Here is a 288,358-nt window from a genome sequence, read left to right as displayed (position 1 = left end):
GGCCTATTATTGGCTCAGGCACACCTCCATGTTGACAATGTAACTAGCATAATATATTTGAAAGAACAATTTTTCCAGACTTGACTTCAATCCTAATCCCACCAATGTAACTATTTTATTTTGGATTAATATGGCAACTTGATCTGTAGAACAATATATCGAGTTGTATCCAACCACTATTTTCTCTCTGCAAGAAGTGGGTGGCAATATTCTCTGATTCCCCCATTCCACTACTGACCCCCCCACACACACTTTGCTCCTCATGCTAATTATGAAAGTCTCTTGATTATAAGATTGCAAGGGGGAAGGATTTAAAAAAAGGGATCTGTGAGCTTATGGTTCGATGGATTCAACCAATCATATAAAGAACTGCTTTGCTTGTATGTATAGGATGTTACTCCTATTCTTCTGTGAAGTTACCTCATACCAACTATATCTAAAAGTATTTACTACCAATATACACAAAACAAAACAAGAAAACAAGCCAAATTTATAATAGATATTAGTCTCTTCCAGAGATTCAACTATTTTCCGTTCAGAAAAAGTATTAGAGGTAAAAGGATAAAAACCAAGCTAGCAGACATAACAAAGAGGGTAACATATGAGATTTGATTGTAGGAACTGCCTTGCTTAGCTTCCAGAAAAAGAGATGATGGTTTTCTAATATTAAAAAGCTTCCTTGATGCTGGAAAAGCACAGTGATTTACTGAGGTGATAGATATTGCTTATAAGTGCCACATACAACTCTCTATTTCTTGCATTCCACTTTGCAAATATTTTAGTAGAAAAAGAGAGGGCTCCCTGTATTAGGTGCTATGTTTACGTCATTGTGTAACTATACACAGGGAGAAAGCCATGCTCCTTGGGGGGACAATAACAGAAGTGCTTGTATCCATTATTGCTGTTTCTTTGTGATCATTGGATATTGTCTGAGGAACCACTTCATCCTCTCTGGTGAACAAAGGAAAATAATGTACAGTTCAGCCTAATGCAGAAACAATATCTGCCATGTTCAAAAGGTTTAAACAGACACATATTAAAACGCCATTGAGTTAGTGCAAGGCTTCAGCCAATGAATATAATAGTTAAACATATTACCTTTTTGTCTTTATAAGCAAAACAAGCCAGCATGCAGACAAGATTCTTGGCAACATCCTCCATTATTTTGGTTTCAGAGCTGTTGCCAGGCAGAAGTGGCAGAAGTAATGTGGTAATCAGGCCTCAGCCTGCAGAGTGTACAATGGAATTTTTATTTTCTTCCTTTTTTATTTCATGCTTGTCTGGACAACACTTATTATTGTGCCATGCTTTATGTCCCAAAGCAAAATATACTGACTGAATAATACTCATTGTTATTATTCAGATTATATCTTAGAAAGATGTGTCTGTATTCACGCAATTAAAAACATGGGCATTTTTCTAAGTTTCCAAGGTCCTAATAGTTATGGTTGTATTTTTGGAAAATTTGGACCACAGAATGAGACAGGAGAGTGACTCATAGAACTCTATGAAGCCAACCATTTGCTTCAGGCAATCAAACAGACTTCTATATATGTGGACGTCACTGAATAGCCAATATAGACTTCAAATAGATTACATAATTAGAAGCAGAATTGGAGAAGCTCAATTCTCTCTCCTAAAACAAGATCAGGAGCTGATTGTGATACAGATCACCAATTTTTAATATAAAAATTAAAACAATAATAGTGCTAAAATATAATCTAAATAACATTTTTGAAGAATTTAAAAACCATGTAAAGAACAGATTTGCATTACTAAGTTCAATTGAACATGAACTAGAAGAACTGTGGGCTGAAACCAGAAACATTATCATGGAAGAATATGTGAAGACTACTCCTGTAGCCAAAAGAAAAGAAAAGCCTTAATGGGTAACTGAGGAAACTCTTTAAATTTCTTAAGATAGTTGATAAGCAAACACAAAAGGTGACACAAATAGAATTACAGTCCTGAATGCAGCTTTTCAGTGACTTATACACAGAAACAAAGATATTTATTATAATAACCAGTGCAGAACAATAGAAGACAACAACAAAAAGGAAGAACAATAGACCTGTTCCATAGGATACAGGAAATCAAAGGGAAATTCAGACCTTGGATAGGGATACTGAAAGATCAACATAGAAATACATTATCTGATCAGGACAAAATAAAGATGGGGACAGTACAATGAAGAGTTATACAGAAGAGATGAAAGGATGACAGATTCATTCAAAGAAAAATGTTTTGATGAAGAACCTGCAGTTTTAGAAAGTGAAGTGAAAGCTGCACTCAAAAGCAATTGGGAGAAACAAACCTGGAGTAGATGGGATATCAATGGAGCTCTTTCAAGCTATAGAAACTGAGTTCATCAAAATCTTAACAAGAATATGCCAACAAATATGGAAAACCAAACAACAGCCCACAATAGCTTCCACAGAAGCTGGAAATGATCGATCTGCATTCCAGTCCCAAAAAAGGAGATGTCAAGATTTCAGCAACCATATGGTCTGCAAGCCATATTTTAACGGGAAATCCTTATGCAAATCCTTATGCAAGTGGAAGAGGCCAAAACCTGGGAGGAGGGACCTGTGACAGACAGATTAAGTTCCTCTTTTCCCAACAACAAACCACTAATGAGTGCTAGCAGAATATTGGTAGTTTGAGATCCATTAGAACAGTAAGAGCGGGGAAAGGATTTTAGACTGCTTAAGGGACGCAGCAAAGAGAAAGCTGGCTTCTGTCACCTGTTATATTGTAATGCAACTACCCACTCTTAAGAGAGCGTGGCGTTATAAATTCACATCTTAATAACAATGTTTGAATCAATCACTCCTATGTTTGGTCCAGTAACACCTTAAAGACCAACTAGATTTCCAGGGTATGATCTTTCAAGAGTAAAAGCTCCCTTGGTCAGATACAGGCAGTGGAGAAAGCTAGAGTCTTTAAAATCCAGGCAAAGGATGGGAGGGGTATTGCAAATTAGAGTGTCAGGAACCTAGATATAATATAGATTATAATTTGTTTGATAGAGCAAAGTGCAGAAAATTAGCATCTGTAGGGCATGAAAAATCCTATGTCCCAATTCAACTCCCGAGGGGGGGGGTCCATTTTTCCAAATTTGCAAAAACTCAAATTTCAGCAATTTTGCATTGTAATTTTTCTTTAAAGTTTCTCCTATTGAGAACTGCTACTCTTACATCAGCAATAGAATGTCCTAGCAGACTGAAATGTTCTCCCGCTGTTTTTTTAATGTTGTGGTTTTAGATATCCGATTTATGTCCAGTTATTTTTGGGAAGGGACTGACATGGTTGTTCAATAGAGAGAGCTGAAGGGCATTGCTGACACTTGATGGCATACACAACATTGGAAGATGAGCAAGTGAATGAGCCTGAAATGGTATCACTCGTGTTGTTAGATCCAGTGATTGTATTGTTATAGTGAAAATGGAGCCAGAGTTGGCATCTTGGTGTATTGCAGGCCCTAGTCCCAGCATTCGTTGAGAACTGCATTGTTGGGAACTGCATTGTTGAGAGTGAGGAGTTGTTTAAGGTTGGGGGATGCTGTCTGTAGGGGAAAAAAGTTTTGCCTTCTAATGTCTGTGAGAGATCAGTATCATTGTCTTACCAGAATGGGTTGCAGCCGCAGGTCATTAATGATGCATTGAACTGGTTTGAGCTGTATGTGATTACCAGTGGTGTTCTGTTGTTCCGTTTGGGCTTATCTTGTAGCAGGTCATCCCTTGGTATCATTCTGGCTTTGTTGATCTCTTTCCTTACTACACATTTTGGGTATTGTAATTCCAGAAATCTCTGTTGTAGATCATGCAGTTGAGAATCTCTGTCAGTGGGACTGGAGCTGATCAATGAGAGAACATTTTAATCTTTCAGAACATTCCATCGTTGACCTAAAAGTAGCAGTTTTCAATCAGAGAAACCTCAAAGGAAAATTACAACACAAGCTTGCTGAAATTGAGTTTATTTGCAAATTTAGAACAATGGAACCCCCCACCCTCTAGGTTCAATTGGGACATTGGATTTTTCTCTCACTACATATGCTAATTTTAAAAGAACTACAGATGCTTCTAAAATAGTGTTGGAGGCCACACAATGGACCCATGGCCACTGCTACTTGTAGTTTGGCTCTCAAAGACAATGAGCTAGTACTTTGACTAGTATGATTGCTGCTTCCAGATCAGCATATTCCAAACACCTGGGTAGTGTGAAAACACAAACAGTAGGGTTTCCTGTATACAAAGTGCATCAAAACATTGTGTCCCTCTAGCAGTCTTTGTAATGTGCTTATCACTTTCTTCATATATGCTACTCATTTCAATGACAAGCATTGCGCTAATCTATTAAATGCTCCATTCCTCTCTTCCTTACCCTACTTCAGCCCCTTTACACTAAATCTGGGGCACTTGTCTAAAACAACTAGATACGATGTAACAAGCATATATTGCAGTGTTAATGTATTATATTTGAAGTAGTATATTATGCTCCAGATTCTCTTCATGAAATGGCTCGTTATCTGAGCATTAGTGTAGTTTTAAAATGTCGCTCCACATACATTTTCTACATAGAAGAGACAAAATTTACAAAGGAACCATGAACATATCCTAGACTATAAGTCTACTTCAGCTAAGGATTTGTAAGCAATTTACTTAGCAGACTTACACTGGAGACTGGAAAAGCAAGGCAAGTTATTTTTGTTTTCTCCTTATAATTAATGAATATTTTTCTTTTTGTGAATGGTTGGATTTTTATAGGAACAGAAGATTTTCCCGATGTACTATTAGAAGAAACCTGCACAGCTCATAAGAACAATTCTTTTTGAGATTGAGATTGCAGTGGCTATTAGCAGAAAAGTCCTTACCCATATTACTGTCATTTCAGTGTTTCACTGGTGATCTTTGTTCTACACCAGATTATTTTTCATGAAGTTAAATGAGATGAAGTAAATATAAGAGGACCTTGGGGTGGGGGCAGTGAGCAGAGAGGTGATCATGGGACTTTTTTCTTTGCAAGGCTTCAAGAAAAGAACAGTTGAGGGTGATTGAAGTTTAGCATATCAGCTTCAGGATGGGCAGGGACTGGATTAGAAGATCCTTCGGGGCTCTGCCATTTCATAGATTAGCGGTTTGTAACCATACTAGCTGCAACTTGACATAACAAAGGAGGATTAAAAGCTGCCACTTATCCTTTTATGCCACTCAGGCATGAATTTTACCTCCATTAGTAATTTTCCTGCAGTAATCTTCATGAGAGTTGATTCTGGGAAACAGATTAAGGCTTTAAATACACAAAATGGTGCCTCATGTCTTGGTGATGTGCTCCCAGTCAAAATAACCTCAGAGGTAAATTACAACAGAATGACATCAGAGAGTGCCAAAGGAAGTATTTATGGCTATACTTAAAACAAGCTTTTATAGAGAGATATATATGGATGTCTCTGGAAGCACTTTAAAAACCATGAAATAAGATGACAATTTACCATAGAGTCATTCAGGTCATCACATGTATAATCTATGTACCAATATCACATGATGATGATGGCAGCTGTCACTAGTGTGTGGAGAGTCTCCACGTGATGGGATAGTAAATTTACACAGTACAACCACCATCTGGAGCCAATGCTACCATAGGCAAGCATTTTCAGCTTCTCACAAGCAGTGGATATGACGTGAGAATCAGCTTCACAGAAAGGCTGAGAGGAGGAACAGGATGCCTTGAACGTTTTCAAACACTCGATAAGATGTCAGATCTTGTACGGACTGAATACACAGCAATTAATTTAAATGACGGGAAAGATACTAGGGAAAACTTCCCAACTACCAGCAGTTCAGTACTAGGATCAAGCTACCGTAGAATCTCTTATAAAAATGAAGACAGCAACGGTCACATAAATGCCCACCTGAATAACTCAGTTTTGGCTTTCTGTCATAATTTTTGCCAGTTTGTCATCAAGCTTCAGCCCCAACCTTCCCCTCAGCTGCATCCCATTCTGTTCCTATCCTATCCTCATGAGGAGTTGTAGGGAACTGCAGGAGACAGGGAAAAAGAGGGAAGGGCCTGATCCAACCTCCTGAAAAGGGACTGGGAAAACACATAATTTGCATATTGAACTTTCAGTTACCCCGTTCCACTTTGCTAAACAATTAGCCATTTCTAACTACCTTTAACAGCGATGAAGCTGTTGCCCTGCACATACTGACACTCTCTAATTGCAGAGGATAAATGCTTTTTCTTCTTAATACTGAACTAACAAGCATATGTCTTAATGCCAGACTCACATGGAGCTTTAAAGGTCACTCTGTCGTTACTAATAATCATTTCTCCATGGCATGTGATTCAGAAGTGAAATTCACAGCACCTTTAACAAGGCTGTGAGTAGTTAAGTGGAAAGATTCACCTCTAGCTTTGGATCTTTCATTTATGCACAAGATTACACTGTAATGGAAACATTCACAGGAGGGATCTAGCTATTGACAAGTCTGTTTGCTAAAAAAAAATAGCCAGCATCTCTGCAAAAAACAAGAAGACAGGAATAGCATGACAAGAGAAACTGAACACGTCAATCAGATTCTGAACATAAGAAAAATTCCCTGTTGAGCCCTTGCAAGATAATTTCCATTAGAATATACACCCATGCAGCCAATCTGACTTATAAGAAAACAAATAAAACCACAGAGCTGAATAGCAGGTTCTCATTTTCATATGACATACAAATAGTTCCTACAATTATTATGAAAGACACTATGATGTACAAATCAGTTTTAGCCTTCCATATCAGGAGACTGGAGAGCTAGCTCATGGTCTTTCACTAGCCAATTTATGTATAGCTCTAATGTTAATTTGTATATAGTATTTGCAGATTCCTGTGTTTCCTAGATCATCGGAAGAACCCTATTGGATCAAACCAATGTCCCACAACCCACAAGCTGCCCGGAAGGGCCAACGAACAGAACATAAAGGATAAATTCTTGCCCTGATATTTCCTCCTAGCACAAGTATTCAGAGGCTTACTACATCTGGATATGGAGAGTAACTCACTAGGGCTAGAAGCCATTGATGGACATATCCTCCATGAATCTGTCTAATCCCCTTTTTGCTAGTGGTCACCCCTCTGTCTACTGGCAGTGAATCCCACAATTAATTATTTATTAATAAATAATACATAACTAGAGACAGAGTGCATAAATTTGGTTGGGCAGCTGGTCATCCCACTAGGTGGTAGAGTCCTATCCATGGTGGGAGCCTCATTGTACCTGGCCCAGCAGGGGACTGGAAATCAATACAGAAATTATAGGGTTAAAACTAGGAAGGAAGGGGCTAAAAGAGGGATATATGAGCTGACGCTCATGAGGCTGAAGCTTCCATGCAATTAGCACTCCAGCTTTAGGAGAAGGCTTGGCTTCCTGTGAGAGCCAGGAAACCATGGTGCCTCCTTGTTAGGTTGGCCTTTAGAAGTCAGGGAGAAGCCTATGAGGACAGACTGGTCTGGCTTCCAGGTGAATGAGGATGAGGATGAAGATGAGGATGAATCTTGAACCCTGAACGCTTTCCACAGCTGAGACATTAAAAACAGCAGGTAAGCCATCTGCTGTACAGGGCATTGGACTGATTGAAGACAGCTGGAATGCAAAAACCTGAGGGTACATAAATACAAGATAGCAACATACTTCTGAATGCTTGCTGTTGAGGAGTGGGGGAACAGCAGGAGGTGGGAATAAGAAGAAGTACATGTATGTCAAAATAAAAAAAATGCTTCAGGTATCTATTTTGGCAGGTCCTAATCCAACAATTACCAAGATGCCCAATTAGGTCTCCCTCAGGGCTAGTTTGTGAAATAGTTGTGTTGATGCGTGCATCTCTCTGAATAGGAAAACAACATGAGAGAGGAAAACAGATTGAAATAAATAGCAAGGAAGAGGCTTGGGAATAAGTTAATAGGTTTGAATCTTGGACCCAGCCAATTACCCCCCAGTTTTGAATTTTCTGTTCCTGGGTAAGGTAATTGAGAGGGCGGTAGCGGAACAGCTGCAGGTATACCTGGATGATGCCTCTATCCTGGATCCATTCCAGTCCGGCTTCAGGCCTGGCCATGGTACGGAGACAGCTCTGGTCGTCCTCACAGATGATCTGCAGCAACACCTGGACTGGGGCAGGTCGGCACTGCTGATACTTTTACATCTTACAGCAGTGTTCAACATGGTCAATCATAATCTTCTGACCCACTGCCTTGCCAATGTGGGGATTCATGGGACAGCCCTGCAATGGCTGAACTCCTTCCTTCACAATCGGGGACAGAGGGTGGCACTTGGGGAACAGATGTCTGCTCGCCATTCTTTGGTATGTGGCGTCGCTCCGGGGGCGATTCTTTCCCAGATCTATATGAACATCTATAGATGCGCCTCCTCACCCAGTTAGCTCACAGTTTGGGGCTGGGTTGTCACCAGTATGCGGATGACACTCAGCTCTATCTGTTAATGGACGGCCAGTCTGATCTCACTCTGGATTCTTTGGTCAAGAGTCTTGAGGCTGTGATGGTATGGTTACATCAGAGTTGCCTGAAACTGAATCCCCTGAAGACGGAGGTTTTGTGTCTGGGTCGTGGGGCGATCAAACTGGGGACCCAGCTCCCAGCCCTCGACAGGGTACAATTGAAACCTTCGCTGACGGTGAGGAGCCTGGGTGTGACCTTGGATGCCACACTTTCAATGGAGGCCCAAGTTGCGACCATTGCCAGGTCTGCCTTTTTTCATCTTCAACAGGCCAGGCAACTGGCGCCCTATCTTTTGCCCCAGGACCTGGCCACAGCAATCCATGCAACAGTCACCTCCAGGCTAGACTACTGCAACTCACTGTACGCTGGGCTGCCCTGTTACCAGAACTGCTCTTTTTATAATGGGGAAAATTAGCTTTAGCAGTCTGGAACTAAAATTAGCGCGGATCTAACCAATGTTTACGGAGGTCCCGATTCCAGACACTCTAGTGACAAAGAGGCAGACTACAAATAGGTTCAACAAACAAGTGTATTTACTAATAGTGTGGCGTAAGCCTGAACCTGCACATACACACAAGAGAGCATACAAGGACTAGGAAATGCAGAGTAAGAAATATAGAGACGGTCGCTTGAGCAGGTACCCATGATGATAAGGGAGATACTCACAATCCTGAAGCGGAGCAGAGACACGACAGTGAGGTGGTCCAATGCCAGCAATGGATCCACGGACAGACAGCAAGGGGTCTGGATAGGAATGGCACGAGCACCATGCGGTCTGAGAGACCAGCTTAAATACCCCAAAACTTACCCTGGGGCTGGTGCTGTACTTGGTGATTCTCAGATTAAAACAAAGGCTCTAATGGGTTACTGAATGGCTTGGATGGGCCACTTTAGGAATCTGATTGTGTTAAGTGACAACTCAGGAAGAGGGGACAAAGGAGGGAGGGGGAAATCCGAGTGGGCTGAATGGATGTTCCAGCGGACAGGGCTTGCCCTGATGTCATCAGCTCTGGAATGCGGAGGTTTCTTTGAGATGCATTCTCTAAGTGCTTGGGATGGTCGGCACTTAGCTTCTTCTCCGGGGCAGCTCCTAAGATATGCAGAACGGGGCGAGGTTCTCTCGCTGCGGACGTGGTGTGTCCGCTTCACCAAAATGGCTTCCCAAAGCAGGCTTCTTCTCTCGGTCTTCTAGCTGCCTAAGAACATGGTCGCCGGCAGTGCATGGCGGAGGCTGGTTTGCAGGTTGCTCGGCAGCGAGGGCAAGCTCGGGGACCGGTCTGCGGGAGGCTCCAAGCGGGAACTGACCAGGGAGCGCCTGGCCAGGCTTGCTGGAGGTTTCGCCGGCAGGTGCCCGGCTGCTAGCAGTGGCTTGGGCCCAGATGAGGCAGGCTTCCATGGAGGCAGGGGGAACAGCACGTAAAACACAGTCCATAGCAGGGAACAGGTGCGGTCCATGGCGGATGGCAACGCAGGCACGGGGCACATTTGTAATAAAGTCCACACGCACACTGGGAAGTCCAGATATAAGTCTGAGCAGGGTTGCCCAGGAAGAAAGTCCTTTGTGCAGTTATCCAAGAATGGTGTCAGGAAACTAACACAGTCCATGGCAGGCCTTAAAGCAGGAGAGGGGGCCTACTTGGCAACAGCCCTTGGGCCTGACCTGGAAGTTACAGCTGGTCCAGAATGCAGCAGCACACGTCCTTACTGGAACGCCAATTCGAGCACACATTCATCCTGTGCTGTGCCAGCTACACTGGCTCCCAGTGGAGTTCCGGATCCGGTTCAAGGTGTTAACCTTGGTGTTTAAAGCCCTTCATGGACTGGGGTGTGCATACTTGCGGGACCGCCTCTTCCATTACGTCCCCTGCAGGGTGTTGCACTCTGCAGACAAGCAACTCCTGGTGGTCCCTGGCCCAAAGGACATCCGTCTGGCCTCAACAAGGCCAGAGCTTTTTCTGCCCTGGCCTGGTGGAACGCACTCCCGCTGGAGATCCAGGCCCTGCGGGACCTGTTACAGTTCCGCAGGGCCTGTAAAACGGAGATGTTCCGCTGGGCCTTTGGCTGAGTGCCAGCGGGTGTTCGCCTTCTTCCATCTAAGACCACCACTTTTTCTGGGGCTGCCCTCGGCCATCTGTTATGCCCATATACGGACTCCGAAATATTTGTTTAAATAGCCTGTGCATGGACTATTTTAATGACTTTTTAAAGATTATTACTGATTTTATGGTTTTGTGATTTTTAATGTATTTATCTATGTTGTTAGCCACCCTGAGCCCATTTGTGGGGAAGGTGGGGTATAAATCAAATCAAGTCAATCAATCAATCAGTCAGTCAATACAGACATGGAGAAATGTGGGGAGAAGCTGGCAGGAGCCAGAGAACCAGGAGATCCAGAGGTGGGCTTTGCAAGAGATGACAGGAGACTCCACAACAGGAACCAGAAACAGGGTCAGAGCAACTGAGAGGATAATTTTGGAAAGCATGGGCTATAGTGAGAGAAAGATAGGGAGATTAAGAATAAGAGAGAAGATGGATCTTTAAGAGTGCATATTGTCTCTTGACGAAGGTAGGCTTCGATGGAAAACCAGATCTGTATGGTTAAATTCCAGATCTTATATACCTAATTTTCCACCTTTAGGTCCTTTGACAGTTCATAAAGTCAAAATATATTACCTTATCTGCTAGTATGAGGCTTCAAGACACTTATTTGCTTTACTAATATCTCTTTGGACAAAGAATGGCAGGAGATAATCCTGAAAACCTCACTTTGCATTCTATCCATTTTAGAGTCTGATGAAGGCTGCTTCTCCCCATGATGTGTAGGCATCTGTACTCTGGATCTTTATCTGTTCCTTTCTATATGTTCTATGACATCATAAGGCACTAGTCCTGGTGTTAGCAGCAGCTTTGGCATCTGTGCCTCTTTTGTAGTCCTTGTGGGGCATCTGGTAATCGATTGTTCAAATGAATGTTGGACAAAACAGGCTATTGGTCTGATCCTATAAGGCTCTTCTTATATGATAAAGCACATTAGCACATAAAACAACAAATCATAACTTAAGACCTGCAGATGAAGAGTGTAGAACATGACACCAGTTGCATTTTTTAAAAAAATTCTGCTCATAGATTGCAAGTAACTAATTGATTCCAGTACAAGCTCCAAGTCTATCCCGATTTTAACCTTCAGTTAATGAATTTCTTCCTGATCCTAGCGTAAGTGGTGAAATTTATTGGTTGTTTCCTGAGGAAGCTATGACAGCAGAATATTTATCATCTTTTTTTCTAATATCTAGGTCTTCTCTCTCTCCCCTTCCAAAATAGCACTGTCGCAAATGATTATTTGAACAAAATCCTGAGAAAACTGTTCTTATCAAATTTGACAGGAACTACTTAAGTTTCCAGTCTAAAGGCGCTTTCTTCATTCCTCAGTTAAAGATTGAAAAAACAAAGAACTAATGAAGTTCCATTGACTAGATTTTCTTGATTTAGTTATCTTATAGTACACGAGATCCCAAAAAATATCATTAAGAAAACATGATACTAACATGTCATAATAAACAGTATTATTTCCCTGATTTAATATATATATCAATTACTTCATTTGTGTGTGGTGTGTGTGTGTGTGAGTGTGAGTGAGTGAGTGTGTGTTTGTGTCTGTGTGAAATCAGATTCCCCTCTACTGCATCACCAAGGGATTTGGAAAGTGAGGTATAGAATGGGATATCATCTGCCTATTGATGGTTTTCAACTCCATAGCCACAAATGACTTCTCCTAAAAGCTTTACATAGAGATTGAATAACATTGAGGATAAGATTACACCTCGCGGAACCCTGCAAAATTTCCCACACTGGTCATCAACAGCAACACTTTGAGCCTGTTCCATGAGGAACAATTTAATTCAGTCCTCTGATTCCACATCCTCTGATTCCAATTTCTGTCTCCAAAGGCCTCAACAGAATGACATGATCCATTGTGTCAAAGGCTGCAGAGAGATCCAGGAGGAGCAACAAAGCATATTCTTTGTCTATGTTCAGACAGAGGTCATCAGCTAAAGCCACCAGAGCTGCTGCATATCCCACATTCCATATCGCAGCCTGAAAACAGACTGAAATGGGTCTAGAGCACAAGTTATCTACATTGACCTGGAGATGGTCAGCTACTGCTCTCTCAATAATTTTGCCCAAAAAAGTTATATTAGAAATTGGCAGTCGAGATAACAAGTCACTGCCTGACAGCTGCAGTCAAATGGATGAAAGCAAGCAAATTAAAACTGAACCCGGACAAGACAGAAACTGAACCCAAGATATTTCATTAAGAGAATGGACATTAAAAGTCTAGGCTAATGAGAAATTTGAAAGAAAGCCTTCTTGGATACAGAACATTGTACCAGTGCATGTGTGTAAGGGATTTTTTTATGAGTGAGACCAGCAAAAATTGAAATGTTGTGAAATGTTGCCATGCAAGTGATTCTCATTGAAGGAAACATCAGTCAAATAATGAAATCTACAGCAATCTGCTTAAGTCAGCTCCTCCCATACAACCAATGTTTCACACAGTGGTGATACCTGAACTGCAGGGTTATTCAATGAAAGAACATATTGTAATTAGACATGGGCACGAACAGCATCACAAACACAAAAAAACTCACGAACAGCCTGTTCGGCTGTTCATGAACAGGCTGTTCGTGAGGCCCCATTCCAAATGAACAGTTGGTTGTTGGAAGCCTCATTCGTTGCTGTTCATTGCTGTTCGTCAAACCAGACAGTCTGGCACCTGCAATCAATTCACACGGCAACTCAGGCAGGGATTGTCTGAACTCCTGCTGTTGCCCTGGAAACCCGGAATCAAAGGGGAGTTTAGATGCCCGTTTCCGTGCCGCTGCTCAGCAGCATGGAAAGGGACATTTCAACCTCTGAATCAGCTGCTCGTCGGGGGCTTCCCCTATGAGTGGCTGAGTGCGGGCTGCCCTTCTCCTGGTGCTAGAAGGATGGCAAGAATCTCCCTGCCCCTCTTAGCACCAGGAGAGCCGGCGCCACATGGCTTCTTCTGCCCGGTGCATGGGGCAGAAGTGGCCCTGGGGCGCCAGCTCTGCTGGGTGAGAGCAGGACAGGGAGAATCTCCCTGGCCCACTTGCACGTGGCAAGAGTGGCCCCGGGGCGCCGCCCCTGCCTGGTGCGAGCAGGAAGGGGAGAATCTCCCCACACCGCTCGCACCGGGCAGAAGAAGCTCAGCAACGCTGGGGTGGGGCAGGGGGGTGGGGGGAGTTGTTTAAAGGGCCCTGCTGCTTGCAAGTGGCAGGACAGGGCCCTTTGAACTATCAGCTGGCAGGTGGTAGGGGGGAATCTCCCCTGCCGCCTGCCAGCCGATAATTTAAAGGGATCTTTAAAGGGCCAGGTAAGTGGATTAGAAGGGAGGAGAGCTAAGGGGGGGAGGCTGTAGGCCCCCAGAAACAATAAACAACAAACATGTCCATGATAGCCTCATGTTTGTCAATGTTTGTTGTTTGTGGACGGCAACGAACCACGAACAGCATGTTCATTTTTTTTTTCACGTTCGTGCCCATGTCTAATTGTAATAGGAATTAGCTGCTGGAACTAAAACCAGAATGAACAATAGCTTAGTTTTTGCTGATTTGGGGTAAAGTGACTGAATTTTGCTTTGTGGTATGTCATAGAGGCAAGAATCAGACATTACTGAGTTTTGTTTCAGAAAAAGCTATTTACCTACACCTAATATTCAGGCTCAATTTCAGATTGGAATGATTCTGATTCACTATTCATGTTTATAAATTTTCATAGTTGGAGTTTTAGTCTTAAGAAAATTATATGCTTGCTTATGAATTAAGTCCATGAGAGGTATAAAATTCAGTGTGGGGGTCAGTAACTCCAGTATGTACTGTTCATTGGCCCTTCATCACATATAGGTTTGTTTCTTTTCAAAAACAATACTATTGCTCTCTTCCATTTACATATCTAATTTTCAATGCCAGCTGGTGCTTGGTTGATAACTGTTCTAATGAAAGGAACAGATCTGTGTGCACAAAGGAATGCGCATACAGATCTTTTTCCTCCACTGCAATGAATAAGGAAGTTAAAGGCATGCATTGGAATCCCCACACTGGAACAATTTGTTGGACTACAACAAGGACAATAGATAGGATGAAGCTGTCACTTCACCCTCCCCCACAAAAAAAGCTCCTTTTAGTGAATTTTGATTAGGATGCCATTGATCATCTTATTTAGGGTGACAGGAGTTCATCATGTATCAACGTGAAAAGTAGTCTTACCATAATTAATCACTATCTTTCTGTAGCTATTTCCAAACTGCTAGATCCACAAAGTATGGTAAAATGCACAACAAAGAGAAGCCCACTTCCTTCTTCTGCTTCATAGCTCACAGTGGAAATTTTTCAGTATTAAACAGAGCTTGTCATAAGGGGAGGGGAGAAGGCATGATGCGTACTTCTTTTCCAGTGTTTTGACATCCTTTTTTAAAATGTTTTTACTTCTTAGCCTGAGAACGTGCTTATTAACTTTAAGGAATCAGTTGACTTAAGAATCAGAATGTATTGTGAGTCAGAAAGCAAAAAGATCTGTCAAATGGCTGTCCTTTTTAAAGCAAGCTTCCATTTGTGCAATGTGCAATCTGTAAACCTAAGCAAACTTACTTGTAAATTCTAGGGGGATACCATGTTCCTCTGTTGCAATAAAAATAAAGCAGGAGTCTAGGGGCACCTTAAAGACTAATGAGTACACATGAATAAATTTTGTTAACCTTTTAAGAGCCACTGGACTGGTATTTTATTTTTATTAGGAATTTATTCCCATGGAATTAAGTCAGGCCTTCCAGTGAACACCATTAGGATTTGGCAGGTGGACATTGTGCTCTCTTGGGGGATAAAGCAACCTTAAAATGCTTCAACTTGAGAATGTCAAGACTGAGTAGAAAATTATCTGTAGTATTGGGTTCGTGACGCACATTCCCGCTTCTAGTCCACATTCCTCTGGATGACACATCTATTGTGCTGCAAACTAATACCAGGAATTTGCACACAATATATTGCATGATGTATTTATTTCTCACACTGACAGCCTTTTACACAAGCAAGTATGATCAATGCTTTTCTCAGGAGTGATACCAGGTATCATAGAGGGTCAACTCAACACTTCAGAGTTTAACACAAGAGTACTATGAACCCCAGGCCCTCTCAGAAGCCTGGGCTACTTCCAGCTTTTGAGGCCCCAAGCTATAATAAAAATTAAAGTGATACATAAGATACATAAAAACAAGTTGGGAAGATTATCTTATGCTACACAATGAGTGTCTAAATTGGAGGATCCCGTTGAACTTGAGGCCCAGGCCAAATTGCCCTAACACCCCCTGCTCTGATTGGCTCTGAGGAAGCCTACAAACATTCTTTAGTGACTAGTGGGTGTGCATTTTTAATTCACTTTGACTTATTTATGCTCACTTAAAACTTCCAAATAGAAAACATACCAACAAAACATATTAAAAAGTGAAGTCAGTCTGTTATCCATGACAACATGGAGAGATACAAATGAATCCTAGAGCTGGCACACTGTTGAAAAAAACACTTTTGGGGTGGGGAAGTATTTGGAGCACTAGCAACAGCTATACCGCTTCTCCCTCTCTGGCCCAGCACAAGCAGATAAAGAGAATGGGCTTTTTTCTTTTAGTTATCCAGGTAAAAAGAAAAAAAAACCGGTTCAAATTCTACCAATTGTGCCTTTTCTAGACATATTAGTAATATAAGAAAATGGAAACCTTGGAAATCAAGGCTATAAGGCAATAGAAGGAGTAAAGATGAGTAGGTTGAAGCATTAAAATAGTTGATACAAAATGTTACACTAGTCTAACACATTGTGGGTGACACTGTGGCACAGGCACTGAGTGCTGTGAACAGTGGACCAGTATCTCCCACAGCAGAGGGGCCTGCTTTTCTTTTGTCCTCCCTGTGGAGTACTGCTTCTTGTTACCCATCCTGGCAAACTGATACTAAACCACAGCAGGTTACAGTATAGTGGGCTGTTTCTTAGAGTGGCACCATCTCATATTTTGGATTAACTTTTGGTACATTTCTGGTCTAATATATTTTTACTGAAGTGAGCACAGCTGCTTTTGAACTGGCCCTTATACAGCTGCAGGGTAGTGAATGTAAAACGTGTTTTTAATTCATATTTCATTCTGCTATTATGTTTGTGGCCTTCTCCACTTCCCTAGTACGCCTTTTCTCTTTCACTTATCTTGTTTTTGTGCATTTCATTGCCTTCTGGTCCATTTTCATATCACCCCATTCATTTATTCCAGTTGTTGCTTTTGATCTCATCCGAAGCACTTTCTTTTTTCAGAAATAAACAGCTGTTTATCTTGCATTCCCAATTGTTCCCTTTGACTTTTCTCAACGATCCTAAGCTTTCATTGGGACATAAAAATGTAAGGTCCTAACCCAGAGAAGCTATCTTTGAATTTCCCATAGCATTTCCCCTCCCCAAGAGTATCCCTGATATTTAATCCATGTTAAATTTTAGCTTGGGTTATTGCATTTGGCCAGTCTTATAGACAACACTACATGACACAGTTATCTGCCCATGCCTCATTGAAAAACACAGGCAAAAATCTCCCTTGTATATTTGAGCATGGGTCAACTTCTTTTTCTTTGTTAAGGGCTATTAGAACAACGTTTGTTTTCTGGAGGTGGATGTTGGGTTAGTTCCAAGGTGACAAACGTATGTCATAATATATTGCCCTCATACAATAAGAGAAACAGAGCCATTGTTCATATAGAATAGTTTTGATGAAAGGCACAATTCATGCCTTTTTTATGAATAGCAGATTGCAAAATATGTCCCAGACCACTGAAATAGGGGGGGTCTGCAATTTACAAGAAGCACCCAAAAAAGTATACTCAAGTCATTCATATGAAAAAGCTGCAAGTGCTTGCAACTAAAATGTGGAGCTCAAACCTTGTATAAACAGATATTTGGTTATATAATATCTAAAAACTTTCTCATGAGCAGGGTTTTTTTTCTGGGAAAAGAGGTGGTGGAACTCAGTGATGGAACTCAGGACTGCACAATGATGTCACTTTGGGTCAGCTGGAACAAGGGGGGAGTTTTTTTAAAATTTAAATTGCCCTTGGTGAAAATGGTCACATGGCCAGTGGCCCCGTCCCTCGATCTCCAGACAGAGGGGAGTTTAGATTGTCCTCCGTGCAGCGCAATCTAAACTTCCCTCTGTCTGGATATCAGGGGGTGGGGCCACTGGCCATGTGACCATTTTCAAGAGATGCCAGAACTCCGTCCCACAGCGTTCCAGCTGAAAAAAAGCCCTGCTTATGAGTCTGAGTAACTCAGGATGCAAGGCAGGTATAACCAGATAGATAGACAGATAGACAGACATTGATACAGATAACAAAACAGATATAGATATTGATCACCCTCTTGGACACATACCTTAACGTGGCGAGAAGGTTTGAGTGTGTCCTTGAAGCTGAGAGCAACACTGTCATGAGCACAGGCTTGGTCAAGAGTCTAAACTCCTGGAACAGCGACTCAAGGTGGAATGGTCAAAGCTGAGTCATCAGACTAAGATGCAGCCACACTCTTCAGGAATCAATGGTCAAATCAGCAGAAAAGAACTGACCATTCCAATGGTAATGGGAGTGGTGGAAATGATAAACTTCATTTACGATCAGGGGACACCAATTATGTCAAATAAACATGGATTGGTGCCTCAGAACGGTAAACAAGAATTAGGAACAAGGGCAATTTCTGCCAGTTCCAGCTGCAGACATCACACCCGATATCATATCAATCCTGAGGCTTCCCTACTCCTTGGGAGCAGTTTTTCCAAGAGCACAGATGGCTGTAAGAATCAGGGAAAGATGACAGATTTCCATTCTGCCAGTGGACCTCTACTTACTTCTCCGTATCCAGGCAAGTTGCATGTAACTGATTTTTTTTTTAAAAAATCAGTATCTATTTATCTTTATCCCATCCTTCTTCCACGTAGCCCTGGGCGGCATTCATAGTTCCTACATCCTTCATTTTATCCTAACAACAACTTGTGCGGTCTCATAGGGTGAGAAAGAGTGTTGGTCCAAAAATACCTTGAGAGTTTCATGATAGAGTGAGGATTCAAACTCAAGATTTCCCAGTCCTAATCCCAAATTCTAACCCCTACACCTCACAAAGATGGGCTTGCAGGACTGTAGCTTTATCAAACCCATTCTAAGCCTTCATTTTTATACGGATATTTTAACAGATCATGTTAAATACAATTTTTGCATATTACCATTGGAATAATTAAATTCTTACCACTGTATGTTAATTTTCTAAATATCATCTGCTATTAGAGTTGCTAGCTCCAGAGAGGGAAATTCTTGAAGATTTGAGGGGTAGAGCCTGGGGAAGGCATGGTTTGGGGATGGGAGGGATTTCAGCTGGGTCCCTCCCCTCATGCTCAGAAATGCCAATCTCCACAGCAGCCATTTTCTCCAGGGGAATTGATTTATGTCACCTGGAGATCAGTTGTAATTCCATGAGATCTCCAGCCACCACCTAGAGGTTGGCAACCCTATCTGCTGTGGAGAAAGCTCCAAACAGGCAAATTGTTGGAATATTTTCTCTTGGCCAGGTATCCTATGCCCTCCTTGGCCCATCCAGCCCAGGACAATTCCATCCTACACATATTGATCTTCTCAGACATGAAACAGAAGTGTTTATCTTATTTTTGAATGGCATTTTTAAAAACGGCAGGTACATTCAGATATTGCAAACAAAATCAGGTTTCTTCATGTAAAAGAGCAAGGCTAGCTTAACCTTGGACTTAATCTTGATGTTTTCCCCTCATGTTCAGAAATGAGATTGACAACTTCCTGTGCCATTCACATTGGTGTACCTAAGCACAGATTTTTAAATTTCTTACATATCGGGATTAATCTTGGTTTAGAATTGAAATTTGCTGATTAAAAAAAAACTGCAAGGACCCCAATTTTGTTATAACAAACAAACTAAATTTTAAGACTTTTTAAGGCAATCCTGGCTCATTCAGTGGCAGAGGTGCATACAAAGCTCATTGTAAACAAACCACAGTTTACTTGTGATGTCTGAATATAGCCCATGTCACTTTACAGCTTTATTTTTTCTGATCTTTTCTCCTATGGAATAATGAATGATCTAATTAATAACAATTTCTTCTGTACCTTCATACCAAACCAAGAAAATACCAAGATGACTTACAATGCAATCCTAAGCAGAGATGCCCTTCTAAATGTAGTCTTTGGACTTAGAGTATAACTTTGCTTAGAACTGCACGGTTAAGAGTTCTTTGGCCATAGCTGAATGCCTGCTTGGAAAAATGCCAGCTTGCTGAAACTTCTGCCTCAGACTCTGACACCATACAATAAATCAACTTCCCTAAAAATTTGTTGCAGTTGTTTTTGTTGTGTCAGTCTCATTTAATAAGACAAGCAGGGAAAATTTTCTAGAAGTCTTTTTTCTCCAAAAAAGTGAATGTGAAGATGCACCCTTTCATAGGAAATTTTTTAGCAAAAATATCTGTAAGATCCTTGCAGAGTCGACATTTATAAGGTTCTTTCAGTTCCTTGACTGTCATGTGACATATCTTAGAACCGAAAGAAATGTTATTGAGCTTTGAATCAGTTGTCTAAGTCACAAATTGAATAAAACACATTTCTTCTGGATAAAGATTCATTTTCAGAGATGCTAAATTCCTCACATGTGTCATCATGAAATCTTTTCTGTCTCCTGCTGCAGCCTTGGTCACACCCTAAAGATACATAAAAATAAGTATACAGAATTCCTAGGAAAATATCTGAAAGATAATTTTGAGGTTCTTCTTAAGCATAAGCTACAATTTTTGTCATTGTTCTAGATTTGAAATACAAGCTGGAGTGGATAACTCATTGCTCAGCCTGTCTAATATTCCCCTGGCATTTTTGACCCTGTCATGAAGAATTTTTTATTATTATTAAGGGCCAATTTACACCTTACAAAATCCATGTGGAAGACACAACCACCACAAGGACTTTGGCTCAGACGTGCACTGGAGTTCTGTACTAGAAACTTAAATTTCTAGGAATGCATGGAATTAATTTGGATTGGGACTTTGGTTCATAAGGAAAAGAAGTTTCTGACTCCCCTCATTTTCCCAATCTGAAATAGTCCTGGGGAGCTACAATTTGCCCCACTGAAGAAACTTCACTGTGGCCATCAGTATACACAGAACTGTTTTTCAGCAGGAAAACGGTGGAACGGAGTTCTGGCACCTCTTAAAAATGGTCACATGGCCAGTGGCCCCACCCCCTGATCTCCAGACAGAGGGGAATTTAGATTGCCCTCTGTGCTGCCGAGCAGGGTGGAGGGCAATCTAAACTCCCCTCTGTCTAGAGATCAGGGGGTGGGGCCACAAGCCATGTGACCATTTTTGCCAAGGGTGATTTAAACTTTAAAAAACTCTTCCCCCCCCCCTGTTCCAGCTGACCCAAAGTGACGTCATTGTGCGGTCTTGAGTTCCACCACTGAGTTCCACCACCTCTTTTCCCAGAAAAAAAGCCCTGATTATACATAAGTTTCTCTAACAGTCAAATTGCCGCCCACCCCAGCAAGGTTGTTCAGCTTGTAAAAACAGCATAGGAGGAATGCTTAAGCCCTCTTTCCATGTGTTCCACAGTTCCAATCCAAACTAGGCCCATGTGTGCTTGGAAATAAAGTTCCAATAGTGGGCTTCAGAACACATCCATTCAGTCTCCATGTGGGAGGCATGTGGACTTTGTATTATGTGAATTGGCCCTAAGATTGGAAGCAAAGCAAGATACCTAAAGGAAGTAGTGGGAAGCTCTTAATGCATTAAGGAAGCTGTTCATTTATATGTAGACAAAGATTTAGGAGTATTACAAACATTGCACTTATTCAGTTAACAATATACTTGATATCTGTTTTACTGAAATTTATGTCGGTTACGACTGTAGTGAAATTCACTTAACCAATTTATTTCTTTTTGAGCTAAAAACCTTGGTTTAGGCTTTTGAGACTGTTTTTTTTTCCTTTTAGGAGACTGAGGCTAGTTGGCACCGTCTATTCTGGCCAGATAAGAGACCTTGAGCCACAAGTGCAAACCTGAAACAGCTCTCACAGAGGCTGGTACCTGTCTCCGTCCTGGCACGTTGGCACATAGCATTATGGGGGTAGGGTGATAAGTTCTTTCCCCCCTTCCTTAACTGTGTGGACAGGCCATAACCAAGTCTGTCATCAGAGTGTTTTTTGGCCCTTCTGATTGGCTAAGAGTTTAGGCCAACTGCAAGTAGCTGGTCTTGAAAAAAGAGTTATTCCTTCAGTCTCTTAGATCAGGAGGATCAGAGGAAGAGGGAAGAGAAGGGATCCTGTTCCTGCTTTTGCTCTTGTTCCTGAATGCCACGCAACTGGTAGATTCCTGTGCTAGCAACCTTTGTACTTTTGTCTTTGGGACCTCTGGACTTAAGAGCTAAAGCTCTCTTTCGGACTCTGAAAGTTACTGAAGGTAACATCTGGAACAAGTTCAGGGACTTCTAGTGAATATAGCCCAGCTTAAATAGTCTGTTGCTGTTTTGTACTTCTCCACATACTTCTGTTTGTTTTGTCTGCTTCTACAATTTTATTTCATAAATTCCTTTTCTTAATTTGGTGTGGAGTTATTGAGAGTTGTGGTTTCAATCCAAATCCTTTGGCCAATTTGCCACCTGCAACCCTGTTAGTTTGTTTCTGGATATAACCTGCTGAGTGCCTACCTTGCAGGGCTGACTTCCTATTTAAAACTTGGTAGTGCTGGGTACTTGCCTCTCCATTCCACAGCTGAAGGTTTAGCTAAGAGAGGCTGGTGGCAATTTTCTACACTGGCAGTGAGGCCTCACTTGCCAGTCCTTTTGAAATTTTGCCTTTCAACATCAGCAGATGACTGGCAGCCCCCCTGGGGACCCAGGCAGACTTGCCATAAAACCCTTCAATAACAAAACCTCTTAGAAACCAACAAGAGTTTCAGAGTAGGAATGGAGATCCCAGCCAAAGGTGGGCGGGGTGTTACAAGGGAGAGGAACAGGATGTAAAGCTACAATGCAGCTTGAAATTAGCATCTGTACTGAGATAAGAATTCCAGGTTTCTGTTCAGCCCTGGGGGGGGGGGGTGTCCATTGTTCTGAATTTGTGAATAAACTCAATTTCAGCAATCTCACATTGTAATCTCCTCTTGAAGTTGTTGACAGCCATTTTAGGTCAGCAATGGAATGTCCTGGAAGATTAAAATGTTCTCCCAGTAGTTTTTGAGTGTTGTGATTTCTAATGTCAGACTTATGTCCATTATTATGAGTGAGAAGTTGTCTAAGGTCAGGGGGCTATCATAATAATGTACTTTTCAACACAGACATGGACTCTGGGACCAGGGCCTACAATAAACCAAGATACCAACTTTGTTCCCCATATTTATTCTGACAGCACAATCACTGGACCTGACAACACTGGTTATACCATCTCACATTCATTCACTTGTTCATCTTCCAATGTTATATGTACTATCAAGTGACAGTAATGTCCTTCTACTCTCTTCAGTGGACAAACAGGTGAGTCCCTATGCAAAAGAATAAGTGGACAGTTATGGGAGGCACTTAACCACTATGCTACAGCAGCTGTCCTATACTACAGCAGGACCACCCCCTCTGCTGCCCATGAATGGAACAAGAAAGTTTTAAAACATGAGATATATATGGAAAAAGAAAGTAGCTCATTGTCATTGGGTTCTGGTGGGTGGTGGCCCTTTAAGAAGCTATTGGTGTGGACTATCAGTTGGCTTCCTTGGCCCCTCCCACATCTCTGGGAGCCTAGGAGGGCCTAGACTACATCAGGCAATGAGCTACACTGGGATGCAGAGTCTCCCTTTTGACCACCCCAGGCTAGCCTGGTAAATGCCCAGGAGGAGGTGTTCCCCCAGACAGTTCATGAATTTGAAGTGAGCTCTGACTCAAGAAAGCTTATGCTGAAATAAATTTTGTACTTGTTAAGGTGCCTCTGGACTTCTCATATATTTTCCCACCTAGATTAGTCATCACTACATCATCAGCTGTAGAAAAGACATACTACTACTACTCAACACATGTAACCAAAAATTCTGACATCTTCCAGAGATAAACTCCTCCTTGCTCTCACCCAAGTACCATGCCTAAGACCAGGGGTGGAGGAGCAGCCAGACATCCCTTGATCATGCATGGAACCAGCACAATTGAGAGTTCTCTTCACAAGGAACATTTTGTATTGCTCATTAATTGTGTTAGATTCTTATACCTGAAAGCTCCTTTGGGACCCAGTACCACTGAAAAGCAGGGTTAAAATCAAAATAAATAAGCACCCATCAATTGTTTTTTCAAGGACTGAAAGCTCATTTGGCTCCCAAGTGAATTTCATGAGTATAGACTGTCTGCTAACTGTGATAACAAAGGGGTCGTTCTAGGAAGCTATACCAGTAACTCCAAACTATGCCAACATATGAAGCTCTCTTATACCATGTCAAGCCATTCAAGCAGACTTCAAATCTCTGAAAGCTGCAAAACTGCACAAGCTATTGCATTAAATGACTCAGTATAATAAATAAGCAAACATAACTTCTGTAGACTGAATAAATATGTCTTACACATATATGAATTACTATTTTTCAAATGTTGTGATTCATAGTATACAAATTACTGTATATACAGTAGCTTTTTGTCATTATGTATTTTCTCAATAAACAGAGAGTAATAGTACAACCACCGAATTTTTAGATGTTAAAAAGGGATTATCATACACTAAAAGGTTGGGAATCATTGAGCTAAACTATACCCGTGGAGACATCTGTTATGAAACATCAAACATCAGCTCACCTTCCTTTGTGACATTTGTTTGGATGTCTTCAAATGCCTTTGTCTGCATTCATAAAATCTCAGTCAGAACAACAGTAAAGAACATGGAACCAAATATACATCTAGTGGAGTTATGGGAAATGTTCTTCCTATCATTTGATTCATTTCTATACTGCATACTTAAAACGTCTCTTTCCGGAGGCTCATATCAGAATATTATATTAGAATTTTAACCACCATGAAATATTTCTTACCTTTATGCAATACGATAGACCTGTCTCTCTTACCTCACAGGGGGCACTAACAATTATGTGGATAGCTATAATGAAATGACCAAATGTTAATATAGAGTTAACAGTATTTCCTGATTTACAAAGTCTAATAAATGTTAACATGTGACAGTCATTCATGCCAGCTTAAATGCTGCAAAATATAACATTCTAGCTGCCACCATGGAACAATTAAAATAATTCAGTTTAGCCTATCAATGCTGCATGTCATGCTAATCCTTATTTCCAGTCATGTCTTACTGAAAAACACTTTTGTCCTTCTCTAATGGATTTTATTTGACATTTCATTGGTACTTCTTTGTGGTGTTCTTTTAGCATGTTTATTTGAATCCAGTAATGCTCTGTGAAACATGTAAAAGGTGCCATTACAAAATAAATTAGGGGAAATTCTAACATCTTATTTAAACAAAGCTGGTACCAATTTATGGCAAATATTTATAGTATTTATGAAAGAGGTATTAAATGCCTAATTAAAACTGTCCCTAGGGAAGATTATTGTCCCAGGAAAGTGGTCAATCTGTCCTACGCAATTGCAGAAACCAAGCCAAATGGAACACTTTAAATTCTGTATGGGTTTCCAGTGATAGTTTCATGCTCTCCCTCTCGAATCCTGCCTGGCACCTATCCTATTATCATTTAGGTGCCAGGATACAATTGATCTGTTCATCCAGTCTTTTAAGCAAAATTTTATCCCATGTTGGACTGTATTCTTCATTTGTATGAATAATGTGTTTATGGCCTGTTTTTATGTTGCTGTTTTATATTGCTGATCTTATAGATGTAGGCGGGGTAGTTTTACCCCTGTGTTTCTGAACAGCTACCAGTGTATTGGGTCCAGTATAAATGGAGTTCACCTTGGCCTCTACCCCTGTTGGAGGGGCTGCCTGCCAAAAAAGGGCACAAGGACAATAATAAGAAACGTTCAGCAGTAGCAACAAATATAATATGAACTCATGCACTCTGCAGATGGTGTGACCTATGAGACCTCATCTCTGTGGGCAGAGGAACAGAGAGCAGGTTTGGAATTAGCTTAACTGGTGAGCTGGATTCTATGGACATTGATAAGTCACACCATCTGCAGAGTGCACAAGTGCATGTTGTACATTACTTATTATTGTCCTTGTGCCCTTTTTTGTCAGGCAGCCCCCACAACAGGGGTAAAGGCCAAGGTGGACCTCACTTCCATTGCAATACCCACCCATCTGCTGCACTACAGCACTGCCAATAGCCAAGCTACAACATGACCAGTGTGCATCTGGCTTCTGTGCTGTAGCATTGCCAGCTCTCTTGTTCTACTTGGCTTCTGGATCATTACCAGCAGTTTAACAGGCATTTGGTAGGCCACCACAGTTGTATCTGTTGTGGGGGGCGCAACGATAGGGTCAGCTCTACCAGTAATTCTGCTGTCAATACAGCTTTCAAAAACACAGGAGCAAAAAGTGTAGCCCATTCATCCGACTCTCATTCAAATCTTTATGTCTGTCAGTGTTCATTAAATGCTTGAACTATTTCACAGTGGGCTCTGTGTTTTAAAGGGGTTAGGTAGATAGGGATCTGTGTCCACCAACTTCAGCTATCTTTAGCATGGCACTCACACTGGGGACTGAGAGTCCTCCAATCCCTGCCGGGTTCTGCTCTAACAAGGAGAGAGGTTCCTTGAGATTCATAATCCCTTCAAACACTACCAGTGTGTGACAAACCATGAAGGAGAGAAGGAGAGAAGATGGTAGCTGGGACGAATAGTAGCAGGCAGAAGTAATTAAGGCATGGCAACCTGGAAAAGCATTAACCAAACATATTGGCGTTTGGGGCAGTCAATCAGAATGAGCAGCTCATCCCTAATGATTGGGTCTGACAGTACAAAATCTCTTCTTTGTCTGTGACTCCTCCAGTGCCTCAAAGCTAGCCCTATCCACAGCTTGAACTAAGGACTTCATACATCCCCAAGGAACTGGCAACGGGGAAAACACACACACACCCCAACATACACAGCTTTTTCTGCAGAAAGTAACATGAGGTGGAAGTGGGGAAGGCTAAAGTTTCTCCTGCTATTGGGCTGTGCTCTGGACTCAAAAGCCCCCCATTTTTAAGGTGATTTCCAGGTCAGACATGAAATGCGAGTGGGGTTGTAGGGCAATCCTAAGTGGAGTAAATGCTCCTAAATACATAGGCATGAAATCACTTTCAAGCCACTCACATGTTAGGGATGATTCTTTCCCTGTCTACTTGCAAGTATGTTGAAGGGGAAAGTAGGAACCTTGTACACACTGCACAAACTGATAGAACAGTGCTTTACTTAGGAACCAGGGTATAAAAATGTATGCTAAGGAGTCACTCTCAGAGAAGAAATTAATAGCCAGAAAAAAGTAGGGCAATGAGTTCAACAGCATTGCTTGTAGTTAATTGTGTTGTGACAAGCTTTAGGCCATTTTCAGTAGTAGTGACAGTTATGAGCTATTGTAATATTCATTAATGTCACATTAGTTTTAATGCTAAGCCTACATGGAAGATTAATTAGAGAACACAAAAGTGTTTGTTGGGATTTGGGAAGCAAAAATGTATCTCCTTTTAAAGGCAACTGGCCAAGTGCTCCTTTTCTTAACATGCTGCAGTGTAATGAATCTGCGGCAACATAGCATGGAAAACAGTGTCCCCAGGTGCCAAGGCAAGCATGTAGGCTCCCTTTTGTGGCATGTTGTTCTGAGTGAAACTACCGGAGCACAGCAGTGGAAGAGGGAGCATCTGCACTGTAAGTGATTCTTGTATTATTATGCTGTGCTAAAATGGTTTCATTCATCACAATGTGGGAAGAGAGGGAGCAGCAGCCTGGTTGTCAGGGCAAAAGAGAAGCATTGCCTTCTTCTCAAGTGAGAGCAAAGCAGCTTTGCTTGCTTCCAGTGATGTCGACACAAATCTGATTGACTAAATAACAAAATAAGAGTTGCTATCATGCTCAGTACGTGGTCCCTGACTGCTTGGTATCACACAATATAGAGAACGATAATAGCCTGGAAGCAACATAAAAAAGGGTAAATTTGGACCACCTCCAACTGTATTATCCATCCCACCAGTTAAGATCCTCTTCTGAAGCCCTGCTCTCTATGCCTCCACTGGCAAAGATGAGGTGGGTGGAAATCAGAGACCGTGTTGTTTCATCTTTGTAATGCCCTGCCTTTAAGACTCAACTGTCACCTCCCTTATTCTCCTTTAAATACCAGGGCAAAAGAGTTCTTCTTCTTACCCAAGCTTTTAACTTAGGAGTTCCATCTGTTTATATTTTTATAGTCTCTAGCCTGAGTTTTATCAATGTAGGCCACTCAGTGTTTTGTTTTATGCTGCTTTTATACCCTGGGTTATTTTTAATGGCTTGTTTCTAATGGCTTCAGTTTGCTTTTAATGGCCTGTTTTTAATAGCTGTGTTTTTCCTTTATTGTTTAGGCTTTTTGTTTGTTTTAGTTGTAAGGCAGCTTGAGCAGGTGGCTGGAAAGGTGGCATTTATGTTCCAAACAAACACACACAGTGGCTGTGAATAGCCATTTATTTTGCACAACCACCCCTTTTAAAAAAAATGTCCACAAATTTTATTGGCAGATGAGCATTTGTAGAGAATCACACTTGCCCATCGTGTGCCAGAATCTGGAACACATTTAAAATTCCATTGAAACGACAGCTGGAAAGTCTGGCAGGCTCTCTCACTCACACGTGAATGGACGTGCTCTTTCTATTCCTTATCTGTTCCTATGCACCACCTTCACTATACAACTGCATATTTTTTTTACCATAGAAGCCTGGTCTGGTCTCTCAGGCAATAGTGGAAGAGAAAACACTGTGGTGATCTTTGTAAAGAGACAGACATCACAGAGGAACATTTATTTATTGAGCTTTTTTATATTTCACCTGGATTTATAAAATGGACCCACCAATTAAAGTGCTTGTAAGGACACCAAACAGATGCCTGGTAGCTTGTAAAGGAATTTTTTTAAGGGTCACTTTTAGTAGCAGCAGCAACATCTATTTTGAACCCTCTGGTTGCTATATATATGTGTGTCCTAATCCAGCTGTGCATATAGGTCCTGATTTGCTGTTCAGAGGGATGAGAGAGCCTGGGAGACCAAATCTACATTTTGTTCTTACTGGGCAAAAAACTAAGCACATTGGTCAAGGAGTGATGTATGCATGGAATGCTGTTTCTATATGTCTGTGGCACAAAGTGCCTTGTGGTTTACCTGTGGCTGTGGTTACTGTGGAAACTGGATGCTGGACTAGATGGACCCTTGGTCTGATCTTTCATAGCTACCACTGTTCTTCTATAGTCCCAAGCTGGATCAGGAGATGTGGCTTACTACCACTATAAGGTGATGCCCTGCTGTATTTTTAAACTCTTCTGTTCATCACTGTGAAAGTATTGTCATAAAATTCCATACGCCAGCCCATATTCAGGATTTGATCCCAGCAAGGGTTCATTGGAAAAAGAATGGTAGGGCTCGTTAAATGGCTACATATGCCAACGCAAATATGTGGGTCTCTTTCTTCATTAAAGCATAGACATTTTGATATGGACAGACCCAGCTATAAATTAATTATCAAAGGGACTATCCGGTGAGACAAGGTTTGCTGTATCTGATCAAAGCACTCTGGATGAAAGTTAGCAGGGCCCTTTTCCTTAGATAACTAGAAGATATAATAAACTAAAAGATAAAGAGTATAGACAGTCACAGGAGAAAAGCAAGTCTTTCAGTATTTGGAATTATATGAGCGGTATAAGAACTGACTGAGGATTTTTTTCATCAGTTAACTTTAAGTACTTAAGCAGCCACAAACTTTTACAACTTTGGTGAAAAATAAAACCTATGGTTCTTCTTAGATAGTGCTACAATGCTATCTGACAATAGCTTGCAACATCCATTTTTCTTCAGCATCTCATATGAACACAACATGTAGCTTATCATGGTGAAAGTGACCCATCAGCATGACAGACCACCAAGATTTCAATATATTTCTTCAAATGCCTGGTTAGGACTTTTTAAAAGAGTTGTTTCTTCCCTCCTTCCACTGGAACATGCTAATTTCTCACTACACACAGCCTACAGCAGCCCCCTGTTTCTGCCCTGTGGTTCTTTATAAATGTCATGCATTTGTTTAGTTCCAGATACAATAATGAAGTGGATGCATGATTAAACCAGCCAACTGTCCTTTATGCCATCATCTCTTCTGAAATGAGTCAGAGTGACAAATTAATAACACAGCAAACTCAGATCAGACCCAAAGAATTCAAGTTGCCATGTATGACTCACAGCTTGAAGAAGTGCTAGGAAGAAGAAAGGACAGCATGGTAGAAACATCGTTTACCCAAGCAAAGGTCCTGAAAATATACCCCTTAAGTAGAATTCCATTCTCAGAAATTAAGTAGATAAACTTTGTTTCCTTCCTTCTGTTCTGAGGACAGTAACTTGAATTCTTTCCAATGATAGGTCAAGAATTGGCACATCCAACTCATTCCCTTCAACTCATACAGTGACCTAGGACCTGTTTAATTCATTTGGGGAGGTAGTTTTAATTTCCAATCTGCTTGTACTCTGTTAAATTAGCTCAAGTTAAATTAGGGAATTAGCTCAAGTGGTAGAGCGCTCACTTAGCATGCGAGAAGTAGCAGGATCGATGCCTGCATTCTCCAGCACTGGACAGCCTTGGATGCTGTTGCCTTCACACATGGAATTCGTTGCCACAGGAGGTGGTGGCAGCTACAAGCATTGCCAGCTTCAAGAGGGGACTGGACAAATATATGGAGCAGAGGTCCATCAGTGGCTATTAGCCACAGGAGATAGATGGTATTCTCTTTGTGGGGAGGTGGTGCTCTGTTGTCTTGGTGCTGGAAGGAAGGCAGTGGGAGGGCTTCTGGTGTCCTGGCCTCACTGACAGTCCTTTAGATGGCACTGGATTTCTAGCCACTGTGTGTGACAGAATGTTGGACTGGATGGGCCACTGGCCTGATCCAACATGGCTTTGCTTATGTTCTTATGTTCTTATGTTCTTAAATTAATATTCCAATGAGGCAAACAGGAACATTTAATAGCAAAGTTGGCACATCACATTTAGCTAGATGATCGATTTGAAACATTCAAGGATTATAGGAGTAATTTTTTTCCTGCTTGAAATGGGGGATGGGGGGTGAGCCATGCCCTTCTGGGGGAACTGAGGCCAGAGGGTTGAGAGTCCTAGTTTAACCTATGAGGGAAGTCCAACGGGCAAGAACCAGGAGGCTACAGAGGGAGCTGTGGAGCTGTCCAGCTCAGTCCAGGATACAAAGCGGCATGGGGCAAGATTGCTGGATGCTGCTGATGCAGCTGAGGAGCTGTCCAGGCTATCTTCCCATCCTCTATTTAAAAAATTGAGACAGACTGTGCACAAACCTGGCTTATATTGGGGATCACACCTGCACCTGCCTTCTCCCTCCTTCTCCTCTCTCTGTCCATTTTTGTACAAAGAGTCCAAGTTTAACACTATCCCGTTACCTATACAATCCAAATGCAGGCATGCAAAGTAACCTGGAGTTAGGCTTGCCTGCACATGCTGGGATTCTAAATCAGAATTTAGTCTAGGCGAGAATTCTAGTGTGGGAGGGAAGTGATCCAGTTAACCAGTACTCATATGCCATAGATTACCAGATTTAGTTTCTAACCAGGATTCTCTGGGCTAGAACAAAGGCGAGGGGAGAAAGGCTTGCACATAAGTGTCCAGTAATGATCTGGGTTCATGCACACATTTTGGCTTAATGTGATGGCCAAAATGTAATGTCTGCAGCAACAGAGACCAAAGGATGCAGGGCACAGGGCCAGAGTGTTGGTACCAACTGCCCATTAAAGGATGTGGCAGACAGTGCAGTCCTAAGCATAGTTACAACCTTCAAAACTCACTGGCTTCAATGAATTTAGCTGGTTGTAACTCTGCTTAGGATCATACCATTCATCTCTAGCTCTGTGCCTGTCCATTAAAGGAAATCCGAGGCAACAGTGAAGGAACAATTGGTGCAATCTTGCATTACACAGAACTTTTGCAGGATGTGGAAAGTTGTTTCTATCATGGTCAAGTATATAAACAATGATCTGCAAAGTTCTCAGTTCAAGTTTCTATCCAGCCACAATGGCCTTCAGCAAGCTATTATATCTCTGCTTCAACAATTACTGAAATAATGTATATGAGAAAAAGTGCTTCATAAATACCTATGTGTAGGATAAACCTCTAATGACTAATTCCATTAAACACTAATGGATTTCTTTCAAAGCCAGGCAATAGTACAAATCAATGTTTTCTAACAGCTTGGCAAGTTTTTGTTCTATATACAATATGCTAAAAATCAGGCAGCCTCTGATAAATAGATATGACCGCATTTGAAATATGCCTTTGATATTTGTAGCTGCTTGAAATAAAAAGTTGTATTCCATTAGGAATAATGTTTTGATGCACTTTACAATTAGTAAGTAGTAGGGGTGTGCATAATGGAAAAAATGAGCTAAAATACACACAGAAATTGCTGGGTTGGCCAATTAAAATGACTTCCGGAATGGCAAAATGCATTCAGGAAATGAGGCTGTAACTACCCCACCGCTGAAAAGTGTGTGTGTTTTGTCTTGGTTCTTTCCTGCACAGTGGCTGCGCAGGCAAGCTGGGTGGTTTGTCCGGCAGCATCTTGTTTTTCTTAACAGTAAGTCTGTCTGCACTCATGCAACCAATTGGATCCGAGCTCTCATGAACTCTGTTGGCAAGAAGGAGATGTGCAGAGCACATAAGTGCATTTTTTCTTCAGCACTTCCTGGGCAATGGCATCGGCATTGAGTGGGCTTGTAGGGATCAAATCACAAAAGATTTGTTTTGCACTGGGGAGGGGAACAACAGATAGCATGGCGCATCAGCACTGGCATCGCCATCCCTTTCTGTGAGTTTTTATGCACAATGCATGGAAAGGTCAGCAGCATCCACACAGGCATGCACACATGGGTTTGAGGAGGGAGGAGTCTCCTTCAGCCTCCCAGCCCCCAGGCTGGAAAGGTTCATGTTATGCGAATTAGGATGAAAATTGGAAAGAAACAATAATTATTAAAGGATAGCTGCCATGAGGAGAGCCCAGGCATGTGCAGCTGGTTCAAGCTCATTCCGTGGCTTTCTGTTGATGCTGTCCTTCACTTAGGTGCCATGGTGCCAGTGCCACAACTGTAACAAAAAAAGTCCTCCAAAGATAGTGGGGTGAGGAACACAAGGAGGAATTTCATCTTCTCCAGAAAGCCTTCTGTTTTGGGAAGCTTTTCTGATTAAAACTATTAACACAGCATTAAATGACGGGGAGGTTGCAGGTGTATGCATTGCATGAACACTTGCACATGTATGCACACCCAAGTCTTTACAGATTCTATGTGGAAGGATAGATCTAGTCAGATTTTTTATTTTTTAGTGTACCAGCAGGACTCTCTCATTTAGTTTTGCCCACGTTGTCTTCTTCATCTTCATTCAACTCTATGTTAATGGTTTTAGAAAGAGAGACTGGCAGCCAGCAACCTGTTCAATCTCCCACTTTTACTAGTAAAAAATAGAAAAAAGAGGACCATTCTCACTCCCCTTCTCATGAAGGAAAAACGAACATGTAGCCTTTCTTTGCGCTTTTATGCACAGAGCAAGGACAGGCCAGTAGCCAGTGGATTTAAACAGATTAAGGTGAGGAGGATTCGCCTGCCACTCATCATGAAAACGAAACTACAAAGTACAGGGAATAACAACAGAACTCAAAGGCAATAATTTATTGGTTTTGTCATTATCACAAAGAAGCTTTTTTTAAAAAAAATGATGCACTGTGCTGGTTGGCATTAGTGCACTTTCCTGCTTGCACACTGGTGTGTCATATCAGTGCCATTTTGCCAGAAAGTTTCTTGCCATTGTGTGTGCCCGGCTGCCAACACTCACCTTCTTGGGGGTCCATTTTTCTGTGAGATTTCATGTACTTAAGGAGAAACTCATTGGATTGATGGGTTTTGGGATGATGCATTTTTTGGTTGTGAACAGAGCCATATTTCCCCCAAGCCCCCCCCCTCTTGAAAAGAACAGTGTGTGCATGCATGCGCAGCTGCTCAACATTTGCTTTGATGTGCGCCTTCCCCAAGCATTCCTCAGGGTCCATAAACATGGAACCCTATTATTACATGGTTTCAAATTCAGTGGGTCAATGTTTTAGAGGCAGGAGTGTTTTCTATGCAATTTTGGTGCTGTTGTGTGCAAAAACAGCTGTCCCAGAGCCTTGTTTCCCCACTCCCATTGAAAACAACAGCATGTGTTTGCGCATGCATGGCCAGCGCATGTGCAATGGGCTGAAACTCATGAAACCAAAAAAACCCGAAAGGATCTGATCTGAGCCAGCTCCACCCCCAGCCAGAACAATCAGTAATGGGATGCAATTATTCTGCCCCCCCCTCCCAAACCAAAACAGAAATGGAAATTTTCTCAGTGCATACCACTAGTAAGAAGGCATGACAATAATATCACAAGTTCTAAAGCAAAGCCAACCCGATAGTTCACTGGAAGATGGAAACAGAAATTACCTTCCCAGACACTTTTATTGTACATGAGTCAAATGTTTTCATTATGTAAAGTCAACTGCTGGGAACATTTTTTTCAATATTAACATCATTTCCAAAGATTTCTTCTAATATGAGCAAAAGGCTCCGTTCAAACTTCTTGCAATACCTTTCCATTTTCAATCATCTCCAAAGCCCAGGAGATTTTTTTTCTAGACCAAAAGATTCAATTGATCTTAGGCAAGAGCAGGCGTGAGACTGTGACTGCGGCTTAGGTAATACAAATGAAATTTTTGCCCAGATTCTTGATTAAAAGTTTCAGCCATTTTCACTTATTCTGCAAAAATAAGGATTGCCAAAACATGGAGAATTTTTTTTTCTACAACAAGAGTTGTAATACATTTCCATTAAATTCCAAAATAGCAATTCTGCAATTCTGCACTCTCAAAGAGTGAGAGTGAATATATGGACTAAATCCATTGAAACCATTGTATATGAGATCACATAATGTGATGGGAAAGTTTTATCCGTGATATTCTGTCTGGGTTTGTCCTTTCGTACACACAAAACATTATTTGATATTGCAGTCATTGGGTAGGATGGGCAATCTGCTCGTGCAATGATTACAGATCTTCATTAATTGCCTTTCCCCCCAGAAATCCTTTCCAGCCCTGGAAAGGTTGATTCCTGGGGTCCTCATAGGACCAGCATGGAGGTTGGTGGACAGCAGTGAAGGCAGGAAATAGCATGAAATCACTCCCTCTTCCCTCTTCACAGCTTTGTTTTCAGAAGAGACAGGATAGGTGATTTCCCTTCCTTCCTCATCCTCATTGCAGCCTCCGAACTTACATGGCTGTTACTTCTATGACCCCAGGAATCAAGTTTCCAGAATCAGAAGGAGCTGCAGGGGATCAGGGAAGGTATGGAATATTCATGGCTTTCAGTGTCTTCCACTGATGTATCACTGGATCCAGCCCAGTAAGTGCTTTGGATTTTCACCATGTCAAATACTGAGACAGAAAACTGGTGTAGTGAGGTAGTTATAAGGCTGGAATCCGAATACAGAAGAGTTCAGTTCAAACCTCATTGCTACCATGAATTCACTAAGGTACACTTAACCAAACCACTCTCTCTTAGTCTCTGCTCCTGATCCCAAATCTGCAATATGGGGATAATAACTCTGACCTATCTTAGAGGACTGATGTAAGAAATAAAGTAAGATCATGTATACATCTTTGAAGACTTGAAAACACTATATAAATTCTAAGAATCATTATTATCAGTCTTATTTATTTCACCCTGAATAGCCCAGAAGCTAAGCAGGGTCGGCCATGGTTAGTACTTGGATGTGAGACTACCAAGGAAGACTATGCAAAGAAATGGCAAACCACCTCTGCTCATTTTTTGCCTTGAAAGTTCCTTGAAGGGTTGCCATGGCTGCAACTTGATGAGATATTGTTGCTGCTGTTGTTATTTTCTGAAGTCTACTCCAAGACTCCTTATTCCACTACATGAAGTTTCTCAGATGATATGATAACCCTGCTTTTCTCATATTTCAACTAAGAAAACTATCCATGTATTAACACATTCTACTTCTTGTTTTAATCAGGAAGAACAATCCCCTTTTCCATAGCTGTTAAATTTGCTTAAGAATCTTTTAAGAGAGAGTTTGTGAAAATTTTTGAAAGTTTAAAGGTAGAAACTGTGTTGGTACATCCCTAGCTTGAGCTGATACCTCAGAAAAGTCAAAAAGATTTCTCTTTGGAGATGCATGCTCATTTTTCCTGTCAGCAAGATCTTGTTAGATCTTGGAAGGTAGCCCTAGTCAACATTTGGATGAGGGACTACCAAGGAAGTTCAGGATCACGACATAGAGAAAGACAATGGCAAACCACCACTGAACATCTTTTGCCATGAAAACCCTCCAGAGATGCCATAAGTCAGCTGCAACTTGATGGTGCAAAAAAAAAAAAGCTAAATAGTCTAATTGTTAATAATGATGCTTCCCATCAATTTACTTGAGAAATAAATACAATTTCACATGTAAATGTTTTTTTTTTTAATCTTGGCTGAATACAGTGAAACCATAATGACTTGTTACAGTCTTGTATGCCATTCTTTCTTTTTGGACTACACAGACCAGTTCTGAACGAACACTAGCTAAAACGGTATACAGAAATCTCTGACTTCAGAATAACTCGGTGTAGTACAAGAGTGGCAGATCTGCCTGTCTACACTCTCTTTATAAGAGAGTGTTACCTGCAGGAGATATTTCTAGTACGGATGCTTCGTGAAAAATGCCATTAGGTTAATAAATTATCCTCAATCCTTCCTCAGTTGAATTGAATTTATTATGAGCTGAGTTATATTAAAATATTAAATATTATATTGCAGTGGATTAAAATTTCAATAGAAACAAGGAACGACACAAAAAGCGTCTTGTCATATGTGTCTAAGTGCACTAATACATGTGTGCTTCTCATCACTGTAGCATCTCGTAACTGATGATAAAACCTCAACTAGTTCAAACATCTGGATTTCACAGCTTACTGGGCATGTGCTATTCATATCTTTCCTCTAGCATTATGAGTACTGACTGATATATCCGAAATCTCGCCTTCAGGGATTTTTGAGGGTTTTGTTCCATAACAAATGATATAGGGATTATGAATTAAGGGAGGTGGGTGCTGACAACTAGTTTGGTTTGTAATCATAGCGTTGATTGCTTTTCAACATTGAGTTCAACTCATTCCAATAAAAAGCTTTTCAGTCCAAGGATTCTGTGAAAGCACATTATCCATTTCTAACCTTCAATTTTATGTTTCCTTGAAACCAGCATTGTTTTCTTTAAAAATAAACCTGTAGTTTGAAAGTTGACCTCGAAATGGTTTGGTTCACTGATATTTGTAGTAAATGCAAATTTTCTAAAATCATGCAGTCTCTGCACAGTGCTGTGTCCCAGCAGTGTACCAGATCAAAGTTCAAGCCTGCTCTTTGAGATTTTAAGACTAGCAAAAAAAAAAAACCCAGTGTATTTTGGTAGTTACTTTTAAAAAATGTTTTTAACAACTAGAAACATGCATGTAGGGGAATAATCACATGTGGTCTGAACATAGCAGTTGTGAAGTGGTGTAGCAAAGACACTCGTGCATTTCATTTGTATCTAATTCCTATTGGCCAAGCAATTTAAATTAGTGATAAGGGGTATTATCTCAAATTCCCATTCCTATTATTACTAAATAACTTTTGTTAAGTTGCATGTCACTTTGCTTGAGAGTGACTGCTTGCCTGGGAGATCAGTTTCACACTGGTGTGCCCATGTTCCAAGGCAGGAAGCCCTGGAAAAGCAAGTTTGGTTATTTCATGGGAAAATAATACCCAGAGGTTTTTTGTCTTCACAGTTTCCAGCGCTTCCAACATTCCAAATTAAGGTGGTGATTAATGCCAACACTCAGCTTGTTGTTCGGAAAGCAAAACTAAAGCAAGTATCAATGAATTCTGCCTAGGCTGGTGAATGCCCAATATAAAAACAGACAGGCAACTATTTGGAAATTACTGACTTGAATTACTGACTAAGAGGCATCATTCCTTAAGTTTCTAGGTATGGATCTTCACTAGCACCAGATTTCAGATCTAGAATTTGTTTGTTTAGAGATATATACCCCACTTTTCTCCCCCAAGAGAATCCAAGGTGGCTTGCACCATCATCATTCTTCTTATTAATTTTTTTATCCTTAGAACAAAAACCCAGTGAGATACATTAGAGTGAGAGAAAGTGACTGGCCTAAAGTCACCCAGCAAGCTTCCATGTCAAAGTGGGGATTCAAATCTGAGCCTCTTAGGTTCTGCTCTGACACTATAACCACTATACCATGCTGGTCCCTGAATTTTGGAATTCCAAACTGTGACTCTTTGGACCAGAATTTCCAAATATTGGGAAGTACATTACAGTCAATATGAAACATCCAGTTCAACAGAAACTACAGCATGGCAATGCCAACTGTATCCTATCCTGCCAAGAAAAGCGAAGGATGAAATTTAGTGCCCTAGACCCCTGCTCTCCTATACACATCATACCTTGATTGCAATCAGTACACAGAGGTGCAACTCCAATTATGTGGCAATGTAAGAGTAGGAGGACAGTGTATGTCTCTTGTAAATAGCATCACTCAAGGTCTTTTTCTCTAAGTGGTTTCAGGTACATAGCCATGTTCGTCTGCAGTAGAACAGCAGGATTTGAGTCCAGTGGAACCTTAGAGACCAACAAGATTTCTCAGGGTACAAGCTTTTTCTTCAGATTCAAGCTATTTCTTCAGATACGAGGAGGAGAGGAGATCCCTTTCTCAGGGATCTCCCTGAGCTTTTCTCAGGGATCTCCAATCCTCCTTGTATCTGAAGAAAGAGTTTTGACTCTCAAAAGCCTGTACCCTGAGAAATCTTGTTGGTCTCTAAGGTTCCACTGGACTCAAATTCTACTTTTTCACTGTGCATATGCTAGACTCTGAACATCAACTTATCAACAGTCCTCCAGAACAGGACTAGCCTTCCCATCTGCTTTGATGCTGAGCACTCTGCTCTTTGAGTGTAGGATCGTATCTAATATGCACAAAAGCAGGAAACACTGTGAGACTGGTATACATCATGCTAATCAGTGGTTTGACTAACACACTACATTATTTCTTATGTAGTGGTTTATGCATTTGATCTTCCCTTTGACTTTCAAAACAGCAATCACTGTCTTTTTAGAGAAACAGAGCCATGGTAATCACATTACATTGCAAATGGCTTCAGCCGTTTTGTTTTCTCTTTCTACTCGTTGTCTTGTTTCTCAAGAAATCAGTGACAAAAACAAATAATTCAATTTGGGGCACTCTGCTTTTAGGGTTTTTTTTCAAATTTAATTTTGTATTTTCAAGGATCAAAGCGGACTTGCACAAACATGACATTCTAAATTACAATCAGAAAACCATTAAATCCAACAGCATAAAGCCAGAAGGGGTACCCTTGCACAATTGCAATTCATTTCAGTGGGGCTCAAAGTTCTTGCAAGTTTCCATACAATACTTAGAAGTGTATCCGGCTAGTCACTTTGAGTCCACAGACATCTCTCGCTAGATGATAATTTTCTGTATTTCTTCCCCTGCTCTAATTAAGCTAATTACATTTTTCATTGTGCCTCTCCTGGTTCCCTTCTTTGCAACACCCCTCCCATCTTCTGAACGGGAGATCTGGGCTCAGGGATCTCAATTCTTACTTAGGTAGGTAGGCATGTTGGTCTGTGGTAGGGAGCTTTCACTCTCAACAGCTTATACCCTGAAAATCTTTTTGGTCTCTTAGGTGCCACTGGACTCAAATCTTGCTCTTTTACTACAGCTACCCACTTGAAGCAAAAACTGACCTAGGTTAAGAGCCTAGGGATTATACTTGATCCGCCGCTATTACTAGAAAAACAAGTAAAAGCAGCCGCAAAAAATGCTTTCTACAATTCTCCCTAGCCTGGAAAATGGCTTCTTACCTCAACATGGTCAACCTGGCCACCAGGATCCATGCTATCAAGACTTGACTATTGCAATGCACTGTTCATAGGTCTCCCATCTAAATTACCTAGGAGACTCCAACTGGCTACCCAGGAGACTTCAATTGGCTTGAATCCAGACTTAGTAGCCAAGCCATGGTGCAAGATGATCCACGTACCAAGCTGGGGTGGATACAGCTGACATGTGAGATTGAAAACAGAGAGGAGGTTGTAAAGCTTCTTCACTTACAACACCAAGCTGGCCAACAGCAGGGAGCTGTCGAGAGCAGAAGGAGAGACAAGCCTCACATAAGAGGACTGATTGTGTCAGGTGAGAAGGAGAGGAGGAAGAATCAAAGTTTGTGCCTAAAGTGTGGTGGGGTGGGCCACTTCACCGCAGAATGCCAGGGGTTGAGAAAAAGTCCCCCCAAGAGAAAGACAGGGCCTTAGAGCACCCTGGCCGGGAGGCCGAGGCAGGGAGGAGCAGCAGCTCCAGCTTGCCTGAGACGAGGAGAAGCAGCATCCCAAGTGAGCAAGAAGGCAGTAGCGGCCAGGATGGGAGAAGCACCCAAGAGGCTGGGAGAGGGATCTCCTTCCAGCAGTGAATAGGAAGAGCTGGTGGGAAACTGCGCAGACCTGCTGTGACAGGCACACGTCAGCAGTCAAAGAAGAGCAGGTGCCAAGCACAGTGAGAGAAAAGGGAACCTTGTTTTTCCTCCCCATTACAATAGTACACCCTAGAAGGGGGACACATATTAGGGTGAGAGCTCTGATTGATTCAGGGTATATCAGGGGCCTAATTGCCCCAGCCTTAGTCACAGGCCTGGGACTGGATATGGTGAAATTAACAGAGTCTATTAGATGTGAACAAATCAATGGCTCTCTTATGAAAGGGGCTCCCTGCACCTATGAGACTGAACTGACCCAAGTTGGAAGAGGGAGTCATTGGGAGGAAAGAACTTTTGTAGTAAGCCCAACTGCAAAATTTCCAACAGGTTTATGAGTCAGATGGCTATATGATCATGACCCATACATACAGTGTAAGATGGTGTGACTATGTTTCCCAGCTGAGAATTGCCAGATGTGGAACCCCAATGGGGTGCCAACCCCCCTCCCAGGCCTGAAACTGTGTGTCTAACACAGTTGATGTAATACCCCGAGTATCAAGACTTAAGTTGAGTCTTTGGGGAACAAGAGGCAGATGAATTACCCCCTCACAGGGCAACAGATTGTGCTATTAAACTGATCCCTGGGCAGAACCTTCCTAAGGGAAAGCTGTATTCCATAAGCCCAGCTCAGCGAACAGAACTTCACAAGTTAATTGACAAAAACTTTGAAAGGGGTTTCATTCGACCCGTAAGTTCCCCTCATGCTGCCCCAGTGTTGTTTCACAAAAAGAAGGATGGGGGATTATGTTTGTGCATGGATTATCGAGGGATTAATGCAGTTGACAGTCATATGCATACCCGCTTCCCCTCATTAGAGATCTGCTGGGAGTAATGGCCAAAGGAAAGATTTTCACCAAACTGGACTTAAGAGATGCTTACTTCAGAGTGTGAATCAAGGAGGGGGGCAAGTGGAAAATGGCCTTTAACATCTCCCTGGGACAGTTTGAGTACCTAGTCATGCCATTCGGACTTCAAGGGGCACCTGGAGTCTTCATAAATCTGCTCAATGAAGTGTTGCATAAATACCTGTACAAAGGAGTGGTTGTTTATCTTGATGATGTTTTGATCTATTCTGATGAATATGGCTCACATGTGAAGTTGGTAAGGGAGGTTCTAAGTACCCTTTATAAGAACAAACTGTATGCAAAATTGTCAAAGTGTGAGTTTCATAAAACTGAGCTGGACTTCCTGGGCTACAGCATGTCCAAGGAAGGACTTGGGATAGATCCCACTAAAGTCAGAGATGTGTTAGGATGGGAGACTCCTAAAACAAGATGGCAATTACAATCCTTCCTGGGCTTTGCAAATTTTTACAGACCATTCATTAAAAATTTTGCCCAAACTGTATTACCTTTAACAGACTTGTTAAAAAAGGAAAGAAAAGGACCAGAAGGGCTAAAACCGAGTGCTAAGCTGGAATGGACAAATGAATTCCCACAGGCATTTGAGAGGTTAAAAACCCTGTTCACCTCTGAACCTGTGAAAACAAGAACCAGATGAAAAAACAGGGTTAGCATACCTGTAACTTACGTTCATTGAGTTCTTCTGTGCTGACACACATGGGGACTGCGCAGGCGCAGGCCAGCCACCGGAAAATTCTTCATCGCTTCTATAGCTCCAAAGGGGCCGTTAGTCGCGCGCCTCAGCGACCGTTTCCCGCCCAAACGGTCACATGTCCTCCCAGCGACCAACGGCCCCTTCCCTCAGTTCTCCCTTGCCGCCGCTATCCAATACACATAGCCATAATCATTTAAATCACTAATTCTCATTATTGTTATCATATTTATTATTATTCTGCATTGGAATTCACAGCGGGGCAGGAGGGAGGGATGTGTGTCAGCACAGAAGAACTCGATGAACATAAGTTACAGGTATGTTAACCCTGTTTTCATCTTCGTTCTTCTGTGCCTCCACACATGGGAGAGTACCAAGCTTCACACAAAAAGGAAGGTGGGGTGAAATCCAACTCAATTTTATTATGTACCATAAGCCATCGTACAAGGACCAAGAGATAAATAACTTGTTCAATAACATTCAACTTGTTATTGATGAAAACAAGAAGTTCATTGTGCAAGAAGATGCAAATGATGTGGTGATTGATTTTACAAGAGGGCTTTAATGGAGAGCTACACCCCTGCACTTATATGTCCAAAAAGTTTTCAGAGACAGAAAGACAAGGAAGTAGCAGCCATGAAGTTAGCCCTATCTACTTGGCAACATAGGCTGGAAGGAGCCAAAATACCCTTTGAGATTTGGACTGATCATAAAAATCTAGAAATGCTTAGAACACCCTGCAGGTTGGGGGCAAAGCAACTCCAGTGGGCTTTTCAGTGAGTTTTTCTCCAGGTTTCAATTCACACTCGAGCATCTCCCAGGGAAATCGAATTTCTTAACAGATGTTCTGTCCCGCCTCCCTCAACATGAAGTCAGAGAGAGAAATTTGTTGACAGTATTTTCACACCCACACAGTTGGGAGGGGCAGTGCTGACATGCAGGTAAGCACAAAACCTCCTTCCTCCCTCATCAAACTCCTGGCCGGAGACAGTCAAAACAGAGCAGGAAAAGGAGGGGGAGGAGGGTTTGCAAGGTTCTCTGGAGAAGGGGGAGAGTGGATGCTGGTACATACCAGCAGCCCTGAGGGGGGGAGGTGCTGAAGAAATGCCACAATGACAAAACAGGAGGACACTTCGTAAAAACATTGCATTTAACATAAAGGTAATTCTGGTAGCCAGGAATGAGGAAAGATATTTCTCAATATGTGTCCAGTTGCCCCATTTGTTTGATGGGGGAAAGACGGGGGAGGGAAGCCTCCAGGTCTCTTACAACCACTAGAGACCACCCCCCCACACACACACACAACCTTGGTCTACCAACAAGATGACTGGGTGGAGTTCTTGCCTCATACAGAATACTGCTACAATAATAGCTTACACAGCTCCATGGGAAAAACGCCCTTCCAAGTGACTCAGGGTTTTAAAGGAAAGCCTCTGCCAATGCTAGGCACAGACCCAGACATAAAAGGGGGTGATTTGAGTGATTGTATCACGCAGATATAGGTCCCCCAAGGCTACTCCTAATCCCCCCCTTCTCCTAACGGTTCTCTAACTTTGCATTCAAGAAAACAGGCTGTGTGATTTATTTATGTAAATGGCATAAATAAAAACATCAGTTCTTGTTGTTTTTCAAAAAATTGCACTAAGACCATCTTTTAAAACACTTTCATTATGAATGTGCAGCAGAATTAAATAAATCCACAGAATTCTAAGCTGACCCAGAGTGGAGAGCCCATTATATAGTAGTTAGCGTATAAGACTAGGATTTGAGGGCCCTGGAATCAAATCCCCAGTCAGCCATAAAGTTCACTGGATGAACTTGGGCCAATTATTCTCCCTCAGCACAGGAGAAAACAAGATGGTAGTGAGAATAAAATGGAAGAAAGGTTTAAAAAATGTAAGGCACCCTGAACTCCTTGGAGAAACGGTGGGATATATATATCATATATGATATATATGTATATGAAAATGAATACAACCATTTTACCAGACATCTGTACAAAAATTATCATTACTACTTGACAGAATCTTTATCAGCTGGTAGAATGATACAGATAACTGAGGTACTCTGGGTTGATGGAAGAGGGAGGAGAAAGCAGTTTCATGCCCTTCCCTTTCTTATTGCAGCCCTTGACCCATATAACTCTCCACACTCCCACAACCTCAGGAATCAACTTTCCAGGGGTTGGAAGGGGCTGCCAGAAGAGAAGAAATATGTCTAACATATGCTTTAAAAACCACCACTTGAGATATAAAGGGCTGCAAAACTGGAAGTATACCTGTGAGAGAATGTTATGGCTGGCAACTGGCAGGAAAGTTTGCAGAGGGTGGGGACCTACCTGCTCAGCAGCCCCTGATGTTGTAATGTCACTTCTGGCATTAACCAGAAGTGATAACAATGTGTTGAGGCAATATTCTCGCATAGTTGTACCATGAAGTTTCAGGCAAATGCTAATGTTGCCCTGAAGCACTGATGTTACTTCTGGTTCATGCCAGAAGTGACACTGCAGTGCAGGGGGGACACACTAATCCCCCCTTTCAGCACTAGCAAGTGGTGACAGAGGCATCAGGTAGGAAGTTTCCTGCAACCAATTTACTCGTAGTCAGGAGCTAAGCAACCGAGCTGTTTCACATGAAATAGGTTACAATACCTAATGATTCTTTAAACATCGGTGAGCCAGGGAAAGGCTTACTGGATCTGCCTCTTTCTCTGATCTACTGTGGCTTCTTAAATGGAGTACTCTGGTACACATATTTGTGCCTCTGACAGGTTTGTAATCTTCCCCACTTTCTTCTCCAACCAGCAGTCCTTTTAGGGAGCTTACCCAAGTCAGTTCCCTTTAGAGGACCAAGCACTGCAGGCTTGTGTATGCTGTCTTTGTAGTATTTGCTTTATTTGTACCATAAGCCTCCATGGCTATGTCCTCCAAAGGCAACCAACCTGGGTATGCATGAGTCTCTGGAACCCCTCACTGTTTGGAGAAGTGGAACATGTGTTTACCTTCCAGCTTTACATCAACAATCCAAATCAGGAGTACAAGAAATCTGCATGTAAACCTACACTTGCATTTCAAGTAAAGCCTGTCTTGAAGTACTTCCTATCTCTTATTCATTGTTACCACATTGAGATTGTACTACCCCACTCCCCAGTATACTCTGTTTCTCCATTCTATTCTCTAACCTCTTTTCCCAATGCTAGTTTTTCCATTTGCACCATTTAATTCAATCTTCCTTTGTCTTCTGCCCCGTTGAACTTGTTTTGAATATACCCAGCTGTTTCGATTAACAGCTGTACTGAGCTTGCTCAACCTCCAAGCAACATTTACATCAGCTGCTTTGCAGGCACTGTCAGGGATGCTTGTTAGAGGCCATTTAAGGTATCTTAGAGATGAAAATCAGAATTTTGTTTATTTTCCTTGTTCATGGAAAGGGCACGGTAGCATGGAAGGATTTCCCAATTCCTGGCAATAAGAAATTGTACAAAAGAAACCACAGGAGAAGAGCTGAACTGAATTTGCTTCTAGGAACTCACTTCAAAAGTCTCTTCTGCAAATTCTGATGCTGAATATTCTCCAGAAATGCATTCAAATACTTCAGATATCTGCCAAATATCTGACTGTATTTCATACTTGGCATATTCTGGTTTCTTAGTGTTTGACAGGTTTGCAGGAGCATTTCAGCTTCTTTCTATTTTCCACTCTGAGATGGACAACCACACTCTTTCTTAACTGAAAGTTTAGTTCTAAGATCCAATCACAATACCAGCATAACATGGTTGCAACACCAGCCACAAAGCCAAAACCACAATACTAAGTGGAGAAACAAGTACTGATGTAGCAAAACTTTCTGGCCCTCAGAAGGTGTTGCTGATAACTTCACTGCTACATACTCATCACCAGGTAACTCACCAACACATTTATGCATGCATGCATGAAGTTGCCTCATACCAAGTCAGATCCTTGGCCTATCAAGTTCAGTAATATCTACTCTGACTGGTGGTAGCTCTCTGGGATCTCATGTGGAGGTTTTTCATCTCACCTATTACCTGAACCTTTTAACTGGAGATGCCAAGGGCTGAACCTGGTACCTTCTATATGCCAGTCAGATGCTCTACCACTGAGTTACAGCTCCTCACCTCAACGAGTTCATTCCAACTATTATCACTCTGCTATATCCAACACAGCCCACTATGTCAAAACAAAGTTATGGCAGGAGATTGCCCATCTGTAAATATTAAATGTTGTTTAGTTCTAGTAAGACTTCTACTATCATTTTCTGTGCTGTTCTCTAGGTAGATTCATCTAATTAGGTGGCACAAATTATAATCACATGACCTGACAGGTTCTACTATTTGGGAGAAAGAAAGATTTATTGTGAATGATTTACTTGCCTCATACAAGGAATTACATTAACAATTTAATAATGCAAAATCAACTTTTCAGGTGCAAATGCCAGGTGCTCTTTTGGGCAGCCAATATAAGAGAATGTTTCACTGATGGAATATTACTTATAGGAGAGTTGCCCTTTTAAGTCAGGTGTTATATTTTGGAGATAGGCTTTCTGTGTCCTATGAAGCCCCAGGAAACAACGTCAAAAATGGAGGTGTTACTAGTGGGAGGAAGGATTGACCCAGGAATTGAGGTGTCCCTTCTTCTGGATGGGGTTGCACCACCCCTAAAGGAGCAGGCTCATAGCTCAGAAATTGCTACTGGGCTGAGGGTTCCTGCTGGATAAGCAGGTGGCAGCAGTGTCCGGGAAAGCCTTTCACCAGCTGCAGCTGAGCCAGCTGCAGCCCTTCCTGGATGGGAAAGATCTTACCATTGTGGTGCATACCCTGATAACATACTGATTAGATTACTGCAATGTACTCTTCATAGGGCTGCCCTTGAAGACTGTCTGGAGGATACTATTGATACAGAATATTGTGTCCAGAATAGGGACCATATCACTCCAGTCTTGTGCCATTTGCTTCAGGGCCAAATTCAAGGTGCTGGAATTCAAGGTGCTGGAACCTTTAAAGCCCTCTGAGGCTTGGGGCTGGCATACCTTAAAGACTGTGTACACCCATTTAAACCTACCCAACCACTATGGTCATAGTCAGAGGCGCTGCTTTGAGTGCCTTTGCCATCTGAGGCTAGACAGGGAGCAACCTAAAAAAAGGGCTTTCTTAGCTGAGGCACTGAAATTATGGATTATCCACCCTCAGGAAGTTCATTAGTCCCCCTCTATCACTGTCTTCTGCCAGCAGATGAAGACTGTTTTTGTTTTCTTTGGTATTCCCTCATTAATTCTACTTCCTTTTACGTGTTTATGTGTATGTGTCTATGCGTTTGTGTTTTGTTGGACTGTTTTTATTGTTTTATATATATACACATATATATACATTTTAAAATGTGTGGTTGTTTGCTACCTTGGGCACGCTGAACTGGATAGAAATGCAGCATTAAAATGTTTTAAATAAAATAACAAAATATGGCTGCAATTCTGAAGATGCTTTTCTGGGAGTAATCCCCAATTTAATAATATGGAACTTACTTCTGAGTAGATCTCCTTGGGATTGCTTCCTATGCTTCATTTTTGGGGCAGAACCTCTGGAGTGGGAAATCTCACCTCTGATACTTTAATAAACACTGCATATTACTAGTCAAAGGCCTCTGCCCACTATTCCCCACCCTAAGCCATCTTGCAGGGTGAGCAGGTTATAAAGTGAACAAATAAAATAAAAATAAAGTGATCATACCTATTGAATCTCCTTGATCTCCTTGAATTAACAGTGTCACTGTTCAAATCCAGTAAATGTATTACTCTTTTTTCAACAGTGATGCAAACTGAGAGAGTAACCAAATTTTATCACACAATTATCAGGTCAACTTTACAATTAAAAGTTTCATATGTAAGCATAAGTTTGTTTTATTAAAACATTTATATCCCGCCTTTCCATATAGTTCAAGGTGGCTGCTATGCTTTATAGGTTTATGGAAAATGTCGACATAGCCAAAAGAAAAGAAGAGAAAGAGAAAGAGAAAGAGAAAGAGAAAGAGAAAAGAAAGGTTTCTTAGCTGTGGAGATGGAGTTTTTAAAATGATGGCTTTCCAGAGTATATTGAAAACTGCACTATGCTGTATCCTGGTAAAGTTAGTTTCAAATACTTTGTAATGCACATTAATATAGCTCCAACTCTGAAACAAATTCTATCTAATGTACGCAAAATTAAACATCTTGCATTAATACAGTATACAGTAGTATAATGAGCTGCTTGTCCCCATTGTGACTTCGATGCTACTGAACTTCAGTATCTCTCCTGAGTTGCAGATGACTGGATCTACAGAGGATAACTTTAGGTGGGTAGCCATGTTGGTCTGCAGTAAAGCAGCAGGGTTTCAGTGGCACTTCAGAGACCAACAAGATTTTCAGAGTGTAAGATTTTGAGAGTCAGAGTTTGCTTCTTCAGAGCTCCCTTCTTCAGCAACAAACAAAATCTTATTGGTCTCTAAGGCGCCACTGGACTCAAATTTGGGATCTACAGACTATCAGTATGCAGGCCATTCTGTTGGGCCACATCTGGGATTACAAACCGCAGACTACAGTGATAAGTTGCCCTGGAGGAAAGGTTGGTTTTAGAGGGTAGACTCTCTGACTTCACATCCCTGCTGAGTTTCTGTTCCTCCCTAGGCACCACCCTTAAATCCTGAGGAATTCCCCATACCAGCGCTGGCAAACCTAACAGCTGAAAGACAACAGCAACTAATTTGCATGGTGGTGAAGAGTGCCCTCAAGACATAGCTGACTTATGGTGATCCCTGGTGGAGTTTTCATGGCAAGAGACAAACAGAGGTGGTTTGTCATTGTCTGCCTCTAGCCAACTTGCATAGCCTTCAAATAAATACTGGAAGTGGAAATGTTGGCATCAGTGACATTTGGATCATGGAACCATGAAGTTACATTGCTAGATAAGAAGCTGAAGTCAAACGGATCCATATTTCTTGAGCAAAGCCAGCTTGATAGAGAAAATTGTGGGATCTCAATGCCTCCCCACCACCTGCTTCTCTCTCGTCTCCTAAAGTTTTCACTCTTTATATTAATTTATACCCAAATTATACCTTTTAAATGATGTTTAATTAATTACATCTGAGCAACTCCCTCTCTCTTCCCCCTCTACTAGCCCCTGCTTGTCACAGCTAAGCCCTGATCCTGTTTGTCCTACTCTCTCTGCTCTTCCCACGTTTTTTTCTTTGTTTCATTTTATCCCCTTCATTGGGCACATTGCACACACAAATACACACAATACACACAACAAGGGCATCAGCAGATCCTTTCCCATAAAACGAATGGTTGTTGGATTGGTTCTAAGCATGGAATCACATGCTCTGGGTGACCTGGAGCAAGAGAGAACAGCGGGCAAGGGATTGCGGGTTGGTCCATCTTGTCTCCTTTCCACAAATTTCTCCCCAGCCAGGTTGCAAGAAAACAGCTTTTAATCAGTCTTTCTGGGTGCTTACATAATGGCTCCACATTGCCTGGCCCATCCCAGGAGTTGCTTCACTCCCTCCTCAGCTATGGCCATGCCAACCCTATCCCAAGTCACTCCACTCACCTCAGACTACTCCAGGGGATTTTGTTTAAAGCCTGTCATAGCATTTGGACCCCTCCCTGAGGTGGGGTCCAGCCCTACCCCAGTGCTTCCATGCCCAGCATAAGCCTAGGGGAGTGCTGTTGTCTTCAATTGTAGCAGAGGTGGCCAACCATCATCACCCTATGGCACTGATCCTGTGTCACACCAAATTCAGGACCAAATCCTGAACAGTCAGAGTTTTTTCCATTTATTGACCTGGCATTCAGCCCACAAATCTAAAGGCCATACATCACTATCCTCAGATGTTGTCAAGATGGACTATTAATCAAGCCATACACATGTGCCGATTTCAGGTATCCCGTAGTATGCAAATATTGCTGTGCTCATTTGAAGTAACTGACATATGTCATTCATTGCTTTTCATTACTTCTCAGCAACTGACAACCTTCCAAATCATTTAGTGCCTAAAATAGCATATTGGTTTTTGCTTTTCATTAAAATGATAGTGCTTTTAAAAATAACCCATAAATGTGCTGCTGAAACCAATCTCATCCTGCTAAAACATGAATTCTACCATTATATGCTCACAAAATGCATAAACACAAAGTTATATGCATATATATTATTTCCAGATGCATTCTGTAGAGGGCTAGCTGAAGCCTGCTAGCATCCATTTCAGATCAATACTTAGCACATTAGAGGAATCACATTTTCCATCACGGTGGATCAGGACCTTGTGACTTATTCACCAGATTAGGAAATTGGAACCAAGCATTGGTTGGCACTGCTGCCAAGTAATCTTTACTGCTGCTGGTACAGCAACCCAACCATTTGGGAATTTGTGTCATTTTGTTGCCTAGCAGCTCCAGTTTGTTCACTCTTTCCATTTCCCTGCTTTAGCTGTGGGTCAGATGTAGCAAGTGAAGAGCAAGCAAAACAAGAGGTTCACATTGCTAAATCTGTAGAGACAACAGTTTCTTCTTTGTTAAAGAGAAGTATTCATATTCTGTAGTAAAGAGAAGAATGAATTGTATCAGAATTTCGCAAGGAAGAAAATTTATGTTTGAAATGCTTGAGGAAATGAGTTGTAGAGTCCCCCTTCCATAACAGAATTAACTATGGTGGAAGCATAGAGAAGGTAATGAAAGTGGAAACACACTAAATGTCCATTGAGGAGAAGTAGGCTGAAGGCAAGAGATCTAAGGTTCAGCAGCAGAGTGAAGGCACTGTACAAGGGAAAATATCATATACATCCCATGTCAAATCTCCAAATCAAGCAAAGCTGTTCTAGAAACCATTTTTGTAGCACAAGGGGCTAAAGAGTGCCAACAGAGAAATCTTAAACAAAGACAGTATTGCATTCATATATCTGTAATGAAAGCCAGTATTTGTAGTGGTTAGAGTATTGGACTCAGAACAATTAGGCACATATTTATGTATGATGTCCCAGAGCTCCTTAGTAAAAGGATATATATACATTTATAATTGATTGGATTTCCCTTTCCATTTGAGAGAACTATTTGCAATGTGAACATGTATCCCAAGCATGTCTTTGTGTGGAAGTAACATGCTGATTTCATGTTGACAAACATGTCAAGAACTACAGGCCTGCAAGCACTACGAAGTCACTTGGGCTGCTCCCCCTCCCATTTTTTTAGTTATTATATGCTCAGCTCAGCAGCCAAAGTAATCACCTCTCAGCAGCAAAGCAGATTGACGGTGGTCACAACAACCGTCCAGAGGATTCCTTGGTATGGAAGAATTATACTCTGTGGCTCTGTTACACTCAGGAACTGGCTTCCCATTTTTCATTCAGTCTCATGTGCTTAGAATCAGTGAAGATGTCCTCTTTTGATAAGTTTAAAGTACATTGTGAAATTCTAACATACATGATACCTCCGCCAAACACTACTTTGGGTCAAACCAGGGGTATGTATAGGTCCAACTAACATTTAGCAAGGTACTTCCTGCTTTAGCAGAAAATCATTCATTCTAGCCAAACTCTGGCACCAATCAATTTCTTTACAGTTCCTGTCTCATTATCCTCACAGCCACCCAGTGAGATAGGTGGATCTAATGGAGTAACATGCTTAATGGTGCATGTTATACTTTGACTAAGGTAAATTTTTAAAAATCAAAATGTGACCTTATGATTTGAAAATTGAGTGTTTTACATGTGTCAGTTTCTTGATAGGCAAAAAAAGTGTCATAAACCATCAGCTATTAGATAATGGGAGTTCCATCAGGTACAATTTGCTGGTTTCTTAATAAACTAATTAAAATCCAAATGATGGACAGTGTTAAATTCAGGAGTTCTAACTGATTTTTTTAAGGACCAGTTATTTATTTTCAGAAAAAATGTACTGAAAATATTCATCAATATAGGAAAAAAATAGAGCCAAATACCACTTGTGAGGTTAGCCCACAGAGTGTGCAGGAGTAATGCCCCTAAAAAATAATATTGTAAGTTCAACCAATACCAATTGGCAATCGCCTACTACTAAACATTCACTAAATATTCAAATATTTGGGCAATGGGTTAGATCCCACTATATTTATTTATTTATTTACTTATTTATATTTCAATTTATATACCGCCCATCCTCAGGGGCTCTGGGCGGTGAACAGTTAAAATCAATAAAAACAAGAACTAAAATCAATATACAAACAATAAAACAAATTAACAAAGTGCAGTGGTGGGGAGAACCCTCCCCCACCCCAAAGGTGGGAGGCCGACATGGCACCGCCCCCTTCAATCACCGAATGCCTGGCGGAACAGCTCTGTCTTACAGGCCCGGCGGAACGATAATATAAGGTAATGACAGTCACCAATCCTCAAGTAGCCATTCCTGACCCCAGGAAAGTTTATTTCCAGCACCGTGGAATCTGTGCAGTGTAATAGCCCCATGGTAAATAATAGTGTGGAGGGGGGAAGGGGATGAAATCACTCCCTCCTGGGTTTTGTGTGAGCAGAGCTCCACTGAGGGAACAGAGAACAATTTTGTCCCCTTCCTCATAGTAGTCTTCTGACCCACATGATTTATTACTGCATAGGAGGCCCACAACCAAGTGAAAGAACTTTCCCGGGATCAGAAACAACAAGGAGAGGTAAACTGGGGAGGCTGGCAATCTGTACACAGTCCTCACAAGGACCTTCTGCAAGATCCAGCCCAAGATTTGATAGAAGATGTCACAGATGAGAGATTTATGGGAGAGATTTCATTCAATGTCTGAGGGGGGATTTTAATTTGTGTCTGCCATATTCTCAACTCACCTACTGGACCACAATGGCACCTCAATTACTTGAGGGCTCATGTCAAACAATACCCAGGATTAAATGGCAGATAGCATTTATACAATCAGAGGAACTGTAGGGCATATTCTAAAGCAAAAAGTGGCTATCGTTCTTTAATTCTGTGCTCCTTCTTTAGAGAGCTGACACTGCCAGTTAAGAAACCAGCCATTTCTTCCTTCAGTGTCTGACAGCTTTGACTGGGATCACCACTAGAAGGAGATTACCAGTGGATAACTTTTAGCAATAGCAATCAAAACATCAGCGGCATTTAAATTACTTGGCAACATTATTAGGTTTGAAAACTAAAATCTATATGTTGTTAGAGAACAAACAAAAATCTGGGCAGGCATAGACTGATGAGTTTGCTGCCCTTGTTTGACCCACTTTGCAACCTACACACACACACACACAGAGAGAGAGAGTGCTTGGCTGGTCTGTCAGCCAGAGTCAAGGAAGCCACTGCTACTCAAACTTCTATTGTTCAAATAGCACTTGAATAAAACTTCTGGCACTGAGCTCCTTGCTCAGCGGGGTATTAGAGGTGTTCTCCACCTCTTACAGCAGGCTTCTGCTTTGCCAGTATGCTGTAGTCATATAATCTTGATGAATGGCAAGAAACTCCTATTTCCATGCCATTCAGTCACTCTCAGTTTTGTCAGAAGAGTACTTCAAGGAGAGGGAGAGGGACAAGAACAAAGGCTTTGCAGTGACTACTATGGAACATCTCAATATTGGGAGACAAATCCTAGAATTGATAGAATAAATTGTCATTTACACAATCCAGGAATAAAGAACTGGAATCCAGACCTCTAAGGTCCATACATCATACACATCACCCTTCAGTAAGTATTAGCTCTCAGACACACCTATGAACATATTGCAACATTAGAATCCATTTTGAAAATAGAGCTTCCACATCTACAAATCCTACAAACCATTTGGAAGAGAGGTAATGAACATGTCTAGAAGTTTAGTATTTTTATTAAGCCTCACTGGAGAAGAAAAGAATCTCACAGCTACAATTTAATTCATTATTATGCTTTGGGGCCTTCAGACTATCACAATCTGTCTTCATAAGTCTTCGAAATACAGAATCAATTTTCACTTACGGTAATTACCCAAAACTATGGCTTGTGTTTACACTACTTTCCACCACTGTTGACATTGGCAAGATTTAATGTGTATTTCCATAACCCTTCTAGGAGACAAATCTGCCAATTTTAAAATACTATATGTAAATAAAAGCTTCTCAGTTTTAGTCCTTGCCTTTGAATAGTCAATATGGTTAACCAGATCCAAGATATAAATGGCCATCAATCTGTAAGGCATATTCTAAAACAAATAGAAATTGAGTAACAAAGAACTGAAGGAATTCTTCTATTTTATATACAAACAAAATCATAAGATGTATGCTTACTTGCCAATAAAGGCTTGTATTTATACAATCATTATTTAAGCCATCAGCCCAGACTCTGCCATCTTTAATAGTCATTTAATATGGCTACCTGTGATATAAAATCACAAGGACCCTGGATTTAAAATGGCAGTTTGGATTGCAGCCAGGGGAGTTCCAGCTAACAGTTGCTGAGTCCTGCCTGGGAGACCCAGGCATGAATGAAATGCCGCATGTAAATGTGGAGAGACTAGTGGTGATTAGTTTTGCAGGCTCCTCAGCCCCTAAAGGAATCCAGTGCAGCAAAGGTCTCGCAGAATCACCCCCACTTAACATATTCCTTTCCCTCCTTCCATGATGAGATCTCCTGTCCATGATTGAGGAGCACATCAACTAGCATTCCTAAGTATTTATAATTCATTCCTGGGAAGGTACATTCCCCAACTAAATTCATCAACTTAGCTCCGGTGGACTTCATTAACAAACTGCCTCTTTGTGCAGTGCCAGAACAAATTTTGCATTCTCTTTCACATGCCCTGGCAGCTACCAATCAAGGTAATCAAACCTTTTGTTACTCCCAGGAACTGACCATTGGAGTCTTTGTTCCAACAGCTAGGTGAGCTAGCCCACCTAAGGGCACATTTTACCCTATAAGAAGGGTGCCTTTGCCCCATTCAAATTGTACATGCTTACTGGATCCAAAGTGCTGTTCCCTTGAGGTTTTCCTAAGCCTCTTGCTGTCCTGGCTGAGAACGTTGGTGTTTGAAGCTACTCTCTTCTCCCGTGGGCTGGACTACTCTTCAGGATAGGTAGATATACTTCTTCCCCTCCCTCACTCTATTCCAACTTCTGGCTAGCTTCGTAGGACTCTCTCTGTGTGTAACAATTTTACCCTGTATTCCTGTGTGTATGTGCATGCATTTTCCCCTTTCAATAAATTATTGCTCTTTGAATTTAAGCAACAGCTTCGTCTGCTATTTTGGAAGGGACCTTGTAGACATTGGTGAAAAAGATCCCATAGTTACCAGTCTCTCGCATAGCCATCTTCCTTGCTTGCTAATTTGCCCCCCCTCCCAATTTTATTACTCGCAAGGAGACCAATTCCAGTAACAGATTGCGTTCTTACCCTATTATTCTCCATATGGAATTTTAAAGATTGAATTGCAAATGAAAGCTGTAAAGAAGTACAGAGAATGTCTGTAAAACTATCAGGAAATCCTACTCCTTCAGATGGATTTCAGAATATCTAAATCATTTAGGTGTAAAAATCCCTATAGACCTTAAAGGTTTACTGAAATTTAATCACAGAGCTTTAGCTCAATCTATAATATATTATTAGACCAATGGAGAAACACTGACTTACTGAAAAGAATAAGAATTGTTAAATCTATGATTTCCCCCAAATTTTATTCTATTTTAGACCAATCCCTATTTCCATCCCAGACAAAGAGTTCAAAAATTGGCAAAAACCCTGTTGAAACTTATCTGGAACAACAAAAAACCAAGGATAGTGGGTGATATTTTGAAAAGGCTACCTCAATTAGGAGGTCTGAACCTCCCAGATTTGAAACAATATTACAAAGTCTCACAACTGAAACATATTAACAATGTTAAGCCCTACTTAGACCACAGATTGGAGAAACATAGAACAAACATACACAACTCACAATATACAGGCTTGCATCTGGAAAACATCATCACATAGGGCAACCTCTACATTTCTAAAGCCATTTCTAAAAGCCTCTCTTCAAATCTGGGACAAGACAAGGCACAAACTGGTACCATCTGTATCCAAATTCTCAACGTTTTAAAACCAAACTTGGTTTGAACCAGATAGTACCAAAAATTCTCTTTTGAAATGGAAAGGAGGTAATTTAACAAGACTATGATGCAACAAAAAATAAGGCATTATTGGAAAAACTAAATTTAGAGGAAAAAACCAAAATAAAACTCCCTTGGTATGAATATCTCCAATTAAAACATCTTCTGGAAACCTCTGCTCTAAGACACTGCAATACGGCTTTTGAAGATTTGATAAAACAAGAAGGAGGAATGAGTAAAGGGACAATCTCCAAAATATATAATATCTTAACCAAAAACACAAAGCCCAGTTTTCTTCCCTACCAAAAATCTTGGCATAAAGGCTGCCACATGATCTTTAACAACAACCAATGGGGGGACATCTGACAATCCTACAGTTTAACAACCAGGATCACCAACATTAAATTGCAAACAATGAAAATCATGATGCATTGGTATCTAACCCCGGTCAAACTGAATCACATAAATCATGAATGATCACCAGACTGCTGGAAAAGATGTGGCAAAAGAGGTACCTTTGTTCACTGCTGGTGAGAATGTGAGGTAATCCAAAAATTTTGGGCTGAAGTGACTGAAATCATTAAGCAAATGACAAACTTTACAGTTCCAATGCAGCCAGAAACTATACTTCTCAACTACTGGCATGACAAAAAAAAATACCACCAGCCCGCATAAATCTGATAGCCACCTTATTATCTGCAGCCAAATCAGCTATAGCTTCCTTATGGAAAGAAAAAAAATGAGCCTCATATCTCTCATTGGTTCACTCAGGTTTGGGACTATTTCACGATGGAAAAGCTTCCCGATCAATTGGTACAATTAAAACAACCTGGGTGAGAGTTCCCCCACCTCTTTCCCCAGAAAAATAGTCCTGCTTACATCCCATACGTGTTAGGGTGTTTTTTATTCTGTTTTGTTTTTTTGCTTCTGCAAGCTTTTTACAAGTACCCTTGAGAGGCAGTTTGGCAAGAAGTACGTACAATATAAACTGAACCACTTCTAAAATGGATTGCAGCAGAATGGGTGGTGAGAAAGCTCAGGCAGTGACATGCAAAGTCTGTGGCATGTTTGTATTCTTACCTGAGGGTAACAGCAATTACACTTGCAGCAAGTGCAAGTTGGTAGCCCTACTGGAGGAGAAGATACAAGGTCTTGAGGCATGCTTGTCCACACTCCATTTCATAAGGGAAGTTAAAGAGTTCATGGACAGAAAGCATGAAGCACTCTTAAGAGGACAACAGGAGGAGAAGGGAAATGTATCTCAGGATTTTGAGGAGGAGGGAAAGGTATCTCATGATTTTGAGGAGAAGGGAAAGGTATCTCAGGATTTTGAGGAGGAGGGAAAGGTATCTCATGATTTTGAGGAGAAGGGAAAGGTATCTCAGGATTTTGAGGAGGAGGGAAAGGTATCTCAGGATTTGGAGGAGCATCCAATATAGGAGTTGTGTGCATGGAAGAAAGTAACCCACAGGAGGAGGAAAATCAGGAGACTTTCTGAGCCTCTGATGCTAAGCAATGGGTTCCAGGATCTCCTCATAGACATTGATTCTGGATCACTGGATTGAAGGCTACTCCCCCAGCCTCCTCGAACCTTGAAGGAAATTTTTCAGGCACCTGTGGATCAGAGGACGAGCTTCTGCTCCCTATTACAAGATAAGGCTGGTAATTGGGGATTCCCTACTGAGAGGGGTAGAGGGTAGAGTGTGCCAAACAGACTAGTTGTCTCAAGAGGTATGCTCTCTACTATGTGCACGCATTTAGGATGTGACAGAAAGGGTAGGAAGACTCATCAAGGCCAAAGATTATTATCCCTTCTTGCTGATCCATGTGGGAACAAATGATATTGCCTGGTACAGTCCAGAACACATTATAAGTGACTATGTTGCTCTGAGTAAAAAGGTTAAGGACCGGGAAGCACAAGTTGTGTTTTTATCAGTTCTTTCTGTCGAAGGTTGTGGTTTAGGAAGGGAAAGAAGAATACTGCAAATAAATGACTGGCTATGTAGATGGTGTCATCAGGAAAGGTTTTTTTTTTTTTGGATCACGGCTTACGCTTTCGAGATGAAGTTCTTCTATCGAGAGATGGTTTGCACCTCATGAGAGTAGGAAAAATGTGTTTAGTAAAAGCTTTGCAAACCTGAAAAGGAGGACTTTAAACTAAATTCTATGGAGGAGAGAGACAAAAATTCAAAGCCTTTAAGTGGAGATGAGAAAACTGAACATTTGTGTGGAGTGGAACACATGCTAGGAAACATTAACTCACAGGTAAGCACAGAAACAAAAACCTCAGGGCATATACCTCATGGTTTCCGATGTCTCTACACTAATATGCAAAGTATGGGAAACAAGCAGGAGGAACTTGAAGTCCTAATACAGGAAGGGGACTGATATAATAAGCATTACTGAAACTTGGTGGAATGACACAATTGGAATACTAACGTTGAGGAATACAACTTGTTTAAAAGGGATAGACAAATAAGGAAGGGAGGGGAGTAGCATTATATGTAAAGGAGGCATATACTTGTAAGGAAATAGATATATCTGAGCATGGAAGTTCAGTTGAGAGTCTCTGGGTAAAAATAAAAGGAGTAAGAAATAATAGTGATATTATGGTGGGGTTCTACTATAGACCACTAAGCCAGGCAGAGGACTTGGATGAGATGCTCCTAGAACAAATTACAAAGTTCTCAAAGAGATGGGACACAGTTGTCATGGGAAATTTCAATTACCTGGATAGCTATTGGAGGTCTAACTTTGCTAAAAACGAAAGGTCAAATAAATTCCTGACTTGTCTTGATGACAACTTCACGTTTCAGAAAGTGGAGAGGGAAACAAGGGGTTCTGCTATCTTGGACTTGATTCTCACCAACAGTGAAGAACTGGTTGATGAGGTGAAAGTAGTGGGCACTCTGAGTAGCAGTGACATGTAATTTTGGAATTTATAGTCTTGGGGAAGGGAAAAGCTGTATGTAGTCAGACATATAGGTTGGACTTCAGGAAACAAACTGGAAGTTATACTGGGTAGAATCCCATGGTCAGAAATAGAGATGGGCACAAACTGGAAAAAAAACAAACCATGTGGTTCATGGTTCATCAAATTTCACAAACCATGAACTATGAACTTGCACAAACCTGCCCCTGGTTTGCGAACCGGTTCGTTTGGTTTGTGAAAATGTCACATCAAGGTCAGAAAATTGTCACTGCCGGGGTCAGCAGAAGGTCACTTCTGGGTCAGCAGAAGTTCTGCAGGAAGTCCATCCCCTGTTGCCTAGGAAACTGATTGATTGGCACCAGGCTGTCTGCAGTCATGAACCAAAAAACAAACCAAATGAACCAGCCTAAAAATTCATGGCGGTTCATCAGAAATGGGATCTGATGAACCGTGATTCACGAACCACAAACCGACCTGGTTCGTGCTTAATTTTGGTTCATATTTCGGTTTGTGCCCATCTCTAGTCAGAAATACTTAAGGAGAAGGGAGTTCAAGAGGGGTGGGAGTTTCTTAAAGGTGAAATATTGAAGGCACAATCACAAATGATTCCTATAAGAAGGGAAAATAGGAGGAGCCTAAAGAAGCCAAGGTGGCTCCATAAACAGCTTTCTAATGAAATGAGAAATAAAAAAGACTTATTTGGGAAATGGAAGGAGGGCCTTATAACCAAGGATGAATATAAACAAATAACCAATGCTTGTAGGGAGAGTGTTAGAAATGCTAAAGCTCAGTATGAACGTAGGCTAGAAAGAGATGCTAAAACAATTTAAAAAGAGTTCTTTGTTTATGTTCAAAGTAAGAAAAAGAGCAAGGACATGGTAAGCCCATTGCAGGGACAGGAAAGTACAATTGTAACAGATGATGAAGAGAGGGCAGACCTGCTCAATTTTTACTTTTCCTCAGTCTTCTCCTTCAAGGGAAATGGTGCTTAACATGGCAATAACAGAACACATGATAGGGGAAGGGAGTTATAGCCTAAGATTGGCCCGTGTTAGGATACAGGATGATCTTGGCAGGCTGGGAAACTGGGCTAGTACATAAACACCTAGTGGAGTGCCTCAGGGATCGGTCCCAGGAGCCGTTCAATATTTTTATAAATGATTTGGATGAAGGAATAGAAGGAATGCTTATTAAATTTGCAGAATTTGGAGGGGTGGCAAATACAGTAGAAGACAGAGGCCATTTCCACACGTCTTACCTTTTGCTGGCACATTGCGGAAGACAGCGTCTTCTCGTGCGATAACAGCATCTTCCTGGTGCAATTTCATGCTCGAAGATGCTGTCTTCTGCGATTTGCCAGCAAAAGGTAAGACGTGTGGAAACAGCCCGTGTTAGGCTACAGGATGATCTTGGCAGGCTGGGAAACTGGGGTAGTACATAAACACCTAGTTTCTTTAAATGAAACTAATTCCTCAGGGCCAGATGAGTTGCACCCAAGGGTACTAAAAGAACTTGTGGATGTAATTTCTGAGCCTCTGGCCATCATTTTTGAGAATTCTTGGAGAACAGGTGAAATGCCAGAAGATTGAAGGTAGGCAAATGTTGTCCCCATCTTCAAAAAGGGGGGAAAGAGGATCTAGGTAACTACCAGCCCGTCAGCTTGAAGTCTATACCTGGAAAAGTTTTAGAACAAATCATCAAACAGTCAGTCCTTGAGCATTTAGAAAGGATGGCTGTGATTGCTAAGAGCAAGCATGGGTTTCTCAAGAACAAGTCATGTCAGACTAACCTTATCTCTTTTTTTTGAGCAAGTTACTACCTTGCTTGACCAGGGGAATGCTGCAGACATTGTTTATCTCGATTTCTGTAAGGATTTTGATAAACTTCCATGTAATATCATTGTTGGCAAGTTGGTAAAATGTGGTTTGGATCCTATTATTGTTAGGTGGATCTGTAACTGGTCGACAGATCTCATCGAAAGAGTGCTTGTTAATGGTTCCTCATCCTCTTGGAGAAGAGTGACAAGTGGAGTGCCTCAGGGATCGGTCCTAGGAGCTGTTCAATATTTTTATAAATGATTTGGATGAAGAAATAGAAGGAATGCTTATTAAATTTGCAGATGATATTAAATTGGGAGGGGTAGCAAATACGGTAGGCCGTTTCCACACATCTTACCTTTTGCCAGCACATCGCGGAAGACAGCATCTTCTCGCGCAATAACAGCATCTTCCTGGTGCGATTTTGCGTGTGAAGATGCTGTCTTCCGCGATGTACCGGCAAAAGGTAAGACATGTGGAAATGGCCTGTGTTAGGATACAGGATGATCTTGGCAGGCTGGGAAACTGGGTTAAAACAAATAAAATGAATTTCAACAGGGATAAATATAAGTTCTGCATTTAGGAAGGAAAAATCAAATGCATAATTATAGGATGGGGAAGACTTGTCTTGGCAGTAGTATGTGTGAAAAGGATCTAGGAGTCTTAGTAGACCATACACTGAATATGAGTCAGCAGTGAGATGTGGTAGCTAAAAAGGCAAATGAGATTTTAGTTCGTCCAGATCACACAAAGTGATGGTATCACTCTACTCTGCTCTGGTTAGACCTCACCTAGAGTGTTGTGTTCAGTTTTGAGCACCACAACTAAAGAAGGATATAGACAAGCTGGAGCAAGTCCAGAAGAGGACAGCAAAGATGGTGAGGAGTCTGGAGAACAAGTACTATGAGGAAAGGTTGAAGAAGCTCAGTATGTTTAGCCTGGAGAGGAGACGACTAAGAGGTGATATGATAACTAGACATGGGCACGAACCAAAAAAATTTAACGAACCAGTGGTTCGTGGTTCAGTGCCAACGACGAACCCGAACCAGCGAACTGCAACGAACTTTTCCTGTTGCCGAACCGGTTCGAGGGTGTCATAACAGCCCCCATTGGAATTAGAGAGCCCATATTCCCAGGGAGTGTTTAACAAGCTCTCCTCCAGCCATTACCCAAGTTTGGTCAAGATTGCAATAGGGATCTTGGAGTTATAGCTGAGGTACCCACTGAGCTTGGCCCCAGGGCCAGGCAGCAGCCCTGGAACCATAGAAGATAAATGCCTATCCCCAAAATCCAAGCTGAATTAAACTCTCTCTGTCTCTCTCCCCAAAAACTAGCAAGTAGCAAGCAACAGCTCTGTCACACTCCACTACTCGCTGAAAGTGAAACACAGCCTGGGAGCCCAGTGCTTTTTATAAGCTGAGGTCCCATTGAGCAACACAAGAGGTCTGTGGTTGGCTGTCAGAGCTGCCTATCAGGGTTTGCAGGGATGAGATTGGAGTGCCCATGGCTACAGAACACCCTCTCCCCTTCCCTCCCCTGGGTGTTTTCTCCCAGGTTGTAACCACTTTGCAGCTCCATGGTTGGAAGGAAGACCTGCTGATCAAGGTATGTTAGGCTTCCATTCAGGTTTCCAGGGCGACACAAGGAGTGCAGACAGAGTTCATGCATTCCCCTGGCTCTGTTTCCAAGGGAATTGATTGATGGTGCCTGACTGTCTGGCTTCATGAACTGTGGAAGAATGCACCAAACCGGGCCTCTCCCAGCCGCTGGTTCGTTGGCCATGGACACTCATGAACCGCCGGATCGCAATTGCGCAATCGTCATTTTCGTGGGGGTTTTTGTTCGTAATGTGGTTTCTGCCCATGTCTAATGATAACCATCTTCAAGTATATGAAGGGCTGTCATACAGAGAATGGTGCAGAGATGTTTTCAGTCACCCCAGAAGGTCGGACCAGAACCGGGTTGAAATTAAATCAAAAGAGTTTTCGGCTAAACATTAGGAAGAACTTCCTGACAGTTAGAGCAGTCCCTCAGTGGAACAGGCTTCCTCGGGAGGTGGTGGCCTCTCCTTCTTTGGAGATTTTTTAAGCAAAGGCTAGATGGCCATCTGACAGCAATGCTGATTCTGTGAATCTAGGCAGATCATGAGAGGAAGGGCAGGAAGGGTTACATTGGTGCTTAGTTCTTGTGGCTCCTTCTTACATGCCCAGGGTAGGGCCGATTGCCACCTTGGGGTCAGGTAGCAATTTTCTCCAGGCCAGTTCAGCTAGGGATCTCAACTGTGTTTTTCCATCTTCTGGGTATGTAGCAAGAGTCGCTGGGTGTGTATGGGAGAAGGGAGGTAATTGTGAATTTCCTGCATTGTGCAGGGGATTGGACTAGATGGTCCTGGAAGTACTTTCCAACCCTATGATTGTATGATTTTTGAATGCCTTCGTTGCAATGGTTCAGGAAGAAAAAGGAACTGTGGACTATGCCACCGTGTATAGTATGTGTTATCTGTTCCATCCATGTACATATTATCAGGGTCTCATTATAGTTTCCACTTATGTAATAACGTTTTTTGCATTATATAATACTCTATGCTTTGTTTCAGATGCCAACAATCTTAGTCCTATTAAATTGCTTATTAGAACTTTCATCCCATTGATTGCATCAATTAAAACTGCATAATCTGCTGTAAGTCATAGTGAGAAAGGTGGTCTATAAAGACTGTAAATAAATAAATAAAAATTGAATAATCCCTAGTCCTGTATCATGGAATTGTTCTTAAAGTAGATTATTCTTTGTTTCTACTTCACAGCAATTTTGTAATACCGTCAACATGGTTGGTAAGAGGCTTTAGTCTGGAGTCAACAGAAGCCATGCTTCCAGAATTCCATGCTGTGTCTTCTGCTAGGTGGGTAGGGACACAATGTTCGATGACTCAAAAGTACTTCCTTTTGCCATTGATTTTAGTTAATCATGGAAGATATAACCTATGGCTTAATACATTAACTAGAGGAAAGATTGCATGTCAGAACGATTTTGCTTGTTTATTTTATGTACTGTAACTCTGTGTTCTTTGAATTTGATTCAAGTGAACTCATTCTTTAAATAAACCTATGTTCTCTTACTGGGGGTGGGGAGAGAGCAAGGATTGGAAAGCTTATTTCAATTTATATTAATGCCCTAGTCCTCTTGGTCAAGTAACCAAGGAAATTTACTAAACTTATTGGTGAAGTAGGGATTTAGACATTAGAAGGTGGCAGAGCTTCACTCAGTACCACAGTTAAATCTCTCTGACCATGATACATATCATTCTTTACACTCTTTAAATCTAGTAGATGAGCTATTGATTTTTGGCACAACCATGGCTGGATTCCAGCATCTGGGAGGAAAGTGGTTAGCTCATGCTTGCATGCTTGATTGTTCACCCCCTGTTGTACAGAGAACAACTGAAGTCTTCATGGCTTACAAAACCTAAATTTTAGCTTCAGTTCACCGTGATGTCTGAATGTAGGCACATGGGCCAACTGGAGCTTATTTCCTCCCATATATCAGAATTCTAAACATGGGTGTGTTTAAAAGCCCACCAGGTATGAAAACAAACTTGAGTTTCATCCCGAGCCTGCACTGGAACATCGAGCTTGATTCCAAGATTTCCTAGACCAGGAACCCTTCTTTTATGCTCTGTACGCACGAGGATAGAAAAAGAGCAAGGTGGGGGACATGTGAGCATAATACCACCCTGTGCCTGTACCCATCACAGACAACCATCTGTTATGTCCTGGCATCTGAATCTCTTGTGAACTTGCAGTACCCAGATATCCGTGAAACCTGATTGAACAAGTGACTGAGTTGCATGTAAGGAGCAGACTTAAAGACTTCCAAAGTACCCCCCAAATGTTGCACTATTCTTTTGTATGTTGTTTACTATCCTTTCCTCACCCCCTACCCCTATTATCATAGTGTAAGAAATGGAACTTCAAGCCAGAACATCAGGAACTGAAAATGATAGATCATTGTCCAACACAAATGAAGGCTGCCATTCTCTGCATTGCAAAGGTATCATAAAATAGGGGTTAGCTCCATTGTAAGCCTCTAAGATTATACTGGGACTTCTGTGTATGGAGTCAGGCTGCGTTTTTTAATGGGGGAAAATTAAAAGTTCATTTGAGCCTCAGGTGTCTTTAATCTTGGCTCCCTAAGACTTCTTACTGTTTTTTTTGTTTACCTCCCACGTCCTCATTCTTGCTCTAATAAAAGCATCAAAGTTTGATTAAAGCTCAGGAATTTTGTTCTGCTTTGAATGGAAGCTGACTGTGAATATTTTTTAATAAGAGTTAGATGAACAGTTGTTTTTAATTGTAGATCCCTCCACAGTCCTTAGTTCAACTTATCTCCTTTTTTATCTTAAAAATTCTGTAGTGGAATTCACTTAAGCAGTATCCTACCGCACCTGCCTTTTCTTTCTTTTGAAGTCACTGTTGTAGTATTCTTAATTGATTTATAGCAAACTGGATATGGAACAGCTGCTGTTCCCTTAAACAACATCTATTGGCTTTCCTCCGTTATTTTAGGGCTACTTACTTGAGTAAATTTTAAAATTTATATATTCAAAACTTCTTTGAAGACATTTGAAATGTTGCTTCTTATAGCCCATGAAAATTTTCTGGTTTTGGCTATTCAGCTCTATAGGACAGTTAGACAAAATGGCAAACCAAGGTCTTTTGCTATGTAAACAAGCCTAAGGGATTCTTAGCCTCACATGCTCCCTTCTCTTCTTGCACCCATCATATTCATTAGATATATCTGAATTCACAGCAAACCACAGTTTGTGATTACATCAGAACCAGAAAAAACAGGGTTAACATACCTGTAACTTATGTTCATCGAGTTCTTCTGTGCTGACACACATGGGGACTGCGCAGGCGCAGGCCAGCCGCCGGAGAATTTTCTAGAGCTTCCATGGCTCCGAAGGAGCCGTTTGTCGCGCGCCTCAGCGACCATTTTCCCGCCCAAACGGTCACATGCTCCTCCAGCGACCAACGGCCCCTTCCCTCAGTTCTCCTTTGCCGCCGCTTGACCAACACACTTAGCCGTAACACCTTAAAGTACATCAAATTCCGTTACAGCCACCACATCTTTGTGCATTGGATTTCACAGCGGGGTAGGAGGGAGGGTTGTGTGTCAGCACAGAAGAACTCGATGAACATAAGTTACAGGTATGTTAACCCTGTTTTCATCTTCGTTCTTCTGTGCCTCCACACATGGGAGTGTACCAAGCTTCACACAATGAGGAAGGTGGGGTGAAGTCCAACACAATTTTATTGAACAACAAGAATAACATAACATACACATAGACATATATACAGTTCCACAAGAAGTGTAGAAACATATACGTACTCAGTATTTACAAAAAACTATATACAGAAATATATACATATATACATATATATACACTATATCCCCAAGGTACCCAGCAGGTACGCAAGGGGCCACACCCAAGACTCTCTTAGGAAAAAAGGGAGTGCAGGACAGCCCTGGCCACAGATACATCCTGCTCCGCATTGACATCAATGGCATAGTGCCTGACAAAGGTGTCTGAGAGGACCATGTGGCCGCCTTGCAAATGTTAACTAGGGGCACACCCCTGAGGAGTGCCGAGGAGGATGCTTGGGACCGCGTGGAGTGGGCCTTGACATGGAGCGGGCAAGCCACCCCGCCAGGGAATAGGCTTTGCTAATGGCCGTCACAATCCACCTAGACAGGGTCTGTGAAGAAGCCCTGTTTCCCTTGTCTTTGGCCCCAAAACATACAAACAGGTGAGGACTGGAGCGAAACCCCTTTGTCCTATCCAGGTAATAGGCTATGGCCCTCTTCAAGTCTAGGGAATGGAGGGCCTTTTCCCCCTTAGAGGAAGGGTGAGGAAAGAACGCAGGCAGTGAGATATCCTGCGAGAGGTGGAAGGCGGACACCACCTTGGGCAGAAAAACTAGGCTGGGACTCAGGACCACCTTGTTGGGATGAAACACCAGGAAGGGAGGGTCAGATCGCAGCGCAGACAACTCACTGACCCTTCTGGCCGATGTCACAGCCACCAAGAACGCCACCTTGTAAGATAGTATATCCAAGGGGCAGGTAGCCATTGGTTCAAATGGAGGCAACATGAGACGTGAGAACACCAAGGACAACGACCACTGAGGCACTGGCGCCGGCACAGGTGGGTAAAGGTTGAACATGCCCTTAAGGAACTGGCGGGATTGTGGGTGAGAGAACACTGTAACACCCTCAACTCGGGTGTGAGCAGCCGATATCGCTGCCAGGTGGACCTTGAGGGAGGAAACCTTCAAGCCCAGGCCACACAAGTGGCACAAATACTCGAATACAACCCCTAAAGGGCTGCTGTCAGGCACCACTCCTTTAGCAAGTGCCCAAACTTCAAACCTGCGCCACTTGGCCGCATAAGCGCGCCTAGTGGATGGCCGACGGGCGTTCAGGAGGACCCTCTGCACCTCGTCCGTAAAGCCTACAGGGGGGGAACGATCCGCCAAGCTGTCAGGTGCAGCTTCCCTGGGTCGTGGTGGACCAGGCTCCCGTTCAGGAGAAGGTCTTGCCGAGGGGGCAGACTGACATACGTCCGTTGGGACATCCGCAGGAGCTTCGGGAACCAAACCTGCCGTGGCCAAAAGGGGGCCACCAGAATGCAGTCCGTCCCATCCTCCTCTATCTTGCACAGGACCCTGGGGATCAAGGGGAATGGAGGAAACATGTAGTGCAAGCCCCGCGTCCACGTAAACTGGAAGGCATCCCCAATAGAAAGGGGGTCGCTTCCCGCCCTGGAACAGAACGTGTGGGCCTTGGTGGTCGCCGCAGTGGCAAACACGTCTATCACCGGACGACCCCACATCTGAAAGATCGGCCCAATGTACTCTACGTTCAGTTCCCACTCGTGATCCAGCAAAAGAACTCTGCTGAGGGCATCTGCCCGGGCATTGTCTGACCCCGCCACGTGTATAGCACGGAGCGACACGCCATTCCTGATCGCCCACTGCCAAGTGAGCGTGGCTTCCCGGCACAGGGCCATGGACACTGTGCCCCCCTGCTGATTCACATAGTACATGGCAGTCGTGTTGTCCGTCTGCACCAACACCTGGCGATTTTTCAGCAGTGCTGTAAGGGACACAAGCGCGAAACGAATGGCTCTTAGTTCAAGCACATTAATATGGAGGGTCTTTTCCCTCTCAGACCAGACATCTTGCACACATACCTCACCACAGTAAGCCCCCCATCCCAACAGAGAGGCATCAGTGGTAACTGTGACGTCATGATGCTGATACCCAAAGGGGGTCCCTTTAAATAAATTGTCATCAGACAGCCACCAGTCCAAAGAGGATAAAATGACCCTTGGGACAGAGAACTTAAGGGACGGAGAGTGCTGCTGAGCATCATACTTCCGCACAAACCAGTTTTGGAGAGGCCGCATACGCAGCCTAGCGTAGGGCACCACAGAGGTGGCCGCTGCCATATGCCCCAACAAGCACTGGATAGTGCGCACGGACTGGAAGCGGTTCCTTTTAAACATGGATACCAGACCCCTTAGGGACCGAGCCCTCTCCAAGGGGAGCAGAGCCTTACCCTCCACGGAGTCTAGCAGTGCACCAATGTAGGACACCTTGCAGCTGGGCACCAGTTTGGATTTTTCAAAGTTCACCAGGAACCCCAGATGTTGGCAAGTGCTAAGTACCAAGCCAATGTCCTGCACCAGCTTAGACTCTGATTCAGCCACGATGAGCCAGTCATCGAGGTACGGAAAGATGGTACAGCCCTCTTCCCGAAGGAAGGAGACCACAGGGGCCACACATTTCGTGAACACTCGTGGGGCAGTGGATAGGCCAAAGGGGAGCACCTTATACCGGAAAACCCTTTGCCGGTAAACGAAGCTCAGGTATTTCCTGTGCTCCTCCCGTATTCCCACGTGAAAATATGCGTCCTTCAAGTCAAGGACCGCAAACCAATCCCCCTGTTTCAGCAAGGCGATCACAGACGCCAATGTAACCATCCTGAATTTGGTCACCTTGAGGAAGGCATTAAGGCCCCTCAGATCTAAAATGGGACGTAAGCCCCCATCCTTCTTGGGGACCAGGAAGAACCTAGAGAAGAACCCCCTTACAGAGTCTTCATAGGGCAATTCTTCCACAGCACCCTTGGCCAAGAGCGACACGATCTCCGCATCCAGCTCGGCCATAGTGTTATTGACAGCTGTCAGGGGTGAAGTGCACCTAGGCAGCTCAATGAATTCCAGCCTGTATCCCATTTCAACAATCGTTAAGACCCATGAGTCAGATGTTATTGACTCCCACTCAGCGAGGAGTGGACTTAGTCTGTCCGAAAAATTCGGGGATACGGCTGGCGTGACCCGTCAGTACTGCCTCCCGGCGCCCTGCTGATCTCTCTGCTGGGCCGGTTGCTGTGACGGGCGAGGCTTGAAGGGCCTACGCCTCCTCTGCTGCTGTGCGGGAGGGTAGGACCGTTGCTGGTAGGCAGGATACTGGTGGAAACCAGGCCGCTGCTGCTGGTACCTGCCCTGGAAGTGGTAAGGGCCGGACCGGGGGGCGTACCGTGGCCTGGAGGCGGGTTTGTCCGAAGGAGCCAGACCCAAGGACCGTGCCGTCTGTCTGTCCTCCTTTTTCTTTTTCAGGGTCTCGTCGGTGGACTTGGAGAACAGCGAGTCCCCTTCAAAGGGCATGCCCTCCACCCTGGAACGCACCTCCTGGGACAGGGCAGTAGACCGCAGCCAGGAATGACGTCTGAGGACCACCGCCGAAGCCATCCCCCGAGCGGCAGTGTCGGCAGCATGGCTCCCAGCATTCATTTGCTGTTTAGACAGCCTAACAGCCTCCGTTTGCAGTAGGGACACCACAGCCTTCTGCTCAGGTGGGAGGTCTCGGGTATAGGATGCCAACTTCTCCCACAGGTAGAGCTGGTACCCTGCCATAATGGTCTGATAATTGGCAATCCTCAGACCTAGCGAAGCGACAATGTACTGGCGCCTGCCCATGGCATCAAGCTTTCTGCCTTCCTTATCGGCAGGCACCGAGGAGTGACCCGACCGTCGGGGGTTGAATTCCTCCGTGACCAAAGAGGAAGGTGGAGGGTGCTTCACCAACGCCGGCCAGGTGCCCTGTTTGATTTTATACAGCTGCTCGATTCTCTTGGATGTCGGAGGCTGGTCACAGGGCACCTTCTACACCCTCTCCACGATCTCCTCAATACCCTCGAGCATGGGGAAGCCAATGGATGCCGGGTTGTCACCGTATATCCGCTTGAGGAGCTTGTCTTTGGTCTGTGGGGTTGCCGAGGAGATGTCCATCTCGAGGGCCTGGGCCATCCTTGCCATCTGGTTGGCGTAGATGCGGAGGTCCTCGTACGGTGAGCCCGTAGATGGCACCAGATCATCAGCCGGCGATGGTTCAGACCAGGACTCCGACTGGTAATCGGCCAGGCTCTCAACTTCTCCCTCCTCGGACCTGAGCTGGGAGTCCTCACCCAGGACTGGAGGGGGAAACCACGTTCGCCTCGACCTCGATGGCCCCGGTTCCGACTCGGAGAAACCAGCAGGTGCCCCTTCCCACTGGCAATGGTATGGTGAGGGAAGGTGGGAGGCTTGACGATGCCGGGACGCAGTGGATCGGGCGGATCGAATGCTGTCCCCGGACCGACGCCGCTCATGACCGGCAGCAGGTGAAGAAGGCCGGGCAGGAGATGGACGGCTCCGAAGAGGCGACAGGCTCGGTTCCAACCTTGGCGATCGACGGGCAGGCGATGGTCGGCTCCGACGGGACCGCGGGCTCGGCTCCGGCCCAGACGAGAACTCTGCTTGCACAGTCTCAAAGGCCATCGGATCCGGCACCGGTACGGAGACCTCCTCCGGTTCAGGGGAGCCCAGATGAGGGGAAGGCGTATGGGGAAGCACGATGACTTCCTCTGGAGGAGCGGGATGCGGCGACCGATGATGCTTGGTCTTCTTCTTCTTCTTGGCCGGTTCCGAAGAAGACCTCGGAACCGACGCGCTCCTCGCCTTCGAAGGGGACCTCTGCTTCGACCTCTTCGCCTTGACCGGGATCGAGCCGGTCGTCGGTTCCGACCGGGGACTCGGAACCAGGATCCTCGGTTCCGAAGTCGGTCTCGGATCCAACCTGGTGGATGACGCGCTCCGGGGCGGCCGCGCCGGACCCTGCGCTGGAGAGGCCGCTCTCGACGCCGAGGCACTCGGGGGACGCGGTTTCGACCCCGACCTCGCGGAGGCCACTGAGCCAGCTCTGGAGTGCCTTCCGGCAGAGGGGCTAGGGCCGGCCTTGGGTGGAGGTAACGGGGCGCCCTCAGACATAACCGACTGCCACAACGAGGAGTTCAGTCGGGCCCTGCGATCCTGCCGGGCCTTGTTGGTGAAGCCCTGGCAGATCTTGCAGGCCGACACGTTGTGGGTCTCCCCCAAACAAAAGAGGCACAGTTCATGGCCATCGGTTTTGGCCATCTTAGTGTGGCATTGAAGACAATGCTTGAAGAGAGCCGTTGAGGCCATCTTCAGGGGCACGCGAGAGAAGGGTCAAGACAGTCCGAGTCGTTTTACCGAGTTCACGTCAAAGTCCAGAGGGAGATCCGAAGAATAGTCGAGTCCGAAGTCCGAAGCCAAGAAGCCAAGATCAATCAGTCAGAAAAGCACGAAGCACAAGCACAGAGCGCGAAGCTCACACGTTCTCTCCAAGCGGCGGCAAGAAGAGAACTGAGGGAAGGGGCCGTTGGTCGCTGGAGGAGCATGTGACCGTTTGGGCGGGAAAACGGTCGCTGAGGCGCGCGACAAACGGCCCCTTCGGAGCCATGGAAGCTCTAGAAAATTCTCCGGCGGCTGGCCTGCGCCTGCGCAGTCCCCATGTGTGGAGGCACAGAAGAACGAAGATGAACTATAGATTTGTAAGGGATTGTTAATACCATGGATTACTCACAATTTGGAATTCCGATTGGCATTGACAACGCAAACTATTGTTTACCACTTTAGATGTAATAGCAAAATATGATTCACCACAAAAGTGGAAATAGTTTGCTGATTGCATGAAAGGGGAGCATTAAAGGTGGGAGGGAGCATGTGAGTCGGAGCATGCCCCAGGTTTGTTCATGTAGAAGCAATGGGTAGTTTGCTGTTAATTCTAAGCCATGCTATAGTTGTCCTGTAAATAACAGCTGGGGCAGTGAAATATAATCTCTAAGAATTGCTTTAACCCCAATGTATTAGTTGTCATGATCTTATTGAAAACTGCCAGCATGGCATTTTGGAAAGGCAAGCCAAGCTCTGAAGATAGCAGTCCTATTCTGAGTAATACCCAAATATCAGCTGCTTCTCCTGTAATCTTGAGACCTGTCCTTCGAGTCATGAAGCTGAATTTCAATCTTTAAGTCATTTGGAGGATTGATGCTCCTAAACACTATCACAATACCTCCCTGTTTCAATGTGAACTTTTGTTTAAGTAATCCACTATCCTCTAAAGTACTGAGAAGTTTTGTTACATATTTCATTTGGTCACTATCATCATCTGTCATGATTTGGGGCAAACTTTAATAGGTCTCACTGGCCCTCTCCTTTTTTGATATATTGTTATTAATGTTGTTATAGTGCTCATTCTTAGGAGCCAGAAGAGTACATATGGAACAGGCAAGATAATTTTGAGAACTCTATTCCATATAATGGAAGCAATATCTGATATTAAAGACACTACAGAGTTTAATATTGCATTGCTCAATATTGATACTCATTTCAAGAAGCATTGCAAACTAAATAACTATACCTAATGAGGCTAAGGCAAAACACAAAGCAGGCGCTAGCATACATCCAACTATTTCCACTTTTAAAGACTAGGAAGTACACAAATGCAATTTTACAGAAGATCATACATACATAAAATTGTATATTAAAATTGTATATAAAAATGAAAATATGAATCACTAATTTCTTTTTTCCTTATACATACAAGGTTGGATTGTACCAAATGTAAATGGAAAGAGTTTATGGAATTCTCTCCCCCTTCCCCTAGCAGCACAATATGAGCAACCCCCCCCCCACTAATGATCAGCAAATTCTTCCACAGAAAAAGCCATGTGACACAGACATGAGGAGAGGAATCAAATGAAAACAAGACTTGGGAACCAAACTTAATCCACTAGTAAGAGAGCAAGGGGAAACAATTTGCCCAGTTCCTCATCCTCTTTGCGGCCTCTGTGCTACATGATATTTTCTTCAGCAGAGGGGTGTATAGGGGGCTGCTGTAGAAATTCACCCTGATCCAATGAATGAAATTTGGAAAACAGAACAATATTCCACATAGGTATTTTCTGCTAGTTCATGAATTACACATCTGAACACACACTGGAAAGTACATTCAGATATCAACACCTCCTATCATACCAGATTGTTTTTTCTGAGATACATGTTCCCCACTCTAGAAAATTTTAAATGTGCACAAATACCTTTTGAAAGCATGGCTAGAGTTGGATCCAAGTGATAACATCGTTCTATTTCTATATAAATTCCATAATCCAGACAAAGTTAAATTTAAAATCCATTGATTTCATTGGGTGAGAATTAAGACTGCTCTTCCACTAAAATCATTAGGACTAAATATGCCTAACTGTAGATCCTAAATATCCTAAATATTACTTACATACACAGAGTAAAACTAGGGTGTTATTCCTACGAGATTCAATCCTTAGCCAGATAAAACCTTTGTTCCAGCTTTGCAGTTACTGATATTTCACCTTCTGATGCTCAGTCAGGACCACAGACCAGACTGGATAGTATTTTGTTCATGCCACTTTAAGAGTGTGATTCCCCCCACCCCCATTTGCTCTTGCTGTGCTCCTCAGATGGTTTATATCATTAATAATTTTCTTTGCCACCCTTTCTTATCACAAAATGAGGTACAGCTAATGGTATGTGCAGGAGTAATAACCTCCCCTCTTTTATGCATTCCTTATTAGTTTTTCATATTCTGGAGCATCAGCATCTCCATTACAAGGCTGATGTTTGCAACTGACCTTTCTGTCATTGACACAGTTATGCATGCAGCTGTTCGGTAGCTGAGTTGTATAAAATCCAAGTAGTGTTTCAAAGAGAAACCGTCAAGGGTACCTAAAGCAATAGCAGCAATTTAGGTGAAATGTAAGAATTAATGGGATCTAGAGATTCAATAGCCTTTAAGTTTTATATCCTGATTATCTCAGTAATACCAAAAATGTTAGGTTTTGCACTTTTGCATTATATATAAAAGACATGACACATGGTATCCTCTAAAACTACTATTCTCTTTCCTTTACACTGATAAACATCTCCATGCTTTTGATTTCTACTCTATGGTCATGATCCAAAGCTCTTCTCATGCAAATAGGAAACTACATGCATAGAGTATTGATTTAATTGAACAAAGTGAGATTCTCTCTACACAAGACTTCTTACACAAGTAGGATCAAGTGAAAGATCTTACATTTGTTCTCCCATTGTGGATACATGTGCACTGCTAGGGAGACAGAGTACACTTGAATATAAGTCCACACAGAAAATAAGCCACTTGAGCATCCCCATGAAAGATGTCTTATGTAGAGAGACTCTGAGGCCACCCATATCTCTGGGTCCATACAGGAGGTATCAGGTCAGAGAAACTAGTTTTTGAACACTATCAGACATCACATAATCAATATCACACACACACACAAAAGCCAACAATGCATTTGCAGGTAAAAGCAAGAAGTCACTGGGAGTTTTTGCAAATGTGTTTTTGCATTTTCACTTATAAAATGGTTTCAGTGAAAGTTATCTTTTTTTTTTTGAAAAATTTTTTATTGGGTTAGAACATTTTTATTTTTACATTACAATCAATTTTCCCCTAATTTTTCGTTTCTAACCCCCTCCCTTTCCCCCCCTTTTGTTGACTTCCAACAGCTTTCCCACCCTCTGTCCCTTTTCCCTTACTTCTATTAAATTCCTCTGTCTAAAACAGATATACATTCTCCATTATATTAAGCAGTGCATCATTAACTCCTTTAATTATTATACACCCAAACTATACGTCTTTAGATAAACAATTTATCCCATTTTCCAGTTTTGAATAATTCTATATAAACCTATATATCGTAAACCATAAAAATTTCCCACATTTAAATCAAACAATTTGATTTGTTCTCTATATATTACTCATTTCAACTTTTTATGGTAATTCTATATAACTCCTCAGATACTCAATCAATTTAACTCTTCTATACATTCAGTTTGGTGCATATAAATCTTGTCAAAGAAAGAAAATATTGTTAGTTAGTCAATCCTCATGTTTAAACCTTATCATTAATTATTCTCTATCAGTTGACCTATACATATCTATATATATCTCAATCAATTAATCTAACTGCTTATAAATTCACATTTCTCTTCCTCCCCCGGTAAAGTCACCCCTCTCTTTTATACTTTTATTATATTTCAGTAGTTCTCAAACTGCCACAGTTCTCCTCCCACCTCCCATTTCTTCTCCAGGTATTGTTTCAGCTTCTCCCAATCTGTGTTGAACTGCCCTGAGTCCAGATCTCTCAGTTTTCTTGTCATCTTGTCCATTTCAGCCATATACAGCAATTTGTAGATCCAATCTTCAATAGTTGGTACTTCTTGTACTTTCCATTTCTGCGCATACAAAAGTCTAGCTGCTGCAGTCATATAAAAAATCAACGTCCTATGATGGGCTGGAATTCCCTCCATTCCCAAGTTTAGCAGCAGGAGTTCTGGGTTCTTATTTATTTGAAACTGTAAAATTTCACTCATTTCTCTTATTATTTCCCCCCAGAACTGCCTAGCTACCTCACACGACCACCACATATGATAGAGGGAGCCCTCATGTTTCTTACATTTCCAGCATTTATTAGAAGTATTCAAATTCCCTAGCGCAATCTTCTTTGGTGTCATGTACCAACGATAAATCATTTTGAAAATGTTCTCTTTAATATTAATACATGTCGTTGTCTTCATTGTAGTTTTCCACAAGTATTCCCATGCCTCCATTGTTATTTCTTTATTGAAATTTATAGCCCATTTCACCATCTGTGTTTTAACTATCTCATCCTCAGTATACCATTTCAGCAATACTTGGTATACCTTGGATATTCTTTTCTTGTCTTCTTTAAGAAGGGTCTGCTCTAGTTCCGAGTTCTCTGTTCGTATGCCCCCTTTTGCAGAGTCTGAGTTGTATAAGTCTCTAATCTGTCTATACTGAAACCAATCATAGTTAGGTGATAGTTCCTCTTGCGTCTTTATTCTAAGTTTAGATACTTCAATCTTAGTTATTTCTTTGTACGTTAAACATTGTTGTTCATTATCCACAGCTCTCGGATCTATCACCTCATATGGAACCACCCACAAGGGGGTTCCTTCTTGTAAGTAAGTTCTATACTTCTTCCAGATTGTAAATAGACTTCTCCTTACAAAATGATGCAGGAACATCGAGTTGACCTTTACTTTGTCATGCCATAGGTATGCGTGCCATCCAAAAATTTTTTTATATCCCTCTAGGGCTAATAGTTTCTTATTCTTTAATGTCATCCACTCTTTTAGCCAAACTAGGCAGATTGCATCATGGTAAAGTCTCAGATTGGGCAGTTGCATTCCTCCTCTCTCCTTTGCATCTTGTAAAACTTTTACTTTCACTCGAGGCTTCTTGCCTGCCCAAACAAAATCTGATATTTTCCTCTGCCATTTTTCAAATTGTTTAGAGTCTCTGATGATTGGTATTGTCTGTAACAAAAACATTACTCTTGGTAACACATTCATCTTAACTGCTGCAATCCTGCCCAACCATGACAGGTTCAATCTATTCCATTTGATCAAGTCTCTCTCTATCTGAGTCCATAATTTTTCATAATTATTCTTGAACAAATCTATATTTTTTGCAGTCAGCTCAACTCCCAAGTATTTCACCTTACTAGTTACTTCACAATCCGTTGTTTCCATTAACAATTGTTGTTTCTGCTTAGTCATGTTTTTGCATAATATCTTTGACTTCTTTTTGTTAATGAAGAAACCTGCCAAATCTCCAAACTCCTTGATCTTGTCTATCACTTTTGGCATGTTCTCCAGTGGGTCTTCTACAATTAACATTATGTCGTCTGCAAATGCTCTGACCTTATATGAATAGTCCTTTATTTTTATTCCTCGTATTTCCTCATCTTGTCGAATTTGTATCATCAGAATCTCCAATACTAAAATGAACAACAATGGAGATAACGGGCAACCTTGTCTTGTTCCTTTACTAATCGTCAATTTTTTGGTCAATTCATCATTCACTACAATTGCTGCAGTCTGGTCTCTATAGATTTCCTTGATTGCTCTGACAAATCTTTCTCCCAGTTGTAGCTTTTCCATAGTGGCAAACATAAAGTCCCAGTTTAAATTGTCAAACGCTTTTTCAGCGTCTACAAAGAAGAAACCAACCTCTTTGTCACAACGCTTGTCGTAGTATTCAATAGCATTGATCACTATCCTTAAGTTGTCTCTTATTTGTCTGTCTGGCAAAAACCCTGCTTGTTCCTCCTCTATGACTTCCGAGAGCCACCCCTTCAATCTCTCCGCCAATATCTTCGCAAAAATTTTATAGTCATTATTGAGTAGTGATATAGGCCTATAGTTTTTCACGCTAGTCAGATCTTGGCCCTCTTTTGGGATCAATGATATATTCGCTTCGCTCCAAGTGTCTGGAATTCTTTGATCCCTAAAAACTCCGTTCATCACCTCTTTTAGGAATGGTGCCAGTTCATTGGCCGTTGTCTTATAAAATTTAGCCGTAAGTCCATCTGGCCCTGGCGCCTTTCCTAGATTTGCGGATTGTATTGCCATATTTATTTCCTCATCAGTTACTTCACTGTTCAACTTATTTCTCCAAGCTTCCGAGATCTCTGGAAGTTTGGTTTTCTCCAAATATGATGCTATTGATTCTTTGTTTACTTCTTTTTTATTATACAGCTTAGCATAAAATTTATAAAAGGCTCTGCTAATGGTAGTCTGCTCCAAATACGTTTTGTTTTCTTCACAAATTTTATTTATTATTTTCTTTTCCCTTTTCTTCTTTAATTGCCATGCCAAATATTTCCCAGGTTTATTAGCACCCTCAAAAGCTTTTTGATTCAGTCTTTTAAGGTTCCACTCCAATTCTTTGTTACTCATTGCTGTTAACTGTTCTTGAAGAATTTTGATTTCCTGATGTATTTTCTTTTTCCCTGGTCTCTTTTTTAACTGTACTTCTTTGGCCTTTATTTTCTCCTCAATCTCTTGTCTTTTCTCCTCTTTCTTTTTCCTTGCTCTACCATTTAAGTCCATTAGTATGCCCCTTACAACCGCCTTGTACGCGTCCCAAACTTTACTGGTTGGTACTTCTTTATTCACGTTGTATTGTATAAAAAACTTAGTCTCTCTTCTCAGTGTTTCCATATTCTCACTTTCCTGTAACAGGTCCTCATTTATTCTCCAGGCTTTCCTTTTTCTCCTTTTTCCAAATTTCCACATAATTGGGTTGTGATCTGAGCCTACCATCGGCATTATCTCTACCTCCTTAGTCCATAGCGCTAAGTCCTTTGAGGCCCAGATCATATCAATTCTTGATAATGTAAGATGCCTTGCAGAATAAAAAGTAAACTGTTTGGTTTTAGGATATTCTCTCCTCCATACGTCTTCGAGAGTCTCTTGTTGAATCAACTCAAAAAAAAGCTTTGGCAATAGTCCTCTTTTCTTTTGTGCTTTTGTAGTCTTTTTGTCTAATTCCAAATCTGTCACTCCATTGAAATCTCCAGCAAGAATTATCTGGTCATATACAAGATCGTCTAGGTGCTTCCTTAAGTCCTCAAAGAAGCTTTCCTTTGCGCCGTTAGGTGCATAAAGTCCGACTACCAACACTCTCTTTAAATTCCAATTACATTCCACTGCTACAAATCTAGCTTCCACATCTCTCATAACAAATTTTGGCTGCAGCTCCTCTTTTATATACAACACCACTCCTCTTTTTTTCTTGTTGGAAGCCGCTACAAATTCTTTGCCCAATTTTCCAGATTTTAAATATTTTACATCCTGTTTTCTAATGTGGGTCTCCTGCAAACAAACAATATCACATTTTTGTTTTAGTAGCCAATGAAAAATATTTTTTCTCTTATTCGGTGAGTTTAGTCCATTTATATTCCAAGATAATACTTTACACTCCATATTCATGGTTTTGTTGGTAAGTCTTTTTCATTGTCCTTGATAAATCTCTCCATCTCCCGCTCAGATCTGATACGTTTTTTTGCCCCTCCAAACTCAAAGGACACTCCTTCCGGTAACTCCCATCTGTATCTGATATTCATGTCCTTCAAAGTCTGAATTAGCACTCTATATTTTTTCCTGTCCAATAACACTGATCTGGGCAGTTCCTTCATTATAATAATCGTCTTGCCATCAATCTCCAATGGATCTTGAAATTGTTTGGTCACAATCCTCTCTTTCATATTTCTAGTTGTAAACTGCACAATCACATCCCTTGGTAGTTTCCTCTGGGTTGCAATTCTCGAGTTCACACGATACGCCACATCTAGGATAGCCACAATTTCCTCCTCCTCCTTCCCCAGGTAATCAGCCAACACCTCAGTCATCTGTTCTTGCGCTGACTTCCCTTCCACTTCTGGCAGACCACGAAAACGAAGCTGCTTCTCCATGTGTTTAGTTTCTGCAACTGACATCCTCCCCTTCACCAGCCTCATCTCTGTTTGTTGCGTGTCTATTAAATTCTCCATCGCGTCTTCTACTGTTTTAACTCTCTGCTGCGTTCCTTGTAATTCACTGCTAATCGTTTCCACACCTTTTTTCACTTCTGACAGCTCCGACTTTACTGTCTGTGTAACTTCCTTGACCTCTTTAATAAGCTCCAATTTCGTGTCCTTAAGTTCTTTCATCATGTCTATAAGTTTTTTGTCCAAGTTTTCTATTGCCGATTGCCACTCTTTTTTCGACATCGTGGGGCTTGCTTTAGCTCGCTCCCACGAATCTGCTCTCTTCCTCAGCTCCGTGGCGTATAATTAAACGTTTTCCTTTTTTTTAAATGTCCCAATCTTTGCCAAAATTAATTTTTTATATCCAAAATGTCGGGCGTCTTTTCTCTATGGTTTCTCTATGTTATTATAATCCAAGATGGCCTACTTCCTCTTCCGCTGAAGCCACGACCCTTCCACTTTCAAAGATGGCGATTCCCCACTTCCTGTCCTTTGGCAAGGGCCGCTTCCCTCCAGCCACTCTATTGTTGTTACGCACTTCCTGTCTCCCGTCTTCCCACAGCAGGTCTCGCGATGGTGTCTTTTTCCCACAGCTCCAAAACCACAGGTATTCAAAACAATAGTCCGATTTTTGTAATAACTTCTTTAAACTTAGTCTCTTTTAAAATACAACTCCTGCCGAGTCTTCACCTCCTTTTCGCTAGTCTGTTGCAGTTTAAAAGTCTACTTTCTTTCCTCTCTGTTTTTGTCAATCTGTCCCGTTTCAAGAGATAGCGATCTTTACCTTCTCTCCAGCTTTCTCGGGTTGTAATCGCTGTTTCGATCTTAAATTCTCCTCTCGACTTCCCTCCCCGATCGAAGCTTGGGTATGTAGGTCTTATGCCAGCCGAATTGGCCCCAAAATTGCCGCAGAGATTATAGCCGACCCGTCGCAAGGTGGGACCTCAAGGATCGGGGGGGAGACTCCTTGTGTAGAGCCCCCCCTCGTCCGAGATCTAACTCACCCTAGGGTCTTGAGCGTTCTTTGCCTGCTCCCCGCCTGAGAGCAGTCGGCCGCGGGTTATTTTCACCCCTCCGGCCGGTTAAAACGGCAATCCGGTCAGCTCCACAAATGGAGCTGCGTTAGACCTCCATGAATCCCAAACCGGAAGTCCCAGTGAAAGTTATCTTGAACTGTTCTTTGTAGAACAGTTCATGGAACCAGTGCAGTAACATCATAGCCAAATGAAGAAGAAACAAACTGTTCACACAACCTTGAAACTAAATGTGATTTTCTTCTCAGGAATGTCAAATATTATTAATCAAACATCTCACTTCGAAGTGAGTTCCGTATAGCAGACATTTGGCATATTGTAATAAAGTGTTTCTGAATTCTATCAGGTGGCAACAAGCTGGGATATCAAAGTGGTACAACTAGACCTAGGCTTTGTTACGGAGTTTTCTTCATCAATAGCATCATAGGACTCTACCCTTTCTTTGGCAGTTGAGATATACTTTATATCCAACTTAAGCATTCTGAAAGCTGTTCTGCTGAACTATGAAAATACCATTCTTTGAAGCAGGAATAGGCAGAACTGATCAAGTTCAGAATTACTGCAATGCATGCTTAGATCGCACCCCAGCAATCCATAGCTCTTGCAGATATTATGCTACCATGCCAACTGAGCTTTGCACAATTTAAATAAGATGCTGTTCAAGTAACACGTAGAAGCTCTTTTGTCTCACCAGCCTAATGTTAAAACTGGACCTAAGTGTCAGAAACTGGTACCAAGACAGACAGTAGTCCAACTGGGAGGAGGCAATTCATGCGCATATTCACTTGTGATTTCTCATCTTCTTTCCCTCCTGCTTGGTTGGTAATTGTAAGTATTTGCTTAGTTTTAATTACCTTTTTAAACCTTTGCCTTTGGACCTTTAATCTAGCTCCTTCTTACTTCACCTGAAACTTAGAAGGGCTCTGGTCACACCCACCGTTCTTTTTATTTTCACTCACCCAGAGCTTTAGGTGTACCCTACTCAAGCTTTTACCTCGAGAACACCTTCCCTTTTGTGTTTATGTGACCTTTGTATTGCTGCCTCCAGCTCCCTCAAAAAGTTTTCACTGCCACCAAAGACTTTCACCTTAGACTTCCTCAATTTAACTGGTAACATAGGAAGGTTTTTTATAGACAAAACATGAGGGGAGTTTGAGGAGAAAAGGGGGATCTGTCTTGCTTAAACCAAGTAGAGTTTATTTATAATAATGTAAGTATGATGGTTGCAGGGTTTGATAAGCATATTGGTTTCAGAATAGTCGGTTGCAGAGTTTTGATATATCCATTGGTTTTAGCTTGGTGGTTTCATAAATAACCATCTCTTCTTAAAAGTATATTCACAGACTCAGTCACAGAGACTAATTTTCCACACAGATCTTCACTAACAAACTAAACTCTCATCTTATCCACACAGACATAGATTGGCTCAGACCTTTCAACATACCTTTTCATAGATACACACAGATTAACTGGGTTGCTCACACAGTTTGCCTAACTTAGACAAAATTAAGCTCTCAGGCATCCACACAGTTTACCCGATTTAACTAGAATCTTTTCTCTGAGACACCCAAAGACTGACTTAGGCTTACATACAGTTTGCCTTTCTCAGAAATATACTCAGACTCTCTCAGGGTCCACACAGATTGCCTAACTTAACTAAAATAACACCCTTTCAGCCTTCCACACAGTTTGCTTGACTTAGAATGTACACTTTCCCTCAGCATGCTGACTAAAAACTGCAGTTCTCTCTGCTCACTAGGGTACTGCTACCATCCAATCACAGCAGACACCATTATTGCATCCAGCCCCGCTCCCTTTTTCCTCAGAGGCCTGCATTTAAACCCACAGTAACAAATATCAAAAACCTCATGTTAACAAGCAGAAATAACATCTAAACTATTTAGATGCAACACATTAAACTCTGAGTTGCATTAAACTTTCAAATATGGGTGGCTAGAAGAATAAATCTAAGTAAAAATAGCCCCTCACATCAAATGGGCATTCAGCTTTCCGCAGTCTGGGTGTCTACTGTAGCATACAAATATTTAGACATGTGTAAACTTAAAATTAATGTACTCTTACAGTTAATTTTATTCTGTTATTCTTTTAGCTGTTTGCTGTAATGAAATCACTGCTGAGGTAGCAAGATTCTGCACCCTGACTAGTTTAATTAGATAGACTATCATAACTTCCTCTAAGAAATTTTAACCAATATTTAACAATTTTATTTATTTAAATATATTGTTCAGTTTCCTAGATATGCTTAGACATGTAATCAATGTATTTGTTATATATTATTGTATATGCTGACTCAAATTCTGATCCTAGATCGTAATAATAAACTTGAACTTGAGTAGCATACAAATAGGAAGCTAATGTCACATAGAAAGGCAAGCACATCCATGGTAAGTTTAAGTTCCAAAACTGCAAATAAGTATCATTATACTTGTTTACTGGGGAAAGGGAATATAACGTAAGGCTAACAAAATACCCATTATACTGGCAGGTGTGTGCAAAATCACACTCATCAGTTTTTAAAAAAGCTATTGTTTTAAATCTAAAATCAAGATTGTAAGGATCCTGCCAAGGAATTACAAAAGACGCCACTGGTTGGTTTTTTGAAGCTTTATTGTAAGGCCTAGTGTCATATTACGAAGGCTTTGTTAGGAATAAGACACATAAAAAAAGCAGTCACACATATACTTCAGAAATAACTCGTCCCCCCCCTCCCTTTGGGGGGTTGGGCATTCAGACTTAGAGAACTCAAGGCCACTTGGCCAGGCTCCCAGCTGCACCATCCCCCACCCTTGGGACTGATGGCAGATGCCAACATCCTGACATATTCTGCCACCCCGAAAATCAATTCCCCCCAGGTTTCTGCGGGTATTTTTTGTGAAAGTCTTTTAAGACCCCAGGTGCTAGAATGTCTGTGGCTCTAACCCATTCAGCTTGACTCTTAGGGAAGAATTTCCGCTGGACCAAATAATACAGTACTCCCCTTTTCAGTTTAGAGTCCAAGATTAAGTCGATTTCATAATGCGGTTGTCCATCTATCATGAGGTGGGGGCTGGGCTGGCTCAGGGTGCCATTTGTCTGCCCCTGGATCCTTTTTCAGCAGGCTAAGGTGGAAAACTGGATGGACGTGTCTTAAACACTTAGGAAGATCTAGCTCCACTGTAACAGCATTGATTAACTTGGTTATTTTGAAAGGACCTACATACTTCCATCCCAATTTCTTACTGGGCCGAGTGCATCTAAGATTCTTGGTAGACACATATATACTGTCCCCAACTTTCAAATCCCAGGGGGAGAGCTTGTTCCAATGTCTTTTTATATTTCCCCACTGATTTACAATGTCAGTCCACCATTGCTGTAGGTCCCCCTCTTTTTCCATAGTGCCTTGGTCTAGTAAGGGCATAGGTTTTCCTTCAAACCCCTGAGTTGTGTTAAAGGGGGTGGTTCCAATAGAATTGTGTACACTGTTGTTGTAACAGTATTCAGCAAAAGGAAGATAGTCCATCCAATTATCTTGTTGGTAATTGATGTAACTCTGGAAGGCGGGGAGAGACAACAGAACACTGGGGAGCGGGGAGACATTGGAACACTGGGGAGGCAGGGAGAGACACCAGGGTTGCCCCATAAAAGCGGGCCAGGCTGGAGGGCCAATGATGAGTAGCTGGGAGAACTAGAGGGTGCAGAGGAAAGAGAGCGAGAGTGAGACAGAAATAGAGAGGGTTGGACCGCCAAGAGGCCTACCCAGAGGGGAGAGGGAGCAGGGTGCTGTATACCCCCTTCTCTGCCCCGCCCACTTCTGAGGTCCTCAAGGTGCTGGCCTGCAGGGAAGGGCCGCCCTGGCAACAGATCCCCCCGCTGGTTCTGATGCCTCGGCAGAAGACCCTCACACGTAAATACTCCACATTTTTATGATCTGTCCATACCTCAAAGGGAATCTTGGCCCCTTCCAGTAAATGTCTCTAGGTTGAGGGCTAGCTTTAACACTGCAATTTCTTTGTCCCAGACCAACCAGCAGTGCTCCACCTCTGAAAACTTCTTTGAAACATAGGCACATGGGTGTAGCTCCCCATCGGAACCCTCTTGAAGAATCACCCCTCCCATTGCACAATCACTTACATCAACTTGGACAATGAATTTTTTATTCTCGTCAGGATGACTTAAAATGGGCTCAGAAGTAAATAGTTCCTTCAGTTTCTAAAAGGATTGTTGGCACTCCTTACTCCAATTCAGTTTAGCACCTGGCTTTGTAGCAGCTGCTTCTTTACCTTTGGTTTTTAACAGTTCTGTGAGTGGCAGGACAATAGTTGCAAAATGCTTAATGAAAGGTTTGTAAAAATTTGCAACACCTAGGAACAATTGTAATTGACGTCTGATTTGTGGTGCTTCCCATTCTTTGAGAGTTTGGACCTTGCCTGGGTCCATACTTAACCCTTTGTGGACACTTGGTATCCCAAATAATTGAGCTGTGTTTTGTGGAATTCACGCTTTGAGAGCTTGGCATACAACTTATTTTGATGAGGGTGGTCAGTACTTCTCTGACCAACTGGACATGTGAATCATAATCCTGACTGTATATCAACACATCATCAAGGAAAACCACAACCCCTCAGTACAGGTGCTTATGCAAATCTTCATTTATTAAAGCCATAAAGACCCCTGGGGTGCCTTGCAACCCAAAAGGCATCACCAGATACTCATATTGACCCAGAGGAGTATTAAAAGCAGTTTTCCACTCACCTCCTTATCTTCACTCTGTAATAGGCATCTCATAATTCCAGTTTGGTGAAGATTTTTCCCTGGGCAAGCACCCCCAACAGATCTTTTATGATGGGTAAGGGGTAGGCATTTGACACTGACATTCTATTGAGCCCCAGTAATCCATGCATAGCCTCAATCCCCCATCCTTTTTTTTTTTTTTTTGCAAAACAGCATCGGAGCTGCATGGGGGGAGGTGGCTGGGCGAATAAAACCCCTCTGCAACTTTATTTTCTAAGTTCTTCCTGCTCCACTGGGCTCAAAGCATATAACTTCCCCTTTGGGAGACTCTGCCCTGGGATCAATTCTATTGCACAGTCAGTGGGGTGATGTGGAGGAAAGTCATTTGCCTCCTCTTCAAAAACCTGCCTTAAATCGTGTGGAATTTAAATTCCTGTGGAATTTCAGTCAATTCCTCCTGGGTGAGGCAGACCACCTCAGGTTTGGGAGGGAGTTGCCCCCCAAGCCAGATTCCACACATGCTTTTGGCATCCCTCTGCTAGGAAGCATATACATCCAGCTTTCCCCTGTACATAGGAATCATAGTCACAAAGCCACCAGACTCCCAATACCACTGGGAACTTAGCTGTGGGACTTATAACAAAGGATCTTTCTTCCCAATGGTTCCCCATCCCCATAGGGGTTAACTCAGTTTCATAAGAACATGAGTCTCCTTTCATATGAGAGCCATCCATTTGTTTAAACTGGACAGGCTCAGACAGTTTAACTAGGTCCAGTCCCAAACCTGTTGCTAGGGCAGGGGATAACAGATCTCTGCTGTACCCCGAGTCTATGAGGAATTCTGATGCGAGTTCCTCTCCTCGGATGCACTAAGGTGATGGGGATAAAGAATAAGGTTCCTTTGGGTCCCAACTCATCTTCTGGCAGTCCCCCATTCCCAGCATCCGTTCCTCTTCCAGCCATCGCTCAAGCAGCAGGTATCAACAGGCTCTGGGGTTCATGTACGCAGAGTGGAGAAGGAAAAAGCGATTCCTAACAAACTGTAAGGATCCTGCCAAGGAATTACAAAAGACTCCACTGGTTGGTTTTTTGAAGCTTTATTGTAAGACCTAGTGTCATGATATTATGAAGGCTTTGTTAGGAATAAGGCACATAAAAACCAGTCACACATATACATCAGAGATAACTAGTCCCTCCCCCTTTTGGGGGTTGGACATTCAGGCTTAGAGAACTCCAGGCTTAGAGAACTCAAGGCCACTTGGCCAGGCTCCCAGCTGCATACCCTTGAAAGAAAAACCCAGCTGCAACATCCCCCACCCTTGGGACTGATGGCAGATGCCAACATCCTGACAAAGATCCCCTGAAGCATCTCACTATTAATCTCAGGTCTTTATTATTAAAATAAAAGCAGATATGATTTTTTTTTAGAGAGAGGACTGGATCAGATGTCTGAGCCTTTAATCTTGTCAATATAGAAGATGATAAAGTTTCAGTATGCTACTTCCAAGACTATTTTGCTTATTTGTAACTAGTTCCCAGTTTCAAAATATTTGGCAATGCAAAAAAAAATCAGATAAAATAGTATCTACACCAGATGCAATGCAGAAAGCTATATTTTTGTCCCCCAAATTTAAGTACCTGGTAAATTTTAAGTTGGTAAATGCTTTATTTTAAAATCAGAATTACCTGAAGAAAATATGATAGCAACAATTATCAGGAGACACAAACTAAACTCTGTTCTTATCGTAAGTGTCTACCATGCCAGTGGTTGGGAAGCAGCTTGACAAACAAACCTCAGAAAAGCTGCCAACATCTGGATGAAAGAACACATAGCCTGAGGAGAAAGACTTAGAGGCCTCAAATACTCAAGAGGAAACTCTTTGCCATACCTACCACAAATAATTTTTTTAAAGAAACAAACAAAAATTGTTTCATCCAAATACTTGGCAGAAAAATTGCAAGATGCTGTCTCTCTGTGATACATATTTGTCAAACAAATATATGGAACTGGACTATACACTAGCCATGAACACAGAACATTTGAAGTTGAACATTTGAAGAATGTTCCTTCCTTGACAAAAAGTAACACACATCTAGTTAATTTGCTGTGTAATTTGGAAATGTGTATCTTTATGCAGTGTTGACTTAAAAATACAAATGTCCAAATAACAGGGCGTTTTTTCTGGGGAAAGAGGTGGGGGAACTCTCACCCGGCACAACTCCCAGCAGGAGGTGGCACCCCTGTCACTACACGTGCGCACATGCACATGCTCCTAGGACTGTGCAATGACATCACTTCTGGGAAGTGACATCATTGCACATGGTACGGCTGCCCCACTGGGAGAAAGAAAGTGAAAAGATGGGAAAGAAGGAAAGACATGGAAAGAAGGAAAGAGAAAGGGAGGAAGGGAAAGAAAGAAAGAAGGAAAGACATGGAAAGAAGGAAAGAGAAAGAGAAAGGGAAGGAGGGAGGGAAAGAAAGCATGCAGCAAGCAAGCAAGTAAGCAAAAAAGAAAGAGAGAAAGGAAGGAAGGAAGGAAAAGAAGGAAAGAAAGACATGGAAAGAAGATGAGAGAGAAAGAAAGAAATAAAAAGGAAAGAAATACATGGGAAGGAGGAAACAGAAAGGAAGGGGGAGGAAGGAAGGCTTCAGCTGGGAGGGGGAACCTCTCAGATCAAGTTTAAAACCTGTTTGGGGCTTCCCTGGCTTCAGCTGAGAGGAGAACCCCCTCCTCTCAGCTGAAGTTTAAAACCTGTTTGGGGCTTCCTCCAACCAGCTGAAGAGCGGGGGTTTAAGAGCTCCTTTCCTGAAGCTTACAAGCTGGTCAGAGCAACCTGAACATGTGACTACTTTAGAGAGCTGCTGGAACACTGTTCCAGCATGTTCCAGGAGGGAAAAAAGGCCTGCTAACAATATAGAATACTAGATTTACTATCAATACTAGATTTACTATCAAATTTTTGCCTAAGGCAAAATACTAGATTTACTATCAATACTAGATTTACTATCAAATTTTTGCCTAAGGCAAGCATTGTATTCCATGGAATATTTCCATTTGCCCAAGAATTCTTCGGCAAGCAAGAAAAAGGTCATCACAAGCAATCCTAGTATTGAGTCAAATTGACTGTATTCTGTTTTGTATTTCTATTTACACAAGACATCGCACAAGATGTATTTCAGCAACACTCCCTCTCCCAAGAATGACTTTTTTGATCAAAGCATATCAGAGTTCCAAAATGGGCTGTAACAACTGCATCAAATAGCCTTCAGACTTTTAATGTTTATATCACAACACTGACTGGAAATGACTGAAAACCAACTCTTTATCTTACAGTAACTCATGTGCAATGTCTTGTGCAAACAGAACTGTATTGAGTAAAACTTTTCTTTGGCTATCATATGGTGGTATCCAGCCCCATAACTTCCTGATCACTCTGTGTTAAACAGGACCGGGTTGAATTCACATTTACATTTTTAGTGTGCACTTGAAACATCACAGGTGTACTCCTCAAATATTAATTATGAAGACACTTGCAAGAGTTTTAACATCTCATAAGGGTGACAGAAAAAACTAACTAGAGATGGCTTGTGTAAAGCCACATTGCATACAGTACCAAATGTACTGGGAAATCTGAAGATGGCACTTTCTTCACCAGTTGTGATGGTGGCACTTGCAGGAGAGATGGAATACTTAGGCCTTTTCCTACTTGAATCTCCCCGACAAATGATACTCCAAATATTTTAAACCATTTCCTCAGCTGGGCTCTGAAACAGGAAGCAAGTCTGTTTATGGGAACTATCATTTTGTAGAACGTGTAGGGCAGCTGATGGTTGAGTCATCTTGATCCAAGAGAAAGGGCAGAGAATAAATATTTTAATAAATAAATAGTTGTAGGCTAAGTACCTTCCCTTCCTGCTGACCTTCCCCTGCAAGTGTCCTCCATACTCCTATTATTTCTGGTAACTGAATACACATTTGATGACAATGTCAACTGTCCCATCAGTGCAGCTAGAAACTACATCAATTTAAAATAGGAGCCAGTGACCATATTTTAAATCGATTCCTCTAACTCTCCTCTTTCGAACTCTCTTTCAGTTGCTCTGTGTTTTATAGTTTCTGACCCAAAAGTTCATCTTCTATTTTATAATGTTTGAATGCAGGTATAAGCAAGCAAACTGCTGTCCAGACTGGGAGAAAATGAATAAATTAGTTTCCCAGTTGGTGAAAGACACGTGTGCCAAACACTTAAATTACAAAGTCATAGATCTAAAGGAGTTAGCTGTTTTAGTCTGTAGTTGCAAAATAGTAGAGTCCAGTAGCACCTTTAATACTAACCAACTTGGTCTCAAAGGTGCTACTGGACTCTTTACTATTTTAAATTACAAAGTGCATGATCTGTCAAAGATGAACCTGACAAATTACCTTTTGCCTTAAGCTACAATCATCTACCTTCTTAACTTACACCAGATCTATTATTCCACTTTACTTAATGCCTTGGTTCTGACACCAAAGGAAAGTTTTAAAGTAGCTATGGTTAGGGTGATCGTTTGACCTTGGGCTGTTCCACTAACTATGGTAAGTCACGGCCCATTCAACCAAGACCTGAAAACATGGTTTGAAGATAGTTTTTTTAACTACGATTTCACACACCATATTTGGACATCTCATCTTGTTCCCTAGCATTGCTCTAGATTAGAGATGGGCATGAACCGAAATACAAACCAAAGCTTGTGACGAACCGAGCCAGTTCGTGGTTTGTGAACCAGCAATTAGTCAGAGCCCAATACTGATGAATCACCATGAACTTTAGGCTGGTTTGTTTGGTGCATTTTTTGGTTTGTCACTGCAGACAGCCTGGCACCGATCAATCAGTTTCCTAGGCAACAGGGGATGGACTTCCTGCAGACCTTCTGCTGACCCAGAAGTGGCCTTCTGCTGGCCCGGAAGTGACGATTTGCTGACCTGGATGTGACGTTTTCACGAACCAAATGAGCCGGTTCGTGAATGTTCGTAGTTCGTGAAATGCAACGAACAACAAACTGCACAGTTCATTTTTTCCCCCAGTTCGTGCCCATCTCTACTCTAGATCCAATGGAGGGTTTTAGTACTAATCTATAAAGCCCTATGTGAACTGGGATCAGAGTATCTGCGGGACTACCTCTCCCCATATGTACCCCAGAAGATGCTCCAATCAGGAGAGTAACAACTACTGGTGGTCCCTGGCCCCAGGGAGGCCCGCCTGGCCTCAACCAGAGCCAAGGCTTTTTTGGTCCTGGCTCCAGCCTGATGGAACTTTCTGTTGATTGAGACCAGGGCCAGGCAGGATTTATTATTGTTTCACCAGGCCTGCAAGACGGAGGTGTTCCACCAGGCATATGGTTGAGTATGGGCTTGGCCCCTGCCAGCTGATAAAAAGAGGAAGACTGAAAGATCTGAACCCTCCCCTTAAAGCTGTCCACCATCTTTTTTTGTTTTTCAAGTAGCATCTGATGGATACCATCTGGCTAATTTTATATTATTGTATATTGTATGGTTGATGGTTTTAAATGGTTTTTATTGTTTTATAATGTATAAATTATAAAATGGTTGTAATCCACCCTGAGCCCACTTGTGGGAAGGGCAGAATAAAAATCTAAAATAAGTAAAATAAATACATAAATAAATAGATAAATCTATGTAGAGGAAGCACGGGAGAAAGTGAAGACAATGAGACTGGCAGCTGTTGATACAAACTAGGAGATCAGTGATTGCTTGCAAGCTGAACCCAAGTTTCACAAAGAAGCCATAGTTAAAATAAACCATGGTTTTGCATTATGTCTGACCTGAGCCAGACTCACAACTCTGTGTCCATTTCCACTTGTCTTTTAACTGCTACCATTATAGTTTTACTCTATTTTCAACATCCTACTAAGGGTAGGCATTAAAATCAGTATTTTTCAAATTTAGGTATCAGAAATCCGATAAATATTGGTATTCCTGATATTCAGGTCCAAAAATACTGGTATAGTATTAGACTTTCCCCCCAAAATCTGAATATATTCAGCTCCTTTATTCCTCATGGAGGAATCTTTCCAGGGGGCTGGAGAGTCTGTTTTTAATGCAAACTACATCAAAATTGCAGCATAGTGGGGGCTGGCCAAAAGAACTAACAAAGCAATTCCCTGCCTCATAGGCTACAATGGACACTGGCTGGAGGCTCAGGGGCCTGTAAAAGCAGACCCCTTGATCTGATTCACTTGAAAGTTGTGGGGATCTTTAAAGGCAGCCCTCATTATGCTGGAATTTTGAGTCACAAGGTTGCCACAGGTCAGAGACAACTTGATGGCACATAACATACACACATAATGTACATGCAAGTTGTATGTGAATGGGGCTTCTGTGATTTTTAATTTGGTTAATTCATTTTGTTTGATTCTAGGGGACAACTATGGTGGTGCTGTCGAACATTAATGCAAGCGGGGAGTCTAATGTAGCCCTGCATCTCTTTGAGCTGATTGTCCTTGTGGTTAATTAAAAGATCAAGTACCTTAAGAAAGCAGCCTCAAAAAGGTTTGAGAATCTGATGAAGCCTATATAAATAGGAAATTGCCTAATAAGACCAACACAGCCATGTTTAACTTCAAAAGGGGTAACTTTTCTGAGATGAGGGGGTACGTGAAGAAGAAACTGAAAGGGAAAGTAAAAAAGGTCAAAACACTTGGGGAATCTTGGAGACTATTTAAAACTACAATCCTGGAAGCTCAAATTAAATATATACCGCTGGTTAGGAAAGGCACAAATAGGTTTAGGAAAAGGCCAGCATGGTTAACAAGCAATGTAATAGAAGCTGTAAAAGGTAAAAAGGATTCTTTTAGGCAGTGGAAAACTAGTCGGAGTGAGGTTGATAAAAAGGAGCATAAGCTGTGGCAAAAAAAGTGCAAGTCTGTGATCAGACAGGCAAAAAGGGAATATGAGGAGCATATTGCAAACAACATAAAGAAAAACAATAAACAATTCTTTAAATATATTAGAAGTAGGAAACCAGCTAGGGAGGCAGTGGGGCCCTTGGATGACCAAGGCGTAAAAGGATTACTAAAGGGTGATAGGGAAATGGCCGAGAAGCTGAATGTGTTCTTTGCTTCTGTCTTCACTGTGGAAGATAAGAAGTGCATGCCCACTCCGGAAGCACTGACTTTGGGAGGGGTTTTGAAAGACCTGAGTCACATTGAGGTGACGAGAGAGGAGGTTATGCGACTGCTAGATAATTTAAAAACTGATAAATCACCGGGCCCAGATGGCATACATCCAAGAGTTCTGAAAGAACTCAAGTGTGAACTTGTAGATCTCCTCACAAAAATATGTAATCTGTCATTAAACTCTGCATCTGTTCCTGAGGACTGGAAGGTAGCTAATGTTGTCCCCATCTTTAAAAAAGGTTCCAGGGGAGATCCGGGAAATTACAGGCCAGTCAGCCTGACGTCAATACCGGGTAAGTTGGTGGAAACTATTATCAAAAATAAAATTAGTGGGCACATTGATGACCAAAAGCTGATGAGGAAAACTCAGCATGGGTTCTGTAAGGGAAGATCTTGTCTCACCAATCTGTTAGAGTTCTTTGAGGGAGTGAACAAACAAGTGGACAAGGGAGACCCGATAGATATTGTTTATCTTGACTTCCAGAAAGCTTTTGACAAAGTTCCTCATCAAAGGCTCCTAAGTAAGCTCAGTAGCTATGGGATAAAGGGCCAAGTCCTCTTGTGGATCGAAAACTGGCTAATTAATAGGAAACAGAGAGTGAGTATAAACGGGCACTTCTCACAGTGGAGGGTGGTGAGCAGTGGGGTGCCACAGGGGTCGGTATTGGGTCCAATGCTTTTTAACTTGTTTATTAATGATTTGGAATTGGGATTAAGCAGTGAAGTGGCTAAATTTGCAGATGACACGAAATTGTTCAGGGTGGTGAAAGCCAGAGAGGATTGTGAGGCACTCCAAAGGGATCTGTTGAGGCTAGAAGAGTGGGCATCCATGTGGCAAATGAGGTTCAATGTAGCCAAGTGTAAAGTAATGCACATTGGAACCAAAAATCCAAAATATAAATACAAGTTGATGGGGTCTGAACTGGCGGAGACTGACCAAGAGAGAGATCTTGGAGTCATGATAGATAACTCACTAAAAACGTCAGCACAGTGTGCGACTGCCATAAAAAAAGCTAATGCTATGCTAGGGGTTATTAGGAAAGGGATTGAAAACAAATCAGCCGGTATCATAATGCCTCTGTATAAATCGATGGTGAGGCCTCATTTGGAGTACTGTGTACAGTTCTGGTCGCCACACCTTAAAAAAGATATCATAGCACTGGAAAAAGTACAGAGAAGGGCAACTAAAATGATTAAAGGGTTGGAACACTTTCCCTATGAGGAAAGATTGAGGCGTTTGGGGCTCTTTAGCCTGGAGAAAAGACGACTGAGGGGAGACATGATAGAGGTTTACAAGATAATGCACGGGTTAGAGAAGGTAGAGAAAGATGTGTTTTTCTCCCTTTCTCACAATACAAGAACTCGTGGGCACTCTATGAAATTATTGAGCAGTCGGGTTAGAACAGATAGAAGAAAATACTACTTTACACAAAGGGTGATAAACACATGGAATTCGTTGCCACAGGAGGTGGTGGCAGCTACAAGCATTGCCAGCTTCAAGAGGGGACTGGACAAATATATGGAGCAGAGGTCCATCAGTGGCTATTAGCCACAGGAGATAGATGGTATTCTCTTTGTGGGGAGGTGGTGCTCTGTTGTCTTGGTGCTGGAAGGAAGGCAGTGGGAGGGTTTCTGGTGTCCTGGCCTCACTGACAGTCCTTTAGATGGCACTGGATTTCTAGCCACTGTGTGTGACAGAATGTTGGACTGGATGGGCCACTGGCCTGATCCAACATGGCTTTGCTTATGTTCTTATGTTCTTATATGGCTAAAGAGGCAACACTGAGTGGGAGGGGCTGGATATGTATTTATTGTTTTTTTTTAACTTAGAAGCTTCGATAGTCAAGTTTCCTCTATTGGACACTCCAATTTGGTTCTTAGAATTCTAATGTGGGATTTTGTCCATAACTACAGCCCCGGTCAAGAGTTTTGGGAAATACTGTGGGTGGGAACATGCTCCATTTCACTGTGTTGGGGAAAAGGCCACTGCAAAGACAACAACTGGGTTCCCTTTCTCTAGGGAAGACAGCTGTGCACTTATGATCAATAAAGAAAATGTATGATGCTAGATCTGAAAAAGAGAATTCAGTTGCAGTTTTCCACATCATGTCCAAATGTATGTATGACACACTGGTGTTCTGTTTACAATTGAATTGTGTTTAATCGAATCAAGGGGACTCACTCTGTAACAGCCGGAATTTTTCTTGCTCTAAGCGATGTTAAGTTTCAGAGCTGTCCATGAGTAATGAACTTTGACAAGTACACTTTAGCAAAAAGGACAGAAAATGAAATGATGGCAGTGTGGATGTTTTTTAATGTCAGAATTGGTGGAAATGTTTTAATGTTCACCACACTGGGGCCCCTGGATGGAAAGGCAGCATACAAATATCAAAATAAATAAAATTTTTGCTAACCCAGGCCATTACATAGCTGCCCAGTTTCATACTTATATGCACAAAAATAAATCCCATAAAGTGAAACAAAGTAAAGTGAAAGTTAATTAGCCCAGAAAACTTGCAGACACATGGCTATGATCCTATACTTTTGTTCTGGGCATGCCTCTCTCTTGGTGCTGTGGAGGCAGTCCTCCGCTTTGGAGCTCATGTCCCCTCGTGCCAGGCCTTTCAGGTTGCACAATTCTAATGTTTTTCAAGAGTCCTGATGGGCGTAGAGAGCAAGCAAGTTCCACAGCGGAGGAGTGACTCTGCAGAACCCAGAGAGAAGCAAGCACAGAGCAAATGTACAGGATCTAAGCTATATCACAGATTATTATCATTCTAAGTGAAATCACAATCTTACAATATTTTGTTGAATTCAAGACAAGAGGAGTAAGGGCTGGTTCATATAAAAATGCAGGTCTTAGACAAACATACAAGAGCTGGGTTAAGATGTCATTCACATCTTACTTGTTTACAGCAGGAAGCTCCAATGTATATGCAGCAAGCCTGTGAAGTATGTAAAATGTGGAGGTGCCCTAAAATGGAACTAGCAGAGAGGCATCATAAATCTTTGCAAGTGGCTCTAGACTTCTCCCAAAGAGACAGGCATGCATATAAGTTCTCTTTATGTGCCTTTTCTCAAGGGCGACCATCACCAGCTTGCACCCAAATAGCATGAACAAGCAGTTCTGAAACAAACAATGGAAGCCTGAATAATTTATATTCTACTATACATCAGAAAAGGTGAACTCTTCCTTAGATAAAAATATCACAAACGTCACTACAACTCTTACACAACTGTACCGACAGCATAGTTCATCAGGGGGTAACAGGATGCCTGCAGACCAATAAAATCTTGTCTTCCAAAGAAGCTAGCAAAACACAGTCTTTATAAATGATTTCTAAATGTGTTGTTTATCCATTCACTGAGTACAGCCTTTTTTATTCTCTTGAGGGGAGCTCTGTTTACTCATTCAAAGTACCCTACAGCAGCAGAGAGTTACATCATCAAAAAAGACAGATAGCCCATAGGCTCCCATGCAATGTAGAAGGGTGACTGCCCTCCACAGCTGCAGCCCTGCCCCCAAAGCCTGGCGGAGCACTGGATACCAACTACATTGGCAACCAATCACCTCCCCTGTAAGCAGCAGTCATAACCTTTCCTGGGCACCCAATCACCGCCCTCCCAGCCCAAAGAACCCCAGCCAACACATCCTAAATTCAGTTGTTAGGGCATACAGCACAGGACTTTGTCCCAGAGCTCTCTGCCATGTAGACTTAGAGCATGCATCACTGAACCTTGGTGTCAGGAACAGCACAGAGAGCACAGTTAGCACTGGGGGGGGCACTTGTCACTAACACCCAAGGGGGAGAGCAGTCCAAACAGCGTGGCTAATATGTCTTATTGCAGAACCCTAAGAGGTCATCATCAGAGGCCCAGGTGAAAGGGGCAACAACACACTGCAACCAGATTAACTTCCAGGGAAATGTCCCTGGGAGAGCTGTGGGGGGGGGGCGGGAATGCTTGCAGCCCTGCCCTGGACTGTTAGCGCAGTTCCTTGCTCAGGCGGGAGACAGGGCAAAACTGTGGTTCAGGGTGCCTGACAGCTATCCCACTATTGGTGTGGATACACTGACTGGCCAGGCAGCACAGGGACACATTCTTTTGCAAGATACGAGCTTTATGAAGCAATACTGGATAGAGTAGTTGCAGAACACTTCCTCACAGGTTGAGTGTCATTTGAATGGCAAAAAACAGGTACCTCAAAGGGGACCCTTGGCAAATGCAGCATGGGCTGATGAGTGGTCCAAGGAGTGTGTGTGGCTGCTCTGAGAAAGGGGGGGGGTCGCTGAGCCCCACAGTTTCCCACAGCATGGCAAGCATCTGATAAGCCACACAGCTTGTCAGTGCAGGGATGGGAAGCCCATGATGGGTGCAAGGGAGTTGCTTCCATGGCTGCAGTGGGGGGCGGTGGTGCATGGAGGGACCACAACGATGGATTTCTGGGTTAGCCCATAAACTAAGCCACCCTATTCCTTCACTTGCTGTTTGCAGGGACAAAACATCAGCTCCAGGGCTTTTTCCTGCCCCTCTGCTTTCCCCATGTAGCCAAGCACCCCTGACCAGAAGCCCTGGCCATGCTTATCCCAATACCTTTTCACTGATCTAGACTTCCCTATGCAATATTTTCTGCCTGGCCCCATATGGCTGGTGGTGACGTTGCAGATTCATTGAGGTGCATAATGCCTGCTGACACACCCCCTTTAAATCTCCCCTCTTGGACCAACAGGTAGGATGCTGGCCTTGGGTGTGGCGGGCTGAGAGTTCGAGGCTGGCCTCTGTCTTCCTTGTTTTACTTTTTGAGGGAAGGAGGTGTTTATCTTGGAGCAGGGATGGCTCCATGAAGGCAGCCCTTTTGGTGCTGGTCAGGCCCTTGCTGGGGAAGGGGTGAGCATCCTGTCTGGTGCACAGGTGCCCTTCCCCATACTTCTGTAGAGCTTTTGCTGAGTCTTCCTTCCCTATCCTGCTGGAACTCTGTGGGAGGGAGGAGTGGGAATGGCATCAAGGGGCAGTGGCCAGATCACCCACAGGGGTGACACTGCCTGATTGTCAGAATGTTGCCAGGTAGCTATGATAGATTAGAACCTATGTCATTAGGGGAAAGGATCACTTCATACTGATTGGAAACATCCACCTCTAATCAAAGTTACCCAGGCACTTAAGTGATTGGCTTCCACAAATTACATATTCAAATTATATATTCAAAACAACTAGTTGGGCTGGAATTCATTAAAGCTGCACTGATGTGCTATCACTTGCTCTGAACCTTCTTTGGCTTCAAATCCAAATTGATGAATTCTGTAAATGGTTTTATAATTCATGTTTAGTCACTTGAGGTGTAGCCAATCATTCCAAAACATATATCTAAAGTGTCCACCATTCTTTGAAAATCCACTGCTGCAATACAACAATCATTAAATTTGTGACACGGATGTTTTAGCAACTACAGAATTTTGTCTGTTCAAGAACAATGCTGAACCATCCTAGGAAAAACATGTTTCCTTTTATATAGTTCTCATAATAAATCCTCAAATGGATTTTTGAACTAGGATTAAACATTATTATTTATTAACAAAATTTTTACTTCTCCTTTTTGCCCCTTTAGGGCCACCAAGGCAGATAACAGATAAAACACACAATTAAAACAAAAACTAAAAAATATATTTAAAAACACAGAAAAACAATAATTAAAACATATGGCAGGAAGCAGGGATCACTGAGAAAACACCGGTTGAAACAAAAAAAGACTTCACCTGCTGGTGGGAGGCAATAACAGAAGGGAAAAGACGAGTCTCCTTGAGGAGAAAGTTCCACAGTTTTTGTGCTATGATTGAGAAAGTCCTTTCCCACGTTGCCACCTGTCTACTCTCGGAAGGCCAGGACACCTGAAGCAGGGCCTCAGAAGAGCACCATAGAAATCAGGTGGGCTTGTCGTGTGATAGCTTCTGATACGGAAAATCAGCAAAAATTCCACTGTTCTTGTATCTTTAGATTACATCCCTTACAAGTTGTACATCGGCCAGGAAAAGATCACCCAAATCAGATATGCTTGAGATACACACACACACAAACACACTTGCATATGCACACATACACGAGGAAGGTTGTGACTCAAATGACTGAAGAGTAATGTATCACAATCACCCGGAAAAAGATTTCACTTGTATATAAAAAGTAAATTTCAAAAACAAGGATGTTTGTTTTCATGACATTTTATTAGAATGTAAGCTATCCAGGCATACATTGCATTAGAAAAATAAACCTGCAAAGTGGTCTAATACCAGAATATACAAAATAAATGGTAAAAAACCCCCAAAAACATTGGGTTGGCCCATCCAGTTTTCTCACTCAATCTCACCTTATTATGTTACTTATCAAACTGCCTGACCCAGTATATTCCACTGTGCCAGCTAAATTTTGTAGACCAGTTTTACCTAACCAGGGTCAGGAGTTCTATGAGAAATTGTGGAATAAATAAATTTTTTGAAATACCTACCTTGAAAAATACCAAATATCTCTCTCGAAATATCACAGTTATTAAGGTTATATTTAATTGTATTGTGTCTGTATTCATTTCATATTGTTACAGAGCATTGACAATACAAATTACAACAATCTAGTAGTAACTGAATTGTGTTCCCTGCCTTCAACTTTCTTTGGCCTATAAATATTTTCATAGGTGGGTGTTCCTCAGGATTTGAAAAATTAATTTAAGGATTCCTCCATGGAAAAAAGGTTGGGAAATACTGCTGTAGACAGTGCTTTCTTGGGGTTTTTTTTTCATGGTGGACCCAGTCTTTTGGAATGGCTTGCCAGAATGGATGAAGAGGGCTACATTTCTCCTGCTACATTTAGGAAGGCACCTAGGGTGGTCATATTGCAGACGGCATTCGGTGGAGGGTAAATTGTCTCAGCAGATTTGGCTCTGCTCATTCTATTCCTGTGTTTGTTGAGCCTGTTTGTTTTAATTTTTGTTTTAAATCTGGAATGTTTTTAAATTTCTAACCTGTATATTTTAATTTTGTTAACTGGACTATTATAATTAATGCCCTTGCAGCTAAGTTGCTGCGTTATTCATTGTCATGAGTCTGAGGAGATAATGCAAGACAAAAATGTTTAAATAAATAATAAGAATACTTAATTTATATACCACTCTTCAGGACAACTTAACACCCACTCAGAGCAGTTTACAAATTATGTTATTATTATCCCCACAACAATCACCCTGTGATGTGGGCAGGGCTGAGAGAGCTCTGGAAGTGCTGTGACTGATCCAAGGTCACCCTGCTGGCTTCAAGTGGAGGAGTGGGGAATCAAACATGGTTCTCCAAATCAAATCCTCTTCCTTTATACAGTCCCTACCCATGGCTTTTGTCCATGAAGATGCCATGAATTCTATCATAGCCGTTTTAGTGGTCAAAGGGGTCCGCCTCTTCCCTTTTACAGCAGTGCATAAGTTGGTTTTCACATAGCTCTGATTTGTTTTGTTGCTTTCACTGCTAGTATGTTTTATAAAATTAAAAAGTTGATCAATTATGTCATTTAAAACAAATTCTTTTAATCAACCAAAGAAAGAGGACAATTCGGTATTTAAACCAAGATGCTAAGCGATTTCATTAGAAAAGGTCTTGATTGGATTAAAAAGTGATGTCAGATGATTCAAGCAATGCAAGTTTGCAGACTCAACACTAGCGAATATGGTTTGCTATTAATATTAGTTCGGATTTCCACTGGTGCACAAAGGAACCATTTTGAGTTCTAGACAGCTGCGTTTTGGAATGTGATACCACCATGGTCAAAAAAATCATGGAGGACAGGTCTGCAGGGGTGAAACTGCCTCCCACCCCAACTGAAAACTGACCCATTTTCTTTAGCAGAATTGCTTATGCTACATAGCCAGATATTGGTTCAAGAAAGGCCTCCTTTCTCATCTATGGAACTGAAAAATGGTTACCCTTGATTGGATCTTGCCCTGGATATTCCCTTGAATTTCACTCTTCTTGAAAAAAAAAGTTATTAAGATTCTTAATTTGTTCTTTGATTCAACTAAATATTGTTTCAAGTACTTGCAATATTTTCAATATAGCAAAGAGTCCAGTAGCACCTTTAAGACTAACCAACTTTATTGTAACATAAGCTTTCAAGAGCCACAGCTCTTTTCATTCCATGCATCTGACAAAGAAAGCTAAAGTTGGTTAGTCTTAAAGGTGCTACTGGACTCTTTGCTATTTTGCTACTGCAGACTAACATGGCTAACTCCTCTGGATCTATGACCATGAAAAGCACAGTATTTTCAATGTTCGCCTTAAGTAAAAAAGGATTTTAATTTCTGTAGCAATTTTCTGTAGAAAAAATCATTGATTTTATAAATGTGAGGTTATAAACACATGGTAATTTTTTGAAATGATAGCAAGTACAGTCTAATAAATACAGTCTTTCTACATTTAACTGATCACCAGGGTAGCAGATAAGGTTGCCAGGCCATGTCTGGCAATTGGTGGGAGTCTAGGGGGCAGGAATGCTGTCAGTGATGGTGTGACCTCACTTTTGGGGAAAGCCGAGAAAAGCCATCAGTCCTTTCTAGGAATCTCTGGAAACTCTACGGTACTTCTAAATAAAGGATTAATTCCTAGAGAGGACTGCTATCACTTCAGGACTGTTCCCAGAAGAGATGTCGCATCATCACCAACAGCAATTTTTAAAAATCTCTCCTGCCAAACGCTGGAGAGCCAGCGGGCAACTGCCACTGGGGGCGGGACATCTCCTCCTGCCCCCAGCAAGCATATGGCAACTCTGGCAGCAGGGTTTGCTACCCCAAAATTCAGGATAACTTAATACGAAGAGAAATTCCAACAAAAAGGCAGGAAGCAAGTAGTCTGGAACTCCTGTTTACGCCAATCAGATCCTCAGGTTTATGATGTTTGTACTTACCACTATATAAAATCAACTATTTTAAATCAAGTATTTTAATGTTCCTTATGAATTATGGTTCTCTTCTCCATAAGCACAAAAATCATCCCAATTAATATGATCCAAAAGAGGATGGTAGTGACCAGAAGCAAGCACAGGTGTAAAGCAGGAGTGAAAATTACTTAGCTGACGGGTATGCATTCTTTAACACTAAAAGCCACCAATACTTTATGAAAGCCTCTTTAATGAAAAGTGAAATATCTAAACAATACAGACATAAGTTTGTTTCAAAACTTTAAACAATTAAAGATAAACAGTTACAGCTGTCAACTCTTTTACAAGTGGTGTTAACAGAATACAGTTCCAAGAAAACGTGATTACGACTAGAGGGTTTATTGCCAGAAATTCTGGGGGAAGTAAGGATATTTTAGTAATTTTCATGGTACCATATCAAGACTATTGAACTAAGTTTCAACAGAATGAGAGATATTTACATTTGTTTTGCTACTTCTTTCTTCGCTTACTCTTGGACATTAATGAGCTGTCGTTGCTTCTACAGCCTCTTGATTTTTGCTTGGCCATTCTCACATCTGGAAAAATGTTGCTATAAGAAAAAAGAGAAAGAGAACATATAACAAAAGTAGAATGTAGCGGAAATGGATGCTTCTGTGAAGAGCTGTGAGTCACTAAGGCTTCTTTGTAAAGATCAAAAGAGGGTTTTTTTCCTTCAGTCTACATCTTATCTTAGCTATGTTATGAGCAAAGACAGATTAAAATAGGGCAGAATTCACATAGCTAAAGGTCAGAAAGAACCACTCAGATCCTTTAATCTGGCTGCCTGTATACTAAAGCCTAGGCAGTTATTACAAAAAACAAGGCCACTTACTTAGGTTTAGCTAAAGCACATTCCGTCCCGATCTCAAGACTGTTAGGGAGAATTCAGCAACCCCTTTGTCTCTGAGGTTAAGCCCTAAAGAGATCACTTTGTACACATTCTTTAACGCTGAATTTGTTACATGACGCCCCAGGCAAACCATCTTGACTAGCGCAGAAGAGAAACAACAGCAGTGAATCGATCATTGAAATGGTGAGATTGTACTAATGTGAGGCACAGTAATTTATGAGTCCTACTGTGCTTGTTGGAGTCATGTACCCAGAATGTATCCTTTGGCTACGCCAAGACAGGATCAAGAAGGGTAACTGAGATCAAATGACCAAGTGTAGATTTGAACAAAGAAGTCTTGAATGATATAAACCAATAACCTAATCTTATGCTGCACCATTCCAAACATTCATAGCACACTCTCTCTTTATATATATGAATGAAAGAGAGATGAAAATCTAGAGTTGCTTTCTATCTATCTTCTACAACAGATAATGAGAGTTATAGTGCATAGCAGTCATACCATACAATGACTGGGGAGAGTCTGGTTCAATTCCCCTCTAAGCCATGATGCTTAGTCATAGTAGCCCAATCTACCTCATGAGGTCACTGTGAAAGAAAATAGGAGTGGAGACCTGTCTACTACATTGCCCTTAGACAGACACGCAATGCACCACCCAGATGCAAAATAACAAAGCAGACAAAAACGATAGGATCCAAAATCATAAAAACACGAGAATTCATTTTTTTAAAAAACCTGAATGGGTAAGAAAACCATTAAATTATGCAGAAATGGAAACATTCACTGTTTTAACGAGGTCTGGATCCACTAACTACCTTAAAGACCAACTAGATTTCCAAAGTACGAGTTTTCGGGAGTCAAAGCTCTTAGTCTGATATGAGGAGTGGAAAAAATTAGGCATCTTTATTTTTTACTTCTTGTTTTCCATTCCTCATATCTGACAAAGGGACCTTTGACTCTCGAAAGCTCATACCTTGGAAATCTAATTAGTCTTTAAGATGCTATTGGACCGGGATCTTGCTCTTCAACTGCAGATCAAGATGGCTACTGACCTGTGTTAATGAGGATCAAGGGTGGACAAGCATGGAAACAAGATGTAACAGATAAATTGGTCTACCTTTGGAGTTATTGGAATAAGGAGAGGGGATTTGAATCTGGATTTACCAGATCTAGTTCAGCACTCTAAACAGTACACCCCCTAACTTAAATGTAGTCAAATTAGCGTAAGAGCATGATGCAGTGTGTGTGTAATTAGATAACTCTGGATCTATAGACTGACACCAACTCAGGCTACTTTCACACCACTAATATCTGGAGGTATATGGACAATGGAGAGTACTTTTATGTAAACTCAAAGTCTAGCACTTGATACTTTTGAGCATTATATTTTTAAGGACTGCTTTATGCAAACAGTGCCTCACATCATTTAGAGCACCTAAGGCAATCCAATGAGAACAAGTTTCCTCAGGTCCAAATATATACATGGGACTGGAAGCAAAATCTATCTGCATAGAAACGGAGCATTTTCATCCTGTGCTAGAGGCCAATGTCTATGAAATGTGTGCTGTTGGTTCTTGAAAAAACACGTTAGTGGACTGGCAATTTATTTTTTAATAAAAAATTGTTGAATAAAAAGGAAGTTGTATATAGAAATGTACAAAGTCATATAGGTGTTATTAAATTCAATTCACCATCCTAGTCAAAATAGCATTCCATTTAGCAACCATATCTAACTATTTACCAAGCAAAATACAGGTAATGTGCTTTGGTTACCATGCAACCAAAAATACTCAAGAATTTGTTTTAAATGCTATAACCTCTGCAAGGTTAGTCTTTACTAGTAGACTGCCATTTTAAATCTTCATTGTTACAAGCTAGTTTCAAGGTTTCTAACGTCATTGTTTGAGTGCCATCTCAATTCTACTAACAAAGACTATGCCAGACTGCATCACATCAAATGAGCACATGAAGCACTAACACTATGCATAATCTCAGCAGGAAAGTATTCCTAAGTGGTCTCTAATTCCTTGTATGTGATTCAATTGCACAGCACTCATTAAAACAGGCAACAAAATATTGGAGAGCAAATCTAGTAATCCTCAATTTAATAAGGTATTTCTCCAAGCCAGAGCTTCAACATTATCTTACCATTTAATTCTTCGTATTGCCAAATTATTAGAAGAAACTGGAAGCCTAGAAGCGTAGCTTTGCTATTCATGCAAAGTATTGGGAGCTGAAATATAAACTGCACAATGCTTTTCTGCATATATTACACCTATCCACAAAACCTACATACATTATCCAACTAAAATCAGTTTAACTCACTAGGAATTGATGTATTGTCGAAGGCTTTCACGGCCAGAGAACGATGGTTGTTGTGGGTTTTCCGGGCTGTATTGCTGTGGTCTTGGCATTGTAGTTCCTGACGTTTCGCCAGCAGCTGTGGCTGGCATCTTCAGAGGTGTAGCACCAAAAGACAGAGATCTCTCAGTGTCACGAGACACTGACACTGAGAGATCTCTGTCTTTTGGTGCTACACCTCTGAAGATGCCAGCCACAGCTGCTGGCGAAACATCAGGAACTACAATGCCAAGACCACGGCAATACAGCCCGGAAAACCCACAACAACCATCACTAGGAATTGTTTCACTGGACCCAGGAAACTCCAAATGTCAGGGCAAAAAGGAGGGGACTGTTTACCTCAGCTGAAGATCTAGCTACTAATGCTAGTCACTTTTCTTATGTTCACAATACTGCTAAGAGTTTTGGGGTACATGGCAGCATGATAAGCTTATTATTATTAGGTAAAGGTAGTCCCTTTTGCAAGCACTGTACCATTACTGACCCATGGGGGGATGCTGCATCATGATTTTTTTTGGCAGACTTTTTGTTACAGGGTGGTTTGCCATTGCCTTCCCCAGTCATCTACACTTTTCCCCCAGGAAACTGGGTACTCATTTTACTGACCTCGGAAGGATGGAAGGCTGAGTCAACCCTGAGCCAGCTATTTGAACCCAGCTTCCGCCAGGATCAAATTCAGGTTGTGAGGAGCTTCGGCTGCAGTACTGCAACTTACCATTCTGCGCCATGGGGCTCACTATATTATTATTAGAACTGAATAGGGGTGTGCAGTTCGGGTTTTGGAAACCCGAAAAAACCCCGAATCACCCCGATTTGGGTTGATTCGGGGAAACCCGAATCGATTTGGGAAACCTGAATCGATTTGGGTTTTCCGAATCGCCATAACCCGAATCGATTCGGGTTGATTCGGATTGATTCGGGTTTTTCAATGGGAAAATGCCTCCATCTTCCCGGACGCCTGGGGGAGGCATTTTCCCACCGAATCAAGCCACAATTGGTAGGGACCTTCCTCTAACTCCTCTCTAACAACCCCCCAAGTTTCAGACCGATTGGACTTTGGGGGGCCATGTTATGGCCCCCCAAACCAGGTCCCCCCATCTTCGCCTAAGAAAGGGAAAAGTGAGCGTCTTTTTAGCTTGCTGCTGCTAATCTTCATTATTTCCTATGGGGAAAAAATGAAGAGGCAGGCTTCCTTTGCCAGGGGTGGCATTTTGCATGCAAAATGCCCCCCAACCCTCAGGGGCCCTTCTCCCACCTCTACTCCCACCCCCCACCAAGGCTCAGCCTGCTCCCACTTGGGGGGGGGCATTTCATGGCCTCCCCAAGTAGGTGCTCTTTTCTCTACTACTTACAGCTGGGGGAGGCTTGTCTTGCCAGGGGTGGCATTTTGCATGCAAAATGCCCCCCAACCCTCAGGGGCCCTTCTCCCACCTCTACTCCCACCCTCCACCAAGGCTCAGCCAGCTCCCACTTGGGGGGGCATTTCATGGCCTCCCCAAGTAGGTGCTCTCAGCCCCCAAAGCCACCCCCTACAGCCCCACACAAACCCAATTCCCCCCAGCTGCCACACACAGACCCAGATCCCCACATTAGCCCCTCACAGACCCAAATCCACCCCCAGCAGCCCCACACCCATAACCCCAGGAATAAGCTTGCCAGCCCTCTCCCTTTGTTCCCTATGCTGGGAACTTCTAAACTCTCTTTCCCTGGGCAATTCTGCACAGCCCAGGGGTGCTACAATGGTGGGCACACTTCTGAGTGCCAGCTGGTCCCTGTGAAAGAGCACCTGAACCACAGACACCCTCCCTCAAATTCCCCCACCACCTACAGAGATGGCTGGCCAGCCAGCCCCATTGTTCCCTATGATGGGAACCAACTGCACAACAAAGAATAAAACACGAACAACACAAAATAAAGTTTTTAAAAATTATTTTCTCCCTTTCAAAGTACAAGTAGGCAAAGCGTTATGACACATTACACCAGCAGTCCCCCACACAGAAAAATAACACAACTCACTTAACATCAGAGAATCACAAAAGCACAATTCCTGTCAAAAACACTTTATTTCTTGAACAGCTTTAGGTTACACAGTAGGGGGGGCACACCAAAGGGCATGGCAGCAGTATCTTACACAAAAATAACACAACTCACTTCACATTAAAGAATCACCCCAAAAAAATTGCTGTCAAAAGCACTTTATTTCTTTAACTGCTTTAGGTTACACAGTAGGAAGGCACAACAGGGCATGAAAGCAGTGTACTACACAAAAATAACACAACTCACTTCACATCAGAGAATCACCCAAACACAATTGCTGTCAAAAACGGTGAAGAGGGTTGTATTATTTTGTGTAGTACACTGCTATCATGCCCTGTTGTGCCCTCCTACTGTGTAACCTAAAGCTGTTCAAGAAATAAAGTGTTTTTGACAGGAATTGTGCTTTTGTGATTCTCTGATGTTAAGTGAGAATTGTGTTATTTTTCTGTGTGGGGGACTGCTGGTGTAATGTGTCATAATGCTTTGCCTACTTGTACTTTGAAAGGGAGAAAATAATTTTTTAAAAACTTTATTTTGTGTTGTTCGTGTTTTATTCTTTGTTGTGCAGTTGGTTCCCATCATAGGGAACAATGGGGCTGGCTGGCCAGCCATCTCTGTAGGTGGTGGGGGAATTTGAGGGAGGGTGTCGGCTGGGCGATTCGGGTTTCTGCTATACCCGAATCGGCTTCTCGATTCGGGTTTGCCAGATTCGGGAAACACGAACCAGGGTGCCTTTGCACACCCCTAGAACTGAATAAAAGCATTTGAAAATGCTTTTCATTTTCAAGAAAATAAACATTTCTTGCTCCTTTGGTTCCTTTACAAAACAAAAGCAAGAAATCAGCAAAAGTTGTTACACTAATAAAGGATCAACTACTCAAACTCTCAGTTTTAATTAGAAGTGACCTTTTAGAAAATGGTATTACGATGTACTGTTTTATGTTGCAAAGTTTATGCCACCTAGAAACAGTCATTTCAGTCAAATAGGTGGTTTGGGAGAGAAAGTGGCATGAAAGAACCTTGCAAAACCACCTGTACCAAGAAACACACACACACACTTCATATGGCTACTGTTGTCCTTCCAAATTAAAAGGCTATGTTTTTAAAAAGCAAAACAAGTATAAGATCTTGGCTCCGTATTTAACGGATAGAATATCAACCAGAAAAGCAGAGGCCAGCCTTGTGCGTTACCAAACATTTCAGAACCACATTTTTGTGGCTAACTTCTTGCTTCAGATGAATTTTCCTAATGTCTGTGAATAATTTTTCACTCTATTTAGGAAACTTCCTTGCTCTTGTACATCAATTTGTTCTGACAAGACACCTCACATATTAATTTCACTGGGATTTTAATTTTATAAAGCGATTTATGCAAGCATGTGTTGCCAAACCCCTTTTAACAATTAAATATGTATTTTAAAAAGCATAAAGGAATCTGATGAACATTTTTAAAAAATGAATAACTTCATTAAAAATTGTGTGGCCTGGTAAACATCAAAACATTACATGCCTTCCTATTTATTGTCATGCCCTAATCAAAATTTCAGATTGTTGGTAGTGCCCTAAGGGCACTGTGGCAGAAGCTCCACAACTCTCCCTCTACTGCAACCATAGCAGCTTATGCTACAGTAAAGTTGGTTAGTCTTAAAGGTGCTACTAGACTCTTTAGTATTTTGCTACTACAGACTAACACGGCTAACTCCTCTGGATCTATAACCGTGGCAGTGGCACCCTAGCATCAATACTGGTTCCCCCCATGCACTAACATGCTATGTGGCTGATCAGATGCCAGCACTTCTGTGGGAGACTGAGGGACTCCCTCAGAAACCTCCCCTCACCAGAGCAACAACACACCATCTTTGACATCCCTCCAAGTCACTCCCACACCCCTGCAGTTTGTGTGAGGGGAAAGAAGGGGGGTGAGGAGCTAAGCATGGGCTCAGCCTCCAAGATGCCACTGGACCACTGTTCTGTTGTGCAGCAGAACAAAACAGAGGCCTAGTACTACCTTAAAAAACTACTGGAGCCACCTCAGCATTACCACCTCTGAGCCAGAGCCCACCATCAGAGATGCGTGAAGGCGAAGTCCTACAGGGAAATGACAGATGAGGGGGGAGGAGTTAGGGCAGGGAGGGGCACATGGCTAGTGTTGTCCACACACAGGCAAACAGACTGAGAAGTGTGGTCAACCAAGACTTTATTAAACTGCAATCAGAAAGAGAGTCCCAGGACCCAGGCTGTGCCATCCCCAATGCAGCATGATCAGAAGTAAGGCAGACTTGAACTGCTGTCTGAGGAAGGACACCCCAGAAGCCAAGCTAGGAATGCAGTCTGAGCAGAGTGTAATGGCCAGGCACCAAGGTCTCCCAATTAGATTGGGACCTGCATGAAAGACAAAAGGGACACGTGCTGTGTAAGCAAAGGGTGCAGCCTCAGTGTCAGCCACAGCCAAATCTGCAGCACCCCAGGAGGATCTATAGGCCCAGGCTGGGGGGCGTGCCAGTTGACCCTACCAATGTAGATGCTGCCATCCAAATGACATCTAAACTTTTTTGCTCATATCCAAAATATTTAAAAGAAAAAAAACCAACAACTTTGGATTATGAATTAATGAACCTCATGAACACATAACAGACTCAAACTAGAGATGGGCATGAAATTAACCATGGAACAAAATTTCGTACGGTATGGCTGGTTCGTTTGCACTGAAACAAGTGTTCTGTGGGAATGTGTGTTTACAGAACAAACGCATTTTTCCAGCCATTCCGTGGCTGGGTTCGGAGTTTCACAGAACCCACACCAGTTTCAGCCCATTGGCTGAACCCAGCGCAGGGGTCTGAGAAACTGACAACCGCTGCACAAGAGAAAGGGGCTGTCAGTTTCACAGACCCTGTGCTGGGTTCAGCCGATGGGCTGAAACTGGCGCGGGGTCTGTGAAACTGACAGCCTCTTTCTCCGGCTGCCCGGGCTGTCAGTTTGTCAGTTGTGCTGGAACAGTGCAGGGGGCTGTAAAACTGACAGCCCAGGCAGCAGGAAAAAGAAGCTGTCATTTCACAGACCCCGCGCTGGAACCGGCGCAGAGTCTGTGAAATGACAGCCACTTTCCCTGCTGCTCTGCTCCCCCTCCCCGTCACTTCAGTATGCTCTGAATCTTTCTGGAGCATTCCGAAGCGACTTAGAAACCTGAATCCGAAGTGACATGCCTCTTCGCATTTCAGGGTTTTCCGAATCTTTTTCCCACTTCGGGTAAACCCGAAGCGGGAAACCCAAATCTTTTTTGGGTGCACACCCCTAGTAGGGATATCATTTGTGGATTATTTATTATAGTATACTGTTCTCAGTACAGCAGACCAGGATTAGAAATATAACTGGTATGGGGAAAACAGAAGCGTGAGTAAACGAAGTGACCTTGGTTTCCCAACTGGTATACTATATGCCAAATTCACATTTCTTCCCTGAATTTCTCTGAAATAGAGACCTCACATTACTACTTTCATCAGAAAAATAGATCCAAGACCTTATACACCTGAAGGGAGTTAGCTTGAGTTATGGGCCTCTTTTTTAAAAATAATGAGATGTTCTTTTTGCAACACTAAATTATGGATCAATACACAACAGGCAAATATACAACAGGAAGTGCAAGTTAACTGTGGGGGGGGGGAGATGACAACGTTGGAAGATTTGTGATAGAACTTTTATACATTCCATAAAGACCATCATTACAATGACCAAGAATTTTTTCCACTGCAGGCTCAAAAATATTATCCCAACAGAGTTCATTCACACACAGTAAATTGTATGATACTTACTCTTAAAACAGCTGAATTACATCATTCATCTTAACAGATTGAAATCTCATGTAGTGTTGACATGAATGATATTATTCATGCACCCAGAAAAAGCTAATAAAAAGTTGGTCATGCTGAGGGAATGATAATATAAACAGACCATCCCGTTGACAGATGGCGAAGCAATGCACAGCTACCTTTTCATCATCACATATTTCAGAAAGCACCTAAAACGTTCCTGGCACTACACAGCATTTAACCATCAGCAGTCCTGCCTACAGGTTTGAAATTTAACACTGGCTCTGATAAAATTGTCATGAATAAGCATATCTCCTACATGTTGATCCACATAATCATTCTGTTTGCCTATGGCTATTGCGCACAATGGAGTTAGGCACTGCTAAGGTCTATTTGAGAAAGAGCTTTCTTTGTAAAATAAAAGCAGTAGCTTTTCATATACTGTGCGCAAACTGCTGTGATGCAACACAAGTTCAAATCTGCAGCAAGGAACAATGGCATTTTCTAACATTACCACTGTAATAGGCCCATTGTGCTATGTTATGGTTTAGTACAGATATAACATGAAAATGTGGTTCATCTTAACTATGCTCACAATCACTCAAAGCCTGTTTTGCCTCAACAAAATCTGGTATCCAGGCCAGCACTAGGGCAAGGGCAGCATCAGGGAATAAGCCAGGACATGGTGTTCACACATCATGAAAAACCATAGTTAGGACTAAGTGCAATTAATAAGCCAGTCCTTCATTTCAGATCATGGTTTGATGGACTCAAACTATCTATAGTCAGTAACGTTCCACATTTGGATGATCACATAAACCATAGCTAGTGTACATAAAACAAGGTTTCATGTGAAGTCTGCAGTGACTCTGTGTTTCAGGGGTGATTTACACAACCACTTTTGTTACTAATTTTTAATCCTGTGTGTTTTGAGGTCAAGCTGATGTGGTCATCTGCATGCTTTACCATGTCTCTATATTCAGATTTAGCATGCCACAGCATACCAAATATAAGTCACATTGTGCTGTACTCAAAACACATAACATTTTTCACATGCAGTTCAGATGAACAGAAAGTCTAAAAGGAAAAAAAGGCAGCCTTGAAGTATATCTTTGAACTCCTAACCAAATGTACTTATAGTTAAAATTTAATTCCTGACACAGCTTCTAGTATGCTCTTCGAATTCCAAAGGGAAAACTATCTTCCTCAGAAAAAAAATCTTTCCCAAATATGTATTTGGACAAGTCTTGTCCTTTTTGGGTAGGATCCTAAGAACACTGAGCAACAGCTCTACAAATGGAATGGATCTTTCTATTTCCTCCCAATTTCTCCAGCCCTCCATGTTACTAAAAGAGGATCAAGGGACTTTGGGGAGCAGCATGAAATGGAACATAGGAAGGGGGGAACCTGAGAACCATTGTAACATAGTGGTTAAGTGGTTGGCTTGCAAATCAGCACTCTACTGGTTCGAAACCCACTATTGCCATGTGTTCAGCCATGGGTAAGCCACTCCTCTCAGCCCCAACTCCCCAACTGTGTTGTGAGGATAATAATAACACTGCCTTTGTTCACAACTCTGAATGCGGCACTGATCTGTCTAGAAGATCATATGTGCCAAGGTTCATTCAGCTTTAGATTCAATACTCTGGCTATAGAGACAATACTCTGTATATATGAGTCAATACTCTGTATATATGTGCCAATGTTCATTCTACTTTAGATTCAATACTCTGGCTTTAGAGTCAATACTCTGATTGACCTGAAGTATATGGAATACAAAAGAGTATAAGTGTAACAAATAAGTGGAAGTCTTGCCAAAGATTTCATCATGCTACTGAAAGCAATATTGGTTGAAGCAAATGGTGCAAATGAAAGACATTATAAAGCTTTGCATTTTACCATTTAGTTGTGCAACTTGCAGACTGATTTACATTCTAACCATGTGATCCAGTGTGGTACGGATCTCATTTTTAAATCATTTACAATTGGGACCTGGCATAGTACAGTAGCTAAGAAAATTAGGTGTGATCCAGGAAGTCACTGGTTAAAATCTCATCTCAGCCACCCCCTCACTAGATGGTTTCTTTCTCAGCATCGACGCCTCCCTTCCCACCAATTTGTACTATATCATACAGGGCTGTCGTAAAGACAACTGCTATAAAAATGTCTGCACAGTACTTTGCACACTGAAAGCACTATATTAATGCTAATTACAACTATTATTATTATTATTATTATTATTAATTCAATTTATAGCCCTCCCTCCCTGCGAGTGGGCTCAGGGCGGTAGAAAAAATTACAATAAATAAACCAATAAAATCACAGACTCATTTATCACAAGCATAATTTCCAGTATCCTAGACGGGGCCCTTCCCGTTTCCCTGCACATCATACACGTAAGAAATGGGGGAAGGTGCGAGTTATAACTCCTCATGCGTTGGGGGTGGGTGGGTAGATGATCATATCCCCCCTGCTGGTAGACCGGCAGGGAGGCTGATTAGATGGATCCAGTGCTGGCCTCAACCATATGCCTGGCAAAACATCCCATGGAATACAAGAACATTTCAAAATAAGTCACAGCTTCAGAGATGAGAATCAGTCATGCATGATGCACAAATGGTTAAATAAGTAAATTATTTCTCAAGTAAACAAATAGTCATCATACTTATTCACTAATGTTTTGTTTTTGTATGGGGTAGTAGCCATCGGGGCAGTAGCCATTGTTGTAGGAGAGGCAACACGGAGAGGAAAAGGAGAAAAGTAAAATGGAGGCCCGAAGTCAGCACACTGTCACTAGACCATATTACATGGAAGCCAGTGTAGCGTAATACTAGGTAGAACTGAGTAGAACTAGAAGACCTCAATTCAAATCTCTGTATTGCCACAAAGCTTGATGGGTGAATCTATCAAAACTGATCTCACAGCATTGTTATAAGGATAAAATGAGGAAGGTTGGTCCTAATCCTCAACGGACAAGAGGTGCTGGGAAATTAGCATGATTTGCATCAGGAGAGGAAAGCTCGAGACTTCTGACGTTGCCTCAGAGCTGGGGGCCGAAAAGGAAGGCTATATAAAAGGCTCACCCTCTTTCTTTTTTGACCAATGAGATGATCTCCACTCTGCCCCAAAGCTGCAAAACTCATACCAACCAACCTAAAAGGAAGCTGGTTGAGGGAAGAAGCCATTGAGTTCTAGGCATGCAGGCTTTTAGTTATGCTGCTGGCTCTGGCAAAAGTTGAGGAGGAGAAAGCTATATTGGACTCTGAGAAGCTCTGTACCAGCATACTAAATGATCACTGAACTTTAAGCTATATTAACTTCAGGTAATACTAGCCCATCCTATGACTTTTGGATAAGGGACTACGAGTATTCACCTTTTCCTTGTTCCCTTGACTGGTAACCATTATCCAGGCAGCCAGTTTGGAATATTTATTTCTAAGTTCCATTCACCATCCCGTATGACCCTTTATTTTGGCTAGGGAATCTGAATAGGAAGTACCTGCTTGTAGCAAACAACTATCACCCATGAACATTCCACAAACATTACCCTTTCCATTTTCTAGGGGAGTCAGACAGGAATCACCTGTCTATGTCAAGCAATGTGGATAGATGGCCCATAACAGCTAACCATTATCCAGGCAAGGGCAGCAGGGAGGGGGCTGCCCAGGTTGTCAACTTGGTGGTGCTGTCTAGAGAACCAGTGTCCATATGCTCAACTGGGAGGCTGACCCAGGTTGAAATCTTAATTTCTAAGTGCTATCCACCTGCCTTTTACCCTTTTTGTTGCCAGGAGAACTGAAAAGGAAGAACCTGCCTGCGGCAAACAGCAATCACCAAAAATAATTCCATGATTATTAACCCTTCTTCCGCTGAGTGGGAATCATCTGCAGGTGCATAAGCAGTGGCCGCAATTAGGCCTGAAACTAACCTGACTAGGTCACATCCTGTCAGAAGGAGGTACTGCTGGATACATTTTACAAAGGCATGAAGTACCTGCAGTTGTTGGCATTCTGGCTTGGGGGCACGGCTGGATGCCCTACAAATTTGGTTGGCAGGATCCAGTGGAGATGTGGGTGGATATACTTGGCAGAGTCATGGAGTACCTGCAAACAAGTATTGCCGTACTGGATGTGGGGGCCTGATGTAGCCACCCTGCTCATTGGGCTGGCTGGGCCTGGCACAGATTTTGGTGGATGTACTTTGCCAGGTCATGGAGTACCTTAAAGTGTGGACATGCTGTATTGGGGAGTCTAGCATAGACCCATTGCTGTTTTGACTGGCAAGAGCCAGCAATGATCTTGGCAAACTTACATAAGCAGGGGATACTGGTAAGCCTTCTCATTCTGGATAAGACGGCAGGCAGGATCCTGCACATATGGGGGCTACAATATTCTCTGGGGTATCAGTGGCATGATCTCCTGAAAGCCATCAGAGGCAGGTAGCGGCAGGGGTCAACCAATCAGCAAACTGGTCCCCCCCCCAAAAGGAAAATATGTCTATCATAGTATAAATAATGATTAACGAAAATTTTAACACAGAATATAGACAGATTGGAGTTGATTATTTTTGTCAATCAACTTGTATTCAAGAAGTCTTTTTAAAACTAGAGATTAAATTCAACTAAAATTTTAATGGCACAGTTCCATTTGCTTTTTTCAAAAAGCATTCACTGAGCTTTACTCATGCCAAAGAAGCAAATTATTTTGATTAATTCGGAATATTGAGAAGCCAGAAATAATTTTACAAGCTGTTTTTACCTTTATTAGAGCCAAGGGGAATTTTGCCACAGTATTCACGATAACAGAAAAAGGCTGCAAATTATGGGGAGGGAATTTGGGAATATAATTAAGCAGAGGGGGATGCATTACTAATGCACAGAACTGCCTATAAATAACCAAATCTGCTATGAGAATGATAACTGGATATTATATGCAAGCATTAGATATATTTATACATATGTGATTTTGTGTCATTTTCCTTTGTTTCTCCTCTTTCAATTTTTTCTCCAGCCATTTAAGGTTGTAAGCTGTACAAAGAAGAAATTATTGGTGGCTATTTGTCTACTGGAGCTTGATTAACTTGAAATATTTATCAGGACTTCTTAATTTCACCTTGCGCATCAAATTACAGGATCACTTTTGCTTGGCGAGTCAGGATATTGCTTTAACAATTGTGTGTGCGGTGCCTCCAAGTTGTAGCTGTCTTATAGAGACCCTCGCAGGGTTCTCATCAGGGCTGGCGCGCCCATTGAGGCCAGGTAGGCGGTGGCCTCAGGGCACGGGGTGCCGGAGGGGGCGTGGGGGGCGTGAGCACGCACCATGGAGCTGCAGCCTCCTAGCCCTCCCACCCCACTGCCTCAACCAGCACACGCCCCCGGCCGGACAGGCGTCTGCGGCTGTGCAGGGCAACTGAGCAGGAGAACTAGGAGGCCACCCGTGCCCATCCCAGCCGCCCGTCGCAGTAATCAGGCTGGTGGCGTGCGCATGCCCGTGATGATGTCACATGTGACGTCATCACACAGGCCAGCGTGTGTGTGCATGCACGCGCCCGGCCCACTAGCTGGCTGCGGGCACCAAAAACCTGGCACCGCTGCTGGTTCTCATGGCATGAGACTATCAGAGGTGGTTTACCATAGCCTGCCTCTGCATCCCTGGCCTTCATTGGAGGTCTCCCATCCAATTACTAACCAAGGCTGCCCCTGCTTAGCTTCTGAGATCTTACAAAATCAGGATCACTTGGGCCATCCAGGTCAGGGTGCTTTAAGTATCAACTAACAATATTTGCTTGGTAGCTGTGGGAAATGTCTTGCACCCCAGAAATTACCATTATCAGGTTTGCACTCTGTAGATACAGGATCAGAGACCAGCAAAGACACATGAGAACAAATTAGTTTTTAAGCGCAGAATACTTCAGTGCCATAGAAATGCAGATGTTCTTGTTTGGGAAGAAGAAAAGATACCAGCTTACACTTCAGCCAAAGAATTGCACTTGAGAAACAGAGTATTAGAGGGCAAAGAGTGGAGAGTGACTCTTCCTTCAGGACAGGAAGAGAACGATACCACCCCCCCCAAACACACACACAAACACAAGGAGGTGTGAAAAGGGACATGGTAAAAATCCCTGGACAAGAGGAAGAAGTATCTTAGGCAATTTTGTCATTCACCATGAAGGACTGAGTCATTCTGCAATTCTTTACAGAGGGACTTCATCTTGAGCATGTGTTGTTGAAGCAACAGGGTGGAAACCCCAAACAAAGTAAGCAGTTAATGGATTATTTCTAAACATGGCGTGAATAATTAACTGCCCATGGCTGCTCATGAAAAATAATGGATCGCAGAATGATGTTTCCACCATGCAGTTCCGATATATTAATACACTCAATGCACAACTTTTCCTCCATCTGCAGTGCTAGCTGTTAGCACAGAGATGCTGCCTAACAACAACCAAGAGAGCAAAACAGCTCACGTAATCATAACAGGAAAGGAGGACAAAGCTCCAGCTGCTGCTTTGAGAAGTGATTTTCACAGTTTACTTAAAACCTGCCAGCTGTGTACCTCACAAGCTCTCACTCCTGAGGCTGGAAAGGACACTGCTACCATCATCAGCCTTGTTCATATATATATATGAAGCAAGCAAAACATAAATGATAGACCTCTACTGATTTTGACAGGCCCAGAGGCATAGTCTAATCCAGGGCTTTTTTTCAGCGGGAACGCGGTGGAATGGAGTTCCGGAACCTCTTGAAAATGGTCACATGGCTGGTGGCCCCGCCCCCTAATCTCCAGACAGAGGGGAGTTCAGATTGCCCTCTGCGCTGCTAAGCGGCACGGGGGGCAATCTAAACTCCCTTCTGTCTGGAGATCAGGGGGTGGGGCCACCAGCCATGTGACCATTTTCTCTGAGGGCAACCCACTGAGTTCCACCACCTCTTTTCCCAGAAAAAAAGCCCTGGTCTAATCTAAAAGTACTTGATTCAGTCCTACTTGTGAAGTAGCTTAGCCCTGAAAGCTACCTGGACACGGAGCCACTAAATAGGGAAACCTATAGCTGCTCAGCTAAAAAGCAGGTTAAGTGTAGTAAATTAAGAAAGTCTCTCGCTATCGTCACTCACTTTGCTGATTACCATCCATTGCTGAGACTGTTCAACAACTTCTTCTGTTACAGGATATGTAACTCCTGGGAGTAAAGCAGACTTGAAACAAGTCACTGGCAGCAGCTGGATGGACTGAAGGCTGGGGTTAGGCCTTCTGACAGCCTTTTCCTCCCAGGTCCTTCAGCAATACTTCAAAGATTAAGAAGAGCAGCTTCAACTCATTTTTTAAAGAGTGCAATTCTTTTAAGTTTATTTTTATAGCACTGTCAGCCACAGTGCCAATATTAGTGTAACTTTCTCATTTTCCCCTTCTGCTGCAGTGAAAAACGCCCCCCAAAATGCTGCTTCCTCCAGGAACAACACTTTGGGGAGCACTTTGAGCTGCAGCAGGAGGGAGTAGGTGAAAAAGTCACACTCTGAGGGCATAAAATTCTGAGACCCTAGAAATACTGTGCTACATTCAAGCCATTATTTCTCTAAAACAGTGGTATCACTCCACAGCTCATGGAGAGCTACATTCACAACTGCCATCAATGGTAAGAGCCACATTTCCTTCCATCCGTGGCATGAGGCTTGCAGTTCAGGGATACTCGCAGCTTACCCATTCCTCTAGTAGCAGCTGTAGAAAACTACTTGCCAACCACTGATGTTTAATCTGTTTTTGCTTTTACTGTGTTTTAAAAGTGTTGGGATTTTAACTTTATTCATTTTATCTAGTTTTTATAATTTTATCAATGTTGTTGTTAATATTTGTATTTCATGTACTATGTTTTAGTCTAAGACTGTAACAGCCTTTGGCCATTTGTCACTACTACACAAGTCCCACATGGCAAGGATCTTGCCCAGTTTTTGCTCATATGGGAAACAATGCTCAAAAGAGCCACAAGTGGCATGTCAAAGAGCCACCTGTGACTCTCAAGACACTAAGTCAGTATCACTGCTCTAAAGCATTAACGTCTGTTGTTATCATCAAAGCCTAAATAAAGATGGGAGGTGTTTAATCTCAGTTTATTCAGTGCAGCAGCAGCTGAGGCTTGATAATCAGGAAGGGATAATTTCCATAGGCTAGAAGGCTAACATAACACTCAAAAAGTACTTTTGTCACATGTTATTATATACTTTGTATTGGGTCCTGCGACAGATCAGGATTTTTTTTAGTATACTCACCATCCTGCTGCCTGACAATTTCTCTGCTTCAACTGCAGGAAGGTAGTCTTGGATGTGGTGTTAGAGTTGTCATTCTTGGACACATCAACATCCAATATCAAAGAATTTTTTGTCAAGGGCAGCTCAGAATCTCCATGAGAACTACTCATTGATGCCATATGGCAGTGGAGAAAGGAAGTTACTTCCTCAACCGGGTCTTCTGTGTTGATTAAATTCAAGATGGTCTGATAGTAAAGCAAATTCCTACTATCCTTTTGTCAGGGAGAGATTTTTCAAAATGACGTTTAGACTTTCCACGACTTAGAAAAACAGTGTTGCACTTACCTGTAACTGTTGCTCATTTATGTCTTCCGTGGATGAGTCTGGCCAGCTGGAACCTGCACCTCTTAAACTTCCTAACCAATGCCCTTATTTTTATGGCTCTCCCTGTAGGTAAGAACCCCTTATCCCGGATGCTGTCAATGACTGCTCCTATGAATGGAATAACTCTAGATGGGGTAAGTTTGGATTTTCTTTGATTTACAAATAGGCCCAGCTTAAGGCAGGTGGACAATGTAGTGGAAACCTGTCTATCTACATCGTCAGCTGAATGACCCACAATCAGCCAGTCATCTAAATAGGGGAACATACAACACCCCGGAACCCTTTAAAAGGTGGTAACTACTGCCATGAATTTTGTAAAGACTCACGGCGCAGTAGACAATCTGAAATGGAGAACCCGGTAACTGAAAGACACGAGTACCATAAGTAAAACGTAGGAATTTCTTATGTTCTTGATAAATTGAAATATGAAAATAGGCGTCCTTCAAATCTATAACCACAAACCAGGACTATGGTAGTATCAGGGCTAGGACTGCCTGTAAGGTGGTCATCTTAAACTTACGAACCTGGATGAGTTTATTCAACTCGCCGAGGTCCAGGATAGGGCGGAGACCCCCATCCTTTTTCTCTACCATGAACAAATTGGAATAAAACCCCAAGAGAGGGGAACTATCCGTAACCTCCTCATAGCTCCTTTTTTCAGGAGGGCTGACAGTTCAGCCAACACCTCTGGCTGAGACCCCTGAGCGGAGAAAGTAGGGAGTCAACTATTCATAAAACCCAGACATCAAAGGTGATCTTACACCACTCAGAGAAAAAAGAACGTAGCCTGACTCCAAACAATGGGTCTGGACCCTGTAACTGTCAAAATGGCTTGTGGGAGTGTGTCTGCTCCTTAGCCTTAGCTGGTGACCTCCCTGTTTACTCTTGTGGCCTTGTTTCATTCTAGAAAAGGAAGACTGCGGGCTTTGGTAAGATCACTGAGGGTGATAGGCATACCCCTGGTAAAGGTGGTAGCAATGTTGTCGACCCCTTCAAAAGGATCTATATTGTGACCTGCCAGAGGAATGTTGCTGTGGAAGGACACTATATGAGCGAGCCGTAAGTCTGTCTTTTTGTTTCTTGGACAAGTATTCATCCGTTTTTTTAGAGAATAAAGTCTGCCCTTCGAAAGGGAGGTCCTCAACCTTATTTCTTGTCTCTGCTGGTAATGCTGTAGTTCTCAGCCATGCGAATCTGCGAAGGAAGATGGCCGAGAGTAAGGATCTGGCTGAAGTATTGGCCATATTACGGCCAACGTTAATTTGGTGGTGGGATAAACGGACCACTTCCTCTTGAATAACTCTAAGGAAGACTCTCTGATCCTCAGGTAACTGAAGAACAAAGGCGGCCACCTTATTCCAGAAGAGCAACTGGTAAGTGGCCATCATCACCACATAATTGTTAATTTTTATGCCAAACGCTGCAGAGGTGTAAATTTTTCTGCCCATGGTGTCAATTCTCCTGCTCTCCTTATCCAAAGGGACAGATAAGGACCCCTGTTTGGGCTTAGCTTCCAGTCTTTGGTGACAAGCGAAGAAAGAGGAGGATGCATTGACAGAAAAGGGCAGAGGTCATCCTTTGTTCTGTGGAGATTCTCACCTTTCTTGTTCGCAGCAGGAATCGAAGCCGGTTTCAGGTTCAACCTGGTCAGAAGCTCAACAAAGCCCTCAATCACTGGGAAGGCCACAGCGGGAGTCAACCCAGAGTAAACACACAACCCGCAAACAATACAGGTAGTTAGTGTCCATCGGAGCAAGTCATTTTTCTGTCACAAGAAACGCAACACTTGAATAATGCCTTCTCCGACGTCACTGAAGGAAAAGAAGTCTCGATCCACAGAAGAATGAGCTAGAAACTCTAGAGTCGGTGGCAAAAGAGGAACTGAGGGTACATTGGGGTGCCCTGCCTCTTAGAGGTCATTTTCAGCAGGAAAGGCAGCCACGCATACGCACTGAGAGGCGAGGGCGCCCCTTGGTGGTTCCGAGCTATAGAAATCTCTGAAGTCGGCAGGCCTGCGCATGTGCAGTCCCATGTGGGACTGCACAGGAAGACCACAGATGAACTTCCGTAGGGGTGGAAGGCCAATTCAAATGGTCTGTCCTCAAAAACAGAGGGAACTAGATGAATTCCTGACTGCTGGTGATTTTTCCCTGCTGGCATGATCAGTATTCCTATCAAAACTCTGCTTGATCTGTGGAGTTCTGAAATTACTTGGGTGATTGACAAGAACACTGTTAGATGTCCTTTTTATTGTCGCTGAGGACATTAAAACTTTGGTTTACTGAGGAGCTAGAAGTAATTAAATGGGTTGCTTGATAGTTTGAGTGGAGGAATACTTAGGAGAGGCTGATACACCAAACTTGAGCATGTTTTTGCACCAATTCTGTGATGGTGATGGCAAAGTGATTGTATATCTTTGCCACTCTCAAATCTGAGAATAGCTCTCCAACTGAGTAACAAGGGGGCTTTTCTATCAAGTCCTAACGATGTAAACTAAGAACTGTTACTCAATCACAAGGCATTTGTTCTGCTGAGGGGATCCAGTTCCATCTTATCCCTTTGCTATTATCATCATGGAACCCAAATAGGAGGGCTTCTTAATCGGTTGGGGGATTTATCTTTTAAGGAGATGTTGTGAGAGGGGGTAACTTGGAATCTCTACCAAAGTTTATGAGGATTATTCCCTTAGAGAACTCTCAAATAAAACAGGCAGATATTCAGCAGGAAAAGTTTCTGTATTTAAAGAGAAATAAATGTCAATCAAACAAGAATAAAACACACAGCACACACACAACATTAGCTAAGAAAACAGATAAAATAGGAGAATGTAATTTGGGATAGGGTGATAATTACTAGTCCTAAAGGAGGGGTCTGTGGGAGCAGCAGCAAAACAACAAATGTTTCACGGGAAGAAGAAAGCTCAAGTGAACTTGAGAGTGGGTGTATGGATCCAGAACACGCACACAGAGCACATGGCTGGGAAGTCGAATTAAAGGGCAAAACGTAACCTGGGGCAAAACTGATGTCTTTGCCTCAAAGACAATGACTTGATGGCTAGACCAGAGGATGGGATAATAAGTTTAGGAGAGGCTCAATGGTTCTACCTGTGATAGACTAAAGGTGTGAATTGGGCTTGATGACCCAGCAATTGCCAGACAGGGAGAGCTATCAAGTTTGCTGAATAGCTCCGATTAGGGTAGGTGGGTTGAGAAGGAGAAGCAGGGCATTGATGAGATTAGCTAGAAGTTCTTGGGAAACCTCATTGTTTTAATTTAAGTGCTTCTCTGGGGCATGGAGGGGCAGCCAATCAGTCCAGCTATGATTCACATTCTGGTACTTTTCCAGCTCCAACTGGGCTGACATATGTTCTGCCTTGCTAGGCAGTGTCCTGGGCTTATGGCATATGAGGAAGGGTTTTATGATATTCCGTATCCATAAACTGGCTTTTTCAGTGTGAGGAAGAGGTTTGACTTCTAACAATGGGAGATTTCATTCAGGGGTCCGGATTAAAACAGTATCAGAAAACCCTACTTGTACAATGAATGATAAATATCAGGAGAGGTGATAAATCTGTTTAGAGACAATAACGGGCTAATAAACCAAAGCTCAGCCCAGATAAGATGGCAGTCCTGTTGGTTGACATTCAATTCACCCTGGACTGGGCTGCATATCTTCTAAAGTTTGGAGACTGGGAGTGCTGATAGATTTGGACTCGCAAACGAACATTTACATTTCATCTGTAGTATATAATGTCTGTAATCTGAGAGTCAGTTTGGTGTAGTGGTTAAGAGCAACAGGACTCTAATCTGGAGAACTGGGTTTGATTCCCCACTCCTCCACTTGAAGCCAGCTGGATGACCTTGGGGCAGTCAGTCAGGCTCTTCCAGAGCTCTCTCAGCCCCACCCATCACACAGGGTGATTGTTGTGGGGATAACAATTACATACTTTGTAAACCGCTCTGAGTGAGTGTTAAGTTTTCCTGAAGGGTGGTATATAAATCGAATGTTATTATGTTATTATTATCACTAATCAATTCTGATTCATCAATTTGCAGCACTTTCTTGAAGTTATCCATGTGCTGACCACTTCCAAGATTGATTACTGCAGAGCATTTCACTGGGGCTGCCTTTGAATATTGTTTGGATACTTCTATTATATCAAAATGGAAAACAGGGTTGCACTGTTGTTCATCTAGGTCTTTGTGCAGGCACACATTAGGAACTGCGCTTGCGCAGGTCGGCTGCTCTGAACAAGATTTTCCTAGCTTTTCGGCTCCTGAGGGGGGTGATCCCTCTCCCTTGGACCTCTCCAGGGCAGTTCTTCCCGCCAAAACTCAGAGGGAGTCACCCCCCCTTTTCTCCTCAGTTCTCCCGTGCCGCCACAAACCCTTCAACAATTCACTTCAGATAGCTCACAGTGGGGAAGGAGAGAATGTGTGCCTGCATGAAGACCTAGATGAGCAAGAGTTATAGGTAAGTGCAACTCTGTTTTCATCTACAGTCTCCAGTGCAGTCCCACACTGGGAGAATAGCAAGCTACTCACCAAAAGAGGTAGGGTGATGCTCTTGCACGAAGAGAGAGATGGTAGGACTGCTTGACCCACTGTAGTTTCTCTTCTACAATTGACATCCACTACATAATGCTTGGTGAAAGTATCTGCCGAAGGTCACATCACTACTCAACAAATATCCACCAGCAGCACTCCTCGATGGAACACAGTGGAGACTGCCCAGTCCATTGTCGAATGGGCATGGAGAGTAAAAACACAAGGAATTTGAGCAGACTTGTAACACAGTTTAATGGCAAATTCCACCTATCTAGATATTGTCTGAGAGGACACAACCTTGCTTTTATTGGGGTTTGAATGGCAAACAAAAACCACGGAATCCTTCTGAAAGGGGTGTGTTCTGTCCATATAAAATAAAATAGCTCTCCTTACATCCCAAATGTGTAACGTCTGTTCTTGAGGAGTTGTAGGGTTGGGGAAAAACACCGGGAGAGTTATGTTTTGAGAAACATGAATATCTAGGCACTACCTTAGGTAAGAATTGCAAACTAGTATGCATCACCACTTTGTCAGGGTACACCTGTAGGAAGGGGGTATCATAAGGCCTGGAGCTCACTAATTCTCCTAGCCAATGTAGTAGCCAGCAGAAAGGCCACTTCAGAGGAAAGGAGAGGCAAACGGCATGTTGCTAATGATTCAAACATCAATCTAGTTAAGACCAGGGAGAAAGACTATTGTGGTGCCACAGAGACCCTTGACAGACATATCAACATGAAAAGTGTTTTCAATGAATATAAAGCTTGAAAACCAACAGGCTAGGAAATTATTATAACATCTAGGTAATTAATATAAGTTAAGAAGTATGGGATATCAAACTTAACAATAATCATAACTAGGCCTTAAATAGGGTTGCCAGGTCCTCCTACACCCCAGGTGGGAGGTGGGAGGCCTGGCACTTACCTTCTCTTCACTGGTCATGAGCGTATAAAGCATGCACACATGCTCCTGGCCTGTGTGATGACATCATTTCCAGGAAGTGACATCATTGTGTGGGCTGCGGCCCACCCTAGGAGTGCTCCCATGCTCCACAGGGGCCCAAATTGGGCCAATTTGGGCCCGATCCAAACTGGATCAGACCCAGATTCGGCCACTGCGTTGAATGGGAGTGCTGCTGTGCTCTGCAGTGGCCCAATCTGGGGCAATTCAGCCCCAATTAGGGCTGAATCGGACCTGATCTGGGCCAAATAAAGCTGCTGCGGCACATGGGAGAGCTGCTGCACACCCTGGGAGGCGCTTTCCCCTCCTGCCAACCAGGTAAGCGGAGGCAGGGGGTAGGAGTGGGGGATCCCCTGCTTCCAGTGGGGGACTGGCAACTCTAGCCTTAAAGCAGCACAGAACAATGGGATCTCAAAAATGGGTTGAGCTACAATACAATTGTAGTTCATGATTTTTGTTACACAATTATTTTGCTTTGTGTGTTACTAGAGTATACTGGGTGTGCCAAATTTATGTGAAATCTTATTTGCATATCTAATGAGAGAACACTGAACTTTAAAAATCCCCAAATTTATCAGATTTTTCTTCAAGCCTAGCCTTCTATTCACAGCCCTTGCAAAGCTGTGCAATGGCCCCCAAATACCAACTTTTAAGGTTCATGGGAACTGTGAAGCTAGCTCACTTGATATTTCACAGAAATTCCAATTTTAGGGGACAAGGGAACTGTGAAATCACTGTATACATAAGACCAAACTGGGGGGAAACTTCTCTGCCCAAACGAAGTTAACTTTAGTCTCTTTGTGATCTCTGCCTCCTGCCCATGTGACTGCAAGGCAAGCCGAGAGAAAGAATATGAAAAGGGGCTGTGACTAAGCTTTAGCTCAACCAGACTGAGGATGTCACTTATCTCAGAGAAGTTCTAAGACAGCCTGCCTTCTGAGGTCAGAAATTTCCATGGGTAGAGTCGTGCAGGATGTTTCGTGGACTATACCAGTTCTAGACTCTCTCAAAAAAAAAATCAGTGGCATCTTTTGCACACTTCCTTCTGTAGTCCAAGACTAAGGGGGGGGGGCAAACTAATTTTGATGGTGCGCTTTGACAATAATGAAAATGAAAATATAATTAAAGAAGTGTTGTGGCTCAGGTCTAGGACTTACCCTAGAGCAACCTGTTAGAATCTATTCATGCTAGGAATCAGAGTGCAATAACTCCCACCGAATAATTTAGAGATCAAGAATGAGCAAGGAAAATAAAATGGTAAAGTAAATCTCCAACTCCAGAGGCAATAGTATGTCACTGAAAACACACTACTGAAAGGTAACCAGAGGGACAGTCTGTAAGAAATGCTTCACCTTCCTGTTGTGTTAATTTAGAATAAAGCTAACCATTAAATGCAAAGTTGAATAAAGTTGAGGAAGCTTTATAAAATTTAGTAATTAGAATACAACCATACCATTCCTTGAAGGCAGAACATTTATTGTTCCACAGCTGGGTCTTGAACAAAGGTTCAGTTTGCTTGGGAACAGAGAGGGATGAAGCAAGGAAGTGGAATCTGTAAAAACTGCCCTCTTGCACAAGTTTTTGTTCTGTCTGTAGAAGATCCTTTGCTCACACAAGAGCAGTGAGGGATGATTTCTATGGATTCCCCATTCTTTTGCAGCCGCCCTCATGCTGCTCCCAAGAATCTGAAGACTGCTGAAATTGCTTTTCAGGGGGGCATTGTAGGGAGGCAGCAAAAATCCATTGCAGAAGGATTGGATCAAACCATTTTTCTCACTGCTTCTGTCTGTGTTTGATCTTTGATTGAACAGCCCACATCCTCAACCCCAAGCAAACAAGTATTTTCCTGGTACCATGGTTTACTTCTCCATAGGGAATATTATCTCATCATTCACCAATAGTAAGAAGACATGGTATATTGTGATGTTGTTGATGTTATTTCCTGACAACTGCAATGGGTGTGCTTACTGAGCAGTTAATGACACTCATTCGGGAATACAAGCTGCCTCAGTTAGTACTAGCCATCTCACAGTATCCCAGAACAGAAAGGTGCACAAACTATCTATGAGCTGAACATTTTCTTTTGCTTTGCATAGAGATTTTTTTTACTACCCAGCAGCTACACAACTATGCTGTCATTTCAGAATCAAGTCTGTACTGAGGCATCTGCCTTCCTTCCTCATAATTTCCAAAACACTGCATTACAAAATATTAATCTTCCCCTTAGAGCATAATTTAGTGTATAATAAAAATACTTTATAAATCTAGTTTGAATATGCCACTGTAATTCCAAATCAATATACCCACACTTACAAGCAAACCTTCCCTACCATAATTGGAGAAAACAGCTAGTACAAAATTTAAATAGATAGTACTTGAAAACAAAACCACCTCATTTATTTTCATTGTCCATAATTAGAGTGTATATACACAGAGAGTAAGAACAGCCAGCACTAACACTATTCAAAGTGAACGGCCGTTAAGTTATTGAAATCTGGACGAGGGTTTTAATGGCATAGAATTAAATTAACAAAAAAGCAGCCCAAACCCAGTACGCCACAATCCATCAGGCTTTTACATGTCCATATTAACTTGGGAGCTCACAGCCATTTTTACTACTGAACTGTAGAAATTTGGTAGTATGAACAGCAACACAAGTCCAGGGATAGTTCCATGGATACAACATGCCTTCTAAGACCTTTCCTACTAATAGCAGACACAGGCAGCCCAATCCTAAGAGGAGCGGGGAAAGTGAATAGGAACCAAACTAAGGCTTGCGACAGCGTATCTGGTCTTTACGCCTGCGTAAGTGGCCCTCTTACCGCGCTGGGACGTGGCGCTGGCCCGCCGACGGGCCGGCACCGGCGCAAGCCTCAGGCGGCCGGGCGGAGGTGGAGGAGCGGCATAGAGCCCTGCGCCGGCGTGGGGAGGGCGGGGGGGAGGGTGGGGCCAGAGTTAGTCTGCTCCCTAAGCCCCTCCAGAAGCGGGAAAGCCCACAGCGGCGCAAAAAAGCTATGCCACGGAAGAAGGCGTAGCCCATAGGCGCCCATGGAACGGTGAAAAACCAGCCCCCTCTCCGAGCGCCCAGCCCCGCCTCCATGGCCCGAAGGAGCATAGGATGAGAACTATCCCGGGGACCAATCAGCGTGCGCACCCGGCATGGACGAGCCCCCCTCTCCGCACCCAATTATCTGCGACCGCACCCTACAAAACATCCAGCCAGCGCCGGCCAAACCCCTCAGGTAAGTGTGCACTTGGCTGGAGGCTCTGTCCCTCTGTCTGTGTACTGCATGGGGTTGCCCCTTTGAACACCAAACGGGGGCGAGGGCATTCACGGTGGCAGGCACGAAATGCATTCAGGGGACTTTGTGAAAAAGTGGGGGAACTTCCCGTAAAAGGGAAGAAGTGCAAATGTCTGGCTAACTCCCTTTTTACTCTGACAGGAAGAACGACTCAACATCTAACTGGACTCATGTAAGCTAGTTGCTTCTAATTAAGCACAAACAACTTAACCCTTCTGTGACAGAAGGGAATGACACTTGGCAAACTAACCGCAGCCTCTCCTGTTTCCTTGCAGGTACCCTGACTCTGGAGCTCCCGCCTGGTGATGACTGACGGAGTGCTGACAGGTGAGGAGGAGGTAGGGGAGGGGGGCCCCGTTCCGCAGATTAGTGCAAACTGCCCATTCACCTGAACCCACCCGCTCATTTGCCGCTTTGGGTGAGGCCCAGCAGGGGTGGGGGGCGACCATGGCCGCCCCTGGCCGCCTCAGAGGCAGGCACCCCGAAAACCACATGTGACCAGGTGTTTGTTATGACCAGCTCATTCCCTCCCGTAAAGGTAAAGGCTTGCCAAGGTCGAGTGCATCCTCGCCAGACTGTCATGCATCAGCTAGTCGCTGCTGCCCTCGACTATGTGCATCCTCCCGGATGGCAGAGTGTGGGGCTTGCTCCGCCAGTGGAATGAGGCAAAGCCCACATGTGTCTTTTTCTCCCACAGGCATGTCCAGGGCACGGCTGCTCCCCCACGTCCCGTCCTCCCCAAACATCTCTGACGGACGGTTGGCTGCAGCCCAGGAAGCACTTTCGCGCCGCGGCCTGCATCTCAGCCCTGCCCCGCCAAGCAGGAAGGAGGGCTGTGAAAAATTCCCCGGCTCCCTTGCTAGCCTAAAAACAAGCCCGCTTGTTCCAGTGCAATAAAACGAGTTGTAAAACAACTACCTTCCATGTCTGCGTGCCTGACTTCATCCTCTGCCCCTCCCCCAACACTCCTGTCACATATCTCCACCTGCACATTGCCACAAATATATCTGACAGACCCTGTTCTGCCTCCCCGCCCCCCCTCCCCTCACAGTAACGTCAGGTAGAGGGTTGGGGCAGGGCATGTCAGCAGGGAGGGGGGAGCCATCGAGGGCGATCAATCCCTGGTAGGGCGAGCAGCTGGCACCTGATAAGCCAGGGAAAGGGTTGCCAGGGGTGCTGCTGCAAGGGGGTGGGAGATGGCAGGGGAAACGGTCCGCTCACTCAAACCCTAGCCCCATCAGCAAAGAAACTAGGGTAGAGGCAGGCGGATGCCATATCCCGGGCAGGAGGTCCCGTGCACCCGAGGAGGGTCGCTCCCGTTGCAGCCACAGCCGCAGCAACACAGTCCCATGAGCGGCCTCCTCCCAGAGTGGGTCCGGCCCCTCAGGTGCCTGCGGCAGCCCCATTGGCCATTACAACACCCTCCGCCCTGCGGCGTCTTGCCTCGCATCCAATCCTGCGGGGTAGTTGCCAGCCTCGCACGCCAACATGCCATGGTTGTTGGGAGGGGTGGAGTGTGTCCGAGGCTGCGCGTGGCTCCGCCCTGGCCCTGCGCCGTCTCCTGCTTTCAACATCTGTGGCCACTAGCGTTGTCCTGCCAGGGGGTGGGACCCACTCCTAGGCTGCCAGCCCCACCAATCCTGCAGGGGAGGCCGCTGGCCCCGCCCTGCCCAGCGGCTTCCCCCAACACTGGCCACAATGTGGGCGGCGATCAAGAGGGAGCGGCTAGAGGTGCACGCCGCATGGGAGGAGGTGAACAACCGCGGCCGGGAGTTCATGGCCGCGGTACTGGAGGTGGGAGAGGGGCTCCGTGCCTCTGAAACCCGTGCCGAAGCCCTGCTCGGGCGGCTCGTCACCATCCTCGACCCGCCGGCCCCACCCGCTTCAGCAGCTCCACCCACCCCAGAGGCGCCCCTCCCTCGGGCCCAGTTGCGTGCAAGAGGCCGGGCCCGTGAATGGCCAAGGGGGTCCGGCCGCCGGCCTTGCCGGTGAGCCCCGCTGCCACCTTCTGGGGGGTGGGGTGTTCTGCTGGACAGGCGGGGCTGCAGCCCAGGGTGTTATACAGCTGCTGGAGACAAGGGGGAAGGGTCCCTGGGGAGCGGGGGCAGCAAAGTGGGGCTTGGCCGCGTGACCTGGTCGCCGCAGCTGGGAAGGCTGGGTGGAGGGGCAGCTGCTTCTGACCATGCACTCGCACAGGCGTTGGACGGCACAGGGGGCGAGCGGGGGGGGGGGGGCTGGCGAGGCAGCGCCTGGGCCGTCGACGGGCCCCTGGTTGCCTGTCCTTCCAAATGGGCTCTCCCCAGCCCTGCCTCCCCATGGTCCCTCGACACCCTACCTCTCCTACATGCCTCCCCTTCCTCACATCTGCTGGGGGAGGTGGGATGGTATAATAATAAAGACTGATTTCTGTGCAATGGGTGTCTGTGGTCTTTGCCTTGGGATGGGGATGGGGGCGGGCCCACTATGTCTGCCTCTTGGTGGCGGCCTCAGGCCAACCCTCCCCTTCGGCGCCACTTGGTGGCTGTTCCCTACTGCCGGGACTGGCTGCTGCCCTGGATTCCTCATGGCAGGGCGCCTGCCAGTCCCATGCCAACCTCTCTGGACGCAGCCGCCACGGACCTGGTGCTGCATTGGGCAAACGAGGGAGAGGCTCCTCAGACCACGCCCAGCCCTCTCCTTCCCGACTGCAAGCCCCGCCCAACGCACGAGCCGGGGTGGTCTGCCGGCATTGGCGCGGATTATCTGCTGCTCTGGGGCCTGGCCGGGATCGCGTGCTGCCCATTGGCTGCGCCTATCCTGGCCCCTCCCCCTGCTGCTTGTTGGGAACAGCGCCCTTTGGCTGCGCCCGGCGGTGGCCGCGCATCAGGACTGCCCACAACACTTTCTGGTTCTCCCAATTTGCATCTCTGCGCCGCTGCCAGAGCCGGCACCGCTGCACTTTGCTGGCACAGGATACGGCCTGGCGGCACCACTGCTCCACCTGTGCAGGCACGCCGGCGTTGGGTCCAGCCATAAGATTGCGCAGTAAGCTGCTTTGAAGACACCCTTCCAACACATACCCTTAAATGTGGGAGCCTCTTCCTCATGATGACCTGCAAGGGCTCACATTCACTTGTTAGGTAGTCTGGTGTAGTTACTTGAACTCTGAACTCACCATAAGGCTGCTCTAGGGAAGCAAGGAGAACTATGTATTTTTTATTTTTATTTATTTATATTCTGCCTTTCTCACCGAGATCCAAGATGGATTACAATAGTGCAAATGAAAATACAATATAATTGACAGGTGGGACATTCACTGAGCAAAGTGCGATAATGAATGACAGGACATTCAGGGAAACAGGTACAACAGAGAACAGAAACAGGAAACATTTTAAACAAGCGCAGAGCCGAACACAGCAATGAAATATATCTGAAATAACTAATTTCCATGACATTCTAGCTCACTTGGAGAGTAGGTAAGATAAAAATGAAAACAAGAACATTCAACCTAATGCCTCTAGCAAGTTCACCAGTACAGCATGAAAGCAACTTTCTTTTTTTTATTATATAAATTTTATTTTTAATTGCTAATATCAAAGGGAAAAAAACTACATACAGAAAAAGGAAAAAAGGAAACAGGGGGAGAGGGAAAAAACAATATATAAAAAAAACACAAACTACAGCTACAAGTATTGCATTCCCTTCATAATACAATTATTTAAAGTTAAACTTTCTAATATGCTATTAGATTGGTAGATCTTGTAAGATACAAACTACAGTCAGGATCAGGTCTTCTTCCCCCCCTTGTGTCTCAGTCTCAGTTCTCTCTGAACAGCTACAATAGCTGCGCTCACTCCCTCCTCCCCATTCCCCCCTTCAGATTCTAAATCTTCTTCTTGCTGGAACTCTTGATGATTAAGCACAAAGTCCCTTAGCTGTACTTCCGATATTATCTTGTAGGCTTGGTCTTTATATCTGAACCAGATGCCCTCCGGAAATAACCATTTGTATTTTATATCACGCTTCCTCAGAAGAGCTGCAAATCTTTTGTACTTCAATCTTCTTTTCCGAGCTAAAAATGGAACGTCCTTCAGTATGTTAACCTTGTTGCCAAGAAGTCCACATTGTTTGAATTATATAAAATGGTGTCCCGAGTCTTCTTAGATGAAAAATCAATAATAATCTCGCGAGGCAGCTGACGCTTCGTTGCATATTTTGAAGATGTCCGACGGACTTCCAGAATATCGCTTTTTAACTCTTCTTTAGTTGCCTTTGCGGATGACGCCAAAAGTTCCGACACCAAATCCTTTAAGTTTTCACTTTCCTCCTCCTTCACATTCTGTAGACGCAATACCGTCTGAGCATGATCCACTTGTAGTCCTATCAATTGATTCTCCAAAAGCTTTACTTCTTTGTTTGTTGCTCTCATGAGTGTTGCATTTTCCCGAGCAGATTGCTCTGCCCCGAACGCTACATCTTTAATGGTTTTCACTTCACTTTCAACTGAGCAAACCCTTTGACCGATTTCATTTAGCTTGTCAACAAAGGGCTTCATAGTTTCAACGACCGACTGTTTAACCACCTCTTCAAGAGATTCTCCCTTCCCTTGTAACGCCGCCAAAGCAGATTTGCTCACAGCAGGGCTCTGCTTTTTCGTCGCCATCTTAGGGGGGGGGGAGTCCGCCAACTAAGTTCCAAGACTCAGTGAAGGGGAATATATCCGAACCTTCTTAAGCTTCAACTCCCACCAATCCTTCGCATACGCTTAGAATGACAGAAGGGATTCGCTTACTTACAGGTTTTCATCTTAAATCTGCTTGTTGCCGTTCTCCATGGCCCGGCAGCACGCGATGTGCTGCGCAAGTCTGCCGGCCTCCATAGGAGCAGACGGGCAATTTACCCCCTGCATCGACTTCAGGGGGCTCTTCCCGCAGCACCCCGGACCCTGACCCCCTGACTGGGAGTCCTGGGGGTTAACCCTCGCAGGTCAACCACCCAGTCAGGCTGCTCGGCCGCTTCCTCCCGGACCTGCGGAGAGGAGCGTCCGACATGGCCGGGAAAATGAAAATGAATCTCAGCATGAAAGCAACATTCTAACTGAACTTAATGAACAAGATTTGGGGTTGGGGACGGGGGATATTCAGGGAAGTTTGTGTCCTTTGATTCAGTGTAAGGAACAAGGTAAGGAACTGTAGCCTGCAAAGGGGGGGGGGGCTTTTGTACAAAAGAGCTATTACACATATATGGGCTTTTTTAGATCTAGCCATATATATTTAGCCTTCTTCATTACCATAATTTGTATTATTAAAAATTTATAATACAACTGTGATGGTTTCCCCAAGACCTCAGAGTCAGGGCACTCTTTTTGGTGCTATAGGCAGAAAGTTCCTCACCAGCCACATTCCCTAGCATATCCCCTTCCAGCTCCACCAGTGTGCTCCCAATGGCAGGTGCAGGCTTCTTTACTGAGCTCCCATCATCTCCTCGCAGCTCATCTGAATAGGAGACTAGGGACAGAGAGTGGCTGTCTGGCACCTGGTCAATCCCATGTGCTGCACTCTTAGGGGGTCCTGACCAGCTGTGCTGCCATGGCTTCCTAGGGCTGCCTGCCCCCTTGGGCCCACCACTTCCGCTAAGCCTCGCCCTCCCAACAGTGTCCTGACCCGTTTTCCAGCCCAGCTCTGTTTTCTTCCAGCCAGGTGGTCAGAGGCACAGTGCTGCTCAGGCTCCATGGACTCACTGTCGGGACTGCAGCACTAGGATCTGAGTCAAGAGCCACAGTGTCAAGAGCTGCATTGCCACAGCAAATTTGATCAAGAAATTTTACAGAAAATGTTGCCGTATTCATGGACAGAAAATGAACTGTGTGCAAAACCAGAGGCTTGGATCCACTGGTAAAACAAACATCTCCCCACTGTCCATTCACAGAAATATTTTGAGGGACCCAGTGCACAATTTTAAATATACTGCATTGAGAGGATTCTCATTCCATTTGGGGCAAAGAGGAAAAGAAGAACATATCTACATGCAAACGGCATAATGAGAAAGTTGTATGCTACCTTTTAGTGGGCTGCCTGTTAAAATGAAGTAGTATTTGGCAAACAGTCTTAATATTAATACTTTGATTACTGCTTTTATTTCAACCAGGGATAGTGAGAAAGGTAGGGTATAAATATTCAAATATAAATTTTTGTTTTGTTTTTAAGAACTGTCCAAACAGAGCTAGATGCTTCCAATTACTATGACATAAGTAAAACAGAGAAGTGTGGTCTGTGCTTCTGTTCCCATTAAAATATGACACATTACATACTGTCTGGAGACAGAAGCTACAGCTCTTGACATCCTTTAAAAACAAATCAGTGTAGTTAAAAAAAATGTCAGCATCAGCTGCTCCTGAAAGAAAGTGCCTGGGAGATTCAATTTTGTGTCAAGATATTCTATATATGAATAAAATATTAATAAAAACAATAATTAAATATTAATGTATGTTAAGTTGTTTTTCAAAGGGTTACCAAAGAAAATAAATCAGGTTTGAGTGACCTATCAGTTACCAAAGTGAATTCAGAACAGCTCGCAGAACAATGTACCTTTGAATCCTTCTGTAAATAACTGTCTTAGCAAGCTGCTAGCAAAGTGTGCAGAAGACAAAAATCTTGGTCTACAGAAAGAATCCTTCTTCATAAACATGCAAGATCAGAGGATGTTCTGAGGTGGATCATTTGCTCTATGCACACCTTTGGTCCTGATTCTAGCAATGTCCCTCTACTTGAAATAGAAAAGATTTCATTACAGATCTTTTTAAAAGGATAGTGTTAGGAATGGAGTTACAATGTGCAAAGACACAGACGTGATTAAAAAGTGGAAGCAACCCCTGAAATTCACAACTGCTGTGTTCAGCATCAGTGAGGACAGTCATAGGTAAACAGCATTACAGGCTTAGAGGCTGACAAATAACCATCTACTTCTACTTTATTTGCACTATCAATTAAACCAACAGATTTCCACTTTCAATAAGATATGAACTCTTAACATTAGATTTCAATAACACGATCACCTTAGAGATGCTGCCAGGAACATTTACTACTACTACTACTACTACTACTACTACTACTACTACTACTACTACTACTACTACTTATAGGCTGCTCTTCTACACAGATTAGTGCTCACTCAGAAAAATTAACAAAGTCAGTGTTATTGTCAGATTGTGTTCTCAAGCCACAGCTACGCCATATTTTCCTGTTATAATCTGTAGTTATTTAGTTCTCTCCCTCCAGGCCCAGGTGCTGCCCAGGCTGCCTATATCCATGGGAACGAAGAACTCTTGATGTCCTCGCCTTCCCAGGCCTTCTAGACAGGACTAAGGGGGGAGGCTGGGAAGGGGTGTTTGAAGTGTTGTTACTTTCATTTTATGTGTCATTCTCAACAAAGCTTCGGTTCAGCCAAGGGCCTCAAGTCCTTGGATCATGGACCCCTGTATCCTGAGCATAATCTTCCAATAAACCTTTTGAAACCAAGAGACCTTGTGCTTCTTGCAGAAGTGGGGAGACGAACTCTAGATAACTGGGATTCCATAGTCTGACAGTTATTATCCCCACAATATAGCTGGGGAACTGGGGTTTACCCAAGGCCACCTGCTGAGGTCATAGCAGCAGTGGGATTCAAACCAATACAGTGCTGACTTGCCAGCCAAGCGCTTAACCGCTATGCTATGTGACATAAAACATTTGGAAAGGACAGCCAACACACCCATGGAACGAGTGCACTTAGTCAAGCACACTGGTGAGCCAACCCTGCAAATACTATACTTGACATAGTCAAGTCATAGTAGCCATATGCACATCCGTCCTCACTATAGTGATTTTCAGGAGTTTGATTACCATGAAAAAAATCCTTCTTTCTAACTTACCCTTTCCCTCCTTTTTTTCCTTAAAGGAAGGGTTTTAAAAATTATTTTATAAATAGGACTATGTGTGAAGCACATACATACACGAGTAAAAAAGAACCAGTTATACAGGGCCATCAACATGTGTAAGATGACATATGAAGACAGTTTAATTCAAAAGGTTAAGCAATTTTGCAGTGGGTTGGATCTTTCCATGCACCTCTCCTCCCAGCAGTCCTTCCAACCTCAGGAAAGTTTATTCCTGGGGTTGTGGGACCCAAATGAAGCTATATCCACACGGGTAGGTACAATGAGAAAGAGGAAGTGGTGAAATTGCTCCCCTCTTCTTATCAACAGAGTTTGTGGAGGGAAGAGGCAAAAAGGGCAATTTAATTTGTTCCTTACTACAGTTCTTGATCCATATACATCCTGCAACCTCCTTGCCCCCCAAAAAACTATACCAAGGTTAGAAAGGACTATGGTTGTTGTGGGTTTTCCGGGCTCTATAGCCGTGGTCTTGGCATTGTAGTTCCTGACGTTTCGTCAGCAGCTGTGGCTGGCATCTTCAGAGGTGTAGCACCAAAAGACAGAGATCTCTCAGTGTCACAGAGATCTCTCAGTGTGACACTGAGAGATCTCTGTCTTTTGGTGCTACACCTCTGAAGATGCCAGCCACAGCTGCTAGCAAAACGTCAGAAACTACAATGCCAAGACCACGGCTATAGAGCCCGGAAAATCCACAACAACCATCGCTCTCCGGCCGTGAAAGCCTTCGACACTATATTTAGAAAGGACTGTTCAGGAAAGTGTAAGGCAGGAAAGATCTGTGATCGTTAGTGCCTTTCATCAGCTTATTGCAGGATTCAACCCAATATATTCCACTTCATGCAACTTCTTAACATGAGCTCAGCCTATAACAGTTTAAAAATTACTACCTGTGTTGGAATAGCTCAGGTGTCATCACAAGGATAACCAGTGTTGGACCTACGTAATAACTGATCGAATGATAACTAGCTCTTTCAAAAAACTGCTTAAAATACATACAGGAGACCAATGTTACAGATATATGAGATCACAGGAACTCTCTTGTTGGATCAGGTCAATATTCACCTAATCCAGCACTTTGTTTCCAAATGTCAGCTAAATACCCTTGGAAGCTTACAGGCAAACAATGAAGGTGATCGGCTAGCCTGCATTTGGTATTCAGAGGAATATGTTTCTTTATAAAGTGCCTTTTATTTTAACATTTTATTCTTTAATTACAGTCATTTTTTAAAGAGATGCCACAAAGTTAATTACCTAGATCAGTATATGAATTTCTCCAGCTCAGATCAAGAGCTGCTTTTCTCAGAGGAATACTCAATCAGATCTGGAGCACGCAGAGTCAACATTCAACAGACCTGGTATCTAAAGACAGCTCATAAAAAATCAAGGAAAGAGTAGTTTGCCCATTATTATTTTCTCTTGAATATCAAAGTATTTGTCTGTAAATGTGTGTTTTAACGCTGAGCACCATCTTGATCATCTTCAAGTGGAAAAAGAGAAAAGAAATGTAGCAACTAAATAATAATTTCATATATTTAGCTGTCAACTCAACAGTCGTAGCTTCTATAAACTATATAATCCTTTTTTAAAATAGCACATGCTTTTAAAGATAGCTGGGGTATAACATTAACACCAAATAAATGTTAAAATGAATTTTGCCACCCATATATACAGGAATAATTTAAGTCAAGGTAGTCGATAAAAAGGTAGTGGAAGCAAGTCATTACGAGGTATCCGTTACTAATGATACATTCATCAGACAGACCACACAAATAAGTCAACAGCAAACAACGAGCTTTTAGAAAAATAGAAGTACTCTGCTGCTAGAGTCTTTTTGTTTGAATGGAATTAAGAGAATCCTTGAGTTACATACTGCAGTCAACACTTTTTCAGTTTAGTAGGAGGGTAAGTTTAATTTGTTGAAGTGTTTGGAGATTAGTTTAATAGCTTTTTTGGGGGGTGGGGGGAGCTCATTCTGGGATTTAAAGGATTAAGCCAATTTTTCTGGAACAAGGACTCAATTGCTGGGACCAGAGAGCTTAATTTTGTCTCAAAAGAAGACAGATTAATGAACAGTGATTGCATAAAGCTAGAGCATGTTCCAGTATATTCCTCTAGCTATGAAGCATTACATTAACAATATCTCGTAATAGGGTTTACCTGTGTGCTTTACTTTAGGAAGGATACTATAATTACAAATGTGTTATAACAAGTAAAAGGTATAACTATTTTAACTCTACAGCTTATAGGAATATCTAAATACCAAGTAAAGGAGTAAGAACATATTTCATCGTCGTCTTACATACTAATAGCCAAGAAGCCCCAACTTAAGGATACTTAAAGAGAGACTGGAGCCACTAACAGTCAAGACAGATCTTCCCATACACTGGAAAAACACTGCAAGTTTGCAGAAAAATCTAAAACCTTTTTTTAAATGAGGGTTTTTTTAAAAAAATGAAAAAGTTAAAAGGAGGACTTACAGCTGTAACCAGATGTCACAGTGGCTGTTGCTAGGCAATCATAACAGCCACTATTCCAGGATTGGTGTCTGTCAGTTAAAGGCAGGGGGAGGGGCAGGGCCCTTTCCAGGGCTGTTTTGGCTTTTGAGGGAAGATCATTGAGGACAGGCCCAGAAGCAACCACGGAATGACTCAATAACATGCAATTTGCATGACTTACCCAGGCCCAGCAGCTTGTTTTTGTTCAACAGCAGCTACCTCATGAAAGCCAGTCATTTAGTCATTAAAGTTTCAGACTAGAATCTCGTAGATCCAGATTCAAATCCCCACTCTGCTGTGGTCACAGGTGACCTTGGGCCAGACTCACATTCTTAGTCTAACCTAGTGTTTGCAAACTCCAGGTGGGCCTGGAGATCTCCCAGAATGAGAACTGATCTCCGGATAAGAGATAAGTTCTACTAGAGAAAATGGCTGCTTTGGAGAGTGGGTTATATGATATTGTACCTTGCTGAGGTCTCTTCCCTCCTCAAGTCCCTTTCCAGGATTCACCCCCTCTGGAAGCCTCTTTTCGAAAAAAGTCTTGCCCAGTGGGGCTTCAATCTGAGTCCAGGTATTTGGCCCATTTTGGCTACACCTACCCAAGTAATTGTTTTATGGAACTCAATCTGCAAGTGTCCTACCTTGCAGGGTTGACTATTTGTTTGACACCCAGTAGGGCTGGAGACATCTCTCAGTCTCACAGGTGAGGATTAATCAGAAAGACTGGTAATGTCTCATTACCCTGAGCAGTGAGGATTCACTCCCCAGTTCTGAGTGTTTTGGTCCTTGACCCCCTAATCCAGCCCTCTTGTTGGGGAGGGGGGGCGACATATGCTATAAATTGTCTTTTCCTGACAGCCCCAATAGATCCCGAAATATAATGCAGTGATGCATAACATTAATTTATGTTAACAACAATTATTTTAATTTTCAGGAGTTTTATAAATAAACTAAAAAGAAAATCAAACATAGAACACCTAGTAGACTGGTATGCTAGAAGCTAATCTGGAAACTAGCTTGTATACAAGAGAGGAGCCACTTTGTAGGAATTTTTAAGAAGAATGCTGAGACTTCAAAAGGCAATAAACTTCTGTAAGACACAAGATTATCGTGCATTTCAAAAGATTTTAAGTAAATTAAAGGGGCTATCAAGAAGTTCCAGTGCACATACTAAAATTTGTAAATCTCATCCTCTTGACAAGAATCCACATTAGCTGTTTATTGCAACTGACTGTAAATTAAATTAAAGTTGGACTAAATGGTAATAAAAGCCATTATCATTTATTGCTAGTATGCAGTATTGATCAAAGGATATTTTTCATACAGACACAACCACAGAAATATGCGCAAAGAGCTCTTTGGAATACCTAAAATGCTTCTTCACACATGCAGAGTGGGTTGCTGATTGCTCCTATTGGCTGCATACCTTTGGATTATCTCAAAGGCACTCTGGTCAAGAAGCAGGGAGTGGCCTCTGAGCTTGCTGACCAGAGTGGAAACACCTGCTGTTCATCAACCATCACTGCTGAGTACCTGTGCCTCTTTCCTGCAGGTATGCCATGTAGACCACAGCTAGTACCTGAGGCATGTCAAAGGGCTTTTGGCCTGCTAGTCTCATAGCTAGTAGCTCAGCAGTCTGTATGAGGAGCTCCAGCACCCTGGACATAATGGGAAGAAGCAGCGATATTGCTTGCCCACCATCTGCTGTACTGAGGCAGGGAGAACAACCCAGAGAGAAGAGAGTAATCTCTGGTTTGTTGTTGTGAGAGGAAGTGTGCCACTTCGTTTATTACCAGGTGAGAGCTGGGTTGTCAGAGGTGATCTCCGGGGTGGTGGTAAGAATCCCTAAGCTGGTTGTCCTGGAGGACTTCAACATTCATGTTGAGGCTGTCATGTCAGGAATGGCTCAAGATTTCATGGTCTTCATGATGACCAAAGGCTTATTTCAAGTAATAACCTCTCAGCGGCTGTTGAAACCATTGATCATGGTATCCGTCTGGACTGCATTTTCGGGCTGGGATTGGGAGGCACTGCACTGCAGTGGTTCTAGTCCAACTTGTAGAACAGGTTTCAGAAGGTAGTGCTGTTAAGGGACTGCTTTTGAACCCCTTGTGTTTTGGGATCCTGCAAGATTCCATCATATTGTCTATATTCTTTAACATCTGTGTGAGATCATCTGGAGTTTTGGGCTACGGTTGTCACCAAAATGAGGACAACACTTAGTTCTATTTTGTGCTTCCAGCTGATCCCAAAGAGGCTGTAGAAAATCTGAACTGGCACCTGGAGGCAGTTCTGGAGTGGACATAGGCCAATAAACTGAAGCTTAATCCTGAGAAGGCAGAAGTGCTACTGGTAAGCAGAAGGTCTGACCAGAGTGTCACTTATTCTGCATAGTATTGCACTCCCCATGATGGAACAGGTCCGTAGTCTGGGGATGCTGTCAGACCCAAGCCTACTGCTGGTTAAGCAGGTGCTGGCTGCAGCTAGAAGCGCTTTTTACCATCTTCAACTGGTTAGCCAGCAGCAGCTTTTCCTGAACAGAAAAAATATGGCCACTGTAGTGCATACCCTAGTTACATCTAGATAAGACTACTGAAATGCACTCTGTATAGGTCTCCCCTTGAGACGTGTTCAGGGACTTAGAATCATAGAATTGGAAAGGGCCTTACAGACCATCTAGAAGAACAGCCAACAGCATCTCCAACAAGTGTTCGTCCAGCTGCTCTTTGAAGATTGCCAATTAGGGGGAATCCACTACAATCCTGGCAGCTGATTCCACTGCTGGATTGTTCTTTAAGTGACAAAGTTTTTCCTAATATCCAGCCAGTAGCTTCCCTCCTGTAGTTTAAACCCATTATTTTGAGTCCTATCCTCTGTTGCCAAAAGGAACAGCTCCCTTTCCTCCCCTAAGTGACAGCCTTTCAAATACTTAAAGAGAGCAATAATGTCTCTCCTCAATTTCCTCTTCTCCAATCTGAACAATCCCAAGTCCCTCAATCTTTCCTCGTAGGGATTGGTCTCCAAGCTCCTGATCATCCTGCTTGCTCTCCTTCGCACCCATTCCAATTTGTCCACATCCTTTTTGAAGTGAGGTCTCCAGAACTGCACAGAATACTCCAGGTGGGGCCTGACCAATGTGGTATATAGTGGACCAATGATATCCTGTGATCTGGATGTTATGCTTCAATTGGTGCATAATGTTGCAGCCAGGAAGATGACTGGAGTGAGTTGCAGGGAACATATCACTATAGACTGACTCCCTATTTGTTTCCAAGCACAATGCAAAGTTCTGGTGTTGACGTTTAAAGCCCGTTACAGTTTGGGGCCAACATATCTGAAGTACCACCTAATGAACCCACCCAACCACTGCAGTCATATTCAGAGGCCCTGTTTTGGGTACCTCTGCCTTCTGAGATTTGGTGACAACCTGGGAGCTGGCCTTCTCAGTCATGGCACCAAAATTCTGGAACTCTCTCCCTAGGGAGATTCCCCTATCTCCTTCTGTTGCCATCTTCCACAAGCAAGTGAAGACTTCTTTATTTTGTTGGCATTCTTTCACTGACGACTCCTTTAATTGTTTTTATGTTGCTTTTATGTTTTTATTAGAGATGGGCAAGAAACAAACCATGGAACAAAATTCCGGATGGAACGGCTGTTTATAGTCAAAGAAACACATGTTCCATGGGGTTGTGTTTTTACGAAACAAACGATTTTCCTACCATTCCATTGCCGGTTCGGGAAGCCAGCCACTTTGGCGCCATTCAATGCATTGCCCAGGCAATGGTGGCAGTCTTTTGGTTGCCTCTATCAGGTTCTGTCTTGGGCATCACCCTGTAAGGGGCCGGCCTGCCTGACCTTGATACGGGGATGGCATCAGGGAATATGCAGGTTCCCGCTCTGGGGACAGGGGGGGGTCTACATCACCCTCGCTCCCTCTCATTCCCCTTGCAGGCCTGCTTCACCTGACAGAGTCCTGGCTGCCCTCCATGACAGCTGTCCCCATCCAGCTGCCGGTCTCACTCCTGCTCTTCCTCTCCGTCTTCTTTCCTCCACCTCCTCTCCACAGCTCTCTCATTCCCTCCCTCCCTCTCGTGCTCCCTCCTCCACTCCACCACACTCCTACACAATAACACCTCGCCATGTGGATGGACTTCCCTTATATCCTTTCTCTCATTCCTGGATCCACCTGCCAGCCACACCTCTTTTGCCCTCTAGCCTTGGCCAGGGCTGCCTCAAGCAGCTGCACCTGGGGTAGCTAGTCTGGCTGCTTTGGGCAGCTACAGCTGTGCTCTCTTGGCTGGCTGCCAAGCCTCCTCTGCTCAGAGCTTCAGGCAGCCTCAGCTGGCCTCTATTATTCCCTTGCTCCCTGTTCGCAGGTTGGGGCGTGGCCCTGTGCTGATTCTGCTGCCTTTCTCCTGGTAAGGTTGCTGTTACTGACTGGCTGGCTGATGGCTGGCTGTCCCTATTTCTTCTGCCTTCTCCCTCTGCCCTGGTCCCCTCCTGGCTGTCCTTACTTCCCCTGTCAGGACTCTTAATCTCTCACTGGAGGGTGGGGCTAGCTGGCTTCCACCTGCCCCTTCTGACCTTCTGTGGCTTGGGTGCTGCTCTGCCCTCCTGAGACTGGGGCATCTCTCTTTCTCCTTCTGTTGCCAGCTGCCTCCCCTCCCTCTCCTCTGGCAAGTTCGGGGGCTGGGCCCCAGACCCCGGACAGCCCCCAATCTGCCTCCATGTTTGATTGCCAGCTGTCCCTGCTACCGTGTTACTCAATTTGAGCTTTTTATATAAAAATGGAAAGCTCTGTGGTATTGGACATTGGGAATGTCAGTTTGTAGCCCCTCAAAGTAGCTGACAGCAGACACTTACTGTGAGGAGAAAATGACAGGAATGGGGGGACATGGATCATGCCTTTCTCAGGGTTCAATCTCTCTGAAACTTGGGGGGTCTTTAGAGGACAGTGAGGACTAGCTCCCCTGCAAATTTGGTGGATTTTGCTTGCAAAATGCCACTCCGATCCAAATTAAAACAAAACAGTTTGAATGTAAGCTGGATCTAAGGGCAGAAAGAGAGGAGAGGGAAGCAGAAGCTGCTCAAAATCGACGCTCTACAATGGCAACTCGCTGATTATGACTATGGACATTCGCAACTGTTACTACACCAGTTACCCAACATGTGCACGGACTGGGGCTACAGGACATATGTTCATCAGGAGTAAAATGGACATGGGAAGGAAGGAACAGACATGATTCTAGACACTCGCATGACCCCTTGTAATCCATCTTGTTTAGTTTGGCTGTGAGCGTGAAGGGGCCCATTCTGGGCTCCCTGGAACCACGAACCAGTTTGCGAATCGGCTCAAGTTTGGCAAAGTTCATGGTTCATGTTCCGTGAAACTGAATGAACAGTTCGTTTTCCTGGTTCGTGCCCATGTCTAGTTTTTATATGTATTTTAGCTCTGGTTTTAATTGTTTTAATGTGTTACTGTTCTTTTTGGTTGGTTTTAAAATACGATTTTATTATGTCTGTTTTAATTTCTTATCCTCCTTGGTGGCCCTTGTGAGGGCAGAAATTAATACTATCATTGAAGAACTTAAAAGTTCTATTTGGGAAGCCAGCAAAGCTTATATAAAGGGTGTCTGTATAAGTTTAATATCTGCACAGAAGAAAAAGAAAATGAAACTTAGACAAGATTGTATAAAAAAATCAAACATCTAGAAAATATCTATCAACACATTAAATCCAGATTAGTTCTGAAAGAGGAAAAAAATACATTGCTGAATTTAGATTTGGAAAAAATTCAAAAGAAACTATATTAGTCATTAAAAGAATGGAACTTTCACCACACAAACAAGAGATATATTGAAATAATTTGTAGTTCATTATAAAAATCTCTACTAATTCACAAAACCCAGATGACAACGATATTCAAAATTTCCTAAAGAAAGTCAATCTTCCAAAATTATCAGCTGAAGACAGACAAAGGTTAGATGCTAATATTACAATCCAAGAAATTCATGAAGTAATAAAAGCCTTGAAAAAGAATAAAGCTCCAGGCTTAGATGGTTTGACAGCTGAGTATTATAAATTATTTAATGAAATTATAGGTATACCTTTATAGAATATGATTAATAAAATTAAAAGAGTGGGAAAGTTTACGCAAACCTGGAGGAAAGGAAAACTGATAGTTTAACCCAAACCAGGGAAAGTCCAAATCTTAACTGCCTCTTATCGGTCAATAACATTACTGAACTGTGATTATAAAATATTTACTACAATTCTTTTGAGCAGGCTTAAGAAAATAATTGGCAAATATGTATCAGTAGATTAAAACTGGATTTATGCCACATAGGCAATTAAATGCAAACATACAGAAAGTCTTGGCACTAATGGAATATGTAAAAAAAACCCCATATTTCTGCAATCTTTTTGTTTTTAGATGCCAAAAAGGTCTTTGATAGGGTGGAATCTAGATGTTTAATTAAATGCCTTACACTGCAATCCTAAGATTTCAATGGGCTTAGACTGGAGTGACTCTTCTTAGGATTGCACTACTAATCACTTCGGCTTTGGTGAAAACTTCATAAACTGGAGAAGTATAATATACTCTGGTTCTGCTGCCAGACTGTGTATACATAGGGAGATTTCCCAATAGTTTGATAAAATAAAGGAGTAAAACAAGAGTTTCCTCTATCAGCATTATTATTCACTCTTTATGTAGAATGCTTTGCAGCTTGAATCCATCAAATGCCTAATATAAAGGGAATAACCATAAATATTGTTACAAATTACATTTATATGATGATGATATTACAATGTTTTTAATTAATATTAAAAATTCAAGCAAGATATTTGAGGATATGATAGAAGAATTTAGAAACATTTCTGGTTATAAAATTAACATTGCTAAAACGGAGGCTCTTATTGTATACGTGGCCTACTAAAAAAACGTAAGAGAACCCATGTTGTTAAATATCTTGGTATTTATTTTTCAGAAAACAGTAAAGATTTGTATCACTTGAATTTTGAGGAAGTCATGAAGGAAATTAAAAAACTATTATCCACCTCGCCACAGCTAAAATTAACGTTGCTAGGTAAGAAATTTAATAAACGTGTCAATATTACCTAAACTCATTTTTTTATTTTGGAATGTTCCTGTATTGATATAGGAACCAGAGCTTTAAAAAATACAAAAATGTTTATCTAATTTTATCTAGAATTAAAAGAGACACAGGATAAATTTTCAAGATGCCCAGAATAACATCGTAAGAAAATCCCCAATGTTCAAAAGTATTACTATTTGGCTAGAACAGACTGGTTAACTAAATGGATAAAAGAAGATAAAGTCACAACACTGACTCTAGTTGAGCAATATTTTGTGACAATACCTTTGAGAATCTGGATTTGGTTAAATAAAAGAGATAAATATAGTTATTATGCTAAGGATAATTTTGCTATCAATACGTTAGAAAATGCCTGGATAAATGTTAGACCAAAATTAAAAGTTAGACCAAAATTAGCTCCTGGAATATCACCGCTGGCTTCTGTTATAAGATCTAAAGAGTTTAGCCAAGCTGCAAAAGAAGGAAATTTTAAAATCTGGGATGATCTGAAGGTGTTGGATTATAAATTTTTAATCCCTGATGGACAAACAGTTGTTACATTTGCAGTTGTTACATTTGCTTAAAGATTATAGCAATGGGCAAATTTCTTGATTTCAGTGTCTATAGGTTAAAAGTATTTCTACAAACATCATATAATCTTCTATTAGATGCTGATAGTAAATGGCAGAAAACATTTGTTTAACTCTGGATGAAAGATTTGAAAGTCCTAATATGTTCAGCAGTTTGGGCATTAGTGTTAAGAAGCGGTTTAAACTTCTCAGTAGACCTTTATGCCAAAGAAAATTTAATAAAAATGTTATCTTTTTATCTTTTTATTACTTTATTAAAACAGAAAACAGCATTGGATTGTAGAAAGAATATCAAAAGAAGACTATATAACAGAAAGTAACATTAAACAGTAAACATAATATCAAAACAAAATATGTAACCAAGTATTAAAACTACATAATATAACAAAAAGTAACATTAAAGAAATAATATCAAAATAATATCAAAAACAATATATAGCAGATTATTAAAACTATATAACATTTCTTCTCTCCATCCCTTCACTTAATTATGTTAAAATACATTATACTTGCCATTTTATATTCAGCATCTTTTCTTTTATAAAAATTTTATATCAGTGGCACTTATCTTCCCACAAATTAGCAAAAATATACCAAGAGGCTAATGGGGATTATCAGGTATGTGGGGCTACCAGTGCTAACTTTATACACATCTGTTGGGAGTATATGAGAGCAGTAGGGTTCTGGAATATGATCAGTACAGTTATCTCTAAAGGTATAAGGAAAGAGTTCCCATTATCCCCCTAAGGGTTTTTTTTAATTAAACCATTCCCTTCTAAAGGTGCTTGTGAATTTGTTCTTAATGTTGTAACATCTGCAAGGTTAATTTTTGCACAGAATTGGAAGAAGAATATAATCTTGAAGAAAGAGGATGTTAGAGAAATTAGAAGAATGTATTCGTTTACGTAAATTGTTTGCTATATAGCCAAATGTCAGATAAATTTGGAAAACTGAATGTTTTTCTGATCAGAATGAGAAATTAATTTCGAGTGTGTATAACTGCTGTATAATAGTTTTGTAATTTGCATTTTAGAATTTTGTATTAGTTTAATTTTTAATTAAAATTTAAAGGAAAAAATTAAAAAACAATTCCTCCCAAGCCACAGTGTAACCTCATTGATAAGATATCAATTTTAACCATGAGAGAGGGGGGAAAAATCTTCAGCACCATAAACAAGGATTGGCACATCTGGCCAGATACATGTACCTAAAATCACAGTAAAACACCTAAAGAAAATGGACAGTTGCACTGCTGACATCTTTTCTTTCGTGTGAGGGCAAAAAGTATAATAGAGAGGGCTGAAGATGAAACAATGCCGAAAAGCAAAATGTTCCTGGATTTTCGCTAGATTCCAGCATTGTCCATCAATGCAGCACACAATCTCCTGTGGCACTAACTGCAGGCAGTGGAGAGGGAAAGTATGAGACTCAAGACCCTATCTTCTTGAAAATGCACACAAAGTGAGTCAATATATCTGATTGCCTTTTCACTAGCAAGCTGCCCATACTTTCTTGCTGAGATTTGCCTCCCCTTTTGGTAAATTATATTGTTTAGCATTAAACCGCCCAGATTTCAGGTCTGATTAGGCACTTTCTTGACCACGAAGCAGTAATGGGATTAAATTGCCATTACAGTCTAGGTTGGTCACTGGCACCTGGTGTCTTTCAGATAAAGTCATTCATTCTGAAATTTCTATCCCATCTGTCTAATATTTAACTACAGCTGATTATGAAAAAAAATTAAAAGCAACAGTAGCTCTGACACTGTCTCTCTCCTAGCAACTAGTTCTCAGAAAGAAGACACAGAGAAGAAGCAGATGTTTACCTTAAAATTTAGGCTATTTTTAATTCTTCTAATTTAATACAAGTAATTAACACAGAACGACAGAGGTTTCTGGCTCCACTTCACTGGTGTAAGAATAGATTTTAGTGGCCATTTGTTTAATGAATTGATTACTGGGCAGTCATTCAGATACCATCAGGAAATGGCTATCAAGAGCATTTTTATATATTGACCAAGTAATATAATGTTATTATATGCACTATGAAGTTGGGGGGGGGGGAGATTCAGAGCAACATATTTGTAAATTCATATCTCAACCAAGATAAACCTAACAAAAAGAGGCTATCAATTTTTAACTCCATGAAGAAATAAATTATGGCATGGCTCATACATGCAGCAGGATGAGAAGATATAATAGCTGGTATCACTCAGAGTGCTCTCCCATATAAAACTGCCTGAAAGAAACAAAAAATTAATGTATCTAAGGCAAAGTAGTATGTCCATTCTCCTCATGCTGTGAATTTTCTATTTACATTTTCCCCCTATAGAACATTCAAACAGTAATCTCCACAGTTTAGTCTCAATTATTACAGCTGATCCTTCCACTTAAGGACTCCATTCTACCGAATGTGTAGATCCAGGCCTGTGCAGCTGCATGTGAGGATGAGATTCTTAAATACTACAATATGGAATTGACTCAGCAATATATGTGAGGAGCATCTTTTCCTGTTTCATAAATGTGCTAGAAATCACACACCAGCATGGAACCTATTTGGGGAAGACAGATGTGGGGGGAAAGAATTTCTGAGATCTTCATGTCTGAAAGGTACTCTTTTAGCCCAAACAGGAAACAAAACAAAAAGTGGTACCTGAATTCAATAGGAACTTACAGTTTCTAGCAACAAGTACATTTGTCTAAGGTAATCAAAGTTGACATGGCCCATAAAGGCAACTGCCTCTCAGTATTTGGATACAGATTTCTGTTTGAGCTGTTATTTTTACAACCCCCACCCCTGACTGCTGCTTTCACTGTTCTCCAGTGCAAGGTTTCTGCTTAGAAATGGTTACTGGCTAGAATGGGGGGGGGCAAGAACACATAAGGATACCTCTTCTGCAGTGTTGGGAGGGAGGTAGAAATGTCTTCAGTTATGTTGGAGAAATTATAAACTGTCTTTAACAACCAACCATGGATAAAAGTACAGTCACCTGAGAGACTTGATTCTCTTCCATTAAATTTAATGGAAATTTAATGGAAGAGAGCCTGAAAGTTCAGGAAAACTGATACGACTTTTGATGCAACAAGATAAAGTAAATAATACAGGAAAAGGTTAAAATTCAAATCTGGCAATAATTTTTAGCATGTCACGTCACAGTTATTACGGGGTCCCCATCAATAAATGAAGCTGTGAATTCTAAAACAGAAGAACTGCAATTATAAATCATAGTATGTTTATCTGGTACATAGATAGAGATATCACTGTTATATTGTATTATGTGATTAGCTTGGACTCAATGCATTCATTAAGGATCAATCAGTATGGAACTCTAATTTCTAAATGGGTTCGAAGACACATGCTAGACTATTAATATTCATATCAATATGAAAACAAAGGATCAGAGGCCAAAACTGTTCCACTTTACATGAACTGGATGCAGCGGGAAGAATTTAAGGATATGGATAGCTTTTACCAATGGCAGGGTGAAGACATTCCCTTCATGGTTCTCTTTCAAGCTGTCCAATTATATTAAATGAATGCATTAGATATGTTATATATATAACATTCTAGAATGGGAAAGAATGAAAGCCCTTCAGCATCTGAGAAACAGTGGCTTATTCTTGCGTTTCTTTTCTCTTCCTTCTCAATTCTAAAGGCTGAAAATATTGAGAATTATCTCAAATATACTGAGAAATATATCACACAATATATTTTTTCTTCATAGTTTCAATTCTAAGTATTACTTTCAGTTACTGATGCATAAAAAAATCAAACTCTTGTCAAGTTATTAACACCTTTTACAATCCAATATAAAAATTTAACCAAATTCAACTGAAAAATCAACAGCTTTGGGGAATACATTAAACTTCTGAACCGATATCATTCTCTCAAGGAAAGTACAGATAAATGAATACTTGTATTGCCAAGAGGAACAATAAAAAAAATCACAGCCGAATATAACTCTTGAGAAGTAAGAAATAACATACAAATATTTTCCATTTTGGCCTGAAGTAATTTCCTTCCATTTCAAAACATGTTTGAAGCGCAACAAAATAAAAGCAAATAATACATCTTCATGTCCAGTGTCAAAGTACAGTGCTGCCCTAAGTAAGTTTTTCCAATAATGTGTTCTTTTAGATTTGACTTGTTTTACAATTTAGAAACAAATACTAGAAGAATAGTCAGAAGGACTAGTTACCACACACACAAAAGTGTGTTCTACTAAGAATAGGTCCTTTGGAATGACTTAAAAGAGTAGTTTCAGAGGTGCCTTCACGCCCTGCATTCAAGAAGGCACATTAAATGGTTATTTCAGAGGGCATTTGACAGAAGGTAAACTGGTAGTGTTTTGTTGATGATCTTACACTGTTTTTATGTGTTTGCAATTAATTGTTGCCTTGTTAGTTGTCCTGTATCTAGGGAGACAAGACAGGATGGGAAAAGAAGGAGTTAGTGATTTAGTTAGAAAGAAATGGGTGTGCTACATCCTCTGTTTTAATGGACATCCTGTACTCTGGACAAGAGGCTACTGTTAGGACAGAATAGGGGGAAACAGAATGATTTCCAACTGGCATGTCAGACAAAGATGTATTTTATCTCTTTTTCTGTTCAATCTATATGCGAAACATGTTATACAGAAAGTTGGATTTTGTTTAGATGGAGGTGTAATGAAAATTGGTGAAAGGAACATTAACAATTTGAGATACGCAATTGAAACCACGTTACTGGCAGAAAATAATGACATGACAAGGTTAAAGGAGAAAGCACAATTATAGCTGAAAGACAAAAGTAATGATTACTAAGGAATTACACAGTATTAATGTTGACAATGAAGAAACTGAAATGATTAAAGATCTATTCTTTGACTCGATCATCAAACAAAAGGGAGAAAGCAACCAAGAAATCAGAAGATTGAGACTTGAAAGGGCAGCCATAAAAGAACTAGAAAAGATCCTTAAGTGTAAGAAAGTGGCACTGAGGGCCATGATAAAAATAATTAATACTATGGTATTCCCCATTACTATGTATGGCTGTGAAGTTTGATAATGAAGAAAGCTGACAGGAAGAAAATTGATTCATTTGAAATGCGGTGTTGAAGAGTTTTAAAGATACTAGGGACAACCAAACAGGTTAATAACTGGGCTTTAGAGCAAGTCTGAGAGTTTGGTGTAATGGTTAAGAGCGGCAGGGCTCTAATCTGGAGAGCTGGGTATGATTCCCCACTCCTTCACTTGAAGCCAGCTGAGTGAACTTGGGTCAGTAACAGCTTGTTCAGAGCTCTCTCAGCCACACTCACCTCACAGGGTGATTGCCGTGAGAATAATAGTAACATTCTTTGTAAATTGCTCTGAGTGCCCATTATATAAATAGCAGCTAAAATGACTAAACTGAGGCTATCATACTGTCCGGCACTGCCGGACTCGGCCCCGGGGTCGGGGGTGCCGCCCTCCCCCGGGCCCTCCGACCCCCACCCCCTTACCTGGCTGGCGACGCGGGGGGAGCGAGGCCCAGCCCCGCGGAGGGCCCCCCACGCCACCGAAGACCGGGGAGAGGACGCCCGGGACAGCCGCGGCGACCGGGAGGTCCGCAGCGAAGATGCCGGCCACGACAAGGCGGCTTGCCGCGGCGGCGGAGGAGGCCGTGGCGAAGACATCGGCCACAGCGAAGACGCTGGCCACGGCAGCAGGGGAGGCCACGGCCTGGGCCACGGCAGCGAGCCCAGCCACCGCAGCCCGACGGAGCCTCGAGCCGCGGGGACCGGAGCCGCGGCAGCAGGCGCAACCAGCCGCACCTGAGCCAGCCAGGGGAGGGCCGGGGCGGGGGAGGGAATCCGGGGGCGGGGAAACCCAGCGGGATTGGCCCCAGAGGAAGGAAGACAGGGGAGGAGGCGAACCAGGGCTGCTAGCTGGGACACGGAAGGGTGGAGGATGGCAGGATTGGTGGAGGTGGTGGGGAGGAAGCTATAAGAGGGCAGCTCCCAAGGACGCCAGGGAGGAAGTGGCTGGAGCGACTGGGAGAGAGCCGAGAGAGACGGCGACGCAGAAGCCAGAGCTCAGCAGGGAGAGACGGTGGAAGCCGGGTGCCTTAAACTCCCACCTCTCACCCATATCTGAGGCCGAGGGAGCCGCCCTCTGCTGGACCACGACGGCGGAAGGAGGGAGCGGCGCGGGGGCCGGAGCGGGCGCTCACACATACCTTAGTCATGAGAAGACAAGAGTCACTGGAAAAGACATTAATTTTAGGAAAGGTGGAAGGCAGTAGGAAAAGAAGGCCCAATTTGACATTTCTTGACTCAGTAAAGGAGGCCATGGCCTTCAGTTTGCAAGACCCAAGCAAGGCTATCAATAATAGGACACTTTGGAGGTAATTAATTCATAGGGTTCCCATAAATTGGAAGCAGCTTGACAGAACATAAGATACACAAGTTCAGTGATACTCACTCAGTGGCTTGGGAGCCACATGCGGCTATTTGACATGAAAAGTGAGCAAGGTCATTGCCCGGTAGTGGTTGGCAGCTGGCTTCCTACTTAAAACTAGGGGTGTGCAAAGGCACACTGTTTCGGGATTCTCGTTTCGGGTATACCCGAAACGAGAATCTGTTTCGGCAACAGCTAAATCCGAAACGACAAGCCGTTTCGGGTTTAGTGGTTCAGGTATCGTTTCGGGGTGTTTCAGGTTTCTTTTCAATGGGAAAATGTCTCCGTCTTCCCGGACGCCTGGGGGAGGCATTTTCCCACCAAATCAAGCCAAAATTAGAGGGGACCTTCCTCTAACTCCTCTCTAAAAACCACCCAAGTTTCAGACCGATTGGACTTTGGGAGGCCATGTTATGGCCCCCCCAAACCAGGTCCCCCTATCCTTGCCTAAAAAAGGGAAACGTGAACGTATTTTTAGCTTGCTGCTGCTAATCTTCATTATTTCCTATGGGGAAAAAATGAAGAGGCAGGCTTGTCTTGCCAGGGGTGGCATTTTGTATGCAAAATGCCCCCCAACCCTCTGGGGCTCTTCTCCCACCTCTACTCCCACTCCCCACCAAGGCTCAGCCTGCTGCCACTTGGGGGGGGCATTTCATGGCCTACCAAAGTAGGTGCTCTCAGCCCCCAAAGTCCACCCCCTACAGCCCCACACATACCCAATTCTCCCCCAGCTGCCACACACAGATCCAAATCCCCACAGTAGCTCCTCACAGGCCCAAATCCAGCCCCAGCAGCCCCACACAATCCCAGGAACAGGCTGGCCAGCCTTCTCCCTTTGTTTCCTATGCTGTGAACTATAACACTCTGTTTTCCAGAGCAAATGTGCACAGCCCAGGGGTGCCACAATGGTGGACACACTTCTGAGTGCCAGCTTGTCCCTGTGAAAGAGCACCTGAACCACAGACATCCTCCCTCAAATTCCACCACCACCTACAGAGATGGCTGGCCAGCCAGCCCCATTGTTCTCTATGATGGGAACCAACTGGACAACAAAGAATAAAACAAGAACAACACAAAATAAATTTTTTAAAAAATTATTTTCTCACTTTCAAAGTACAAGTAGGCAAAGCATTATGACACATTACACCAGCAGTCCCCCACACAGAAAAATAACACGACTCACTTTACATCAGAGAATCACAAAAACACAATTCCTGTCAAAAACACTTTATTTCTTGAACAGCTTTAGGTTACACAGCAGGGGGGCACACCAAAGGGTATGCCAGAAGTATCTTACACAAAAACAACACAACTCACTTCACATTAAAGAATCACCCGAAAACACAATTGCTTTCAAAAACACTTTATTTCTTTAACTGTTTTAGGTTACACAGTAGGAGTGCACAACAGGGCATGAAAGCAGCGTACTACACAAAATAATACAGCCCACTTCACCTTTTTTGACAGCAATTGTGTTTGAGTGATTCTCTGATGTGAAGTGAGTTGTGTTATTTTTGTGTAGTAGACTGCTTTTACGCACTGTTGTGCCTTCCTACTGTGTAACCTAAAGCAGTTAAAGAAATAAAGTGCTTTTGACAGCAATTTTTGGGGTGATTCTTTAATGTGAAGTGAGTTGTGTTATTTTTGTGTAAGATACTGCTGCTATGCCCTTTGGTGTGCCCCCCTGTTGTGTAACGTAAAGCTGTTCAAGAAATAAAGTGTTTTTGACAGGAATTGTGTTTTTGTGATTCTCTGATCTTAAGTGAGTCATGTTATTTTTCTGTGTGGGGGACTGCTGGTGTAATGTGTCATAATGCTTTGCCTACTTGTACTTTGAAAGTGAGAAATGTTTTTTTAAAAACTTTGTGTTGTTCTTGTTTTATTCTTTGTTGTCCAGTTGGTTCCTATCATAGAGAACAATGGGGCTGGCTGGCCAGCCATCTCTGTAGGTGGCGGGGGAATTTGAGGGAGGATGTCTGTGGTTCAGGTGCTCTTTCACAGGGACAAGCTGGCACTCAGAAGTGGGTCCACCATTGTGGCATCCCTGGGCTGTGCACATTTGCTCTGGAAAACAGAGTGTTATAGTTCACAGCATAGGAAACAAAGGGAGGAGGCTGGCCAGCCTGTTCCTGGGATTGTGTGGGGCTGCTGGGGCTGGATTTGGGCCTGTGAGGAGCTACTGTGGGGATTTGGATCTGTGTGTGGCAGCTGGGGGAGAATTGGGTATGTGTGGGGCTGTAGGGGGTGGACTTTGGGGGCTGAGAGCACCTACTTGGGGAGGCCATGAAATGCCCCCTCCAAGTGGGAGCAGGCTGAGCCTTGGGGCTGAGCCTTGGTGGGGGGTGGGAGGAAAGGTAGGAGAAGGGCTCCTGAGGAAGAAAAGCCTCTGTTATTTCCCAGCTGGAAATAGTGGAGGAAGGGGAGGAAGAGCACCTACTTTGGGAGGCCCCCCAAGTGGGAGCAGGCTGAGCCTTGGTGGGGGGTGGGAGGAAAGGTAGGAGAAGGGCCCCTGAGGGTTGGGGGCATTTTGCATGCAAAATGCCACCCCTAGCAAGACAAGCCTCTGTTATTTCCCAGCTGGAAATAGTGCAGAAAGGGGGGGGGAAGAGCACCTACTTTGGGAGGCCATGAAATGCCCCCCCCCAAGTGGGAACAGGCTGAGCTTTGGTGGGGGGTGGGAGGAAAGGTAGGAGAAGGGCCCCTGAGAGTTAGGGGCATTTTGCATGCAAAATGCCCCCCCTAGAAAGACAAGCCTGCCTTTTCATTTTTCCCCCATAGGAAACATGGAGATCAGCAGCAGCATCCACAACGTAAGAGATCAGCAGCAGCAAGCAAAAACCTTTCCCTTTTAGGCGAGGACGGGGGACCTATTTTGGGGGGCCATAACTTGGCCCCCCCAAAGTCCAATCTTTCTGAAACTTGGGGGGTTGTTAGAGGGGAGTTAGAGGAAGGTCTCCACCAAGTTTGGCTTGATTTGGTGGGAAAATGCTTCCCCCAGGCTTCCGGGAAGCCTGGGGGAGGCTTTTCCCATTGAAATGCATTACTAAAACAAGCTGAAATACCAAAACGTTTCGGAAATCGCGGTTTCGGATTACCCGAAACGTTTCGGGTTTTCTGAAACATTTCGGGAAACCCCGAAACAACGCGAAACAGGTTGTTTCGGGGGGTTTTCGGGTATCATATACCCGAATTGCACACCCCTACTTAAAACAAATGCTGCTGACCAGAGTGAAGGATAGGAAACCTGTGAGCCTCCCTGAACTGCTAGCCTCATTCCAGGAATGGAAGGGGCTATTCTCTCTAACTGTCCACCCTCCCACCTCTATGCTCGCATTTCAACACTGGGGCAGGAGGAAAGCATGCTTACTGCAAAAAAGGCGTGGAATAACCTGGCTTTTCCCGATGTAACACTTCCAGAAATATAGGTCCTAAGACCAACGGGAAAACAATTATTTATCAATCATATATTACATATACATAATCATTATTTTAATATAGCATATTACAATATTGCAGCCAATTTTTATCTTCGTTTTACAAGTTTCAGCATATAATTTATATTACATATATCATTCAAGAATCCTCCCCAGGAGGATCAAGGGGTGCAGTGGCAAATTAATGACTTGTACTGTATCAAAGTCCTTTCAGGAGCTAGTTAAACAAGTTCATGGTTTGTTCCAAGATGAAAAGTGGAACCTTCAATGGTGCCCGGAACTAAGGCCGGCAATTTCCAACTAGTTCTTCGTCCCCACGGACTTCCTCAGGAGCAACCATTTACAACCATCCAAAGTCATTTAACAGGCACACCGTCAGTTCACCCAATGACGTGGAGTTTTCCACGTCATTGGGTGAACTGACGGTGTGCCTGTTAAATGACTTTGGATGGTTGTAAATGGTTGCTCCTGAGGAAGTCCGTGGGGACGAAGAACTAGTTGGAAATTGCCGGCCTTAGTTCCGGGCACCATTGAAGGTTCCACTTTTCATCTTGGAACAAACCATGAACTTGTTTAACTAGCTCCTGAAAGGACTTTGATACAGTACAAGTCATTAATTTGCCACTGCACCCCTTGATCCTCCTGGGGAGGATTCTTGAATGATATATGTAATATAAATTATATGCTGAAACTTGTAAAACGAAGATAAAAATTGGCTGCAATATTGTAATATGCTATATTAAAATAATGATTATGTATATGTAATATATGATTGATAAATAATTGTTTTCCCGTTGGTCTTAGGACCTATATTTCTGGAAGTACTGCAAAAAAGGGGCAGGAGGAAAGCAAGCTTACTGCAAAAAAGAGAGTAAAACTACCCCAACAGCCATCCAAGAAAAGACCTCTTTCTGTGTGGGATGGGTTTATTTCCCTTTCTCCATAGCCAGCTGGTCCTCCCCTGGGCACCTTGACAATCTCACTGTCTCACCCCACCTGCTGTGCCTCATGCTGAGGAGAGAGCACAAAGGCAGAGGGGGAAGCCCTTCCCTTCCCTCCAAATACACAAGGGCTGGCTAGGATGCAGCAGAGGTGGGGAGAGACAAACCTACACGTGTAGAGGTATGTTACAAAGTTACAGTTACTTATAGTTAGTAGTTTCATATTGTTGCCCTGAAGGGCAGTATATAAATCGAATGTTATTGTTATTGTATGTGTGTATTCCTCAGGGAATACAATAATCACAAGGCTGTTTTGGTTGCTGGTGATTGAAAATGTAGCTCTCTCTGAGCTGCACAGAAGTACCACTGAGCTAGATTCATTCTAAAGAGTCTATATTTTTGTTAATTTTGTGGCTAGTAGATCAATAGTGCAAAGATCACTGGTGGGTATAAGGAAATTTGAATGTCTATAGATTCCTATCAGACCCCCTTCCGCCCTGAATGTACAGTATTCTAAAGAAGGATTTTTACTTGGAACTTTGTAGGGATAAGCACTCCCTGTACATAATAATTGTTTTACAGGCCATCTACAGACATTAAAAAATAAAGAGTGAGAGAAAATAATGGATACTCTGATTTCAATGCCAATTTTTAATACCTATGACAGTCTTCAGTTTTTCAAATTCATATCAGGGTTTCAGAGTTGAAAGAAAACAGAATATTTAGTATATTTTCCAGTTTAACTGGCCACATTTTCTGCTAGCTAAGTGATAAAAAGAAATCAATTACAACTGTTAAAGGCATGAAAACAGTTTTGTAGCACTCTTACTTATCTGATGAGCCTGAACAAATCCCAGCAATTTCCAAATCTCTTATGATGTCTGAACTTGAGCTGAAAGGCAAAATGAAATTTATTTTACATTGCTTGTTGAAAATTGTCAGGAATTCCAATAGGAATAAAGAAGCCATACTCTAGGCAAAAGTAAGTAGAGGAGAAAAGCACATTTCACTAAGACTAACAGTATTGATGGGATCATCAGAATCCAGGCTGCAGCAAGAAGGCCATATTGTTCCTTTCCCCTTTGAGGAGGCACTTCCACTTGAGGAAGAGAAGGACTGAGATTTTTTCTTCCTCCTCTCCCCCATGATGCTCCTGGGTTCCACTAACTGATGAGGGGGAAATGGAGGGGGGGTACAGAAGAGTGCAGTAGGAGGGGGGAAGCCAGCACCTATGCTAAACAGTTCCCCTCACTCTGCATAGAATCCATATATATTTATCCTAATTAAATCTGCAACTATACACACACACACTGGTTGCGATCTCACCCCTCCCTGATTCTCTACTAGCAGTACAGACCTACACAGAGCTACTCCAGTCTAAGTACACTCAAATCAATGGGGCTGGAAACATTTCCCTTCTGGCAAAGTTGAAATATCAGGGCTCATACATTCCTGGCTGCAGATATACTCAAATGATGGTACAGAAAAAAGTTCAGAAGAGGAGCAAGTAAAGCTATGTATGAGTGAAATTAGTATTTTATATTTTATATAAAAAATTATATTTTATATTACAAATCAGTATTTTATATGTTTGGTCTGTAGGCAAAAAACAAGACATAATTTGTTAAAATGTCAAATTTGGACATTACAACAAATTGTGATCAGCCTGAAGACTTACAAAATAATAATAATAATAATAATAATAATAATAATAATAATAATAATAATAATAAATACTGAAAATGGTATGCAAGGAGGGAGCAGTGCACAAGCCCAAGGAGTTCAGGCTTCTTATCACAGACAAATTGTATTTTTCATGACATCTGAACGCAGCATGTGAATGCTGCTCCTTTGGTATTGCACGATCTGTATCCAGAAAACACAAATATTTATAACCGGGAACTAGATAAGAACATAGAATCATGAACTATGCTCTTTGGCATAGAAATTAGTTTTCTGCTAAACTTGCCACTCTGTGACTGCTGTAACTATCACTCAGAACTACTGCAGTCCAAAGACCAGATTATATTTTAATGTCACAAACCCATTTTCCACTTCCAAGATAACTTCCAAGACATCTGGAATAAACTGTATAAGAAAGTAGCTTTCACATTACACTGCTTCTTCAACACAAATAGTAATGGTAAGTTAAGTAACTCCTAGAAGTGAACAAAGCAGCTTCAATATAATGCATGAACAAGCCCCAATTGTTAAGCAGTTAAATATTTTTGGAGGTTTGCTACAACCAACGCTTTCTTTGCATTCTTAGGGTTCTGGGGGGTGGGGGGCACCAGTTTCCATGACCACTTCATTTACTACATTTTATTACAGTTAAAGATTAATACAAAGTGTTTCTATGGGAAGGGACACTCAATTGACAATACAATCCTATCCAAAGTTACTCCAAACTAAGCCCACTGAAATCGTTCAGCTTAGAATGGGGTAACTCTGCATAGGACTGCACAGCATGGTGGATCAAGGCATGGTGGAGCCTCCTGTTCCTCTGATGGCCACTGGATGCTAGAGAGAGGGGTACTTTAAGCAGTGCAGGATCAATGAAGGGTGGAGGAGTGCTTGGCTGCTTCCCACTTGATCCCTCTGATGACTTCAGTCACAGAGACTCTCAAACTTGATATTCATCTACTGAAATCTAGTGGGCTGTTTATTAGCTTTCATTAGTATAAACCTGGAATAGCTGGGATTGTAATTTTAAAGCACATCAAACTTCCATGAAAACAAGTACTATGATAATGGATTAATAGTTTGCTGTCAGGCATTGTAACAGATACAATTATAATCTATGTATGTTAGGTAGGTGTAAAATATACTTTTTACAAGGCTTTTGATATAACTATTAAACTATTACTGATTATTAATGTTGATTTTCATTTAATCAAGAAGTCTGTAGTCTGGAGACTGTAAAAATTCAACCATTTAGCATCAGGTGGACTTGGGATTGTCCTCCTTTCTGTTAAGAGGTTCCTTAAAAGTATTTTAATGGTTTCCATAGCAGAATCAATTCACTTTCCTGTTCTGTGTCATTAAACATAAAAAGCCAATCACGGTTATAGCTTTGCCAATGCAGTAAATATTTTAGTATTTTGATTCTCACTGCAAGTTATTTTTAAATACACATACATTCATTCTAAAATTGCTGCAGTTCCCCAGACACGGCCAAATTTAGAAGTCTAAATGTGATTTTTATGTTATAAAATGTCTTTCTATGGACAGACCATTTTTCCTTAAACAAAGACTCAACTGAGATCCTACTAGATTTAATGCAAAGAAACAATTACTACATCTTATGACTGAGGACAGTGTCCTGACATCTCAGGTCATTAGTCTCAAAAATATTTTATTCTGAGTCTTCCCAAACCACTGAAACTCATATTCAAGCATATCTTCATCTAAGACCAAGGATTTAGCATGGAACTTTCCCTTTTGCTCCTTTCTTCAAGACAATGAAGGAAAAGAACAGTTACATTCACCCACAACATGGATTATTATCACAAATAGTTTTCGAAGTAAATAACTTTCCTTCGGACTACAATTTTAATTTCTGAGCACCCCCTCCCTACAAAAAGTACTCCAAAATATTGTAGTCTACTCTAGAGAAATAGATCATGTGGTACAAACTGTTTCCGGAATGCCTAGGGTAAGGGATAGCACATATCAATGTTGCTCTCAAGAGAAAAACACTACATTTAGAAAACCAACATTTTTTGAAGAAGCGAAGCCTAAGCTTCTACTAAACAATGAACTTGCTGTTTGGATCATATGTAACAAAAAAAATGTAGTAAAGGTGCTTTAAATAGTATCTTATGCTCATAAACTGAAATCACTGACCTACTGACACACCCTCAATTTGCACCGTTCTGTCCAAAGACTGATCTGACCGTTGCAAATATGGAATTTTTAAAAATGTGATCTCTATATTAGCAAGCACATAAAGCATTCATATTCTCATCAGATACTTGAATGGAGGCAAGTATTTTTCTTAAAAATAAGACTTTACAAGTGGGGGAGGCGCAAGGACATTCAGGGAATGATGGGAAATGTAGGCAGCTTGGCGGAATGTTGGACAAGTGACAGTTGAAAAGTCCATTGGACAGCAGTCAGAGAGCGAAGCTGCGAGACCAGGATGCCTACATTTCCCATCAAAACTTGAGGGAAGCTGACAAGTGTCCAATCTGTGCCTTTTGTCACTTGTGGTTCTGCTCTCATTTTCCCCACCCCACTATTTCCTCTTTCCTTTCCCTGAAAAACCCCACAGCCTTTTTCTCAGCTTCCTTTTCTTCTTCCCAGCCACCAACCAACCTACTTTTATCTGCCTCTGTTATCAGCCTTCCTTCTTTCCTTCCCTTGGTAGCCTCTATCTGGGAAAACTATTGCCCATTTGTGAGGCCCCTGCTGCTCAGCCAGGACCAGTTGTGCAGTGGAGAACATGCAAGGACTTCCAAGGGGCACCTCACTCCTCCCATCTTCCCTTCTTCACACTATTTCCCTTTTCATTCCTCCTGGCTACCCCCATATCCTCATCTGTCACTGTTTCTTCTTCTCCTTTCCACCTACCAACCAACCTACCTTTTATCATACTCAGACACGTCTTTGGCTATACTGATATTTATTTCATTTATACCCTGCCTTTCTCCACAATAGAGACCTGAAGCAGCTTACATCATTCTCCTCTCCCCCATTTTATCTTCACAGCAACCCAGTGAGTTTGTTTAGGCTGAAAACATGTGACTGGCCCACATTCACCCAGTGAGCTTCCACAGCAGAGTGGGGATTTGAACCTGTGTCTTCCAGATTGTATTCTAAAACTCTAACCACTACACCACACTGGCTGTAGTGGGTGGTTGCTGTTTAACAGTAGCAAGCAGTGGACCTGGATAAGCTACTTAAGCTACAGAAACAGCTTCTATTTTGGGGGTGAGTTTTAACCCCGTGTTGTATTTTGTTTGTTTTTCAGATTTATCTGCAAACCTGTGACTTTTCTCAAGTTTACAGAAAGATTTCCATTCACAGCTCCAGTCTCTGGATTTAAGTATCCTTCTGTTTGGTGGCACTGAGAATTAGATATATTGATGATAAACAGTTCATCTGGTCCTGCTGTTTAACTTTAACTTGCAGGCATAAATCACATGCATGGGAGATAATTATAGATCCATTCTAAACAAATGAAAGAAAAAATAATATAAGAATTGTGATTAAAAACAGCCAAAAGATCAACTTGCTGTGTTAAAAATTACACTGTTATATATGCTTAGTTAAAATGTCAAATACAAAAGAGAACACTTGTGGAGGGGAGGAAAGAAGCTTTGGCATACAATGGGCTAAAAGGTTTCTGCTCAGCATGGAAGACCCTCTAACATCTCGCCTTGAACATTTGTACAAACCATGAGCAAACATACCAGTAATTATATTATACAAACAATTCTACAAAGCAAATATCTAAAATTAACATTGGTGATTATTTCAGCAGAAAATAGACACAGCCAGCCCCCTTGTTCCAGAATGAATGAAAGATGATAACCCAGGAAGCTCATTGGGGGGGGGGGGAAACCTGAGCTTTCTTACAAAGCAATGGAATGAGCACATCCCACAACATCAAAGATTCCAAGATTTGAACTGCATCCATAGCATGCATTTATGTAAGGCTGGAAGGGCTGGTTGTTCTCCAAACTGAGCTTGAGATGTCTAACACGAAGGACTAAAACAAAAAATGTGCATATACTAATTATTCTCTGTAATAAAAAAAACCATTGGCTGGGCAGTAAAACAACAGAACCCCTGGCAATGGGGAATATTGTGCATTCCAGAACAGCCTGTGGGTATGTGCCATCAAGTCGCCTCCAACCTATGGGCCTACTGAACTGATAATGACTTTGGGAATTTATCAAGTGAAAATCTAAAATTCTGTTTCAACATTAAACTTTAAACCACACAACAAACTGGAAAGACAATCACAAAGGTGGACATATGTTATGACTTTCCTAAGCGATTCCATCTGGAGTAATATGTATTCTTTATAAAATTTGGAAATGTGGACAGGAAAAAAATAGCAATGCCAAAGAGATTAAATAACCAAGGAGCAATTTCTGGTCCAAACTCAGAGAACACCTACAGCTCAGAGAGCATCTTCATTTCACACACAATAAGGCCACTCTGATTGAATCTGCAACAATACCAACAGAGAAATAGCCTAAATACAAATTAAAATTCAAGTGTGTCCTTCTATGATACTGAGCCTTAAATATTCCTGATCCATTGATTAAAAGCCAGGGGCTGCCACATATCCATAATGATATTTTGGCATCTATTTGTTTTTTATAGCATTTCTGTTTATTATGCATTCCCTTCCTAATTATTTTCTTGCTAAACATGTGGTAATACATTTGGATTTCAGGCTCTCTGAAAACCATCTTTGGGTCTCTTTACATATTATGTTTTTCAGGTATATACATTAAAATGTAATGAGCTTTGTGACAAACATATGTTTCAAAATACCTGTGTCAACTCCCTAGGCTTGCAGATGTGCAATGAGTGAAGCACACCTTAAACCTTTACCAACTATGTAAAAAGACCCAAAGGTGGACCAGCCTACAGCAGGGCACTGAAGTCAGAGCAACTTCTGTAACTGGTATTCACAGGTACACTGTCTGAGAACTATCATGGATAGTTCCGATACTGATACTTACCACCAGCGAATTTGTCCAATAGCCTTTTAAAGCAGCATATTATTACGGCTACTATTACATCCTATGGCAGTAAATTTCATAACATAATTATGCTGTGTGTGAAGAACATCTTCATTTGCTCGCCTTGAACCTACCCATCCATTTCATTAGGTTCCCACAACACCTACTATTACAAGAATAAGTGTGTGTGTAGGGGGGGGTGTCTATGCACTTTCTCCACACTAGACATAATTTTATAAATCAAGGTAGGCAGCTGTGTTAGTCTGTCTGTAGCAGTAGACTAGAGCAAGAGTCCAGTAGCACCTATAAGACTAACAAAATTTGTGGTAGGGTATGAGCTTTCATGAGTCACAGCTGAAGAAGTGAGCTATGACTCACGAAAGCTCATACCCTACCACAAATTTTGATAATTTTATAAATCTTCGTAATATTTCTCCTTAGTTGTCTTTTCTAAAGTGAAAAACTCCAAACTCCAGCCTTTCCTCATGGGAAAGGTGCTACAGTGCTGGTCATTTTTATTAGATTCTAGTAGTTCTATAAGATTTTGAGACTGAAACAGCATTCCAAATACAGTTGCCCCATGGATCTATACAAGAATATTACAATGTCAGCCAATTTATTTTCACTCCCTTCCTAGCATAAAATTTACCCTTTTCACCATTACCACACATGGAACCAGCATTTTAACTGAACTATTCACCATGATCACATATATCTCTTTTCTGGATTCCCAAAGCTGGTGTTGCAATAAATCTATCTACACATTTTTTATCATGTGCTTCCTCCTAAGGGTGCCACATATGATATTTCTCCCCATTTTGTTCTCACAAGCTTCTGAGGTAGGTTAAGCTGAGAGAGAATGACTGGCTCAAGGTTACCCGGTGAGCCTCACGGCTGAAAGAAGATTTGAACCTAAGTCTCACAGGCACTAGTCTGACATTAGTATATTGTCTCTTGTCTAAGATTCCTGTGAAAAGTTGGGACAGCAACTTCCTTTCATTGTGACAGTGGAAAAAAATAAAAACCAAAAGATCCATGTGGTTCAGACACACATTGTACAAGGAAGAAAATCCTCTCAATTCCTCCCCTCCCCAATTAGCATGTGATCCGGGGTTAGAATTAGTATAGGTGTGGCAGAAATATTCTTACTGCTGCTGCTGCTATTATGTGTGCTCTACTCAGATTTTAAAAACCATTTCAGATGACAGAGTTAGCTTGAAGCACTTGATTTCTAATGAGATTCCCTATGCGCAAACAATAACAATGATGTTTAATTTGATCACATATACTTAACATCGCATAATATATTGCAGCACTTAGGGATTAAGTTCACAAGCAAATAAACAAACTGCACATTTAATAATTTTTGTCCCTTTATTCCATGGCATAATTTTAGATAGCTACTGTGCAGTAATTCAAAAGTTAATCCAGAGCAGAGTAAAAGCCGGTAGGAACCTATTTCATTCTTGAAAGAATGCTTAATTTGCCATGTCTTCCAACTCCCCATCATGAGGGAGCATCTATAAAACAAAAGCCAGGAGATAATTGCTACTTTCTTGTTCCAATCTCAGCACACGGCAAACAGGTTACTTAAGGTCTTCATATGTTTCTGGGAAACAGATATTAAACCACGAAGGTAAAATGTCAGTTCCATTAAAAGTGACGTAATTGGATAGCTCCACTGGGCAGATAACAGCAAATCACTGTGTGGGCATCGCCCATATGCACTTGTTTGCCAACTACTGGCTGTGCTATTCAATTTAAGGACAAGGGGAAAAAAAGAAAAAGGAAGGCTGCACGATGCCATAGTTGAACCTTCAACTCATGGTAGTTGACACTTGTTATTAAGTACTTCTGAGTGCTGTGAAACTTCAGAAAAGTGTTAACTATATAATGACTGTGAGTAGCCATGTCCATTTATTTGGGACATGGAGGAGGTACACAGATTAACTGGTATAAACTATATTCTTTTCATACAAAAACAAAAACAAAAAAACAGGAATCGTCCAGATCCTGCAAGTTCTGAAAAGCATTCAGTAAGATTTCAGTAAGCAGGTCACATTTCCACCCAACCATGCTAGAAAGAGAAATTTTCTTCATTTTGTGAAGGCTGCTGATGACATGGTGTTGGTGTCCTTAACATGTATCAGTTCAAGGAGCATGTTGGACAAACTGGGCAACTTCTGTAAGGGCGAGGCCTTGAACATCAACTTTGCCAAGACCAAAGTAATGGTCTTTGGGAAGAGATCTCAGACTTAAATGGTCAATAGATGGCAATCTCAATAGATGGCACCCCTTTATCTTGGGGTGATGTTTAGTGAAACCCTCTACCTGGCAGTAACGAAAGCCTCCCTTTTAAAAGCCACTGGGGCTATCATTAAATTTTATACCTCGAAAGGAGGATTTTTAGTTGAGCTGCCCTTGAAACTGTTCCAGTGTAAGGCCATCCCGTAGCTTCTGTATGGTGCAGAGATCTGGGGTTGGAATGAATGTCTGATCTTGACCCTGAAACCAATCCAAAATCTCTTTTTAAAGTGAACTCTAGCTTTACCTCACAGAACTCCAGCGCCTCTAGGGCAGGCTAAACTTGGGTTACCTTCTATTAGAGCCCATTTGCACTTGGCCTTATTTAGATTCTGGAGAAAGCAAAGGAATCTTCTAGCTCACTCTTAAAACAAAGCAATGCACTGCTGCATTCAGATGCTATTTGCACAACTGGCTTTAACATCCTCTATCGTTATTCTCTGTGAATGAGTAAGTTGTTCAGGAGGGACCACAGCAGAGCCTCTATTTTTACCAAAATCACATTTTCTAGCCTTAGACTGGCTTTAACTTCTCTGAGGTTTCAAACCATGCCCACACCCATTCTAGACAGTTGTTACACACAAATACTGATTGACCATTTTTGTATTTGTGGATCTTCAGTCCCCAAAGACCTTCCACATTATTTTTTGTTCTGCCCTTTGTATACAGGGCCAAGAAATAAACTGATACCTCTCCTGTGATGGAAAAATTAACCCTCCTTTCTGGTTTGGATCTATATGTCTATGCTATTCTATAGCATAGCTCATCGTGGCAGCTAAGAAAATCCTGGTTCAAGCTGTGCTTAACAGTTGAGACACCTTCACCTACGTATAATAAAGGCCCTAATGTGTTTTAATGTTATTTTATCATTTATCATAGTTTTATCATTTATTGTTCATTGTTTTACATATGTGTTTTATTTGCTCAACTGTGATGGCCTTTGGCCACATGCAATAAACATTATCCTGAGTGAAGGAGTTTTCCATACACACTTAATTGGTTCTACTATGTAAGACTGGAGAAGAATCCCAGCACAGGAGACAAGGAACTGATCTTCCATTAACAGTATGAATTTTTTTCAAGTTGGCTGAACTATAGCAGATGGCTACATATCCTTATCTCATATATCCTCAAAATAGGTACTGGATAGTAGGTAACAATTAGCCCCTTCTTCAAGCCTGATCAAATATATAGAAAGAGCTTTTTTACACACCTTCTGGGACTGTACCACTTCAGAAGGTAGGTGGAAAAATTTCATGTTAAGGAGATTCCTTGTGCTAAGAACTCTTGGCTCATGGAAAGATAATATATCAGGGAGAAGGCTAATCCAGAATCTCTCTCCTTGAGGTTCTGACATCTGGTCTGCCAGCTGACTTCATCCTCAGGTATCTTTCCCGCCCCCCCCCCTCAGCCTCTCTGGAACTGTTGGGAGCCAGGCCTACTCAGTTAAGATACCTGTTTGCCTACTCAGTAAGATGGTTCCATACCTCAGTGGGGAAGAGAAAAGGCCTCACAAGACAAGGTTGATTTGGCATTCCTAATGGGGTGAGTTTTGGTCACTGCAGATTCCTCTAGGTACGAGGCAGGGTCCAGGAATAAACCTGTATAACCTGAACATTTGATTAACCACAGCCCCCCATTCCCCATGATTTCTGAATAACGACGCTTTTACTGTACAATTCCTGTCCCAGCCCCCAGCCAGGATTTGCATATAACTGTGAATATTACTAGGATCTGATAAAAGTTCTTGAGTTGTTCGTGAAAACGGTCTTTAAGAAAGGTGGCTTTCCCATGCTTAAAATAAATAAATATGAAGATTGAGAAACCAGAGACATGGACACAGATATTTAAATTGGTACATACATACAGTTAACACTTGACATGGTTGCAGCCATTATTTTCATTATTTTGGACTTCCAACACAAAGTCCAGAAAAAATCTTATTTGTGATCATAACTAGAGATGGGCACGAACAGCAATACGAACTAAAAAACTCCACGAACAGCCCGATCTGCTGTTTGTGAGGCCCCATTCTAAATGAACAGGTGGTTGTTGCGTTCGTTGCTGTTCGTCAAACCAGACAGTCTGGCACCTGCAATCAATTCCCATGGCAACTCAGGCAGGGATTGTCTGAACTCTGTCTGAACTCCTGCCCTGGAAACCCCAATCTAAGACCAATTTAGCTTTATTGGCAGGTCTTCCTTTCAGGTGTAGACTGGAGCTCCAAATTTGTTACAAGAGGAAAATACCGGGGGGAGGGGGGCTCACAGCTTTGGCTTTCAGGGAGAGACAGCTGCTGTTAGAGAGACAGGGTGAGTGCACTGGAGCTTGAATTTTCTTTGTGTGTGGTGGGATATGGATCTACCCCTTCAGGTTCCAGGGCTGCTGCCAGGCTCTGGGGCCAAGCTATTATTTATTATAGGTACCTTTCCTGCTGCCTGCTCAGGTAGGGTTTCTGGGAGTGGTGCGGTAGGGATCTACCCCTTCAAGTTCCAGGGCTGCTACCAGGCTCTGGGGCCAAGCTATTATTTATTATTGATACATTTCTTGCTGCCTGCTCAGGTAGAGTTTCTGGAAGTGGTGCAGTAGGGATCTTGTTAGGGGTGTGCAGCGGGGAAAAATTCCGTTTTCCCACTTTGGGTTTACTTGAAGCAGGAAAACAATCTGGAATAACCCAAAACCCAAAGCAGCAAGCCACTTCGGGTTCGGGTTGCTGGAAATCGCTTTGGTATGCTTTGAAGTGATTCAGAGCATACTGAAGTGAGATTCCATTTCCCCCGAGCCCCCCTTCCGCCAACCCCACTTACCTTCTGAAGGCTGGAGCAGGCCTTCTGCTGCTGCCGCCACGGCCAGTAGGGCGGTGGGGAAGGCTACAGCCAGTGCCTCTGCCGCCTACACTGCCGCTTCGGCCTCAGCAGCGGCTGGCAGGGCAGCAGCGAACAATGGTGCCTCCCGTGCCGCTGCCAGAAGGATGCCCCAGGTAAGTTGGGTGGTGGTGGGAGGAAGGGCAGCCGGGCACCCTTTAAAAAGGCCCCGAAGCTTCCCAAAGCAATCCAAATTGCTCCGGGAAGCTTTGATTCAATATTTCCTAATCAGGGCCATCATACTGGCCCCGATTCAGAAATACCGAATCTTTACGAATCAGGCCCAGTTCGTGTTTTTTTTCCAAACCAGGTACCCGAAGCGTACACCCCTAATCTTGATGGCTGGAGGAGAGCCTGCTGGCCCCCATGAACAATGAACAACGAACATGTTCATGACAGGATCGTGTTCATCAGTGTTCATTGTTCGTGGATGGCAACAAACAACGAACACCATGTTCGTTTTTTTTTCTGTTCGTGCCCAAGTCTAATAACTATAACACTGCCGTGCTAGTGCTGACAGGCCTCTCTTACTCCCTGCTCTGGCAAACAGTGCTTGGACATGCAAGTAAAGCACAGCCCTGCTGAGAAACTAGAAAGGAAGTTGTTTTGGTGGAGGATCCCATTTGTTCCAGCAGGAATCAGGGGTGTGCACTTCAGTGCGGTGTTCAGAATTAAAAATCAAAATTTAGCTGATTTGGTAAAATCCAAGTATTCCAGCTCAAAATAATGAATACAGAATCAGGTTGCCTCAGTGTTTCTGCAGTAGGAATCAGCTTTGACTTTTTCCCCATAGGAAAGAAGGAGTGGCTGGGGACAACTTCTTTGGAAGCCTATAAAATTGCTGGCCCCCAGGATCTAATATTTATGAATCTTGGGAGGTCTTTAGAGGACAGTTATGAGTAGGTTCCCTCCAAATTGGTGAAGAGTGGTTGAAAAATGAACACCCCCCCCCACCGCCCCCTCTCGAGTTTCCCATAGGAAACAATGGCCAAATCTTACTGAATTTCTCTTATATAACCAAACCAAACTAGGGAATCAATTCATTATTCAGAGAATACCATTTTTTCCTCTGGTTTGATATTCCCCATTAGGAGTTACTGAATTTGTGTGTGTGTGTATGTGCATGTCCCAACAAGGATCCCTTGCTGCTCCCCATCGCCCTCTTAAGCGGAGTTCAGAGCCCCCTTTGGTAGTACATCACAACCTCCTAATCCCACCCCCTGTTTATTGCCAGAGGAAGTATCCAAACAGGGGCTGCATTCATAACATGAGTCACAACAAGGTGTGTAAGTAGGAATTAGGTCAATTGCTTTCTCTTGATTAATACAACTTTATACTACTGGGTAAACTCTAGAGTAGATACAGATTACAGGACTAGGGTGCAGACTAACAAAGGAAATAGGGAAAGATTGCTAACCTGTCCTGAGCATCTGATCTCGCCTTCCCACTGGGTTTGAATGGGTGTGTGCATAAAGATGATTCTGTCCTTCTCACCTTCTCATGGTCACACTTCCCCCATAGTCTCTCTCTCTCTCTCTGTCACTCTCTCACACACACAGAAGAAGGGACAGCTCCTTTTCAGGTCTCCCTCCCACATGTGTATAAAGGTCTTAACCAATCTAGGTCTTGGGTTATGGCAGAAACAGCCCACCAGAACACACTTAGTCAATAGCGAGGTTCTAGCATATCAAAGAGATTTCCATGTTTTCACTCTTGGCTGTGAAATTATGGCTACCCAGCAAGATGTGGTTTTTCCCAGCCTTGGTACCAAGGCGAACACAAATCAATCTCCTTAAATGTGACTCTCCCCCTCCACCATTCACAACAGCAACAATGTTTTGATATCGTGGAAATCTGGTTTCTCTTTAAGGTGCTTCTGGCCCCAAATCTTGCTCTTCTATTACAGACCAACAGTCCAACACAGTTTCTCACCTGAATTGCCTCCAAATGAATTCTTATAGCATTGCTCCTGACCTTTGCAGTAACCTTCCATAGAGAAATTTTAATAGCATGGCTGACACACCCTGGCGGGCTCAACTTATGAGGAGCTGGATTCATGTGTTAAGGTTTTTTTACTTGTTTCTTCTCTGCTGCTCTTAGCCAAATTGCAGGTTGCAAGAATATTCTGGATGTAGCTGTAAAATATGTAATTCCTTTAAAATATGAGGCAAGTATTAAAAATCTGTATCTTGAAGTAAACAGCCATTCTTTATCACAGCAGGAAGAATTAGGGTGAGTTTTAAGAGATCATTTATTAGGTCTGAGTCGATTCTGAGTGACTGGTTCAAATAATCAAATGCTAGCTATTTAAAACTGCTAGTTAAGTTTCTCTAACATACCAATAATCTGTTAAATAGCACTTTTATTTAATCTGCAAAGGGTGTCACAACTTTCTTGGCTCCACTATGTAGAAGGATCATTTTTCATTTTCTGCATATGAGGAAATTGGAGACATCCACTTAATAGTTAGCTATAGTTCAAACAAACCTCCTAGACCATAATCCCAAATTCTGTCCACTATACTGTACTGTTGGATCTGCTTGATCATGGTTTTCCCTACTTTCCCTTCCTCCCAGGAATCCCTTCCGACTGCAAGAAAACTGAATTTATATATTTATTTTATTTATTTATGTTATTTATAGTCCAGCTTTCTCACTGAGACTCAAGGTGGATTACACAGTGTGGATCAGTATAGTCAATTTCAAAGACATTTCAATACACATGTACTAGAGTATATATATGCACATTTGCAAAAAATTAAAAATAGCAGAAATCCAATAGAGTTGAAGAAATGCTGAAACAGAGCACAAGTAATTCTGATATATTAAACAACATAGGCTCTACCCAATAGGCTTATACTTACAGCAATAGTAGTAAAGTCTATAGCTACTCCCTCTCGCTGTACTAATGCATCTCTTTGAGACAGCTTCCTTACAGTTCAGCCCTCCTATCTAAGTAAAAATGCTCTCTTGAATAATTCAGTTTTGCATAAAACCAGGATGGCGGGAGCTTTCCTTACCTTTTCAGGTAGGTCATTTCAGGAAGGAGTGCAGAGTAATAGTCATACATGTTAGATGGATGCACTGAGGAGGGCAAAAGGCAGGAAAAGAACTTTCACTCCATTCCTTGCTGCTCATTGACCCACATGAGACATGACTATTACTCCACATATCTCCCACAACACAAGGAATTAACTTTCCCAAAGTCAGAAGGGACTGCCAAGAGAAGGGGAAAGTGAAGTTCTGTGACCACGAGTGACTTCTATATGTTAGATCATATCACTCCACATAGCTAACTGCAGAGGCTCTTCAGTGGAGAAATTCTCCAACAATTAGCTGATAGGATTGCAGAACTTGATTCAAGTTTATTTAACGTAAAGTACTTCCTTTTACATTTACATCTTATTAGTACAAGCCGCACAGTTCTGTTGTAAGTTATCATAATGTAAGAGGGTTTTGCAGTATGTGTATCCCTTTCTAGCACAAAAGCTCAGTCCTCTTCCATGCCCTGAAACTATCATGATCTGCAATATTTTATTTTATTTTTATTTAACGTAGATATATGAAAACATGGCTAGAATTTGTCTTCAGAAGTGGGAAGAGCCATACGGAACTGATATGGTATATACCATCTCCATTGTCAAACAGCACTGAAAAAGGGTACAAGAAAATAAACTGCCATCTCTGCTGACTAGTGACTATCAGTACACTCATTCATTTTTATTATCCATGTATTATGCGCCCATTCAAAGATTTAAAACTATGAAGTCTAACAAATACACCTATACTTCTCATAAAATATAAAAACAGATACAACGATTCTACAATTCTGATCCTAAAATAGCATAAAACATTGTGTAAAGTTGATCTTACAACAGAGGGGAACACTTCTAACCTTACAAGAAAACTAGATTAAAGTTCACTATTATGACCATAATGCAGACTCCTTAAGAAAGACCTGATCCCTGTAATTGATGTTTGTCAAGTGGTCATCTGTGCAGTCACACATGAGAATATGAGATCTGTGCATGTGCAGTCCTGCTGTAAAGAATTCTATAGCTCTTTGAATCACATGCAAGGTGCTCTCCATCCACTGCTTGCTCACTCAGTTAGGGCAATAAAGGGGGGAGGGAAGAGTGTCCTTCCCTCAGTTCCTTGAAGTTGCTTCCGGAGCTAGGTAGAAATAGAGTGAAAAAAGCTCACAGCAGGGCTGGAGGAAGTGATATGTGACTGTCCAGGTAACCTCAATCAAATACTTGTAGATCATATACTCTTTTTTTGTGTGCAAGGAACTTAATGAGAATTTAACATGACATGCAAAGAAATACTGAGCTTTGAACATTTTTCAACTGCTTGAATTTCAGAAGGCCATTCAATCCAGTTTTCAACTGATTGATTCCTGAGGCTTTTTAGTTTGTCATTATATACTTTTTGCAATCCTATTTCCTGTTAAAATAAAAAAAAATTAAGCATGGAGGCCAAATGGCCAGACACAGTATACTTTCATTATGAGATGTTTAAAATATCACTGCAGTTTTATGACTAGGTGCAGCAATGCCAATGAAAGAGTGCTGCCAGGTAACATTGCAAACTTGTAATTTAAGCTGGCATTTACAATAACTTCTTAATTTTTAATTTGCACTTGTTTCATCTAGGATGGATGTTACAGAGCAAATATTGCCTTTCTATGTCTTCCAATTCTTTCTAACTCATATTCAAAACTATAAAATAGAAACAGGAAAGTACAGGAACCCACATCAGAGACTCAATAAAGATTAATAAGTTGGCTCTCTACAGTTAAAGTAACAAGTACATTCCAAATACCAAGTGCCCAGTCATTCTATGCCCACTATCTTCTCATTGGCCCAATTCTAGTTTACGTCCAAATGCTTCTGCTGAGCATTCAACACCACAGCAGTTTTATTCCATTAGAATAAAACTTAAAACAAAGCAACATGAGCTTTGCTTCCTCCAGGTTTTGGGAACTGTTCTACAGCTGAAAGGCAAGTCAGCCCCACTCTTGACCTGCGTAACTTGCAGTGAATCCAGGAGGGGCTGTTTATCTACCTGACTAATACAGACTTCGTAAGACATTTCCTATTGTATATCCTCCCCATCTGCCCTTTGTTCAGGAAATGCAGAGGCTGGGAAAACCTCTAATTGAGACCATGCAAAACAACTGCCACAAAAGGATTTCATGTAGCATATCTGGGAAATACCTCTTTCTGTTGTGATCTTGGAGAGCAAGGAGGCTCTACTGGACTAGATGGATCAATGGTCTTTTGTATATGGCAGCTTCATGTGATCTAGTGTAGGCAAAAAGGGGAACTGACAATGCAATCCTAAGCAGAGTTATGCCAGTCTAAGCTCATTGATTTCAATGAGCTTAGATAGGAGCAACTCCTCTTAGGACTGCACGGAGTCCAGATACCAAATAAGTACTTAGCCACAGAATTTTTACCTAGGTGTAGCTCTATACCTTGTTTAGGACAAGGAGGGACCCCTGCCGAAGAATCAGGTTAACAACTTAGCAATAATTTTGAAGCGAATTGAAAATGGTATTGCCTTTCAGTCCTCACATACTGCATTCTAAATTACTCTGCACAGCAGAGTCACGAAGCCCAAATCAGGAATTCTTGTCTAAAAAGCAGCTGATGTGCCTTCCAAGGAGCTCCCTGTACTTGGGTCAGTATCACTGAATTTGGCTGACCTCACAGGACAATATCATTCCACCATCTGCACGCTGTCCCTTGGAGGGACAACACATCTCAGTTCAAAATGCCAAACTCATTTTAAATGTGTAATGAACATGTTCAACACTGTCATGAATTCCGTATTTGCTCAGCTGAGTGAGGTCTCCTATGCTCCATTCATCTGCCTAACCAAACAAATAGCTAAGGTTACATATAATTCCACATTTGTTTTACACAAACAAACAATTTAGTTTGGAATTTTAAAAAACTGCCTATAGTAAGCTTTCTTTTAAAAAATAACCAGGTTTAAAAGGAAATATGAACCCTTCAAGCATATTTAAATTTATACATACTCAATACTGAACCATGACCATCTGTCAAGGAAATGGCTGTAATCAGATGTCACAAATGCAACAAACTAGTTATTTACTAGATGGCTTGTATGTAACCTTTCTGCTCTTTACAACTTTCACACTGTGGGGGAAGGGCAGTAATACACAGTTAAATATGTTTTTATTTATTTCCCTTATACCTCACTATTCTCTTCAATGAAGACCTCAACCAGCCTACAATATTCTCCCCTTCTCCATTTTATCCCCCAAACAACACTGTGCGGTTGGTTAGGCTGAGAGGATGAGACTGTCCAAAGTCATCCAATATGCTTCCATGGCAGAGTCGGGAATTCAAACCTGGGTCTCCCAGATCCTTGTCAAACTTTCTAACCACTACACCACAGAGGCTTTCTGTTTTGTGTGTTCAACTACACAATAAATCAGTTAGTACAAAGCATGTTAACAAACCGACTACAAACACTAACCTGAAATACTGGCTTTGTGCACCCCACCAAGGCCTACTTTGTTTGACTTGCTACATTGCTACTTGCTTCATCAGACACCATTAATAAACCATGGTTTGAACAAAGCAAAGCTGATAAATCAGAGTTTATTTTAACATGTGAATGCGGCAAATGAATTAAAGGATGCTTTTCTACTCCAAACAGAACTTATACAGGAATATTTAAAATTTCTTAAGTAATTTATTGTATTTATTATTCTGGCCACCCTACTGACCACTACCAAGCAATCATATGCAGCAGGATCCAGGAGAACAACAACAACAACAACAACAACAACAACATTCAATTTATATACCACCCTTCAAAACAACTTAATGCTTACTCAGAGCGGTTTACAAAGTGTATTATTATTATCCTCATGACAATCACCCTGTGAGGTGGGTGGGGCTGAGAGAGCTCTGAAAGAGCTGTGACTGACCCAAGGTCACCCAGCTGGCTTCAAGCAGAGGAGTGGGGAATCAAACCCAGTTCTCTAGATTAGAGTCCTGCCTCTCTTAACCACTACACCAAACTGGCTCTCATCTCTATGGCCACAAGATCATCCAGGGTGATCATGTATTCCTACATTTGGTCTTAAATAATTATTTATGACTCTAGCGAACATACAGCATGGACATATATGTTTTATCACATGAAGAAATGCTGTTTTCCCCAATAACGAAACCCTTTCTTATTAAAAGTGCAGGTGACTTACAGCCTGATCCTAAGCATGGGTTGGATCCAGATGAAATTCTCTGTTCTTGAAAAGCACTAAATTCTGCCAGAGGGACAGAACATCCCTGCTTCCTCCCACTCACAGAAGCCCACTGATCTCCCACAAAATGCTACTCCTAGGGGACAGGGGACCCTCAAGAACAGCATGAGAGGCAGATCATGGATCAGCAGCAGGAAGGGAGAATGACTGGAAGTTACCCCAACCCTTGAATCTGTGGAAAATTTAGTCTCAATCCAACCTCAAATAAGTCCCTATTTTGTTTAATGTGCCTCATTTCTAAATATGCATGCAATAGATTTCAGCCTTAGTCATGAATAGTGCGCTCCTGTGGGCTTAAGATCAACCGGCTCAGACTGTATGTAGTAATTCTGTACAGGAGTGCACTGACAGTGATCTTACTCAGTATCCTTGCATGTATATGGGCAGCCAACCAGAACTACATCATCTCAAAATGGACATAATTTCACAGAGCAAAGGCCGTGAGAGTTTCATAGCCTCAGCAAATAACTACTATGTCTGCTCGTTCAGAAAATACACACATTTCAGAATGAAGAAAGATCTGGGTTTTTTTCTTTATGACAATTATTTCAACTATAACTTAGCAACAGTTAGACTGTGCTTGAAGTAAAAAAAGGCACTGTGGAGTCCAATATACCCTAAACGTATTTTTTTGCTGAATAAGCTGCAACTTACCTATAGTAGCAAGAGGAATATCACTTAAAGCCTTATCCCATTGTTTTAGCAAAACTGGACATTCCAGATAGCCATTCCATTAATTTCTAAGGCTCTGTGTATAATATTTATTAACCAACCTCAAATATTTATATACAAATCTCACAGATTTTGCGAATCTTCAAAAGTGGGAGAGATTCTGAAACACTCAAAGCTGCTGAATCATATTTGGACACCAACAAATTTTGCAATTCTAAATACTGCCACTCAGCAGAAGTTGGCAAACCATATTTAGACAGTTAGAAAAATGAAAAGAACTCATCATTATTACCTATCAATTGATCTAAAGTAAAAATTCCCTTATCTGTCCAAGCATTCCCTAAGAAACTTTTAAGTTTAGATTTGACCATAACGTTAATTTAGCATATCAGAAGAGGTCAAATTGATATTGTTGTGATATTATGTGCCACACTTCTCTAGCTGCAGAAATTGTTGGAGGGACAAAACCCATTTTAACATAAGTAGACCATAATGCATTCCACTTAAAAGGTAGTTCCAAAAAAGAGGCTTCCAAAACAGCCTCTTTTGTACGTGCTAAAATATGTACATATTTTGTACATATATTAGATGCCTGATAAGCACTAAAGTCCGGAAGACCAAATCCAGCTTGAAAGCTGCATCCTCTTTAAAGAAATTTCCAAAACAAAGTATTAAGTTCATGAATATATCTACAAGGTGTATAAAAAGGGACTGCGTGCATAACATATATAGTTCAAGGTATAATATTCATTTTGAGTATATTTACTTTAATGACAGGTTTAGGGTTGCCCATCTATCCAAATCCAAAAATATATCCAAGATTAGCTTGTTAAAATTCAACAAAATCATGTCCTTAATATTCCTTGGGATCACTATTCCAAGATAAGTAATAATATCTGGGCATCATCGAAAATGCACCTCAGTAATTATATTCTGTGATATATTGTCTCCCAGTGGCATCAATTCTGATTTTGTCCGATTAATTGAATAACCAGACAGATCATCAAAATTATTAATCAAACTCAATTCAGGAATGGAAGATGAAGGTTTTGAAATAAATAATAAAGATCACCTGCATATAAATTAATTTTAATTTCTTTAGGATTTCATGTAACTATAAGTCATGAAGCAGTACTGGTGACATCTGGGAGCTCCAATACTATCGTAATAGTCCAAATAAAGAAAAGCTAACACTTCAAAGTCCAGGAAAGAATAATGGGAATGACTGCAAGGAGCTTTCCTTGATATTTAATGAGATAGCTACCCCTCAAAAGTATCTCCATAAATGCATTATGTAGCTGCATTATCACAGTACATCCAGTTGTCTTCTGCTTTCATCCAAGAAAGCTATCAGTATCTCTTAAATTAGGGCTCCTGGGTCTGACTATGAGCCACCGGATTTAAACCTGATCTTATAGAACGATTGTTAGGCTAAAATAGGGGGGGGGGGGATCCCACGTGCACTATCCTGAATTTCTTGGAAGAATATCACGTTGCAAATGGAATAAACAAACCAACAAATAATGCCTCCAGCCGTCTCATCAAGACTTAATGCCAACATTCAGATCGTCAGTGGGTATGTGGTTATGTTGCCCAAGTGACTTCACTTTTACAAAAATGACTGTTCAGCTTGTCTAATTAAGTGGTCACATTTTATTATGTATGCAGTGCTGACGCTTCAGCTGCTACCCACAAATGACAGCTTTTCCTTAGTATATTCATATGTCATTTCTTTCTTATTAATGGATGTCTCAAGCACTGAGAAATTCTGGAAAAGAGCAACTAGGAAGAAGAAACTCCATCCAAAACAAAGAAAAATGGACCACTTTTAGCTTGGGTAGTGGAAAATAGTAACCCTTTCCAATTCATTCATTGATTTAACTGCTACTGTCTCCCATGTTGCTTTCCTGGCATCCATACTGTCGAAGTACAATTTTCTCCTTAGATAAAAGAGGCACGCTGTTTAGGACAGCTCTTGCTGAACGGTGTGATTTGGATCACTGGAGTCTCCTGCACCCTTTTCAAAGGGACACTCTTTGCTCCAGCAAAGGAGAAGGTAGCAAAGATCTTTTCACAAGAGGCAGCCCTTCTGAGGTCATCTGGACTTCAGCCACTGTTTCATCTGGTAACTAATATGCCATGCTTACAGAATCTTTAGGACTCTTACAAACCAATTCTATGCATGTTGACTCAGAAGCTAAGCCCACTTTGCTAAATAGGAGAGAGCCAACCCTTCCAACAGAAGAGGCAAGAAGGGTGACTTTATTCCTTCCTCAGCAGCCCTCCAACTCACATGGATACTAGTTCAGGAATTAACTCCAAATTTCTATGAAAAGGCTCTGGGAATCAACTTTCCCAATGGATAAGACTGTTGGAGGAATGGGAAGACAAGGAACAACCAATTGGCTTGTAACATAAAATCACAAGTGTCTTCCACCAACAGATCAAAGGATCCAGCCCACTTAATTTAAAATCAGCGATACCACAGGATCTAAAACTAATTAGATGGCATAATTCCTTGTTCTGTCCAATGCCCATCAGTATTTTAAAGTCAGAGTAAACCAAGTCAGCAGGATAACCAATTGGCTTGCAAAATAAAAAATAGATAATGCCAGCCAAAACAATTTCTCTATCTTTTCTAACCAAGGTATCTATAGTGATTCAAAAATTCTTATTTGACCAGATCTTTAGTATTACAGGCTCACGTAGATATTGTATTTGTATGTCTGTATTTAAACTTCTTTTCTTTTTTTCCACTTAACAGATAAAACTTTTTTAAAATTCTGGTTCATAATTTTGTTGCATGCAACAGTTTTTTTAATTAGGCAAATATCAGATAGGAAGACTGTGGAAACTGCTTCCAGATACAGGCCTTAAATGTGGCTCCTCTAGATGCAAACTCCACCCTACCCCAAATCAAATCCAAATTTGGGCAAGGTTGACAACCAAGCTGCAATTGCAGATCCCTTCTGGGGTGTGGGGGGGAGGAACAAGACTACAAATGATGCTTTTACTCAGCAGGCTTCTTTAAAAGATTGACAGTAGAAAGGCAATGACAGAACCCAAAGGAAAGGGTTTCATTTTGTCCCTTTGAAAGTTTGCTTATATAAAAAGTAACTGATATATAAATGCAAATTACAGTATTTAGGCTACAAAATGCAAATTACAGTATTTAGGCTACATCTTCTTTTTCAAGATTCAAGGCTGCTCTGTGAGATCTCTTTAAGCCTTTTAAAAACAGGGAACACTTGAACAAGATGCTAAATGAAAACTTGAAAATTATAGAAATTTGCATCCACCTAAACGCAATGCTCTGCAGAATTAATCTAGTCTAAACCCATTGAAATTTACTAAAGGCTTAGACTGGAGTAATTCTATACAGGACCGCACAGGAAATTCAGCCCGGAAATTGGTGGCTTTCCAGGCTTCCAAAAATACCAGCAGCATCCTGTATATGGCAAATGAGACAGGACTCCCCAGATTTGTCCCTAATTGCCTATAAAAACCTTGTGAACACTTCTCTTTTGGCTCTTTATTGGAAAAGAACAAAGATACTTAAGATGTAGTTTAAGATATCACCACTACCTCCCGGGAAACTACCAATTTGGATTGTTAGTTTAAATGCATTATAGTTTTACAGAGATTCTAGGGAAAGAGCTGCTACCCTGACCCAATATTTGAAAGCTGTGAGAGGATAGATGTAATTTAAGAAACTGAAGCATAATCCAGATACGAGGCAAGTGCTAGGGACTGGAAATAAAGCCCATTCCGTACCAGGTTATACTCCCCCTAAAAGGCATGCAGTTTCACTGACTAAAAAGAAGTGCTATTTGACAAGCTTACACCGGTTTGCCAACTGCAACCATTACCGGAGAAAGCGGCCGTGGCTATATGCCTTGGTAATATGGAGCAGCATCTTCCTGAGGCCACCCTTGAAAATAGTTTGCTAACTATAGCTGACGCAAAATGCAGAAACAAGAATGTTAATGAGCATCTGCCAAAACAAACATATTACTCTAGTACTGTTCCACCTTAACTGGTTTCCAGTTTGTTTCCAGGCTTTTTCAAAGCACTGGTTTTGACCTTTAAAGACTTGTAAGGTCCACAGTTCCCAAGGACCTAAACAAATGTGCCCAGATTCTGAGAACACCCTACTGCCTGCTACATCAGAGATAACACTGGCAAATACCCATGGCTTTTAAAAACTATGGTCCCCGTTTATTTCCCACTGAGATGTTGCTGCCTCCCTCTGTGCTGACGCTTCAGTGGAATCTTAAAATTTAGTTCATTTGAAAGATACTTGGCATATAAATCTATATGGGGCTGACTAGTGGTCTTTTGATGGATTTTATAATGCTTTTTAAACATGGTATCATAAAGCTGCAGGAGTTTCCTGTTTTATTTTATACATTACTTTAATTCTGATCTTTAGTACAGCATAAGCTTTATTATCTGACAGTCATGGGAAACATGGTTGCCGCTGGTTAATCAAATGTGCCAGAAAACTACACTTTCTGCTCTACCCTGTTCCCCATCCAGAGAAACCTGCATCCATCAAACTCAGCCCTGTTGAGGTCATCTGGACTCCAGCCACTGTTTCATCTGTTAACTATCCAGAGATAAGCCTCTTGCTTGGTGGGACCCATTCCCCCATGCAACAAAGCCATCATAGGAAATGATGCCGACAAGAGGGCCTGGTGCCCCAGATTCCTCCAACAGAGTTGGCTCTTAACAGCCTGAGTCAGAGAGAGACTGAAGAGGGAACAGGCACCAGAGGATGGTGTCAGCTGGTACAGCCAGTTTTCAGAAGCTGCAGGCATCCAACTGGCCGCCTAATAATAACAAGAACAACAACAACATTTGATTTACATACTGCCCTTCAGGACAACTTAACACCCACTCAGAGCAGTTTACGAAGTACGTTATTATTATCTCCATAACAACAATCACCCTGTGAGGTGGATGAGGCTGAGAGAGCTCCGAGAATCTGTAACTGACCCAAGATCATCCAGCTGGCTTCAAGCAGAGGAGAGGGAAATCAAACCCAGTTCTCCAGATTAGAGTCCCGTTGCTCTTAACTACTAAACCAATATGGTGGCTGAGTGCCCTCTGGGCAATGCCAGTTAATTGAGCCTTGTGGATAATAAAGAGCAGGTAATGAAATTTTTAATGTATATTAATCTTCCAGTTACAAGCCCTACAGTTTTTATGAACTTTAAAAAAAAAAGATTACCACTTATTTCACAGTAAAATAACAAGGATAAAACAAAGCTATTTAGTAATTTTTGGAATCAAAGAGTTGGATGATGGATCTAGTGATTCAGTCAGCAGAAGGCACTAGTGATGAATGCAGATTTCCCCTTGTTCTTCACCCCCCCAGCAGCCCTTTCCCACCATGGGAAAGTTGATTCCTGTGTTACATGATCTATGGGGCTGTGTTAAAAGGGGGGAAAGGACTGCAATGGTCTTTCCTACCTCTTCAGTCAACTTTCACAGAGTCATAGCTTACTATTAGAAGGTGAAGAAAGGTGATCCTTGCACAAGTGGATTGTGAGATCCTACCCTTAAAACAAAGCTGTCCGCTGCAGTGTATCTGGTCCATCCATCCAGATCTCTATCAATGTAACCTTTTAAGCAATAATATAATAATGATACTGCTTATATAAATAATATGATCATCAAAATGAGCTGTCACTACAAGAATGAGTGAAAATTCATTCCATTTTGCCTCTGAATGGCCTATATATGATTTTTTCAAGCACAAGAGGTAAGCTTTTCCTCATTCACAGCAAATGTTAAAAATTGTAGTAACAATGGTCTATTATGTGGCTTGGTAGGAGTCATATTCTGCTAACCAGAGATACTAAAACAATGGGAAACATATGTTGCTTACAGATGCTGAAAAATTGCATTTTCAAAAGCTTGTTTTCTAAGAATGAAATAACACTGCCAAGTTTTCCCTCGAACTATTTTACATACTTTACATTCCCATGTACCTATCTGCTTAGCTGCTTTTGCTTTGAAAATAAATTTAAGTCAAATAAAGGTCACCTACAAAAAAGCATGAATGAATTAATCACATGCACATGAGGGCCCCTGCTAAACTTGCCAGCAAAGAATTCAGTAGTATGAAAACATAAAAAAATATGAAGAAATTAAACACTAAAGACTTTCACTAACAAATGTATCTTTTAGGACCACATAAGAGTAGGATTTTTGTTCCAAAAATGTACATATATACAGTTCACAGTATTGTTCATTCTGACTAGCAGCGGTTTTCCAAGAAACTCTGAAACTTGAATCCTAAGTGAGGATTCACAGGCTACTTGCCATTAGGAGTGTGCGCTTTGGGTTCCCGGTTTGGAAAAAAAACTCGAGCCGGGCCCGATTCGTAATTTCTGAATTCAGTACGATGGCCCTGATTCGGAAATACCGAATCAAAGCTTCCCAAAGCAAGAGATTCAGATAGCTTTGGGAAGCTTCAGGGCTTTTTTAATGGGTGCCTGGCTGCCTGCCCTCCCACCACCACCCCACTTACTCGGGGCATCCTTCTGGTGGCGGCGCAGGTGGCGCAGGCACCAGTGTTTGGTGTCACCCTGCCAACCACCGCAGAGGCTGAAGCGGCGGTGCGGGCACAGGCGTTTCGCTGCTGCCCTGCCGGCCGCCACAGAGGCCGAAGCAGCGGCACAGGTAGTGCGGGCGGTGCAGGTGCTCGCTGCCATTTTGCCGGCTGCCGCAGAGGCCAAAGCAGCAGCATGGGCGGCACAGGCACAGGCGTTTTGCTGCCGCCATGCCAGCCGCTGCAGAGGCCGAAGCGGCGGCGTGGGTAGCAGAGACACCAGCTGCAGCCTTCCCCACTGCATTGCTGGTGGTGGCGTCGGCCAAAGGCCTGCTCTGGCCTTCGGAAGGTAAGTGGGGTTGGGGGAAGGGGGGCTCAGGGGGGATGTGGGAATCTCACTTTGGTATGCTCTGAATCATTTCGAAGCATACTGAAGCGATTTCCAACAACCCAGGTTTGGGTTATTCCGGATTGTTTTCCCACTTCGGGTAAACCTGAAGCAGGAAAACCGAATATTTTCCCGCTGCACACCCCTACTTGCCATAATGGAATCAACATTAACATTGTGATCAAATTATCTCTTATTTGTCAACATTTGTCAATATTTGTCTAACAGCTAGTCACCAGAAACACATCATTCATGCTAACCCATTTTTTTCTCACAACAATTCTGTGATGCTGAGACAGCAATTGGTCAAAGACTTCTGTTCCATGTCCTTTGACACCAAACACTGAAGTGGAAAAAGGGCTTTATGCTAACCAACCTGTTTGAGGATCCAGAGGAGTGAGAGGAGGATGGAAGAATCAATCCCCTGGCTTTAGACAAATCAAGAGATTGGCTTCTGGAGCAGTCAAAAGCTCCTTTCTCGAACCCTACATCTGTAAGGACATCTCTGTGTGCATCTTCTTCAGCACTCTGCTTTTCCGCTAGGGAAACAGAAAAACCCAAGAATAAGTAAATTGGTTTGACTATGTTTCTAAGTATTTCTATGTTCTTCAGTAAATAAACTAAAACTGTAACAAACACACACTTCACTGCAATCTGTAGCTTGTATGTAGCTCAGCCCCTGAGATGTACAGATTTCTGAATTTAGTTTAGTTTATTCGGTGTTTAACCCACCCTCCCCACAAGTGAGCTCAGGACGGGGTACAACAGTCATAAAATACAATTGAATAGTAAATTCTACAATAAAATTCAGCAATTAAAATTATATATATATATATATATATATATATATATATATATATATATATATATACACACACACACACACACACACATACACACACACACACAGAAACCTGATATAGTTGCCTACACATTCCTGCCCCCAGTATACAAAGAGGAGGTAGACAGAGTTTACTGACAGTTCTACAATTATTTCAATTATTTCTCTATTCTTCTTGAACCACGGTGAAAAAGGGAACCTCAGATAGATATATAAAATGAAATTCCCTTTTTTTCTCTCACATAAACAGTCACTCTCTGCAGTTGACTGGATTGTCTCTCTCTCTTTCTCTGTGTACACACACACACACACACACACACACACAATAAATAAAAATGAAAAAACAGAGGCTATTGTACTTTGGTCACATCATAAAAAGACAAGATTCACTGGAAAAGGCAATGCTAGGAACAGGAAGGCAGTAGGAAGAGAAGACAACCCCAAATGAGATGGCTTGACTCAATAAAGGAAGCCACATCCTCCAGTTTGCATGATCTGAGCAAGTCTGTTAATGATAGGGCATTTTGGAGGTCTTTCATTCACAGGGCCACCAGAAGTTGGAAACAGCTTGACAGCACATAACACACACATATTTGAGAGAGAGAGAGAGAGAGAGAGAGAGAGAGAGAGAGAGAGAATGAGTGCAAACAAGCACTAACAAAAATCCAGTCAGCTGTGGAGTGTAACTTTTTGTGTGAGAAAAAGGGAGCTGTGTCTCTTAAGCATATGCTTTGGATATGTCCAGCCATTGATCCCTTTGGGGCTGAAGTCATTTCCCATACTAATTTTGTCTTACAATATTCACTTATTTTTGAGGGTGTTAATGTACTTATAAACTATTTGCCTGTCTCCTGGAACCTAACTGATGGTCAACAAAAATGGACCCACCATGCCCTTACAGTTTCTAGAAGACTGTAAAGCCTGGAAAGACAAAAGCGCACTTCCTACAATTAATTGGATTGAGTACCTTATAAATTTATCAACATTTGAACATATTGCATATAGACAGCAATTGCACATGAACTTATTTTTAGATATTTGGAAACCTTTTATAGAAGGGTATGTATAGATTTGCCAATAGTGTTTTTGTTGCCAGCACTGGGATTTTTTTAATTTTTCTTTTTTGTTTGATTTGCACTAATAAAAAAAGAGAGAGAGAGAAGTCTCTTCCCTCTCCCCCTCTCAGGGATGATGAACATGTTACCTTCACCAAAAACAGAAGCCACACTCCTGATGCTTTGTAATTTAAAGCAAACTGGGAGCTCTTCAGAATATTTACATGTTGGTTTTATAAACATGCACTCTAGATTATAAGTGGAGACCCGGAAGGAATTGCAGGGGCATCTCATTTCCCCCTCTCCCGCCATGCTTGCTTTCTCTTTCCAGCTCCCCATAGCCTCTCCCCCTTTTCCTGCTTCATTCTATCCTTCCCATCCACCTTTGCCTGTACCCGTCTTCACCTTTCCCCCTTCCCACCTCAGCAACCTCTCCCCTATGACCCAGCTAACTGATGTCAGCTGAGCCAAGCCCAGTTTCATGGCAGGGAAGGACTTCTGGGGGTCCTTTCACTTTTCCCTTCCCCACCCTTCACTTTTTCCTGCATCCCCTTTCCCACGCTATTTCCATTTTCCCTCCTTCTGGCAGCCTCTATATGCTCACCTTTCAATATGCTCTTCTCTCCTTCAAATCCACTAAACAACTTACTTTTTATCTGCTCCCCCATCTTCATCTATATTTAGTAATTTACTTCATTTATATACTGCCCATCTCAACAATGGGAACACAAAGCAGGCTGACATCATTCTCCTTGTCTCCATATTATCTTTACAAAAACCCTAAGAGGTAGGTTTGGCTGAGTGTTGACTGGATCAAAGTCACCCAGAGAGCTTCCATAGCAGAGTGGTGATTCATACCTGGATCTCCCACATCTTACTCTGAAACTCTAACTACTACACTACACTGGCTTGGGGGGGGGGAGCTGCTGTTGAACAATAGCCAGGCAGCCAGGCCTAGGTGAGTTATGCAAATCAGGAGGTATCAAGTCGCCCAGTGGTTGCTTCTGGGCTTGGCCTCAATGAGTCCTCCTTCAAAGGCCAAAATAACCCTGGAAAGGGCCCTGCCCTCTCCTCCTGCCTTTTACTGACAACAACCAAGCCTGAAATACTGGCTAAACTGTTATGATTACCTAGCAACAGCCACTGAGGGCATGTGGTTAAAGCTACAGGAGCTCCTTTTATCATTTTGGGTTTTTTAAATACCCCAATGTACTTTTTTTAGATTTCAGATTTTTATGCAAACTTGGGGCATTTTTCAGGTGTGTAGGAAGATAACAGAGTTTCGCTTACCGTAACTGCTGTTCATTGACGTTTTCTATGCAGGCACACATGGGACTGCGCACGCACAGGCCTGCCGACCGGCTCTTTTTTTACTAGCTAAATGTCCACTAGGGGGCGCCCAACCGGTAGTGCGCATGCGCGGCTTTTCCCACCAATATTACATCCGGTGGGCGCCCCTCACCCTCCAGTTTCTCCTGTGCCAACGGCTCAAACGGGGCCTTCATCAAAATAGTTAACACCAACTTGAGTGACCACTGGGGCACAATTTCTCTAACTGGCGGAAACATGTTCTCGCTACGGTTCCCCCAGGCGGGAGCAAGGATATCCTCAGTCTGAGGTTGATCGGGATCTGAGCCCGAGTCCTCCATCGGATCCATCACCCGATGAAATTATTATCGGATCTGGCAGAGTTTCTCCGACGGAGGATTTCTGCCTGTATGCGGAACAGATGATGCGAATGGCTCGTTCCCTGGAGTTAGAAGTATCAGCGGTGAATCCGAGGCCTAAAGATAAGATCTTATGCCACATATACTCTGGAAATCCTGCTTCCATTGCCTTCCCCATCATAGAAGGCTTGGAAGAAGTTATCACCTCTGTCTGTGAAAAGCTTCCATTCACCCTACTTCTCATAGATTGGAGGCATTATACAAGACCAGAGATGATGTTTGCACTTATCTCTTCACCCATCCTCCTCCATCTTCTCTTGTCGCCGAGGAGATGCAGTCGAATCAGAGACAGAGTGTTCATGCGGTGCCGGCTGATAAGGAGAGCAGGAAGCTGGACGCTCTGGGGGAAAAGGTGTATTCTTCAGCTGCCCTCAAGGTGAAGATTGTGAACTATTCATCAATAATGGGGGCCTATCAGATATTCCTTTGGAACCGGATCGCGGTGTTCCTGGATAAGCTTCCTGAGGACCAGAGGGTCCTAGCCAAAGTCATTATGGATGAAGCATTGCGCTTATCAAAGCAGCAGATTAGTGCCGGCAGGAACACCTTGGAAACGGGATCCAGAGCCTTGGCATCAGCTGTCGTTCTCAGGAGGCATGCCTGGTTGAGGACAACTGCCCTTCCTCCTCACACCCAGAGCAGAGTCGAGGATATGCCTTTTGAAGGGAAGACCCTCTTCTCTAGCAAAACGGATGAGTACTTGTCCCAAAAGCGAAAGGACCGCTTGACTGCTCGGTCATACGGCATCGTCCATAATAGGCCTTCTCAATTCAACCGGCCTCCGTATCGCTCTTCATTCTACTATCGGAACCGGAACCAGAGATACCAACCGTATCCTCCCTATGGCTCCTTTAGACAACCTCACCTACAATCTAGCTCCTTCCAACGGCGCAGATCTAATTACCGCCCGCGGCAGAATCGTCGGAGCTCGGCTGAAAAGGAACCAGCTTCCCAACCAAAGCAGTTCTGACTAACCGTTGACCAGACTGTTGTTTTTGGGGACCGTTTAGCTGAATTTAGTGCATTCTGGATGGAGATTCAGTCTGACAGTTGGGTTCTTGATGTTATAAAGTTTGGTTATAAAGTTGAGTTTGAAGTTTATCCGGAGTTGTCTCTCCCTAATTTTTCATTTGATTCTTCCTCCCAGAAGCTCCAGACCGCTGTACTGGCGCTACAACAGAAGGGGGCAATTACTGAGGTTCCACAGGGAGAATCCCTCCTTGGGTTCTACTCCAGGATGTTCGTGGTTGTCAAGAAGGATGGGGGAGTACGCCCCATTCTAGACCTTAGAGGCTTAAACAAATCGGTGAGACCTAGAAAGTTTAGAATGTTAACTTTACGGATGGTCCTGCAGCTGATGCCTGAGGACATGTGGTTTGCCATCCTGGACCTTAAGGACGCGTACTTTCATATGTCCATTCACCCGGACCACAGAAAATTCCTGAGGTTTCTTTGCAATGGCAAGGTTTTCCAATACCAGGTGCTGCCTTTTGGTTTGTCCTCCGCACCTAGAGTTTTCACTAAGTGTATGGCCCCGGTGGTGGCTTTCCTTAGACGTCAAGGGTGTTCCATTTTTCCCTATTTGGATGACTGGTTACTGGCTGCCCCGTCCTCTGACCTGCTTTCTGAGCATATTGACCTGGTGGTGCGCACTTGCACACGGTTGGGACTCTTAGTTAATTTTCAGAAATCAGTTTTGGTCCCCTCACAAAGGGCAAATTTCATCGGTATGACCCTAGATAAGATAGTAAACAAGGGATTTTTGCCTCGAGAACGTGCCTTGCGCATCAAGCGCATGATGGCATTTTTCTCTAGGTGTCGATTCCAGCCAGCTTCGGTTATACAGATGCTGTTAGGCCTTATGGCTTCTGCCACAGCGGTGACTCCTCTGGCCAGGTTGCACATGCGACCACTGCAGCTCTGGTTTCTCTCGGTCCATGATTTCCTTTCAGCCCCTCAGACCAGGAAGTATTCCATTCCTCGTGCAGTTCTTAGATCCCTCAGGTGGTAGGTCACTGAAGATAATTTGCTCAAAGGGGTTGCCTTCGGGACGGTACAGTGTCAGGTCACTATATCTACGGATGCCAGTACAATAGGCTGGGGTGCTCAATGTGGATCCCTTAGGGCCCATGGGACCTGGTCGGGGCAGGAATGCTGTCTCCATATTAATATGCTAGAGTTATTGGCTATCCGTTTTGCCCTTATCGCATTCGCAGATATGCTACGACACAAGACGGTGCAAATTCTCACAGACAATTGCACGGCCATGTTTTATCTGATCAAGCAGGGGGGCACTACATCTCGGGCCCTCTGCGAAGAAGCGATGCGTATCTGGGAATGGGCGGTAGACAGGGGCATTTCCTTACAAGCACTCCACATTCCAGGGACTTTTAATGTGATAGCAGACAAACTGAGTCGTCTGACTGCAGACAACCACGAATGGACTATTGCAGACTCAGAGCTGAACAGCCTGTTCGAGACTTGGGGTTTTCCCGACGTGGACCTGTTTGCCTCAGAGAGCAACAGGAAAGCTCCTCAATTTTGCTCTCGGGGAGGTCTGGGTCTAAACTCCTTGGGGGACGCTTTCCAGATCTCCTGGACGGGGGCTCTCTTTTACGCATTCCCCCCCTTTCCGTTGATAGCCCGAACAGTCAGCAAGGTCCTCAGGGATGGGTCTCACATGATATTAGTCACTCCCTTTTGGCCACGTCAGCCATGGTTTCATTTGGTGATGCAGCTTTCTCAGGGTCTATCGTATCAATTCAATCTGGTACCCAATCTCCTCTCTTACAAAGGGGTGCTGTATCACGATTTACCCAAACTGAAGCTAACAGCTTGGTTCATTCGGGGCCCCCAGGGTTGTCTGACAGGGTAGCAGAAATCCTGGTTAATGCTAGACGAGATAGTACTCGTAAGTCCTATGCAGCTAAATGGAAGAGATTTGAATTTTGGGCTGTGGAAAAGGAGTTAGATGTTTGGAATTGTTCGATTGGCCCCATCTTTGATTTTCTACTAACTCTCAAGGATCAGGGGCTTTCTAATTCTTCTGTGAAAGTTTATCTGGCGGCCATCTCCGCGTTTCATGCGAAAATTGATGGCCGAACTGTTTTTTCCCATAGTTTGTCTAAATCCTTTTTAAAGGGCTTACAGAATAAGTGCTACCAGGTACATCCCAGTCCTCACGGGCCAGACAAACTGAGTAGAACCGGTACGGTCGCAGAGGGTCAGAACCGAAGGTCTCAGATTGGAACCGATAAGACAGAGGGGAGCCCTGTTCCGATCGCCGGCAGTGCCTCGAACGGGAAGGAGCGGCTGGCCACGGTCCCTCACGAAGGTCCCACTCATCAGCCGATGAAAGGTAGGAGGGCGACCGGATCTGAGCGGAAGGGGTCTTCGGTCTATCCCAATCGGTCTCTGTCTGCACCGAAGCAGTATGTTTCTGCTTGTTCTTCTTCTTAGCCTTCTTGGGGGGCCCCTCCGAGTGGTTCTCCTCTCCCGAGCGCTTCCTCTGTTTATGCTCGGAAGACCTTGGCGCAGAGTCCCCTGGAACCGGGGCACCCGATGGCCTCGCCGGATCCGAGCTTCTAAGCTCCGAGTGAGTGACACTGGAGGATCGAACCAGTTGACGTGGTTCCGAACTCCTCGACTCCGAAGTCCTCGGTTCTGATGTTTTCGGCTCCATCTAGGCCGTCGGATCCAATACGCTCTTCGGACTCGAACTCGACTTCGCAGGCGACTTAGAAGGTCGTGGAGCGCTCGGCACTCCGCTCGGATCCGAGGTGGTGGTGTCTTTCGCGCGTCCCGGGGAAAGCGATCTCGCAGTGGAAGAGACGCTTCAGGACGACTTCCCACTAACAGAAGGGGGCTTAGGAGGGATCACCGCCCCATTAGTCGCCCTCATGGCCCTCTTCCATAACATCGCCTCTAGCCTGGCTTTTCTTTCGGCTCTGGCTTTTGGCGTAAACTTCTGGCAGTGCTCACACTTAGAGACGTTATATGTCTCTCCAAGGCATTCCAGACAGACTGAGTGACCGTCTGTCTGGGTCATCTTAGTGGAGCACGTCGCGCACCGTTTGAAGAGAGCTTTTTCAGACATCGTGTCTGAGAAAAACAAACTCACAGCAACCGTTCTTCACTCACTTTCACTTTTTTCTTCGAAGCAGACGAGCTAGATCCTAACCGGTCGGTGGCAAAGAAGAAACTGGAGGGTGAGGGGCGCCCACCCGATGTAATATTGGCGGGAAAGGCCGCGCATGCGCACTACCAGTTGGGCGCCCCCTAGTGGACATTTAGCTAGTAAAAAAAGAGCCGGTTGGCAGGCCTGCGCGTGCACAGTCCCATGTGGGACTGCACAGAAGACGGACAATGAACTGTCTTGTCCATTCATGGCTCTAATCTGACGATTTAAGTACCTCAGGTCAGGGTAATTTTGCGACTAGCATATAAGATCTACATTTTAAAGACAAAGATGAATATATCGGCTATATTTAGCTGGCAGATCTCACCATGGTTAAGTTTAAAATGTGCAAAAAATGCCACTTGTTGACAGAATTACATGTCCCTCCTCCCTTGTCACGTACAGCATGATGAAGTAATCTCGAACAGAAAAAAACTCTAGTTTGGTGAGGATTAATCTAAGGTAGTTCCCTCTGCTATGAACAAGATTCTAAACTGGATTAAATTCTGGTTTAGAATCCCAGTTAGTGTGGGAAATAAGAGGAAAGTAAGAACGTAAGAACTGTCCCTAGTTAAACCTCTGCATCTGTATTCATGTATCATAGGTAGCTGGAGTTAAGTTTGCAACCATGCGAGTGGGGAGAGGAAGCAAGAGTATGTTATATGTGCAAACCCAACAACAAGCCTAATGTATGCACATTTTAATTAATCGACGGTGAATTTTGCTACCTGAATGCAAACACTGTGTTCCCTAGACTACGCGAGGAGGTGGAATAAAATAGGCATAACCTTAACATTCTATTAATAAAAGGCATAATTTCATGTGAGAAAGGACTGTGTATTCATTGTAGCAGGGGAGTTAAGGACTTGCTCTATTATTTAGTGGGAATCCTCTCTTATCGCACTTAAGGGTGAAATGACTGAACCTTATTTCAATGAAGATCCAGAATTGATGTATTGAGCAGAATATAGTTTGGCTCTAAAATACAATTAAAAGAATTACCAAAAGAAATCTCTCACTTCACTGACACTACAAAGCAAGTTCAATAAGATTTTGAACTACCATAATCTGTTATAAACAGGAACATTGTGAATGCATTTTTGATACTGCAGGTCCCTAATGTAAAATGATTCTGCTGTCTTTCCTAAAGTGCTGATAAATGGTTAAATAAATCCAGAAAACCTATCTACTCCAAATTAAAATGAAATTAATACTGAGGAAGTTGGAGATTCTTCCTCCCATTAAAATTCTAAAAATGACACGGGGAGATAAGCATTGCAAGATTAACTGAAAATGGTAACTTTTACGGGTGGAAGCCTGCTTTGGCATCAAGAGCTGTGCAAGATGTCCACAATGAAGTTCAAAAAGCATTTTTGTATTTCCATCTATTTTTTATTTATGAAAGTTTTGCTAAAGAAAACAGGTAAAAAGCCACTGACAGGCCAGAATAGCAATCATGTTAACTTAAGGAGAGTGGAGATTTAGATGACTGAAGGGAAGCTGATTACCAGCATCAGAGTGTAAAGGTCTCCTGAGATGCCATCCAAAAGCAGCCCATCCAATCATAGGGTGAAAAATAACCATCATATTTCTTTTATCCATAAAGCTGTCCTACACTGCATCAGACCACTGGGTCTATCAAGGTTAGTACTGTCAAGGTTAGTACAGGTAGAGGTCTTTCATATTACCTGCTATCTAGTCCTTTTTAATTGGAGATGATGGGGACTGAAACTGGGACAATCTGCATACAAAGGAGATGCCCTATCACTGAGCCATGAGACTAAGATTGTTTTTCCATACATGGAAGTGATATCTGGAAGAACTAGAGGAAAGCACTGGACATAGGAAGAGAAAATGCACATGACTGTCAAACAGGCTGAGGAAGTGCTGCTGCTTAAATTCATAATTCCTAGTTTTTACAATCTTAACAGTTCTTCTATAACTCAGATTATAATCCAATGTGAGAAAAAATTACCTCCACCCTACACTCCTACCAAAACATTAGGTATTATGAGAACTACAGATATCAGGAATTCTGGTGCCTGAGAAACTGACAGAACAGCATTAAAGATGTCAAAAGAGAACAAGTAGAGGGAGAATTGAACAAAAAAAACCCCACCATGATCTCATTGGGGATTGCTATGGGTGTCCAGAGTTTCAAACTCAGCTCAGAAAATTTGCAAGCTTTTGGCAATATAAGTCAATTTCCTGAGTCAAGCGTAGGTTCACCCAACAGCAGTGGGCTGCATTAGTTTTCAACCTTGAGGAAAACAAAATCAGAATTCTGTGCAATGCTTCCTGGATTCCCTCCTTCTTCAGTTATTGTGTTGATTCTGCTTTCCCTTCCAAAAGCCGGCATTTGCTTTTCAGTCCAGGTACAGAGTAACGAAGTATAAGTCAGTCAACTATTAGAAAACCTACATACAAGTTCAGATTTCTTAGCTATGTTTTAAGTAAGAATTGGGCAGTGTAGGATTATTGGACACATGTTATTGATACAATAAGGAATTGGTGAAGAAACATGCTAACCAAGAAGAAAGCCGACACAAAGACCAGAAGCTAGAATTAGTTAGACTATTTATTTTGAGACAGGAATACTAGGGTTTCCTGCTGTTCCAAAAATGGAATTGAAGAAATCAAATCTATAGAAGCCAAGACAATTGTTGGGTGAAAAATAACCCAATATAGTGGCTTTGTTTGGTTTATTATACATTGGAAGTGAGGAGAGGCTACTTAAGACAAGCAACTAATGCTTTTTCTTTAGAAATTTGATGGTAAAAAAGTACAAATAATGAATCAGCATGGCTTGATTAACGTATATTTTATGTCAACTAGCTCCTCTGGCTCCAGATGTCAGAGTCTGAATGAGACTTTAGGAAGATTTGGAATTGCTGCTGGTAACACAGATTAATAAACCTTGAAATAACAGTATCGTGCAGGTTTTAGGCCTATATTCTTCATTTACTAAATATTTCAAGATCTCCCAGATGAACTATCCTGAAAGTAGAAGTGCTTGTCCTATTCAAGGACCAGTAAAACAGCCTGGTTTGAGCAACAGTTTACACATACACACATTAACACCAACAGACTTACAACAGTGTAACACTTAGGAAATGGAAACTCAGTTGCTTCACCTCCATTTTTTATCAATGAAAGTATACACATAAGCATTCAACATTAATTGGGTGTAATCAACAATGCATACCAATTTCTAAAGACATTTTTTCAGCTGCCACTTCCTTCTGATCTGGTTCCTCTTCTGTTTTGATTTTATTTGCTTTTTTCTTCCGCTTATTCACTTGGTCAATTAAAAGCTGAAATTCAGCTTTGTGTTTCTTTCCTAAAATACAAAATGACATGCACACATAAGAAGCAAACAGATGCCACCACAATGAAAGCTTGAAGAGCTGGTAAGCAGCACAATGCCTGTCATTATTATTACTGTTGTATACCCATTTATTGCTACAGCGCTTACACTTAAACTCATTTGTTGTAATTCATTCTCATACATCAAGTGATAGTCTCAGTTTCAAGGTAAAACAGATACAGTTTATCTAGACAGTTCACAGTGGAACAGGAATTTGAACCCTCACCATTTGAGTAGTAGATTTAGCCACGACTGTTGCATATTTATTTATGTATTTATGTACTGTCCACCTTTTTGAGTCAAGGAAGATTACATAATGTAAGTCGGTACAATCAACAGGATGAGGAAGCATCTAATAAATAATGTAGTAAGACTAGGATGGGGATAATATTGGTTGGGAAGACTGAGGTCTTTAAGGACATCATGCTTCTCTCTTTTGATAGGGTTCAGCTGACAGTTGCTGACTAGGTCAAGAGCTGAGGGGTATACTGGACCCAGCATTACTGCTGGAGAAGTAAATGAATACAGCTACAAAAATATTTTCTTCCAACTTAGTTTAGCCTGGAATATGGCCCCCTACTTTGACTTGGCTGATCTGGCATCTGGAGTCACACAACGGTAACATTAAGACTAGATATCTATAATGTACTCTATAGATTTCCCTTCAAAGTCAACTCCAGTTAGTGCAGAATGCGGGAACTTGGGAGTGTATGCATATTACACCCTGTCTGCAATTACTCCATCAGCTGCCTATTAGTTATAAAGTTCAATTCAAAGTACTGGCCATCATATATACAGCCCTTCATGGCATTCTTCAAGCCTGAGAGAATTCCAGCTACATTTATTGTAACAGGCAGGCATGTATTGTTCAAGACACTCATGGAGGTGGGTGGGCAGTATTGCTTCCTAAGCAAAGTGAACTAGCAGCATTTCCACTGTGCATAACTAAAGCATATGCAAGTTTAAATCCTCGCTATTTTTCCCCTGAGATTCTCTACAGTCAAAACTGTTTTATGAGTAGCAGGCCTCTTATCAGACCTTATTGTTTTAGCAGAGTATTATCAAAGGAAGTTATATCTTTTAAAATGAGTACATCTGTTAACTTCAGATTTAAAGCAAGAAGTGTGTCCGTTCCAAGACTATCCCCAATATTGCCCCCCCCCCAAAATTATACAGGCAGTATTAAACAACAGATTTATGTGAATAGTTTGTGGTGAGTTAGGGATTCAGAAGGTTCCTAATCTCTGTCTATTTTATCAATTCGTGGAGTAGCCAGGCTGTTTATGATGATTTCGCATGTAACGGATCAGCTTCTAGTATTATGTTAAAGCAATATTCTTCCTATTTGGAGAGCCCTAAGGCCATTATTAAAGAGTTTTAAAATTTGCTGGTTGTTTAGATACATCTGGGCTGAGCACCATCTTCTGGGTTTCATCAGAATCAATTATATAAAGGGAGTAGGATTATTTAATGGACCCATGGACAGTGAAATTGTACCAATGTATCAGTAATTTTAGTGTAAACAATGGTTTTGGCTGATTGCTCTCTTCTAAAACTAAATACCAGGCTTTTAAAAATAAATATATTATTTTCTGGGTCTGTGAGTCTAGCATTTTTGAAATTGGCACAAGATATCATACAGAAGACTAACTTTCTTTTATAAAATTTAAATAAATCTTAATCCCATTGTGCAATATACGACAAAATACATTTCAGAGTTCAGAATCATAAAAAAACAGTAAATGTTTGAGAGGGCACGACTGAGAATATACTGAGAACCAAAGAAGGCTCAGGTGAAGAACAAGAGAATGGTTCAGTAAATGACATAATTCTGGTAAGAAGAGATAAAGCAGACCTTCACAACTTATTTAAAAGGCTTCTGTGAAACCTTCACAGCATAACCGTGGGATTGTTGCTGCTGTTTTACCATACAAAAGTATGCAATTCACCCTCTACATTTTCCAAGACACCTCAGAAATGTGTCCAAACAGCTCATCCACAGAGACTTCTGAAGGCCAAACAATCCATTAAGCAAAATGCAGCAGATGTACACTACTTGCTGCTTGTTCCAAAACCAAGATACGAATATATTTTCCAGCACTTTATTTGACAAACAACTAGCATTTCTCAAAGGAAAGAAAAAGATGTAACACTTCTTCCTTGTTTTTCTCTGTTAATAAAAAATTACACTGGTAATACAACAATATAAATCTGTAAGGGAACAATAGTCTAGAATGCTACTACAGAATATTAAATTCTAAAGGCACGCAGGACTGCTTAAGAAAGCATAGTCCCAGGGAACAACTCTAACTACATCAGAATACTAAATATATTAAAGGTATATTAAAGATGTCAGATACGAAACAGTTTTCAGATATAGACATGTCAGATCACATAAGAGAATCCCAAACTGGATCCAGAAAATTGAACTCTGATGGGCCAGATTGTTCGGCCGCAGGTAGCTGCTTGCAGACAGCTACAGCAGAGGTAGAGCAGCAGTGAGTGAGTGACAGCAGTGCTAGGGAGAGAGCAGCAAAACGATTAGAGGCAAGTTCCACAGGAGCAGCAGGACGAGACTGGTGGGGAGGGAGAGGAGGAAGCAGACAGAGTGGAAAATGCCCCAAGTTTGCTTGGAAAATGCACAGTTTTCCCCATAGGAAATAATGGCCAGATAAATTCAGGATTCTCTAACTGGACTAGAGAATCTGACACAGATTTCAGGGATACGACATTTGTATCCTTGAAGCTCAGATCTGGATCACTCAGATTTGGGGGGTGGGAGCATCCCTAGTGCATAATGGGCAGCAGTTGCATCCAGACATCAAAACAAGCTGAAATTAAACTCCAGTTGAACCCAAACAGTTTGTTGCATGTTCATGTGTGCTTCTCATTCCTCTCCCCTGCCTGCTGCTCCAGCATGTGGTGCTTAATGGACTATTTCCCAACTTTATCAAGCTCAAATTTACCACGATGTCCACAAGGAACTGTAACTTGTTTACTTCTCACAGAAGCGTCCCAAGTTTAGGATCCCAGAGTTTAGAATTCCAGCTTGTGCAAACAACCTCTAGTTTACTAAGCTGCCTGCATTCTCAACCAGTTTTATTCTGAAGAAACATCACACAAGCAAACGCAGAGCATGTGAAAGATTTAAAAACCCTTTTAAATGGTTCATCCCTTGAAAAAGCCAAGAACAAGTACAAATTATGTAATGAAGACAACAGAGTTAAGAGAATGGATGCTACAGTTTAAAAAATTAATGCTTCAGGGTTTTAAAGGAACTTATAACACAAAGGTATTTTCTTCCTCCAGAGATTACATAAAACTTTAATGCACAATGCCAACTTTGACTCAACTGACCTTCTGAGACCGTATCAATCTATACAGTTCAAGTTTTAAAAAGCTCATATTCCTGGAAGTTTTGCTGAACTATCAAGTTCTGTAAAGAATCATAACACCTTTTACCTTTGTTCATAAGAATAAATACTGACTATTCAAGGTTTCTACCTGTTCTCAAACAAAGTACAAATGGAAGGTAGGTAACATGAGGTCACATGTGCCATTCCCCCAGAACTCCCCACTTACAATTATCTTTTTTTTCCCAGTCCTGCCCCAGCAGAGGATTGGTTCTTTAAAAGTTGCATCCACGAAGTCAACAACTACAGGCAGAAAGCTGTTCTACTACAGACGCAAGGTTTCATTGTTGTGATTCATGATTAAAATAAAACGCTATACATTGTCTACAAGCCTCTCCAGAAAGGAACAGAATCAAAGGTTAAGTGATACTTTGTATGCTGTCCTTACCATTTACGCACAGCATTTTCTAAGGTATTCACATCACTTATTGTAGATTACTTCCAGGTAGTATTCTTCAAACACCCTCCTAGTTACCCTGATTGGGTTGAATGCTGAGATAAGCTGACATGGTTTGAATGTTCAGAAAAGCACTATATAAATGCTGAGCATGGTTATTATGGTTGGCCAAGAGAGTAATGTTTTGTCACTCTTAAGCAGAGTATTTATAATGCAGGTTCCTGGCTTTGAAACACCAAAGCTCCAGTTGAAAATTCCGCAGAACCAAGATCCAAACAGATTCCCTATATGAGAGGACTCAGCAGCAGATTATCAGATTCAACCACTAAACATAGTGAGGAGTAGGCAATGCTTTTCTGAAGACACTTAATGTCTACTGAAGTCTGGGATATGCCCAGTCTTTGGTCTTAGCCTGCATTAGGACCACATAATTTGTTGCAACCATCATATCCTGTCAAAAGCCAATAAACAACTAGACACTTTTTCACTCACTGGAGAGTTTTGTGTTTTAAAAAAATCCACAGTTTTATACCATAGAACTAAGCTTCCAGGGAGCTTCTGAGAGTTTTATATAAAAACATCCCTAATCACCTTCCTTCATTTTCAGTTATCTAAGAGCACCCACCTAGACAAGTCAGGGAGACTTGAGTGGTATAGAGGTTTTAGAGTGTCAGATTAGGAAATAACCAGATTCAAATCTTCACTCTGCAACAGAAACTCACTGGGTAACCTTCTGTTACCTAAAGAAGGAGTCTCCTAATTAGTTGGGGAAATTAGCTTAAAGGAGATGAGAGAGAAGGGGAACTGGGAATCCCCACCTATGTTTACAGGGATTATTCCCTTAGAGAACTCTCAAATAAGCCAGGCAGATGTTCAACCGAAAAGGTTTTTTAAATTAAAGAGAAATAAAAGGGGAAATGCACAGAAAACCACACATAGCACACATAAAAGGCTAACTAAGAGAAAACCAGGGAGGAAAGGAGGAGAAAGCAGCTTCAGAGAAGCTGCTAGTAACTTACCAGCCTCGAAGATAGAAGTCCATGGAAGGTAGCAGCAAAACGACCAGCATTTCACGAAGAAGAGGCCAAAATGGATATGGGTGTGTGTGGACGAATCCAGAACATACACACACTCACTGGTGGCTAGAGAGTCCAGATATAGGGAAAAATGCTCCCTGGGTCAAGCTGACGTTTTTGCCCCCAAAACCAATGTCCAGCAGTGAACAATGGAGTTGAGAGAGGTTTAATGGGTGTACTTGAGGTGGAATATACATGGAAAATAATGTTTGATGACCTTTTGAGTATCGGATGGGAAAAGCTATCAGGTTTGCTGAATAGCTTGGGTGTTGCTTGATTAGGGTAAATGGATGAGTGGAAGTAAGGTTGGGTGTTGATGTACCACACAGGTTCTTAAGCTCCCTTTGTTTAGTAAAAGAAGGGATATTTCCCACCCTATCTATCTGTGCTGACCTCGCCAATGCAGACCCAAAGCAGCTCACGTTGTTCTCCATTCTCTATTTTATCCGTACAACTCCAACTCAGTAAGGCAGGTTAGGCTGAGGGGGTGTGACTTTCTCAAGGTCACCCAGCAAGCTTCTGTGGTAGAGGGGGTATTTGAACGTGGCTGTCCAAGAACCTAGTCAGACACTCTAATCACTATACCACACTGGCTCTGACTAGTCAGGGAAGTGGTTAAACCCAATTTGGTTTGTAATGGAAGGGATATTTTCCATCCTCCTTGTCTGTGCCACCTCCACTTTTTGGCTTCTCATGAGTAAACTGAAAATCACAGAGAGATATAGAGCTAATTGAGGCCAGGATGTTCTGATTCCCTCCATTTTTGGCACTGCAATGTCTGTGATTATCCTGAAGCTGGTGGCTAATTCTGAGACTCCTACCTTTATTTTTCTAAGGAGTTAACGCTGGCCACAGAAAGACAGAGGATCATTTAATTATTCTCCCCGCGTGCACACGCGAGCGCGCGCGCGCGCACACACACACACACACACACTTTGGCTTGCCAGATATGAAAATACAAGCCATGAAGACACAGGGAACAAGAGACAAATAACTTAATGTCCTTTCTTTTTGCATGTGCACATTTCCTAATACATGACTTACATTTTAAGAATATATAAATGAAATAATAGTGTTACTTACGGTAATCTCTATGAATTTCATCAATTTCATTCTCTGCCTGGTGCTTTGTAAATGTCATGCTCTGCAATAGTTGTACAAATGTTATTTTTTAGTCAAGGATATAAACCTGCAGTCAAGCCAAAGATTTTTAGACATAGGTATCTTGAAGTCAAATTTTCACATTTCATAAGCAATGCAGAAGGAAAAAAATTAGCACAATGTCGTAAACCTCGGTTACAGTTTAGAGCTCTATGAAACAGCCACAATAAGGAGAAGGAAGTGGCAGTGGTAGAGGTGGTAGCGGAGGGTGAGAAGCAGAGCTGGAACTGGAGCGGTGGGGGGGAGCCTGATCCAACAAGAAGAACAGAAGGAAAGTGGAGCTGAAGTGGGAAGCGGGGATGTAGTTTCTCCTACCCCACTAGTCCCTGCATATTCTTTTCTTGTAATTTATCTATTCCCTTTATTCACCCCTAACTATCATCCTCATCTGTTACAAAAACATGTTAACTATGCTATTTAACATAAATTGAGCTACTTAAGGAAAGTTCCTTTTCTCTACTGTAAAGCAAAGCACTCTGTGCTTCCTAGATAACTCCTAATGCCCTTCCTAGCATTATGTTATAGGAAAGTCTCCCTCTAACTTTAAAAAACCTCTAATACTATGTGATATTTGGAAGATGTAATCCACAAAAGCTACTGATAAGCTTATTATATTTTTACAGCTAAAGAAATTCATTATAGATTTGGTACCCCCACAGTGTACTTTCCCCAAATTCTCCACTCTTAGATAAGGAAATACCCCCTTCCCTTTTTAATGGCCTCACATTTTACCTGAGAATCTCTCAAAATATTACTGAAAGAAATCAAGCAAGCAACCACTGAACCTCTGTACTGGGCAAGATGATGAAACAGGAACGGCCTGAGGTAAGCCACACAGATCCTTGAATCAGAAGCAGACAGTCTGAGAAAGAGCCTTCTCAGTTGTAGTGCCAAATTTTTAGAATGCCCTCCCCAGGGAGATTCATCTGTCTCCCTCTACTGTTATCTTCCATTAGCAGGTGAAGACTTTTTTGTTTCACTGGGCATAATCCAATTTGTTTCACTGGACCTCTTCCCTGGTTTTGGTGTTGTGTGTTTATGTGTTTATATGTTTTTACTGAATTGTTTTATATATTATTTTAAACGCTGTTTTCAAGTTCAAATGTTCTAATGTTTGCAACCTTGGGGACCCTACTCAGGTGAAAAAGTGGCTTCAAAACATTTTAAATAAAAATAAATAAAAATAATAAAAATACATGCAAACACAAAGTCAACAGCTGTGCCTTAAAAATAGCAACCTAAATTCCCTCCCATGACTTCTATTCAGGTTCTGTTTTATATTGAAGCACCATAGCTAATCACCAACATTCTTCTTGTTAATGCTACAGTTATTAACTGACATTATTTCATTTGTTTTGCACCTGCCTATTCTAAAGACAGGGGAGGGGGGACACCCTCAAGTACAAGAACAAAACATTTAAAATGTCAAATAAATTTGCTTGCTTAATTTCATGTGTTGATTGCTCAATTTAGTGGACTAACTGCAATCCAATGCAGTTACTTCAGTCTAAGCCCACTGATTTCAATGCATTAGATTGCACAAAAAAAGCTAACGATTTATCACAGATGGCAAAAAATAATACAAATATTCATAACATTACCTCTTAGACAGACAAAATTAGTTAGCACTTTGTGTCCAATAGACAAGTGTGACGATGCAATCAGCAGCACTACATAAACAACTTCTACTTATGTGGAGTTACTCCAATTTAAACTCATTGTAATCTATGGTCTTAGACTGGTATAACTCTGCATAAGATTGTACCGTTAATAGCAAGTGACAGAAACATGCTCTGTACTCATTCTTAACTGACTTAGGGAGCAAGCATAAGTCGGTCTATTCAGAATTAAGCCCCATTTTATTAAATGGGGGCTCACTATCCATAAAGGTTTCTGAAGATTGGAGCCACAGACATACAGCTTTATCACAGGTACATTTAATACTCTGAGCAGGGGTCCCAAACCTTTCTAAACCTGTGGGTTCTTTTGGAATTCTGACACAGGATGGGGGTGCAACCACAAAACAGCAGCCATGAGAGGTAAAGCCAACTACAAAATGGCTACCACAGATTAAGGAGCCAACTACAAAATGTCAGGGAGTGAGGTTATGTCCAGTTCTAACATTAACTTTTCAACATTTCAGACAGAAGCTTTGTTTAACAAGATGCCTATTAAAATGAACGTATTGTTTTTATAAAAAAAAATTGCATACACATAGTTTGTCTTCAGTCAGAGACAATCCTTATGCTGTGGTGGCAGCTGCTGCTGAAGCAATGGCTTTTTAAAATCTTCACAGCCAATCAGATCTCCAATGGCTAATAAAGCCCTCCCTACTCCCCCTTTCTAAAAACATTTCACAGACCCTAGGCAAGGCATTGGGTGGCACCATGGCACCCACAGGCACCTCTGGCTTAGAGAGCTAGCACTGAACAAACTGTAAATGTGACACTGATATTAACTTCAGCATATGCACCTTAGGAAGGCTGAGATGGACAAAATGACAAGAAAACTTAAAGATCTTGATCCAGGAGAATATATTGCAGACTCGGAGAAATTGAAACAATATCTAGAAAAAAAAAGGAATGTGAAAGGAGGATTGTAGCAGTTTGAGAATTATTAATATGTGACTTTATAAAGGGGAGAGAGAAGTAACTTTACCATTAATGGGGAAACTTAGCTATTAATTAATCTAAGCTAATATTAGTAATAAGGAGATTGTATTAAAAAATAGATAAACAGTGAAATGTAGATTGATATATTAGAAAATTGGAGATATAGAAGAATTTGAACATGCTTAGAATAAGTGATATAACATATATAGGATTTAGAAAAATTATAGTTAAGAGTAATTTGAGTAATAAGAGGGGTTTGGGGTTGGAAAGCTGTTGGAAGTCAGTAAGGAGGGGGGGAAGGGGGGCTGATATAATTTAGATAAGACGGGGAATTTGTGTATTGAATAACATTATATGTACTCACCAATAAAAAAAAAAATTAAAGGAGGGGCTTACAAGCAGCCTTCATCCCACCTTTGAGTTCAATAGGACATTCTGCAATATAAGTACTGTCATCCTGAACAACCAGGCCAAAGTTAAGGTAATTTTTTTAATTTTGCTTAATTGTTTTCATTATAGAAAACTGAAAGGTACCATGATAATTCACTCTGAAGACATTCATAATCTCAGTGGACTACCACCAAGGTAGAAAACAGTCACCTGAATTTTTATTAAATGGAATGAAAAAGTCCTATTTCTATTTCCTAGGAGAAGCTTATCAACTTACATATTTTCCACCCATCTTTGATTCAAGCTGTACTCGAGTCTTCTCATTGTTTTCCAGCTCTTTCACTATTTCCTCAACTGTTGGAACAAACAAGCATCATAAGTAGCAGCCTACCAACATAGGACTTCTAATAGTCAAGTTACTGGAAACACATTCAATCTTTCATGTCAGGATAAGAAGTGTAAACACATATTAAACTATAAAAAAGCTATTTCTCTTTTTAATAAACTGGAGGGAGAAAGAAGAAAGATTTGAGTAGAGAAGAGCTAGCTTATCTCCCTGGTTAAATCAACACCTGAATTGGGGAGGGAAAACAGTAACTGGAAACTGGTTTTTAAAAATGAAGTTAAAATAATAATAGCATAGCAGTAACTCAAAAATAGGAGGGATCACTCTTATCTGAGCTACTAGCTCAGGGGGGCTTAAGTTTCTTGAGCCTGTGGGCTCTTCTAGAATTTTGACACAAGGAGATAAGAACTAGGGGTATGTAATTCGGGTTTCCAATTCAGGATAAATACCTGAATCAGACCTGATTTGTAAATATTCGGGATTTCTGAATCGGCCCAGCATCGGCCCAGTCAGCTGGAGTAAGGGGAGGGTTAAATTTTAAAGCACCCTCCATGCTGCTTGCGGGCGGCTCAAAGGGCGCTTTAAGTTTGCCCGTTGCTCCAGCTGACTGGCAGGCTCCATCAGTCAGCTGGAGCAAAGGGGGGTGGGAGGTTGGGCCAGGATAAAGCTTCCCCCGGCTTTTTCACTTCCGTGTGCTCCAAAACTTTACGGAGCATACTGAAGCTGTTTAAATACCCGAATCCCGAAGCGGCTTGCTGCTTCGGGTTTCGGGTTATTCCAGATTGTTTTCCCACTTCAGGTAAACCCAAAGCGGGAACCCTAAAGCAGGAAACCCCAGTACACCTCTAGTATGATTGCCACTGCAGGAGGCGGAGCCCACCACAAAATGGCCACTTCAGGAGTCAGAGCCCACCACTAAATAATAATAACAACTCTTCATTATTTCAGGCAGAAGCTCTGCTTAAAAGGGTTCTTTTTAAAATGAACATATTGTTTTAAAATATTTTCTTGCATTACTTTCAGTTACACAGCGAAGATCTTCATGCAAGGGTTCTCAGATCTCTAGTGGTCATTCAGAAGCTGTCCCATCTGGCCTCACTCACTTTCAAAAAACACTTGGCAGGCACTAGGAAACGTATCAGTAGATGCCATGGCACTCATAGACGCAACATTGGAGTTTCCATACTATGCTATTGAGAATGAGAATTATGGGCTCTCTTCTCAGGATACTCCTCATTGTTGGTAGCTCTAAGCATCTTTCATCTTTTGTATCAGCTATCTAGCCATATAAATAATGGATGCAAACATCAACGATTTAGAGATAGCAGTGATACCAAGTGATAAAATATCAGTTAGACTGAAGATACCAATGGATGGGCGTGGCCATATTATACTCACTTTATTCTGTGAACATTTCTACCAACACAATATTTACACAAGCCGATTTAACTTTGTAAACCTTCTGATTTAAAAGGATAAACATCCAACCAGGCAACACCTCATCCATTATCTAAAGTGGTACACAGTATCCTCACAGCAACTCTGCGAGGAAGGTTAGTCTAAGAGTGTGTGACTGGTCCAACGTCACTGCGGATATGAACCTGTCTCCCAGATCCTTCTCTGCACAGATTGTTATAAGATTAAATAAAGTATGGATTTAAAAATATTTTTATGACTAAACTGCTTAAAGAACACAATGTCCTTAGTAGATGCTGGTCAACATTACCTAGAATTCATTATCCATGGCTGATGTTTTCCCTGTGGAAAATAAACGGCTAATGTGGTGGAACAGTCCCACTGACCAGGGTGGATAAAAATCAATGATTTTTTTAAAAAAAATCAAAAAAATCGGATTTTTTTAATTTAAATCGGATTTTTTTAAATAAAATGCTTTTTGAGGAAAATATATTACCATCCAAAGGTTATTCCATCATGAAATAAAGATTAGTTTTTAATTATGTAGAATAAGGCTGTATATGTTTGATTTTTTTGGTAAATAAATTCCATTAATCCATTCACAATGTCATGTTCTTCCAGAGGTTTTTGTAAGATTATTGGGCAGTTTCTCTGCCTACAAGATATTATCACAGATGCTTGGTTTTGCAGTTCTCAAAACTGAATTTGTGTCAGCTCAGCAGAGATCACATGCCTCTTCTTCACAGCAAAAATGTTATAACATGAACAGAGTTGAGAAAAAGACCGTAATCCTATTGTTCTACAAACCTATGAAGACAGAATCAACCCCTCCAGTGCTAAGTTTCAAGAAGTTCAGTGAATAGAAACAATATTTTTCTGATTGTTTGGAGAATAGATCTGCACAAGAAGAAACTAAGTGTGAGGAGGGAGGGGCAAGCAGTACAAAATGAAAGTGAAACTTTTTGAGCACAATACTGCACAAGTCTTTGGATCTTTTGTGCGTATGACCTGAGGTTTATCACATTCTTTCCTTGGAGGAAAAAACCTATAATGGCAGCAGGCCATAAAAGAGACCCAGTTTGGGAATACTTTAATGAAGTTCCTTTACCTATCGGTAAGGCAGGCATCTACTTGCATATTAAAGTTATACCAGCAAGAATTAGTCTTTATGTAGAAAACTATGATTTAAATCAAGCCTTAATGACTAGTGATTTAAATTGTGATTTAAATCGTGATTTAAATCAGTTTGATTTAAATCAAATCCACCCTGCCACTGACCTGTGATCACTGCCCCTTCTTTCCTTCTGGGATGTTTGGGGTTAACGAGTGACTGTCCAAGTCTCCACTTGGTATGTGCTACCCACATAGTGCCCCTCTCCAAACCTCAGAGGGGCTTAGTTCCTTCTCGCTTGTACCTGTTGCTACCACTTGGCCTTTCTGGGAACTGCCAATGGGGAGGACCAAGGCACCTCACTCCCCTGTTCATGCTTGCCACTCTGAGCCCTGCCTTGTGCCTAGTCTCCTGCTACCCAGCACCTGGTTACCGCAGAAACTGCTTGCTGAACTTGTGCCCCAGTAGGGGGTCCGCTGACTGCCAACAGACCACCACCATCCTGTGGCACCTGTTTTAGATGGCATGGTTGAGCAGTGGGAGTCTATGCGGTGCAGAGAAAAACTACCATTTAAGAATTTTTAAAAGCATTTCTTAAAGAACAGCAAAAAAATATTCATACTCACACTATGAAGCACAGCACCAAAGCCAGCAAGAGAACTCAAAAAGAAATAGGCAAAAACCACAATTCCTCTACCCCTCTCCTTTGTACATGCCTAACATAGATCTTCTGTTAAGGAAGGCTCTCTATCTTAGAAATTGTGAAGTCCTCACACCTTTCATGGCTTAGGCCTCCAGCCCACATATGGTTAATGGCTGCTGCCTGCATGGAGCTCCCTCAGCTTCCAGCTCAAATCAGCCAAAGAGCCCCTCTTCTCTCTGTCCAGCAATTTCATTCTCTCCCTCTGCACACTCCCTGGATAGGTCAAAAGTGCAGGTCAGAGAAGCTTTTCCTAGAGGTTCCAGGAAAAATCTTTTTTGGCATTTTAGCCCTCCAAGTCTTTGTCCCCCTCCACACGTACACACATGTACCTGAAAGGGTAAGCTTTTAGCAGCAAGTCTTCTGGCGGCATCTGCATGACTAAAGCCCACAGCTGGGTACAGCTTAGAAAGCACCTGGCTTTCCCTCCCCCTTTCTACTTGTTCTCAGTTACTTTTTAAACTGGGGGTGAACTTTTTAAACTAGGGGAGAACTATTTAAACTGAGGGTAAAAGTTTTGAAACACTTCACATCTACAAATAAAAAGCATTTTCCACAGCTGATAAAAGAAAAAAGGACACCTATTTTACAATGTGCTACAAGACAAGAATTCTCAACAGATTGCTTTGTTGTTGTTGATGATGATCATGATGATTTTAAGGCTATTATATAGTAACAAAATGCCTAAGTTAGAACCAGTAATGTCAAACTCTATGGATTTTTCACATGGGAAAATTAAACTTAAACATGAATTCAGCCAGGAATCTGGAACCTTGTAAAGAAATTGCTCCATAAAATAAAGAGATTTAAGAAATAAATCCAATGCTGGTAAGTTCAGTCAACAACTCATGAATAAACACACAGCTGAATAACATCTGCTAATCTAAAGAAAAATGCAATCTGGACTGGACTGACTAGACTCAGAAGCACAAGTGAATCCAAATATAAATCATATCATTATATATTGGCTTGGATTCAGTCTTCTTCCAGGTGATTTGTCAAACTTTCAGATCCGTCTGCAAGTACATGTGTCTGAAATCCATTAACTTTCAAAGGGTGATACCTAGACAGTTACTGCAGCATAAGGAAACAACGGTTAGAACTCAGTCAAGGAGATAAAAAATAAAGAGTGAGCAAGTTTACAATGTATTCAGAATTCCATTCAAACCTTGGTACCAGCTACAGAAATCATCTTTGCTCACAGTACGGGGAAGTCTAAGTTTAAAAGGAGATCCCGATATTGACAATAGGAGAGACAGTTGATCCCTCCAGTCAGCACAATATAAAATGCACACCCCAATTTGGACCTCTACACACACATCCCCAAAACAGAAAAGAGTCCAGTAGCACCTTTAAGACTAACCAACTTTACTGTAGCATAAGCTTTCGAGAATCACAGTTCTCTTCTTCAGATGCATCTTCTTCCAGGTGATTTGCCAAACTTTCAAATCTGCCTGCAAGTACGTGCGTCTGAAATCAATTAACTTTCAAAGGGTGATACCTAGATAGTTACTGCAGCATAAGGAAAAAACGGTTAGAACTCAGTCAAGGAGATAAAAAATAAAGAGATGCATCTGAAGAAGAGAACTGTGATTCTCGAAAGTTTATGCTACAGTAAAGTTGATTAGTCTTAAAGGTGCTACTTGACTCTTTTCTATTTTGCTACTACAGACTAACATGGCTAACTCCTCTGGATCTATCCCCAAAACAGCAGCCCATGTTGGCACACCTCTGTGCAGAAAATTGAGAAAAGGAGCCTCAGAGAAAAGTTGTTATCTTGCCACTGAAATGGGAAGATTCAGAGAGAGATGTTAGGAAAAGTAGAGAATGTGAGTGACACACCATGTGATACAAACCAGCAGAGGGAAACCAACACAAACATCCAAATGAAGCTATAGAATGCTGTTGAGAAATGTTGTGTATGTGACGTGCTGTTCTAATATTAACTTTCCTCATTGTAGGGATGAGAGATATGGCTAGTGATGAAGGGCTGCTGCAGCCTGTAGGTCAAGCGAGGCTCCCCTGAGCCAGTGAGAGTGGCTGCGAGGAGAAAGGAGAACATGGGTTTCCCAAAATTACCCCTCACTCTCACTTTTGGTTGAGGCCAAGTGGGATCCATCTTATTCAACAACTGTGTTTGTATGCCATTGTCTTGTGCTTGTGGCTGGGTACTTGCTTGGTTCTGTGGTGTTCCCACACTTTCTCTGGCTTCTGCCTGGCTGCTATGAATGACACCTATACTCTAATTATAGGGATCACTGTCATTTTACAATTTCAGCCTGCATAAACAGAAGCATAGTACCCAAGACACCAGTAGTAATACTTTCAATGCAATCCTATGTACAGTTTCTCCAGTCTACTCCATTGACTTCAAATGGAATAACTGCAATGGATTGCACTGTCAGTCGTCATCTGCAGTACTGTGTCCAATACTGAGAACTGCGCTTCAAGAAAGACACATACAAATTGGACCAGGTTCAGAGGAGGGCAATAAAGATGGCTAGGGTTCTGGAAAACAAGTCTTACATGGAAAGGTCGAAGGAACGGAGTATGTTTAACCTGGAGAAGTGGATAATAAGGGATGACATTCATACATCTCAAAACATGACATGATCACACTGGAAGGGCTGCCACAAAGAAGAAGAAAATGATTTGTTCGCGTCTGCTTCTGAAGGCAAAATTAGATTCAATGGGCTTTACTGAAAGGAAGATTAAATGATAGGAAAAACTTCCTCATATTAAGAACAGTTTAAAAACAGAACTAGATACCTAGGAAGTGATGAGTTCTGCCTCACTGAAATTTTCAAGCATAGACTGGACAGCCATCTTTCAGGGATGTTCATTTTGGATTTCATTCAATAAGCTGAAGGTTGGACCGTGATCCCACCCCCCACCCCATCGCCGTTTTTAAATTCAAAAATAACAAATTGTTTTATTTAACATAGAGGGGAAAGGTCAGGTGAAATCAGACACTGAAAATTTCAGAGGCAACTCAATATAGATAATTCTGAGGTAAAATCAGTACACGCACAGACTAATGCTCGACTAATGAGAGTTTCTTAAGCTCTTCACAGTTACTTAAATCTTTATGTTGACAGACTTTTGTTCCAGTGCTTTCCCAAATACTCTAATATGCTTTCTTTATGTATTCTCTTACTCTTTTTGGTTTCCAGAAGCTTGGTACCCTCTTTCCAATACTCAAACTCCTTCTCTTAAAACACCAGTACTTGTCTTGATTTTTTAACTGATTCTTAAGGTCTTCAAAAGCAGTTTCTAACCACACCAGACCAGAAATCTCTTCATTCTTCAGAACTAACTTTGTGTTTGACTGGGTAGGGAAATTCTCACTAGAAGATCTATCCCCATTATTTGGCCCAAATGGGAGTCTTCGCCTACTTCCCAAACTTCCTTGCAAACTTTCCCCCCATTCTTCTGTCTCTGTCAAACTGTTCTCAGTCAGGGCTAAATCTCCCAACTGTCAGTACTCAAATCCTCTCAGCTAGGGCTGAAATCAGACTTTTCTCTCCCCAGCATCCAGTTCAGAAATCTCTCTGTTCAGTTCATGCTACTCAATCAGACCTCTTGGAATAGCCTGTCACTCAAGGCTCTCTGTGTCTGTGAAGAATTAACCCATCACAATCCTTCAGCTGTTTGTACAGCATTTCTGAGCTTTTAAGAAGTGCAGTCTGTCACAATTACTTACAAGACCCGTTTCCATCTCTCTGACTAATATTACATCTTAGTATTAAAGATTAATCCAATAAAGGAGCACCTCCTTTTATTAAATTGTACTATACCAGAGATTCCCACTTTCACAACTTCCATAAATTCAACTATTCACTCAGTTTTGAAAAACAAAATGTTTCACCTGCTAATACTGATACCAAGATAGGGTCTAAATGCTTCTGGGTTTTACTGAATTTCATTTGAAGTGTTATCAGTGGGCTGTTGGGTTATATCTGTTCAGTTTTACTGAGAGATGTAGGCTGCTATTATTGCTTATGGTTTTGTGTCTAGTTTACTTTGTATTCTAATTCTGCAAGTCTCCCTGGGATTACGGTAGAAGGATAGAATATAAATGTAGCTAATCAAGTAAATAAATCAGTAAATAAATAAATGTCCAAATAAGTTCCTCCTGTAGACTGTTTCTTCTCTTCTCTCATTTGCATTCTACAAAATGTAGACATAGAGCCTTCTCCAGACAGAGGAAATCCTCAAAGACACAACATGAGATAAAGTCATTCCCCATATTCCATGGACACCATTTACAAGGACAGAACAACCTAAGGACAGAAATAGTGCTGCACTATTTTGGGAATGTTACTGCTGGGTTCAGAAAATGAGAACAATAAAGACAGGAAAGTTATCACCATTCATAATACAAGATACTATCTTACCAATGTTCCTATAGCCAAGCCAGTTCCTGAAACATTTATTTTACCACAGTGGAAGAAGAACAGTTAGAACGCTCTATTTCAAGCTACAGATCAGAAAAGTCGGCTGCCAGAAATTCTTTACCAGAATGTCTAACATATATCCAAGGGCCCCCTTAAACTAATGATTGGGACCATTTGGTGACCCCGCAGACGCAATCCTCAGAAAAATCAGAAAACCTCTGAAAATTACATTGGGGATTTCAATCACCCTCCAAACAAACCTGATTACTGCTCATGCAGCAGTGCAAGCAGAGGAGCCCAGCACAAAGGGCCAGAGGCCAAGAGCCACAGAGGGGCAACAGTGATGGGAGGCAGAGAGGTCCTACCCACACCTCAACCAAGAAGGTTCACCCAACTAAGGGGAATGGGGAGATCAGGATGAGCTGTGTTTCTGGTAAAAAAGAAATCTCGAAAATTTATAAAATACTTCTAAAATGGCACACGGAAGATGAAACAGTTAAAGTCCAGATGGTGAAATGGGCAATAAACTTTCACAAAGAAATAACAATGGAATCCTGGGAGCATTTGTGGAAAAATACACTGAAGATTTTAACTTGTACTAATATTAAAGAGAATGTATATAAAATGATGTATAGGTGGCATTTAACACCAAAGAAAATTGCGCTAGGAAATGCTAATACGTCAGACAGATGCTGGAAATGTAAAAAGCATGAAGGATCATTATATCATATGTGGTGGACTTGTGAGGTAGCTAAGCAATACTGGGGAGATATAATTGAAGTAATTAATGAGGTTTTGCAAACCCAAATAAATAAGAACCCAGAATTGTTGCTACTGAACTTGGGAATGGAAGATGTTCCAATGCAGTACAGAACATTGTTATTTTACATGATTACAGCAGCAAGACTCTTATATGCGCAGAAATGGAAAGTGGAAGAAATACCAACTACAGAAGATTGGATTTACAGATTGCTGTACATGGCAGAAATGGACAAAATGACAAGAAAACTGAAAGATCTTGATCCAGGAGAATTCATTGCAGATTGGGGGAAATTGAAACAATATTTAGAAAAAAAATGGGATGTGAAGGGAGGACTGTGGCAGTTTGAGAACTATTAATTTGTGATTTTATAAATAGAAGAGAGAAGTAACTTTACCATTAATGGGAAAATTTAGCTATTAATTAACCTAAGCTAGTATTAGTATTAAGGAGACTTTATCAAAAATATACAGTTTAAATAGTGACGTAGAGAATGGATATATGTGGATTTGATATAGTATATATAAAAGAATCTGAATACGCTTAGAGTAAGAGTTATAATATATATATGATTTAGAAGAATACAGTTGAAAATAATTTAAGTAATAAGATAGGTTAAGGGTTGGAAAGCTGTTGGAAGTCTATAAGGAGGGGGGAGGGAAAGGGTGGGGGTTGATATAAATTAGGTAAGAGGGGAAATGTTTGTATTAATTATGTACTCACCAATAAAAAATATCATTAAAAAAAAGGATGAGCTGTGTTTCCCTGGGAGGAGAGCTGCTGCTACCCCAAAGATGCTGCACAAGAATGTCCTGCATACAAGTTCCTGCCACAACAAATATTTGAGGGTGGATGGATGGGAGGAAACTGCCATGTCAAATCTGGGAGCAGCCCCAGGGGACTTAAAACACTGACATGGGACGCCAGTGATGATGGGTGGGGTGGCAGAGAATCTGCCAGGGCTCCCTGGAATCCCACCTCTGCAATGTTTGAGAGCCCCCTTCCCCCTTGTTGAGGTATATGTTCTATGAGTAAGCATCACCCGATGTAAAGAGGCACAAACATAGCTGCAGATGCTATCCTCCCTGCTTCTTGCAGCTCTTGAGATCTAAAAGTCAAAGCTAGGATACTCTCCTGTGCATTTTCTGGCCTGAGAAAGAGGGAAGCCAAGACCCTCACAGCACCTGACTGAGGTGGCAGAGAAGTTAAGGACTGGATGCAAGGGGGGAGAAGCTAAAGGAAGGCAGCTGGATGGAACCTCATTGTTGACTTGCAAGGCAGATCTAATTTTTTTACAAAATACACTCTGAGTCCTTCTGGGGAAAAAATTATATCTATGGGAAGCCATCTGTGTAAGCTTATTGTAACTCAACTGGACCCATGGGATAGGGCAGGGTATCAACATGTATTTTCAAACAAATCATAACCTAAAAGGAAAATTTAAAAAATATACTGGCTCTCTCCCCCCGCCCCAAATCTGATAAGAGCTGAACACGTTTCTATGGCAATGAAATAGGTGAGTCAATAAATTCACACTTGAATAGGGTTCCACAATTTCAGACACTTGTTCTCAAATGGCAATAACCACTTATCATATCACACACATTACAGAGAGCTGAGGAGGCTTTCACTGCATATGTCTCAGGAGTTTCTGTTTGCAAACAGTGGTGCCCGGCTCTATCTTTTTATGCCCATTCAAGACCTGGAACTTTACAGGGGACTCAATATCAGAGATTCTCTCTTCTGGTTAATTACTAAGATCAACAAACTTTTGTATTATTACATCTGTAAAAGCACCTAGCAGCTGCCTGGAATTAATTGTATTTGCAGTATATCATAGAGCTTTTTACTGCAAACTGGTTATGGTTCAGCAGTAAATAAGAAAGGCTCTCAGTATATGCTCAGAAGAACCCATGGAGTGAAAACAGAATACAAGTCGAATTAGAATACATGGCTAAGAACCAACAATTGATTAATGTAATATTCCTGTGGGTACTAGATCAAATCAAGCCTGAATTCTCCCTAGAAGCTAAAATGACAAAACTGAGGCTATCATACATTGGTCACATCATGAGAAGACTCTCCGGAAAAGGAAGTAATGCAAGGAAAAGTGGAAGGCAGTATGAAAAGAGGAAGGCCTAAAACGAGATGGCTTAACTCAATAAAAGAAGCTACATCCTCCAGTTTGTAGGATCTGAGCAAGTCAGTTAATGATAGGACGTTTTGGAGGTCTTTCATTCATAGGGATACCATAAGTCGGAGGTGACTTTATGGCACGTACCCAATATTTCTGTAGTCCTTTTATGCAGGATGTGAGAATAACTGCTCCTTTGGCAGAAGGGAGAAGAAATATGCCAGATTTTTTATCTTCCTTCCTGCAGAGCTTTTACAGAAATAGTACCTTGCAGCCTAACTTCAAAAATACAATATAAAAGTAGAAAAAATATCCCTCCCTTCTCCTAAATTCTCTGTACGTGTTCTGGGACTCAGTGGAAGGGAGGATTGCTAGAAACCACTCATAATTGCTGGTAAAGACAAGGCAAAAATTTAGAGATGAATGCATTTGAAACAAGTAATTCAAAAGAAAGGAAAGAAAGAAGACAGCTAATTGCACCAGTTTTTTTTAATTAAAGGTTCTTGCTCAACACCGAGCACTCAAGGTGATGTCTAAGATGTCACATTCATCAAAGATCACCATTTTAATCAACCATTAAAAACATCCAACTTCAATTAAGACAGAAAACCAGCATACTGCAGAAATACAGAGGTGGGCATGAACCAGGAAAAAAACGAACACTGCACTTCATGGTTCATCCCGTTTCATGAACCAGGGACTTTCATAAATTTGCCTCAGTTTGTGAACTGGTTCGTGGGATTTAAATATCCTTTTCCATGCTGCTGCAAAGTGGCACAGAAAGGAGCATTTCACCCCCGCAGGCTTCGATCAGCTGCTTGTCGAAGATCTCCCTGACAAGCAGCTGATCCAGGGGTTTTAAATGCCCCTTTCCATGCTGCTTCGCAGCGGCAGGGAAAGGGGCATTTCACCCCCGCAGGCTTGGATCAGCTGCTTGTCAGGGATCTCCCTGACAAGCAGCTGATCCAGGGGCTTAAATGCCCCTTTCTGTGCTGCTTCGCAGTGGCAGGGAAAGGGGCATTTCATCCCCGCAGGCTTAGATCAGCAGCTTTTCGGGGAGATCCTCAACAAGCAGCTGATCTGGGGGTTGAAATGCCTCTTTCCTAGCTGCTGCAAAGCAGCACAGAAAGGGGCATTTCACCGCCACAGGCTTGGATCAGCTGCTTTTTGGGGAGATCCCTGACAAGCAGCTGATCTGGAAGTTTAAATGCCCCTTTCCCTGCTGCTTTGCAGCGGCACGGAAAGGGGTATTGGGGTTTAACACTAACCAAACGAATTGGCAGAACCACTAGTTCACAAAGCACGAACCAGCCCAGTCCATGACGAACTTCAGTTCATCTTGCAGTTCATGCCCATCTCTAAATACAAACATCTCCTATACCTGAATTAATTTTTAGGAAACAATGTCAATGCACATTCATAAAGAGAGAAACCATCTGATCAACACAATGAGGAGAAATTCATACATATACAAAAAACAACAACCATCACACCTTTTTCCCTAAAGAATTACAGTCCTTTTGCTATTCCTAAATTCTTAAAAGTCTTATCAGAGAACTCACTTTATAGGCACTTCTGTTTGTTGGCTATGACTAATGAAAACCAGAAACATTTTACCACTGTAGCTCTAAGGTTATATTGACCCTCAGCTGAAAGAATTTTTCTGCTTCAAGCTATAGCAGGAGACATATTGGACAGATTTGAGTCAAGCTGTTCTGCTATGTTCCCTTTAGGTAGGCTAAGCAATATTGTGTTTAACAGCTACATGAGAATCTACACTGTCCTGCTGTATAAACACACAGTCTGCAGAACACCTTCTTTCATCCGTGCCCTCTGCCTAACAAGTGTGACTCTCTTCAGCCAGAATGAGAGCATGCTAGGTCGGCTGGAATAGGCTTTCTGAGGAGGTTTGCCCTCATTACTGTCTTTCTATATGCAATGTAAGATAGTCCTTTTTCAGACGGATTTGCTGTTTGTGTTCTGAGGCCACTTTTCTGATCTGAGATATTTTACAAGATTTTCATGAGTTTAGTTTAAAGTGATAATGACGAGTTATGTCTATGTGAATTGGGTATGTTCAAGTGTACAGTTCATATTTTGTTGGTGTTTGTATGGCTTATGGCTTCGGCCGGAAAAGCAATAAACATATTATTATCATCATCATCATCATCATCATCATCATCATCATCATCATCATCATCATCATCATCATCATCATCATCATTATTATATCTTTGTTTATATTTTTATGATTTTAAGAGATTGTGTGTTTAATGGCAATATTTCATTTCTTTATCTGTTTAAAACATTTGTATGTTGTCTTTCTACCAAAAATAGTCCCAAAGGCAGCAAACACTAAAATCCTAACAAAGAGTTTAAAACATTTCTATTTTTTTTTTAATAAATTTTTTTATTTTTAATTACTAACCTCAAAAACTACAAAAAAGGGAAAAAGGGAACGGGGAAAGGGAAGAAACAACATATAAAAAACACACACTACATCTACAAGTATTGCATTCCCTTCATAATACAATTATTTAAAGTTAAACTTTCTAATATGCTATTAGATTGGTAGATCTTATAAAATATGAACTACAGTCAGGATCAGGTCTTCTCCCCCCGCCCCCCCCCCCCCCCGCGTCTCAGTCACAGCTCTCTCTGAACAGCTACAGTAGCTGCGCTCACTCCCTCCGAGTTTAAAACATTTCTAAACGATTTAAATTTAAAACATTTCAAATAGTATTCAGAACAATTCAATAAAGACAGACACAAACATATAACACAAAGAACAAGGAAGAGGACCCATAACACTTACTGTGGGTATGCCAGCTAAAACAAAAGAGTTTTCATCCACTGGCAGAAGACAGCAATAGAGGGAGACAGACTGATCTCCCTGGGGAAGGATTTCCAGAGTTTCAGCGTCACAACTGAGAAGGCCCTTCTCAGGTCACCACCCATCTAGCCTCAGATGGCAGGGCACTCAAAGTAGAGCCTCCAAGGATGACCAGAGGGAACTGATAGGTTTATATGTGAGAATATGGTACTTAATATATGCTGACCCAAAGACCTATATGACTTTAAATACCAGCACATTGAATTGGGCCCAGAAGCAAATTGGGAGTCAGTGCAAATGAAACAAGATTGGTATGATATGGTCCCCATGACTCAATCCAGTCAGCATTCTATCTGCAGCAACTGAAGCTTCTGGACAGTCTTCAAGGCGAGACCTACGTACAGGACTCTGCAGTAGTCTAATCTACATATTACCAGGGAATGTACTATAGCGGGAAGATCTTTCCTGGCCAGGAAGGGCTATAGCTGGCTTACCAGTTTATCAAAAAAGAGGCCTGGTTTCAACAGCAACCCCAAGGTATAAACCTGCTTTTGGGGGAGGGGGTAACATCATCTAGAGCAGGAGATAACCCATTTCCTGGGTCAGACCTTCCCCTGTTAGTAGCACTTCCTCTTGTTGCAACTAAGTTTCTGCTTATTAGTCCTCATCCATCTCAAACTGTCTCCAGGCACCTGCTTACAGTTTCCAGTCTCCCTGGGATCTACTGGTAGCAAGAGATAGAGCTGAGTGTTATCCGCATATTGGTTGCAACTCAGCGCAAATCCCTGGATGACCTCTCCCAGTAGTTTTACATAGATGTTGAAAAGCATGGGGTATGACAACACAGCAGCCATCTTAGTGAATGCTTAGCTGATTCATACATGACAATATCTTAAGAGAAGCTGATGCCCCAAGGGGATAAGGGAACATAGGGTGTGCTTGGAATGACCCCACAGATGAGAATGGACTTCTACAAGGAGGAATTTCAGTGCCTTAGCAACAGAGAGCAAAGGAATCATGCAAACCCCCGAGGGGAAAGGACTTTATGGAAGTCACAGTTGCACAAAGATTAATCTTTAGAAGTACTGGCAGGTAGTATCATTATTTTTATAAAACTTGGAGGTTTCCATGCAAACCTACAAAAATAAACCAGTAATCCCCATTTGTTGCTGCCTTTTATGCTGTGCCAATGTACTGATACAAAAGAGTAATTAACCTCTCCAAGGCCACATGAGAAGAATCTTTTGCATTTAAAACCCCAGCAATTGTAAATGGACCAAATGGGAAGATGCCAGCCCAAACAGAATAACACCACAGTTGATAAAGATCAGCATCAAGATCTCGTGAACAATTACAATTTCCCCAATATTTCAAAGCTGTTCAGAAGTGAGCCCATAACTTTAAGGCTTTTCTCAGGATATGACATCCTCTCTGTATTTCAATGTTAGCACTTAAAGCGTTAGAGAACAGGAAGTTCTAAATCTCAAGCCCCAGCTACACAGTCATTTCCATCCAATTCTGATGGCTCATCAGATTCTCTCCCCTTTCCTGCTGCATACCCAAACGCCCCCATTTCCAATATGACCTGGGTATAAAGGGAACCCAAAAAGAAATAGTTACCAGGCATCTGCCTTTTGTGTGCTATCCTTCCTAACTGCCCTGGTCATCTTGATGCAGATTGCCACAACTGAAGACCCTTCTTGAGTCCTGGGGAAGAGCATCCTGACTGCCTTTTCCTTCAGGATAGGTCATAAAGTTTTCCTTTGCACCCACGCTTAGACACAATAGAAAGACAAACCACTTACATTTATTTTTCTTCTGGAATGAGTGCTGGTCAACATTTCCCTGTTTGCCTATGCCTTCTTCTGTTCTAGTGTTTGCATCAGTAAAAGTTCCATTGTTTTGTATGTAATGTTGACAAAAGTTCATGTTAATTTTTAGAGGTTAGAGATTGCCATCTACCTCTGTCCTGCTGCTGGGAGATTGAAGCCTGACTTCGCTTGTTGTTGTTCAGTGATCATGGTAGTCTGGGCACTGATCAAGCTTTCACTGCTATTCCCTTGTATGTCTATCTCACTTCAATAAATCCTTTTTATGATCAAATAAAAGAATCAATTCGGTGGTTGCTTTGAGATTAGTCAGGTGATGTTGACTCCCCACTAGACTGGGCTGTAACACAGGAAGGTCAAGATCTCCCTTCTCCCAGTAAGTTGTTTCTCCCCTGGTATCAAGGGACTACACTCCCACAGGACCATGTATAGATACGAAGAACAACTCCGCACATACATTAGCCTTAATGGTACTGTTTGGTTTGCACTTTGGACACACTCAGAGGAACACCTTTAGAGGCCAGGGAACAAACCTAGGTTTGGGTTACAGGGGAACAAGGTAGAACCTTGAGGCACCCATTGGCCAGAAGCCAAGGGGCAGAGCAGCCATTCCACAACACCACACTCTGACACCTACCGCAATGTAGGACAGGACTGCAGAACAGTGCCTCTCAGTCCCAGTCCCAAAAGACAGTACAGAGAGATACCATGATCAATGGTATTAAAAGCCATTGAGATGTCTAAAATCCTCTTGTCCATCTCTTGGGACATGTCATCAACCAAGGCAACCAAGGCCGTTTCAGTCCCATAAACAGGTCTGAAACTAGATTGGAATGTATCTGAAGAATGTGCTTCATCCAGGAATACCTGAAGCTGGCCAGCCACCACATGATCAATCACCTTACTCAAGAATGGCAAATTTGGGGATGTGGCTTCGCTCTGAAGAGAGTTAGAAGCTTGAACTCGAGTTCCGTTCCCACCCCGAAACTGAAAGCTTCTTAAACCCCATTTTACAGAAATATGAACAGTCATAATATGGGCAAACAAAACAAAGGAAAAAAAGAAGAGCAAATAAAGTCTCTAAGAACTTCATCTCAAAATAAGATCAGGAAAGAAGAGATCAAAATGGCTGAAGAGAGAAAAATTTCAGGCAGCCCAACACTGCCATCTAGTGACTCAGAGCTTACAAACAGTTACAAACTACGGAATTTAACGTTCTGGAGAAAATTACCAACCTACTTCCAGAGATAAAGATGGATATTAACAAAGCTATTCAGAAAGCAGACTGTGCTATGGACCTCAGCATAACAACACAAAACAAAATACAAGCTCTGCACAAAGAAAATGAGCAGATGCAAGACAGAACTCAAAACTTAGAGATCCTATGTTGGCAACAGAACCTGAAATTTAGAGGTTTGGAGGAAGAAATATCTGCAAAAGAAGATTTACCCACTTTTTTGATGAACTGTTTGGCAAGCTGCCTACAGTTACAGAAGGGAATCACTCCGATAATCTAAAGCTTATAGAGTCGGCATCCCAAATCACCCCAAGAGAAAAGGACCAAGAGATATTCTGGTAACCTTCCTAGATTGGAGGACTCGAAGGAAGATATTAGAAATCACAAGAAAACAAAACACTCTCTCCTTTAATGGTACGCCTATCGCAGTATTTCCCAAAGAAATTTTGAACAAAAGAAGAGAACTTAAAATGATTACAGATTCATTAAGTCAGGTAAGAATCAGCTGCAGATGGGCAAACCACACTAAACTTCAAGTGAAACACAAAGAAAAAACGTACTATGCTGAGGAACATTAAACAGGCTTAAGCCTACTCTAAAATGTCAAGGTTACTATCTATATGGAATATGAAAAAGTTTCCTACAAAAGGAAGATGTCTCAACCACCAACACCCCAAAAGGGAAGTAAAATTCCTTTTAGAAACAATCAGTAACCGCTTTAGTAACTTTGCTTTCTTTTTTTGTCCATACGAAGCAGGAAAATAATAATTGGACCTTATAATAGGGTTATTTGCTTAATATAGAAATATCTCTCAAGACTAAGAGGTTTGGGGAGGGATAAGGGAATTATTACAGAAAATTAGCCTCTAAATAAATATAGCCCTTCTGGAAAATTTTCAAATAACCCAAGTGTGTAATATTTGGGTTATTGAGGGCTATATAAAACAGTAGATAGATTTGTTATTTCTGCTTACAGTGTAATTATTATTATTGTATATTTCATACTACAAGCTTGAATTCAAGTAGTATTTAAATAATCACAGCCCCTCTGGTAATTGTGTTAGTTTGTATTTTTCCTATAACTTACAAGTAAAAGAGGAGGGTACTATTGTTTATTGTAAATATTTAAGCTACAATATTAGAGTAAAGTTATAGTTATTATAGAAGGTTATTGTGCAAATTCTTATTGCAAACAAAATAAAACTTATAATTTGAACTACATAATACTGCCTGAATTTATGTAAGGAAATACTGTAATTCTACTTTATGGTATCCCTTTTCATAGTAAACAAAAATGGTTACACAAAGAAGATAGCAAGAACAGAATTGATTTAAACAGTTTAATGATGTTTAGTATTTATTGGGTAAGTCAAGAAAAGGTAAAGAAATGAAACAATATGTTTGTATATTGCATTTTATATTTTTTTCCTGTGGAAAAAAAAGAATGGCACATTTGAGCCATTTTAAATCTCCTAGGACCAAAGTACGTTTCTTTAGGAGTGGACATACCACTACTCACTTCGAGGCAGAAGCAACCACTCTCTCAGATAGGAATTTACTATCTCCTGGACCCATTCACCAACTCCACCCCCAGCAACTTTAAGCAGCCAAGGGGGCAAAGGTCATACAACCAGATAGATGGTCTCTAGCTTCCAAGAATCCTGAACCCAATAGTCACCTGACCACCCGGAAGAGTTCTGCAGATCTACATTATGACACACAGAGAGGCAGGATATACATTTTCATATAAATTCCTGCCACATGTATATAAATTTTAATACTGAGTTTGTAACAGGGAAACATAACTAGCATAGCACGGCCTGCAGCAGCCCAGTGACAGTAATACATTAGGATAGCAAAATGTATCCCATCCCCCAGCATTTATGAGGACAAACCAAAAGCTCTGCAGCAACTAAGTTACTAAGGCCCACTTCACATTAAATATGAACAAGAAGGTCCCACAGAAATGACCTGAAGTGACTTAAAGACAGCAGCTGCTGAATTCAGTAGCCCATCTATGTGAGAGAGTCCCCAGATAAGCCAGTTTTATGTGGCTCGTTTGTACATAGGGTTGCCAGCTCCAGGTTGGAAAATTCCTGGAGATTTTGAGGGTGGAGCCTGGGGAGGGCAGGATTTGGGGAGAGGAGAAACCTTAGCTGGGTACAATGCCATTTTCTTCTGGTGAATTATCTCTGTTGGCTGGAGATCAGTTGTAATTTTGGAGACCCCAGCTACCACCTAGAGGTTAATAGGAAAGGAGAACCTTACCAGGAGAAATGTAAACGCACTACTCTTTTTTAAAAAAAAAATTATTGGTGAGTACATAAATTTTACATAAATTCCCCATATTACCTACAAGAAAATCTTGTATCCAGATTTGGACAAAATCTACGTGACTTAATAGCCGGCCCCAGTTTGGGCTTGGAAAATTTTGCCACCGTCCACTGGAACATCCATGAAGAGTAAAAGGGACAACAATTGAGAACTGGACATAAGATTTTCTACATTAACAAAGGACTTACCTGTTGGATATTTTTCAGACACCCTTGGATTTGTCATGTTGTGAATATTGGGGTGAACTGTGTGATGTTTGTTCTGTGCTGAATGTATCGGGATTGAATATTTGTACTATGATACATAACATATGAATGGTTCTAAAAGTTTAGCACTTGGGTACTTTAATTTTGATAAATGATTCTCTTTGCTAGTATTGTTGAGTAGTGCATTTACATATTTCCCGGTAAGGTTCTCATTTCCTATTGTACATTGTCTTAATCGGGAGGGCCATCGTGTTATTGTTATTTACCACCTGGAGGTTGGCAATCCTATTTGTTCACCATTATGATTCCATCAGTGGTCTGTGATAAATCAAATGGCTCCAACTGATCCATGTGGCAAGCCACTGTAAACAAACTGCTTGTTTATGTAGAGCAGCTGCCATGTAATTTCATATATTTCCAATATGACAGCCATTTCATTTTAAAAGGGCCTAAGGAAGAAAAAAAGGTATGTCCAAACTAAAATAATTAACAGTTTCATATTAAAATACAATCTCTAGTAGTAACTACTGCCATATAGAAAGTTAGGTGAACAAACTGTCAGGAAAAAAGTTGTTTATACTTCAGCAACTTCTCAATATGAGATCAGTTGAAATTCACTTTCCTACCTGATTTGGGATTTAAAGAATCACACTGTGCGTTATACATATGAACAAACTCTTGGTGTCTCTTAACGAGCTGTTGTTTTGTTCCCTGAGTAGATAGCCCATGCTCCTTCAGTCTTTTCTTCAGATCACGATCAGAAAGTAAATTGTACACCACTTTAGGCAAGAACTTTCTTTTGTGTCCAGAGCTGTAAGAATATATAGAGAACAGAAACATAAACATTATAAAACTCTACCTTATGGCACCCAAACAAATGCAGTTTTCCCCATCATATGTTTAATCATAAAAGAATTACCATCAAAGTTCACATGAGGTTTAAGACCCAGCCTGCGGTAGAACAAACTGGGGAGGAGGAAGATGGAGAAAATCACTGCAAAAAGCATCTCTGCTATTTTTCTTATTTTTCCTCAGGGGTTACTCAAACAGTGCTTTGCCTTGTTTGAACTATCTGTCCAGCCTCCACTGTTCACCACCATCAGCAAATATACCGTTTTTGCCCCCAACATAGAGAAATATCAGAAGTTTGGATACAAATTAATTCCAGCTCAAATTATTTCAGTTTTGCAGGCAATCCCTTAATATGTCAAAGGGATGACACCATCTGCCATCTGCAGACCCACCCATAACATTCTAATGGATTCTCTCCCTTCCTCCCCACCCAGTACAATTAGTTCTGACATTTCTGAACTTGACGCTCTAATGTTATTACAGAAATTCAGCCATGGTTCCATGTTGGGTACAAATTAAATAATCTTCTAGCTGTACATCAAAAGAGAACATGCTTTTTTCCCCCTTTTGGAAGCTTGGTTTCTTGGCAAGCCTAAGCTTATTATACTGAAAAATAAAGTTAAAATGTATCCGAAACAGGCTTGATGACCATTTTAATTACTTCATTTTAATTACTGTAATCTTTGTTCTCCATAGTGCAGGTGCTGAGAGGATGCATTTCCTCTCTAGGAGAGTGTTGTTTAAGATTCTAGAAGGAAGCGTAAACCTTTCAATGGATAATTACATCATTTTACTTCTGACAATACTACAGCATATGTGAAATAGCAAGCAAAAGAGAGTTTGCTTGAAGAAGCTAGCAGGAGAAGGCTATAAAACCATCCCCTCACATACCTGGATTGAGAGATCAAAGGCAGACTAGAAAAAGGAGGATTTCTCAAGGGTTCGTCTTGTGGCACAATTTCAAAGAAACCCAACCAGCCACACACGCAGAAAGACATTTTAGAGACTGTTATCGAGCATTGGAAAAAATGCAAGCCGGGCATTATGCTTCTTAAACAGAGGACACTGCCAGGGCACTTTTCAGCTCCATCTTTACATCCATTAATGAATTAAGATAGCATGTCAAACCCATCCTTTAAGCTAACCACAGTCCACAGCGTAAACCCTATTTTGAGTTCCTATTGGAAAACAATAGATTCCAAATGGGAAAAGAGAAGAAAGTTTTTTTAAAAAAAAAATGTGAAGTTCATAGTTTTAAGACACGGACCAGTTTGCCTCCACCCACTTGATTAAATACGCCAAGAGGCCTGCTTGGTGCGGCTGAGGAGGCTCAGCCAATCAGATAGAGGCAGCAGGAGAGGTCTCTCTCCGGCTGCCCCTTTCCTTCTGCGAGCATTGGCTGCAGAGACTGAAGGCAGAGAGGACCCATTTCAGAGGGCTGGGGAGAGCTGCATTATTCCCCTGCTACTTTCAAACTCCAGGGTGGGAAACTGGGAAAAGGGAAGGAAGTTTTAAGTAAAAATATGGAGGCGTGGTCTGCCAAAGTTAAACCTCAGCTGTAATTGTGACTTGTCAATTCAGACATCATACCAAGCAATAGGAGTTGGGCAGGGACATCTGTAAGTGTATTTATTTTTAAATATTTAATCAACATGACAACAGGAAACAAAACATTTTTAAAGACAGAGAGAGAGAAAGAGAGAGAGATGTTGGTTTAAAACTTTACTGGAAGATTTTGTTTAGACAACATTTAAAAACTCTTAGAACCCATCAATGACTACTCTGCTGACAGCATTTTAGAAATTGCTTTGGTGAGTTACAAAGGACAAAAGGACCATTTTAAAACTGGGAAGAGAAGGGGGAGGAATAATGTCAGAAATTCAGTTCATAGAACAGACAGACTATAAGGCAGTTAGCCAGATTCTTTTTAAAAATCAAGGTTTGATCTAATAACATTAACAATATTTTCCAAACCTCCTTCAGACTATGGTCTGCCTGCTATAAACACAGCTTGTCAACTCAGCCAGCAACCCAAACCATCACTGAATTTCCTTAGCTATGATTTGCGTACATCAGAATTGAACTCAGGAGAAAAAGATCAGAGGAACAAAGAGAGGGATATTCTTTGCTTAAAATAACAACAACAACATTCGATTTATATACCACCCTTCAAGATGACTTAACACCCACTCAGAGCGGTTTACAAAGTACGTTATTATTATCCCCACAACAAAACACCCTGTGAGGTGGGTGGGGCTGAGAGAGCTAGAAGCTGTGACTGACGCAAGGTCACCCAGCTGGCTTCAAGTGGAGGAGTGAGGAATCAAACCCGGTTCTCCAGATTACAGTCCCGTGCTCTTAACCACTATACCAAACTGGCTCTAAATAAATATGAAATCAAGAGGATCAATTCCATATATAAATCCATGCACAGTAAGCTACCAGTGGAGAATAACTGTGCATACAATCACTCATTTTGTATGGATTTGGAATCAAACATTTGCCCGAATGAAATACAACTCAGTCCTCTAAACTACATTTCTCCAGTTCTGTTTTATAAAACCAACAGCGAACTGCATTCCATAAAGACAAGCTGAATGTGCTAATTGCTATTGAAATAAAATGTAAAATATGTTGCCAAGGGTCATGTTTAATTTCTCACAGTAGCTAAAACTTTTGAGATAAGAATATTCTCAAAGATTCTCCTAAATGTCATGGTCTAGATAAAAATAAACCATATTACATAAAACATCCATACATCTAAAATGCCCAGAAGGAACCAGGTTCCAGCCAGTCTTTATGCGTTCACTTATTAACAACAACAAAAAAGTTCAAAAAGCTATTAAAATAAGAAAATACTGGGACCTGTTTCAGAACTATATGGCAATATACCTATGAATAAATAACTGCTTGCAAGCGTCCTCTGACAAAGAACAAGCTAACATATTTGATAAGCCTGTGATGTTTTGTATTCAGGATATTGAAAAATGAAATCCTATCTTCAAGTCATAGTTGACTTATGGTGACCCCTGGCAGAGTTTTCATGGCAAGAGACTAACAGAGGTGGTTTGCCATTGCCTGCCTCTGCAACCCTGATCTTCACTGGAAGTCTCCCATCCAATTACTAACCAAGGCTGACCCTGATAACATTCAGGATGGTAAAAATGATTAAAACCTGTGGTTTCCATCATTCCCAAGGAAAGAAAATCAAATAAGGATTAACTCGCTGAACAGAAATCACAGAACTATCACAAACCAATTCCCTCATTATGGACTCTTTTATTAATCTTTCTGTGAAAGGTGATCGATATTGTTTTTAATCATTAAAATCAAAATTCATGTTACATAAGTCCTATCTGTATTCCCAATTGTTCTAGAAAGTAATGGAATGCAAGCTGTTTTCAATAAAATTGTATTAAGAGCCAGCCTGATTTCAGTACTATTATTTTAATTTCTATTGTTTGGATCATGAACCTGCAATTTCAGGAATTATTACCCTATCTATCTCAAGACACGAGGTATTTAAAATTATATTTTGGCAGTATAACCCAATAATCCACATTCTTCTTTACAGTTCTGCATGGTGGAGAGGAAAAAGATCTGGAGAATTTTGCCAGGCATAGCTTTAGCTCTCAATTGTACAACAACAACAATAATAACATTCGATTTATACACTGCCCTTCAGGATAACTGAATGCCACACTCAGAGCAGTTTACAAAGTATGGTATTATTATCCCCACAACAATCACCCCGTGAGGTGGGTAGGGCTGAGAAACCTCTGAGAGTGGTGTGACTGACCCATGGTCACCCAGCTGGCTAAAAGTGGAGGAGTGGAGAATCGAACCCAGTTAACCAGATTAGAGTCCTGCCGCTTTAAACACTACACAGAACTGGCTCCCAGTGTGGCTACAATCACAATTGTAGCTACACGGCATATTGCATACAATCCATACTCAACTAGAAAACCAAACTTTTTAAGGGCTACCATATTGATGCAAGCCACAGGTGGTCTGCAATTTGATTGTTGTTCATGTATGTTCCCAGCCTAGATGGACAGTTCTGATTGTACACTGTGGACAGTCAATTTGCCTTCTGTAAGCCACAGATTCTCACAAAACATCTCTGATGAAGACCAGAAGCTGGAATGGAAAACATACAGAAAGCCAAGCAAGCCAAGTCCCACACTTGGCCTATGTATAGCACGGAGAAACAACTGCCCATCTTTGAGTTTCCACATATCAGTAATGAGATGGAAGAAATATCCTTGCAAGCAAATCGTTGGACTCTGGTAAGCTTATTCTTTTTTAATGTAAACTGCATTTTTTTAGACAATTCACAGAGAAAGAATATAGCATTTGTGAAATGAAGGCTTTCAAAAGCAGAATAGAAAGCATATACATGTGTCTTCTGAGAGGTTTACTGGATGAGATCTTTTCCATCCACCTCAATATTGTTTCTAGATCGATATCAGAATTTTAAGTCCTTCGCTAGAAAACAATATTTAAAAGGATCCATTCCTATCATTGCTCCCCTCGTGTCTCACCATCACATGGAATAGTCACCAGTACCTATGGCTACGTTCCCCAGCTATTTTGATTAATGGGCACCGAGGTCTTTTGTCCTCCATGAACTCATCTAATCTTTTCAGGGCCATTATTTATTTATTCCTTATAACATTTATGAATCACCATTCTGCCACAGGCACTCTCAGCAATTTGCAAGAAATACCATTGATAACGTTCCCTAGCAACAACCTCCGCAGACCACTTTCACATCTTATTAAAAAAAAAAAACCCTCCTTGACATTTTTTACTCGGACTGTGGTGCGAATTATATTTCACTGGCAGCCTTCTAGCTCTTACACTGTAAGGCACGGTAAACAACACTTGCCTATTTACATTCTGTTCATGATTGTGCAGACCTCCGTATACCTTGGCAAAACACTTCCTATGACAAGACATCAGTTTTAGAACCAACTCAGCAAGATGGTCAAAAAATCATTTCATTCCAGGCTGTGTTTTTGTTCAATATCCCAACTTTGCACACTTTCTCAAAGGCTTTTTTTTAAAGGGTGAAATCAAAGTAAAATAGTGTTGAACTGAAATCCAGACTCACTTTTGGCACAAGCTTCTCTTTCCTTGCATACTCAAACTCACCAGACTTACGCAATTTACTCTTTTAACTGAATGTTGTTGAATAAATTAAAGGATTTTTTTCCCTTCTGCAAGGTGCTTGTCAAGATTATTCTTTATCTAAAGACTGTCTTCACAGCATAACACAGGCACATGAAAACTTTTCACTTGTGGAAACTCAGGCACAAAGCTACAACCGGCTACAGAAAAAAAGGAACAAGAAGCTCACCCATTCAAATCTCTTACCTTCGGAGACTGTCTTTCTTCTCATCACTGGTCAAGCAGCTATCAAGGTGCTTATTTACATGCAGTTCTGGAACAGGAACCCCACAGACTGGACACTCCACTGGAAAAATGTGGAACACACACACACATCAACATGACCTTTCCTAAAGTCTGTGACTTACAATAAAGCAACACCAGATAGTCATTGTTTGTTTTATAAAGTTTGTGCAGAAAGAAATGATCAATTCTAGGAGATTTCTTTCCAACATATAGTCCATTTATTCATTTCATTATCAATCAATCGTTTATTATGGTCAAAGACCAGCAAAATGAAACATACATTAACAGGACAGTTATCAGAATACAGATAATTTATTTCATTAAAATATATATACTCTGCCTTTCCCACCATTAAACATGGGCTCAAGGCAACTTAAAACTATAGAAGCAAACCGCACTGCACAAACAAATTAAAACGTAATTAAATACTAAAGTCAGAACTGACCCTAAATCCATCTCTGCTTCACACCCTCAACTACATTAACACTGTCTTAATTCAGTTTGATTGCCTCAGAAGCCCCTTTAAACAAGAAGGCTTTAAGAATACCTCCACAACTGTGCTGACCTATGGGAGGCTGTCCAAAAAACAGGTGCCATGGCCAAGTAGGAATGGGCTTGAGTTACTTTAGGGATAGGGTATTCAAGTGAAAGCTCTGGGAAGATCAAAGCTGGTGCCTGGGCCCTTCAGGTATCTGGATCCCAGGACACATAGGACTCTGCAGGCAACAAACCAGCACCTCGAATCTGACCCAGAAGCAAACTGGCAGCCAAAACAAATGGCATAAAATTAAGGTTACATAATCACACCTCTGAGCTCTTGTTAGTAAATGAGCAGCAGTGATCTGTACCAACTGAAACTTCTAAATAGCTGCCCCACATGAAGCACACTGCAACAGTCCAGCCTTGTAGTTATGGATGCATGGATCTGGGTGGCCAACGCAGCAGAGTCTCGGTAGGGAGTCAATTTGTGTACTAAATGCAATTGAAAGAATGCCCGTGTCGTAACTGCATTAACCTGGCCTTCCAACTGTGTTAAAGAGCATAGAGCATGCTACTGTTAATAAAGAGGTAATGTTTGACTAATAAGTCAAAGATACTATGCAAAAACATGACTAAGCAGAAACAACAATTGTTAATGGAAACAACGGACTGTGAAGTAACTAGTAAAGTGAAATATCTGGGAGTTGAGCTGACTGCAAAAAATATAGATTTGTTCAAGAATAATTATGAAAAATTATGGACTCAGATAGAGAGAGACTTGATCAAGTGGAATAGACTGAATTTGTCATGGTTGGGCAGGATTGCAGCAGTTAAGATGAATGTGTTACCAAGAGTAATGTTTTTGTTACAGACAATACCAATCATCAGAGACTCTAAACAACTTGAAAAATGGCAGAGGAAAATATCAGATTTTGTTTGGGCAGGCAAGAAGCCTCGAGTGAAAGTAAAAGTTCTACAAGATGCAAAGGAGAGAGGCGGAATGCAACTGCCCAATCTAAGACTTTACCATGATGCAATCTGCCTAGTTTGGCTAAAAGACTGGATGACATTAAAGAATAAGAAATTATTAGCCCTAGAGGGATATAAAAAAATTTTTGGATGGCACGCATACCTATGGCATGACAAAGTAAAGGTCAACTCGATGTTCCTGCATCATTTTGTAAGGAGAAGTCTATATACAATCTGGAAGAAGTACAGAACTTACCTACAAGAAGGAACCCCCTTGTGGGTGGTTCCATATGAGGTGATAGATCCGAGAGCTGTGGATAATGAACAACAATGTTTAACGTACAAAGAAATAACTAAGATTGAAGTATCTAAACTTAGAATAAAGACGCAAGAGGAACTATCACCTAACTATGATTGGTTCCAGTATAGACAGATTAGAGACTTATACAACTCGGACTTTGCAAAAGGGGGCATACGAACAGAGAACTCGGAACTAGAGCAGACCCTTCTTAAAGAAGACAAGAAAAGAATATCCAAGGTATACCAAGTACTGTTGAAATGGTATACTGAGGATGAGATAGTTAAAACACAGATGGTGAAATGGGCTATAAACTTTAATAAAGAAATAACAATGGAGGCATGGGAATACTTGTGGAAAACTACAATGAAGACAACGACATGTATTAATATTAAAGAGAACATTTTCAAAATGATCTATCGTTGGTACATGACACCAAAGAAGATTGCGCTAGGGAATTTGAATACTTCTAACAAATGCTGGAAATGTAAGAAACATGAGGGCTCCCTCTATCATATGTGGTGGTCGTGTGAGGTAGCTAGGCAGTTCTGGGGGGAAATAATAAGAGAAATGAGTGAAATTTTACAGTTTCAAATAAATAAGAACCCAGAACTCCTGCTGCTAAACTTGGGAATGGAGGGAATTCCAGCCCATCATAGGACGATGATATTTTATATGACTGCAGCAGCTAGACTTTTGTATGCGCAGAAATGGAAAGTACAAGAAGTGCCAACTATTGAAGATTGGATCTACAAATTGCTGTACATGGCTGAAATGGACAAGATGACAAGAAAACTGAGAGATCTGGACTCAGGGCAGTTTAACACAGATTGGGAGAAGCTGAAACAATATCTGGAGAAGAAATGGGAGGTGGGAGGAAAACTGTGGCAGTTTGAGAACTACTGAAGTATAATAAAAGTATAAAAGAGAGGGGTGACTTTACCGGGGGAGGAAGAGAAATGTGAATTTATAAGCAGTTAGATTAATTGATCGAGATATATATAGATATGTAAAGATTAAGTGATAGAATACTGATAGAGAATAATTAATGATAAGGTTTAAACATGAGGATTGAGTAATTAACAATATTTTCTTTCTCTGATAAGATTTATATGCACCAAACTGAATGCATAGAAGAGTTAAATTGATTGATTATGTGATAAGTTAGATAGAATTACCATAAAAAGATGAAATGAGTAATATATAGAGAATAAATCAAATTGTTTGATTTAAATGTGGGAAATTTTTATGGTTTACGATGTATAGGTTTATGATATATAGAAATATTCAAAACTGGAAAATGGGATAAATTGGTTATCTAAAGACGTACGGTTTGGGTGTATAATAAGTAAAGGAGTTAAAGATGTACTGCTTAATATAATGGAGAATGTATATTTGTTTTAGACAGATGAATTTTATAGAAGTAAGGGAAAAGGGACAGAGGGTGGGAAAGCTGTTGGAAGTCAACAAAAGGGGGGGAAAGGGAGGGGGTTAGAAACGAAAAATTAGGGGAAAATTGAATGTAATGTAAAAATAATAATGCTCTAACCCAATAAAAAAATTTTCAAAAAAAAAAAAAATAAAGAGGTAATGTTTGGATGAAGGGTCATCTGCCTCCTGATGCAATCCGGGAGGAAGAATGAGGAGTTTCTGTTAAAATGGCTGCAGCAATTAGGGCCTTAAGGCCCAACTGTTATAAAATGTAAATAAACCTACTGAGTTTCTTCGTGAGATGTTTTGATCAGTTCTTTTGGGAAACCTAGCAAATCTTCCTAAATTCATATTCTAGCATATTGTCATGATTCAGTTTGATTGCCCTCTAAAGCCTATTTGAACAAAAATGCTGGAATCAAGACAAAACTGCATCTAATAAAATTCCCAAGCTCTTCACTGAATCTCACTGGACTAGATGGTCTGTATGGCCCCTTCCAACTCCATGATTCTATGATTCTATGAATTTGTCAGATAAAGCACTACCCATCTAGGGTGGGAGAGGCAATCTCCTCCAAAACCTCTGCCAGTCCAACCAGCATCATCTCAGTTTTGTTTGGATCCAGCCTGTTATTCCTAATTTGGGGCTAGTTACGACATATTTACAACATGAAGTCAGGAAAACTCTCTCTTCGTGGCAGTGGATCTACATATAATTTATTGGAACAAAATGAAAAGATGATTTCATTATGGGCAGCTCTGAAAAAGCAGCACTGAATTCTAGTTCAGGAATCCTGAACTGCAAAGCACCACTTAACTAGGGAACCTTCAAAGTCAATTTTTAAAATGGAATTGCTAAACTGAATGAACAAATATAGCAAAATCCTCCTAGCTGTGATCACTCACAGGAAACAGGATGTCACACACAGCAAGAATGATAGAAAATTTATTACACATATCTATTTCTCCTTTGAAACATTTATTTGACAAGTTCTGTGTTAATAGGAATATCTTTCCATCTGACAGCTGAGTACTAACTATTTAGATGTGGTCAAAACAAACGGGAAAAATAAACACTGATAAGTGTTTCCTCATCTAGAGGTTTTTTGATTAGGATTCTCTGCTATGTCAGCTGACATATACAAACCAATCTCTAAGAAATCTCTGGCTGTTGCAGAAGACATATAGCTGACACAAATGCCTCACAAGAAGACCCACTTAAGAACAGCTGAAAAACAGCATGAGACACTGATGTGCATGGCAAAAATAAACTACAGAACTTACCCCTAACTTTTATTGCAGATGTGGAAGGTGTTTCAGGCTGTCTGGTACCTTCCTTAGGACTTGCACTTGATGCTCCTTCACTAAATGTCATGTTGCCTTCTTCAACACCATAGGGGACCTCTTCCTCCTTCACTTTGATCTTTTTACCTTCCCTCACAAAGGTCTTGAATGGTCTTCTAGGTGTCTGTTCTTTGACTAAAAGGTTACCTGTAAATTCCTGTCCTAAAGCAAAGTCATCTGAAGAATTCAAAATGTGGCCTTTGGCAACAGCTTTCTTCCTGAAAAGTGCTGGAGGAGAAACCGATGGAGAATTCGAAACCAATGGAGAATCCAAAACTGCCTGGAATAATCGTTGTCTAAGAACAAACACAGAATTGGATCAATGGCAGGTACTGTACTTCTCGCACAGTCTTTTAATAAAGAACCAGCAGCAAGGCATATTAGTGCTATTTTACGATTGCGATTTTCAACTTATTTGATTAAAAAAAACCTGTGAGGGCTCTTTGCTACTGCAGTGTTTACTGAACTATATAACAAAACTACATGAAGAACAAGCCAGACATTATAATGAAAAAACAGTGCTTTCTCATTTAAATGTACAGGATATAGTTGATATTAGTAATCATTTTCTGGATTCTTATAATGGGATAGAGCCATCAGTTGAAGATTCAGGTACTAGTGGTGATGTCATGGTTAGAATGTCAGACTTGGGGGACCCAGCTCTAAATCCCCAGTGGGCAATGGAAGCTTTCCAGACACGTTCAGCCCAACCGACCTCACAGGGTGACTGTTGTGAGAATAAAAAGGAGAAGGGTCCCCAATGTGGAGAAAAGTGGCATCTAAATGAAGTAAATTAAAAAATAGAAAGTGTTCATCCCCTATTTCAGTTAAGAACTCATGTCTACTCTCTCTATTTTATGCCTTAGGGATGTAATTGGAACACAATATATACTGACAGGTTAATTAGCTGGGAACATTATTAAAAAGAGAGTTAACTTATATTGTAAGCATGCAAACTGAGTATTTTTTATTGAAAACCTTATTAAAAAGAGACAGCTTATACTGTAAATATATAAAGTACTTTTAAAAAAAATTATACAGTGCCTAATAATTCTAGTGCCTAATAAATAAGCAGAAAAGAAAACTGGTAGCACGAGTGAGGGACCTGCAAGGACCTGTGGGGGCATCTCATTTCCTCTCCCCCACTATTTCCTTTCCCTCCCCTGAAAGCCCACATAGCCTCACCCCTTTTCCAGCTTCCTACTTTCCTTCCCACCTATCAGCCAACCTACTTTTATCTGCCCTCCTGTCTTCAGCTTTTCCTCCTTCCTTTCCTCAGCAGCCTCTACCTAGTTATGCAGTGCCAGGCACCAAGCTCAAATGTGCAGTGCTGGCTACTGGGTCAGGCCCAGTTGCATGGTGCAAGTTGTCAGGAACAGCCCCGTCACATTGTGAAGGGCCCACAAGTACTGGCAAAGTGTATCTCAACTTCCAGTCCCCACACTATTTCTATTTTCCTTGGCAAGTCTTATATCTTCACCTTTCCCTGCCTCCTTCTCACCTTCCACCCACTAACCAACCGTATCTGCCTCCCATCTTCAGCTATATTTATTATTCTTTTACTTCATTTATACCTTGCCATCGTCCCCAGTGCGGAGCCAAAGCAGCTTATATCATTCTCTTCACCTCCATTTTATCTTCACAATAACCCTGAGAGACAGAGAGAGTGCTGAGAGTGACTGACTGGCCAAGGTCATTCCCTCCTCCTGGCAACCCCCATATCCTCACATATCTCTGCTTCCTTCTTTCCATCCAACCCAACATTTTCCTTTCCCTTTCATTTGCTATATTTATTATTTATTTGCTTCATTTATACCCCACCTTTCTCCACAAGGTAGAGCCAAAGCCGTTTCCATCCTTCTTCGCTTCTCCATTTTATCCTCATAACAAACCTGTGAGCAGGGCCAGACTGGGAATGAAAAACCCTGAAAAAATGGCCTCCTCACCCAGCCCACCCTGGCCCACCCCCTGAAAAGAGGAAGAGAAAAAGAAAGCGGCAGTTGCCTGCCTCTGCCCCAGCCCAAAAGCAGAAGGGGAAAGGGAGCAAGAAGCAGCTTGCGTAACCAATTGGTAAAGCATCATTTCCCGTGCCTCACATAGGTGGACCAGGAGCCACTTCCAGTGCCTCTGGCAAGCGAGCTGCCAGTTCCCTAATTTTGCATAGGGGCTAGGCAAGACAGGAGATGCCTCTCTTGCCTCACCCAGAACTTCAGCAGGCTGGATGGAGCGAGGCACCCCTCCATCAGGTGCCTCAGATGCCATCTCCTTCTCCCCCTCTGGTGTGGGGCTCTGGCAGGCCAGATGCTGCCTCCCTCCAGGCTGTCCTGCGTGGGGCTTGGGCAGGCCAGGCTCAGGTCTTCTATCACAGGGTTGGCCTGGCCCAGGTTGGGGGGGAGGTGGAAGAGGCTATCAGCCCACTGGAAGGCATTCAATTTCTCTTAATGGCCAATCTGCCCCTGCCTCTGAGTTAAATTAGGGAGAGAATTTGTAACTGGACCAAGGTCAATTAGTCAGATCCAATGGCAGAAAAGTGGGTTAAAGTGTCATAAATAAATGAAAAATCATCACTGTACACAGCGTTTCAAAAACTCAAATATTTTTCCCCTCTTGTGTGTTTTGCTTGCATACCATGTGGAGAACGTCTCTCCTATTATGTTTATAATTTTATTAAAAGGACATTGTCCAGACGATATATAATTATACATAATGTAATCACAATAACTTTTTATTCACTTCCTGAACATCAGGAACTATAATAATCTACAGCAAATAAGCCTGTTCTTCAAAAATGAACGACAACAGTGGCATTTATCACTCCTACAGCTGTGTTTTTTAAACTGCCATGAAAGTACAAGAAGCTGCAGACACTGAGGGAGGGTGGGCTCTTTAAAATGTTTGCTTGCTTGAATGGGAACTGATAGAACATGGTCCAGATTGGGCAAAGGATGTGCAACTTCAAGCTAAGAACTTCAGCCCAGCTATATGGCTAATCTAAAGAGCAACACATTAAGGATGTCTCTCATGTAGAACTGGTGGTGACAGACATCACCAATCATAGCAGGGCCAAGAGACAGACACTCCAAAGAATTCTCCCACTAACACTACCCAACTGACATTTCACTCCCAGGATGATAGCCTCATCATACCTTGATGAACAATTGATACAGGACTGGGGCATCATCAGCTGCATATCCATCTTTCCACCAAAAATACATATGTTCACTCCAACAATAAGCACCAAGAAGAGGAACCAAAACCACTTCATTTAATACCAAAAGATAACAAAAAGTTGTAATGGATTTTTCAGATCCTAATTCTTTTGATCCCATATAGCAGCTACGTTTAGCTAAGTGGTGACATCTAGTGGCCAAACACTGGGTACATGCAGCCATATCCCACAGTAAACCCAACAGGGAAAACATAAGAAAAAGTAACTGGTATATTTTCAGTATTGTCATGTTCAGCTCACCATAACCACCAGGAAACAAAGTGGGGCAACATGCCATATTTGGTCAAATTAGAGAATGGACAAAAAAAACACCTTAGGTTCTCATAATTATTCACCGACAATGATAAAATGATGAATAAACAACTTCAACCACAACGTCTTGCGGGGGGGGGGGGGGGGGCGCTATGTGTAGTTAGGTCATCTTAGCCTGGGGCACATGTATATGACCCAAAACATTGCTCTTTTTTCCTTCCTTTTCTATCAAGTTGGCCCTATACTCAATTAAATCCCAAGTTTCATCAAGCTTGTGTGAGAGTTCTGCCAATTCCCCCCTTCTGCTGCAGCCCCCACCCCCACTGACCCTCTATGCTGTTCCTGAAGGTCCACTTACCCCAAAAGCAGGATTTTAGCAAGAACAGAGGGATGCTGTGGGAAGAGGGCAGTATTATCCCACCCAGCATAACTAATGCAGTGCCAAATTGGGAGAGGCATACAGCTATTAGTCCTAAGTAGTGTCATCTCATAATCATATATTTTGGCTATGGCTGCATTTAGACACCACACAAGCATATCTGTGTTTGTTTATAATGTGCACGAAAACAGTTTGTTAACATGTTCATACATTCTTTCCTCTTGTCCCATGGATGCAGAGTGCAACTAAAAGTCTTCCTGGTTTCAGAAACTTTGAATCAAATTCCAATTTGCTGCAGTGTTCAAATTCAGGCATCTGGACAAAATGGAGTTTGTTTCCTTCTCACAAACCAGGATTCGAAACCATGGTTTAATCCTTGTCTCAACTGTTGAAGAAGCAGATATGTAACAGCCCAGGGACAAGTTTTCCTTCTACAACTTGTCAAAGGAATAAAATACAGTCAATTTTAAAAGAAAGTAAGTACTGCCTATATTTCATTTCTCCCTCAAATTTCTGTTTTTACCTAGGGAAAAATCTAGGGGGGAAATATTTTCATAATTTCCAGAAACATTATGTATCTAGAACAAAACAAACTCTAGTTTACTCAGGTGCCTGTGCTCAGACATCACAGAAAAATAAAGGCTTCCAAACCAGGAAGACTTTAACTGTGCTTGGGGGGGGGGACAGACATAAGGCATGCACAAGAATGACAAGTCATCTTTGCACTTATCACAAAAAGACTCAAGTTTGTCATGAAGTCCTACTTAACATTGTCACTGATACTAGGATGAAGGTAGCCAATCTGAACACATGCACCAAAAAAGGGTACTGAAGAAGCAGCATCAGGCCCACAAAGAGACTCATGGAGGAGTGCTGCTAAAAAATGCAAGTACCAGGAAAGGAGCAGTGAATGTGACTCTCATTTCCAAATCGCTGAAAGGGGAGGATATTTCACCGGCAGAAAGGGAGACAGAAATGTTAGTCACTTGTAGAAACACACATATGTTTATCTCATTGCAAATTATGTCAACAAATTCTGTGAAATGGGCTTCAGTGATCCATCAAAAATGGCTACTACAGAGTACAATGACAATTATTGCCCAACCAGGATGCCATTAAAGTAAAATTTCATTCATCCCCACAAACCCAGGGAATTAGAAGGACAGAGAAACTCATGATAATCAACAGCAATGTCCCAAGATGTGTATGTTTCAGCTAATCATCTTAGAAGTTATTACACCCCATAAAAGAATCCTAATTTATATTTAAATTTACAACTGTAAACCAAAACATTGTCAACAACTCAGAACCGTATATGCCTATGCAGAGAAAGCTGCTCTTCCTTCACTGAAGTACTTGATTAAAAATCCAAAGAAGATCATGGCAATACAGTAAAAGTCATGTTTGTCAATGATCAATTGAAGTGGGAAGCATTTATTTTAATCTGAAAACACAAATCAGCCACTCAGTTCCACCACAATCATCTCTTTATTACTTCATAAAATATATGGTCATTTATATACTTCATTTAAGCCTTGTGTGTTTTAATATTATTGAAGCCAATTAATCTTACTGAATATGAGAAAACTGGAACCATTAATATACAGCTGGAAGATTAGTACCAGACGCTTTTTCAAAGTATACAACTTTTTCAAAATATACAACTTTCCCCAAAAAAACACTGCAAAGCATTCAACTTCTTCTTGACTACACAGCCCCAAGCACAACAGGAAAGAAACATGTCAGGGGAGACATGAAAGGATATGGTAATGGCCAGGACTAGCCACTGCGTAGCTTGATAAATGTGAAAGAAGCAAAAAGGGTGAAGGCAAGAAACAAGAAGCTATTAGCTTGTAGGAAATCTGCAGCATTCTTTATGACAGTCATAGCAAGAAGTGCTGGTAATAGCTTCAAAAAACTCTCTTCTTTCATTGGTACCCTACTTTTCTCCCCAATGCGCCCCCTAAAGCAGTTTACATCGTTCTCACCTATTCTATTTTATCCTCACAACCGCTACTCTACAAGGTAGGTTGGGCTGAATGCACAAGTGGCCCAAAGTCACCCAGCAAGCTTCCATGGCAAAATGGGGTATGAGTCCAGGTCTCTCAAAGCCTAGCCCAGTATTCTAAGTTCTAACCACTATTGCCCTGCTGGCTCAACAGCAACAACAGTGATCCTCTGAAAAGGTAAATGTACTTGCTGACCATAAATCAGTATCTCCACTCTCGTACCCCCTTTTTGACACAGCTGTATACACAGCATTAATATAAAAAACACACTTCTAGAAACAGGACTCAGAGCATTCCAGAAGTCACCTAGCCCAGCTTTCTCCACAAGCATATACACAGAAATATACCCTAAAAAGGAATTGTCCATAAATGATATGGACAATGACCAATGAAATACTATCAGTTGACCACCTATTATTTGACCAGTCAAATATTTTTAAATATTTCATATAGTCAATAATGCCACTATGTAGGTAACACCTTCCCCTTTTATTGTATAGTGGTATTCATATCTACCTAGGGCTTATTTGTTCCCAATACAGCATTCTGAACACAGTATTAACAAGCCCTGAGACTAAAGGCTTTTCTGTGCTGTGTTATCTGCGCATTAGGTTAGATGAGGATGTTGTGTTGGGTCATTCAATGATTTTGTTCTTTTGGGAAACAGAGTGCCCTTCAGGTCACACAGGAGTAGATTATGCTCCTTCCCTGACTCACAAGATTTATGTTGATCCATTAAGGAAATCAGGAGAAGTTAAGGATTATAGGCCGGTACCAAACTGGGTACACACAGCAATACCTTTCCTTGCAGTGTTAGATACAGTTTTTAAAAAAAATCAGATTAAGTGCCAGCAAATAATTTTCCATTAAGAACAATAAAATAAGAATTTCTTCCTTAGTTGGCTTATTTCACAGCTGACTTTTCCCAAGGCCTTATTCCATGCTTAATCTCAATGGCTGTTCAACCGGATCAGCATTCCTATCTGACAGTGGAAGAACAGGTGCATATGCAACCTAACCCACTGCTCAAACAAGTAAACATGTATATATGTGAGCACCACGTGTGCGTATCCATATACTTAATTTGCAGTATCATCCACAATTTACAAAGCAGGAGGATTATATAAACTGGGACCAAGATACTTGTTTAGAGACATGCACATGCAGCAAGGTCTCCATCACGTTTAGAAATCCTGGTCAAATGACACGTGAAGGGACTGTTAGGAGAAGCTATCTGCTTACATGACGATCTCAGGCATCAGTCCTAGGCATCTCAAGTTAAAATAATCAGTTAACAGGTGATGTGAAACATCTTTGCCTGAGCCACTGCCAAACAGAGTAGAAAATACTGACCTTAACAGATTAAAGGTCTAATTTAGCATGAGGCAGTTTCATAGTATAAGGCAAATCAAACTTAAATATTGTTCAAAGAAGAAACTTTTCCCTAGTGGACAAGATTTGGTTTTGAACCGTGAACCAGAATCAAGTCCCTTTCTCCAAATAGCAAGCAACTGTTACAAAATAATCAGTAATCAAGTCCACCAATCTCAAGCAATGCAATCCTAAACACCCTTCTAAACCCATTGACTTCACGATGTAATTAGAATGGCACTGTCAATCACCAACCCTACAGGGTGCTTACTAGCTAGAAAGTCATTTGGAAAGAAGAGAGGGAAGAAAAGAGTCTGTCACTGAGCCTGGGTATACTCCACTGGAAAGAAACAAACTCAGGATTATTTGGAATTTCGAAAAGGTGATAGTACAAATTATAACTCAAGTATGACTCGATTTTCAGTCAAAAATGTCAGGCCAGCTCAGATGACGACTTTCTGCTTAGGAAATCTCACACTTTAAAAAGCAGCTTAAAAGTCAAACAATTTATACCCAGGCTCAGAAACAGACTCTTTTCCTCCCTCTTTTATTTTCAAATGACTTTCTAAGCTAATAAATACTAAATAGATCTATTCAGAATCTTATTGTAGTCTATTCAGCAGGGCTTAGTCTCAGAAGTGTTCTTAAGATTACACTGCAAGTGTTCAAATTCTTGGGGGGGGATCACTTGGATCCTCCTTTTTTGATCCTGTTTTCAGATGATTTTGGTAACTGAGGAGACCCAGGGCACAACTAGACGTGACCGTAGCCCAGGTCCAACCCAGGGATATCACCCCATTTTAGGGCCTAATGCAGACAATTTAAAAATGCCGCAGCATGTTCCCACTCATGTCTTTTCAAATGCCAAAATTGCCACCGTCACCCCTCAGCTGTTTCAGCACTTGAAAAGGCACAGAGGCAAACCAAGCATGACCAGGATTAGGCCCTTGAAGCATTTTTAAATCACTTGCATTCGGCTGTAAAATAGCAGCAGCATCCCCAGGTTTGACCCAGGGATGCAATCCCATCTAGTTGCACCCTCAGAATACAAGCATTAGGGACCCAGTTAACCAGATAACCAAAACTTCCTTTCCACAATTTGAATCAAGACACTTTGCATTGAAATGTACCCCGCATCTAAAACCAAGCTGGCATTCACCAGCAATGCTAGCCATCGCCAACAAATACCAGAAAGCCGTATTTAAAAAACTTGCCATAACAAGTTGCAGCTTTACTTCCTCAAAGAATGTGCAGTGGAGGAACTCAAAGGAGCCGACAGGTAAACCATGAAATGGATAAGAAGTTTCAATGATGCCGCAAATATCTTTTTCAAAAAAAATCTTCAAGGGAATGTGAGAATGTTTTACAGCCCACAATTTTAATAGTTTTCTTTGTGCTTAATACTTCTCAATGACTAACAGCTATTATTACTTGACCATAAACTTCAGGAGTAGCTTAGCCATCTAGCTATAAAAATGTAGAGACTCTCTTAGAATAGGTGATTTAGAAAAACAAAGATTGGTCAAGATCCCGCAGATCAGTTCTGCAAGCAGCGATGCTTTCCACTGGAGCAACAAACTTTCCCAGGAGGCTCAGAGCCTGTAGTATTAGCAGAAGGCCACTTATACCGAAGGAAAGTCTCAGCAAAGGGGGAAGTTTCTGTAGCACCCAGACAAGGATTCCACACGCACCTCACTGTTTCCCTCAAGATCTGGGGTAGTGGTTTCTGCCACAAAATGGCACAGGAAGGGCTGTAGCTCAATGGTGGAGCATCTGCTTTGCATGCATAAGCTCCTAGATTCAATCCCAGTGTCTCCAGTTAGAAGGATCAGGTAGCAGGTGATGTCAAAAACCTCCCTCTGAGATGCTAAAGAGCTGCTGCCAGTCAGAGGAGATAACGCTGACCATGGTCAACTACTGGTCTGACTCAGTACATGGTATAATGTTTTCTCTAGGGAGAGTCCTAGGGGCTCAGCTGCAGCATGCAGCAAACACAAATTAGCTGTAAACAAAGAATTCTCACTAACATAACTTTATACTGCTGTAAATCATTAGTTTGAGAGCCAGAATGGTATAGTGGTTCAGAGAGTTGGACTGGGATCTCAGACCCAGGTTCAAATCCCCATTCTGCCATGGAAGCTTGCAGGTGACCTTGGGCCTGTCACACGGTCTCAGCCTAAACTACCTCACAGGAGCTTTGTTGGTTGGAGAAGAGCAAACTGATGTATACCATCCTGAGTCCTATGGAGAAAGGGTGGAATAAAAATACAGAAAATAATGAAATTTTCCCATTTTGCTGGAAGATTAAAAGGGACTATAACTGCACAAAGCAGCTTTTATGTATTTGGGACACAGGTGCAATGTTGCCACACAGTAAGGAAAAGGTGGTGGCTGAAATTTTGATTATATGCCAATACTTCATTAAGGGCTGCTTAATGTTTCTTTGAAGAACAGCTAAAAGTTTAACAGAATACTATAACACAACTTTTTCCACGAAGATAGTTTTAAGTGGGTAGCCATGTTGGTCTGCAGTAGAGCAGCAGGAAGAAGGGAACTCTGACTCTTGAAAGCTTACATTCTGAAAATCTTGTTGGTCTCTAAGGTGCTCCTGAAATAACCTGAGGTTGACAAAATTCTCATGTGCAACAGTTCCAACATTATATTTTTCCAAAGGTCTAGAGACAAAGCTGCATCTCCTAAAAACACACCTGGATTCAATGTCTTTAAACAGTAACATGAGAAGCAAGTCCTATAACAAACATATTTTATTCCTGTGCTCTCCAAGTCCAAGTATGAAAAATAACTGCATAGAATAAACCAAGTTGAATTTTAGGTACTTTTTGGTATTAATAAACTTTACAGATTCAGGCTCTTTATGCTTTTCTCAATCCAAACCATGGGGAAATAGTTGTAGCTATATTGCCTTTCCATCCACTGATACCTATTTCAGTACTGAAGGTGTCATTTCTTGAACTGACAAGCAGCCATTGCACATTTAGAAACACTAGAGAGGTTTTTATGAAATTAAAGTATTTCATGGCAGGCTCCCTCCAATGAGTAACCTAACTTTAAGATAATAATACAGCTCTTTGGTTGTGCTTTGTTTGTATTGCTACAATTTTATCCTGATTTACCAGGTTTTCCTTTTGCTGCTCAATATTTCTTGAGAAAGCAATGCTGTAACCTGTCAGTAGCTTTTCACGTTTAGTGATCAAAACAGTTTTGGGAAAGAGAAGGTAAAGAGAACCTACTGTGTATTCATATTATGTTTTGCTGTGTCAGACTTTTAATTAGAAGATGCAGACTAGTGTGTGTTGAAATTGGGGGGAAACAACATAATTTGTGGATATTTAAGAGGAAATACCTTAGATATGAGGGGGCCTAAAGGAATACTGGAGGTTATCGTTTTTAATGCCACAAGGAACGGCCAAAACTGATACACGGCAGACAATATGACATGCAGAAACATACTGAGATGGATCTAGATGAAGGGATTTCCATCACCAGAATGGGACTTTCTCACTTCCCCCACCTCAACCAAATCAAATTCAAATGTATTACAGTCAAATGACAGCAAGAAAAAGATCACATAAACAGACCACAGTTCCTATCTACATAAAAAGAAAGGGAGAACAGATTTAGTTAAAACTGTTATTATACTCTGCAGATAATAAATCCTGAAAAGTAAAACTACCTTCAATCTTTCCTTTTGTTAAAAACTTTCGCTTGTTTATGACCAAAAAACAGTATTTTACTACTGTCAAGGATACAGTTTTCTTAGGATCTTCCAGCAAATATTTCAGTAACACAGTATCTGCAGATTCCAAATGATTATCCAAAGATTTAAACTTGGAGAGTAATGGATTTACTAACTGCTGCCTCTCTTCGGAATACAACTTACAATGTAAGAGAATATGAGCAACGGTTTCAACTTTCTTCTCTGGGCATATGCAACATCTTTGATGAATAGGCCTGCGGAGAAACCTTCCCTGCAACTCATTAGAAGGGAAGGCATCAAAACGTGCTCTAGAAAAGGCCCATCTATACTTTTGGTGCATAATGTTGGAGAGATATGGGGCTGCTGCAAGTCCAGACCATGATTTTAAGACTACCGTACATACTAGGTAAGAGTGCTCCATCTGTTTGGGCCTCTATGTCAACCAAACATTGTTGTACCATAGATTTGGCTTTACTTAGACCCATTTCCAAAAGATTTTCTGGGGATAGCCCAATTGTTCTGAATTTATCCATTATCCTAACAGACCAATCAGGATATGGAGAGGAAGTTAAGAATAGAGGGATCAGTCCCATAGGCTTTAGGTGGATTCTTAACCAATAACATATTACAGCTTTCCAGATATTCAATTCTACTCTTGGTATCCCTGCCTCTTGTCTTAGGACCACATTAGGCGTACATTTTGGTGCAGAAACCAGTGCCCTGAGAAATTTGGATTGTACCTTCTCTAGCTCCGTAAAGTTATTGTTGCTACTTAGAATTACTTGCATCCCATAAGTAAGTTGGGTCAGTACTTTCGCAGAGAAGAGCTTTAAAGCTGCCGGAACTAAACCTCCACCTTCAGTTCTAAAGAATCTGAGGATAGCGTTGGCTATCTGTGCTGTGTTGGTTATAGAGGTTATATGGGCTGATGGACTGCCATTATATGTATAGGCTACCCCCAAATATTTATAAGCTTTAACTTGTTCGATGTTCTGGCCATTGATTTTCCAATTGTGTTTCTTATAAGCTCTACTGAAGTGTATAATCTTCGTTTTTGAAAAATTTACATTTAGTAATTCATCATCACATTGTTTTATAAATGTCTTCAAAGCACGTTTTAGCCCATTTCTAGTTTGTGAGATGAGAATGGTGTCATCTGCATACATAAGTATTGGTACAGGTCTCCCTCCCGCGAGGTTAGGGGCATGAACATCTATCCCTTGTAGACACTGTATCAATGAGTTTACATAAATATTAAATAAAAAGGGGGCCAGAAGACAGCCTTGTCTAACTCCTTTTTGTGGAATGCATCTAGTTAGCTTACCGTCACTGCTATACCTAATTTGCAATTGAGTATTCTCATGTAATTTAATTATCAGAAGTAGGAGCCTTTTCTCTATGGTTGAGCTTCCTAATTTTGCCCAGAGCCTGTCCCGTGACACCGTATCAAAGGTCGCCTTAAGGTCAACAAATGTGACAAAAAGGGATCTCTTAGCTGATCTTACATACTTTTGGATGAAATAGTCTAAAATCAAGCAGTGGTCCAAAGTTGAGCACCCTTGCATGAACCCTGCTTGCTCCATTTCTAAACACTTCTCTTGATCTAACCAACTACATAATTTCGTACAGAGATGTTTCATATATAGTTTACAAATAATATTTAGGAGACTGATTGGTCTGTAATTATTTGGGTCAGCTGTGCTATTTTTCTTATATATGGGTACAATGATTGCCCAACCCCAGTCTTTCGGAATTTGGGCAGTTGGATCAATATAAGAAAAGAGGTTAGCCAGGATTGAAGCCCATCAATCTATGTTTGCTTTTAACAATTCAGCTGGAATAAAATCACTCCCCGGAGCCTTGCCATTTTTTACATTTTTGCCAAAGAGCTCCCCAAAAAGCTGCTCCTGGAGGACATGGGATCTGCAGTGTAAGGAAGGATTCAGCAAAATCTACTGCTAGATCTACTACAGTAGATCCAACCCACAGATGCAAGAAAATATTCTAAAACCAGCTTTTCTTCTAAGCATAATCTAATAAAATACCCACTGCTACATGAGATGAACATTTCAAATGATATATTTGTTAAAAAACACCACAACCAAGAATAGTTGACTCTCTGTGTTCTTTCAACAGCATGGTTATTTGAAATACACATTATAAGTTTCTTGTGACAGTTTAATAAGGGTTTTAATTTTTCTAAGGTATTCCCCAGAAGAAAGAATGTCTAGCCCCAAACGAGTTGCAACTTCTACATATTTTCTTGAATCAATAAATGTTATAGTCTTGCATACATTTCAAAAGAACAATTTGTTCCACACAGAAAGGTCAAAAGTTTAATAAAACCATTGGAGCATAGGACTGTGAGTCATCCAGTAAAGAAATTATATTTGGGGAGCAAAAGGCAAAGCCAGTCAATAGTAACACATTCAATTGTCCAACCAGCAGGAAATGTCCGATTACTATCAGCTTCTTGTTAATAAAGCAATTCCTGCTCTAATCCTACAATGGGTTTAGTAGCCATTCTCTTGCAGACAAAGAATGCTTACGCGCTTTATAAAACTGTTAATAATCACTTCTCAACATGCAGCACCACTGCAAGTCATCCTGTGTTAACTGGTTACAGACCAGCAGTGTTCTGTGCAGGCCTACCATCCCTCCATTAGCAGCAGGGGATTCCCTGCTGCCAGTGGTCACTTCTTGCAACCAGTGAGCCCAGGAAAAAAAAGGGGGGAAAGGTGGGGGGAGGTGTCAGCAGAACCTCTATGCACTGATATCACTCCTTGTGCACCTGGAATTGATGTGAGGACATCACCAGTGACATAATCATGTCTGTGCAACCAATAAGTCCCCACCATCCCCCACTGGTTTCCAGGAGGTCCTAGCAACCCTAGTTGCCAGTATCTCTCAGTTCATCTCATTATCTTTCGTTCATCTCCCCAGAAAACTCAAACAATAATTCTAGGATTCACCTGCCTTAGAGAAGCATTCTCCAATAGGTAGCTCAGAAGCTACCAATAGCTCACGCAAGAAAAGAATGTGTGTGTGTGTTATGCGCTGTCAAGTTGCCTCCCTATGGTGATCCTATCAATGAGAGACCTCCAAAATGTCTTATCATTAACAGATTTGCTCAGATCCTGCAAACTGGAAGATGTGGCTTCTTTTATTGAATCAAGTCATCTCATTTGGGGTCTTTACCTACTACCTTCCACTTTTCCTAGCATTGACTTTTCCAGAGACTCTTGTCTTCTTATGATGTGACCAAAGTATGATAGCCTCAGTTTTGTCATTTTAGCTTCTAGGGAGAATTCAGGCTTGGTATGATCTAGTACCCACTTATTTGTCTTTTTGGCTGTCAATGGTATCTGCAAAACTCTCCTCCAGCACCACATTTCAAATGAATCCATTTTCTTTCTGTAAGCTTTCTTCACCGTCCAACTTGCACATCCATACATAGTAACTGGGGTTATCTTTGGGCTGTAATATTTCTTGAGTTGAAGCAGCTTCCCAGCACAGCTGAAAGGTATTTAGGGTTTTAGTGTTTTCCTGTGAGTTAGTTGTTGGCGTTCTTGGAGTCTAGGAGTGGCAGTTTGTTTAGAACCTTTTGTGGGATGCCAATAAATTGACTTATCTACTATGTGGGACATCTGAGTGACTTTTATGATCTGAGCTGATCATATATGAGTGACATCTGAGTATCTTTTATGATCTGAGCTGATACAACAACATTACATGGTGAAAGAAGTGATGGGCACGGATTTTTTTCGATCTCCGCCTCCCCTTGTGTTGCAAGGTAACCTGGCTGAAAAGTGGAAGTGTTAGGACCAGGCTTTTCATCTGTATTTTACAGCAGCTGTTGTTGATAATGTTTCTAAAAAGCGGCAAGTAGCTGTTTTGCTGAATTGCGTGGGAGAAGAGGATTTATCAGTGTATACTATGTTTGTTTTTCCTGATGGCAAGCCAAAAGATATTGAAGAAGTTCTTGAACAATTTAAGAAATATTGCACTCCTCAGAAGAATATGATATTTGAACGTGATTCTTTTTGGAATCATTTATGGTGACAGGGTGATACCATTGAACAGTTTGTCACTGAGCTTAAACTCAAAACTAACAGCTGTGAATTTGGGTCTATAACTAATGATAAAATTGTGTTTAGTACAACAGACAAGACTTTTAAAGGAACCTGACCTTACTCTTGAGAAAGCAGTTGACATATGTCAGGTAGCCAAAGTAATAACTCAGCTGCAAACTATGGAAACTTTTTCTAAACAGCTGTATGAAGTGCCTGTGAAAGATAAGGATTGTGAGGAGTTTCCAGTCCAAGTGCTTGGACATGGGAGGTCATATTTTGAAGGCAGACAGGACTTTGCTAGAGATAAAAAATGTTTTCACTGTGGTATTGTACATAAGCCTCAAAAATTTCCAGCATTTGGAAAGATTTGTTATAGATGTGGAAAGAAAAATCACTATGCCAAATTGTGTAATGTAACTTTGATAAGTCATAGCAAAAGCCAACAAAGATATCAAGTTCATGATTTGGATTTACATAATTCATCAGTTCCCCCAGTTATTCATGGTTGTAGGAAGGTATCTCTTGCAGTAATTGATAGGGATGTGCGATTCAGGTTTCCGATTCGGGAAAAATACCCAAATCGGCCCTGATTCGCAAAGATTCGGAATTTCCGACTCAGCATGCTGGGTCCGTTTCAGAAACCCTGAATCAAAAGATTTCCAAAGCTGTTTGTATAGCTTCGGGAAGCTTCAGGTCAAGGAGTTTAAATGTCCATTTCCTGGCTGCTGCGCAGCGGCACAGAAAGGGGCATTTAAACCCCTGAATCAGCTGCTCATCAGGGGTTTCCCCAACAAGGGGCTGAGTGCAGGCTGCGGGGCTTAAAATGCTCCTTTCCATGCCGCTGTGCAGTGATACAGAAAGAGGCATTTAAACTCCTGAATCAGCTGCTTGTCGGGGGTTTCCCCGACGAGAGGCTGAGTGCAGGCTGTGGGGCTTAAAATGCCCCTTTCCATGCCACTGTGCAGTGGCACAGAAAGAGGCTTTTAAACCCCTGAATCAGCTGCTCGTCAGAGGCATCATTGCGCCCAAGCGGGTGCCACTGCACTTACTGCACCCAGTGCAAGAGGGGTGATGGAATGTCCCTCCTCCTTTCACACTGGATGCAGCAGCCCAGCGGCACCCACTCTCCCGAGGCAAGAGAGACGTGAGAATCCCCCGGCCCTCTTGCACCAGGTGCAGCAGCCCAACAGCACCGCTCTCCCAAGGCAAGAGGGATGGGGAGATTCTCTCTCCCCTCTGGCACTGGGTGCTGCAAACACAGCGGTGCCTGCTCTCCCTATGCGAGAGGGATGGGAGAATCTCTCTGCCCCTCTTGCACTGGGTGCAGCAGCCCAGCAGCACCGCTCTCCCGATGCAAGAGGGACGGGGAGATTCTCTCACCCCTCTCGCATTGAATGAAGAGAACGGCAGGGCAGTAGGCTTAAGCCAGTACCCATCAGCAGTGGGCAAAGGTGGCCCCATCAGCAGTGGTAGGCTTAAGCTTCCCTCCCCACCGCCGGGCGCTCCGTTCACCCACTGCTGATGGGGCCAGAGAGTTCCATGGCCCCATCAGCAGTAGGTGAAGGTGGCGGCGGGGAGGTAGGCTTAAGCATCCCTCCTCGCCGCTGGGTGCTCCGTTTGCCTGCTGCTGACAGCGCCAGAGTTCCCTGGCCCCGTCAGCAGCGGGGGAAGGTGGCGGAGAGGAGGTAGGCTTAAGCCTGCACCCTGCCGCTGGGTGCTCCATTCCCCTGCTGCTGACAGGACCAGGGAGTTCCCTGGCCCTGTCAGCAGCGGTCGAAGGCGGTGGAGAGGAGGTAGGCTTACGCCTGCACCCTGTGCCGGGCGCTCCGTTCGCCCGCTGCTGATGGGGCCAGGGAGTTCCCTGGCCCCATCAGCAGTGGGCAAAGGCGGCGGCGCTGACCCAATGCCAGGGAGACAGAGAGACTCCCCCGTCTCCCTGGCACTGGGTGAAAAAGAGGCAGCGGTGTGGGGGGGGCTAGTTTAAACTGGCCACCCCCGCTCACTGACCCAAATTCCCCCACCTCCCCCCACACTGGATTAAGAGGAAGCTGCAGGGACAGGGAAGCTTCTATATGCTCCGAATCCTTTCACAGCATTTCGAAGCGGGCCAAGAAGCAATTTCCAAAGCAACTTGCCACTTCGGAAATTGCTCATTTCCGACTTTTTCCTGCTTTGTAATTTACAAAGTGGGAAAACCGAATCTTTTTTTGCTGCACACCCCTAGTAATGGATATCACAGAAAAAAAGAATGGGAAGTTATGTATGCGTCTTGATCCCTGTGACTTGAATAAAGTAGTTTGTAGGCAGTATTATACCATTCCTACAGTAGACGATGTGTTGAGCTGATTAGCAGGAATGAATTTTTTACTACTGTGGATAAGAAAGATGGGTACTGGCAAGTGAAATTAGATGAGACTTCATCGCATTCATGTACATTTAATACACCTTGGGGAAGGTATTGTTTATATCGGCTACCATTTGGACTTAAATCTTCCAATGAAGTATTTCAACAGAAAAATGAATACGCCTTTGGGCACATAAAAGGAGTGTATATGATAGCTGATGATATGATTATGGCAGCAAAAACATCTGAGGAGCATGATCAGATTTTGCATCAGGTTATGGAAACAGCAAGTACTAAGAATATCAAATTTAATAAAGATAAGATTCAATTTAAGGTTGACTCTGTACAGTATATGGGACATATAGTGACTGCCCAAGGTATGAAACCAGATGATGATAAGGTGAAGAGTATTCAAGAAATGCGGCCTCCTTAGGATAGACAAAGTGTTCTTAGATTCTTCGGATTGGTGCAATATCTTTCAAAGTATATTCCACAGGAGGAAGAATTTACTGCACCATTAAGAACTTTATTGAAGAAGAATTTGTTATTTCAGTGGATGCCAGAACATCAGAAGGCCTTTGAAATGGTTCAACAGTTGTTATTTCAGGCACCTGTACTTCAATATTTTGATATGACAAAGGCAGTAGTTGTGCAGGCAGATGCATCAAAAGATGGCCTGGGAGCATGCTTGCTTCAGGAGAATAAGCCAGTGTCCTATGCTTTGAGGTCACTTACTTCATCAGAACAAAATTATGCTCAAATAGAAAAGGAATTATTGGCTGTATTGTATGCAATGAGAAAACTCCATCTATATGTGTTTGGCAAAGTTATTTTAGTTCAAACTGATCATAAACCATTAGAAGTAATTTAAAAAAAACAATTGGTGGGGCTCCTGTTCACTTGCAACATATGCTTTTACAGCTTCAGAGATATCAACTTGATGTTGTGTATACCCCAGGGAAGTACATGTATCTTGCTGATACATTATCATGCGCTACTGTGGATCCTCCTGTAAGTAATGAAGAGTCAGTAGAAGGAAAGAGAGTAGTGCATGAATTGAGTACCATAGTTGGCATTCAGAGGGAATAACCACTATGCAGGAAGCCACAAGTCAGGACTGTCAACTTCAAGTGGTAGTAGCCCTTATAAGACAAGGATGGCCACAATACTTGAGAGATGTTCTGCCTGAGGCAAAGCCATTCTGATCAGTGAAGGATTTGTTACATTGTCAAGATGGTATTCTTTATGTGGGTGAAAGGATAGTTATTCCTTTATCTGAAGAGCGCAATATGTTGTTTCAACTTCATGTGTTGCATCAGGGTATGAAGAGAACTAAAGCTAGGGCAAGAGCATTAATGTATTGGCCTGGTATGGGCAATATTGAAACAATGGTTGGAAATTGCTCTGGGTGTGCATGTTTAGCACCAAAAAATCAAAAGGAGCCACTTATATCACATAAGTTTCCTGAATTAGCTTAGGGAAAGTGGGTGTAGATATTTTTGAATATCATTTTTCCCCATTCCTTCTTATGATAGATTATTTTTCGAAATATCCAGAAGTGTTCAGCTTGTCTGATAAAACTGCGAGCACTGTAATTGTTAAAAGCTGTATTTGCTCGGCATGGTATTCCTACAACGGATGTGAGTGATAATATGCCTTTTGCAAGTAGAGAATTTCAGCCATTTGCTCAAGATTGGAGATTTGAACAATGCTTTAGTAGTCCAAGGTACCCACAATCTAATGGAATAGTAAAAAGAGCAATCTGTTCCATAAAACAGCTTATTAAAAAGGCAGAAGACTCGCAGAGGGATACTTACTTGGCATTGTTATAATATTGCAATACACCTGTTACTGGAATGTTGTATTCATGAGCTCAGATGTTGATGGGTAGAAATCTTAAGAAGCAACTTGCCAGTAACTACTAGTTTATTACATCCCAAAATATCTAATGGGGTGCAAGAAGGTCTTCAGAAAATTCAGGATAGACAAAAATATCTTTATAATCGGACAGCAAAACCTCTCAAGCCATTACAACAAGGAGATTCAGTACAGGTAGAATCTAATGATGGCTGGTTCCCTGCGGCTCTAACAGAGAAATGTGACCAGCCCCGTACATATCGAGTGATGACTCCAGATAAGACGTACCAATCGGCAAAACAGAAGCAAGATAAAGTGTCAATGTAGAGGGTCCAGAAAGAATGATTTTATAAGCTTACAGCAAGATATGGAGCCTGATATGCAATGTAATGAGCCTAATGATATGTCTAATGGGATTATGGAAGATGTTAAACAGGATAAAAATGTACCTTGTGAGTAGCGGTGTGCGCTTCGGGTTCCTGGTTTGGAAAAAAACCCGAACTGGAACCGATTTGTAAAGATTCGACCCGAAGCGATTCAGGTCGCATCAGGAAGCTTTGGGGCCTTTTTAAAGGGCTCCCTCCCACCAACACCCCACTTACCTGGGACATCCTGGCACCAGCAGAAATGGCGGTGCGGGTGGCGGAGGCACCAGCTGCGGCCTTCCCCGCCACCCTGCCTGCCGCCACAGCGGCCGAAGCGGCAGGCAGGCTGCAGAGGCACTGGCTCCGGCCTTTTCCACCTCCCTGCCAGCCACTACCACAGCACAGGCAGCTGGCTCCCGCCTCCCCGTCACCCTGCCGGCCCCGCGGCGGCTGAAGCAGCAGTGCAGGTGGTGGAGGCGCCGGCTGCAGCCTTCGAGAAAGGTAAGTGGGGTTGGGGGAAGGGGGGCTCAGGGGGAGGTGGGGGTCTCACTTCGGCATGCTCCGAATCATTATGAAGCATACCGAAGTGATTCCGATAACCCGAATAACCCGCTTTGGGTTTTGGGTTACTCCGAATCATTTTCCTGCTTCGGGTAAAGCCGAAGCAGGAAAACCAATTATTTCCCTGGTGCACACCCCTACTTGTGAGACGTGTTTTACAGGTGAAGAAAAGGTGTCTCAAATATGTAACACCACATGATAGACTTGTGCTTTCACCAGAAAGATATATACCATGGATTGTATTATTATGCATGTTTAATTATGTTTTTATCTGTTTTTATATTTTTTGTATTTCTTTTTGTGCGTGTGTGAATGAGGAATGTGCTGTAATATCTCTTTAATTGAAGCAACTTCCCAGCACAGCTGAAAGGTATTTAGAGTTTTAGTGTTTTCCTGTGAGTTAGTTGTTGGCGTTCTTGGAGTCTGGAAGTGGCAATTTGTTTGGAACCTTTTGTGTGATGCCAATAAATTATCTACTACATGGGACATCTGAGTGACTTCATGAGTGTCTTTTATGATCTGTGCTGCTACAACAACATTATAATATTGATCTTGGTTCCCAGAGAAACATCTTTATCTTTAAGGATCTTTTCTATCTCCCTCACAGCTGTTCTTCCGAGTCTCAGTCTTCTTCTGATTTCTTCATTGTGTCTCCCTTTTGGTTGATGATTGTGCTAAGGAATAGAAAACCGTGAACAATTTCAATTTCCTCATTGTCAACTTTAAAATTGTGTAATTCCTCAGTGGTCATTACTTCTGTCTTCTTGATGTTTAGCTGTAATCCTGCTTTGGCACTTTCTCCTTTAACCTTCATCAGTAGTCGTTTCAAGTCTTTTAACTATTTTCTGCCAATGACGTGGTGTCATCTGCATATCTCCAACTGTTAATACTCCTTCCACCAATTTTCACTCTACCTTCTAGGTCTAATCCAGCTTTCCTTATGATATGCTCTGCACAGAGATTGAACAAGTAGGGAGATAATATGCATCCTTGTCTGACACGTTTGCCAAGTGGAAACCATTCTGTTTCCCCATGTTCTGTCCTGACAGTAGCCTCTTGCCCAGATTACAGGTTGCGCATCAAAACAATCAGATGTTGTGACACCCCCGTTTCTTTTTACAGGATAGTGACAGACAATTCTCTCATAAGACTCAAAGATCTAGAAAGGCTCAATCAACTGACTGGCAGTGTCTTCCTATACAAAAGGAAATCAATCCAGTTCTGCCTAGCTGGCAAGAAGCCAATTTTATATATTAACATATATAAGAAGTAAATCTCAGTAGAGACAAGGTTGGTGACTCCTGCCTTAGAGAATACTAGAAATAAGAAGGCCTAAAAAAGTGGAAAGAGAGCTTTTTAAATCTTCCCCTCTGCCAAAAATGGAAGAATATGGAAACTTGAGGGGGCGGGGGAAGCGCAAGCTATTTTTTGTGTACAACATTAGTGATCATTTCTAGTTCTGCTTTTTTCTTATTTTGCTCAAATGGCAGAACCTAAAAAAACTGAAACATTCAGATGCAGCAGCTTACAGCACTCACTGGATAGATGAGGAATTACTTTTTTAATAATGTAAATATATTTCATAAATAAAATATTTCATAAATATAATTAAACAGTACATTATATACTAAACTATACATAATGGCCTGTATCCAACCATTCCATGCACAGAATGTGAAACTGCTACATTCTCCTCTGTTCCTGCAGTCCAATCCAAGCCTCAATAAAAACCATTCCCAGGATTGCAGTATCATAAGGATCAGGAGCTCCACTGAAGAAATTAGTTGATTTTATCCCTTTATCCATCCTCAGTCCATCCCTCTGACCCTTATAGCTATTTCTCAGCACAAATGCCATAATCCCAGGGAAGGATCCTCCCATGGGGTCTAATGGAGCTGCAGGAATGGAGTGGAACATGAAAAAAAACTGATGGTTGGATACAGGCCACATGTTTCACATTCTTAAAGATTTCAGATTGATATAGAAGTATTGCATATGTTTCCTTTTTTGCCCGAGGAGGTATTTTTCTCCAAGGATTCAAAATCTTTAGAAATTTAACATTTCTGTCAAGTATTAGAATTCATATGTATGTTACACTTACATGGGGGGGGGGAGGTGTCTTTGGCTATTTAACACTGAGAAATCATAGGTATTTTATAACCAGGACCTTTTTTCTTGCAGTATGTACCTGTACACAGAACCAGCACCTCTTTCCACAGTAAGAGCATGTCTTTTGGCTGTTGGTCCTCCTGAACCTCTAAGGTGGTGAACATTATGAGCACTGGTAACTTTTTTTAAAAAAGTAAAAAGCACTGTTTATAGCATTCTAATTGAATCTGCTTTCCATATTTCATCCTGCACTTTCCTGGATCACACTTTACATTAATTCTACTTTGCCTATCTATCCGCAGTTTGGACTGGTGCTTACCCATTCTGAACAGATTGATTATTCTTCTGATTTGATCTTGTTTTACAGTGCCCTCTTTGTAATATCTCCTTCTCCCTGGTTTTCTGTTATTTCTAGCCTTTAATATAAATTTGTCAGCTTTATGGATGTTCACTCCTATGCATCTGATGAAATGAGCTCCCAGTTACTAAAGGTTATGCTGGAACAGATGTTGTTAGCCTCTAAAGTGCCACTGAACCTCTGTTTCATTTTACATCATCCAAAAGTAGCAGGTTCCCAAAATTCAAAATTACAGGACTCTAATACTTCATCTCTCCAGATGGCCTCTCTTGCTTTCTTTATTATCAGAAGGTCTCAGCATTACATATTTATTTGTGGTTTCAGCTTTCTGTAGCCACTGCTTTCTTCAGAACATTACCTTAAGAAATGGATGGTCCCCAGGTTCAATTGCCATTATAAAAAGCAATGAACACCATGTTCTCCAAATGTTATGTTGATTTTTTTTTAGAGTTCCCTCAATTTAAAGGAAAAAACAGGGAGGAAATGCAATGAATAAGATTAGCAAATTTTCAAAGATGCCAATCTACTTTCAAGTGGGATCCCTACTGTCCCTGAGTAATAGTGATAGGACTGCCTACATAAAAAACCACTACTCATTTCAAAATTTCATTTATATTACAATATCACTGAAGTGAGGCTACCGTGCTGTCCTGGAAAGAAAAAAGTAGATACACCAGGCTTTTCCCATAATAATTTTCAGACCTAAAATATCTGTTCTAACTAGCTAAACTTTGATTTAAAAATCATCACTGTTATGACCTTTACTTTCTTTAGGGTAGATTTTTCTTTTAATCTATCCCTTAACCCTCTGGGTAGTCTGCTGCCACCCGGAATATTTTATTCCAAGATATTTTATTTAAATTTTCCCTTTGGTAACGTTCCTAAGCGTCAGGCTCCTTCGTGGTTCTATGTGGCCCTGAAGATAGGAATGGGATATAGCAATGACAGCTACACTGGGATATAGCAAAACAAAAATAAGCTTTTATTTATTCGAGAAGCGTATCGGTTTCATAAACGTAGTTCTCGGTTCTTAAAGTTACTTCATTTACTCTCATTCACACAGCTGGCCTCTCTTTCCCTGACTGAGTGTCCTTTCACAAACATGCTCAGTTCAGGTTCCACACAGGTTATATTTCTCTCATAAACACTTCAACATACTCAGGCAGCACACAGCTAGCCTGCTTTCTTCTGACTGAAACTTTTCTCTCCACTCTCAGTCTCAAACTGCATTCACTCCGCCCACCCTCTCAGTCATCAACCAATCATATCACTCACTCATCCATCCCCTTCACCCCCCACTCTTCACCTATCTCATCAAGCATTTAAAGATACATGCGCACATTTACTTGGAATCATTACAATCACCTAAATGCAGCCAAGGCCATGGCTGCCCTGGTTATAGAACATGGTACCATCACAGCGCTACAAACCACATCTGATATTGTTCTCTGAGCAATAAATTAATACATCTAATGATGTGAAGGGACAGAAAAATTCAGGAAAAAATGTTGTTTCCAGAGGATATGTTTTTAATTTTTAAGAAGCTCTGTGGAGGGAGGGCTCCTATGATATAGTCTTTTCTTTTAGAATGAGTGAAAGGCTTCAAAATATATGGTATGACAAGTCTGAGGACTTTTAAAACTTGTCCAATGAGAAAAGTGAATAATTTGGAGGAGCCCCCCCCCCCATCTTATGAAATATTTTCTTTTGGAATGAGTGAAATGCTTTTCAAGACAAGGAGAGTGGAATATAAATCTAATACAATAAAAATGTATAGTAAGAAAATTTTATGTAAGACAATTTACAGTATTGATAAATTCTGGTTTATACTGATGTACATTTTCAAGAATATTTTTGTTTAAATGTGAATAGTTTTGGCAACTGTTAATACACTACAATGTCTTTAATGATAAGGCACAATTAAAGAGTTTAGTGTTTTGTTGTAAAGTTTAATATCTGATGTCTAAATATGTTGGTATTACTATCTATTGCACATGTATAAGAATGTTTCTGTCTAAATAATACTTTCTTTAGTTTACTCTAGAATGTTTTCTACCTTCAACTTTAATTTTTCCTACCTCTCAGATGCCACCACAAAATGCTTGTAACTAAGGTAGCATGGGTTACAACTAGGGCTGTGCATGGGTGGGGATATTCGGTATTCCCACTTTGGGTTTACCCGAAGCGGGAAACCGATTTGGAATACCCTCAAATATGAAGCGGCAAGCCACTTCAGATTTGGGGTTCGGGAATCGCTTAGGTATGCTCCGTGAAGATTTGGAGCATACTGAAGCGAGGGGGGAACTCCCCACCAACACCAACACCCTCCCTGGGGCAACCCCTCTACCCCCTACCCCCTGGGGAGACCCCTCCAACCCCCACCAACTTACCTGGCGGCGGGAGGGTCATCAGCTGGGCAGCGGGCTGCCGCCGCCGCTGCCACTGCCGCTGCGACACAAAACAGTGCGGCCTGGAGCCAGCTGGCTCCTCTGCCACCGCCGTGCCACCACCCGATCCTGCGAGGTAGTGGGCAAGGCCAGAGCCACCTCCTCCAGCCCTTCCTGCCCCTCAAATGGCCGCGGCATGCCAGCAACGCAGCGGCCATTTGAGGGTCAGGAAGGGCTTTCTCCACCTCCTCCAGCCCTTCCTGCCCCTCAAATGGCTGGCAGCCGCCGGCACGCCGCGGCCATTTGAGGGGCAAGAAGAGCCGGAGGCGGCGGCTCTGGCCTTCCCCACCACCCCGCAGGCTCGGGCGGTGGCATGGTGGCAGCAGAGGAGCTGGCCCAGAGCCACCGCAAGGTAGGTGGGGGGGAGGTGGGGGGGTTGTTTAAAGGGCCCCGCCGCTGCTTGCAAGCAGCGGCGGGGCCCTTTAAACAAGCCCCGAAGTTTTGCGAAGCATTGCGAAGCTTTGCTTTGGTATTCCGGAAAGCAAACATTCTTTGCTTTGGTATTCCGCTTTGGGAATACTGAAGCTTTCCGAATCGAGTCCACTTCGGGTATCTTTACCCTAAGCGAAACCCGAATAGCACAGCCCTAGTTACAACAGTTTGCAACTCACAGATGCTAATGCTTTTCTAGTTGGTGGTAGTTTCCACCCTTTTCACCTGAACAAAGATTGCCTTTTTCTCAGATGTTAAGGATTAGGAGGAACTGCAGTCACTCAGGATATAGATTTTTATAGACAAGCCAACATACTAATGAACCAATTAAGGACAGGCTATTTTACTGAAGTTCTAAAGCAAGCCTTTTATAAGGCAAAGAACACACCCAAAAAATCTTATTAACACCTAGGATCTGTAATAATAATACAGACAGCATAGTCATTCCTTTGATCTATGATTGTATCTTTACAGGAGTGAAAAATATAATAGAAAAATATTGGTACTTTTTGCCAGAGACTCCAAGATAGAAACCTAATCCATTTTTTACCTTCAAGAGAGCAAAAAATCTTAAAAATATGCTTGTCAGCAGCACACTGAAGGAACATACTGTAGAAAATACCCTAACTGAGAGGAGTGGAATTTCAAATGGTAACTTTCCATATGACAAGTGCACTGTAAGTCTTTGTCTTAAAACAAATATGTTTCCTAATTAGTCAAAGGCTTCAATTATAAGCATTATTGACGAATTATAAGCATTATATTGTATATGATGCTCACGCAGTTTGCTATATGTAGGTCTTACAACTTGCCCTGTACTGATAAGGATTTCAGAAGCTGCATCAGATTTAAAAAACTGCAGTCTCAATTAGTTAAGCACTTCATAGCCTTGGAGCACTCCAATAAAGAAATGAAGTTCTGGGTTAAAGAGAAAATACAGGTGCACTCTGCAAAAAGTTCCACCTTCTGAAGAAAAGGAAAACATTCTGGATCTTCACACTGGAAATCTTGGTGCCTAATGGTTTAGATGAAGAAATTGACTGGTTGTGCGCGTAACTGATCTGTTTGCTCAGTCCTTTTCTGCTCATGGTATTGTTTGTGGGTTTTTTATACTATATCTTTTTTTGGTATAGTGGGCTGCCAGAAAATAGGATAAATTACTTTCGAGCTGATGCAGTTGGTTCAGAGGCTGTCCTCTATCTTCTGGTTACTCACCATTGCTTCAGCTCCCCCTCTCACTTCCACAGTATATAGCTGAGATGTCTAGGCATGTTTTTGTTTCACTGCTGTTTCTTCTTTGATCAGTATCCAGCATTGCATCTTGAACTTTATATATTCTTGCCCTAGCAACATAAGGTAAATTTCCTAGTTATCATTTTTTAATTTGGCATTTTTTCTTTTATAATTTTTTTTTTAATGGGGATTAATTTTGCTGTATTTTTCTGTTTATTGTAGATTAATTGACAAAGGAATAACAACTCCTGCTTATATACATTGCCCTGTTTTTATTTCATGCTGTTCTGGGGCAGAATTCTAATGAACTCGCTCCATGTTGTTTTAAATTTCATCTCAGCATGAGTAATTTTATTCTAATATATTTAGTTTTCAACCAAGTATCCAGGTATTAACCATTACGTATTTTTGTCTCACTTTTTCTTTTTTTCCATTACAGGTTTACTGTGTGCTAGGTCATGTATGTTTTGTGTAATATATTGATGGGGTGTTGTTTGTGAATTTTTTATACCATTGAGGAGGAAGGTCTTTGGGCCAAAACAAATCTGGTTTTTTGGTTCTGTACATATGGCAATGAAATGTACTATTATACCTGTATATTAGTGACTTTATTATGAATATATACAAGGTTTTAGTACTTATATGTAGAACCATACTGAGGATGTTTTTAATCTACCTTTTGTATTTCTAATTGATTTATTAAATTTTATACCAGTGTTTCTAATTCATATTTTAGTTATATTTCCATAATTTTATATTTCTTTTGTTCCAACTTCCTTGGTTACCCTTGGTTTGCAGGGTTATTGTTTTTCCCCCATTTCTGCTGTCTGAAACAGTCTGAAACTCTCTCAAGTATTAGGAATATTGCCAATTTTTTCCATCTAGAAACCATGACATTTTTTATACCACAAATAGTACTATTTCATATGTTAAGTTATAAATGATGCATTTTATGTTGTTAAATCAGTAAAAGAAGTTTAGGTTTGATAGGAAAGTGAGCATTGCATGTATTTCACGTCCTTTTTCCCGCCAAGAAAAACAGAAAAGACATGGTGATTTTCTGTGGCTTCAAAAATCCCACAAATTTTATATTTATACCTACCTATCAATTTGCTTTGTCTGGAGTAATTTTGCATAGGATTGCACAGAACAATACATAGGCCCTCCTCCCAGTTCCCAAGCAGTTAATCCCATATTACAGTCTCACCTATCTTTTCATCATGACCTCAATGAATTGTAGGACCATCACCAAAGAACACTATACTCAACCAAAAAAAAACACTCAACCACTATACTCCAAAAAAAAAAATTACAATTATTATGGCTACATGGAGTTGGATATAAAACACTTACATAACAATAGGACTGCAAAAATACTATTTAGTTTTTAGAAGGCCAATAACAAGGTACCAAGAATATTATTTCCAGCATCTCTCCACTATCCTTGATCACAAATACAACAGCACACCCACTCCTGACCATTATACATTTTTGTTCTTACACAGAGAATAAAGAATACATTTTGCTTCCCACAACTACGTAAGATAAAGAGAGTTAAGAGATATTCTAGAACTGCCTGATTTCACACACATCACTCCAAGGAGAAAACAGAGTTGAAAATATGTGTCACATGCATTCCATAAGACTATAGGTTTGTGTAAATTATTAACAGAAAAGTTGTGGTATCTGCAAGGTATTGGTATTCCCAATATTCAGGTCCTCCCATACCAGTTTTGTATTTGGATCCAATTACTGTTTTTCATGCAAATTACATCAAAACTGCAGCAGAGTGAGGGCTGCCTGTCCACTAAGGAATCTCAAAGTTTCAAGATTAGGTAACAGGGTCCAATTCTACTGGCCCCTGAACAAGGTGCCCTCAGCTACTCTCCATTGCTTCCTGGGGTGGGGGGATCCAGTGCTTTCTCCAGGGCAAAGAAACCTTAGCCAAACACAAAAGAACAACCACTGACCAAAAAGAACCAAAAAAGCCCAACAGAACCAATGCCAAATCAGAGAATGCCAAACCGGCAGAAGGCACACACTCAAAGGGCATCTTGTTTTTTCCCCCTTTACAGGTTTCTTGGGCAAAAAAAAGAAGCGAGGCAAGGAAACACTCTCAGGCAAATGGCATTGCTCTTTAAGGGGAGCCTAACTGTCTATCCAGTCATGATGATTCTCTCATTTCATCTATGAGAGAATCATCATGATTGGACAGTTGAGCTCCCTCTAATGAGTAATGCCATTCATCTGTGAGGTTCACTGCCACCACCACCCCTCCCTCCTATTTGCCTGGGAAACATGCAAAAGTAAGAAAAACAGCTGCTGTGGTTTTTTGAAATGGTGGCCTTGATTACAGACTAACATTAGCAGGATAGAAATATCATGTCCGGCCCTGCCGGAATTAGCCCCGCAGCGGCCAAAGCCACCCTCCCGTCGGGAGCTGACAACCCACCCAACCCCGACCCCAGCAGCTGGCCTACCTGGCCAGGGGACCCAGTGAAGACCCCATGGCCGCCCAGCAGCCCAGCCACGCCGCCACAGAGCCTCCTCCCGCCGATCAGCTGACGAGTGGGCCGCTGTGGCGGCAGGGCCCGGAGCAGGCGGAAGAGGCCCCACCGATGGCCCTCAGAGCCCAGCTGCCCCTTACAGTGGCCTTCACGATGGAAGGGCCTTGGCGGGGCTCGGTGACAGGCCGCGACGCCGCCATGCTGCCTGGCTGGAAGAGGCCACCCCCGGAGAAGGGGCAGGCTCGGCCAGGGCAGCAGAGGAGTGGGAGGCAGGAGGCGGAGGGAGGACCCGAGGGCCATAACGAGGCTCAGGATTGGCAAAGGGGAAAGGAGGACGGGCAGAGGGGTGGGCTGGACCTATCGGGGGAAGAGGGGATGGGTCACCATGGGAGGAGAGAACAAGAGGCAGGTGGAGGAGGTTGGCACAGTTGGTGGAGGTGGTGGAGGAAAGAGGATAAAAGGGGCCTTCCCAAGGAAGCCGGGAGGAGATGGCTGAGGCGACTGGAGAAACTGAGAGAGACAAAGGGAAGCCAGAGCCCAGCAGGGTAGGAGGCAGGCTTGGGGTGACTTAACCCCCACCCCTACCCCCATCTGAGGCCAAGGGAAGGCCCCAAGGGGGTGACCGTCATGGCAGAAGGCAGCACCCATGCAGTGGGCAAGGGAGGGGCGCACATATCAGTATATCCAAGAATCCCAGACACAATCCAGATTCCCAAAAGGTAAAGGTAAAGGTAGTCCCCTGTGCAAGCACCAAGTCATTACTGACCCATGGGGGGACGTCACATCATGATGTTTTCTTAGCAGACTTTTTATGGGGTGGTTTGCCATTGCCTTCTCCAGTCATCTACACTTTACCCCCAGGAAACTGGGCACTCATTTTACCGACCTCAGAAGGATGGAAGGCTGAGTGAACCTTGAGCCAGCTACCTGAACCCACCTTCCACTGGGATCGAACTCAGGTCATGAGCAGAGCTTGGACTGCAGTACTGCAGCTTACCACTCTGCGCCACAGGGCTCTTCCAGATTCCCAAATATACCCCCAAAATACTGATAAGGCTCGCTCAGCCTCATTTGGTATATATGAGGATAAAATGGAGAAGGGGAGAACCATATATACCACCCTGAGCTCCTTGGAGAAAAAGCAGAAGTAAAGCCAAGATAAGAAGAATAAAACATTCTAGAAAAAAATTTCAGGAACAAACCACAAGCTACACAGAGTCATGTACAACTTTGCTCCCGCTTTTTTGTGTTTAATCCACAAAACAAAAAGATGGGAGGATGCAACTGGGAACAGAAGCACAACAAGTGAGGAAAAGATGCTTAATTCTTTCCCTGTCCAGAACTGTTTCTGCTTGCCGTCGATCACAGCCAGCTGTTTCCACTTTACAGGGTAAAAAGTACAAGTCTTCATATCTTCTTCTCCACAGGGAGCAAATCAGCTTTGAGGAAGATTTTTAAAAGCACAAGAGCCCGAAGGAAACAGTGTTAAAGAGACCCTCTCCATGGGTCCTCTGCTCAAGATGGCATGAACCATTGTTTTTTTTTTCAAATGTAGAAAGCAGTTTAAGATAACTGCATGAAATGCATGTTAGACTACAGAAGAACCTGAGAATGGCTGAAACAGAAAGTCAGTTTGCATATATAAAAGCCAACTGCACATACTTCAAACTTCAAATATTGATTGCTGCAGCTGAGCAAGCACCTGTTAAGAGACTAGAATGATGCTTCATGCCCTTTTCCTCAACATGGCTAAAGACAACATGTGTCTACTCCTACTGCCAAGTTCCAGACAACTATATGGAAAAGAGGGTGTAGGAACCCCTCCATTTTCTTGTGCAGTCTGCTGAGATACCATGTTGCTCAGAGAAAGACAGATTACTAAGAAGTGGTTCCAATTCTCTTGTCAAGAGACCTTCAAGAACCAGCTAGTTAAAAACTGAAGACTGGCTTCAGTCAAGTCGTGCTTCAGTTAAGGCTGCTGAGTTACCAACTGAGATACTGGAACAGATAAAGATTGCCAAAAGGATTCACCTATCCAGCCCACAATAGAAATGACAGGTATTGTTGCAGTTCAGCTGCAAAGCTCAGTAGAAACAAAACAACTCTATAAAAGGCAGTTTGGTCATTACACTATCCAAAGGATGTGATCATCATCCAGTAATCACAACATAACTTCTCTGTTCCAGGCCCACTTGAACATGAAGAGGGGGGGGGGATCATAATTCAGAATGATTCACCTCCGGAATGAAATTTAGAAATTACAAACAGCCCAAGTTTCATTGATGCTCTGCAACTGTACTGCTAAATAACATGTCTGCCGCCCTCTAATCATTTTCCTCCTGGCTGTTTCCCCCATCTATGATCATGTCATCAAGCCCAGGGGGAGGGGGGAGAGGCATTGGCAGGTTTTGAGCTTTCAAGTTTTTGCCAGTTCTATGTAAGATGGCTGTCCTGTTGCACCCATCTTTTTGTCTGCTGTTGTGGATCTGAACAACCAAAATCCTGCCTGTCTCTATGCAACAGACTCTGTTATTTGCACCTGTGCCTAACTTGAGTTTTGCCTTCTGGAACTACTGTGGTATGTATAGTTAGAGCTTAAATGCTAAGGTTTTGTTGTTTTATCCCCACAGTCTGTCTTGTCTTTTTGAATATCTTTGCACCTTAAATAAATAATTATATTTTTTATCTTGTGTAGCTCTTGAGTCTGAAACCTCAAAAGGCTAAACCGGTGTCTTGACCCTGAACCACCTACCACCAGTTAAAATCTTAGTTTAAGAACTCTGCTTGCGAGTCACCCTTGCAAGGTAGACTTTTTGTTTAGCTCCCTGACAGGCCTGGAGATTTGTCCTTTTGCTCCTGTGCCTTGGGATAGACTAAAAGGACTAGTGGCAGCTATTGAGGCTAATGTGAGTCTCTCACTGGCAGTTTTGTAAAGTCTTGTTTAACGAGGACCCAGAGCTCTGTGTGTGTTCCCCTCTGCCTTGGGCGCAGACAGTGGAGCACCATGCGCTCCTTGATAGGGTCCCATCAGGGAGAAAACCAGCACAGAAAATGGCAAGAATAAATAAATGACTACAAATAAATACAAAAAGGAATCCTCCTCCTTAATAGACAGCAGTGCAGAAAAGACAGTCACTTTTCTCTTCTCCTTTATATATAGCTGTATGTGCACCCTTTTGTACAAGATGTGCATGAGGACAGGTCCAACTCAGTGAGAGAGCCCCTGTTTTACATGCATAAGATCCCAGGTTCAGTCCCTGGCATTGCGACAGCTAAAAAGCATCAGGTAATAGGAGTGATGAAATACTTTGACCGGAGACCCTGCAGAAGTGCTGCCAGTCAGAACAGGCAATACTGACCTTGTTGGACTAATGGTCAGACTCGGCAGAAGGAAGCATGTGTACATACATTGGCACATTTGACTAATAACAGTGACCAGCATAAAAGATTAGCCAACCCGTTTCCTGGATCCTACTCAACACATCCTTTCTGGTTGTACACAGGTTTGAGTTTACAGCCAGTTTAACCAAATGGAAACTTTTTAGCCATTTACAAATAAAAGCAAGAAACAGCTGCATTTCTCACTCTGAAATTCTCAGGATAGTGCAGTACCTTGCAGAATTAAAGGTTTTTACCAAGTCATCTAATATCCGGTTATTTTTCAGGTCAGGTTCTGCAGCTGCCTAGAAAAGAACAGAAAACATTAAACAGAGTACTATTTGGCTCATATATTTTTAGTCTGACATATTTTCTCCAGAAATGGCTATATCTAAAGGAAAAAACAAAGATGCAAAAAAATGTGAAACCAAACATTTGAGAAGCATTACATAAAGTTAAGCATTTTGTTTGTTTCTTTTAAAAAGCTATAAGCTAGCAATCTAACAGACCCTTACCACTAATCTCCAGTCATGCACTGATTTAGTAGAGTTGCAACTATGACTTGGAAGAGAACATTCAGCACTTAAGGAGGATAAGAATATTAAGCCACCGAGGGAGGATGGGAGCGAAAACTTGAAGGAAAATGCCAAATTTGAATTAATTACAGAAAAGAGAACAGTTTCTGAAAAGGTTTGGTGCATACAAATTATTCTTTTATAAAACGGTTATCTTTCTTTTGCTTTTGTTTGCCTTACTTGGTGCGAAATTATATTGTTGTATATTGTGAGGCAGAGGTATTCTCATAAGATAAAGGCAGAAACATTTGCTCCAGACATGAACACAAAAGCTGTTTTCCAACTAACAACGTGTCAAGAAGGAATGGGGACAGGAGGTGAAATACAGCTTGAAGACCTCCAATTTTTAATAGTTTGTAATTTAATCCAGACCGTTAGGAGCAAAGGCTGAGAAACAGCCATATTCTGTCAGTGCTTATCAAAACCTTTCTACAGTTCTCTCACTATTATTTAAGAAGTCAACAAAACTACACTGCAATTCTAAGCAGAGTTACTCAAGTCTAAGCCCACTGATTACACTGATTGCACAGGACTGCACTGTTAGTGTAGTAAACAGGCCTCCACACAATTTATGGTTCGACAAGATGTTTAAAGCCAGCAGGCTCAGCATATATAATGCAGGTTTCATTCACCGCCTAGGAAACATTGCCCCAAATATGTATGTAAGAGAAGCCTGCTGGATTGGACTAATGATGCACCTTTGTGCTACTTTTCTTGCACTGCACTACAGAATTTTAATAAACAACAAGCAGGGAACCCTCAAAGGAGTTTTCTACAAAGGGTTTTTTAGTCAGTTCTAGCTTTGGTTGAATCAACGATTTCTGCAAGCTTCTTTTTCCTCCTTTAATTTTTGCTTTAAGTTTCTTCCCTCCAGATCTTTTTCAATTCCTTGGAGACCACTTTTATCCTAATCTGTTTCTGGAAGCAAATTTTGAGTCAATTTTTTTTCCTCACACATGTTTCTTTCAGTTGTGTTTGTCCCGCCCATTCCCATACACTTCCAACCCACTTTTTGATGATTGGAAGTTTGTTATCATTGAACCACTCTTCCCTCCACCTTCTTTTACTCCCCTCCTAGTTTTGTTGTTGATCTTTTTTTAAAGCATCAACTTCATATCAATACATCAACTTACCATTTTAATAGACTCAGTGAGTAATTCCCACCTTTCATTTTTGAAAAAAAGTAAGTCTGTGGCCCCTTCCATTGTAGAGATATGCCTTTTTCTTTATATCTCTGCAAGGGAAGGGGCTAGAGACTTACATTTTTTTTTAACTGAAAGCTGGTAATTCAATGGTAGGTTAATACAGCAATACAGTGCTACATGGTAAGAACTGAAACACACAGACTTTTCAGTGAGTGGGAGTGTTACAGCTTCTTGTTCCAAACTGGGTTCACTGTTTCAGAAGCCACTTTAACAAAACAAAACAGCAAATTCCTGGTGTATTTCTGGCTCATCTGTTTTGTTTTGCTCACACCTAATGACTACTAAGGAATTATACAATTTTACAGTAGACATGAAGAAATCGAAATTTTTAAAGATTTTCTATTCCTTGGCTCAATCATCAACCAAAACCAAGACTGCAATCAAAAAATCAGAAGGAAATTGTGACTTGGAAGGGCAGCCATGAAGGAACTAGAAACAATCCTTAAGGATCATGATAATAATAATACATACCGCCCTTCAGGAAAACTTAATGCCATACTCAGAGAGGTTTACAAAGTGCGTTATTATTATCCTCATGGCAATGACCTTGTGAGGTGGGGGGACAGAGAGAGCTGAGAGAGAGCTGTGACTGACCCAAGGTCACCTAGCTGACTTCAAGTGGAGGAGTGGGGATTCAAACCTGGTTTTCCAGATTAGAGTCCTGCCGCTCTTAACCACAACAAACTGGCTTTCAGGATGTGTTTCGGGGGACCAAGATCAAAATAATCCAAACTGTGGTATTCCCCACTACTATGCATGGATGTGAATGCTGGACAATGAAGAAAGCTGTCAGGAAGAAAACTGATTCATTTGAAATGTGGTGCTGGAGGAGTTTTGTAGATACCATGGACGGCCAAAAGGACATGTAAGTGGGTTCTAGATCAAACGAAGCCTGAATTATACCTAGAAGCTAAAAATATAAAACTGAGGCTATTGTACTTTGGTCATATCATGAGAAGACAAGACGCACTGGAAAAAACAATAATTCTAGTGGAAGGCAGCAGGAAAAGAGGAAGACCTAAATCCTTCTCTCTCTCTCTCTCTCTCTCTCTCTCATGTGTATGATAAAAAGTATTTTTATACAAGACAGACCTTTAAACAGACCTTTTGCCTGAAATGATGAAGACCTATCACAGTTGTGTGTAACCTCACTCCAAATTCCAAAGATACCCACAAGCCGACCAGAGTTGGGAACCCCTGAACTAAAGAGTGTGGGTTCTGGAACAAGCTGACATCAGATTGTGAAAGAAGAAGCTCATTCATTATAAAATACAGCTGAATCAATTTATGTAGATACAAGTGGGGGACCCTCAAGAACTCACAGGGGGTATATTATTTTCCCCTATACCCCTACCTCTCACTATTTCCACTTCCCTCTCAGCAACCCCCACAGCTTCTCTCCTTCCCTGCTTCCTTTTCTTCCAACCAAAATCCTACTTTTTATATGTCATCCCAGTCACTAGTCTCCCTCCTTCCCACCCCCTTGCAACCTCCCCCCTTTCCTTCACTTTCACCCACCTAGCTGACTTTTTCTCTTCTTCCCTCACCTTCAGCTTTTTTTCTCCCCTTTCCCTGACTCCTTCCCTCCCTTCCATATTCTGCTTTTTCAGCCACTTCTTTGCAGAGCTGGACAGGTTATAAGGGCCACATGAAAAAGTCTAGCCAAGTTTCATAAGTCACATGATACCAAGTTGCCCAGGCAAGTCACATGATGTCCACCTCTGGGCCTGGGCAAATGGCATAACAGATCATATGGCAGCAGGTTGCCTGGATAAATTATGCAGAGGCTGCTGCCAGCCCTAACCAAGCTGTACAATTCACATGGTGGCAAGTCATTCAGGTGAGTCATATTGTGGCTGCCACAAGGCTCTGCCATGCCATGAAAGTTGTGCAGTTGCAAGTTTCCTGGGACAGTCGCCACTGCAAGGCCTGAAGGAGCTGCATATTTCAAGTGGTAGCAGGTGACCCAGGCAAGTAGCATGGTGGTTGTCATAGGGTCTGGCCCAAACAAGTCCTTCTTCCTTTGGGAATATGGTAGGACAGGGGAAAGTACCCTTTATATGTTTGTTTTGGTTTCCCCATCCATCCTTGCTCACACACCACCTCCTTGCACTGACAGAAACCAAGCCTTGGAAGCCTGTCAATATTGTTCTAGTTGCCTAGTAATCTCCAAAACGGCCAACATTATTATGCAGGGGAGGGGGGTTACCCCTTCGTTTTTTAAAAAAAGTTTTCAGATTGTTCTGTAAGGCTCAGACTTCATTTTGGCTTATAGATCAATCCTCCATCTGTTTCTTCTCCCATTATATAGATTCTTTTACCCATATTCTATGGCCTGGTTTAGAATTGGATATGATTCACTTTATAACTTACTAGGATATGTCAGAAAGAAATTCTCTGCAACACAAATGTTTATTTTGTTTTTCTTTTCTCTTAACTAGAAGCATCCATACTAGACATAGCAGCCTTGAGGGGTTAAGATAGTTCTTCCCCTCCAAGAAGATGCACAGGAATTATGCTGCTGGCACAAGTGAGTCCAGTCAACCTGTTTTTTTATAGCTATCATGATAAGACCCAGCAAGACTGAGCATTTTTTTTCTTCCCCCCAATACAATCTGTCCCTTTAGCCATCTTTGCTTAATTGTGCTTCCTGTTCTACAGATGCCATCCAGTCACACATGGTCTGTGCTCATACTAAATTATACCTTAAACAATCCAAGTTTAATGCAAGGAATGCAGGCTGTTTGCCCCTATCCCTACCCTGCCACTTCCTACTTCACACTGCCCCCCAACTAACTTTCCATCCCTCACCATGAAATGTAAAGCATATATTTTCCTCACAAATTTTCCTCACAAATATATTCATACAGGGAGGTTAAGAGCTAAATGGAGTTATTTAGCCTGCAGAATTACATGTGAGAGTATCCATACATACACACAGACACACTCACAGCACTTCTCCAAATTCCTCCCTCTAAAAAGCTGCTTTTAAGAGGTGAGAAAGAGGATTCACACATCGTTGGATACCATGCTGTCATTTACCTCTCAGATTTTCCTGTGTAGGCAATAAATTTTAACCAAAGTACTCCTCAAGGGCACTTACATGTACAGCTTAGTTAGCTCCCCCGGGAGGATGCGTAAATGCAGTATTCTATAGGAGGAGCTAAGAGAGTAAGGAGCTAAGAGAGACCATGGAGTCTTAAACCAAGAAATCACTAATCAGATAGGAGGAGTGCTTGGTTGATAGCAAAGGGGAGGGGAAAGAAGAGAAACCTAATACACTACTGAGAGTCAGTTTGGTATAGTTGTTAAGAGCGGCATGACCCTAATCTGGAGAACAGGGTTTGATTCCCTACTCCTCCACTTGAAGCCAGCTGGGTGACCTTAGGTCAGTCACAGCTTCTAGCTCTCTCAGCCCTACCCACCTCATAGGGTGTATGTTGTGGGGATAATAATAACTTACTTTGTAAACTGCTCTGAGTGGGTGTTAAATCATCCTGAATGGCAGTATATAAATCGAATGTTATTATTATTAATAATGATACCTGAAGCCAAGTTACAGAGATATCTGAGGGGGGGAAACATGATAAGAGAGTGTTGAAAAGAACAACTGTTTAATTGCCCATGAAGAATGCCAAAGTTCCATCCCTGGATTATAGCTGAATAAATTTCATGTAATTCCAAAGCATCCGCTATTTGTATAACTGAAAGGGAGGTAGCATAGAACATTTTCCAAACATGGAAGAGTAGGACAGGCATTTAACACTTACCACACAACATGTAGGACACTGTGCTTTATAGGACAGGGTCTTGCGTATACAGAGAGAACAATCTGGAGGAAAGCATACAACACAATTCAATGATGTTTTTCAACAACAACAACTCACAGGAAACTTGCATTGTTAGCTCTGGAAGTCTCATCCTGATCCCAGTAAGCTATTTAATATTCAGACTTTTTAAAATTTAAAGCAGATTTTTAAAAACAAAGCAGCACCTCTAAACTTTGTTTTATACAACAGCCCTGTTGTAAATTTAATCTAAGTTTAATACAAACAGCCATGCTAAAATCTACATTTATAAACTCTTAAAAACAAATCCTCAGCATTTAATATCAAGCACACTGACTTAAAGCTGGATTTTGATATTAAAGGGCAAAAAATGGCTAACAATTGACTTCTGAGGTCAAGCATGATATTACACAGTAAGTCAAGATAAAAAGTAAAGGCTAATTATCATAAATGGCATATATTGTTGAGAACATTTTTCAGTAGGTGTTTATCAACCCAACTGAGCCCTGACTGTGCCCTACGAGGAAAGTCTGAGGGCCTTGGGAATGTTTAGTTTGGAGAAAAAGAAATTGAGGGGGGACATGATTGCTCTCTTTAAATATTTGAAAGGCTGTCATTTGGAGGAGGGCAAGGAGCTGTTCCAGTTGGCAGCAGAGGATAGGACTAAAAGCAACAGGCTTAAATTACATGCAGAAAGGTACCGGCCGGATATTAGGAAAAACTTTTTCATGGTCAGAGTAGTTCAAAGGTGGAATCAGCTGCCTAGGGAGGTGGTGAGCTCCCCTTCAGTGGCAGTTTTCAAGAAGAGGCTGGATGAATATTTGTCAGGGATGCTTTAGGCTCATCCTACATCGGGCCCCTTCCAACTCTGATTCTGAGAATAGTAGGTACAATAAATTATATCATGGAGAATCTGAAAGGCTTCAGTAATTATCAGTCCTTGCTTCAGGAAAATTTTTTTTTAAAGGCTTATAATATATTTTATTTGAAAAACAAATAGTAAGAAAAACATAGTAATAAAAACATTAAAAAGAAAGAATTCTATAACATAATTCTATTAATCAAAGACAACTATAAATAATAGATATAAACTACAAAATATTTCTCCCCTCCATCTCCCCAAATACATTATATTAAATTACAAATTTAATAATTAATCATTTTCGCTGTTAATTATTCTTAATTTTTCTTAATTTTCAGCTACATAATCAAAGAAAACATTCCATTTTTTCTGAAATTCCAAGATTGGTCTATTGTGTATATAAGATGTTAATTCTGCCATTGATACACATTCATATAGTTTATTTATCCATTCTGTCAAATTTGGACAGGATTCTGCCTTCCACTTTGTTGCATATACTACTCCGCTGTTGTCACCCTATATTTAAAAAAATCGCTATGTGTTTTTGTAAAATTTGTATTTGGTAAAATATTTAGTAATATATATATTTTTAGTTCAACGCAAAGCGACTCTTTAATATCTTTTGCATCTCTTTGTGTATTTTATCCAGTATTTCCTCACTGTCTTGCTTCTGGAAAATTCCAACCACCTAGACATATCTGAAACAGCCAATTAAATGACATTCCTAGCTTGTGCACAGAGAGGCCCAAAGATCCATTAATTTTACAATTACCACCCACCCATCCTTTGTAGCTGAGAACATATACAACTCCCCTAGGTAGCATAAAGGCTTTTTTTTAAGTTGCAAACCAATGCATTTGAAATGTTTCAACACCCAGTTAAAATATGCTCTTGTTTAAAAAGTCATGAATTATGAGACTGGAAGCTTGATGTAAATTATGATTTAAATCACTGGTTTAAATCACTTTGACTTAAAATCAATCCACTCTGTAACCAAGCCAGCATAGTAAGAACTAATCATAATTTCTCCTTTCATTTATGAACTTGCCTACCAGTTAATATTTGTAGGACACCAGCCTTGCATCACTTGATTTTAACACTAAAACTATAGGAAAGAATCTTAATTCTGTACCTAATCCATTTATATGATGCTTTATAAAGAAGAAAATTAGCGCCACTAATTTTCTGTTCAACATCTACACAGCTGATCAATTAAGCAGCTGCTTAATAAATGTTGGATAACACAATATTCCAAATAGGGAGATCCATACTGACTCTCTAGCTGCATGAATATGAGTAAGTTTAATTGATCGGCCCTGCTGTCCCCCACCACAGTACCAAGATATTTTAGAATGTGCCGTGACTGATTTATGCTGCGTTCATTATTCATGTCCAAAGGAACTGAAAGGCATCCAGAAATAAAACACTGGAACAGAACCAAGAGAACAATCTTTAGCACTAGGCCTCATTTATATTTACAATGACACTCTAGTAGATTTCTGTCTTCAAAACTGTAACTGCAAAACTAATTACAGCACTCAAGTGAAACACCAAATCTGAATAGTCAAAGACTCAGGGCGAAGCACTGCAGAAACATCTGTTATATTATGTAGTAGAGAAAAGAAGCTAGAAGAGACTGCAGGAAATTGATTTATTAACAGAGGTGACTAAAGGATACCTGGAAGTTCCTATGCTGTGATACTAAAAAAATCTTAGCAAATCTTACCAAAGGTCAATTTCCCCCTAAACAGAAGCTCACAGTCATTTTATAAATTGATGGCACACCCAAATTTAGAATACTGTGTGCAGCTCTGTTTATCCCATTCCAAAAAGAAGAGTATAAAGCAAGAGAAATGGTGTGGGGGGAGGTGGAGAATAACTAAATTAAACCAGAGGTTGGAACATTCTTCTTACATCTCTAAAGGAAGCACTCTCAAAGGGGCTAAATGAGATTCTTGTTTTCCAGTCTCCCACATAATACTAGTTTCCAGGGCTGCCCAATACCACACATAACTAACCTGGAATTCATTGCCACAATTCTCACCATATATGCCCCAGAGGGTGCTCTGATCAGCCGATAAACAGCTGCTGGTGATCCCTGGCCCCAGAGAGGCTCACCTTGCCTCAACCAGAGCCAGGCCCTTCTCAGTCCTGGTACCAGCCAGGTGGAACTCTCTGTCTGCTAAAACTCAGCCCCACCGAGATTTGTTACCTTTCCGCCGGGCCTGTAAGACAGAGATGTTCTGCCAGGCATATGGTTGAGGCTGGGTATGAACAAGCTTTCTTGTCAGTTTCCTGTTGGGTTGTGTAACACTCCTTCCTCCGTTTTTCCACTGATTGGTCCACCTCAATTTCCATCTCCCACCCCACGAGGATGTGTTGGTTGGGGCTGAGTAATATGGGCTACTGTCTAGAACTGTTTTATTACTGGATTGTATGCTTATTTATAGTTTTAATGTGAATTTTAATATTGATGTTTATTCACTCTGAGCCCATTTGCGAGGAAAGCGGACTATAAGACCAATAAATAAAATCAACAAGACATAGAAACAGCTACCACCTTAAATAGTTTTAAGAATAACAACTGGGCAATTATATTAAGGATGGGTCTATCAGTGGATATTTGCCACAATTAGAAGTCATATATATCTCAGTCTGGTGAATCATATAAACAAAGAATGAACATCTCATGAGTTATGACCATGGAAACAGAATGGCAAAACTCTAGATCAGACCAGGAAAAACAATACGTATGTTTCAAATTTTAACACTTCAACTCTCAGGTGATGATGAGACCAGAAGGGAAGTCATGCCAATCCTCTCTGTGTGCCACCAGCATAAAACAAGTGAGAAGGACAGGTATAGACTGTTGAGAATATGAACTAATGCTACCTTATAGTATATGTATGATTCTTCCCCCATTCGGGTCTAATTTCATGAGATGGGAAGGAAACTGCAATGCACTACAGGGAGAGGGAAGCAGAAAGACAGACCCAACTGCTCCACTGTCAGTTTTCAAGGATGCAAGACAGAGGGGCCTTCCTGCTCCAGGCCATGTGTATCACAAATCTTCACTGCCTATGCAGCTTGAGAAATCATAGAATCATAGGATTGGAAGATACCTCCAGGGTCATCTACACCAACCCTCTGTACAATGCAGGAAATTCGCAACTACCTCCCCCACTCACACACCCCCAGTGACCCCTGCTCCATGCCCGGAAGATGCACATTTGAAGCTGGCCTCCCATACTACAGGACTGATGGGACAAAAATCCTGTTTTTTAAAAAAAATGATGAGGCAAGGTAGAATAGGACAGGTTAGGAAAATTGCCATCAATGTCAGGAGGCAACATCTGAGAAAGGCCTTGGCCTTAATGCTCTGTTTACTGGCCCTTCAGGGCAACTGATTGCCCACTGTGTGAAACAAAATGCTAGACTACATGAACCAGTGGTGTGACCCAGGAAAGTTCAAGCTATGTTCTTAATAAGCATGAAAGCTAGAGGAAAAGAGTTTTTCGTGCTCTCAGCTGCATATTACAAGAACTAACTAAACCAAAAGATTTTATCAACAACCTTTAGAGTGAGCATTTTAAAACAGCTGAAGCAAAGGACATAGTCTTGTAATAAGAATTAAATACAATCTAAGGTTACATTTCTTTATCAAAATCAAACCTTTACACTCTAAATCTATCATAACAAAATAGCTGGAAAGCGTTCATGAAGCTAATTTTGAGCAGTGTCTTTCATACAGTATTTGTAATTTTATTTAAAATATGCAATTTTATTTACATACAACCATCTAGTTAGGAATGTTAGAACTGGGAAGCCCATTAAGATTTTTTTTTATTTTAGTATTTGTTTATACACAGCCTATATGTAGAAAAGGCACTTTAACTAGAAAGGCTGTGTTCTCATGTATAATTACTTGGATTAATCACACTAGATTCACTTCTAATCAAAATTACATGGAAGCCCAGGCAAGCCCAATCTGACCAGATCTCGGAAGCGAAGCAGGGTCAGCCTTGGTTAGTAATTGGATGAGAGACCTAAAAAGACCAGTGTTGCAGGGGCAGGCAACGGCAAACCTGTTTGTCTCTTGCCTTGAAAACCCCAGTAGGGGTTGCCATAAGTGAGCTATGACTTGACAGCAATTTCCACCACCAACAGGATACACATACAGCAGTTTTATGAGTTCCAATCAATATAGCTATTTTCTTCATCAAAATAGGGTTCCAAGTAATTCTATTCAGAGTTCCGGCCTCCAGTATTTCTAGAATGCCTAGAAACAGAAGACCCTAAATCACTGTGCGTCTCCAAAATCAAAGATATTATTATAGCAAATTTCACATCTTATATCAAAGCCGGTGCCGCATCACATTATATGGAGCCTTAAGCAAGGGACCAAGGGAAAAAGAGGCTACATTACATTACATTCACATACTTACACCAAGGCTACCAACACACTGAAAGATAGGGCGGTTCCTCCCTGCCTCCTCCCCATCCCACTGGGCAATGCATTATTGTTTTCTACAGTTCTCTTCCAGAAACCTCTCCTACTGTCATTTCAAAGATTGTGAGTTCCAGACCTTAGCTGTTGTCTTAAAGCCATATCATTAGTGGAAAACAACGTCTACTGAACCCAGCTGGTACTTGCATCTTAGTACACATGCTGTGCAAAGATGACACTGTGAAAATTAAATCTAGGCATAAGAGGAAAGAGCAGGCCCTTGGAATGTTGGGATCATACTGTTCAGCACTTTATAGGTTAGCAGCCGCAATCTGGATTGGACTGGAAACCTATACACTAATTAAAATACTGTGGTGTGATGGTCTCCTAGCAACTCTATGCCTCCACTTGTTGAAAGGATTTAAAAAAACACCCAAGCTGAGTTTCTAGCTATCATGATGCCAGCCTCAAAACTTGGAGGAGAAAATAGTTTTTGATCTGAATATTCTTTGTCCCAGGGAGCCCTCATCAACCTTGGAGTTTCAAATGTCTAGTTCCACTACAAATCTCAGGGCCCACATTTCAGATCTGATGAGGAGAAATTTAAAAATAGGACTAGCATCAAGTAATTGCTGAAAATACACATAAATAATAATTTATGGTTTCTGTAAGATAAGAGGAATCGAACTGAGTTAAAATTAATTCATTTGGGATATTTTATTGTATTTTGCATTGAATTTTGGATTTTAACCATAAGCCACTGTGGGACTTCTGACTGAAGTATAACTTTCTAAAAAATCAAAATCCCAAATAAAAAGGGGAGAATTCGGTACTTACAATTATGTGAACACTGAGGAATGATCATTGCAATATTGAAGTAATCAAAGCATATCCCACACCGCAACAAATTGTCCACTTCCTGAAATAAGATTTAAAAGCTGATTTTCACAAATACAGTACAAAATTACTAGCTCACGTCAATTCTAATCTAGAATAAAGGAAGTTTTGAAAAAGCATTGATGTAATTATTTCTACTTCTACAATGACACAAGCATCTTGGCAAAATGTAATTTTAAGTGGGTAGCTGTGTTGATCTGCAGTAGAACAGCAAGATTTGAGTCCAATGGCAAAATGTAACAATATTAGCGAGGACTGAACACATGAACAACTCATGGAACATGGTTTTCCCATCTCTCCCTTCCTACCGCAAGTTACTGTGCACGCATGTGAACCCCTCCCCCACAAACACTCCTGATGGTTCAGTAATCCTTGGAATTGTTATGGGATTTGGCACAGAGACTACAGCAGGAAAGGAGAAACCAATAGAAATCCCACCCACAAAGCCCTTGCACAAGCATTAGCAACGCATGTAGGGTGGGTTGGGATCCAAGCTGATATGCAGAAAAATGTCTAAGAGACATATTCTTGTTCTGAAAGGGTAAAAGCAAACAAGCAAGAAACAAAGAGTAGCCACTAAAAGGATTAGCGCACAGGAACTAGACTTGGGTCCAGGGAACAAGAAAGACTATTTCCACAGGTATTACCTGCTCATGCTCTGAGGTCAGTCAAGGATGTTCTGCTCTGGGAACCCACAATGGCTGAAGTCCTTCTAGTGAACCCACCCAAAGATGTTCTCAGCAGCTGTGTTGATCTCTGGAATTCTCTCCCCTGTCTCTGCATATGATCTCCATACTACACACTTTCCAACATGACTTAGACTTTTTTTCCCAGGAGGCTTTTTAAAAAATTTATTTCCCACTCCAGCTTCATGTAGTTCATGGTTTTATATATGGATACATCATTAAGATATCTAATTCTCAACGTGGCCAAATCTGAAATATAAAAAAATCTAAATCTAAAAAAAACCCCATGATAAATGAGCATTGTTAATTCTCGTACTGACCCACTGCCTCACCAATGTGGGGATATGAGGGACTGCCTTGCAGTGGCTTGTCTCTTTTTCTCCAAAGTTGGGGACAGAGGGTAGCACTAGGAGAGAAGTTGTCATCACACCACCCGATGGTGTGCTGCGTCCCACTGGGGGCAATACACTCCCTCATGTTATTTAACATCTATATGCATTCCCTCGCCTAGCTGGTACAAAGTTTCTGACTGGGATGTCATCAATATGTAGATGACACCCAGTTGTATCTGTTGATGGACAGCCAGCCTGGCTTTGCCCCAGATGCCTTGGTTAGAGCTTTGGAAGCCATGACTGGATGGTTGAAACAGAGTCGAAATTGAACCCCACAAAGTCAGTGGTCTTGCACTTGGATTGTGAGCTGCCAGGTTCAGGAATCCAGCTCCTGGCCCTCGATGGAGTGTCGCTTGTGCCCATTCCAATGGTCAGGAGTCTGGGGGTGATCTTGGACACGCTCTCCCCTATCAATGGAGGCCTAGATCACAGTGGTTGCCAGATCTGCTTTTTACCATCTGTGACAGGTCAGGGAGCTTGTCCTTTACCTTTCAATCCCTGACTTAACACCAGTGACCCAATCAATAGTCACCTCCAGATCTAACTCACTCAACACAAGGCTTCCCTTGGGTCTGGTCCAGAAATTGCAACAGGTCAGAATGCAGCTGCACACATCCTCATGAGAACGCCGTATAGGGCGCATATAACTCCTGTTTTGTGTCAGCTGCACTGACTCCCAGTGGTGTTCCAGATCAGGTACAAGGTATAGTTTGGTGTAATGGTTAAGAGCAGCGGGACTCTAATCTGGAGAACCGGGTTTGATTCCCCACTCCTCCACTTGAAGCCAGCTGGGCGTTCTTGAGTCAGTCACAGCTTTTAGGAGTTCTCTCAGCCCCACCCACTTCATAGGGTGATTGTTATGGGGATAATAATAACATACTTTGTAAACCACTCTGATTGGTGTTAAGTTGTCCTGAAGGGCGGTATATAAATCAAATCTTATTATTATGAGCTGTTGGCTTTAACCTATAAAGCCCTTAGTGGACTGGGACCAGCATATCTATGGGACCGCCTCTCACCATATGTTCCCCGGAGGACACTTACGTCAGCTGATAAACAACTGGTGGTGGCCCCTGGCCCCCAGGATGCTCACCTAGCCATGACCAGGGCCTTTCTGGTCCTGGCACCCACCTGGTGGAACTCTCTTGTCTTTCGAAACCAGGGTCCAGCAGAATTTACTTTCCTTCCACCAGGCCTGTAAAACAGAGATGTTCCACCAGGCATATGGTTGAGGTTGGGGCATGAGCAAGCTCTTTTTTGCTGGTCTCCTGTTGAGCGGGGAATGCAGTCCCCTCTTCTCAATTGTCTGCCAACTCACCTAATGTGTGTACCGTCTCCCACTCCATAGGATATATTAGGTTTGGGGTTGGCATATGAGATGCTGTGTAAAGCTGCTGCCTTGTTGCACCAATTCTTATGTTTTAAAGGTATTTAATGTGATTAATGTATTTAATGTTTTTAATGTGATTTTTATTAATTGATGTTACCCGCTCTGAGCCCGCTTGCAGGAAGAGTGGGTTATAAATCTAATATATAATAATAATAATAATATTGTTAATTGTGCATGTTTATAGTTTGTAAGCTACCTTGGGCATTTTGGAAAGGCTAGATATAAATATTTTAAATCAATCAATAGTTCTAGGCCACTGCAAGAATTCAACAATAATAAATCATAACAGGTAACAATAACACGAAACACCATCTATCATACTACTTGACTCCAGATGGCCACATGGATGCCCAAAAGACAATATTATTCACAGGATCACAAACGTCTGTATTTTTACCTAAAATCTCTGAGGATAACTTTTGATTTTAAAGTAACAATTCTAGCAGTAGTTCAGGCTATGTTCCTTAAGTGAATAGAACTCAAGACCTACAATCTTTATTTCAAGATCACTTAAGGTCAATTAACAGACAATGCTAGAATTCCAGAATCAGAACTTCAGGTGCATTATTTGACCATGCTGATTCCCCCAAATGAAAATGTGCCCTTTCCTGGGCTGCTTTAAGCTCCAGTACAGTAAAAAGAACACAAAATAACAAGGGGGGGGAGGTTAAAACCCCTCTAACTGACACTATAGATCCAGTCCATATTGCCTTTTAAGGAGAATTACACAAATTCATTGAGAATAAGTCCATCAATGGCTACTAGCCATGACAACTAAAGAGAACCTCCACATCCAGAGGCAGTAACCCTCTGAATAAAAATGCTGGGCAGCAGCAACAGGGGGAGACCCTGGCTTCCATCTTCTGCTTATTGGTCTTTTAAGACCTCTGATCTGCTACTATTTGAAACAGATGGTGGATGAAATGGACCACTGATCCAGCAGGATACTTGTTATGTGCATATGACTTCATGGTCAAATGAAGTATCAGGTACTCCAGTCACAGAACTTCATCATGAGATGTTCTTAATCCTAGTCTCAAATGTTCCGCCAGGCCTATGAATGTGGTTGAGGAGTTGCCAACCTGCCCTGCTGATCTCTTGCCTGGTCTGCTGCGCTTCCACCATTTAATCAGACCTGCCGTACCTACCCCAGTATAACAGCAAAAAAACATGTGACGTGTCTGACAACAATGGAACCAGTGTATTTAATACATAAAACACATTACACAGTAAAACACATAATTCTAAAATAGCAATTCATAAAACAAATACTACACCCCACATATACAATACCATTAATAAAAGTTGCTAAACTACAGGTACCATAAATTGATAAAGTGCTGGTGCTACAAACTGCTACAAAAATTCATTGCACATATATATTGCACATATATATTGCTAAAGTGCAAGTGCATTGTAACAACTCATCATATTCTTTTTTCACAGGTCCTCCTTGTATGCAACTGTCCAACAAGGAGTTATTATTAATAACAAGAAACAATATACAACAAGAGATTGATTTTATTTTACTGGAACTCTCCACTCATGCAATGCAATATGCAGTATGTACAATGCATTCGTGCAATGCAATATGTGCAATGAATTTTTGTAGCAGTTTGTAGCACCAGCACTTTATCAATTTATGGTACCTGTAGTTTAGCAACTTTATCAATGGTACTGTATATGTGGAAGGTAGTATTTGTTTTATGAATTGCTATTTTAGAATTATGTGTTTTACTGTGTAATGTGTTTTATGTATTAAATACACTGGTTCCATTGTTGTCAGACACGTCAAGTGGTTTTTTGCTGTTATACCTTTGTGACACCACTTGATACTCTCTCCTTGCTACTACTGTGCCTACCCCAGTGACAGGTGCTGGAAATCCTTGGTTTTACCACATCTTGGAGGTCCTTGTTGGACTGTATTTACTGTTTTATATGGCTTTAAGTTGTATTTTATGGTATTTATTGTATTTATATACTGTCGTATTTATTGTCATTATGGTGTTGTGGCCCACCCTGAGCCTGCTCGTGGCAAGGGCAGGATATAAATCTAATCTACAAATTAAAAAATATAAAAATGATATCACATTGTCTTGTTAAAGCAGCCAGATATTTTACACACACTTTTCAATCTTAGAGCAGATGCTAAGTACCATCACAGGTATAGCAACTGCTTTTTCTGCGCTGAATTATACACACTGAACTAACGAAAGCACCCAAAGAAGTATAGGTAATTCGCAATCAGATAAATAAACACTGAATTGCCTTTTCGGGTAGAACTTCAGTGCAGCTTTGTGGCTGATACACACAAAATTCTTCAGCTGGGGAAAGAATCTGCTGCACATTGGTGTATTCTGGATCTGACAGGTGCATGATAAAGAAATTATTCCCTGTGTATCGGGCGAATCAAAGCTGTCTCTATTGCCAAGTAATGAGAACTGTGGCTTCTAATGAAGATTTCCTCAATAACGATACCTTCATGGGGTATGTCATCAGAACCCCGATTTGGGGACAGGACTCTCGAGGAACCTGAAAGACTAACACGTTTTGATTCCCCCATATCTAGTCCATAAAAACTTGCTCTAGGGAAAAAACAAGCTTTACGACGCCACAAGACTCCTGTTTTGTTGTTTGTTTGTTTGTTTTTGCTGCTACCTGACTTAACCCTCGGGAATTCGTTTCGATTTGGCGACAGTTTTATAAAAAGAAAGTCAGCGCAGATTAAGGACACAGCTGTCAGAAAATATCGGTTGTACAGTATGAGCCTCCAAAGCTGAGGGCTCCCCACCCCCACCCCACCCCAAAGACAGGCTCCTTTCCTCCCCTAAAAAGCGCGATCCCTCCACTTACTTTCAGCGGGTCGGGCTGTTCAGGCCACTGCGAGTTAGCCAATGCAAGCGACATAGTCCCCTCTCACCCTGAACAAGCCGATGCCTGATGCCTTAAAATGTGTCTGCCAGACTCCAAATCGCCCGCGCCACCTTCCTGGAACTAGCGGGAATTCACAATACATGCCTCCGTTTCCGGGTCAGTCACTGAGCATCTCGGGAAATGTAGTTTTCTTTGAAGCGGGAGACTTCTGTTCCAGGCAGATTCTTCCCTGCACAGAAAGCGGTAGCTTTTTAGAGGAACGAAGGTCTGGGGGATAAGATGCGATTTAGCTCTTTTTCTTACGGAAATGGAATCCGTCTTGTGCCTCTGCCAGTGGACAGCGGAGCAGGAGGAAACGAGCTTTAATTACGCTGCCTGTTTTCAAGGGAGCTCTGGATGTAGCTGGAGTATCCCCTGAGTATATAACAAAGTTTTCAAAGTTAGCCATGCTAGAGAGCGCAGTCAAGAACAAGGAGCCAGACCTACAAGTTGGGGACGCTTTTTCAGAACTATTATCTATTTTCCGTCTGATCTCTGTCCCGTGGAATGCGGATACCCACGGAATATACCAAAAGCTGGCCTTTTGGAAGGTCCCGTAGGGTCAGTCAGGGAATGTTGACAAGCGCATCAAAGCAAAGTATCTGCAAGGAGGCTAGGAAGAGAAGGCCTATAGGAAGTTGGGCAGCAAGGAAATTCTTTGTAACTGCCTGTATAGTGAACCATGGTGGATGTTTAGGAAATATATATGCAGAGATCCAATAAGTGACACAGCTTAACGTCCACATCTTTTATCAAAAGCACTGCAGTTAACAACATTCAAAAATGTTGCATGGCTATTTATTTATTTAAGTCAGTTATACTCCACCTTTTCCCCCAATGGAGCCCATTCTCATCTTCTCCATTTTATCTTCATAAGCCTGTAAGGTAGGTTAGGCTGAGACTGGCTCAAGGTCACCCAGTAAGCTTCCATGTAAGAGTGGGGATCTGAACCAGGGTCTCGCAGATCCTGGTCCAGCACTCTAAGCACTACACCATGCTAGCTGCAAAGCTGGCTCATTTTCTTCATTTTTACTTTCTAAAACTCTTGCACCAGCAATGAATATAATCTCAGTAGGTATTTTCCACAGGGCTGCATTACTTTCCATGGGGGGAATGCATATTGTAAAAGTAGCATAGCAAAGAGCTAGGAAGGCCAAATCCTTGCTGGATTAGTTGTCTACATGCAGGGATAGTTCCCCCTATGGGGGATGTTCATTCAAACCTGTCCCTGAAACCCAAAGCGTTACCACTTGATTCTACAGACTGTATTCCATTAACACCAAGAATTTATTTATTTGGGGTGTTTATCCTGCCTTTTCTGAGAAGTGCTTATGGAGGGCTTCCTCCTCCCCTTTCAGTCCTCACCACAACCCTACAAGGGAGATCAGGTGTTCCAGTCCTGGAAACGAGCATCTAGCATCTCCCAACTATGCCAACTTCAGACATTAATTTATTCATAGGCAGGGGAAATCATGCAAAAGGGGGAGGAGCATCTGCAGGAAGTCTGAGCATACAAGATCTTGCATGCACTTGGTTGGTCTGCACACAGCCAATCCATCTTCCAGGTTTACACCTGGCCAGCCCTTCCACCCCTTGGACACCCTCCCATTTACCAGCTCTTGATTTACTTCATCACAAAGTCTTGCCTGATTTTCTTTTTCTGCTAAACAGCAAGATGAGCCTAGGAGTTTGGGCCATCTCAGGGCCAAGCTACACATGACGAATGACACTTGAACGGCAAGTGGATTGAGTAGAGGGCAAGTGAACAGGGAGAAATACACTTGCCGTTCAAGTGTCATTCGTCATGTGTAGCTTGGCCCTCACATTCTCAGTCCTGCTTGGCAAAGGTAACATCATCATCAGGGTAGTGCAGCCATAGTCCAGCTAGCAGATCTCCCCTATGAAAGGTGATACACAGATATCTGAGGATATGCAGCCTCCATCACCTTTTTCCTGAATAATTATTCCCTGAATGATGATGATGATGATGATGATGATGATAGTCTTGGATCTCAGTGAGAAAGGCATTCTCACTGAGATCCAGGACGAATTACACAGAGCAAGTGAAATACAATATAATCAGCACCTATTGGAGAAAGCCAATGAAGGGACTGAAAACATTTCCTGCACCTGTATTCTTTAGGAGGGGCTGGAACAACAAGTTTAGAATAAGGGAATGCCTCTGCTTAGCATCAACACACCATGACACATGTTCAGAAGATTTTCTTTGGTCACTCTATGTTTCACAATCCATGGCTCAAGAGTTTGTTTTTCAATGGCAGAAAGAAGCCCTGAGATTGCCAAAGTCCTTGTCCTGAATGAGGGCACCTCCTTTTTAATTTATGATCTGGAGGAAAAAACACAGTGGAGATGCATAATTGTCTCATTTGGTTGCATGTCAATCAGCAATTTTTAATTTAATATTTCTATTTAATAAATAGAAAATTAAAGCCCCTATCTCAGAAAGGACTTTGGGTCTGCAGCTTATCACTGCTTCTGCATGGAACTCTTACCCGCATTCCCCCATCACAGCAAATTTAATTCAATTTTAATCTAATTACATTTAATGCTTTGTGAAATTTTTACTGAAAGAGTGTACCCAAAGTTTCAGGCGGGTAGCCATGTTGGTCTGCAGTAGAACAGCATGATTTGAGGTCATTAGCACCTTAAAGACCAACGAGATTTCCAGGACATAAGCTTTCAAGAGTCAAGATCTCTTCATCACATACTTGTAGGAATGGAGATCCCCGAGTCCTACTATTACATCCAATCTCCACCTGATGTTATCAGCCACATGGGCTGCCATAATTGTCCTAGGCCTCTCTGGAATCTGGGGGCTGATCCCAAGTGCTGCAGGCTGCGAGTGCAGCCCTCACCGCATCCTGCCACCTTTCTGGGCTCATTTTTCAGGGAGGGGGCGCATCTTACTTGGGGCAGCAGCAGCAGCAGTGGTGGAGTTTGCAAGCAAGTGGTGTTTCCACTGCCAGCCCGCCCCTTGTTGGGAACAGGGTTGGACGAGTGAGTGGGCAAGCACCCCATCTGCACCATCAGTGCAGATGGGCAGGCACCTCTGTTAGGGTGCGGCAGGCCCCCCTGCATGGCGGGGGTGTAGCAGCTGGGAATGAGAAACACGGCTCGGGACTGGCTACGCCTTTCCCTGCTATTCTATTATATGAAGCTGCCATAGTGGAGCATAGGTGGTCCTGTATATATGAGGGACCAAGGCCATGAAGGGCTTTGTATGTGATAGCCAAAACCTTAGACTGACTGAATGGTAGCCAATAGAGTGACTGCAGAATGGGAATAATATGCATGCTCTGTGGACTTTGTGGCTGCTGTGGACCATGTTTTCAGTGGGGGGGAAACAATTTAGGTTCAACATCAGATTTTTGAACTAGATTCCACAGTGTAATCACTAATAAATGGCATGCCCTGATAGAGGCAAGAGCTAGACAGATTGCAGAGTCAGCACCTGGGCTGAATCCACACTTACTGACATAACCCTGACAGCATCTTCCTGGCGTTTTTCTGACGTCATCGTGCCATGAGCGGCATCGTGGCACGACGATGTCATAAAATGCGCCAGGAATTCTAACTGTTTAGCACTATGCCGGTAAGTGTGGATTCAGACCTGGTCAACAAACACGGCCCATATAGAGTGCACTTGAACTATAGCACTTCTGTCCTGTGCTCAAGATTGTTAAAATCTGTAATGTATCATTCAACTACTGCCATCCTGTACCACCACTTGCTTCTGAGTGTGTATGTTTCCATTTGGTGCTTTGTGTTTCTTGGTGGTAAAGCGTGTTGTCAGGTCATAGCTGACTTCTGGTGACCGCTGCTGGGGTTTTCAAGGCAAGAGACTAACAGAAGTGGTTTTCCATTGTCTGCCTCTACATAGCAACCCAGGCCTTCTTTGGGGTTTCCCATCCAATTACTAACCAAGGCTGACCTTTCTTAGCTTCTGAGACCTGATGAGATTGGGCTTGCCTGAGCTACCCATGTCAGGGCTTGTGTTTCTTACCCTCAGGAAAAGAAGATCACTGTCTAGTATCATCATACCTATATCAAATAACATTGTGAAAACAGAAAAACTAGATTACTCATAGTCACAGTGGGGGTTTTCATAGAGATATCCACAGGCATGCAGCAAAATATGACTTTGCTAATTAACAGAAAGGGGAAAGCTAAAAAAAATGTTAATGACAGTGTGAATTCCAGGATGCATATAATGTTGAGGGCAGCTCGGAACCAGTTAAAGGAAAGAATATAGAAGGAAATGAGGAAATTAGTTCCTGAGAGCTATTCCGTTTCTTGGAAGGGGTGGAAAAATTTGGATGGGGGGGTCAATTTCCAAATCAAATAAGCCCCTCCACTCACATACTGTTCCCTCTAATATGATCATACCTGCATTAGGGTAGCAACATGGAGCCACCCATAGGCAGAAGATGGCTTCTGCAGTCTACAATTTTTTATGTACTTCCCTGGGATTAAGCATCGTGGAATAAAATGAAACTTCTGAATAAAGATGCAAGGGATTGCAGTATTAGAAACATATGCAGGTAAATATTTCTGGGAG

At 41.9% G+C, this 288,358-nt stretch overlaps 1 protein-coding gene across 4 annotated transcripts; it reads right to left on the bottom strand.

Annotated features, from left to right (window-relative positions):
- Window positions 1-101,724: 101,724 nt before the first annotated feature.
- On the bottom strand, window positions 101,725-283,840 carry RAD18 (RAD18 E3 ubiquitin protein ligase). 4 transcript variants are annotated; one of them, XM_054977684.1, is made up of 13 exons: window positions 283,720-283,840; window positions 278,339-278,420; window positions 272,175-272,236; window positions 266,859-266,929; window positions 233,943-234,298; window positions 229,442-229,541; window positions 223,837-224,021; window positions 204,185-204,261; window positions 200,828-200,888; window positions 194,697-194,831; window positions 184,068-184,230; window positions 157,731-157,793; window positions 101,725-102,082 (listed from the first exon to the last, which is right to left on the bottom strand). In XM_054977684.1, the coding sequence occupies exons 1-13, from the start codon at window positions 283,771-283,773 to the stop codon at window positions 101,983-101,985; spliced, it is 1,509 nt and encodes a 502-aa protein (XP_054833659.1). In that variant the 5' UTR covers window positions 283,774-283,840; the 3' UTR covers window positions 101,725-101,982. The 4 variants fall into 4 exon arrangements, with proteins under 4 accessions (XP_054833659.1, XP_054833660.1, XP_054833662.1 ...); XM_054977686.1 differs by lacking the exon at window positions 101,725-102,082 and adding an exon at window positions 147,366-148,348; XM_054977685.1 differs by lacking the exon at window positions 157,731-157,793.
- Window positions 283,841-288,358: the final 4,518 nt, after the last annotated feature.

This window comes from Eublepharis macularius, chromosome 4 (genome assembly GCF_028583425.1).
Source record: "Eublepharis macularius isolate TG4126 chromosome 4, MPM_Emac_v1.0, whole genome shotgun sequence".
NCBI classification, from domain to species: domain Eukaryota; kingdom Metazoa; phylum Chordata; class Lepidosauria; order Squamata; family Eublepharidae; genus Eublepharis; species Eublepharis macularius.
The sequence above is the reverse complement of the archived record's forward strand: the minus strand, read 5'-3'. Positions and strand labels throughout refer to the sequence as shown.

Excerpts from the sequence above, each read along its gene's own strand:
- RAD18 (XM_054977684.1), bottom strand. The coding sequence starts at position 283,773 with ATGTCGCTTGCATTGGCTAACTCGCAGTGGCCTGAACAGCCCGACCCG. Across the intron at positions 224,022-229,441 it reads AAGAAAGACAGTCTCCGAAG|CTCTGGACACAAAAGAAAGT; the intron begins GTAAGAGATTTG and ends ATATTCTTACAG. Across the intron at positions 204,262-223,836 it reads TTCTTTAAATCCCAAATCAG|TTGAGGAAATAGTGAAAGAG; the intron begins GTAGGAAAGTGA and ends TTGTTCCAACAG.